We start from the raw sequence: 288,358 nt of genomic DNA on the forward strand, positions 1-288,358 counted from the left end.
TTATAATTCAGGCTTCAATTAAGCATGTGCAGAAATTCCAATGTTTTCAAATGAGCTTTCTGCACGTGCTTAAAGGTGAGCATATGCTGAAGTATTACTTTGAATAGAAATGCTTTACTGCACTGGGGCCTGTGTGCAAACTCTTCTATGGAGCATAGTTCTTAATACAGTAAACAGTCCCATTGACTTTGCAGTAGTAAGCACTACAGTCAGTTGCAAATCTTTGTGGGATGGGCTGCACATTGGGCAACACCATCATGCTTCAGTGCAACCTAACACACATCCTCAAGCAATGATATTACTAATTCACAATGAGGTTGCCATCATCATGCAATGTCATGAGGAGAAGATGCAATGTCACCTTGTCAAGATAGTGAGCCAGGACACAGAGATGCCTGGATCTAATTAATAGTCTGCCAAGGGTATAGGACACAAGAGACACACTGGAAAATAAAAATGATCTCACAAATTTCAGGACAGGTGGTGGACAGAATCAAGAAGTCTGACTTCATAAAGGCATTTTCCTGTGGGTTTTGAAAACAGTTGCCATTATCATAAGATTAAAAGACAGCAAAAGAGGGCACTAAGGTCCTGATTCAGCAAGGTATTTAAGCATATGTATAGACCTGCTGAAGTCACTTATGTGCTTAAAGTTATGCATGTACTTAAGTACCTTGCTGAACTGCAGCCTTAGCACTGTTCACTCTTCCACTTAAGAGCCTTCCCCCATTCTTTTCCAGCAATGGTCAGTCTCAATCCCATGTAATAAAGATGATATGGCACAAGTCCATCCTTAAGAGTTACTTGACTTTTTAGGACACAGTTGCTGTCTACCACTTTTCTCCCAGCTGCATTCAGCCTCAACTACCAGCGCACTCGCGCTCTCTCTCTCTCCCTCTCAGCCCACCTTCTTCTACAAGTATGGCTCAATATTATTAGCAAAGTAAGAGCAAAGCTGTTGAAATATCTGCAATTTCAAGAAATGATCAATTTTCATGAAATGCAAGTAATTAGCAAAATTCAACAAAATTTAGATGGAATGTCTAGTACATATTTTAAGCTATTTGAAACATATGGAATTCATCAAAATTCCCCATCACCTCTGCCATGTCATCTAAAAAGCACCAATAAATTACAATTTTAAGAAGTGGTGAGCTAAGACTCTTGCTGATTGTACTGGAGGGAGGGATAGCTCTAGTGGTTTGAGCATTGACCTACTAAACCCATGGTTATGAGTTCAATTCTTGAAGGGGCCACTTAGGGATCTGGGGCAAAAATCAGAACTTGGTCCTGCTAGTGAAGGCAGGGGGCTGGACTCAATGACCTTTCAGCATCTCTTCCAGCTCTATGAGATAGGTATATCTCCCTATTATTATAACTTGTTTAATGAACTGCTACTTCATACTCTCCACTTCCTTCCCTTTTTGTTCATCTCATCCACCTGCTGTGTCTTGTCAATCTAGATCAGGGGTAGACAACCTATGGCACTGTGATCAGGCACGGACTCACCCCTGCGGCGCCTCCTACTGGTCATCTTGGGAATTAGCTCACCAATCATTGGAGCGCCCTCTGCAGGCCAGGTGTCCCACCTGTCGTTGGCCCCCCTGTCCCTCCTGGACCCCAGTGCCCTTGGCTTGGGTGCTGCCCCCCTGGCAGTACCCCACTCTCAATCTGAGTCTTCCCACTCAGGGAAACCCCCACCCCCTATCCCAATGTCACCTCACTCATGGCTACTGCCAGTCACCATCTAGCCCCCGCTCCCTGGGGCGGACTGCAGTCTATCAGCCAATCATCACCGGCAACAAGGGGTTTGGAATGGCTGCCTTTACCCACCCTCAGGCTGCCCCTCTGCAACCCCAATACCTATATGGCTTAGGACCAGGCCCTGCAGCCTGGGGAGTTGCTGGCCTAGGGCTTCCCAGCCCCCAAGGCCTTTCCCCAGCCCTGCCTCACTCTAGGTCCCCGGTGAGTTCCCCAGCAGCCAGGCCTGTCTCTCTCTCTCCTGTCAGAGACAGACTCCTCTGCTCTGGCTATCCTGGCCTTCTTATAAGGCTGAGTGGCTCAGTTTGGGGCATGGCCCCAGCTGCAGCCACTTACCCAATCAACCCGGGTTTTGCTCCTTTACTCAGCCCCAGCCCTCTGCAGGGCTTTTCCAACCCCTTCAGGGCTGGAGCAGGTGTTCACCCTGCTACAGGCACGCGTGCCGAAGGCGGCACATGCGCTGATTTTCAGTGGCACTCACACTGCCCACTGGTCTGGGGGGGGGGGCTCTGCATTTTAATTTAATTTTAAATGACGCTTCTGAAATATTTTAAAAACCTTATTTACTTTACATAGAATATAGACTTATAGAAAGAGACCTTCTAAAAACGTTCAAATGTATTACTAGCACACAAAACCTTAAATCAGAGTGAATAAATGAAGACTTGGCAGACCACTTCTGAAAGGTTGCTGATCCCTGATCTAGATTATGAGCAAGTTAGGGCATGGACAGTCTTTTTACTTCATGCTTGGAAGCACCTAGCACAATGGCGCCTCTACAGGCTACTCCAGTGCAATGAATGATCAGTTTTCACTGCAAAGCAAAAGAAAAACTTCATAGAACACCATTCTTCCTCCATGTATTTGATAAGTTATTGGAGTAAGCATCACAATTTTTCAATTTCTGTATAAAAATCAGGGAGCAGAACAGGTTTGGCCGTTTTAAACTCCAAATTAAATTGCAATCTCGTTCAAACATTTGCTAGCCTTAAGTCAAACAATAGGCAAATTTAAAGTCACCTAACACAAACTGAATGATTAATTTAATTGATGAATTTCACCTCTCCATTCATGGACTGTCTGAACAGATCACAATTTTCTTGAGTTTAGTCATGATTGGTCCCAAAGCACATGTATTGCTTCTGTTCCCTGACTGGATAAAAATAGTTTCACCACATTTCTGGTACCAATCATTGTGAAAATCAAATGTAAAAGTCACCATCTGCAAATTATAATTTGTTTGCTACAAACATACACACAAGGAAAAACTCAATTGCTTAAATGTTCATGGAAGAAAAACACAAAAGGGGCGTGAATGTAGCCAGAGTTAATTAATTTGAAAAGTTGAACAAATATTTGCAGAATAGTTTTTTTGCAGCATTCACTCAGCACAAATAGCTAGAATGTTTTCCACTTCAAAGAATGCAGCCCTTTCATCTAGGCAAGCTTCGTGCATAAGTAAAGTATTTTTAGCAATCCACTTAATGAGTTGACATTGAAATGATTGTACTTCTGTTACAAAGAGTTATTATTTCCATAGAAGTGCGAAGAGTTATTTCATGCTCCCACTGAAGTCAATGGAAGTTTTGCCACTGACTTCAGAACAAGAAGGATTATGTCATTAAAGCATGTTGTCCTTTTTGCACACAAGAGGGCAGACAGAGATCAGGATAAAGATGAAGGCATCTCCCTGAGCCTTCTTTAAACCTACCTGAGAAATCAAAAACCCTCAAACAATCAAACAACCCTTCCCTCCTGGAGGATGAAGTGGGATGGCATTCTGACATTTATTAGCCATTTTAGAAAGCTGCACTGAAATGTGCTAATAATACTCAAAGGAATAGACATCTTAGAGGACTAGTGGTGCTGTTTATTCAAGTGTTTGGAAAGATGGAGTTTGAAGTTGGCATAGGGAGAGTTTTGTGGGATGTAGAGTTTTGTTGAGGGCTGCTGAGGTGGTTAGCGGTCTTTGTTTTTTTCAATTTGTTTTTGTAACTTATCTCAAAGCCTCAGATAGGAACCTTCCTATACTTTTATCAAGTTAAATTGATCAATAAATCTCCACACTGAATCCACCACAGATCAGTAATGACAGAAAGTCTATACTATCTGATGGCAGTCTCGGTGAATTATATTGGTGATCTCATTCTTGTTCCTGCTGGACAAGAGTCCGTAGCACAAACCTGATACTACTACAATTGGCACTAATTTGCACCTGGGAGCTGGTGCCTTTCCCAACCTGCTCTAAATTAAAGTCTGGCCTCTCCCTAGACAGCCCTACCTCCATTATATTTCATTAGGGTAATGAGCTGCCTGCCCCAGTGAGTAAGCAAAACTTGCTTAACTGTATCCCAGCAGGTTTGACAACACCTGCTAACAGGCAGTGTTTGACTCAAACACTGCCAGCCTGTCACAGCAACCTTGTTAGGAATCTGAGCAGATTGAATGGACTTGGGAAATGATCTACTCCTTGGAGATGCTCTTGCTAGTGTAGAACTGAGGCACACTGGAAGGCTGAGAAAGCTTGCATTGCCACTGCCTGTGTTGTGTTGTGTTGTGTTGTATCTCTTCTGTGGAGAGAGAAGAGCATCAATCTGGAGACTTTCACAAATACAGCTTCCTACAATATAGGGTGACCAGACAGCAACTGTGAAAAAACTGTGGGGGGTAATAGGCTACTATATAAGAAAAAGCCTCGAATATCGGGACTGTCCCTATAAAATTGGGACATCTGGTCACCCTACTAAAATATCATGTACTAAAAATGCCCCAGACTCCCACATTAGTGGGCACATTTTCTAGTGCATAGCAAATGTCTGAGTCAAAAAGTGAAGAGTTCCTTATCCAATTTCAACCTCAGATTCTTGGCCCCAGTAAGGCTTCTTTTTGCTGTTCTGGGGGTGCAAAGCAGCCATAATCTGGTGCATCTGGTTCTCTGAACATTTCCCTGTGTAAGGGGATTCCTTCCAGGGTGTAGAGGGAGCATGGCATCTGTACACCTCTACCCCTTTTAGCCTCTAGCGTGAGAGGTGTTTCCAGTGCAAAGGAAGCTTGGCTAGTGTGTGCCTATGCCCTTGTAATTCCAAACTGCTGGAATGATCCCTTGGGACCATGGGAATCCAGGCAACCTGTGTAACAATCTTGGGGTTCATTAAATAACAAACCGGTGAATGAGAAAGAACAAATTTTATTAGAACAAACTGAAGAACATCTGTAGTTAGCTACTGCATACAGCTATGTGGTGTTCCCAACTCCCACCTCCAAGGCACATCTCCAAATTCCTATGTTCTCAATGCTGTCCCTTATGAGGGAGTGACTTTAAATTATAATCTTCTACAAACCTCTCTCTACAACCTGCTCTAATTAAGGCAAGAGACTGGCCTATCCCCACCCAACATCAGGACCTGGAAAATGTAATGGTGGCTTAAAGCCACCTTTGCTTCCTCCTGTTAGTCCTGCACTGAGCACAGCTTGTCTATACTAGAGGTCCTGGTCCAATGAAATTGAATCAAAGAGGGATTTGGCAATAATCCAGCTCTAAAGAAAAATGACTTGGGACTAGCCCTACCATTGCAAAATGTCATTTTGAATTTATTACCAACAGGACATCAGTTCTAAGGCCCTATGTAAATATTCTGCCATTGCATGGTGTTTGTCTTGTAGTTTAGTGATCTATATAGCTAAAGAATTAGGATTTAAATGTTGTCTGCACCTTGTAAAATAAATCTGTGCCAATATTTGTGCTTACAGCACTAGAATAACCAGTTCAAAATTAAACAAAGGAACTACTGTTCAGCATACGGCATTCTCTTCTTTTTAATTCAGACTGAAAGAGCAAGACAGAACTAGTAAATGTGCATAGCTTCTCAGGCATATGTGATCTAAAATAAGTAATACAAGATGGCTGATATTAATTGCATTTAATTGAAATGATATACTCCATATCGAAGATCATTTTGACTTGTAAATCATATACACTTTTTTATTCTAACATTCGTTAAAATTTTCCTGTATAAGCATTTATATATTAAATGAAGTTATGGCTGTACTTTATATTAGAATGAAAATCTACTATGTCAATGTCATTATGTTTTTTATAACTCTCTTGACTTTCTTTTAATCAATAACAACAGGTTATGAGTCAAAGGGTTTTAATATTATTTTGTTTATAGGTCATTAGAATTGGAAATGAGCGCTATAATCTTTAATTTCCCCACAGATAACATGTGGTGTTCATGATAACAAATGCACCAAAAGGTGATAGTTAGTCTTTACGGTCAATGAAGCACTACTTTTGACAGCTATTATTTTTTTCCCCCAAGAGGAAACTCAGTTGAATTTAGACTAAGACATATCACTCCAACTTTCTTTATAAACCGACATTAAGTTTTTTGATTGAATTTTTGCCTATGTGAACTGAAATACAGAAATTGCATACATAAGAGAGGAAGTTTATTCATCTCAATGATCTTTACACTAGTTAAGAATTAAGATTTGAATGTATGTATGATACATAATTTAATTAAAGTGTAACACAGAACTCTAGAATGCCCAGATTTATGAGACACCTATCGTTGAATGTTTGGCTTTTGAAGCTCTATCCTAAAAGCATTTTGGCCAACAGGCTTCTTCGTACTAGAAGTACCATATGGCATAGTTGGATGCATGCAGTTAAAATCAGCGTTAAAGTTAAAGGTGAGAATAATCAGTCAGTTCTAACTATTTTGATAATGCTGAGGATGGAGACAAACAGAAGAAGAGAGGAGAGACAAAGTGTATGGATCTTAAATACACAAACTGATCATTAAGGATGAGTAGTGTAATTCCACGATTTCTGCCTAGATATAAAATGATGATTTTATATCTCTACTTCAGGGAATGTCTATATAGGGGTTAACAGCGGGGAACTTGGCAGCAGAGAGGGGAAGGCACACAGGTGAATGGACAGGTGAGTAATGGTTGAACTACAAAGCACTGTGGGATAGCGATTGGAAACATGGGAATAAAGTGATGTACAGCAATTGCATCCACATGAACAATAGACCTCAGCAAACCTAGTCCACCTCACAAGAGGACTCCAGAGCTCATGGCAAATATGGGGGTAGTGTGCAGTGGTGGACTGCGTTGTGTGTACACAACTATTTCAAACCAGATAAACTGTTTGATCTCCTCTAAAATCACCATATACACCAGCCCCTAGCATAGTCATTCCCTGTTCTACAGTAAATATGCTTTTCCCTTAAGCTATCAGGCAAAGCTCTTTTGATAGGACATCACAGATTACACACACAAGATGAGTCTGATAGCTTACACAACTGTTGGGTTTGATGTTGGAGCACACTGTGATACTCAAGAAGCTGCTGATTTCCCCACTGCCAAGGGAGCGAAAGGTTAAAGTCATCTTCTCATTCTAGCAATGCCAAACAACAGGAAGCTATGCAGAAAAAGCATTGCTGCTACACAAACTCACAGGGAATGTGATGCTAGGAGAATGGCCCCAAAATATTCTTAAAAATAACAAAATACAAAACATACGTCTTTCAGAAATAAACAACACATACCTAGAAGAGATCATGTTTTTGGTCTGACCTTACGGATTTTGTTTTTAAAAAAGGTGCAACTCATGTATAATGGATGACATATATTGACTGTGTCATAACTATTATCCACTACAAAGTTCCCAAAATGTTTCTTTTTCAACCTACATATTTTACTCTTGTAAAGAGATAGGGCCAAATGCTTTCAGCGCAGTCACTCTGGGTAGATCTTACTCATGGGAGTAGTTCCACTGACTTTAATAGAACTACTCACATGAATAAAGGCTAACAAATATGAATAGAGGTTTAAGAATCCAGCCCAAAGAGGAATACAGATAAACATGTTCTTTGCTTGAAATGGCCTGGGACTTACCAAAGTAAGACCCAGATGCATACAAAGTCTATGTATTTGGTAACATAGCTCATAGTGAGGAAAGTTATGGGTATGCTGGATAACATGGTTAATAAGAATGGGAATGCCCATGTTTGAATACCCTCGTTAACAACCATATTAAACCAGAAATGTTTGGACAAGAATAAGTCTCTGGCTGGGAAGTTTCTTACAATGGGCTTAGTTCTGAAGGAAATTAAAAGAAAACTTTCAGTTTACCCTTTCTTTTGTAGGTGCACTAATGGAATCCTTCATCTTCCAGGGTATTTCCTTGAGGTCTGTCTAGAACTGTCACCAATTCAACAAGCAGACATATCTTCAAGTGTACATGAAAATGCAACAGATACAGTATCCAAGTGAACAGAGAGCTGTATCCATCTGGCTATAGCAAAATTCAGCTGAGTCAAATGGAAAAATATGAAAACTCATGAATGTCTTTCTTCTCAGCATTTTTTGACAGATGGATGTTGCCCCTTGTTTACTGTGGTCCTGGGACTTTGCCCATCCTCACCACAGATTAATACGGCTCTAAAAATGCCCTAGTTTGCACTTTGCATGCAGCTAATGTGAACCAATGACTCTTAAATTCATCAGTTTCATGAAAAGAAAAATAATGAATCCCTTTGCACTCTGAGTAGTGTAGTTACATGAAATTTGTGCCATTACTGAAAAGCAGTTTTTACTAGCTAAGCTGTTATTTTGACTTGTGAAACCAAACATATTTCTCACCTTGGGAGGGGGGTGATGAAATGTAAAGGAAGAACTCAGCTGTAATGCCACCTTCTCATTTTAATGGATAGCATACGTGGGTGCATTGCAAGACCACTAACTGCCCACTAAGAATTAGTCGTTTCTGCCTTATACGTGGGTACATCATCAGCACTGATCTGAATCTAATCTGAATCAGCACTGGCTTATACCACACAGAGATAGTGAGCTAAATTCATCCTTGGCTTAACTCCATTGAATTGAGTAAAGTTACACAAGAGATGACTTTGGCCCAGCAGAAGTGGTATTGGCACACACTTTATGAGCCTTCCTGAGTAAATGCCAAGGGATGAAGCCAAAAAAAGACGAGGAGGGGCAGATGTGGGATATACTTCCTGTGAAAAATGCTGCTGGAAGAGACCCACTAATTAATTAATACCAAAATACTTTCTAATGTAGGAGTGCTGGCCACTGCTATAATCCGTGATGTCAGCGAAAGTAAGCAGCCAAGTATTTGCTTCTATGCTGTTCTGAGATTTGCAGTGCTACACTGAAAAAACTTGAAGATATTAGGTTCTAAGTAATGAGCCAGCTGTAAAGCAGCTCTCTTCACAGACCCACATTGCAGCCAGCTTCAAACTTCTGCTCTCCCTATGTACAAAATCTCCCATTCACATCCTTCTTGCGGGCATCTCTTCAGGAGCCATGCCATGACTTGTCCCCGCTTTGCCCCCATGCCCACACCATACCCCCACTCTGGGAGGGAGCAGAAAGTGTGGAGGGTGCATATCCTCTCAGATTTCCACCAGGTTAAGAGGATATCATGCCGACCTAGCTACGTAGCCCCCCATCCCTCCAGACTGATATATGCAGAGTTTATGTAAATATATATATGCCTACTCATGGCCTAGAGGGAAATAAAATATTTTCCATTTGCACATGTCTGGGGGCAGACAAGGTCTGATAATCTCCTGACAGCTCCAGGGTGTGTCAGGACTCTTCTTCCACTAAGAGCTTAACCTCCCTTCCTACAAAGTACACTCTGTCTCTCACCACCCCTCCTGTTTGTTCCCTTCTGCCTCCTTCTCTGTCTGTTCCACTCCCCACAGGTCTCAGAGTTAGGGTTACCATACGTCCGGATTTTCCCGGACATGTCCGGCTTTTGGGGGCTCAAATCCCCGTCCGGGGGGAAATCCCCAAAAGCCGGGCATGTCCGGGAAAATCGGGAGGCTCGGCCGGGGCCTCTTTGTCCGGGGCCGGGGGCATGGTGCCGAGCCGGGGGGGAGCCGGGCCGGGGTCGGGGGGTGCGCCGGGCCGGGAGCCCGGGTCGGGGAGCCGGGGGGTGCGCCGGGGTCAGGGAGCCCGGGTCGGGGTCGGGGAGCCGGGGGGTGCGCCGGGGAGCCGGGCAGTGCGCCGGGGTCGGGGAGCCGGGGAGTGCGCCGGGGTCGGGGAGCCCGGGTCGGGGAGCCGGGGAGTGCGCCGGGCCGGGAGCCCGGGTCGGGGAGCCGGGGAGCGCGCCGGGCCCGGGGAGCCGGGGTCGGGGAGCCGGGGAGCGCGCCGGGGTCGGGGAGCCGGGGAGCGCGCCGGGGTCGGGGAGCCGGGGCCGGGGAGTGCGCCGGGGTCGGGGAGCCGGGGAGTGCACCGGGGAGCCGGGGTCGGGGGGGGAACCGGGGAGTGCGCCGGGGTCGGGGAGCCGGGGAGTGCGCCGGGCCGGGAGCCGGAGCCGGGGAGTGCGCCGGGGTCGGGGAGCCGGAGCCGGGGAGTGCACCAGGGTCGGGGAGCCGGGGCCTCTTTGTCCGGGGCCGGGGGCATGGTGCCGGGCCGGGCTGGGCGCGGGGCCGGGGTCCGGGCCGGGAGCCGGGCCCGCGGGGCCGGGAGCCGGGGGCGCGGGGCCGGTCCGGGCCCGCGGAGCCGGGTCGGGGAGCCGGGCCGGGGTCGGGGAGCCGGGGAGTGCGCCGGGCCGGGAGCCGGGGTCGGGGAGCCGGGGAGTGCGCCGGGGTCGGGGAGCCCGGGTCGGGGAGCTGGGGAGCGCGCCGGGCCGGGAGCTGGGGTCGGGGAGCCGGGGAGCGCGCCGGAGCCGGGGAGTGCGCCGGGGTGTGCGCCGGGGTCGGGGAGCCGGGGCCGGGGAGTGCGCCGGGGTCGGGGAGCCGGAGCCGGGGAGTGCGCCGGGGTCGGGGAGCCGGGGAGTGCGCCGGGGAGTGCGCCGGGGTCGGGGAGCCGGGGTCGTGGAGCCGGAGCCGGGGAGTGCGCCGGGGTCGGGGAGCCGGGGAGTGCGCCGGGGTCAGGGAGCCCGGGTCGGGGAGCCGGGGAGTGCGCCGGGGTCGGGGAGCGGGCCGGGAGCCGGGGTCGGGGAGCCGGGGAGTGCGCCGGGGTCGGGGAGCCGGAGCCGGGGAGTGCGCTGGGGTCGGGGAGCCGGGGAGTGCGCCGGGGTCGGGGAGCCAGGGGGTGCGCCGGGCCTGCGGGGCTGGGAGCCGGGGGGTGGTCGGTCGGGGCCGGCACCCCAGGGCCCGAGCCGACCCAGGCTGGAGCCGCGGGGGGACCAGCCTGGGCCGCGCCTCCTCCCCCCGCCCCCCTTACCTGCTTCAGGCTTCCCGCGAATTAAATGTTCGCGGGAAGCAGGGGAGGGGGCGGAGACTTTCGGAGGGGGCGGAGACTTTCGGAGGGGGCGGAGTTGGGGGCGGGGCTGGGGGCGGGGGCGGGGCCCCGGGGAGTGTCCTCCATTTGGAGGCACAAAATATGGTAACCCTACTCAGAGTCCTTCCTGCACATTTTTACCCCTCCCAATACTCCCCGTCACCATGCTCACAAGGCCTGCACTAGAAATGCTGCTGCGGCCGTATCTTCTCTTCCTCCTGCTACAGTGCCCATGCTGCTGCATCTGTGATTGCCCTTTCACTCTTCTTCCTGTGTTCCCATTCCCCTTTCCCCAACTGCTGCTTCTGTGCCTGGCTGTGAAAGATAATAGCTGCACAGACTATCAAGTTAGGCACTTCAGTATACTAATCCTCCCCTCTCCAAATTCATTAATTTCCCTCATCTCATACAATTCCAGCCATACCCCCTTGATTCTTGTCCACCTCTCCAGCCATGCCCCCCCAACCCCCACTCCCACCCCACATAGCTCCCAGGTTCTCCTCACACCCAGGCTCTGAGACAGGCTCCCCACAGGCAGAGCTATTCAATTTGTTGCTGCTGTTAGAGGTGCAAAGTCTCCTTCTTTCCTTCCCCTGCTAGCTGCCAGCGAGCCTTCCCTCTGACCTTTCACTGAAGAGAAGATGGGCTAATGGCAGGGAGGGTGCTAATTGGCTGGCAGAGAAAGAAAGTCTCAGCCACTGGACCAACACCATGACAAGAAGTCTAAAGCTGCAGAGCTCAAAAGTCATAGGCTTAGTATCATACCAAGCAGAGTGGCTGCTCCCTTGTCTCCATCTCCTCCTACACCCATCTTGACCCCGGGAGCCTCAACCTCATGCTTTGCCCATGACAGGGCTTCTGGGTGCATGCAAGGCATGCAACCCAGTTCTGTCTATCTAAGGCTATCTATATAGCCTACTGCCAAGATATCTATGCACTCCATAAACTGAAGAGCAAGATAGCCCTGAACAAAATGGTGCTTTTACTTTGTCTCTCTGTTCCCTTCTGAGGGGGAGGTGAGTGGGGGACAATGTACAAAAGTGGTTCAATTCCAGCTTAACAATTGCCTCTTCAGTTTCACCATCTGCATTTCCCCTCTTTCAGTACAAGTGGAAAGCAGTGTCCAGCCTGTAGTATGGGGATGGCCAAAAGTGCTTTAGTTTTGGGAAGAGGTAACAGCAAACTGCTACTAAATAGAGACCAACAATGGAGTATTGAGCTGGCCATTCTTGAAGATGGGCACCCAGCAATCTGGGGTTCAGAGAGAGACCAGAAAAGCACTTGTGAGCTCAGATAACATGGAAGATCTGACTAATACTCTAAGTATTAATAAACTTAGTGGGCAACTAAGAAAGAGATGGTATTAACGAGAACAAGTTCCAACGAAACAGCATATGGCAAACCCTTTTCTGGAAGTTTATTCAGACAGAATTTATTACATGAGGATGAGACATTTCCAAGTAGCCTCAAGGAAAACCTTAAGACAATCATTTTAACTGAATTAGACTGGCTATACATTTTTATTCATCATAATTATAGTGGTTAATTATGTTTCTCTTTTATAGATATTGGATACTTTAACATGCGAGATATTATCCTTCTGGTTTTTTGTGCATTTTTGTTTGTGTTATTGGGTAAAGAAGGAGGCAATCAAATCATGAGTAAATGAACATGTACAGCATTTAGAAATAAATTGTCACCATTCTGTGGTCCACTCCATGAATTCCCAGTCAGGTATCAGGTCTCCAGCCAACACCTGTCTCTGGGCAGGGACCCTGATCCCATTCCTTCCTGAATGGGGTTTTAAGGCAGCACAGCTCTCTGACATATGCTGCAATATCCCCAGCAAGCCAGTCTGCCTAACAGACAGCACTTTTGCTTTGCTTTCTCTCTCTGAGGGCTATGAACAGTGTTTTGCCAGCAGTTATATGTTACCACACAGCTCTTTCTAAGCAAGCACCTTTATTCTTAAGGTAAAAGCATTAAAGAGACGAATAAAAGCTCCTATACTCAATGCTAAAAAACTTACCAGAGGTGGTCAGTCTTATGGGGCCCTAGTAGGCCCAAGTCTATCCAACCCTTCTGCAAAGGTTGGACAGGATCTTCTGTCCCTGGGGCCTCCATTTGCTGAATCAGAAAGAAGGCAGTGAGTCAGTTTAAACCAAGCCTTTGTATAGCAAAAACCCCTTCTTGGTGTCTGGAAAACTCAGTTTGAACCTGTATATGCAAGGCTCCCCAGGGTGTGGTACGTCTCTAGAAGTGTTTAAGATGGATCGCTTAGGTTGTAATCACTTATCTCCCCCGTCCCCACCCCAGTTTTCAGTTCCTGGAGGAGCTGTGATAACCCTCCTGCCTGGACTTGCGTGCAATCCCTGGCCCACAATGATACATAAACGTCATACAATGTGTTCCCCCCAAATATTCCATGCAGTTGCGATATCTCACAATAATTTTATTAAATTTATCTTGGTTCTAATTTAGTTTACAAGCATAGATCTGAGTGTATCCAAGTTAACTGTAAATTTTATGTAAATATTACTTTAAAACAGTGGTTCTCAGCCAGGGGTATGTGTACCCCTGGGGGTACTCAGAGGTCTTCCAGGGGAAACTCAACTCATCTAGATCAGTGTTTCTCAACCTGGGGGTTGCAGCCCCTAAGGGGCTCATGGGACAGATTGGGGGGGTGTCATAAGTGCTGGGCTGACGTTAGGGGTTGGCAAGCAGGGCAACTGCCTCAGGTTCCATGCCATAGGGGGCCCTGCAAAGCTAAGTTCCATGCTTCAGCCCCAAGCGGTGGGGCTCAAGCTTCAGACAAGGCTGGCAAGTGAAAAACAGGCTCAGGTCTCACACTGAAATGTAAGTACAATATTTATATTCCAATTGATTTATTTTATAATTTTATGATAAAAATGAAAAAGTCAGCAATCTCAGTAATAGTTGCTGTGACACTTCTGTATTTTTAGGTCTGATTTTGTAAGCAAGTAGTTTTTAAGTGAGGTGAAACTTGGGGGTACACAAGACAAATCAGATTCCTGAAAGGGGTACAGTAGTCGGGAAAGGTGGAGAACCACGGCTTTAAAAATACTGAATGTATTTTGAAAAATGTTCATGTGAATTCAGTGCTCGTGAAAAGTCTAGCCATTTATACAGCCCACATTGCTGTAGCCCCACACTCAGTAATGAGTTTATCTTCACAATACCCATGGGAGGTAAGAAAGTATTACTAGTCCCCATTTTGTGGATGGAGACTTGAGGCCATTGTTTCCAATGGGAGCTGCTGGTCAATAAGCACTTTTGAAAATCTGGGCACATATTCGATTCCCTAAATGGGAGTGGAGGTCTTCTGAAAATACGACTATAAGTGACCAGCCTAAGGTCACACAGGAAGTCTATGGAAGAGGCGTGAACTGAACCCAGACCTCCCGAGCACCAGTCTCTCTGGTTTGACAATCCTGGAGGTTGAAATCCTCTGTCTACAGTGTAAGTAGATCATTCACTGCCTTATCAATTTGCCTTAACCAGGATGTATAGGGCCGACACCTGAAGGAGAGATGTGACCTGAGAACCTCTTAATGCCAACTGGCAAGGGGATGCAAAGGGGTTCAGGAATCTACTGAGTCTGGCTTGTACATTCTAGATCATCAAAAAATGTTGTGTGAGGTCTCAGTTAAAAGCCAGCATCACACTGGTCATCAATAGTATTGCAAAATGCATGTGAAGATGTTGTATAAGGAGTTTATGTACATATATTGAAAATTTGGTCTTAAAGTCTGTATCTGGGGCTCCAGCAAAAGTGAAAAACAGGGTTTTTTTGGGTCAGAGAAGGGATGTTCAACCATCAATCTGTTTACAGGTCAATTGAGTATTGTCTCATTCACTATCGATTTCCTATCACCAATCTGGACTGCATGCAAGTGAAGGATTGTAAGAATTTCAGAAAGAAACTAACAGGAAGGGAAAAACACTGGAGGAAGAGAACCTTGTCTCAAGGTGCATTTCTAAGATTTACTTAATTATATTTGGGGGCAGAGAAGACAACTGGGCATCCTGCTGTGACGTTGCACTCTATGATTTTATGAAAATATGCTAATATAACTGGAATATGCTTCATGCAAAAGGTCTCTTGTAAGGTATCATTACAAAGCTTATAATCTACTGAATGTGATCATCCTATTTGTATAAATGTATCACTCTTGTATCTGAAACTAGAAATATGAAATATAACTCTGAAGGCCTATTGTAATTATGCAAAGCGTGGGCCATTAATGGTGGTTGGGAATCTTGATGATTCCCATTAACCAGGACAATTGACTGCAGATGGCTCTGTTTTACCTGTAAGTCTTCCTGCATATGTGTGTGCTGGCAAGTGGGTAATAAAGTCTTACAGTGACATGATCATGTCACCTGAACTGGAATCCATCTTTAACCTGGTGCTTTTCCATTAAGAAGAGGGGAGGGGAGGGGGAACCCAGAGGGACAAAGGATTCCTTCCTTATGCAAAAGATATATAAGTGGGTGGAACAGAGAAATGGGAGAGCCATCATGAGGAATCCCTTAGCTACCACCTGAGCTGGAACAAGGGCTGTACCAGGGGAAAGCATTGTTCCCAGACTAGGAAGGCATCCAGTCTGTGAAAGAAATGTATTGAAACATCTCTGAGGGTGAGATCTTATCTTTATTCAGTTTCTTACTGTATTAGATATAGACTTGCGTGTTTTATTTTATTTTGCTTGGTAGTTCACTTTGTTCTGTCTGTTATTACTTAGAACCACTTAAATCCTACTTTTTGTATTTAATAAAAATCACTTTTTACTTATTAATTAACTCAGAGTATGTATTAATACCTGGGGGTAGGGGGCAAACAGCTGTGCATCTCTCTCTATCATTGTTATAGAGGGCGAACAATTAATGAGTTTAAGCTTTATACAGGGTAAAACAGATTTATTTGGGTTTTAGACCCCACTGGGAGTTGGACATCTGAGTGTTAAAGACGAGAACACTTCTGTAAGCTGCTTTCAGTTAGTCTGCAGCTTTGGGGCAAGTAATTCAGACCCTGGGTCTGTGTTGGAGCAGACGGGTATGTCTGGCTCAGCAAGACAGAGTGCTGGGGTCCCAAACTGGCAGGGAAAGCAGGGGCAGAGGTAGTCTTGGCACATCAGGTGGCTGCTCCCAAGGGGGTCTGTGATCTAACCCATCACACCCTCACCTAGGAAGTAAATGCACAGTGAATTTGCTTCATGAAAGTGGAATCTCAACCATACTTGGTTGAAAATTCTGGAGAGAGCTTTGGGTGAGATCAGCTTCTTTAGACAAGAGAGTAACTTGTTAATTAAAGTTTAACCCCTAGAAAGTGTGTTACGATTTTGTTTTGTATGGTAACCATTTATTTCCAATACTGTTACTCACAGTCACTTGAACTTTGATAATAGACTTATTCTTGTTTTCACTATACATATAATCCACATGCTGTGGTGTTAGGCAAAGGGATGGGCCAGAGTAGAATCTTAACAAGCTGGTGTGTAGTGCTCCTTTGGGAACAGCAGGCCTGGTAATTCTATGAGTGTTCAGTGGATAAGAGACTAGATCAGGGATTGGCAACTTTGGCCCACGTCCCACCATGGTAAGCCCCCTGGCAGGCCGGGCCGGTTTGTTTACCTTCCGTGTCCGCAGGTTCAGCCAATCGTGGCTCCCACTGGCCGCAGTTCGCTCCTCCAAGTCAATGGGGGCTGCGGGAAGCGGCGGGCAGCACATCCCTCAGCCCGTGCTGCTTCTCGTAGCCCCCATTGGCCTGCAGCAGTGAACCACAGCCAGTGGGACCTGCGATCGGCTGAACCTGCAGATGCGGCAGGTAAACAAACCAGCCCGGCCCACCAGGGGGCTTACCCTGGCGGGCCACATGCCAAAGGTTGCCGATCCGTGGACTAGATGCTGCAGTCAATGCTCTGAGGACTCAGGGGCTGGTGAGTGCCTATTGCTACCTGTACAGAGACAGCGAGCCCTGGAAGACCAGGCTTGTGCTGCTAGAGGCTGGTGGTTTCAGGGAGCTAATCCACAGCAGGCACAGACAAGACTGCTTCGTGCTAAGGGCAGGTGGTGGTGAGTTGCCTCACAACCGTAGGCCCTGGGGAGCCTCACGATATTAAAAATTCTCTGTATTATTTTCTCAATCTCTGAAGGAGACAGTATCATGCTCAATTTATCTTCAGACCATGCCATTTTGAAATTCCCTAATCTATCAGCTGTTAGTTATCCCTGAGAGCATGCAGGTTTATTTTTTGGTTTTGTCATGCTCTACGGGATTACTGACTTGAATCAATAACTGCAACAGGTTCATTAATGCAGATCTAGGTAGTAATTGGTAGTAATAAATCTCCTGGCAACTGCAGTGGCCTGTACTGGGGTATCTTGAGAGTAGCATTTAATTACAGACTGTGTTATTTTTTAATCTCCCCAAAGATTTTATATGCTTGTGAGGTCAGAAAGCAGGCAGAGAAGCAATTTATAGCACTACCCAAGGAAAGGATAATCTAGATATGTCTGTGGACATTACTTGGCAAGAAAAACTTTGCACTCTCTCTAAATCTCCAGTGCCAATACCCAAAACACCAGTAATCAAGGGATAACATCCAGCTGTAAAGAGAACTTGGATTAAGCCCAGGGGCAACATTCCTAGGCTAACACAAATGGTTAATCTATCACTGCTGTGGATGGTCCCATTTTGCATATACTCATACTCACATCTTCAATCAGGAAGCTGCTGAATGCAAAGATGAGGATTACTGTTTTCTGAAGCAAATGCTTTACATTACTTTGCATGGTGACACAAATGTGATAATCATACAGATTTCTTCATTTACAACTTAGAATCATAGACTTTGAGAAGGGACCATTATGATCGTCTAGTCCAGGGGTAGGCAACCTATGGCACGAGTGCCAAAGACGGCATGCGAGCTGATTTTCATTGGCACTCACACTGCCCGGGTCCTGGCCACCGGTCCGGAGGGGCTCTGCATTTTAATTTAATTTTAAATGATGCTTCTTAAACATTTTAAAAACCTTATTTACTTTACATAAAACAATAGTTTAGTTATATATCATAGATTTATAGAAAGAGACCTTCTAAAAATGTTAAAATGTATTACTGGCACGCGAAACCTTAAATCAGAGTGAATAAATGAAGACTCGGCACACCACTTCTGAAAGGTTGCCGACCCCTGGTCCTGCACAACGCAGGCCACAGAATCTCACCCACCTACAGAGGTGAAAGTAAGCCGGTACGCCCCACTACGGCGTACCGGCAAGAGACGGTTTGCCATACCGGGGTGGCCCGGCTTCCCCAGGGGGCAATTTAAAGGGCCTGGGGCTCCCAGCAGAGGCTGGAGCCCCAGGCACTTTAAATTGTCACCAGAGCCCCACTGCTGGAGCCCTGGGGTAGGGCTGCGGGGTTCTGGGGCTATTTAAAAAGTCCAGGGCTCCCGCTTCTTCTATCGCCCTGGCCCTTTAAATAGCCACCAGAGCCCCACCACCACTACTCCAGGGCTCCTGCTGCTATTTACAGGGCCAGGGCAGTAGAAGCAGGGGAGCCCTGGGCTGCTGCTGCTACCCCAGTTGAGGGGGGGGGCACTTACCTTACAGGGTGGGCTGAGACTGGCTCGGACTCCCTCAGCCACGCCCCTTCTGCCCTAGGCCTCGCCCCTTCCAGGCCCAGAGCTGGCCCCAGCGTACTGGTAAGTCACTGGACTTACTTTCATCCCTGTCCACCCACTCCTGTATCAAACCCCTAACCTATGTCTGAGCTACTGAAGTCCTCAAATTGTGGTTTAAAGACTTCAAGGTGCAGAGAATCCTCCAGCAAGTGACCTGTGCCCCACACTGCAGAGGAAGGCAAAAAACCCCCAGGGCCTCTGCCAATCTGCCCTGGAGGAAAATTCCTTTCCAACCCCAAATATGGCGATCAGCCAAACTCTGAGCATGTGGGCAAGACTCACCCGCCAGACACCCAGAAAAGAATTCCTGGTATTAACTCTGATTCCACCCATCTAACATCCCATCACAGGCCAGTCGAAGATCAATTAATTTCCCAAATTAGGCTATTCCATCATACCATCCCCTCCATAAACTTATCAAGCTTAGTCTTGAATCCAGATATGTCTTTTGCTCCCACTGCTCCCCTTGGAAGGCTGTTCCAGAACTTCACTCCTCTGATGGTTAGAAACTTCGTCTAATTTCAAGTCTAAACTTCCTGATGGCCAGTTTATATCCATTTGTTCTTGTGTCCACATTGGTCCTGAGCTTCAATAATTCCTCTCCCTCCCTGGTATTTATCCCTCTGATATATTTATAGAGATGTTAGCCAGTACAGACATAGCTCTGCTTTGCTGACAGCTGCAATAGGGCACAGTGACAGAACCATGCAGTGGTAGGAAGTCTAAGCTGAGACACCTAGGCACTTTGGGATGGTAAGAAATACTCAAATAATCATTTTTGGAAATGGTACAGGTTTTTTCATCCTTACATAAGTTTGTTTAGAAAACGACCCAATGCAGAGTTCATGTTAAATGCATCTTTTTAAATGCACATTTTCAATTCCTCTTCACATAAATCATTTGATCCGTTTCTATCATTAACCTCCTCCTGTCCCAATCCCCAACATTCTGCATTTGTCATCACTTTCTATCTTCACTTCTCAACTTTCAGCCCATCATCATCCTTACACAAATATCTCTGCTGCATTTAAGGGCTGCAGGATTAGCCCATATTGAAAAACTTATTCAGGCCACTTTGTTTCTGAAGTCTTTTCAATGTCCACACTTCAGGTGGTTCTTAATTTAGACTTTTTCTTTCCTTGTACTGGTAATTTTCAGATCAATAAAATACATTATATTTAAGTGGATTTATGTAATTCATGTACTTAATTTTACTTTAAAAATAAACTTTGATGGTATTCAATACTCTGGATATCATATACATTCAAATACAGCCCACATGAGTACTCATCCCAACTTGACAGATAAATAAATACTCAGCAAATATAAAGAGGAGAGTAAAATAAACCCTCAGTTCATCTTTTCCTCAAAAGTCTGGAAGAAAAAGATGGATTTTGCAGTATTCCTGAAAGTGTAATACATTCAGGCACTGACAGGCCAAGTGGAGGAGTAGTGAGTTTAAAAGTCAGGGAACCTTCCCAGAGAATGCTCTGCCAGCTGCTCCCACCTGTTAACAGAGAGGGCATTCCTGCTCAGTCTCCACTGATCTCATCTGTAGCAGTATGGCACCAGAAAAAAAGATGATCACTCAGGTAACCAGCTCCCAAATCATTTAGGACCTTTAGGTTAACACCAACATCTTCCATTCTACCTGGAAATTGGTTTTTATGTGCTTGGAGCAGGAAAATCCATTTATGGGACTTGATTCTCAGGGCTTGTCTACACAGGAAAGTTTTACTAATTACACTGATATAGTTAAATCAGTATAACCCCCCTACGGATGCTCTTATTCCACTATACAGCTGGCTTTCTGGAGTTTAGCTTATATCCCTTGCCAAACAACATAAGCTAAAATAGAAAAAAGGCAGTCTTCTCTAAAGTGCTGATCTGGCCCCCCTCACCACAGTATCTGAGCACTGTCATCTTTAATGTATTTATCCTCACAACACCTCTGGGAGGCAAGGCAGTGCTATTATCCCGATTATTTCAAATGGGGAACTGAGACCCAGAGAAGCTAAATAACTGGTCTAAGGTCACACAGGAAGTCTGTGGCCAAGCAGGGAATTAAATCCAAGTCTCCCAAGTCCTAGGCTAGTGCCCCAATACTGAAACCATCCTTCCAGGAGAGGAGTATCTACACAGGGCTTATACTGGTATATTTATATTGGTTTACATGAACACCTTCCCTTATACATGGGTAAGTTATATCAGTACACAAGACCTCATTTACACGGAGGCTGCTTTACATCACTCTGGCAGAGTAAAAGAGACCTTAAAGTGAGCATAAATATAATTAATGCCTACTTCAGTTCCCTTATACAATGCCAATGGATGTATAATGACCTTAGCATCAGCGACAATCAGGCCAATAAGTGGATTACCATGTTCTTCACCAGCTTGCGTTTCTGAGTTAGCTCAAAGTGTGGCCCCACAGAGCATGCAATATAGCAATCTAGAGGTGACAAAAGCATGCATAACTGTGGCTAGATCTACATCAGAGTGGAACAGGCACAGAGGAAAAAGACACATGCTCTTGGACACAGCTGCTCCCTGGGAATCCAGGAGCAGCCCAGGAGTTAACACACTGGAGCTGCACACCTGTGTTACAAATAGCAGCCACACTTGGCAGCAAAAAATTCCACCAACTCTTCCGGCTGCTCCCCGCAATGCAGCAGAATTATATCAGTCTATTTTAAGATGCAGCCAACTAGCCTTCATCCAACTCCCCCAGTTCATACAGACAATATTATTCCTTACTACTGCTCCAGCTATGTTTAGATATGAGGGACAGGTATGATTTCAGATTTATTTTGCCCACTTGTATGCCATATTTTGATGACTTGATGCCAAAATCCATGGATTAATCCAGCCAGAATGAGACTCCTTAACCATCATACAAAACTACAACAAAAACAGAGGCAGTCCTAACCGTGAGATTCATGAGTGAATCATTTCAGCCAAATCAAACATTGTTTATTTCCACTTTCAATCTGCAATGTGGACCCTATTCTACATAGGTTCTTCAACCATGGTCACCACCATGGTAGCTGAGTGCCTTCCAATAATACATTAAGCAACGTGACTACACACCCGTTAAGTGTTGTCTGGAAACCCAGGACCTGTGCTAACCCCCCACCCCAATAGCTTAAGCACATCCTTTCCCAGAACTTCAGGCTTGTAGGCACCCTGGGTTTACAGTTTAACTCCTCAGGGGCACTTAACATGTGAAGCAAACAAACAGATGCACAGACTGACTTTGCAAAGGTTTCTACACACAATTACTCTTTACTTAGATAGCATAGAAAATATACAGATTCCAACAAAAATAATAAAACTCTACATACATATCCCTGCCTCAGTTTCCTCCACAGCATGGGGAGTCTAACTTCACTTCCCAGTGCATGGAGCCTCATTTTCCATACATGGTTTTGTTGGTATCTGCCACTTATTTCTAACAGTGAAAACAAACATGATTTGATTGTCACAAGACAATGGAGGGTAATACCCAGAGGGGCACTCCTTCCCTTGATTGACACTAATTAAAGATAGATAACGAGCAATTCAGTTGATTGTTTTAGAATCTTCAAAATGTTATACAATTAAAGCTGATTTTAAATTGTTCATTGTGCCTGCTAGTAGCACATTATCTGACAGCGTGGCTGGGACAAATGCAACTAGTTAAAGTTAAATCATTTTCTTTTACCAGTTGCAGTTTTTAAAATGAGTCTTCAACTTGTGCAATTGGCATTAAAAATATATGACTACCTTTATTTACTTCCCTTCTGGCATGCTTTCATTTGTCCTGCTACCATTATCCTATCTAGCAAACTGAAGAGAATGTTCCATTTAATCATCACACAGGGCTATTTTAGTTCTTTTGCCACCTTGCTCACAAACTGCGCCCTGCCTATGCCCAGATCTACAGCGCTCAAAGCATCCCAGTTCTTTTCAGTCTTTTGCTGTTTTATATGCTTTTCTTCTTTTTTAAATAGTAATATATTGCACCAGCTTCATTTCTGGTATGCTTTCAATGACTTCAGCAGAGCTATACCAGAAATGAATTTGGCTCAGTGTTTAACATTTATAGCCCTTTTCGTCCCAAAATATCTAAAGCGGCACAAACTTTATATATGTAAGAATCATGTTACCAGTCTCTGAAATGTGCTACCACTTGGGCTGGAATGCACAGCTGTTGAATAGTACACTGCCATACCAACAAGAACATGGCATCCAACTGAAACTGCAGAGGGGAGGTTAGCGAGGAAGAATATAATTACATGGACTGGAATTTGGTCGGGTCACCTGCGTTAACATCCTGGCTGTTATGAAAAGCAGCATGGGAATCTTTAATCATTAAGACTTCACTTTTATGTCTCAAGGTATAAATATTGTTTTCTGTTTTCCCCATTAGGTGTTCATTGATAGATGAAACAAACCTATAGCTGCACAATGGGAGCGTTTCCTGAGTAAGCACACAGAAGGCCTCTCTTCTCCACTCACTTTAGTGATTCCAATACAATCTGGCATGAGAGTGAAACAACCATAGCACTCAGAGCCCTTTAGTATACTGTATGTATCTTGAGATTATTAAAATGACATTCAAGTAAATGGAAATGCTTTTATTTCCAGGAGATTCCAAAAACCAGGCTTAATTTGAGTTAAAAAATCATCTTTCATCAAGTATCAAAACTAAAATGCAAGAGCTGAGGAAGATGCCAGCATTGAAAGACGTGTTTATGAAATGAAATCAAATGACAGGGAAAACATTCCAGCTGCTCCTAAGCCAGCAAACACCTACGGTCACAATGCTTGGAGTCTCTGTACTATTGGACTAGTCATACCAGCCAGACCTTTCGATGGAAAACTTAAAACCTCCAAGTGATTGTGGCAACCTTTGGATCTTTGCCACTCAACATGGAGTATTCTTGGCAAGCATGATAAGGGCACCTGTCCCAAATAAGGAGAAATCCAGAAACTGGGTTGTCTCTGCATTTTGCAAGCCAGGCAGTTCTGCCAAAACTCACGGAGCAGACAACTGAGGGGAAAATCTCCCAAAACATAATCAACAGCCTAGAGTTAACTTATGAATATTTCTTTCTGGCCACTATCAGCAAGTATCATTATAAAGCAACAAGCATAACACATCTGATGAAAGATTTAAAATCTTGTATGATATGTAAGACTAAAACTTGGCATATGCACAAACATTTGAAACACAAACAGTGCTATTAGGAGAATCCACATCTTATATTTGTCATATTTTATACCAAACAAAATAACTATTACAATTTTTCTTCCTTACATTCTCAGCGCCAGACAGGTGTTTATGCTACAATAATTAATAAATTAAGATGACCAGACATGGTAGTTTGTTTCTCAAAGCTACAGGATACAACATGACTATTTATTTATTTTTAAATAAGTATATTCTTAAATACAGGGACTTCTTATAAACAATTAGGGTGTGATGTTCATCTGGTGTAAGTTTGCATAACTCCATGACTTCAGTGGAGCTAGAGTAGTTTATACTAGCTTAGGATCAGACCTTTAGGATCCAGAATTGCTATCTATGAATTTACCGTGGGAGTGAATACATCAGCCATCCAATTATTTTGGTGTTAAAATTAAAAACTTAAGAGGGTTCTTACCATGGGTTCTATTCCAAACATATGGATGTCATAATTTACCCCATCTCACTATTCGATTAAAGATCCAAGAAAAATAAATGACCCCTAGAAAAAAAAGACATAGACCCCTTACCTGATTCCACCTTCTGTGGCAATCAGCATATGACATGATTTGGTTTTGTGAGGATATTTGAACTATTTCTTTAAAACTATAACAGGAAACCAGGCAGGAGGGAAGCAGAAACTCTAATCTGAGGATGCGGGAGAGACAGGGGCAGAGAAAAGAGAGTGTAACGTTATAGAGATAATACTAGGCAATAATTGTAGGCAGCAATACGTTCCATGAATGTAGCATTCAGGTCAGTAACAAAAACAAAAATCCAATCAGCAGGCAGGATTAGGACAATATTTATTGCAGTTGAAAATTGATCTTGAATTTCTTGTTCCAAGACTTCTAGTGTCAGCACAGAACATCTCTCTGCCACCTGCTCCTTTAGCTTTTTGTGACTAGGTTAGGAAACAAATACTTCCTTTACATACAGTCAAACCTAAAATGCCCCATCCATAGCACCAAGCTGCCAGTTCTGATCACCAGTAAATAAATAAATAAATATTAATTAAAAAAAAAAAAAATCTATGTTTCTCAAGCCAGGCTCAGAATTTATCAAAATGGTTCTCTCAAACACTGCATGGTAATCGAGGGAGACGGACGTTACTGTTGTGGTTATTACCATTACCCAGTGGGTTCCCTTTGTTGGCCTATAGCAAATACAGTGTATAAAGATCCAAGTAGAAAATCAAGTAGCCTCCCCTCTAAAAATCAAAGTAAAGAACATTTTGGTTAAAAAAAAAGAAAAACCTCTACATTTTGGTTATTTCCTCTTAAACACTCCGAGTAAGAATCAGAACATTTTGCCTTACCCCAAATATAAACAAACAAATAAATAATTAAAAAAAAAATCGATGGAATTGTGGAAAATGGAAATCGCTAATAAAAGGCAATTTATAAGGGCTCACATTCAGCAATGCACTCTCTAGAGCCCATCTATGCACTGAACAGCTGCATTCCCAAGTTGCACACTGTACAATTCAAAACCATGGCACAATTTTTTAAATGTTATTCATCTGATTCTCCACTGCCAACACAGTGGTGCTGCCAGCTGACTTGTGACCTGCCAGCTCTGATGCTGTGCCCAATGCATCAATGGAAGAACAGTTTGATGGACTCTCTGGTATATCTCCCAGCTGTCCCACCAGTGACATTCTGAGGGGACAAAGAAGGCGAAACACAAAGCCCCTTGATGATCTGAGGAAGAACTGGATGTTCTGGGATGAGCTGCAACAGATGAGGAAGGAATGAGAGCTGCAGATGACAAGAAGAAAGGAAAGACTGAGGTTGCAGAGGAAGGTGGAGAAGAGATGACTACAAGGGGAATTCACAAGAGGATGAGATCAGAAATAAAGGCTGTGGCTGGAGTCAGAGGACCTGAGGTGCCATAACAGTGGCTCTCAACCTTTCCAGTCTACTGGACTCCTGAAAGGAGTCTGATCTGTCCTGCATACCCCCAAGTTTCACCTCACTTAAAAACTATCTGCTTACAAAAATCAGACATAAAAACACAAAAGTGTCACAGCACACTATTACTGAAACATTGCTGACTTTCTGATTTTTACCCTATAGTTATAAAATCAATTGAATATAAACATTGTACTTACATTTCAGTGTATAGTATATAGAGCAGTACAAACAAGTCATTGTCTGTATGAATTTTTAGTGTGTATTGACTTAGCTAATCCTTTTTATGTAGCCTGTTGTAAAATTAGGTAGATATCTAGATGATTTGATGTACCCCCTGGAAGACCTCTGTGTACCCCCAGGGGTACACATACCCCTGGTTGGGAACCATTGGAGTAAGAGATAGATGAGACAAACTGGGCCCCATCTCAGTCTATCAAACCAGTAATTGACTAGTTTCATGCTACCATGGGAAAATGACACTAGGGACAAGCCAAACACCAGAGCCCAACATTGTCTTCCACCCGCCTCATTCAAGTACCTTCCAGTCTAGTGATGCCTAATCTATGTCTTGTACACCTTGGAGGCTGCTCTCCTCTTCACAGTCCTGTTTCCGCTTCCTAACCACTTTCTGCTAGGCCATCATCTAGTTCATGCTACTCCCGTTATTTAGAAATTACAGATCCCTGGTATACATCTCTCTACTTTCTATCTTCTGACCTCCAGCTGTACTGTTCATAACACAATATGTGCCATCATATTTACTGACCAACTACAAGGAGTATAGCTGAAATTCTGAGTATCCAAAAGAGCTACAACAATAAAAATAACTATACCATCATAAAATAAATGTCCATGGGCCTCTCTCATCTCCTCCAACTCCTCCCACAATGCACTGCAAGCAGCAGAGACCTGAGGAAAAAGCTTGTAATTAAAGATTGTGCATATGTACTGCAATACAAAGGAGAAGAATTAAGGTAGCCATGGCAACCTTTGTTCTGACATTTTCAAACTTTTGCATGCTTGACTTTGCAACCTTAATAATATCATTGTAAAATTTCTGAATGTAATACATATTGTGAAAGCGTGTGTATACACCCTCCCACCAATACTCCCCTTCTATTACAGTCTATTCATATTCGTATACAGTCCTAATCACTCTAGTATCTCAGTATCTTCCAGGAGTGCATTAGGACAGGGATTGGTAATCTTTTTCTTTCTGAGGCCCCCACAACGCGCTATAAAAACTTCACAGCCCACCTGTGCCACAACAAGTGTTTTTCTGCATATAAAAGCCAGGGCCAACATTAGGGGGTAGCAAGTAGGACAATTGCTCAGGGGCCCACATCATGGGGGCCCCACAAAGCTAAGTTGCTCAGGCTTTGGCTTCAGCCCCTGGGTGGCGGGGCTCAGGGCCCCTGGATTCAGCCCTGCATGGTGGTGCTTCAGCTTTCTGCCCTGGGTCCCAGCGAGGCTAAAGCCAGCTCTGGTTGGTGGTCCCCCTGACACCTTCTTGTGGCCCCACAGGAGGCTCCAGCCCCCTGGTTGAGAACTGCTGCATTTGGAGATGTGACTAGCATCTATCAGGTGTGATTCGTTCCTCTCCCTCCCCAGTGGGAAATGGAGTGGGAATTAAGGCTGGAGCCTCATTTGATGTAAATCAATGTAGATCCATTTACTTCAATGGGGCTATGCCTGTCTACACCAGCTGAGAATCTAGCTCACAGGGATATATGTTTGTTTATGGATTTTATGGGGGTCAAGAACATTGATGATTGTTCAGGAGCTCTTACTTTATCATGCTTGAAGGATACTAGTTAAAACCAGCATCTATTGTACTTGCCATAGCAAGACCATAAATTCACACAGCCTTGCTATCTTTTGTAATGTATGTATGTAATGCTTCTGCTGTTCAGATAATTTTCACAGCGAGATTTCCAGTCACATGATGAAAAACAAAGTAGCCAGTAAGATTTACATTCTAGCCACTAACCTAATACTAATAGGCAAATAACTATAAAACACCAGTTTGATACTACACTTCTTTTTTACACAAATTATGGGTTCAGTTTTGTCATTCATATCTTGAGTAGTACTTATTTATGTGAGTAATATAATAATTAGGATATTATCTAGCACTTTTCATCAGTAGAATTTGAAGCTCATAAAAAGGAGGTCAGTATCATTATCCCCACTTTACAAATATGGAAACTGAGGCACGAGGGGGTGGGGGAGAGAAGTGATTTTCCCAGTGTCAGTCAGCCAACAAGTGGCAGAAATAAGAGTAGAACCCAGGTATCAAGAGTCTCCATCCACTAGGCTACACTGTTTCATTAAAGCCCATGGGAGTACTCAGACAAGTGAGTGCTACTAAGTGTAAATAAAGGCATGCATGACCAGGCCTATGTGAAACATAGTTCATAGAATATCAGGATTGGAAGGGACCTCAGGAGGTCATCTAGGCCAACCCCCTGCTCAAAGCAGGACCAATCCCCAACTAAATCATCCCAGCCAGGGCTTTGTCAAGCCTGACCTTAAAAACCTCTATGGAAGGTGTCATAACTATAAAGGGAAGGGTAACAGCTGTCCTGTGTACAGTACTATAAAATCCCTCCTGGCCAGAGACTCCAAAATCTTTTTCCCTGTAAAGGGTTAAGAAGCTCAGGTAACTTGGCTGGCATCTGACCCAAAGGACCAATAAGGGGACAAGATACTTTCAAATCTTGGGGGGGGGGGGGGAAGGCTTTTGTTTGTGCTCTTTGTTTGGGTGTTCGTTTGCTCTTGGGACTGAGAGGGACCAGACATCAATCCAGGTTCTCCACATCTTTCTAAACAAGTCTCTCCTATTTCAAACTTGTAAGTAAATAGCCAGGCAAGGCGTCTTAGTTTTACTTTGTTTTTCTCAACTTGTAAATGTACCTTTTACTAGAGTGTTTATCTTTGTTTGCTGTACTTTGAACCTAAGACTAGAGGGGAATCCTCTGAGCTCTTTAAGTTTGATTACCCTGTAAAGTTATTTTCCATACTGATTTTACAGAGATGATTTTTACCTTTTTCTTTAATTAAAAGCCTTCTTTTTAAGAACTTGATTGATTTTTCCTTGTTTTTAGATCCAAGGGGGTTGGGTCTGTATTCACCAGAAGTTGGTGGGAGGAAGGAGGGGAATGGTTAATTTTTCCTTGTTTTAAGATCCAAGGGGTTTGGATCTGTATTCACCAAGGAATTGGTGAAGGTTTCTCAAGACTACCCAGGGAAGGGAATTAGTTTTTGAGAATGGTGGCAGCGGACCAGAACTAAGCTGGTAGTTAAGCTTAGAAGTTTTCATGCAGGCCCCTACATTTGTACCCTAAAGTTCAAAGTGGGGATACAGCCTTAACAGGAGGAGATTCCACCACCTCCCTAGGTAACCCATTCCAGTGGTTCACCACCCTCCTAGTGAAAAAGTTTTTCCTAATATCCAACTAAACCTCCCCTACTGCAACTTGAGACCCTTGCTCCTTGTTCTGTCATCTGCTACCACTGAAAACAGTCTAGATCCATCCTCTTTGGAACCCCCTTTCAGGTAGTTGAAAGCAGCTATCAAATCTCGTTCTTGTCTTCTGCAGACTAAATAATCCAGTTCCCTCAGCCTCTCCTCATAAATCGTGTGCTCCAGCCCCCTAATCATTTTTGTTGCCCTCCGCTGGACTCTTTCCAATTTTTCCACATCCTTCTTGTAGTGTGGAGCCCAAAACTGGACACAGTACTCCAGATGAGGCCTCACCAATGCTGAATAGAGGGGAATGATCACATCCCTCAATCTGCTGGCAATGCTCCTGCTTATACAGCCCAAAAATGCTGTTAGCCTTCTTGGCAACAAGGGCACACTGTTGACTCATATCCAGCTTCTCGTCCACTCTAACCCCTAGGTCCTTTTCTGCAGAACTGCTTCCTAGCCACTAGCAGTGCATGGGATTCTTCTGTCCTAAGTGCAGGACTTTACACTTGTCCTTGTTGAACCTCATCAGATTTCTTTTGGCCCAATCCTTTAATTTGTCTAGGTCCCTCTGTATCCTATCTCTCTCCTCCAGCATATCTACCACTCCTCTCAGTTTATTGTCATCTTTAAACTTGCTGAGGGTGCAATCCATGCCATCCTCCAGATCATTAATGAAGATATTGAACAAAACCGGCCCCAGGATCGACCCTTGGGGCACTCCGCTTGATACCAGCTGCCAACTAGATATGGAGCCATTGATCACTACCCATTGAGCCCGATGATCTAGCCAGCTTTCTATCCACCTTATAGTCCTTTCATCCAGCCCATACTGTTAAAGTTCTGATAATCTGCAGATTTAAAAAAAATACAATATGTAAATTTAAACATGAAAATACAGTTTAGAGACGTCACCCACTCTATTGGCAAAGACAGGAACAACTGGTTGGCTGCTACCCAGGTGGATAAAACTGGATTTAAAAATTAATTTAAATTTAATACATTTTTAGTTAAATTAAATACTGATTTTTAAAAAAAATAAACCTATTTAAAATCAAATTTGAAATGATAACCTATGTTAAGGCCTAATCTTACAGTAATCTATTAAAAAATCACTTAAATTAAATACCCCCCAAAAAATATTAAACAGTTCACATTTGCTGCCAAGTTTTAAAGAAGGTCAAACCACTGAACTGGTGGAAGTCACTGTCTAAACACCAGGAATCAGCATTTGTTGAAGGACTAAACCAGCTTTTGACAGCAGTGGCATCGTCTGCAATTGCAGAGAGAATATTTTCTTCATTTCAGTTAATTCAACAAGTTCATTTCCATGAATAGTCCATTCAAAGTTTAGAAACCAATTGGGAATTGGAAAGCTCATTTTCCTCTACAAATCTATGAATAAAAACTAGGTGAGAGAGGATGAGATCTACTAGTTCTAAAATCTTGCAAAGTGCAACTTTTCAATAGTGAGGGTAAATAACCATTGGAACAACTTAGCAAGGGCTGTCGTGTGCTTTCCATCATTGGAAATTTTTAAATCAAGGTAGGATGTTATTCTAAAATGAATTAATTCAGGGAGGTCCTATGGCTTGTGTTTTGCAGGATGTCAGTCTAGAGGATCACGGTGGTCCCTCTCACTTTATAATCTATGAATTTATAACATATTTTGTAATAATTTCCCCTAATGGTTACACAAATGGATAAGGTTTTCCCATTATTCCAGTGTGATATCTGTTTTTAGATCCTTTTCCCATAAAGGTAGTCTTAACCATCAGTAAGAATTCATTACACCATGTGGAGGTCAAGCCCTCTGAGGTGGCCTTTCCTGGAATTAGTGTTTTTATCCTCATGAACAGTCTCCTGGAACTTGGGTTTCCTACATGAGAAATGAAATAATGCTATAAGCTCGAGATGGTATATTAAATAGCCCCCAAGAGTTCCTTAATGGTATTAATTTCCATAATTATATAATTATGGAATAGCTGCTTATGGATGTGTACCCCTTTTTCCTCCCATACGTTAGTATGTCAGATTAGATAGCCCCATCTGAAATTCTGGCTTGTTTCTGATGAGTAGAAGTGGGGAAGGGAAGGAGCTCCCTCTTACCTGTATCAAAAGCCTTATCCAAAGTGTAATTATGAAGTCTGGAGTATTTCCCTTTTGTGTTGGTCTAAATCTTTGAGGTAAAAAAGCACTTTTTTTTTTTGACTGCACCAGTTCCTTTAGGCCCTGCCTTCCCCAAAACAGGACTGCCTTCCATCCACCATAATCACCACACTGGCCCCTTTGCATCACTCCTGTGGTATAAAGGAGTCTGTAAAAGTGACGCTGAGAAGTTCTGCAGGATGGCTATCACAGAGATGGCATACCTCATTTTATGCCACCTTCCCCTGGCTCCACCATCACAGCTGGTGTGCTGGGGATGCAGCCACAACATACTATGTTTCAGGAGCCCACAGCCAGCACAAAAGCCCCATGGAGACTATGACAAGCCAGCACAGTTTAGAGCTACCTTAAGACCACCTGGAATCCTTAGCTGGCACAAAGCTGACATGGCCAGCTCCATATTAGCTTCCTTGTCCCCAAGGGTAGGTGCGTGTGAGGTGCAGAGTGGAATACACCATGTGAAAGCCCTCCTTACCTGCCTAATTGCTTCTGTGAAGCCACTACAAGCCAGTGGAAGTCAGAGCAGCCATTAGGCTGCTCTATTTGTTTGGGGAGGCAAGACACTTTGCCTCCCACCCTGCCCCAGTATAGGAGTAGGATTTTATAAAAACCCATAAAATTTATAACCCATAAGAATTAATGTATGATTTGATTTCATCCTGTCACCCACCCTTTTTGAATAGCAGAAAGGAATGACAGACCAGAACAATCCTTATGACTGATCATGGTCACCCTTTTGTTTTAGGATAAGTTATAATGTCTGCTATGGTTTCCTATATGTATTACAAAGTAGGCACTCTAGTTAAATATACATTTCTTTGTTTTAAGGTTTAGTAAGTAAAAGACAGGATTCTCTACTGTGTCTATGTTAAGTAGATTAGAGGAACATTGAAGGCCTGGGTCTCAATGTAAATCAGCTTGGTTATTGATTGTAAAACTTAGCAAGGTTTAATTTGCTCATATAAATACTACTGTTTGTATTCTCAATCTGTTTGTGTGAATGAGGAATGTATGCATCAGGAAAAGATAAGGTGTGAAAGCCATTGTTATAGCCAGAGTCAAGGAAGAAGGAATGAAGAGACTTAAAGGACATCAAAGAATCATCAACACGCATCCATAATGAAGGGCAGATTGATGACCCTGAGGTGAAGGCTGGCACCCCTACAGACAATTGATTAAATCGGAATAAAGGACAGGATGACCCTCTTGGAGGTGTATTGGAATGTTTACATCAGAAACTGACACAGCAAAATCCATAGAGACTTCCATAGAGAAAAAAAGACTATAAGATCAGGGTGCTTTGCCATGGGACTTTGGGTTCATCTTGCCACACTCCAGGAGCATCGGATCGTGACCGATAGAGCCTCGCTCCCCTCTGCAACCAATCTGGCTGGCCACTAGATTGATCCAGACTCTGGACTGGTAACTATAAACATCACTGCAGGAGTGTGTGTATGTGTGTGTGTGTAAAGCATATGCTAACTGTGGTATTCTCAATAAATGTTGTGTGTATTTACCTTCCTCTATAAAGATCCCGTGTGCTTTGTATGAGCATAACACCAGGGTCAGGGGAAACAAAAAGGTGGCTTAACGTCAACTGTCTCCCCACCCCTACCACTCAGATGCACCTCTGGAATAACTGAGATACATGGCCTAGAAGAATAAAAGATAACAATGGGGCTGATGCACTTTGAAGGATCGTTATGCAAAAGACGTGAGGATTTGAGGAGAAAATTGGGTTAATGTGTCACTGTGTTATGCCACTGAAACTGAAGTGACTGAATCAGGCCCTTCAATGTTTGCTTTAAATTGAATGGCTCTATGATGGGACATGTACTGAAAGTGAGAGAAGAGGGGCTTCTACTCAGGCTCCAGATCCATTTATATACACTGTGCCCAATTCACCACTGCTGGGGCCTCCTCTCACTCACAGTTTGGGTTGTGAAGGTACCACCAAAGGAGAAAACAGTGAGGAATATCCCAGCTCCTTTTCCTAGGATCAGGGAGAAAGACAGAGGTTCTGCAGTGGACACATAACATTGCTATTCTCCTGGACATCACAACACGGATACAGTAGCCAGGGCATTCTCTTACCTTACAGGGGCACTCTGTTCGAGAAAGAATCACCTCCAATGGCCAGGGTACATTCTGGTTCCAGAAGAATCTGGCAGAACCCACTTGCTGTTAGGAGTTTCCATTTTTAATCACATGGTTGAGCCTGGGGAGGCCCTAAAGCAGCCCCTTAGGTTATGTCTAAACAACAATGTAAGCCTAGGGTTAATAGGACGTGAGTCAGTTGAGCCATGTCAGGGAACCATGGGGTTGAGCATCTACATTGCATTTGAACCCTAAAGTTAAGAATTTTCTGACCCAGGCTCAAACCGAGGGTTCTGGCATTCACACTGCAGTGCACAGACCTGAGACTAATTAAGGGTATCCTAAAATGCCTAGCGCCCACCTCCCAGTGTTGACACTCTAACCCGCGGAACATGGTGCACTGTGGGAAAACTCTACTGCCCACTCAGTTTCCTAACTGTGGTGGTGTTATTAATGGGTCTCAGGTGTCCATAAGGGGCCCATGAGTACATAAATTGCCTAATTAGCTGCTTTGGTGGCTGTCTCAGTAGAATGGCTACAGTTAGAGAAGGCTGTATACTGAACTGCCATCTAATCTGAGAATGGGGCTCTCCAGCTCTCAGCTGAGTCACAGTGGTAGGAAAATGCCTATGGGCACCTGTTCTGAGGATAATTAGGACAATTAGGACATCAGTCTCCAGGGCTGTCAAACTATTAAAATAAAACTTTGCAATTCTTCATTTTCAAAATTGGATGGTCCATGAAGATGTTTTTGTTTGGTTGTTTTTTTATTTATTTTTGTGCATTTGTTTTGCAGTTTGACATAGAATGACAAAACACACACACACACACACTGCAGAGCAGTGCAGTGCATCCCCAGGGCTTGGGGTGCAGTGTACTCCAGCACGCCCAGGGAATCCCTTATCCCTGCCCTCTCCGCACCCTGGGAGGCAGGGCTAAGGGGTCCTGGGAGGCTGCGGGGAAGTTTTGGGGCTGGCTCCCACGCACCACCCTCACAGTACATGCAGCCCCAGGGAGGTTGGGAAAAAGGGACAGAGAGCAGAGCAGGGCCTAAGTGTTGCCCTGAAGGGATGGGGAGCAGCAGAGCCCCTGGCTCAGCATGGCTGGTGGAAGGGATGATCCCCAACACCCTGGCAGTCAGGAACCACCTCCCACCTTTCAGCTTTGCTCCAGGCAAGCTCTGCGCAGCAGTGGAAGAGGAGCCAGAGCAGGAAGCAAGAGCATGCTCAGCAATGCAGTAATGACACTTCGTGCTGCTGCATTGGCTGCCTGCAGTGCTGCTCCTCTGCTATTGGGAATTCTAGGATACATCTGGAGTACGTCTGGGATCCGAGTCAAGCTGGGGCTGTGTGCACACAGCGAAGCAATAGGGCTCAGATCCTAGGTCCCAGCTGAACACGTGCTTGGACTCTCCAGCCCTGCAGGGTCCTAGGACCCTGGGTCCAAGCTCTAGGTTACAACAATTGGTTTGTGGATGCAAGGAGCGTTTGACTTGAGCCCAGTCTCAAGCCTGGACTTATATTGCTATGTAGACATCCCCGACATGGCCTAAACTCAGCACTGCAGCCTCCCATTGCAATAAATGGCAAACTGCAAAACTCATTCAGGAAGCACTAACACACCTGCTTAAGTATGCTTGAGAGTCACCCACCCCTGAGGTGCACAAAACTGGGACATCTAGGCTCACCCTAATCCCATAAAACTGGACAGCTGGCAGTGTTTGCTGAGCACACTTGCAGATTTTCCAGGGAAGCTAACACAAAAAAGGGGGACAAGACTGGGAAAACCTGGACAGGTGACAACTCTAGCTGGCCTCTTGACAGGAGATATGATTACTCCATGCACAAAGATAAGCACAGGTATGTTTGCAAGATCGGCCACTTAAAAGCCATTGGGCCTGGAGCACGGACAAGAGGAGGGGAATGATAGGCTGAAGCACAAGGAAAGCAGAACCAGGGCCTGGAAAACTGGAGCCCAGGCACTTGGCAGTTGAGTTCAGGTTATGACTCCAAAATGGCTGCAGCACCTGTACATAAGCTAAAACGACAAAGGTTTGCTTTTGCTGCTTCACTACTCCCCCTTGCATTTAAAGCTATCAGTGCTACTGTATGCATTGGTAAGTTTGTAATCACAGGGGAATGTTACATCAGAAGTGGTAAAGCTATCAATGTAATACATCACTTATATTATGGCATTAGTCATGAAGGACGATCCAAAACAAACAAACAAATCCATGGGTTTGATATCAGCTTTTGTCCTGCGGCACTGGGACAGTATAAAGCAGGGAGCATTGTTTTAAGTCAAAGCAATTTAAATCACAGATTTTTAATGATGATTTAAATCAGCAATTTAATTTTAGTTGTGGTTTGCATTTGTTCTTTTTAGTTATTTTCCTAAAAAAAGACTGAGTCTCATTGGTTGGTAACCATTAAAACATGTTGATTTGCAACTAAATATATTCCTTACACTACATTCAGAGATTCTTTCTGCTAATAAGAAGGATAAACTATATATATATATATATATATATATATATATATATATATATGCATTTATATAAGGAATTGTATAGATTAATTTACATTTATTCAGATTCTTAATTTTAATCTATTACTATTTTAGAAAATGGTGAATTATACATTTCATATTTACCAATTAATTTTTTAACTTATGATTTGTATCAAGCTCTATTTGGATGAAAATTCAAATGTAATTGACAATGCACAAAAATAACATTTTTAAAATTTAGTAAATACTTTCAATGTGATAGAAACAAGGAAAAATGGATCAAGCAGTTTAGCAAAACATGTTTTGCATTTAAAACTAATTTATTAAACAACGGAAGTATTAGTTGTACTTAGTGAATTGAATTGCTTGTTTCTGGTCGCTATGTCTTTCAAGATTTTAGAACTAGTAGATCTCATCCTCTCATGCCACCTTTTCACTCATACATTCACAGAGGAAAACAATATTTCATGCTTTTAAAACTCCCAGCTGGTTTCTTAACTTTGAACGAATTATTCATTGAACTCAACTAATTGAAGAAACTGAAATGAAGAAAATATTCTCTCTGCACCTGCAGAAAAGCCTATTGCTGTCAAAAGCTGGTTTGCACTTCAACAAACTCTTGTTCCTGTTGCTTAGCTTGTAATTTCTACCGGTTCAGTGGTTTGACTTGCTTTAAAACTTGGCACTGAACATATACTGCTTACTATTTTTTGCATTTAATGTAAATGATTTTAATATAAGTTTAGGCTGTAATATAGGTTTTCAATTTCAATTTTAAATGTTTTTTTAAATACTGTAAAACTATTTAAATAAAAAAACATTGAGCTTTTCCCACCGTGGTATAGATACAGGGCAAAAAACAAACAAAACCCCTAGGGGAGAGGAGTTTTGTGTGATGGTTGTCATTGTGGTATAACCCTGGGGCTTGAGTCTGAGAAATCTAGAGTTAAAAGAAGGGGAACATTTTGTTACAGTTAAGTCAATAGCAAAACCTTCATTGACTTCAATGGGGCCAGGATTTCACCCTGAATCTCTATAACTTAAGCTAAAGACAGAATTTAGCTGGGGACTGGAACTCACTTCCTCTAAGGACCAGGGACAAGTAGGGATGCAATAAGTTAGGTTTGCAAGAGGAAGGAGGGAAAGCTTATTTCTATCTAATACATTGAACCATTTCATCCCCTAGTTAATCCTAGTAAATCTATTACAATTTGTAACGTTGGATGGTTGAGAGGTTGGGTTATTTGTCATGTAAATTCCAGTCATACAAAAGACCGAAGAGTTGCCTTCTATCTAACATACTTGAGTTTCCAGAAAACATTAAGATTTTCATTTACAAGTCAGTGTTCTATACACATTCCTGCCAGTTCCAGACCTTTATTTTCCTCATTCTTGGGGCTTATTTTCTCTCTCAACTACATATTAGATAAATATAATACAGCTAGTAACTGATGGTCCAATTTCATATATGTAGGGATGTAGGAGCTGGATTTTATAATGTACTATGAGAATTAATGTATGATTTGATTTCATCTTGTCAGCCACCCTTTTTGAATAGCAGAAAGGAATGACAGACCAGAACAATCCTTATGACTAATTACGGTCATCCTTTTGTTTTAGAATAAGTTATAAAGCTACTATGGTTTCCTATATGTATTACAAATTAGGAAGTAAGAGACAGGATTATCTATTGTATCTATGTTAAGAAGATTAGAGGAATGTTGAGAGCCTGAAGCCCCAATGTGAATTGTTTTAGTTATAAGATTTAGCAAGGCTTGATTTACAATGTATTCTGCTGAATATACAATACTGCTGTCTGTATACCTTTGAAGGTTTCTGTAAGAGATTGTTTGTGTGAATGAGGAATGCATGCATCAGGAAAAGATAAGGTATGAAAACCACCACAAATGTCCAGATGGTCAAGAAGAAGTGAGAGACTTGTAAAGACCAGGAGACAATCAGAAACATCCATTGTATCCAATGTTAAACATATTAGCAGCATTGACGACCTCAGAGGTGAGGCAGGCACCCCCGAAGGTGAGACAACAAATAGGATATAACGATGGGAAGCCTGACAATAACCATCAAATGATAACACCACTTCAGGACTAATGATTACAGGATGACATTGCAAAATGCATGGACTCAAATGAGAATTTACAACTATAAAGCTGGGGTGTTTTGCCACGGAACTCTGGGTTCAGTCCTGCAAAGCCTCGGCGCATCGGATCGCGACCGACAGAACCCAGCTCCACACTCGTGCTCAATCTAACTGGCCATTAGATTGACTCAAGCTACAACAGACTGGTAACGATGAACATCACTGGCAGGAGAGAGAGAGAGAGAGAGAGAGAGTGTGTCTAAAAAGCATATGCTAACTGTGGTATTCTCAATAAATGCTGTGTATTTACCTTCCTCTATAAAGATCCCGTATGCTTTGTATGAGCATAACAGGGAGAGGTGTTTTGGACTGATTTTTAAATTAACAACATGTAGTATATGACTTGCAAGATTGTATAGGGTATAGCAGTGATTCTCAACCAGGAGTCCAGGGGCCCCTGGGGATGGGCCCATGAGCATGTTTCAGGGGGTCCACCAAGTATGGCCAGCGTTAGACTCACTGGGGCCAGCGCAGAAAGCCAAAGCCCCACCGTGTAGGACTGCAGCCCACCACCCAGGGCTGAAGCCAAAGCCTGAGCAGCTTAGCTTTGCGGTGCACCCTGTGGCCCTGCGCAATTGCCCTGCTTGCTACCCCTTAACGCTGGCCCTGGATTTTATATGCAGAAAAACAGTTGTGGCTAGGGTTGCCAACTTTCTACTGGCACAAAACCGAACACGCTAGCCACAGCCGTTCCCCAAGACCCCACTCCTTGTCCTGCCCCTTCCCCAAGGCCCCGTCCCCTGCTCACTACATTCCCCCTCCCTCGGTGGCTTGCTCTCCCCCACCCTCACTCACTTTCACTGCTCTGGGGCAGGGGTTTGGGGTGGCTCTAAATGGGGGTGCGGCCTATGGGATGGTGCCAAAAATGAGGGGTTCAGGGTGCAGGAGGGGGCTCTGGGCAGGGGCCGAGGGATTTGGCATGTGGGAGGGGGCTGAAGGTTGAGGCAGGGAATTGGGGTGTGGGATGAATGAGGGCTCTGGGCTGGGGATGCTGGCTCTGGGGATGAGGGGTTTGGGGTGCAGGAGGGGGCTCCGGGCCGGGGGATTTGGAGTGTGGGAGGGGGCTGCAGGTTGAGGCAGGGAGTTGGGGTGCAGGAGGGGTCAGGGCACTGGGGTGGGGCTGGGGATGAGGGGTTCAGGGTATGGGAGGGAGCTCTGGGTTGGGGTTGAGGTGCAGGGGGGTGACAGCTCTAGGCTGGGAGTGTGGGCTCCGAGGTGCAGGAGGGGGCTGCAGGTTTAGGGAGGCAGTTCCCGGCCAATGCAAATGTGGAGCCAGTGCTCAGGGCAGGGGCAGTGTGCACCGCAGAGCCTCCTGCCACAAGACAGGTAGGGACTAGCCTGACTTGGCTCCACAGCACTGCCAACCGGACTTTTAACGGCCTGGTTGGCGGTTCTGATCGGAGCCGCCAGGGTCCCTTTTTGACTGGGTGTTCCTCCCAAAAACCGGACACCTGGTCACCCTAGTTGTGGCATAGTGGGGCCATGGTGTTTTTATAGCATGTTGGAAGAGTCTCAGAAAGAAAAAGGTTACCTGGGGTACAGGATGTTCAGAGACATGTCACATGCAGCCCCTCTCCTTTCTATAGAGGCCTAAGGATATTAGTTAGCTGAGTGGTTTAAATATTTACTTACACACTTGTCCAAAGTCCACTAAGCCAGTTTGATCATTAGGATTGCAACTGCTGTCATCTTTGCCTAATTTAATCAATTTAAATAAAGTTTTGTTATGAATTTTCAATATTCCATAGCCAGGAAAAATGAACACACCTCAGTTACCTGCACTCATTAAAAACAATTAAAATAAAAAGCTCAATATTTCAGTAGTGGCTTGATTTGTTCAGAAATAGCTGACACAAGAAGGAAAGTATAGACATCTTGTTTTAAGACCACAAAACTTATTAAGGCCTAGCCCACCCAATGGTTGATTAAGGCACAGTTGCAAGCACTATGGCCCAGCTCCTCAAAGGTATTTAAGCACCTAACTTCCATTGAAATCAATGGGATTTAAGTGCTGAAATACCTTTGAGGAACTGGCCCTATGGGCCTGAATCCCATTTACCCTAAGGCCCCTTTACACTTAGCATAAATGAGAATCAGACCCTATGTCAACTATGTCAACATACAAGAGAATAAGGCCCCAATCCAAAACCCATGAAGCTCAATGGGAATATATCCGTTGACCTCAATGTGCATTAGGACAAACCCTAAGGTCCTGAGCCTACAACTGAAAATGAAATGAATGGGGCTGTGTGTAGGTACAGACATCCATTTGTGTGGAGTCAATTACAGCATTGGGGACTGAGTGAGAAAGGAGCAAGTGACTCACAATGTGTGTAGTATTAACCCTAACGACACTGTGCCTATTGCTGAGAACTAACAGGGACCATATTCCTCCTCCCCGCCCCACTCCGCTCAAGTAGAGGTAAGTGGCTGTTTAGGTTGCTTTACAAAAATTAAAATGTGAAGTTATCCAGCAGAGGCCTTTCCTTTTCTCTGATAGGTAGAGTAGAATGGCCATTCTCTCTTATCTGGGTGCCCATAGGTTGCAGTGCTGATGAAGACAGTGTTAAACACTATAACATTTTTTTATATAATAGTATGGAAAGTCTTTTCCAGAACTTTGTTCATCAATTACCTGTCCTAAAAAATGAAAAGCCAGTGTTTCAAACTGCCAGAGGCTTAACATAATGATTGACTGTTGTTGCTTTTAGTCAGCAGAAGTAACAAATCGCTTGTCCATTAATTCTCTGACAGGACAGACTGCTGGAGCTTGAATGGCATTTACACTCAATCAAATACTAATGCTGATGGAGAACTTTGGGTTTCAGTGATTCTTGATGTGCCCTTCTGGGGCACAGAGAACTCTATCACCTCTTAATGTGCAAGCTGCATAATGAATCTAAAAGACTTTTGTACTCATTGCGGCATTGCCTCTTCATCTTGCCAATCCTAGCACTGCAGATATGCATTTACTTGAAATGATAAATTGCATAAACACATTGTTTCTGATTGGTACTTTACTGGTAAGTTCTTAAGACCATTAACTATAGAAAACAGAACTCATGTGGAGGAAAGATCACTTTTACAGAAAGGATTCTGACAGAACAACAGGAATAAGTTTGAAGTATGCAACCTATAGATATTCCAAGAATTTACAACTAAAGAATAAAAACTCATTTTCTACAGTCATTGATATATATAAAGTTAGGTACAAAAAAAGTTTATATTTTATTATCTGGAAAAAGTCCAAATTTAAAAAAATGACTTATTTGAAATGGTAGAATTGGCCATGGGATATAATTAATACAGTACATCTCCCCCTTCACCCATAGATAGCGTTTACATATTCTTAATCCACAGTACAAACAAGTTAATATTTTACAAAAAGATGATAATCAAATGATTAATTATTACTGTATAGAAAGACATAGGACTTGGTTTCTCTCGTTTTATATACAATGCACATGGTCAATATATGATCTACTGTAGGCTAGAATGGATTATTAAACTACAGTGTAGTAAATATTTATATATTGTAGTTATGATTTTCATTAAGAACATTTTGCAGAATAATTATAACTAGGTGAGAGAATGCTCAGATTACAGCACTGGAACTTTTTAAAAAGATCATCTACAAAAAAAATTCTGATATTCACCTCTAAATTCTAACAAATACTTAGATTACACTACACATACCACACCTTGCCCTCAGCTTTTGGACCTCATCCAGTCTCCTATGAAACAAGAGGAAATCCACTTTAAAACCGAGATTGTGCTGTGACATAATCATATAATGACAAATGACATAATACAAACTGCCAATTTATCTAGCGTTTTCCTCTGCATCATGAAGGTAGCATAACTGAGGTCATTTTCTTGGAAAATAAAAGTCACTCCCCTTTTGTTTGATTTATTTAAATTTGCAATCTATTAATCTAATTGCGCATCCAGGCTTTTGAATTAGGTGTGGTAACTGATTACATGTTTCCTCTTTGGCATTCCTTTTAAGAATTATAACACATCTAATCTATAAGCAGAGCTACCTGAATAGAATGGGTTTGTACAGAGATGAGTTCAAACAGTACAAGACAAATGCTACTAACTGTAGTGTGAGTTTTTAATTGGCAGTGCAAGCCATTAATCTAAGGCCTCAGTCCTGTAAATACTTGGACATGTACTTAAATTTAAGTATGTGAGTAGTCCCTTTAAAGTCAAGCCTATGATTACAGTTTATGTTTGTTTGTTGATGGGGCGGGTTTGTTTGTATATTTTCTGTATTTATCGTTATAGGCAATATACTATGAAAGTTGGGGAAAAATAAACCTTTTATATGAGGTGCACTAGCTGTCTGTCTGTACTTATATGGCCTTCATCACCATAGCATCTGGGTGCAGACACACCTTGGTGAAATTTTTGGCTAAGCAAAACTTTAGGTTTGTGCAATGTGTGCTAAAGAGAAATTGCTCAGTTATTTTTTTCCCTAATCAGTGGCACAAACCAAAGCCCCCAAGTGAACTGTTTTTCTTTCTAGTGCAGTATCTTATAGATGTAACTAAACCAAAGGAATTCACTGGAGCGACTGTAAAAGAAGGTTTCAGTACACAACAGATGTACTGCCTTTAAAATCTTTCCTTCACATACATACAGTCCAATTAACATCTAAAGAATTACACAAAAGACAAGTCAGTAAAAATTAAGTTAATTTACACAACCAATAAAATAGTTTGAAGCAATGATAGAAAGTTATTATAAAGGCTAGATACAGTAAATACCAGTTCCACCGTAATAAGCTTTGGTAGAATATTAAAAGAGCATAGCACCAATAAATTCCAATGTCAATACATGCCTCAGTAAGCATGAGCTGTGATGAATATGTAAATTTTGGCAAGAAAAGTTGTGTATGTTCCTTGACGCCATAATTTCATTTCAACATCTAACAAAAAGTCTTTAGGCTCCTTCACTTGTCGCTGAAGATAGACAATGCCCGTATAGGAGTTAAGCTTTCTAGTGCTGAAGTAGTTTTCTTCATTTCCTTTGTTGATGGTAAGGATTATGTTGTCTCCAGCATAGGCAGGTGACGGTCCAATACGGAAAATATGAGCTGGGACTACGATGTTGGTTTGGAAGTTGAGTTGATAGTAAGTAATTCGCACAGGGGTGTTTTGGCAATCCACATAATTAAAGCAATTGTTGCGTTCACACCTCCTGAGAGAGTAAAAACAAGAAATGGTTAGTATTACAGTAACCGTGAGCCAGAAGATGTACATTTCAGTCATTTGCAAAGTCACAAGAACCCTTTAGCATGTGTTAGAGGAGGGAGGGATAGCTCAGTGGTTTGAGCATTGGCCTGCTATACCCAGGGTCGTGAGTTCAATCCTTGAGGGGACCACTTAAGGATCTGGGGCAAAATCAATACTTGGTCCTGCTAATGAAGGCAGGGGGCTGGACTCAATGATCCCTTCCAGTTCTAGGAGATGGGATATCTCCATTAATTTATTTATTTTATTTTTATTTAGACAGATGAGCCCCAAACTTCAACTGTGTAATTAACAGCTGCTTGGTTCTGCTTTTACAGCCCCCATAAAACATTTGTAAATGATATAATTGTCAGAGTACAACAGCATACCAAAAACATCTTCCACATGGAGAGTCCTGTTTGAAAGCTCCACCATGAGCATACAGAGAAAGCTAGACAGAAGTCAAACTGTGTGTAGCCTAACGCTTGGAGGAGGAATCTGTGAATCATCAAAGTGCAAGACTGGGACTGTGTTTTATGAAATCCGAAACAGTCGCACTCAGAGAGGCAATTGTACTCTAACTCTTAACAAGTGCCTGTACTAGCCAAACTGCCCTATTCTAGCTTTTAAAGGAAGCAATAAAACTATGTTTAAGGCATAAGTGATAGGGATATTCATTTTGGAGAGGAGAAGAGCATCCTCTGTGATTTCTCCATAGCTCTTGTATTTCCTTCCCACCCATTCTCCAAGGCCACTCAACACAGCCATCCTCTTTGATTGTGAATGTTTGGACATGGCTGCTTTTTGGGAACAGAGGCACCACACTGCAGGCAGTGCAAAATAATACAGGGATTGCTGGGGAACTGCCCCACTAAGGTGAATGAGACAGTACAATCAGAACAAAACAGATGTTCCTTCGTTCCAGTTCTGTGTGTGATTCACTTGAATGGGATAGCTCTTCCATGTGATCGATCCTTCGGGGGCAGTTGCTCCAGTGCCTCGGATTGTACAGTGAACATGTGCAATAGAGCTGAAACTGCAATTCCCGTTCCGCAGTAAACTCCAAAATACCAATACACACACATATATATATATATAAAAATAGAAGGTTCTGACGTGGAACAAAACCCCAAATTTCCCAAGGACTGGAAATTCCAAACTTTTGCATAGAAGAAGTTGAAATGACATTTCACTTTGATGTTTTTGAAATGTTCCTGAGGCTCCTTGAGTTGCCCAGGGCCCTGGCAGCCCACCAGATGAAGTGCTGGGCAGTCTGGGGAGCCAGGGCTCTCATAACTTCCAGCCTACTGAGGAACTGGGAGCTCTGACTCCAAGCTGGGGACCCTGGAAGCCCTTTGCTAGGCTGCTCATGCCAGTTGTGTGGGAGAAAGCAGCATTTTCCAACAGAAAAAGGTCCCATTGGACAATCTCCAACCAGCCCTAATGTGAATATTAAAGCACAGAGCTCTAAAACAGCAGCAGGAGTTCACTGGACAGCCCAGAAGCCACAGCAGGGTAGCAAGGTGCACTTTACAAATATCATAAGACTAAAACAGTCTGAAAAAAATGAGCAGCCAAAGGGAGTTGGTTATGATAATCAGTGAGGACTTACATGTCAGATACTTTTCTGTAGTTCTGAGGGCACTCAAACAAGAGGCATCGGTAGCTGCCCTGGATGTTGTAGCAAGACTCTGCAGCTGAGCAATTGTGGGTTCCTATTGCACATTCATCAATATCTGGCAATGGAAAATGGGGAAAATATGCAGTAAATCTACAAAGTACTATGTGCAATCATGAGATATGAACCTGAACAGATGTGCACGTGCGTGATATACATAAAAGAGAGGCACGCCTGTGCTTTTGGATCTGAAGGACAAGGGCTCGCATCCTGACTCTGTGGCTGGGAGTTTGCCTACCAATAGTGACTGTTGCCTGCAGGCCTGGATTGTTACAAACACAATGTCAACATGCGGGACTTGAAATCCAGATCCAAATTTTGTAGGTCAGGCTCATCTCCAGTACATATATCCAGATACGTAGCTTTCAGGTCTTGGAATGGTGGAATAAAGTATGTTCATTTAGGCTATGTTAAAATTCCAGTGCATATTAAAACAGGTTGTGAAAAAAACTGGTTTACCTCCCTCTTAGTATTATCATTTATTATTAGTCAAAAGCTGACAGCATGCTTGGCACTGTACAAGAAACAGGGAAGACAAGGGTTCCTGATCTAAGGAGCTTGCAATCTTTCCCTTGTTATCATTTGACTGCCACGTCTCCTACTGAGGTGACTTGGCAGACTCCAACCATCCTGCCAAGATGCGCCTGTCACTGCTGAGCATTTTGCAAATATTTTCACATCTTTTGAGATGCTAAGTTCTGCTGCTCTTACTCCACAGCAAGTAAATCCGATGGAACCCAGGATTGTTTTAACTTTCAGTGGGGAATAAGCAGCAGAAGGAAATGAACTCTTGAAACCAAAGATCCTGCTATCATACCACTGCTCTTTGTAATCAAACAAAACGTTTAAAGGTCAAAACGGAAACATAATGATTTAGGCAGAACTACTTCTGAGTTGGTTGGTCATCTCTGTTGTTCACGAGGTATCAGCAGATCCATGTTATGAACATATAGTGAACCAGAATTATTTTAGTCTGCTTCCTCGCTGCCACTAGCAATAATCTCATAGGACATAACCAACCGGTATTTACAACAAGCAGTCCCTTCTCACTGATTTTTTACAGGGTTAGAAAGGTAGATGATGTCAGCTCCCTACATAGTTATTTTGAATATGGGAACTTCATGAACAACAGTTTAAAATAAGACGATTTGATCCTAAGTATTTAATCTAAAAAATGTCCTCTACTAATGACAAAAATTGCAGAAAGCAACACAGAATTCTAAGGAAAAGTAAAATCCAAAGATGCTTCAAGTCACTGGGTAGAAACATGACTACTTGAATAATAAAAATGCATAGTACTAAACAATGGTCCTAAAATGCTGAAAACCAGATGCAATCACAGGGATCCAACATGAGCAAAAATGATTGGCAGACATCTTGCAGTCACATTGTGTTTTCTCAAATGTCTAGACAACACAAGGGGTTTTAAAATGAAATAAATGTTAACAGACAAACCACGCGGACTGTGTAGTGCTCTGTGATTCTGCCAATCGTCATAGAGGAGACTGACTCTTAAAAGGAAAACCACAGCCATCCCCCCTAGAGATGAGACTTGATCTTGCAGGCAACACTGACTGGTTTAAAAGCCCAGCAAAAATATATACCATATGAAACAAAAGTGAATTAAAGTAAATTAGGTCCCTCATTAATTCTCAAAACTGGCCCCAGGTAAAAACGGAATTTTTTTCTATATTGTAGCCAATGTCATGAAAGGCTCACTTCACCAGTTTGGCTACAGCGTGAAATTTGCACAGCTTTTTAAAAACATTCTATATGTTGAGGAGCTGCCTACAACTCCTCTGTTTGAATTCACAGTGTAATGAAAATGCCAGCAAAGAAATGATGCAAAGGACAATACTTTAGTGGCTTTCAGTATAAAGACAGAGAAGATGAGGAACACTCAGGCCCAGATCATCAGCTGGTGTAAACTGACCAAACTTAATTGGATGCAGGCTGATTTTCCACCAATAGAGGACTTGGTCCTGAATTTAGACTGTTCTAAAAAGAAATGCATAATACCATTTTTTCAAAGAGGCCTCTATATATGAGCCTGCAAAATTCTGTGTGCACCCACTTGGCATTGCTCAGAAATCTATATTTGCTCATGCAATCATCATGTGTGCCTCTGTGCAAGAAAACTAGCATCCCGTCACACAGTTACTTCTGTTGCATGGTTAAGTTCCAGTTTACATGCACAAAATACATGGTTGCCTCTACACGTATATTTTTGCAAACATCAATGCAGATATGTGGTTGTACAGCTGCAAATAAAGAGAGTACTTTTTTTTGCAGAACCTTTAAAAATTTGCCTCGAAGGTATCACTATATAGTTCACTCAGTGGGAAATCCACACAATGCTGGGCTCCCTCTGTGCAGGTTTAAGATGACAAGCAATGCACTTGAAAAGAGGGTGAAAACTGCAAGTGTAACTCACTGGTTAGGGTTACCATACGTCCGGATTTTCCCGGACATGTCCGGCTTTTGGGGGCTCAAATCCCCGTCCGGGGGGAAATCCCCAAAAGCCGGGCATGTCCGGGAAAATCGGGAGGGCTCGGTGGTGCTCGGCCGGGCCGGCGGTGCGGGGCCAGGGGCATGGTGCCGGGCCGGGAACCAGGGTCACAGTGCCGGGCTGGGCGCGGGGCCGGAGGGAGAGCCGGGGGCGCGGGGCCGGGCCGGGAGCCAGTCAGCCGGGCCGGCGGGGAGCCGGTCAGCCGGGCCCGCGAGGAGCCGTGCCGGCGGGGAGCCGGTCAGCCGTGCTGGCGGGGAGCCGGTCAGCCGGGCCGGCGGGGAGCCGGGCCCGCGGGGAGCCGGTCAGCCGGGCCGGCGGGGAGCCGGGCCCGCGGGGAGCCGGTCAGCCGGGCCGGCGGGGAGCCGGGCCCGCGGGGAGCCGGTCAGCCGGGCCCGCGGGGAGCCGGGCCTGCGGGGAGCCCGGTCAGCCGGGGAGCCGAGCCCGCGGGGAGCTGGGCCCGCGGGGAGCCGGGGAGCTGGGGGATGCGCCGGGCCGCCGGGGGCCGGCAGTGCTGGGCGGGCCGGGGGTGGTCGGCCGGGGGCCGGGGCCGGCACCCCAGGGCCCGAGCCGACCCAGGCTGGAGCCGCCGGGGGGCCAGCCTGGGCCGCGCCTCCTCCCCCCCACATTCCCCTTACCTGCTTCAGGCTTCCCGCGAATTAAATGTTCGCGGGAAGCAGGGGAGGGGGCGGAGACTTTGGGGAGGGGGCGGGGGTGTGGGCGGGGCTGGGGGCGGGGCCGTGGGCCGTGGAGTGTCCTCCATTTGGAGGCACAGAATATGGTAACCCTATCACTGGTCAGTGTGTGGTACTCATCCCCTTCTATGCCTGAGCCACAGAGGATATGGGTCTCTTAGAGCTCTGAGCTAAGAGAGCCTGGCTCTTCAGTTCAGCAGTAGTGACTCATACTATATTAAGTCTGAAGTAACCTGGTTCAAATTCCAGCATTCACAAAGATAGCAGCTGTCATACAAGCAGCCTCAGGTCATGATGTCAGCACATAACAGAAATGGAGAAAGGATCGTTAAAGCTACTGTAGGTGGGCAAAATAAATGTTTCCTCTGACTTCCATGCAAGAGACATAACACTGAGAGCCCGATTCTGAGCTCATACATGTTTTTACACATTCTAACTCCACTGAAGTCAGAGGAGTTACGCCCGAGTTTTACTGGTGAGAAGAATCAGAACCCAAGAGTTGAGTTGTGCAACTAAAAAGTCTGAAGATGCCCTGAAAAACTAGGAGCACAGTAAATGCCTGATAGCTAGTGTAACTGACCACTCTAATGCGTATAGGGTGATAGGTAATCGGCTCTTCAAACATCATTACATGACAAGCACATCTTTTCGAAATGGAGGATTTTCACTTCAAACATGTACAGCTGCACTGCAGATGAACACATTGGCCATCTTAAATACATTTCTGTGATTTTATGGGAGTATTTAGTCCAGTGTGGTTTATATCTTACTGTTAACTTAAGGCTAGTCTACACTGGCAGCGCTTTAACGTGCCTTGTGTGGTCATGGCACAGTGCTGGGAGAGAGCTCTCCCAGCGCTCCAGAAAAACCACCTCAACGAGGGGCGTAACTCCCAGCGCTGGGGCACTGTTTACACTGGCGCTTTACAGCGCTGCAACTTGCTGAGCTCAGGGGGGTGTTTTTTCACACCCCTGAGTGAGGAAGTTGCAGCGCTGTTAATTGCCAGTGTAGACAAGCCCATAGGCCAACACTTTCAAACGTGTATGCCTTGAAATTAGGCATTTAAGTCCATATTTAGTCTCCTGAATTTGGTCTCCTAATTTTCAGGAGTGTTGAGCTCCCACAGCTTCCACTGAAATTAGAGATTTGAGGGTTCATAACCTCTGAAAATCAGTCCACTTACTTAGGTGATGAAATATGGATTTATCCTGCATGTATAACTTTAGGTACCTAAGTGAAAATGTTTACCTCAATTTGTATAATACAGTGGTTTCCATTAAAACGTGGATTAAATAGTTAATAAATAGTTCTTTCTTACTCTAAATATAGGGGGAAAACTGACCCCTTTGATAACGATATGTGGCGACTATTGCCATGTGTTGACTATTTTATGGTGATCGTTGTATAAAATAGAGGTTTGACTGGATAACCCTAAAGTTCTATATCATGTCCAGAACTGACATCAAGCTACAATCTTTCCAGTCTCTTAATCTTATTCTCACCTCGACATGTTCTTCCATTTGCTGCCATAGTATATCCCTGCTCAGGACAAGCACATTGGTAACTACCAGGAACATTCACACAGCGGAAAGTGCAAAGAATACCCGCACTTTGTGTGCACTCATCAATATCTGGAATTAAATTATTACAAAAGCATTAGAGAAGTGACAGATGTAAATGAAGAGAAAATGGAACACAAGGAAATTCTGATGGCTCTGATACAGGTGACGTCAGATGCAATCCCTCATCTCATCTATAATAGGTTTTACTTAACAAGCGCCCAACTCTGAAAGTCTGACTTTGCTGTAGGGCCGTTCATGGTGTTTTATGAAGCGTCCAGTGCAAAGCGCCCCCCTTGCTCTCCCCTTACATGTTTGAAAATTACTATCTGACAACTTAAAAGTAATGCAGACCAGCAATAAATCAAGCATATGTCTGGGTTTATACTCTCCTGTAGCTTTCCAAATTCAGAATTCCTCTAGAACTTTTAGGGGAGCTTTTTCAGACCTTAACGGAAGGAATCAGGTGTTTGACTCCTTCATAAACAAACAGAGATTCTCTCCCAAGTATTTGTCAGGTGTCTGCTAAATAGGTGTTTAAAAAACAAACAAAACCCAAAGGCTCAGATCCTTCATCCCCTCAGGCAGCATAAAGTAACCTAGAAAGCTGTCCTATAGGGGCAGCTGGAAACTGCCCATACATTACCTGCTCCTGACTTCTGGTGCAGTTTGGTGTCAGAGCAAGCTGGGGGAATGACCAAAATATGATGCACTCTGGTGATCCACAATAGCATAACAGCTCCAAGTGGACCATTTCAGCCAGTGGAAGTCAGAGCAGGCCTTAAGCTCAGCTATGGTACTGCAGAGGTTTTAGAACAGTGGTTCTCAACCAGAGGGTACATGTACCCCTGGGGGTACTCAGAGGTCTTCCTGGGGGTACTCAACTCATCTAGATCAGTTTTTCTCAACTTGGAGGTTTCAGTTCCTGGGCAGGGGTGTCACAGGACAGGTTTAGGGGGGCCATAAGTAAGGCTAAGATTTAGTCATGGGTATTTTTGGTAAAAGTCATGGTCAGGTCACAGGCAATAAATAAAAATTCACGGTCCTTGACCTGTCCATGACTTTTACCAAAAATACCCGTGACTAAATCTCCACTTCTGGAGGCCCTGCTGGGGCCCCCGCCCCAGTGTGGGGATTGACTGCCCGCTGGCCACTGCTCCCAGGGACCACTCTCTGGACAGCCTCTGGGTGCCCCGGGTCGCTGTTCCAGCCGCCCCAGGACAGCTGCTGTTCAGGAGGTCCCCAGGGCAGCCCCAGGACCACTGCTCGGGCACCCCTCAGAGCTAGCCACACCAGCCACTGTTCTGGCGGTCCCCGGAGCCAGCTGCATTTTATGTCTGATTTTGAAAGCAAGTCGTTTTTAGGTGAAACTTGCAAGACAAATCAGACTCCTGAAAGGGGTACAGTAGTCTGGAAAGGTGGAGAGCCACTGTTTAGATGATACAGTTTCAGAAAAACAGTCTGACTAAAACCCCCTACTTGTCTTGCTCAGACTTCAGTCTCTTGCCACTGTGAGGCAATAATCTCACTAGTTCTTCAGTCACACACAGGTTCCTCTAGCAAACCTAGGCTATCCGTCCTGGCCCCTGTGAAGTCTGATTTGTATTGCTCTGGTGGAGCAAAGCAGACTTAAAACTGGTCTAAGTGGGCAGCTGAGATTTCCCTTTGCACGGGAATTCTCCAATAGCATACATACATTGTTTCTGGCCTTATGCCATTCCCTTCTCACAGCCCCCAGCACTGGAGGCATGCCCAGCGCACTGCTACACTCCAATAATTGCCAGCGGCTGGAACAACCCTTTGTGGCCACTGCAGCAGGGCATAAAATTCAGAGCCTTAGACACTCCCTGCAACGTACAAAAAGTACAAACGACATGAACAGCATCTGTACCTTTACAAGAATGGCCGTCTTCTGCTAGCTGGTACCCTTGCCTGCAGTAACATTGATAGGAACCATAGACATTGGCACACTCCTGACTGCATGCAGTGCTGTCACATTCATTCACATCTGTATCCAAAAATAAACAAAGGTATTGCTACACTGGAGCAGAACAATATCTATTACAGTTTCCTGCCTCTGACAGCAGCTAGAACCAGATTCTTCAGGAGAACATGCACCATTATGGAATAATCTGCACACAGGAGAAATTTTTGTCTAGTCCTCTTTGCTAGTGATTGGCTTATGGCCTGATGCATGAGGAACTATAGCCCTTCCATAATAATATAAATAATTAATACATTAGAGTTGGTGAAAAATGCCAAGTCGTTTCTGCAAAATAAATAAATAAAAATAATTCAAAGGAACAAAACAATTTTCAATGTTTTCATTGCACAATTCTTTGTTTTGATCCATTTTGATTTTGATTTAAATCTAAACAAAAAGAGTTAAGTTTTCATTTCTTTTGTTTTTTTCCCCTTCTCCTTTTATTCCCCTTTTTCTCCTCTGGAAAAGAGGGATGAAGGAAAAGAAGTGGGGAGAGGAAGGAGATCAGAAAATGGAAACCAAAACCGTTCTATTTTGATTCAATTTGAAATTTTTTGTTTTGATGAAAATTTGGAAGTTTCAAATGATCCAAAAAATTTTGGAAGAAAATTTTCATTTTATTGAAAAGCCATTTTACTTTGAAGAAAACCCTTTTCAATGAAAAATTTCAATCAGTTTGAATGTTGATCCTATCTCCTATAACTGGCTGTTCACATCCACTTGTATAACTCAGGAAGAGAAAATGAACAGCAATATGCAAAGTGGAGCTGGGAGAAATTTTCAAGATGAAACTTTTTTTTTTTTTTTTTAAACCAAAGCAGATTTGGGTCAACCAAAACATTTAGCAAATTTGGATCAAATTCACTGAATTGTTTCATCTGAAACAAACAAATCACAAAAGTTGTGAAAAAAATCAAAACATTACATTCTGACATTTTCAGAATGAAGTGTTTCAATTTTTCTATTTGAAATGGCTTTTCCTTTTGAATTTTGCTTCTATGTTATTTTGAAAAAGTTAAAAACCCTGAAAAGAAAATGAAACATTTAGTTTTGTCTCTGTAGCAAAGAATAAAATATATCGGGTATATCAGGATATAGAGATGAAATACAAGTATTAATTAATGTTGTAATATGGGGCTTACTGGACTTAGGCCTGTAAGATATTTAGCTTAGCCCAAACAGGGCCTCTCATCAACTAGTTGACTGATAAATAACCTTGTATGGGAAACTGTGCTAAGTGCTGATGTTTGGGAAAAAATGTATTGCAATGTATCTGCTAACACTGTAAGATGCCAGTTAAAACTGGTTGTAACATTTTGGGGATTTTTGCAGACATAGGGTGACAGCAATGTGCTATCCACAAGTCGTTATGGTGGTTCAGGGACATAAATGTTAATGAGTAGAAGGGGAAAGTTAGCCTATGAAAAATGGGGTGCCCCAGATTTAGTGGGGAGTGGAAGTACAGATAAGGAAAACGGGGTTGAAACCTTCATAAATAGTATAAACGCCAGTGGGAGTCAGTAAAACACATAATAAAAGTTGTCTCCCAGCCTGCGTGTCTTGAGAGTCACCTGGATGACACCCACTGGTGAAGATGGTGATGATGAGCAGGAAGAAGATGGTTACTGACACTCTGGGGTTCCCCAGCAGGAGATGTGAGTTATACCAGTCACAGGGCTAAACACTTTGTACTCTCTTTCTATCTACGGCTGTATTTCAGTGGTTGTGGGATTATTTATCTGCTAAGCGGATTTGTTAATAAGTGGACTTGTGATAAATAGCAATGTCTTGTGTGCTTCCTGGGTCCCCCATTCTAATAACATTGATAATAATCTTCCTGAGGCTGTAGCCACTCAGGAGACTGAACTTTTATCAGCCACTGCTACCTACAAAATTAATCAATAACCAACACATTGATCCATCAGTTAGACTCTACAAGTCAAACAAAATATTTAGTTTGACCCGAAGAGAATTTTTTTTTTTTTTTTTTACTTTTTCAGTTTGATGGAAAAAATTTCTTTCGTGTTGACCTGCAACATTTTTTGCAGTTCAGTCATCGAACTGAAAAAAATCAGTTATGTGCACAACTCTAACAACTGAAAAGATTAGCTCTATAAACACAATGTGTCAAGCTCATGCACAACTACTGGAGATGTACCTACTTTCCTGCTTACTCAGTCTAGAAGAGCTTCTCAGAATTCATTAGAAACATGATATTCCTGGTCTCTTGTGCTGCTACGTGTTCCCAGATCGTAATTTGAAAGTTACTGAAACTACCTGAAATAGTATGAAAACTGCTACTGGGCAGTTGGGAAGCACAGCTGCTAAAAAACAAAGGCAGATTCACAACTGCAAGTCAGTTTGCTTCTTTACCTGCAAATATTGTAACCACACAGACGAGGACACGGCTACGAAAGCAGTTGACAGGGTGGGGGAAAGACAAGAGAGAAAAAGGTGAAAGGCACAAGAAAGAGGCGCTCTATGTCCTCACCTTATAATGGCTTTTCAGCATTTCATTTCTTGTTTAGTAGAAATGACCTGCCTTGCCTACCATCCCGGTGATAGAGCGTATGGGATGTAATGATGCTGGAGAAGCTTTACATACATATTGCAAGTTTAATAAATACCTTAACTACACTGCAGTTTGAGAGCCATTCTAAGGATGCTCGGAATGTGAAATTTTAGTGTTTACATAGCCTCAGAGCATTCATGAATCAAGGGTTCTTGTATCAAATGCCACCCAAACTTCCTCCCCTAAAGTCCTTCTTCTTCCAATGCAGACTTTGTCTTAAAAGGAAAGGAAAGCAGTCTGGTACCTTCACAGTGCTTCCCATCATAGGCCAAGCGGAATCCAGACGAACAAGAGCAATGGTAGGACCCAGGAGTGTTCTCACAGGTGTGCTGACACAGCCGTCCTGGGTAATTCCAGCACTCATTTATATCTGTCAGCAAAACAAGCAAACAATGGGAAAACACAGGATTCGAGAGAGACATGGGAGGATATTTTAAAGATGCCAGAGATCGATCTCTACATTGTGAAATGCTGCAACTTTGGTTTTTTATATTGTCTGGCTTTGTACTCTAATTGGCATACAGTGATGATAAAATATAAAAAGCTTTATCCCAGTGCGTTCCCCAGAAGACTGTGAAGATTTTCAGAAAGATACATTTCTGCAGCAGAAGATACTTAACCCAGAGAAAAGTACTGTGCAGATGACCTCAATCAATAACCTACCATTGAGCTAAACTGAGGACATCTGCTCCATAATGATACAGAAGAATGGTGGAGGTTGGTCACAATGAATGAAGGTAGTTGGGGAAGCAATCCTATTACCTCTTCTGAGCTATTGTAGAGCAGAACTAATAACTACACACTAAACAACAGCGCTAAATACTGCGAAGGCTCATCAATCAGTAGTTTCTGCTTGCTCTGTGCCTTACATACCAATGCAGGCTCTGTTGAATGCATCATACTGATAGCCCATCTTGCAGTCACAGCGATAAGCTCCAGGTAGATTATGACAAATCTGTCCCTCTCCGCAGCGGTGTATGCCTGTCTGACATTCATCAACATCTATAGCAGGAAAAAACATCAATTACTTTAAATATGGGGAGTGAAAGTGGTGGGCATTCACTAAATGACACAGTTTAAGAAATGACACACTTCTGAGAGAAGTTTCAAGTAAAAGAATAAAAAGGAACAGAAACACTGTTAACTGTGTCAGGAAAAATAATAATTTTTTTCTTCTCCGTTATTCTCAGAGGAGGCTTCATGTATGGACAGGCTCCTCTAAATCAAACTTTTGCAAAATAAAACATTGTTTTGAAAATAAAGCAATGCTTTCAAACACCATGAATATCTCCCATGTTACCCCACATTTAGCTCTAAGCAAAATTTCTGGTTACTGAGCTCAAACCATGCCATTAAAACCGGTTTATCAACAGCTTTTTATACTGACATTCTCCGATGTTGTTATATCAATCCATGTTGATATTACAAGTCAGCATGTTATAGCAAATCAGTTAGAGCAAACCAAGAACCAGCTCAAACGTCTGCTCATCTCACGAGCCAAGCCAGATCTAATTTCTGGTTCAAATAAATTCCCACCTCTACTTGCATTGTTAACTCTAGTTCCATTTTCTACATTCTTCTCTTTCCCCAACCTGATCCTCTTCTCTGCTATGATCCAAACCAATCCTTGACACTCCCCCATTTTCCATCCCCATCTGATCCAAAATCCAATCCTGACACACCTGCCCACCCCTTCCCAATTTACAGGTCACTAATCTTGGTCTCTCCCCTGCTCCCATTCTGTTCCAAGATGAGGATAAGAGTCTATTTAATACAGGCTGATGGGATCTACGATGCAAGTAAAGATGAAGCCATATCAAACAGACATCTGTTTGTTCTCCTCTAGGATGGACAAGGTTCAGCAGTTTAGTTTGGATAACACTCCAACATTTTAAGAGCTTATTGATTATCTGAACCTTTTGAATTCTGCCTCTTCCCATCCCATCAGATCCTTCCCCCTCCTCCATATCCACCTCTTCAATTCCTCTGGCATCCTAACTCCCTCTCCCCAACAGCCAATAGGGCTGGTTTGTTTAACATCATCTGGGAGGGCAGTCTAAGATCTGAAACTCTCTTTGCTGTGCTCTGGTTGGCTGCTCTATGCAAATTCATAGATTCTGGGACTACTCCAGAGGGACCCAAGAATGGATGGTCTCCCTCCACCCAGCTCTATAAAATTTGGAGATAGCAAATCTGCTCAGGAAAAAAAAAAAAAGGACATTTTCTGAGCCTCTGCATGGATGATTGCTGTGGTAGGTCTCTTGGGAGCCAGGAGCAAACAAGGGTTACTTATACAGGCTTCAAATTGGTTTGGATGTGGTGAGACATGTGGTTTCACGTTCAGTTCTTATGTAGCACAGATTCACGCGTTTCTAATGACTACAGGCATTAGATTTGCAGAAAAGCCTAACCAGGAAAGAATTCCTGGAAGGGGGAAAAGTTTCCGATGAAATGCTGCCTCTCCACTTTCTTTCAGAGCAGAGCAAGCATTAGGAAAAGGGAGTTTTTAAATACAGATTTAAATCAGCAAATTAGCAATTTTATTTGGAGTGAATTCATTTGTGCCATTATTTCATTTGTTTGTGAGAAACTGTATATTCCAGCGAATAAGTCCCTGCCCTTAATTCGGTCTAGGCCTTTTTTCAGTCTGAGGTGTGTATTTCAAGATAGTTACAATACTTTTCAATTAAATGTAGGGGGGTGGTTGCTACTAGTTGATCTGATGAATTAGAAAGAATGAACACATTCAGGATAAAGTCTCTAAACAGAGGAAGACGACCACACAGGCTCAGTTCTGCTGCAGAAACATGTCCAGATGATCTATTTCTATTACTATGAGTTAATCTGAAATCCAATTAACCATCACAATGCCCTGAAGAAATGGATTTTATCATAGAAAGGGGAAATTGGAACCACATGGTTTTCTTTTTTCTTCTACATACTCTTTCCTTATTTAAAGCAACCATACTAAAACATTTAGACTGAAAACAGAGGCACACCTCACTTAGCCGGAGGCAGAGAGCTTGCATGTGGCATAGGTCATATTAACATGAAACATTTCTTTCTCTAAACCAAACAGAAAAGCAGATTCCTACACTCTCTAGATGTGGCAAGCTACCATATAAATTTTCTTGTACCTGGACCTAAAAACTGTGCCAATCATTTAAATTAAAAAAGTGGAGTAACATCTGTAATTACAATGTATTACATTATCTCATCCCTATAACCACACAACCCAGTCATGTATGAGTAATGTTTTTTTTTCCTCCTTAAAAAAAAGAAGAAAAGAAAAGAAAAGAAAAGAAAAGAAAAGAAAAGAAAACGGCCCATTTTTCTCAGACCAGCAGTTTGAAAACGCAAAAGATAGAGAAGCACTAGCCATACAAGTCAACTTTGATACGGGTCTGAACACAAAGGCCTTTTAAACTAATGCTGGGACTTTGGAGCTGCCTGCCAAAGGCTGTCACCTGGTAGAAAAATGACACGTTGTTCTAATCCAGGGTCTGAAAAGCCTTTGTCCTGTTTTGATACTAGCTTTCATGGTCCCAACAACTAGTGCCAGAACAGATCCTCAACTGGTAAAAGTTGAAACAGCTTTGTTGGCCTCAGTGAAGTAACACTGATTTACACCAGCTGAGGATCCATCCTAGAGTGTTGATGCCTTCCATTGTGAGGGTCAGGAGCATTTCCTTTTCTCTTCGTGTCCATTGGGATATCTCCCTGATTGCTAAATGATAACGGATGAAAGATGAGTGCATCTCTTGATCAAGATCAGCCAACTCATCCCCCTTTACAATTTTACCAGCAAGCATTCTTAACCTTATCATCATCTAGTTATTTTTAATAGTCCCAGTCTATAGGCTGAGTCCAAAACTTGCCCATCTCCTCACTTGGAGGAGTTAAGAGGTCTGCGACACTCTGGGGATAGTAGTGTAGACGTGAGATACGTGGTGGTAACGTAGGGCAATGTGTAATGCTGAAGGTGGGAAGTTCATCTGACATGTGTCCTGTACCCACACCACTGCTCTCTGTTATGGGCCTTTTTCTTTTTTAGCCTCTATCTTTTGCAGTTTATTAAACAGTTAGCTATGAGCAAAGTGAGAAAATAAATGAATGGGACTTTACCCTCTCCATCCCTCCCCTAAATTCACAGAAAGGCTGATTTTGTTCTTTTCACGTTCTCTATTCACTGCAAGGATAATTAATGGATATTTGTAGTATTGGTCAGTAAACAGCATTTGGATTTACTGGTTCATTTCTTTCCAAATATAGTTTCCTATTTTCTACATTTACAAAATATATTTAATTCATAAAGACACAACTTCACTCTTGTTTGAACTCTGTAGGCCTGTCTTTGTTCTCTTGCATCTTATGTAGTCATTTACATCAGTAACTGAATGCAAAAATAAGTGTAAAATCCTATGAATCTGATTGGATACCACTGTACGCCCACTTTGTACTAGTGGAAGTGACTACACAAGGTGCAGCACAACAGAGAATCTGGCCCTGAGTATATGTGCACTTCTTCTTTAAACAAAGAAATCAGGACTTGGACTTATTCTGAGAATTTGGACAACAGAAAAATAACTAGGAATTTCATTTGCACTGCTGTAAAGACTATCTGCCCATTTATCTTTTCTGATGAATGCACTCACAGTGTCTCTTTTATGCAGTATGTTATTACCCCAGACCATATCCATCCACAGTGAGATACTATGAAATAACAGAGTGTGAAGCTTTTGATTGTCAGGTTGGGACTAACCACTGAGTTAGATAGAATCTAGAATGAAAGTTAGTAGGTACAAGATGCAACCAAAACCAAGCTCACTCAAGGTCACCAAAAGGAACTAACTATAGTATTCAGGCATTAACATAATATAACATAACATAGTAAGTACTGACCAACAGGCTGTTTAGACATCATCATCAAGCCAATCTTTAAACTCTCCTACTCCTGGAATGTAGTTATAACAATTGAAAGTTTTCTAAAACTATTTTGGAACTGAAATAAGCTTTTTCCTCTAACAGAGCATTCAATTGCGGACAGGAGTCTGATCCTTACCGATACATCGAGATCCATCCTCACTGGAATGATAGCCTCTGCTGCACATTAACAGGTTTCTCTGACAAGTGTATGATCCAACAGTATTGATACAGTTGAATCCAGGCTTACACGGCTCAGGAAGTGAAGTGCATTCATTAATATCTGTGGAAGAGAAAGTGTGGTAGTATTAGCTATTCAATGAATATGCTTCTTTCTGTTCTAGCTGTCATTTCTTTCCCCTCATTTTGATTTTGATTTATTATGCAATCTATGTAGGGGCTGATGAGAATCAGTTATGCCTGCATTTTAAAACTTCATAGTATGCAAATCCAATATATAACATTTTTAAAAGAGCAGCAACATTTGGGCAAAATTCAGTGAAAATTTAAAGAACATCAAACATGATCAATGTACAGCCACTGAACAGTGTAACAGTATCAGGAGTCTGTTCAGTGCTACTGCACACATTAGAAATGTATTGCAGTAATCACACTTACCGACACAATTACCCTCCGGGTCTTGTAAAAATCCTTCCATGCATCGCTGCTTTGATTCACAATAGAATGATCCCTTTGTATTCTGACATACAGAGTTTACTTGACAACTATGAGTTCCTCTCACACATTCATCAATGTCTATTAATAAAGATAAAGAAACAATATGTGATCAATTCTGCTATATTTTTTTCTAATCCTATTAAATAATTTGTAACTCATTTCCTTTTTTTTTTCTTTTTTTTCTTTTTTTCAGAAATGCGGTTATGAAGTATCAGATTTTCAAAAGGCCTCTGAAAATGCTCTTGTAAAATCAGTGAGTACAGTTGTTTGTTCCTGCCCATGGATAGGCTTCAGAATCTTGCAGCTGCATTTTTTTAGGCTCCATTTCTGCAATGAGATCCATGCAGGTAGGCCCCACGATCTCCAGAGTCCCACTGAAGTCACCAGTGTAGATCCTATTTCAGGATCGGGGTGTAAGAGACCCACAGAAACACTGATGTAGTGTATGTTTTCTGTGGACTAGTAGCTCCATTTCTAAAGCATGATGGACATTCTGCTTCTTACAGAATAAAAACTGTAGCTAAAATCTTGACACTTCTGAAGTCAGTGGCAAAACTCCCATTGACTTTATTGGCAGGCCTGCAGTGTGTGTGTGTGTGTGTGTGTGTGTGTGTGAGAGAGAGAGAGAGAGAGTGAGTGTGTGTGTGACACAACTGAACAAATAAGAAATAGCCAATAATTTATTGCTGCTTTTTGCGGTCTATTAGCAGCTAACAATTTTCTCCAATTTATTATTTACATGACATTATTTGCCGAATAGTTTCCACATTTAACTTTTGGTCTGTTTATTAGCAGTTTGTTGTGAGATTTCAATCTTCAAAATTCAAGCTGTGCTGGTCAGTTTTGACTGGATAGAGATCGCATGGCATTGTTTCATTTCCCTGACTGGATGAATATAATGAGGTTTCTGGTGTAAATACATTCACATGCTCAAAACTCATTTTCTGAGAGTATTTTCTAATATTAGCTTATAATTTGCTGTTTCTGTGAAGATTCCTGTTGGTGAACTCATTTGTTAGAATATTGCCAGGAAAGCAAATAAAAAAAAAAAAAGAGGCACAAACACAAAATCCATGTTTTAAGTAGGAGAAAGCTTGCAGAACCTTTGGAGGCATTCCCCCAGCTGTAAGTATCAGCAAGAGACATATGTTAAAGTTGTTTTCAGTGTTGTTGTAGCTGTGTTTATCCCAAGATACGAGGGTGAGGTAATATCTTTTACTGGACCAACTTCTGTTGGTGGAAGGTACAAGCTTTCAAACTACAGAGAGCTATTCTTCAGGTCCTTCCCCAGACCTGAAGAAGGGCTCTGTGTAGCTAGAAATTCTGTACCTTTCACCAACAGAAGTTGGTTCAATAAAAAGCATTACCATACCACCTTGTCTCTCTCATATGTTAAAGTTGTCAATCTTCCAGAAGCTACTATGCTGTCAAGTCTTTCTACCACGGAAAGAAGATGAGGTATCAAAAAACAATGGAGACTCAGTATCTTATAGCGTAAAACTAACAGCCAAAGCAAAGTAGTTGTAGCAATTTCTAGACATTAATTCTTACAGAGATGCTGGAATTTTAGCCCTTGGGGGTCACACTTAAAGGGCCACTTAAAAACCTGCTTTATACATTTTATAAACCATTAAGAAGTCATATAAATAAATACTAACTAATTTACAAGGCTAATAAATGCTAGGACCAAACTGTGGAGCTAAGGCTCCCTCGAGGTGAGCAAGGACTCCACAATCTAGCCCTTATTAAGTCTTATTAAGCTACCTACAGTTAAATATTTGGTTCACTTACAGCGTAGGAATTCAGTTACTACTCACTTAAAATGTTTGCTATGTGCCAAATTCTCAGGTCTATATTAAGGCCAACTGCTATTCAAGTCATTGGGAAATTGCAGGAGTAAAAATGGAGTGGGGACCTAAATTCCCCGTAAGCCAGCCTATTAAGCACGGTGCAAGCACTCAGGGAACCACTCGGCCGGGACCTGCCGTGGCTGGGGGAGAGGTGCCCCTCTCCCAGCCCCAACCTAGCCCCACCCCAACGTGCCATGGCCAGGAGAGGGGCGCCCCTCCCCCAGCCCAAACCCAGTCCCTGACGTGCTGCATCTGTGGGAGGGGCACCTATCCCATGGCCCCAACCTTGGAGTTGCCACGGCGGGGAGAGGCGCCTCTCCCCCCAGGCCCAGGTGCTGCTGTGGGGAGTCCTCTCTCCCCGCCGTAGCCCCGGGGCAGCCTGCACCCCAAATCCTTCATCCCCACCCCAGAGCCTGCACCCCCCAGCCAGGGCTCTCACCCCAACCCCAACCCTCTGCCTCAACCTTGAGCCCCTCATCCTCTGCCCCACCCCAGAGCCCTCACACCTCTGCACCCCAACCCTCTGCCCCAGCCCTGAGCACCCCCTACCCTCTGAACCTCTCGGCCCCACCCCATGAATTTCGTTATGTGCACCGATATGAAGATGATGTGTCACACATCACCTCCATATTGGTGCACATAACAAAATTCATTCTGCACATGTGTGGGAAAAATTAGAGGGAACACTGGTGGGGACACAACTCCTACCTTCATGCATTGAGGAGAGAGGGATCCCCTCACATACATGCACACACACGCACACGAGCCACCTGTGCTGCACTATCTCCATTGACCTGGGCCTCTAGTGGAGCTTCCATTGGTCTGGGCCGCCATATATAGGGTTGGACAAGGAGCAGGGAGTGGGAAGGAGAAGAACCCGAATCATTCTCACCCCCATGGAAAAGGCTCCAAAAAACTGAATACAGCCAGAGGCTGTATTAACACAGGAATTGCCATACTGGATCAGGCTCATGGTCCGTCTAGTCCAGTATCCTGTCTCTGACTGTGACCAGCACCAGATATATCAGAGAAAGGTGCTGGAACCCCACAGTAGGCAGAAGTGGGATAATCTTTCCCCATGGAAGACTCATCCTGATCCCTAACAGAGGCTGGCTTAAGCCTAGAACCATGAAGTTTTAAATCCCTTCCACAGTTTTATCAACTCCTCACTTAACATATTAAGTTTTTTCTGGAGCCCTCTGAGTGTTGGGGACTGCCCTTCCTTGGAGATGCCAGCAAGGGGCAGCCTTCAGCTGAGAAGTCCCTAATAATCTGGTTCCATTGGAGAGCCACTGGGGACTAGCAGTTAGCGCACAGACACACTATGCATCTCAGGGGATCTGTAAGGTGCGGTCTGGCCATCTATGTCTTTGGGGGTGTAATTAACGCTGCCCCGTCCCACCCACACACCCAGAAAAATTTCGCTCGTTGTGTTTTCCTTCCCATCCCCCGCACAGAGGTTTTCCTGTGGGAGGATATAACAAGGACCCCAGGCTATGGGGCAATGCAGCAATATTTCCATTACAAACCATGGGATGAACCTGTTTTAGGAACAGCAGTTTAAAAAAATCCAAAGCGTTGTGGGAAATTGGCTTTACCTGCCTCTGACATAAATCTTTTTGTGGTGACCTCTGTTTTTCTCTCATCTATTTAATATTAAGCAGCAACCAAAAAAATTATTCATACCCCCCCTTCTCTCCCCTTTGAATAATTACAACTAATTAGATGTTAGCAGCTTGCAAAAGATAAGCAGATGCCAAAAAATAAACATCTACCAGCCAGGGCACGAAGCCCTGGTCTTACATGAGAAGAGTTTAGCAGCAAACATAATGAAAGACTGAAAAGTGCTTGCCTTACCAACACATTCACCATCCTTAAATTCATAGCCTGGCTGACAGCTGAGTTCTTGGAGACAAGTAAATGATCCCACTGTGTTAATACAGTGTTCTCCTCGCTTACAGGTGTGCGCTTCTGTGACACATTCATTAATATCTACAAGAAGAAGCAGTTAGATATTTCAGAATCTCACATACACCAAGAAAGCTGCCTTTTCCTGCTCTCTTTAGGAAAGAGTCAAAGGCTCATTTAAAAACTTTTCTTCCAAAAGCAAATTTACGTAGCACTGTGCTTCAGTATTTTGACTGAGGACATTTTTTGTTAGGGTTTCCTGTTGCTGTAGAGCAGCTCAAGAGAATTAGAGGTAGCTTTTTTATTTCCCTTTTGAATTCTCGGTGAGTGATGTGTCCATCAAGGACATGGGGTAGACAGAACTGATTAGATACCAAAGCCAGTAGAGGTTAGATAATGAACTTCACATTTAATGGCTTGAAACCCCTGTCTAACAGAACAAGAAAGGGATTCAGACTTCCTGCTCATTAAAAGCTTTTCAAAGCTCAGGTTATCAATCCTACTGCTTTATGCCAAATATACCACAGCTGCATGCATGTAGCAGGGACTGTGTTTTGAGGTTATTCACATTGCTAATGGAGTTACATTGCTATTGAAGTTGAACACTTTTTATAAACAAGAATCTTGTGAAAATATGGGGTGGGGAAGAGGAGAATCCAAAAGGCTGAAATAAAGCTTTTAAAATTTAATTTCAAGTGATCAGTCTTCATGAGGAGGAAATACAAAACAGGAAATTTTCATGCTTTCACTTAAATATTGGATCATTTCAAGTGAAAAAGGTACCTATTTTGGAAAGAAAAATGCAAACTCTGAACAAATAAATTTTTACATATTTTTGATGGAAATCTATTCAGACTGAAAAACGTGCATTTTGATTTCTGAATATGTTAAAAGTGAAAATTGGAAATTTCATCAAGAAAAGACATTCCTAAGTAACAAAATGGAATGGAAAGACAAAGGAAGAAAATCTTCATGCAAAATTCACCCCGAGATGTTAAACTTTCACAAGGTTCTAGTTAAAACTAGGAAGTCAATTAAAAGCTGCACGAAACAGGAATATGAACACATCAACTACAGTCCGTCACCACGTTTTCTGCCCAAAGCTATTTTCACAGCATGCAACAGAACTAGCGGTGTGTTAATGAAGCCTCAAAAATTCAGGTGAAAGAGCCTGGTTCCCAGATATGTACAGCATGGGTCACACCATCACCTTGCAAAGCCCCAAAACCTGAGCAGATATTACAAAATGTATAAAGCTGATTTTTCTGGTCGCAGCAGAAGACGGCCACAGTCAAAAATTTTAGACACCAATCTTGCCCACACTTGTTCGTAACGTTACACCTGTGAACAGCCCCAGTGGAACTGTTCATGTGCATGAGGTAGTCACATGTGTAAGTTTGTGCAGGAGCATTGGAGTTTCTCTGTTTATTTCTTATGTTTTTATTTGTTGTTCTTCAAGTGCTTCATGCTGACTTTCCAAAGTGAGGAGATCAGTCCCTAACAATGCATCTGCAGTTATGTACCATGAACTGGGCACCCTTTTGACAATCCCGCAAGCCATCTACATGCAGAATTTCTTCTGAGCTCAATGCAACTTCAGCATACAATGGGATTGCAGGATTAGGCCCATGAATGGTTTACAGAGTTATTTCCTCTGTGCACTTCATTGACAGGCTTCAAAATTTTCACAAAACTTCATTTGAAAAAAACAAAACTGCTTGAATGGATTTGATGTGATTTTTAAATTTTAAACAACTATTCCCACAAATAGCCATTTATGGCATGTAACTTCTAGGGCCAAATCCAATCAGTCTTTCCATTTAATGGGCTCTGGATCTGGGCCCTTAACTTGCTACAGTTTCTCTGAGACAAAGAAAATGTTCTCATATAAACACATTAGACGATATCATACTGTATCATGTGAACTTAGCTACTTCTGTATACATTGTTAAAGGAGAAAAATGTAGAGTGGCAGGTGGGCAATGTTTGAAACACTCCACACGGTTAGCGGGTGTCACTCCTCTGAGGAAAGGGTTAGGTGGGCTCTGCCCAAAAAAGTGTTCTGCAAAATATTATTTCCCCCTCCCCCATTTTTGTCCAAATTACATTTTTTTTTCAAAAATTCCTCAACCCTGGACAAACAAGTGGAGCTTGCTGGAATATTGTCAATTAAATGAAATGTTGTTGAAGCCAAAACATTTTGCAGAGACGTTTTGGTTTTGGTCAAGTCTTCATCAAAAGTTGTTTTGTTTGTTTTAAGAGAGATACTTACGCTCTACAAGCAGGTGGTTAGGGCCCTGGCCTGGGATGTAGGAAACCCAGGGTAATCCCCACTCAGCATGATCTGTCATGAAATACTCTGCTCTGAATCTGGCCAAGCAGGGGCTTGAACTGGATTTCCCACATCCCAAGCCAGAGTTCTAACCACCAGGTTACAGAGTACCCACAACATTCAGAAAATTCTGTTTTTGCAAAAATGTTTAAATGTTGGGTTTTGTTTTGATATAGAATTAAAAGAAAAAATTCAAAACCATGATAGTGGTCATAAAACAGAATTGTCATCCTCCACTCTGCTCAACAAACAAGTTCCTCTCTGTTCATCTCCCTTGCGTGGGAATGGAGAGGGATCAGGCCCCACATACACCTCTACCCCCGATATAACACAAATTTGGATAGAACGTGGTAAAGCAGTGCTCCCGGGGGGGCAGGGCTGCGCACTCCAGTGAATCAAAGCAAGTTCAATATAACGCGGTTTCACCTATAATGCGGTAAGATTTTTTGGCTCCCGAGGACAGCGTTATATCGAGGTACAGGTGTACTAACGGGACTTACAGAAAAATGGCTGAGCTATGCTCCATGCAAATGCAGAGGGGGGAAGGGGTAGTGATGGGTAGTCTGTTTGTTGCTTCTGGATCCTGAGACCAATTTGCACAGGCCCAGAATGCTGGCACTAATTAGAGAAGCCTCTGAACTCCCCAGAATTTCCAACGCCATTCTGGCATTTTGGGATTGTTGGCATAGGTATGCCCTGACCACGCACCTGTCCTGCTGTTCCTGCAGACGTGCCCTCTGGCACCAGGGCTAGCAAGAGAGCTGCTATGGTGGTTCTGTACCACCCAAAGATTCACTTACCCTGGGAGAATCCTCCAGGGGACGATTAAGCCAGCTTTAACACTGGTTGCTGCTACCAGAATGATGCAAAACAGATGGAGTGGTCACGAGGATCTTGCCCAATATATTTTTTAGACCAGGCCAATCTCTCCTTCTTTATGGATTATCCATAAAATTAGGGGTGGTTGGTAACCCTGCTCTCCTCACTACTCTGAGAACCACTCATCACCTCCCTAAGGTGCTTGACCTAGCACCAGAAAATCTGAGCCAGGTTTTCACTAATCACATAAAATTAATTCCTGCTGTTGGACCAAATATTGTCTCGGCTTCAGTCAGCAGCTGTCAGAAAAACAGGAGGAGGGAAAAAACCTCACAGCCACAAGAATAAGGGAGAAAGAGAGAGTTGCAAAGAAAACGAGAAAAATACTTTGGAAAGGTATCACAGATTAGAATGATAGAGTTATTTATTTGCTCTTTCAGAGATCCCACATCATTGCTGAAATGTGTTTGTGGGCTAGGAACAGAAAAGTGGTTTGCATTGCCACCAGTAACAATTCAGTATTCTTGTCATCAGTCAAAACACCCTTGAGTAGATTGAAGCTTTATGCAAAGTTGTGTGTGTGTGTGTGTGTGGCTAGTCTCACCATCCTATACTGCAGGTCAGTAAAATCTGGAATGATGTGGTCATAGGACAACACTTATTTTTTCCCCTGGAACTACTGTTTAAAATAGGAAACTTCACATGACATCAGTGTTTGTTTCTTGTGTCTCAGAAGCCACCTTAGCTGCAAAGTGATATTGGCAAAGACCTGGTAGCTGATTTTCTTGGGTTTGTTTGTTCAATTTAGTTGTGGTTGGTATTTTTTTGTTTTTTGTTTTACATAATTTACAGTAAATTAGCATTTTTACACATGCTTATAAATGGTCAGTGCAGGTTTTTTAGGTGTTCTGCAGTGCTCAAGAATTCTTTTGTCTCTTTAAATTACATCAGCTCAAATTTGTTTTATGGAACACATCTGTTTTATTTAGAATGGTTGTTCCTTTTGCAACTGCCCGTCCAACCTCTTGGTCGTTCTGGTCGTGTGCAGTCCCTGTGGTGCATAAATAAAGTGTTCACTTACTGTGTACTCAGAGAGGGGGGAAAGTTTGGATGGGAAACAGCAAAGAAAATGGCATTTTGCGCTCTGCACGTGTAAATAGGAGTGAATCACATGGAAAGGAGCCTGTGTGTGTGTGTGTGTGTGTGTGTGTGTGTGTGTGTGTGTGTGTGTGTGTGTTGAATCAGACTTTAAACTGCCAATAGAAACAACCCCATTAAAAACACACCTCACCACCTGATTCTTATCTTTGGTAAACATGGAGCTTTCAAAAGTAAAGAAATTATAATATGCATTCAAACAAGCTTCACAGAGGAGGTGTTTGCATGCTGTTTAAACAGCTGGTGGCTCTTCCTGTTCCTGACTGACTTTCAGGAATTTTAGAAATCTGCTCCTGAATGCACCTGGAATTTTAATCTGCTACAATTTGACTCAAGGAAATTCAAGGGAAAATATATTGGCTGTTCTATTGTAGTGTACGGATAGTCCCTCCCCCCCGATATACATACACATTGACATTAAAAAAATTAAAACCATTTTCAGACACAGTATTGAACGCACGGTTCATTTGTCCCAGATAGTTCAAGATGGAACACAAAAGCAGTTAGCTTGCAAAGGATTCTTTAGGCAACATGGCTGTAGCGAGAGGCTGAAATGGCAGCTCAACAAATTAGAAACCACAATATATTTGTGGCTTTTCTGTTTGACTAGAAAAGTTAGAAAAATGTTAAATATGGCAAATGTTCTCCATGCACGTACAGTAAAGATGTGTGCAAGTACAGGAAGCAGATATTCAATGTGTACCTATTCAAAGTTACACTAGTCTCAAAACTTCCTTGTCTCTTTTACCATGGTACTTGTAGCTATCTGAACTGTAGCAGAGAAATCCAGCACTTCATTATTTAGCCCGGGAACAAGGGAAGTTTTTTTGCTTCACAAATGAGTTTTTCCTTCCGCGCGTGCATCACTTTAATAACAAACACATTAAGTGTGTTTCAAAATTGCCATAGTATCTTTTACTTATGTCGGCTAGGGGAACACCTTGTTATAACACCATGGAGGGGGGAGGGGAGTCATAAGAGGTTGAAAAGTGAAAAGGATTATAGTACCTGGGATACCCTTGCAAAGGGGTATATAAGTCAATGGAAAACATTCATTAATTTAACTTCAAACCACTCCTGTGTGAGGCAGGAAAATACTGTTGTCCCTTACTTTACAGATGAGGCTATTAAGACATAGTGACATAACCAAGATTTTCACATGTAGGAACCTAAAATGAGGCTACAAAATTTCTTTTAGGCTCCTTAAATAACATAGCTGATTTTCAGAAGTGTTGTGTATCCAGCAGCTTCCATTAAGGCTATGGGAGCTGCTGAGTGCTAAGCACTTCTGAAAAAAGTGGCCCTGGGCACACAGGAAGAACATGGTGAAGCACAGAACATCATCTGCCTCCCAGTTCTGGGTTTTAACCCTAAAATATCCTTCCTTCCCAGTGATGTTGTGCTAATCATTTCATTATTTAATCTAAACTATTATTATATTTAGATAAATAAATCAATCAGTACAGTAACTCCTCACTTAACGTTGTTTCATTGTTACTTTGCTGATCCATTAGGGAACATACTCATTTAAAGTTATGCAATGCTCCACTCTTAGGTTGTTTGGCTGCTTGCTTTCTCCACAGCTGAGGCAGGAGGGAGGGGGGAGGAGCAAGGATTTGGTGCGCAGGCTCCCCCCCCCCCCGCCCCTGAACCCTGCAAGCCAGCTGATTGCCCCGGGCAGGAGGGAGGAGCGAGGACTCGGTGCGCCTCCCCCCTCCCTCCCCTCCTTCCTGCCAGCAGCAATCAGCTGGCTTGCGGTGTTTTGGAGGGGGGAGGATGAGGACTCGGTGCGCAGGCTCCTCTTCCCTCCCCTGCCTCCCAAATGTGGCAATCAGCTAGCTTGTGGCATTTAGAAGGGAAGGGAGGGAGGGAGGGGGGAGGAGCCAAGATGCAGTGAGTGAAGTAAAGGGGGAGGAGGTGGGGGAGGAGAAGAGGCGGATCATGGGTGGGGGTTTGGGGGAAGGGGTGAAGTGGGCCGGCTCAGGGTTGAGCCCCCCGTGCCTGGTGCTTGCAGAGTAGGGGAAGCTGCCCTGAAACCTAACCCCCCCATTTACATTAATTCTTATGGGGAAGTTGGATTCGCTTAACATCGTTTCACTTAAAGTCGCATTTTTCAGGAACATAACTACAACGTTAAGTGAGGAGTTATTGTATTTCAAAAAAATCTAGAAAAGAAATCCATATCTGAACATCTGAAAAGCCAGGATGGAAGTAGATTTGTTTGCATTCCTGAACTTTGACATGGTTATTATTAGGGCCATTTTCCTGCCTGCTCCCTCCTGCTTCATGCCACATGATGCTCAGTAATAAAAGGAGATCACCGAGCACTAGAGGAAAGGAAAACAGCGAAGCTCTGATGCTGCAGGGTTGAACTTGATTCAGTACACGATGCTATAAACAAGATTACAGGGCAGTCAAGGACGGGAAGAGAGAAGGAAAATAATGACTTGTCTACAAGTGATATTATAGTCACAAGTGGCAGTGATTTTCAAGTGTCATTAGTGATTTCCAAGGCTTCAATTTTTGAATGGCTAACTCTAGACACTTTAAGAGGGTCTAATTTGCAGAGGTGAGTGCACAGCATTTCTGAAAATTAGGCCTCTGAGATATCTCTAGTTTGGTATGTGAAAATCAAGTCATTTTAAAAAAGTAGGCCATAGCTTTTCGTAAGCAAGTAAAACCCTATTAAATGACAGAATAGTGGTAACAACTGATTATTGTCCCACTGAAGATTATAAACCAGGGATGTTGTAACAAGATGTTGAAGTATTTGACTTTTATTCTTACAATATCGGTGGGAGATCTGTGGGTTAATCTGAGTATCAAATATTCCATTGTTTCGGAATGCATTTTCTACAGAAGCTTTGTTGCCTGGATTTTCGCACGTTTCATGAGATAAATTTATCAAGCTCTTGTGCCAAAGCCCCAAACCTAAAGCAGCAGAATTCACCCCGTCCAGAAAGGTCAAGACCATTCTATGCTAAGTCCAATTTAACTGTCAACTGAATTTCTGCTTTTCATAACTGCATGAACCTTAATGACTTTCTAGCTGAATAATATGCATCCTGAGAATGTATTGTTAGGGGAAAAGCCAAATGGCACAAGAACACACAATGGTAAAAATCATTGAGTGCGTGGTACACATGTGTTTTTACTAACTCACATTGAAATGTCATATGCAAAGATGGCCAGAGAGCCTTTTAGCACAAATGGTTTAAATGCATTGCGCAGCATGAAGAATTATGATGCTTCAATGAATGGCTTACACCTATCATCTTACCAACACATTTTCTATGCCTGTTGAGTATAAAGCCCTCTGCACAGATCACCCTGTGGTTGACACAGTAGAATGATCCCAATGTGTTCATACAGAATTGGCTTCTGGAACAACTGTGAGCACCTGTAAGGCACTCATCCAGGTCTATATCAACATGTTGCAACCAAAAGGGAAAAATAGAATTCTATTAGCTTTGTTCCTGAAATGATACAAGATTTCTTTCACAGTGGAGCTATTTAAATACAGTGTGTTGGCGTCATCATGTTAGTATCATATTACAATTTAAGCAGAGCATTATGTTCAGTGCAAAGGATACAATTAACTTTCCAAATTTTACCATGGTTGCCTACAGATAATCATCTCAACACTGACATTGGTGAAACAAGCTAAACTCCATCATGACTAGATTTAAATAAGGGCTTGGCTTACACTGGCGCTTTACAGCGCTGCAACTTTCTGGCTCAGGGAGGGTGAAAAAACACCCCCCTGAGTGCAGCAAGTTACAGCGCTGTAAAACGCCAGTGTAAATAGTGCCCCAGCGCTGTAAGCTAATCCCCTCGTGGAGGTGGAGTACCTCCACTTGCGACCACACTTGCACTTCAAAGCGCTGCCGCGGGAGCGCTCCTGTGGCAGCGCTTTGAAGTTTCGAGTGTAGCCACAGCCTAAGGATTCAGAGGGAATAATTTATCCCAGGATTTTAACCTCTTGTTTTTGTTCAGAATTTCTAGGGTTTCCTTGATTTAGGCTGAGTCAACTGATAATCAATAGCATTCGAGAATCTATGTTTTTTAAAATATTAACCCTGTGGATTGATTGGGAACAGTTCTCTGTGAGAGTTCAGAAGATGCTATCCAACCTTGGTTGGTTAGTTATGATTGATCAGATATTTATTATTGATCGATAAGGAAAGTAAGACACAGGAGATCGTGTCAGTTCCATGACTGGAGGATTGTACAAGTACTTCCTATGTGAATATTCAGATGTGTAAATTTAAAATTCAGATTCTGTGAATAATCATGATGTGACTTTTGAAACTCACTGTTTGTAAATACCTAGGACAGATTATTCAGATGGTGTAAAGTCCAGGGAGCGGTGCTGATTTATATCAGCTGAAGATCTGGGCCATTTATGCCAGTGAAACTCAGATCATTCAAGTGTTCCAGTACAGCAAACACAAAAAGGCCAGTGAAAATTCATCTAAAGATTCAGGTGAATATTCACAGATTTCCCCCGCCCCACTATTTGCCCAGCACCAACCATGACAAAACCCATTTCACATATGCATTGTAGTTGTAGCCGTATTGGTCTCAGGATAATAGCGAGACAAAGTGGGGGAGGGAATATCTTTTATTGGACCAACCTCTGTTGGTGAGAGAGACAAGCTTTTGAGCCACACAGAGCTCTTCTTCAGGTCTGGGAAAGGAACTCCTAGCATCACAGCAAAACGCAAGGTGGAACAGGTTGTTTAGCATAAGTAGTTAGTACATATTGTAAGGGACCAATCAAGGTAGAGTGATCCGTTAACACCTGTGCATTGATAGGACAAAAAGAGAGTGGTAGTGGGTTACAGATTGTTTTAGTTGTTTGATGATACCCCATATGGGTTCCAGCATGGGGTGGAGAGCGTCTCCTGCTGAGACAGCACTGTCCAGACTGGCACTTTTGACGGTGAAGCTTATATAGGTCAGGGGTGTGTTTTTTCACACCCGTGATCAACAAAAGTTTTATTGACAAAAGGGCTACTGTAGACAAAGCCCTAACGATTTATGGCTTATTACAACAACCTGTAACCCATTATCTCCCTCTTTTTGTCCTATGGCTGCAGAGGTGTTAATGGGCCACTCTACTGCAAAAGTTTGTCTCTCTCACCAACAGAGGTTGGCCAATGAAAGATATTACCTCAGCCACCTTGTCTCTCTAAAACCCATTTCAGTCATTTACAAATGCCTCTTCTATTATATAACTTCCCACAGTGAAAATAACCCTTCCATACAAACTTGGCTTGAAGGATGGAGTTCACTCCTCCACCTGTAGAGAGAATGCAGATTTGCAGCAGAGCCTCTCTTGGCTTCCATGCTAGCTCACAGGCTGGAACGGTAGCCTCTGCCACTTCACAACTTCATTGCCGAATGTCAGTGCCACCGGATTTGTGCTGTTGTAGATCCCATGGCCCAGGCCCCAACTGCTTTTGCTTGGAGGCCCCCCTCCAATGACATGCAAGGCGTGTATAGGCCCCACTCCTCCAACCTGAACAACTCCAATACAAGACTTAGGTAAAGCAAAAGGTGAATTTTACATTTAGTGAAAAAGGGATAGTAATAAGGTCTTATGTTTTAACAAGAGGTATGGTCTGACCAATCTTAACTACTTTGCCATGCGCGCAGTCAGGGAATGCATCTTTAAACACCACAGTGGAAATGGCTAACCAGGCAATTTTTCAAATGACCTGACAGATGTTGTAAGTGATATGTCTGAGGTGCTCAAACACTTTTAGCATCCCTCGTACGATCTGGTTTTAAGTACAGTAAAGTTAAGACTCTACTACTACCTGTAGTTAGCAATACCAAAAATCATAGGCTCTTAGAGAAATGTCCATGAGGCTCCCAAGACTAATGGGACCCATATAATGTGTCTTCAGTCTATTATCTCAGTGGAAACACCTTAAACACCTACTCACCTTCACAGGAAATGCCATCAGCCATGAGAGCATATCCACTTAAACAAGAGCACACAGCATTTCCTTCCACAATATTACAGATGTGCTTGCAGGGGCCATTATCTAGACAAAGCAAAGTTTCAAACATTTTAAAATTCAACACAAAAGTCATTTAAAGAGCTTCATTCACCCAAGTATAAACTGTGTAAATGAACAATCTCTTCTGGTAACCTTAATAACTACTTACCATCCTTCTATTATACTCAAATACACCTGTGTGGTTCCTAACTGTGTTACTTAAATTATCCTGCACTGCTCTTCTGCTTAAACTAACCTAAATAGCAAGTGTGTAATAACCTTGAAATTAGAGTCTAACCTCAGATTACCTCAGCACATTCCTCCTGACAATCCTCTAAACTCCTCAGGCTAATACCAGAGGTAACTTATGTATGGATGTGCACGGAAATGAAATCAGCCAAGGGAATTGCATTCCAGCCTTGTAAACATTCCTAAACCATCTGTGTCTCCAGCTTGTCTGTCATACATACCTTTACACGTATTTTGTTCTACTTGTAAAGTCTTAATAGTGGCAGGCTGAATATTAGAGGCTTCTGGAGCAATGGTGGCTTCCACTCCTAAGTCAGTGTTTTGGCCATCATCAATATCTGTGAACATGTACAAAAACAAATATTACACCACATCTCTCAAGTGCCAGAAGCAAAGATTCCAAGTCAGACCTTTCATTCACTTATGCTACTTTCTATCACCTATAAAGATACATTTTCAGATGACTCCATAACTTCTCCTGCAAAATTTATGAAGGCACTGAGTTGATATTTGTGATCTTAAAACATATTGTGTACAAGCAATTGTCCATGTAGCACACACACATGCAGAGGGTTGGATGCATAAATGGATATGCTCCAGAATTAGCAGGCAGGGTTGCCTGCTGTAAATTTCTTCCACCAAATTAAATTTTTCTTGTAGGTGTCAACATCTAATTAATCACTTAATAGTTTATGATTTAAGCCTTGGATTGTTGCCCTGCCACGAAGCCAATGTTCTTGTTTTAATTCTTAGGGTAAACTGCATGGTTAATATATAAAAATATACATGGTCTTCAAACATATGCCGTATATTCTACTAAAATGTAAATGAAAATAATACATCCACTGTTGTAGGCACAGTATGCAAGAGAATAACATCCAAATAGGCAAGTAGGAGTTTTGGTGACTAACATCTATCATTTCCCTTAAGTTTCTAAAAAGCTTTAAAGGAATTACAGCAGATCTAAACTAGTGTTCTGCTCTGTTATATCAACAGGAGCAAACCAGTTTGTGTGTGTTCTCTTTTTGTGCCTAAGCTGAACAAGGCCGAGTTCTGCCCTGAGATGTACAACTCCTGCTGGCTTCAGCAGAAATGGTAACACACATCTGAGCACACAATATAACCCACTGGGTGTATGGCAATGAAAGATGACTGCCCAGGATTACTGCATGGGGATTTTCCATAAAAATCACAGGTATGAAAGATGCAGAGGCATGAGGCAAGAGCAGGAAAACTTCATGTGGTATATCCCAATTAGATTTCCCAGTGTCAGAAAATAAGGCAAGAGATATAGAGGTGTCTGATCCAGCTAGATTTCCTGCCATGAGGGTAAGCCAACCCAGCTTAGAAAAATAAAAGGCACATTTTGTCTGAACTAAGACATCACTGATTAATACTCTGTAAAAACAGAGATTTTCTTTTTTCAAAATATTAACAGGAAAATGTAAATTAAAAGAAAAAAAAATCAGGGTTCTGCAGAGAGTTCAGTGGGATTATCCATACCTGAAAGTCCATTGGGGGACAGAGGAGACAGACATATAAAACATGATGGGTTTGTTAGACACCACGTCAGGGGGAAATATTAAACAGGAGGAATAAGAACTCCAGTAGGAGCACTGAGAACTATGGCAGGGAAGAATGGAGATTAGCCAGACATCCAACTACATGCATGTCTCTTCTTCCTGCGTAGCCAGGTGTAATCAAAGGCCCTTGCCTCATGCACTACATCTTCCCCTTGCCCAGCATGAAAAAAAGACATGTGTAGTGCTGGATGAGGAGATATTCACAGGGTACTATGGCCAGAAAGAGAAAATAGGAAGATGCCATCCATGGCTATTAGATAGCCAACAGGACATCTGGTGGTGCATTGCAACCTGGAAAGGCAACGAAGCATTCTTCCTAAACTCACGCAAAACGTGGAGAGGAGCTATATAATCTTGCTTATAGTGCAGCAGTTTGAATGGAATATTGGTGTAGAGGCCCTGTCCCAGCTCCACCATCTCTGTGTCCCACAGCTTGGGCTCTTTTAGCATTGACCAGCATACGGAACTAATGTTACTGCATGCCTAATGCAGACCCAGCCTTCCCTTAGGAATTTGAAGATTGTATCATCCTGGACTGAGGGTAAAATTTTCAAAAGCACCTAAGTGACTTAGGAACCTTATTCTCATTTTCAGAAGTGATTTAAGCCCTTAGGAGCCTAAGTTCCATTGATGTTCAGTGAGAATTAGGATCTTAAGGGTCAGATTTTCAAAGGTATTTAGGAACCTAAAAATGCAGATAGGTGCCTAGTGAAATTTTCAAAAGTGCCTAGACAACAGTTTGCATCTTTAGGCACCTAAATACCTTCATGATCTGGTCCTATTTGCCTAAGTCACTTTTGAAAATGGGATTTGGGCTCCTACATCACATTGACACTTTTGAAAACGTTAACCTGAATGACTACAGTGCTTTGTAGATTTTACATATCATCTTAATTTATTTTAAGCCTTCCTTCTAATCATCTAGGAAGTCACTGATGAGGAAATAATGATGTCTGGAAAATGGTATGCCAATATACGACTTCCCACTTCTCGTAGGACATTTTTATTGGTTACGATGAAAACTATAAGTTAAATAGACACTGAATTTGATCACATACATTTTAAAGAAGAAGAGTCCACTTTAAAATAGAAGCGCCAGAAAAAAAGATTTGTCAAGGAAGTGGTTTGCATATTAAATGTGTTACTGTTCTTGAATAGATATGGGCAAACTATTTACTGTATAATATAAAGACCCATCCACCTTTCACTGAAAGCTCCAAACAAACCGATTTAGAGTACATTAGCAAAAGTTCATTCAACTATTTTCACCATTGCATCTCATTTATAGTCACTAAGGTTTGATCTGAGGAACTTCACTCAAAATTGTGGGTGCTCAGCACCAATCATATTTCCTAATATACCTATTGTGACGGCACAAGGCCAGAAGGCTATAGTAAAGTAATGGGAAACAGATATATTAGCCACAGGCTAAACAAATCCCTGTTACCAGGATAAGCAAATGGCAGCTGCTCCAGGTCAATTAAGACACCTGGGACCAATTAAGATCTTTCCAGAAGGCAGGCAGGACAGCTAGGTTGATTGGGACACTTGAAGCCAATCAGGGGTTGGCTGAAACTAGTTAAAAACCTCCCAGCTAGTCAGGTGGGCGCATGTGTCAGGAGCTGTAGGAGGAAGCTGCGCTGTTGGAGAGACTGAGCAGTACAAACCATAACAGGCACAAGGAAGGAGGCCCTGAGGTAAGGGTGAAGTGGATCTTGAGGAAGTGGGGGCTGCTGTGGGGAAGTGGCCCAGGGAATTGTATGCATCCTGTTTCTAAAAAGTCAGCTACTATAGCTGATACTATTAGGGTCCCTGGGCTGGAGCCCAGAGTAGAGGGAAGGCCCAGGCTCCCCTTTTTGCCCCCCTATTAATCATGGAGACTGGGAGACAACAGAGACTGTGCAAGGGAGGGTAGCTTCTCCTCACCTCCCTTGCTGGCTTATGATGAAAATGGCTCAGTAGGCTGTGATCCTTGCCTCTAGAGAGAGAAGAGCTACGTGGAGTGTCACAGTGAGCCTCTGAGGCTAGCGAAATCTGCCAGGAAATGAGGGACCCACAGAGACAAGGACAGAGCTTTGTAACACTATGGGCTTCAGCCAGGATTGGAAGCACCAATGAGATGATGTTCTCTCTTTACTGGCAGTCTGACTAGAAGTAGCGATCACCAAAAATCTTATAAGAACCCATCATCAAGTCAAATCCCAAAGGGAGACAGCCTCCCTGCAGATCGAGCACCACCTGGATCAATCTCTAGCTCGGTCCTTGAGATGGTGTATCTGGATGACCCGATTGGCCCTTTCACAAGGTTTCATTGGTCATTTTCAGAGCTCAGTGGCAGAGAAACTCTTGATCATTTCAGCTCCAGGACAACTGACCACAAAGTCGCAGGTGGTCAGCTTCAGCATAAACACCCTCATGAAGTGTACGCACCATTTCTGGAAAGTTCATCCCCAAAAGTTTTCTAAATCTAAGTTTACAGACCCAAGATGTTAAAAAAAGAATTGAAATTAAATCCAAAAAATAAAACTCAGCACTAATTCTGCACACAGCAACACTTATCTATGTGGCTTTATGTACAGCAGTCTTGCAAAACTGCCATGAAAATTTACCACCAGACACAAAATCTATTACCCACCACCATGCTTCTGATGGTGTTGGTGGCAGGATCAAACAAACAATTAAATTTGATCCAGGCGAGAAGGTGAACTAAATTTTGCAAGGCTGAAGTACAGAACTGTTTCTATTACCACTTCTGTATCAGACTCCTTCCACAGAATTTAATATAAACAAAAGAGCCGACAGCTGTAGCAAGGACATAATCAAAAAATACCTCCATGATGTAACTTTCTTAAAAGCATGGTGAGAAGAATGATATCATAAGAACTCATTATTTGAATTTGGCTGACAGTACTTGGAGTCTAAGGTTTGGCAAACATTGGATGCCAACATTTCTTTTGCTCGTTAAATAAATAAAGAATGTCTAAATTAAAAGCACTTGTAATTAACCTAAAGTTTTAACTTTTCAGATTAGTTGACTTGAAATCTTGCCATTAGAGAACTTTAGACATCCAAACAATTACAACACAATAGGCTTTCTTTACAAGTCTTCCACTGCATTAGGCAATGTTATATTTTATATCACTGGACAGAAGTCAATGATTGCAGAGAAAATTCAAGTTCAGGAAGCACTACCATGTGTTTGACCTTAATAAAGATTAGGTTCAATTGGAAAACTAGCCATGACATACAAAATACCTCATGTGATACATGACACTCTGCAAACGCAGATCATTACAAATCCTTTACTTTTTTCAAAGGACCCTAAAGGTGCCTTCCTCCCTTTAAGATCTTTTGAAAATTTCATCCCAACTGCATTTACTTTTACATATGTCACATTTTTTCTGTAATGTATGCAAATTTCAAAAGTTGCAGGAACATTTTTAAGAGGTTCCTCCTCTTGCTCACACTCCAACCTTTTCTGCTTCTGTATTCTGATGTGAAGTCATAATGCTAAATTTTCAAAATCATATTCATGATAAAAAGGGAATTTGAAATTATAACTGCTAAGGACACGTGAGTTTGGAAATGAAAAAATTAGTCACATCCTCAGTTTGAACATCAGGCTGGATCTTTTTAGAAGGATCAGGTTTGGTTCAGACTATTAGTTTCTACTTCCAACTACTCTCTTGGAACCTTTAAAGAATTGTTCAGAGTGGTACTAAGGAAACCCAGCACAAGAAAGTGTAGAATGAATAGCTGAAATTTTTCAAAGCAAGCTTGGATATTAAGACGTGTATCTTCCATTCTTAATGGAGCCTTCAATTCTTAGTGGAAGATACAGGTCTAACCCCCGTAGATAACTTTGAAAAGCTTCTCAACCAATATCAGGAAAAGATCCCTGACTGAGAACTATCAGACCCAAGACAAGTGGTGGAAGCTCCATTGCTTGGGTCACTTAAAGAGAGATAAAGACTAGACAACATATCTGAGGGAATAATCCTGCTTATCTAGTTGCTATGATTTCCTGTTTTCCTTGGAAAAACTCTCTCTCTCTCTCTCACTCTCTCCAACATTTAATTCACACTTTGTTCTAGATAGTATGAGACTAAATAAAAAGTCAGATTAAAGCTGGACAGGTCAGTAAAGATGGCAAGGTGGGGACATTACTAGTCATGTATGGGATGACTTTTCTTTATTCCTTTCTGTCCATGTTTCTCACCTGGATTACAGCTGAGCCCATCATCTTGCAGAGTAAATCTTGGGAAACATGAACACTTGTAAGATCCCACTGTGTTGATGCACAAGTGCTGACAGAGCTCTCCAGGATAGACAAGGCACTCATCCAGGTCATCTCCAGGTAAGTTGTTAGACAGTTCAGCTTCGTTACTGATGGACAAGGCTTCATTGTGATCCTCAATTTCTGAAACTATCAACATTATAGCGTCATTAAGCAAGATAAGAGCCTAGAGAATACTGCATGTCCTGTCATTGTTGCTGTATAGTACACTATACTAGGTCATGAGGAAAAAAACCACCAGCAGACATAGTGAAACCCACCTTAAGCAGCTATTCAAGGGATTAAAAAAATATTTGCCCTAAAGAGGTGGTTCTTTAACTAAATGGCAATCACAATTGTTGTGTAAGCTTTGAGGATGCAGTTCTTTAAAGTGGCAACTGACTAAAGGGAATTGCCTCTTGGATGGTCCTTCATGCACTTCACTCTGTTTGCAAGGTCCACTATATTATTATTTGTATGGCAGTAGTGCCTAGAGGCCCCAACTGAGACAGGGGGCTGACTGTCCTAGGTTCTGTACAGAAGTACAGTAAGAGCCAGCCTCTGTCCTAAAAGCTTATAATTTAAAGAGATAAGCCAGACAAAAGAGGGGAAGGGAATCAGAAGCTCAGAGGAACAGAGTGACTTGCCCAAGCAAAAACAGAAGTTCAGCGGGAAAAGCAGAAATAGAATCCAGGTCTCTTAAGTCTCAGTCCAGTGCTCCATGCTGACTATCCCTACCTATTATAATTTCATCTAGGAGAAAGTTACTGATCTGCTTCTAGGACAGGTGCTATACCTTGACCCCACTCTTCGTCTCTCTTGTGGGCACTCTTTCTAAGCCCCAGGCCCTTAGCTGTACTTCTCTTAGGCTGGAACTCTGTGGTATATGCCACTTTTAGACTGTATCACCAGGTTACAGTACCTAGTCTCACCGACCATGTTATCCCAGCAGACCCACTGGGTTTCAGGCTTTGCTATACATTTCTCTCCAGGAGCTGTGATCAGCTGATGAACGTAGTAGTGCCTTATGACAGCTTTTTCAAAACATATATGATTTATTTATCCATAGGAACATAACAAGCACAGTGACCAGGGTTAAATGACAAAAGCCTAAATGCATTAGCCTGCAGTGGCCTTTCCTTGCCAGTTCTAGGTAGGCTCACAGCATTGGGGTAGATGAGGGCAGACTGCCCAGGAAGCCTCTACCTCTCAGTCTGATTTCCCCAGTCAGTGTCTCTCTCGTTAGTTCACTGGCTTTTTATCCATTATTTTCTTCAAAATGTATAAGTTCCTTTGCCTGATTTGTGACCCTGCACCTGGTTCAAACTGGTCTATATGTTTCTCCATAGGGGGTTGGCAGTAGCCACCCACCAAATATTGTTCCTCTGAGCCCAGCAATTGAATTAAAAGCCTAGATAGTTGGGAAAAGCTAGACTTAACTCTAAACTGGCCACAAGATAACCTTCTGAACCCACAGATATTTACACAGTATTCATAAGAATATGATCAATAATTCCCTATTCTTCAGTCATCTATCCATATATCTACTAATAATTTTAAGAAGAAACAAACATTGAGAGATAATTGGAGTAATCAGAGAAGTTTCTATTCAAGGCATTACTTCTGTAGACATGCCCTGTATGTATAGTACCAATTGAAAATGACCCACACAATTTAAAAAATCATGTTATAGTAGTATGCTGAGCATGGGTCAGAGTATTTCTTTGAGATTAATAAGCATCTGTGATCAAGGGTCTTTAGCTGCATTTAGGGTCATCTCCTCCTCCCAGCCACTTATCAAATCCTCCAGAAATGTCCCATGTCTTGATTATATTGCTTGATTTGTCCAGAGAACTCTCTCTATAAAGCTGGAAAGCTCCTGTTTGCTACCCCTGGAGAGATCATGGTCTAGGCCTTAGCAAACCTGCAGTGATGTTCCCTTTTGGATCACATCAATTTCAGTAACTTATTCTGTGGTTTGGCAAAAATAACATTCAGAAAACCTAGAGATTCTAATGCATGTTTGTGTGTGCTCAGATATTCAATGTTGCGTTCCATATAATTTCAGTAATAAGAAACAGTACTGAATATGAAACAAAGACCTTGTTTTGTTCCTAGCACCTTATGTTTTAAAATCACTGAATTCCGACTCTTTGAAAACTTTTTTTTTCAAATAAAAGCGGTCATCTGTGGGGTATTGTTATAAGAAGCATTAGTGATTATACCAAATCCTTAGCAACAGAAAAGAAATGTAAGAATGATGCCTAATGGCAACACCATTCACAGTTTATTTTATAAAAAATCCTCAGCCTACGAAGTTTAACAATAAGACAATTCCCATATTTCACTAAAGCAGGGATGCTTCAAGCCAATCAGAAAGGAGGGGAAAATGTGCTTGCTTCAGATAAGCTTAGTGTACCTACAGTAGGTGACCAACCAGTGCTCTCTTATCCTTTTTCCTATTCTTTCATCTTTGTCATTTACAAACTGCTTTGGCTGGATCAAGTGCCTGAGAGTGAACAGCAAGAGCAAAGAATCAAGCATCTAGTCATGTGCAGAGCCAGAGTTTTAAAAAAGGGCCCTGCTGAGAAGCAAGAGCAGAAGAGAATTTTCTGAAATCCTGCAGATAGTTTGAACAGATAATCCTAATGCATCAAAACTACTATTTTAACAGGTGTGTCCCTTTAAAGAGACACTGTTTATGAGCGTTCTGCTTGTGGAAGATATTTTAATTTATTACACAGAAAACATATTTATCTAGCAGATGTTTTCTTTCACCAGACCACTTCCACTTGTTGACTGGAAGTGCCTCTCATTCTAATAGGTGTAGAGTATAACGTTACTAAGGATTTAAAGGGGTTTTGTTGTATTTCTGTATGAGTTTTGGTTTGGTTCTTAGAAAAGGAGTTTCCTTTCAATAGGTCCGTTTCTTTATCAAGTATTTGTTTAAGCCGGTTCCACTAAAATGCATTACTATGCTTCCCGTTATGTAAAAGTTAATTAAATGTCAAAAAAATTGAATGCCGGGTTAATTATTTTATGCATTTTAAAAGAATAATTTATCAAGGATTAAAGTAAAATATGGTAATTCTTCAGTTAGACTTGTCAGGCCCAAATTAAGACCTTAGAGGAGAGGGAGAAGAGACAAGAGTCTTGAGTAGACTGAGGGTGGAAGCATTATGCCTACCAAGTACACGTGCAGACATAACGGGTCTAGGAGTGATGGGGCAACATCCTCACTAGTACACCATCTACCACCTCTGAAAAGATGTAACCTGTTATCCCAATGCAGCTCTCCAGGAGCCCGATTCAGCAAACCATCCCTATTTAGCATAGCACTTCAGCATGTGCTTAGCTTTCACCATTCTTAAATCCCATTAATATCAACAGGACTTAAAAGTTAAGTATGTGCTTAAGTGCTGTGCTGAAGTGGGGCACAGATGCTGTCCAGTGCCTGGCAGGGACTGGATAGGGACAATAGCCATGCCTCCAAACATCTGGCTCTGGGTATTTTGCCCTACCAGTAGCGAGCCCTCACCAAATCCACATCCATGTGCTTAGGGACAAAGACAGCTACTGTTTAGGGCTGGGAAGGGAAAGCTCCTTTCTCCCTCCCCTCAGCCACATAGTGACCTCTGCTGGGGCAACTGTGAATTACACTATAGTAAAATCACTGATTCCACACCTTCAGTGCCCCCCCCCCCCCCCCCCGCCAAGAATTTTATTGTAACAAGCCAAACAACATGTAACTATTTAAAACTGGACTAGTTAAAGCAGAAAGGCCTCAAAGGAATAGCGTTCCCCCCCAATAGCTAGAGGTGCCAAGCCTTGTCAGTTCTACTCTACACAAAGTTGACAGAAGTTGACATCACACGAGGGTGACCAAACGTTCCGTTTTTAAAGGGACAGTCCAGTATTTAAGCACTCCTGCAGATGTCCCGATCTTTCTTAAAAATGGGCAAATTGTCCCATATTTTCTGTCTCCCCCCATCAGTACTGGTAGGTCCTGCGGCTGGTCGGATCCCTGCTTGCCAGCCACCTGCCCACCATTGGTGAGTGGGAGGGTCCCATAGCCGACGATGAGAGTGGGTGTGCAAGCCTGGTGGCGGGGCAAGGCTGCAGCGCGGCGGGCTGGCTGCTCCCTCTGCTGGTCCATCAGTGCAGCCCCCGCTGCGTGCTGGCTCTCGGCCTGCAGGGCCTCGCCCCGTCCCGTTTCTGGCCAGCACTGGCTGAGTGTGGGCAGGTGCCAGGCAGCGGCTGGTTACGTATCACCTCTGCTGCCCACCCATTGGCCCTTTACGTGCTCCCCCTCTCACTGTTCTCTCCCTGCTTTTCCCCTTCACCCCTCCCAGCCCTGCTGCTCATCCATATCCCCCCCCCCCAAAAAAATCAGCAGGGCGCGTCCCACTCCCAGCACTGTGTCACTGACAGCCTGGCGGGCAGGTTCCTTTCTTCCCCCACTGCCTCTGGCTGGGCTGGCACCCCGGGAAAGCCCAAGATACTCTGGCCCAGTGTGCTGGCCAGGAGGAGCCAAAGCCCCACGCAGCACTGGCACAGAGAAGCCTCTTTGTCCCTCAGCTAAGCTCTGGAGCTGCAGCAGGGAGAAGCAATTTCCAGCCTGTTTGTGCCCCATCCCAGTGGCTCCACACAGGGCCGGCTCTAGGCACCAGCAAACCAAGCACGTGCTTAGGGCAGCACATTTTCAGGGGCGGCATTCCAGCCTTTTTTTTTTTTTTTGCTTCCGGCAGCAAAAGCCTAGAGCCGGCCCTGGCAGCAGCAGCCCCTCATGCGCGGGGGCGCCCTGGGGCCGCTGCAGTTTGCGCCGTGGGGAAGCAGCGCCCGCACCTTGTGGCTGGGCCGGGCAGGCTCCGAGCGGGGGACACTCAGGCTGGGGGCCGCCCCCCGGGGCACACGGAGCCGCCTGCAGGTGCCGCAGGGCAGCCACCCCCCAGCGCCGCAGCCGGGGCTGGGCAAAGCGGCCCAAGCCGCCCAGGGACTGCGGCAGGGCGGCCAGAAGCAGCAGCAGCGGAGCCATAGAGGGCGGGGCGCTGCCATGCGGGGCCCACGTCCCACTCTCCAGGGCTCCGCTTCCTCTGGGGCTACCCTGCCCCAGCTCCTCAGCCCCCTGCTGGGTGGTCCCCTGGCTCTGCCCTCCTGGATCCTGGCCGGTCCTGGAGGCGGGAGCCCTGGCTGGAGGGACCCTGGGCTGAGGCGCGTCCCGGGAGCCCCGCTGCTTACTCTAATCCTGCCAGTGCCGGACCGGCTGGAGGCAAGGGGGGAGCGGGCAGAGTCAGCACTGGTGGGGGGGGCCCAGGGCTGGGGCAGCAGGGGGTGCGGGGGGGGGGCAGCCAAAATTTTTTTTGCTTGAGGCTGCAAAAAACCCAGAGCCGGCCCTGGCTCCACAACAGCCCCTGGGCAGGGGCTTAGCTCCCTCTTCACACACACCCCTCTCTAACCTGGGTCCTACCCCCAGGGAATGTGGGGCTGCTCCGTCCCCTAGGCACCCTCTGCTGCTGAGCCACCTCTCTGGCCAGGTTTGCTGAAGCCCCTGCAGGCAGGTTCCCTGGGCCCTGGTGCACAATGCATCCATAGGGCTTAACCCCTTCCTGCCTGTGCTGTAGCAGAGGGGAGGGGGACAGGAAGTGGCTGGGTTATGTTGGTGGCTAGCAGCAGCCTGGAGGAGGAGTTAGCTGCCTTTTGATACTGTGCGGGCAGGAAAGGATGGGAGCTGCTTCCAGCCATGGTGGGGGGGGGGAGGGGTGGGAAGAATGGGGAAGAGATGAGCTCTGCAAAGACACGGGCTAGGACATCCCTTCCCTTCCCCCTCCTCCCCTGTGGCTGGAAGCAGCTCCTGTCCCTTCCCTCCTGCACAGTGCCGAAAGGCTGCTGCTGGCAACATTCTGGTGTGAACCCTGGCAGAAATCTGAGGAGTGGGGGCATGTGAACATGCATGCCCCTCTCCCCACGTGTTGCCTCGGGAAGATGCGATACCAGGAGAGGTCTGTCCCGGGGACCCAGCCAGGCATGGAGGGCGGAGAGCACCAGGCAAGGAGGGTCGGGTCAGTCGGTCACCTTCCCATGTGAGAGAGGTGTACAGGGTGTGTGTGTGTGTGACCTCTCCCCGTGTGAACCCTAAAGCTTTAAAGATAAGAAGGCAAATAAAAAGAATCCAACTGCAATATTTCTTTTCAACAGGGGCTCAGTCAACTTGACGTTAATTTGAAGGTTTGTACTGCATAGTTCTGATTGACTGCCCTTGAACTTGCTTTAATACGAATACTTTTACCAGGTGTCCCTTATTCAGCATAGGGAAATATTGTCACCCTACATCACACGATCCTGAGAACTCAAAGTGAAGGTGAGGGGTTTACAAGTAACAGGGGACTTTTTCCTCAGGTAAAGAGCTTCAGATACAGAACAAACCAAAGCTTCATCCTTCTACCAACGGTCTATCGCTTGCAAGAGCCACAGCTTTTAAAAGAAATTGGCTGGTAATTAGATCAGTGCAAAATTAAAAGGTGTTCGTTTGGGGGAACTTATCTGTGCACAAAGGTTTGTTATATTTGTTTGTCCAGTCCTGCTGTAGGGGATGGCTATTTCCATATAAAAACAACTAATTTTCTCTGCGGTTTAGATTTGAAGCACTCTTCACTTGGAAGGAATCCCTTCTTGTTCAAATATGCCCACACCCAGCCAAATTTCACTCCAAAGATGAGTTCACCAGAATGACTTTTCCTCCTCAAAAACAGCTCAGTTTGAGTACCAAGTGAAATGCAAAAAAAACCAAAGTGCAAACTTACTCAGAAAACTGTTACAAATATTTTGCACATCTCTATTAGCAAGATAAAGCTACTGATACCTTACTACCACCTCAAGGGAAAACAGCTGATCTGATTAGACAGCATGGCACAGGCAAGGGCTAAGATCTTCAGCTGCTATAAATTAGCGTAGCTCAATTGATCCTCACAGAGGATCTGGCCCAAACCCAAATACTTTAAAAATATGCAATGGATTTTTGCAACTTTTCACATGCTGTAATTGTCTGAAGAATCAAACTATTGCTGCATCAGTGTGACTGTTCTGGGCATTCCTAACAAAATATGAAATGATTATTAAAGACATTGAAATACATAATTCCTTTTTCACTCTACTTCTGATATGCTGTACAGCGAACAAGATTCTTTAGGAGAGACTTTCGGAGATTTTTTTTGTTGGAATTTCTAGGAGCTTTGAAGGCTTTCACATGAAAGTTCTGAGAATATCAGGGTCACATTTTATACAGTCTTACTTTTTAAATTCCCATGTACATCTTTAGCCTTCCTTTAAGAAAAAAAGCTCAGTATATTTTTCCCATACTATATGCTAATACTCCGGAAAAAATAATTTTCCCCAGAAATCTTTAAAACATTACATCTTAAAAAGCTTTCCACTCTTTAATGAGAAAATAATAAAAGCCTGTGTGTTCTAGATTTCTGTTTCTTATTGAAGTTCCACAGCTTTTCAATGTCAGAAATGTGTGCGTAACACAGCACTAGCTGCGCTACGCAATCCCTACACTGATTTAAAACAGAATCATCCCACATACAAGTTGGGAGAAACGAATGGACAAGGATTTGAAATCCAGCATGCTAGATGGCTATCCAGAGGGACAATGACTTGTTACTTATGTGTAACAGGTGCTTGGTACATCACTCTGGAGAGAGTATTATCTAGTGGTTAGAGAAAGGGACCACGAGTCTTGACTCTACCATTCTATTCCCTGGTTCCACAACTCTCTCACTGTGTGAAATGAGGTAAATTCACTTAACTGTTTGGTGTCAGTATATTCATTTGCAAAATGGATAACACTATTTACACACCTTGCAAGGATGCTAAGAGGCTGCATTAATGTTTGTAATGCACCTTGAGTCCCTGACAGGTGTTGTGGTATTTAATGCAAAACAAGGATAGTTAGGGTTACCATATCTCATAAATAAAAAAAGAGGACCCTCCACGGGCCCTGGCCTTGCCCATTTCCCCACCCCTAGCCCCGCCCCAGCTCCACCCCTTCCCCACCCCCACCCCTTCCCCACCCTAACTCCACCCCCTCCTCCCTTCCACTCCCAGCCAGGGGGAAAGGGCTGCCCCAGTGCTACCGGCTTCAGGATTTGCCGGGCAGCCCCCAGACCCTGCGCCCCCAGGCGGCGCTTCCCCAGTGCAGCTGGAGCCCGGGAGGGGAAGCGCCCAGCCGGGGGCGCAGGGTCTGGAGGCTGCCCAGCAAACTGTGAAGCCCGTAGCGCTCAGGCTTTGGGCAGCCCCTATGCCTTAAACAGAGCCGAGCTGCCCGAGCGCTACGGCTTCGGGCAGCCCCTATGCCTCCGGACCCTGCACCCCCAGCCAGGCACTTCCCCTCCCGGGCTCCGGCGGCGCAGGGTCCGGAGGCACGGGGGCTGCCCGAAGCCGGTAGCGCTCAGGCAACCCGGCTCTTAAACAGAGCCGAAGAGGAGCAGAGCCTCCAGCCGCGGCGGCTCTGCTCCTCCCTGACTCTTCGGCTCTGTTTAAGAGCCGGGCTGCCGAGCGCTACCGGCTTCAGGCAGCCCCCGTGCCTCCAGACCCTGTGCCCCCAGCCGGGCACTTCCCCTCCTGGGCTCCGGCGGCGCAGGGTCTGGAGGCACGGGGCTGCCCGAAGCCGGTAGCGCTTGGGCAGCCCGGCTCTTAAACAGAGCCGAAGAGTCGGGGAGGAGCAGAGCCGCCATTTTCCCGGACATGTTCGGCTTTTTGGCAATTTCCCCCCGGACAGGGGTTTGACTGCCGAAAAGCCGGACATGTCCGGGAAAAAGAGGACATATGGTAACCCTAAGGATAGTCCAATATGTGTCAGTTTTGGTTCATCTGCAGTTTGCAAACCTTATTCAAGAGGTTTTGTTTGCATCATAAACCAGGGACCAGATTGTTTGGAGCAAACTCAGGGCTTGGCCACATGGGGACTCTAGGGTATAAATCTACAATGCACAAACCTGCTGCACACTAAGTCACTGTGTGGACCTTGCTACTGTGCACTAAATGTCCTGTAGTGTGCTTTGACCTACTGCAGTCAAAGTGCACTACAGAGCTTGCAGTGCATGGTAGCAGAGTTCAAAAGACCAATTAGTGTGTGGCAAGCTAGCATGATGTAGATTTATACCCTGACTTACCACACACTGTCTCCATGTGGACAAGCCCTCAGTTTTGTTTTGTACAGTTGCTACCCCTGTATGAGTTGCTACCCCTATAAAAAGCACCCACCCCCACCTTTACCTTTGCAGTCTTCCATGGGAATGACCCACTGACTTTCAGCCATTCCAGCACCGGTGACTCTGGGGAGCCCTGAGAGGCAGCTCCACCAATCTCCTTTGGTATTTTGGTAGGGCCACTACCCGCCAATTTTAAAAGGATCTTTTGAGGGCTCAGAGCTGCCCATCTGCCTATGGCAAAAAGGCAGTAAACAGATTGCACTGCTGCTGCCATTACGTTTACTGAGCCTGAGAGACAGGAACCCCCAGCCTCTTCAACACCATTTGGTAGGGATCTACTTGCTCCTGCTGAAGGTGGACTCAAAGGAGAGGACGGGGAGGAAATGTTGCTAGTGTTGCTCTGCATTTTGAACAGGCAAGCCCTTTTTCAGTGAAACTATTCAGCACACCCTGTAGAAACTACTTGGCTTTACAGTCAGTGTTGTGACAAACAATAAGGAAGCAAGAGGACTGAGAGCTTGATTAAGGCCTTGTTGGCATGGAGAGTTACTCCTGATTAACTCCAGGTGTAGATGCTCTTATTACAGAATAAGAGTGTCTTACTCCAGATTTGCCTAATACAGTGGAATTAATCTGCTTTAAATTCACACCCTACCTCATTCCAGATTAACTTTCATGTGTACACAAGCCCTAAGCATTAGTAAATATTTCCTGCACACAGAAAGGAACAGTCAGTCCTATCTGGCTCAGTGAAAGCTTTGTGGATAACCATTCTGGACATTCTAATAGGCTGCACCGTCCAACCTGGTGGCTAATGATATACCAGCAGATAAGTGGGTATCCCAAGTTCAGAAGCATCTAAAATTTCGGACCCAATTCAGGCCATCTCTGGTCCAAAGGAAGAGCTTTATTTTCAACTGAAAGTGAAACCAATTATACTGCCACAGTATCACATTTTTTGTTTTGTTTTTTGTCTTGAATGGAGAAACCGCTTCTCTGTACAACTGCCTGTAATTAAAACCGGGGAACCTACTTCTCTCAGGTGTCACTGTTGGCAGAGGTTCGGGATGCCTTTTTATTTCTGGAGGAATAAGATGATCTTCTCCTTCACAGCAGGATAGCATCACGTGGTTGCAGGGATAGCCGAGATTTGGGTTGGACTCACAGGTTTGCCCCTCACTTTTTACTCTCAGTCCCAGAGTGCAGCAATCACAACATTGCTGTAAAGGAAGGAGACAATTAGCAACCTAGGTTTTTTGTGTCCTGTGTTATACATAAACAGAGATGGGCCCAAGCCCCAGAACTGGAGTTGATCTGAACTTCCCCCAGGAGCAAGGATGTCTGAATCAAGGGTTAGGACAGGGCTGGGCAAACTACGGCCCATGAGCCATTTTAAGCCGGCCCTCGAGCTGCACCATGTGGCTCAGCCCTACTCCAATGCTCCAGATGGGGCGCAGGGTTGGGGGCCGCACCACACGGCTCCCGGAAGCCGCAGCATGGCCCCACTCCGGCTCCTACCCGCCCCAATGGGAGCTACAGGGGCAGTGCCTGCGGATGGGGGAGCATGCAGAGCTGCCTGGCCACGCTGCCGCATAGGAGCCAAAGACGGGACATGCCATTGCTTTTGGGAGCCACTTGTGGTAAGCGCCGCTCGGAGCCTGCACCCCCCTAGTCTCTTCCCCTGCCCCAACCCCCTGCCCTAGCCCTGATCCCCCTTCCGCTCTCCAAACCCCTTGATTCCAGCCCGGAGCACCCTCCTGCAACCCAAACCTTTAATCTCCAGCCCCACCCCAGAGCCCACACCTCCAGCCGGATCCTGCACCCTTCCCGCACCCCTGCCCCAGCCCTGATCCCCCTCCCACCCTCCGAACTCCTCAGTCCCAGCCCAGAGCACTCTCCTACACCCCAAACTCCTCATCCCCAGCCCCACCCCAGAACTCACACCCCCTCCTGCACCCCAACCCCAATTTTGTGATCATTCATGGCCTGCCATAGAATTTCTATTCCGTGATGTGGCCCTCAGGCCAAAAAGTTTGCCCATCCCTGGGTTAGGATTTAGCCAATTACAGAAATGGGATCCTCACTCCCTGCTTATTTTGGCCTGTCTAGTACAAAGAGGGAACTGAAGTTGGATGAATGTTAAAATTTAGCTGCAATGTGGGAAAATGACTGAACGCATATTGGAATCTGCACATTGAAGGCACAATATTGCACAATCGCTAAAGATAATACCAATTCACAAATGCCCAAATGAAGTGAATTATCATTATCACATAATTAATATTGATGTCAATGTACTACCCAGTCTTTTGCAATGAATCCTACACACTAGCCTACACAAGAAATTAGCCAGCTCTTAATAAGGGCTCAAATAGCCAAGTGCTAGTTTGAGATGAGGTTAGAACAGCACTGCTCATATCAACTTTTTCTTTCACAATAAGATTGTTAATTTATCACAGGAGGTGATGGTAGTTACCCCCATGGCATTCAATTTATGATCCCATTTGCAAAACCCTAAACTTCACTACAACACACTGAGCACTGTACTGACCAAGTCCACAAATGTAGGAGACAACTGAGGGCTAAATTGTCCCTGGCCCTTACATCAGTTTATAATAGGGGAAGGGAGTATAGGGAGCTGTCCTCCTTTAGCACTCTGCAAAAGCACCAGGAATGCTCAGGTGAACAGAGACTGCTCCCTCCAGACACCTATTGTCCAGCAAATGGACTCTGGCTTTGGTATTCCCTGACTCCCCTGAACACGGGCCCACATAGCTGATGGCTGCAGAGAGGGGGTTAGGAAACAGAGGCCAGAATGCATTGCTAAGAATTGAACTCGTTCTCTCCTTCCATGGGTGCATCTAAAAGGGATAACACAGATTGAGTGCTTTCCCTGCACGCTGGGGAGATGGGGGAGGACTCGTTCCTTCCTGGGGCACATCCCTCCTGGAGTTTCCCTTGGGGTGGGTGATTGTACTGCCTTTACTCAGGGCTATATGCAATTTCCACAATCAGGTCATAAAAGTGCATTAGATAAACACTGAATCCTATACATGTTTAAGATCCCTTTTTGAGCATCACTCATGTTTAGGCATAATTAGCAGCTAATTAAGCAAGGAAGTCGAGGAGCTAACTCACCCTGCTACACAGACCATCAAGAGATCATATGTAAATGAAGATATGAATATTAAATAGCTGACCTGACACCTTAGTAAGTACATTTAGATGCCCACATTCATAGTGAATGGTTATAAAATGCTTGACAGCGCTCAGAATCTCCCTTCCTCCAGATGAGTGATGAGACTCAATATGTCCAGTTCTCATTTATACCTCTGCAACCCCACTGAGACTGCCCATATGAACTAAGACCAATGATTTCAGTCTAGTTCAGCTGCAGACAGCAATCAACGGCATGGAACAGAAGCCACATGTAAACTGGCACCAGCTGACAATGTAAGCAGAAATTCCAAGAACTGAATGGGATGAAAACTGAACTAAGCTCTCTCTTCTAGAGCTGGTCGCACCAAACCAGTCTCCTATCAAAGGCTGGTTTCCTCCCAGCATCATGCTGTGCCATTCACATACCATCCCCGTCAAACTTGGACTTTTCATCAGCACTGCTCCCACTATTGTCAGGGCTGTAAAAGAGAATTTTGGCTTTTAGGCCTTCCTCCAAAAGACCCACAAAATGCACTGCATGGAACTCAGTTTTTCTGCATCTGAAGAATGAAGGGCTGAGTCGCCTCTGTGAAGATTCAAACCTGCAGTTTCAGGGAGACGACATATTTCATACCTGATGTTCAGGCCACAAAACCGTTCCCCCTCTTTGCTCACTCTACTCTCTTGTCTTCTCAGCCTTTGCTCTAGCACATTCATGTCCTAATGTGGCTTACACCGCTATCTATTTGTAAGAGCTTCAGAAATTTAATAGACAATCAAACACTGTACACAGCTGCACATTTAACAGCCACAGAGAAAAATCCAAAAAGATGTATTGGGCCACCTTTTCTAAAGTGAAGTCTGTTCACACCATTTTTTTGTGTAGGCACCAATCTGTAATTGCAGGCCCTACTCCTGCCATTGACAAACTAGCCTTTGGTACACAGCAGCTTGAAGTATTTGTCAAAACATTGTTTCCTAACAAAAATGGCTTTTCAACTAAAACGTATTTTCATTTTGTTAGCAATGTTCTATGTTTGGTTTAAAACAAACAAACCCCTTATTAATGGCTTTGAATGGCCACTATGAATGACAATTGATAGTTATGGGGCCAGGGAGAGGGAGTGAAAATGACTCTACTGCGAGGTAGTTAGGCCATGCACCTAGGATATGGGAGACCCAAGTCCAAATCTCTGCTCCTATGACTAACTATTTATCAACAGTAGAACTGCTTCAACAGTATAGGCTGAGACAGTCCCATACCAGAATAGACCATAGCCCAATGGCTAGGACACTTTCCTGCAATGTAGGAGACCCAAGTCCAAATCCCTTCTCTACATCAGGCAGGGTCATCCACATCAGAGGTGAATTCTCTAACCCACCACCGAAGCTGCCTCTCCCCAGGACCGTTCAGAGAATCTAGTCTTCATTTGCTTTTTTCATAAATGCCAAAATCAAAATGAAAAATTTTGAGTCAGGCTGAAACAAAACATTTTGATTTTTTGTTTGGCCGAAACTATTTGGCGAACTTGGCATGAAGTTGCAAATAGTTTTGTCTCTACAGAAACTGCATTTGTTGGCAAATAACTATTTGCTGAAAAAAAAGTCACCCAGCTCTATTCATTGCTTCATGTTCTGCTCCTCTCCGGAAATATGATGTCTGGAAATGTTGGTTAATTGTGTTAGACTACAAGATCTTTTGAAGATCTTTTTTATATTCCCTGTAAAGTCCTTACACTTAGAACAGTTAAAAAGCAATAGCCATAATGGAAAGAAAAAAGATATAACCATATAGTTTTCCCGTTAGCATTTTCTGTGATGCGACCAATTAAAGGAGAAGTGTTTGATTATAATATTGTTGAAACTTCTTTCTTAATTTTCAAGAGATGTGATTTACTATTATTATTCATTTTTCTTTCTGTTAGCAGCAACTATATCCTAGGAGCTGTGCAGACAGAATAGAAAGGCAAAGCTCCTGCCTTGAAGAGTGTAGAGTTTAAAATCACTTCATTTGAATGAAAGCATTACATTAATGTCTGCACAGCATGGATTCACAGTGCTGAGGATTGCAAGTTTTACTACAACTAAGATACAAATGATAGTGCAGAGGAGAATTTTGCCTTACATCTAAACTAGGAGCGCTCCACTGGCACTGGGTGACCAGATGTCCCAATTTTATAGGGACAGTCCCAATATTTGGGACTTTTCCTTATATAGGCACCTATAACACCACCATCCCCATCCCGATTTTTCACATTTGCTATCTGGTCACCCTACATTGGCATAGGAATATTATACTGGCAAAGCTGCACAGTGCACTTTGTACTGGTAGAGTGAAACCACCCCACCACAAACAAAACAAGCTATATCAGGAAAAGCACAGCTTTGCCATGTAATTGGGTCTACACAAGGAGCTGGTCAGGGATCACACCTCTGACTGACATAACCATGCTGGCAGAAGTCAACATCGACCTGGCCTTACTCATTGAGAGTTCCTTGTATGTGAAGCAAGCACAGTACAGCAATAGTGCTCTGCACTGCATGTATGACACCCACACACAGATCTAAGAGTAGCATATTTGCCTTATTTCTGAAGTAACTAAAGGCCAAAATCTACCCACAAATAGAGTCGTGAAAGTTTCATTGATTTCTCTGCATGTTTCTGAGGGCAGAATTTTAGCTCTAAACCAATATTATTTTGAAGACTTAATCATCCCCTAGAAATGATAAGCCTGCATACCTAATTAAACACTATACCACATAGTGGATGACCTTAAATTTTCCTTACCAACAAATCAAGTTATTTGCAACACTCTCGGATGCATTAGAACAGACAGAGCTAATACATTTCTTGATGACACAATGGAATATTACATTTGAGCATACAAACACCTACGTAAATTCTGATCAGTGTTTAAGGAATTCTGAAACCTTCTCTTCAGACCCAAACTGGAGAAATGTGCATAACAAATAAGAGGCCAGATCCTTAGCTGGTGTAAACTGGCTTAGCTCCTTTAACTTCAATAGAGCTCAACTGATTTAGACTGGCTGAGGTTCTGGCACATGGTTCATTACTCAAACCACCAGTTAATAGCCCATCTTTATTTATGAGAAAAAGTCTCTATAGTAATCTAAATATTTGTTTCTTGTCAAATTTTTTGTTTAGCTGGTAAATTAAATTGCTATTCAATAATGTGTCTAAGCTGACAAATTGTTCAGTAATGGGCCTTTCCAATTATATCTTTGATTAAGCTTTTCCCTATCGTTTTCTAAAATCTACTACTGCAGATATAAAAACTGAAATAAACTTCTCCCACCCTCTTCCAAATGGAGACAGTAATAATAAAACAGCAAGTTTAATCTTAACAATGAGAGAGAAACAATACAAATTACCTCATTACAAAGTTTTAGAACTCTCGGGCACAATTGAGCCTGAATGCAATCAACTAAAATATTTAGCTAAGTATGATTTCCATGCCTTGCCCATGCAACTTTATAAATAACTAAACTCCATGATACAAATATAAAGCACAAAACTCAATAAATCTGCATCAGAATAGGACTTGCAAAAGTACCAAAGGGTCTTGCCTTATAAAAAGATCTTCCACAGGTATCGCTTTCATCGGGTCCACACAAATCTCCTTCCTTGGCTGCGATCATGCCAGCAACACAGCTGTTTTCTTTTAAGTATGAGACACAACACTGCTGCTGAGCAATTCTGCAAAGATGGAACAGGATTAAGTGTTACCTGGCATTCAAAAGGTAGTGCCATCAGGTTGCAAGAATATACAGTAAGAATGTGTGTCACTGGACATAGAAATATATGCATTCCATGACCTTTTTTCACATGTATACTATACTATGTGTGACATCTTGTTGCCACTGAAGTCAATGGGAGTTTTGCCATTGACTTCAATGGAGCCAGGATTTCACCCATTAGATTGGAAAACGTGACTTATAATTAAAGACTTAAGGAGCTCAATCTGTTTATCTTAACAAAGAGAAGGTTTGATCCCAGTCTATAAGTACCTACATGGAGAATAGAAATTTGATAGTAGAAAGCTCTTCAATCTAGCCTGCAAAGATATAAACAAGAGCCAATGGCTGGAAGTGGAAGCTAGACAAATTCAGGCTCAAAATAAAGTGCAAATATTTAACCTTGAGAGTAAATAATCATTGAAATGACTACTCTGGTATTGTGGTGGGTTCTCTATCACTAGACATTTTTAAATCAAGATTCTATATACTCTCTCTCTCGCTCTCTAGTTTAAACAGGAATTAATTCAGGGAAGTCCTGTGGCCTCCTGGTTATACAGGAGGGCAGACCAGATGATCACAATGTTCTCTTCTGACTTTATAATCTATCAATCAGCATTCAGATAACATAATGCCTGGCACTATATAAATACTATAGACCAATGGATTAAACCTCATTCAACATATAGCAGTGGTGGGCAACCTGCGGCCCATCAGGGTAATCTGCTGGCAGGTTGCAAGACAGTTTGTTTACATTGACCATTGTTTACATACAGTTTGTTTACATTGACCATTGACTATTGGATCACAGAAACCCCTTTGAGAACTGCCAACTGATGTGCCAAGACTACTCCTGCTTTCCTGCCCTGGCAGCTTAAGACTCCAGCACCCTGTCTTGCTAAGCCAGGCACACCCGACTGCTCCAACACAGACCCAGGGTCTGAATTACTTGCCTCACAGCTGCAGACTTAACTAACAGCAGCTTAGAGAAGTGTTCTTGCCTTTAACACTCAGATGCCCAACTCCCAATGGGGTCTAAACCTAAACAAATCTGTTTTACTCTGTATAAAGCTTATACAGGGTAAACTCATAAATTGTTCGCCCTCTATAACACTGAGAGAGAGAGAGATGCACAGCTGTTTGCCACCCCCCCCCCGCCCAGGTATTAATACATACTCTGGGTTAATTAATAAGTAAAAACTGATTTTATTAAATACAGAAAGTAGGATTTAAGTGGTTTCAAGCAGTAACAGACAGAACAAAGTGAATTACCAAGTAAAATAAAATAAAACACGCAAATCTAAGTCTAATACAGTAATACAATTGAGTACAGATAATATCTCACCCTGAAAGATGTTTCAATAAGTCTCTTTCACAGACTGGACACCTTCCTAATCTGGGCACAATCCTTTCCCCTGGTACAGCCCTTGTTCCAGCTCAGGTGATAGCTAGGGGATTCCTCATGATGGCTCTCCTCTTTGTTCTGTTCCACCCCTTTATATATCTTTTGCATAAGGCAGGAATCCTTTGTCCCTCTGGGTTCCCACCACCTCCTTCTTAATGGAAAAGCACCAGGTTAAAGATGGATTCTAGTTCAGGTGACATGATCACATATCACTGTAAAGACTTCATTACCCACTTACCAGCACACATGTATACAGGAAGACTTACAGATAAACCAGAGCCATCTGCAATCAATTGTCCTGGTTAATGGGAATCAAGATTCCAAACCACCATTAATGGCCCACACTTTGCATAATTACAATAGGCCGTCAGAGTTATATTTCATATTTCTAGTTTCAGATACAAGAGTGGTACATTTATACAAATAGGATGCTCACACTCAGTAGATTATAAGCTTTGTAATGATACCTTAGAAGAGACCTTTTACATGAAGCATATTTCAGTTGCGTTCGCATATTTTCAAAAAATCATATAGAGTGCAATGTCACAACCATCTGCAAGCCCGGCTGCCTGCAGCTCCCAGCGGCCGTGGTTCGCCGTTCCTGACCAATGGGAGCTACGGGAAGTGGCAGCCAGCCCCCACCACTTCCCGCAGCTCCCATTGGACAGGAACGGCAAACCGTGGCCACTGGGAGTTGTGGGCAGCCGTGCCTGAGGACAAACAATGTAAACAGGGTATTACCCTGATGGGCCGCGTGCAGCCTTCGTGCTGCAGGTTGCCCACCACTGACATATAGTATTATACTCATGTTCTTAACCTTATGGTTTTGTGGTGGACCCATTTTGAGGTGATACAGGGGAAGTAGGGAAAGGATTTACTTTCTCCGGGCAGAACCCTTTATTGCTGGTGACAGCCAATTCCAGTGCCTGCCACAAAGTACAAGAATTGTCCAGTAGGGGGCAACCTGGTAACAGTGCACCCAAAGGGCATAAACTCAATCTTCTCCAACCCGCAGTCTCACTAACATGCACTGGTTGTAAGGGATGTTGCTTTTTAACAGCCAATGGCTAATAGCCAGTTAATTATCCTTTACTGACAGCAAGTTCCAAGCCAAAAATGGTTGTCAATAAGATATGTATGATTATTACAACAAAGAAACAAGTCTCCCTGGAAGCAAACTCCCCACTCCTTTTGTTTTTCCCCTGAGAAAAAATATTGCCAATTCATTTTTTTCCTGATGCTTGAAAAAAAAATTGGAAGGAGATGTCTCATATTCCTGCGCAAACTAGCCCGTGACTGCAACTTGGCCATTGGCCATTCACACTTAAAATGTCAATGGCCAGCCGCACCAGGTTTAAGTTAATATTTACATGCTGGACAATGTATGAATAGTGTTATCAGTTAATCACTGGTCTGTGGTTGAATAAAGGAAGAAGGTCTTTTTTCCCTTTGTGTTTTGTTTTTTCAGTAATGTTTGCTTCTTTAATTGACAACTAGAAAAAAAACCATAGCCGTTTGTTTGAAATGTTAGTGGTTAATATCCAACCATATTTGAGGATTGAATCTAATTTTTTACTGCCATCATAGGACATCTGAAATTTTATTGATGGCTATTATGGCGCTTTGAAAACGTCCAAGAGACCACACTGAATGAAGTAGTTTTTGTGGATGTAAAGCACCAACAATCCAAAAATCATTAGCTGCTGTTAAAAGGCCGAAGTCTGCATGGATTAACGTTCCTCAGAAATATAACATTTTGCCATGAAAAAAAGAGTACAATGGTGATCCAGTGCTATTGGAATTGGTTATTTTTATACTTGGAACTTCTTTAGGGCTGGTCTTCACTACGGGGAGATCAACGCTGCTGCAATCGACACACCAGCAATGCTTAAATTGCAGCAAGGGAGGTTTAAATTGGACATTAGGAAAAAGCTTCCTAACTGTCAGGGTTGTTAAGCACTGGAATAAATTGCCTAGGGAGGTTGTGGAATCTCCATCATTGGAGATTTTTAAGATCAGGTTAGACAAACACCTGTCAGGAATGGTCTAGATAATACTTAGTCTTGCCATGAGGCAGGGGACTGATGACCTCTCAAGTTCCCTTCCATTTCTAGGATTCATGTAGCTGGAGTAGCGTCCCTTCGGTTGACTTACCCCGGTAGTGAAGACAAGCCTTAGACATTTCAAGATGGTTTAATTTTGGGTACTGTACCACTGAACCATTAGCGGAGCAGATAAAAGCTTTACATTATGTACTCTTATTTATTTCCTATTCACAAACCCATTCTTAGATGGCTACGTAGATGAATTGTTGGACTCTGGGGCCTTTCTTAAAAATTCACACTGGTATAATTACATCAATGTATTAAATTGGTGCAAGCCTCCAATATAAACATGCTTCACTGACACAAAGCAGGGTTTGAACCAGTGCAGTTCAACAAGGTAACATATGTCATGGGATAAGAAAGAAGGTCCCCGCAGGGATCTGTAACTGGCTAAAAGATAGGAAACAAAGGATAGGAATAAATGGACAGTTTTCACAGTGGAGAGAAGTAAATAGGGGGGAGGGATAGCTCATTGGTTTGAGCATTAGCCTGCTAAACCCAGGGTTGTGAGTTTAATCCTTGAGGGGGCCACTTAGGGATCTACAGCAAAAATCAGTACTTGGTCCTGCTAGTGAAGGCAGGGGGCTGGACTTGATGACCTTTCAAGGTCCCTTCCAGCTCTATGAGATAGAACGATCTCCATAGCAAGGTTCTCCAAGGACCTGTTCTGGGATCAGTGCTGTTCAACATATTCATAAGTGATCTGGAAAAGATTTTAATACAGTAAATTAACCCTTGTTTAAAAGATTTAAGACATTTTAGCTAGTTTTGACTTTTCTCATTGACATTATGGATAGAATATTGCATGTACCACAATAATACCCAGGTCAAACTGGCTGCAAAGTTTGTAGATGATACAAAATTACTCAAGATCGTTAAATTCAAAGTTGACTATGAAGAATTACAAAGGGATCTCACAAAACTGGGTGACTGGGCAACAAAACAGATTAAATTCAATGTTGATAAGTACAAAGTAATGCACATTGAAAAACGTACTCCCAACTATGCATACAAAATGATGGGTGCTAAATTAGCTGTTACAGCCCAAGAAAGAGATCTTGGATTGATCATGGATAGTTCTCTGAAAACATCTGCTCAATGTGTAGCAGCAGTCAAAAGCAAAACAATAAGCAAAGGAATATATATTAAGATAGAAAATATAAATACCACTATATAAGTCTATGGTACACCCACACCTTGAATACTTAGTGCAGTTCTGGTCATCCCATCTCAAAAAAGATACATTAGAATTGGAAAAAGTACAGAGAAGGGCAACAAATATGATTAAGAGTATAGAACACCTTCCATATGAGGAGAGATTTAAAAGACTGGGACTGTTCAGCTTAAAAAAAGAGATGACTGGGGGGATATGATAGAGATCTAAAAAATTACGAATGGGGAGAATAAAGAAATGTTATTTACCCCTTCAAATAACACAAGAACCAGGGGTCACTCAATGAAATTAATAGACATCGGGTTTAAAGCAAACATAAGGAAGTACTTCTTCACACAGAGCACAGTCAACCTGGAGATGTTGTGAAGACCAAAAGTCTAACTGGGTTCAAAACAGAATTAGATAAGTTCATGGAGGATAAGTCCATCAATGGCTATTAGCCAAGATGGTCAGGTTTGCAACCCCATGCTCTGGGTGTTGCTAAACCTCTGACTGCCAGAAGCTGGGACTGGATGACAGGGGATGGATCACTCAACAATTGTCCTGTTCTGTTCATTCCCTCTGAAGTATCTGGCCCCAGCCACTGTTAGAAAACAGGCTACTGGGCTAGATGGACCATTTTCTGACTCAATATGGCCATTCTTTATATAGATAAAGAACATAAACGGGATGGGTGTAAGCCCTGCTTTATTCTAGTGTGGTGCATCTATATTAGGAGTTTGTATTTGTTTGACTGCATTGATGTAGTTATCCCAGTGCAAATTTCCTTAATGTTGACAGGACTTCAGCAGAACTTTTCTATGATCTAGCAGTCACTCCTTATTAATTTATTGCTGTCATTTCTTGGCAGTCAGTTTGACCCAGGAATTATTGGGTTATATTCAACACTATATCCATAATGTCAAAGAGAAAAGTCAAAACTAGCTAAAAAGATCTTACATATTTTAAACAAGGGTTAATTTACTGCTTAAAATGAGGAGGACTGGGGGGAAGGGGAAGGAAGAAAAATGTATACCATTATAATTTTGGGTTGTTTTTAAACTTGTGACTCCTGGATATAGTAAGAAAAATCTCACTGTCTGGGTGCGCTAAATACCATGTCTGTATTAACTATACAGAGGGCAGGGCATGTCATTTCACACATCATTCCCAATGAGCAGCATGAATTCCAAAAAGTTGTGCAAACTTTATACTAACCTTAACTTCACACCAATAAAAATAATTTTAATTCATATATTTTCCATTCCCCACCTAGAGGAATTGTTCCATCATGGAACAAGCAAAAGTTAGGCCTGTTGGGTAGATGAATAGAAAACATCCAAGGAAAACTCAGGTGCTGCAAGAGGCGGTGTGGGTGATTTAGTCAGTAGCACCACAGCCTTTGAATCTGTACTGATCTAATGCCCCAGCATAGTGCTACGGGACACTAATGTTGGGACATTCTAGGTTCACCTCAACTGGTGTAAATTGGCGTAGCTACCAGCCCCACGAAACTGTGCTCTTTTGCCCCAGCTGAAGATCTGGCCCTTTCATCTTTCAGATGTGACACATGATCAAGTGCACTTTTGATCATTTGCCAAAAAAAGTCTAGTTGTTAATAATTTGCTATCCTGGACACAATAGTAGTTAACCTGTAGAGTCTATGGCTGGGTCTACACTACCCGCCTGAATCGGCGGGTAGAAATCGACCTCTCGGGGATCGATTTATCGCGTCCCATCGGGACGCGACAATCGTTCCCCGAATCAACGCTCTTACTCCACCAGCGGAGGTGGGAGTAAGCGCCGTCGACGGGAAGCCGCAGAGGTCGATTTTGCCACCATCCTCACAGCGGGGTAAGTCGGCTGCGATACGTCGAATTCAGCTACGCTATTCACGTAGCTGAATTTGCATATCTTAAATCGACTCCCCCCTGTAGTGTAGATGTAGCCTACATCATCCTGTATTTTTCTGGATACCAACAGAACTGAGTTAGCTGCTCTGCAGGTACTTGGTTGCCCATAGGTACTTACAGGCATTTTGACATACAAATAGAACACCTATATGTGTATCTGTATGATGCAGGTGCAAACAGCCATGCCTGCTTTAACAGCTCCTAAAGGACACAATCGGTTTTCTGTCCAGGTTTTCATACTGTGCCTATCATCATACCATCTGATTGATTTATAGGATACAGATTCTAGCATTGTTACGTGAAGTTTTCGAATCTTTAAAACACGTGTATGAGTGCAACTGTTGTAATTTTGCAAGTGCAGATGTGGAGCTTATGTTTTCCAATTCATATATTTATTGTGTGTAAATACTGCTATATTACAGCCCAATGGACTGGATTTTAATCTCACTTAATTGGTTTTCAACAGTGTAGCACCTCTGACTTCAATAGATTTACTGCTCCTTTCCACCAGCACAAGTTCAGAAATAAGACCAGCATCTTAAAATGCTGAAATCACTTTAAAGAATCCACATGGTTTTCATATTTGACACTCAAATTATTTTGTTTCTTCTTCTGCCTCTTTTTCAGACTAGAAAGAGAAAGGGTATGAAGTGGAGTTAAGTTAACATGTTATCCATGTTACCCCGCTCTTTTCTTAACTGCCATCCTTTTCTTCTCCACATTGGGATGAGAGTAGATATACTCACCCACCTAGAGCAGTACTTAATGTGGCAAGCACTTCCCTTGATTCCAATGGGGCTATGGAATCAGTGGTGTCCTATTACAGGTGAGCAAGGGCATCAGAACCTAGCCTTTGGAACATATTCTCCCACCTACCAGATTAGTTGTCAAGTTTACCATTTAAGAAAAAGTAAGGAAAATAATTTAATTTAATATTTGTCAACAAAAATGTAAAGAACATTTGGCTGCACTGTCTTAAAATCTAAAAACTTCACCAATCTGGGTACAACAGGGAAGCTAAACACTGGATTTTGTTTTTGAGCAGCACAAACTTTAAAAGCTTCTGTTTACATTAGGTTCTAGATCTTGGGAAAAACTCTTCTCATTCCGTCCTGACATATTGCCAGTCAGCCAGCAGTCTAATCTGGAGGATGGACTTGGTTCTAGCTCCCTGGAGATTGGCCAGTTCATTCAATCATTAGGCTTCCTCTAAAGCAATCTCACTGAATGACTCTGGATCACTTTGTTTTTGGTTTACGTACCTGCAAATATCACCATCAGTCCCACTGACTGGGATTTCTGTGCATTCCCCATTGTCTATAGCCCACTGTTGTCCAGCTGCACAGCAAGTTTCAATTAAGTCCTTTGTGGAACCTGAAAAAAAGGAGAGACAAGATGGTTTTGTGAGGAGAGTTTTTGTTTTTAATTGAAAATAGGTTTCAAATAAGAGGACTTTTAAAATCTTCTATTGGCTAAATGCACAGCTTGAAAATTCATTGATCAGGACATGCAGATGAACGAAGATAGACATAGGGATGGACTTAAGTGGCAGGCTGAAATTTTATTAACTTAACCCTGGGGAGCGGTGCTATATGCCCAACTTCCACCCTCTCTCATGTACCAGGCATATAAATGGGTCTAACACAGGGGTGGGCAAACTTTTTGGCCCGAGGGACACATCTGGGTATGGAAATTGTAGGGTGGGCCATGAATGCTCACAAAATTGGGGGTTGGGGTAAGGGAGGAGATGAGGGCTCTGGGGTGGGCCTGGGCATGAAGGGTTGGGGGTGCAGGAGGGTGCTCTGAGCTGGGACCGAGGGGCTCAGAGGGCAGGAAGGGGATCAGGGCTCGGACGGGGTTGGGGCGCAGGATGGGGTCAGGGGTGCAGGCTCTGGGTGGCGCTTACCTTAAGCTGCTCCTGGAAGCAGCGGCATGTCCCCCCCTCTGGCTCCTATGCAGAGGCGCAGCCAGGCAGCTCTGCATGCTGCCTTATCCGCAGGCACCACCCCTGCAGCTCCCATTGGCTGCGGTTCCTGGCTGCCCCTATGTGTAGAAGCCGGAGGGGGGACATGCTGCTGTATCTGGGAGCCGTGCAGAGCCACAGCATGCATGGAGCGGGGCAAGCCCCGGATCCAAACATATGAAGGGCCGGATGTGGCCCCCAGGCCGTAGTTTACCCACCCCTAGTCTAACATGTGGTTAAAGGGCTCCCACCATATAACCCATAATGCAGGTAGACCCTCCCTGACCTAGGACTCAGCTAACTTCTGAATTCTTTCACCCTCTTTCCCGTGAGGGGAGTAAAAAGATACCAAAAGGTTCTGTGAATTATGCATCCATGATTCTGTGATGATGGTGTCTGTCTGTCACTCTCTCACACACACATACACACACAGGCCCTCTGCTAATTTGGCCCAATGGGAAAAATTCCTTCCTGATCCCAACGTAAGCGAACGGTCAGACTCACGGCATCCCTAACACACAGTGTCCATACTATAACTACAGAGAAAGAGGGAGGGTGGGCAGCTGAAGGGGACAAAAGGCCCCCAATAGATTTAAATAAATGGGGGAGAACAAGGGGGCCCAATCAGTACTCAAGCACCCCTCTGCATGGCTAATAGGAGATGGTGAGCCCTTGGAGAAGGGGCCCATTCCGAAGCATGCACTCTCCCTGTTCTTTCTGGCCTATCTGTTCTACTGCCAGTCTGACCAATCTTCCTCCCCAGGGAGAGGGGGGCAGGCTGGAATTTGGGTTTTCAGCATTTAGAAGACAACACAGAAACAGCAATCTTCATTCTGAAAAAAAAAAAAAACCAGTACAAATGTAGTTCTCTGGACTCAATCCTTCTCCCACTGCTTTGTTTATTGACTTAAATGGGAGCAGGAATTGGTCCTATGTCTATCTTTAAATGGTTTCCATAGCTCTGCAATGAATGCTTGCAAAGCATCCAAAGTTTAATCAAAGGTTATACTTAAACCTATCTTTGGAAAATGAATATCTTTAGAGGGTGATCATTCCAAAGATATTTAGTGGTGCACAAAACAAAGTACATACCAAAACTTGCCCTCAACCGTTTGAAATTTATATAAAGATGCATCTCCACTGGTATACTATGTTTCCTAGCTGGTTGTGTGCACTGCACGTACATACACTATGTGATGGACATTTTGGGAGGACAGAGATTTGTATAACCCATAAGTAGATCATTTACTCCATACTAATTCAATATACCTTTCTTTGTATTATACTAATAAGGAACACAGGCAGGATTATTACATAGTAACAGCCTCTGTTCCTGGTCTGATGAGACTGAGGCTAGGTCTACACTACGGAGGGGGGAGGGGAGTGGTCGACCTAAGATATGCAACTTCAGCTACGTGAATAGCGTAGCTGAAGTTGTGTATTTTAGGTTGACTTACCTGGCTGTGAGGACGGCGGCGAGTCGACAGCAGCCGCGCCGCTGTCGACTCCGCTTCCGCCTCTTGCCGCGGTGGATTTCCGGAGTCGACGGCAGAGCCATCGGGGATCGATTTTATCACATCTTCACTAGACGCGATAAGTCGATCCCCAATAGATCGATTGCTACCCGCTGATCCGGCGGGTAGTGGAGACATGCCCAAAGAAAGGGGTGAACATTCCATCATCCAGCATGGTTGGACATATTGGAGCACACAACATTTTCTTTTAAAGAGACAACTACAAGATTTAAATGGGAGGAAAACCATAATTTGTTTGAAGATAAATCCATCTTTGAGACATCCAAAAATCACAATAAAAATCACATTTGATTCAGTTCTCAGTTGGGTTTAGTTTGTTACCGAACTGTTTACATGTAATGGGGACTCTCCCTTCAGTAGTTGGGAGAGGAGATTCATTACAACTTGTGCATAAACACTACATAACAGATATGCATGGGTATTTCCTTGATCTATTGCACATGCACGCCTCAGTGTTGCTATGTTTCACTGAATTATACAAGATGAATGAAATTTAACATACAAGTAGTAAAAAGACATAGTGACAACAAACTGTGAACAAATGTTCTTTGTCATGGTCCCAGGAAGCTAACAGGATTTAGCAAGGGTTTTGTTCTGTAGATTTTGACAGATGAAGTGTTAAAAAATTATTTCCATAAAGTGGATTAAAGTTTTGCTCATACAACGTTTTCCTGGAATATAATCCTAGAGCTGAATTTGATGCTTTAGTTTGTTTAAGCCACAATAAAAAGGCCCTGAGAGACATAGCGCTGAATCGGCTGATTAGCTGATGTAAAACACAGGTGTAAGATGTCGTAAAAAACATGGAAGTCTGGAACACTGCGCTATTTGATACATTTTCCCTACTGGATTAACATTTAAACAGTAACACTCAGGAATAAGTGAAACACAATTTACATTAGCAAATTTTTAACGTATCAAACAAACATATGATTTTATAAAAAGGCACCAACACTGAGGGAGGACTCTCTTTAGGACAGGGACAGTATTTCATTATGTCTGTACAGCACCAAGCCCATGTCTGGGGTCTTGCTGTGTTACTGTAATGCAAATAACAAACAACAATATTAATAATGGCCATCAAAGTGATACTAGATTGCAGGGCTTGGAACTTGAGGACTGGCCCCAATCTCTGACACCTTCTGGCCATTGTTGTGCCACGTCTATTAGGAAGGTCCTTGCATTGGCTAGTGGGTGGTGAGATACCACCTTAAAAAAACAATAACGGGTGCAAGCAGGTACCCACCTCCCTACTCAACTCAATGATCCCCAACAAGCCTGCAGCAACAAGTAGTGCTTCTGCTGATGCGCTGGCTATGGGACCTACCTAGGTCAGAAAGTGACCAGCTATGTACTTTTTAGTGGGATTTTGAGGTTTAAAGGATACATTATACGGGCTCCTTTGTTTTGAGTTTAGACTTCTGATAAACATGCTGATGAAAATGGGAAGCAAAACATATTAAAACAAAATCAAGAGTTATGAAAAGAGACAGTGGAATTTTACCCAGCTTGAATCATGGCACATCTTGTCCTTTTGTTTGGCTAAAAAACGATACCCAAATTATTTTTAAAACCATACTTTTTAAGTGCTTAATTTGCACGGAGAGACGGAGAATGCTTTCCACGCCTCGTTAACCTTTCCAGGCCAAATTCTGGTTTTAAATAATTACGGGGGGTTACCTACAGATGGAAACAATAGGATGAAAGCATTCCACAATTTTGTCTGGCACCTGAAATGTGTGACTTCCATGGATGGCAATGGAAGTTAGGCAGCTAAATCCTGAGCACCACTTCAAAAAGTGTTGGGATGTATTTGTCAAAACCGTAACAAGGTTCAAAAAAGAACTAGATAAATTCATGGAGGATAGGTCCATCAATGGCTATTAGGCAGGAATGGGTAGGGATGCAAAACCATGCTCTAAAGTGTCACCAACCTCTGTTCACCAGAAGCTGGGAATGGGCAACAGGGGATGAATCACTTGAGGACTATCCGTTCTGTTCATTCCCTCTGAAGCACCTGTCAGAAGACAGGATACTGGGTTAGATGGACCATTGGTCTGACCCAGTATGGCCATTCTTATGTTCTTCTCTACCAATACTCAGGTGAGTAATACTTATACAGGAAAGAGGGAAATCAAGACTTCCTGCTCTATAATGGCATTATCAACAATTTCATTGCTCTAGAATCACAATAAGACTCATTAGGGGCCCAGTGTTTTAAAAGTGTCAAAGGATCTGAGACAAAAATGGAAGAAATTGAGCTTTTGCTTGATTAGAGACCTGCAATATTCTTGTGCATTACATTATTACAATCTAATTAGAAAGAATGATTCAATATGCATTCCATTGAATAGTCTGTTGTGCTCAGCAACCAAGATTATGACTCGCAAGTTGTAATCTTTCAGTTATATAGTTTTCCATTATTATAAATCTCAGTGTTGGTGCCTTGTTTTTTGCATGTTAGCAGTAATGTTAAATGGTGGTTATTCCAGTATACTGAGTTTGCTGAAAAAAGTAAAGCGACATCCTTTTGTCTGCAAGTTTACAAAAGGGTTCTGTCTCTGATTAGGGTACTGTGTCAAGCCATACTATATTTCCTCTAAAATGTAATAATATTTACAGTTATTGACAGACATTGACATAAAGGGCTAGTGTCCAAAACATCTGGATATATATGTCACAAGATTAACAATGAACTGTATCTACTCGTTCATAAGCCGAATTTTTTTAGTAAAAAAGGGAAGCACCAGAGAAGGGGGTCGGCTTATGACTGGGTATAGAGAGGGAGAGGTGGGACACAGTCCCTCCCCCCAACAGAGGGAGCAAGGAGAGGCAACGCAGCCAGCAGAGCCAGAAGCGAAGAAGCTGGACCAGAGTCTCTCCGCTTCTGGCCACGCTGCTCTCCTCCCCCAGCCTCCAAAGTAACTGCAGCTCCGGGGCTGGCAGGCTGCAGCCGTGCCACTCAGCCCCGCCCCCCAGAGCGGGCTGTGGCGCCAGAGCACGCTGCGGCCGTACCACCCAGCCCAGCCCACTGGAACATGCTGCGGCCGCGCTGCCCAGCCTGCCGGAGCAGCTCCAGCCAGGTCTGAGACATCCTCCCCTGGCCCTCCCCAGCTAAGGTGGGAAGGGACAGGGTGTGGGGGTCCCGGGCTAGAGGTGGGGTCAGGTGGGGGGTGGTCACAGGGGTTACTCCCCTGACTCCCAGCTTCTCCCCCCCAAAAAATTTCCCCACCAGTTGCTGTCCCGGCCTGTCAGATTAAGCATCTAGCGTGCCGGGACACTTTGTTTACTTAGGTTTAGCCCCGTGCCTGTGGACGCTTGAGGTAAACAAACCATCTCGCCCCCCCCTCCCCCCAGCGACTTATCCTGATGACCTGGGAGCCAAAGTTTGCTGACCCCTGAATTGTAGGGTCGGCTGATGAATGGGTTATAAAAATTTTTCATTTTTACTTATCCATCTTGGGGGGGGGGGGGGTCGGCTTATAAACGAACCGGCTTATGATTGAGTATATACGGTAGATCTATAGACCAGAGAGCCTATTCTATTATATACATTTTGTGTGTATTGAGCAGAATTTGTGGAACTATATATACCACAATTGTTAAATATTTAGATTGATAACATGAGAACTCTATACATCATACATGCTCTGGGGCGAAGTAACAAGAACATGAAAGATAAAAAAAACACCTGTTGTACATTTCATTTAGACAGTTTACAGTGCTGGTACTGAAAAATTTGCCAGTTTTACCTACAAGAAATAAACACAGACCCTCCTCCATATCAGCATTATTCCCTTGTACTGCTTCACACTTACTAGAGGAAATAACTTTAATACTGCAAATCCTAAGGTTATCTCACTTGAAACACTTATTTAATTATCTAAGGCACATGAAATCTTAAAAACCATCTTTAGGTGATATTCACTATTAGATACTCACTTACAGTCATTCTGTAGGTTCACAAAGTTGGATTCTTTGGATTTCCTTGACTTTAGGGTTTCTGTCCACATGCTCAGCTTGTACATAGCACTGTAGAACAAATTGTACTCCCAAGCTATCTTTAAAATTCTGGCTTTGGGACCATCTACCAGAGTGTTACATTTCAATCATCATAAAGAGAACAACAGACGAAGAGAAAATAGGAGAACGTGAATGTTCAGTTATTGGATTTAATCCTAAGGGAGGAAAATAATCAAATTTCATGCCTTTTTATGCACTTTCAGCCATCAGATGGGATTCACTTCACATACTTTATAGAGGATCCTGGTTAACAGACATAAGTTTGATTTGGCGGAGCAATGTTTGCAAGTCAGGTTGCCAGCTGAAACATGATTTCATAATAATCAAGCAATACGTATAATTCATGAGACGGTAAATTGAGAAGAAGGATTGTGTTCATGTGAAAGTCCAAAGCAGAGCAGAGCATGAAACAATTCCTAGAAATCTGCCTCAGCTCCAGGAAAGCTGCATTTGTTAAACTTAAAATTTGGTCTTAAATCAAGACAGTAAAACTGGTGCAGAAGGCGAAGAGGACTCATACTTTAGTTTGAGTGGTTTATTTTGGTTTAGCTCAAACTTCTTCCTAACGGTTATACTGCTACAGTGCTTAGGAGAGTTGTAGTATGGTTGCATCATGTTCCCATTCTTCTCGACAGGCCAGGCTTCCAGGCAGACTTCATCTCACGTGCTGCACCATGAGCAAAAGGGGTGGTGTATCCTGGAAGATATAGTTCAACCATGCACTAAACCAGCCTATAGAGGAGAATGGGAGTTTTAGGCACTCACACGAGGCACGACAGTGACAATTCCAAATTGAATTATTTTGGGTTTAAGCCAAAATATTTTGGTGTTTGACTTTTCACCAAAAAGTTGAAATGTTTCATAGAAAAATACCCCATTTTCCAGACAGTTCTAATAAATGCCAAGGAAGAGGAATTATTTAGGGTGACATGTGATGTGACTTTTTCTTATTACAGCTGTGTGTGCTGAGAATAAGACTAATCTTGTGGGCTGGGCAGAAAGCTTCCTACAACCATCCAACAGGCAACTGAAATCTGCTTGAACTTTTTGTTTCAGCTGATAACCTGTTTTAATTGTATGAATGTCTAAACTATCCTGTGGATCAGTTAGACAGGGCCAGATCTTTCTCTCACTGCATCTGGGAGTAACTCCAGGGAAGTCATACCAATTTTATATTGATGTAAATATAAGGGGAATCAGGCTCTGAGGGCCAAATTCATCCTGGGTGTATCTTCAACAGTTTCAATGGAATCACACACTGGTGTGTTTTAAATGTATTCACATAAGGAATGAATCTGGCCCCTGTGCTATACAATTTCCTTAACAATTTTCACCACAATAATGATTGCAGAAGACCCTGGTGCAGTAAATAATGTTCAGTTCTATTGTAACCCCTATTGCTACTGTGCAGAAAAATAAAAATAAAGTGGGAGGGAAATTCCTCAAACTGTATTTAATTATGTTTTGTTCCCTTGCAAGGCTTGGGAGGCTGACACTCCAGAGGATACTAGCTGGCTTCCTGCCTTGCCCCGCCCCATCCTGACCACCATGTGGGGCTGACATGAGGTCAGGGTGAAGAGAAGACATTGAAGTAGAACTTCCCAACTTGCATGGGCCCAGGCTCCCATATTTGTGCAGACACAAAAGAGAGTATGGGACCCTGAAAAACTACACCAAACTGCAGAGTCTACATTATATCTGCAATTTATACATTATGTTAACTATGTTAAAATATACTTGAGTTTTGATAGCTTTATTATGTATATGAGTTATTATAAGACATGAGAGGGATTGTATGCACAGTTAAACGACACCGCAGATTAAAGTTGGTACCAGATAATTATTTGACACTGATGTAATACAAAATTTTAAGTCTACCTTTTCCTTACTCCCTGATAGAAATTCCATATATATATATATATATAAAAAAAACAAGCATGGAAACACATTGTTGGTTAGCATGGTATTTCTAGTTTCAATATACAAGAATACTGTAGAACTAACTAACCTATATTTCAATCTACAAAATTTATAATTATAAACACAAAAATTAGTAGTCCACACCCATAGCTCAGCAAGCACTCAATATCAAATGTGCTGTACTGAGATGCTGTGTTATTAAGCTGTCATATTTACAAAATACATTACACTTCATTATGACTCATGAATAATTAAAAGTAAATTTCAGGTATCAGAATAAATGAACATTTTCCAATGCATTATCCTTGCTTTTTAATGTTGTGTTTGATCTCTTAATCAGAAATTTGCAAAACTGAATAATTCACAATAACTCCCCCAGTCATTTGTGTGAATTTGTGAGATTCTGACACACACTTCTATATGTCTCTCATACACGAGACTAATAAAGGAAGATAGCAAAGCTGAACTCTAAACTGGATGGATGGAAAGAGTGTGTTCCATGTGATAGAAGACATCTGAAATTCTTCTAATTTCCAGCAGGCCTTGCCTCCTTTTGTCTTTCATCTTTCATAACATTAAACACCTGATTTAAAAACAGTTATGCATGTATTTATTGCTATGCAATATGCATGCAGACATGCACATATGGTATTGCTAACACCATACTCTATTTATTATCCTTTGTGCACCTCTGATCTCATGCATCACTCTGACATACAGTAATAGCTGAGTTGTTCGCTTAATCTATACTATGAAATGTCAACATGTCTCCTAACTGGTTTTCAATGTAGTAATTTATGTCTTGCAATTATCAATCTACATCAACCTGAAGACAGGAACTGGCCTATATTTTGGCCAGCTCTCAAAATTTCATGTATTGTAATTTAGACATACTTAGAACCTGATTAAAATGTCTGGAGAAACACTTGTTTCCTTCCTGAGAACTTTGACTAGGGGTATGTCTACACTACGAAATTAGTTCGAATTTATAGAAGCCGGTTTTATAGAAATCGGTTGTATACAGCCGATTGTGTGTGTCCCCACATAAAATGCTCTAAGTGCTCTAGTCGGCGGACCGCGTCCACAGTACCGAGGCTAGCGTCGACTTTCGGCGCATTGCACTATGGGTAGCTATCCCACAGCTATCCCACAGTTCCCGCAGTCTCCGCCGCCCATTGGAATTCTGGGTTGAGATCCCAATGCCCGGATGATGCAAAACAGTGTCGCGGGAGGTTCTGGGTACATGTCGTCAGGCCCCTCCCCCTCCGTCACAGCAACGGCAGACAATAGATTCGCGCCTTTTTACCTGGGTTACCTGTGCAGACAACATACCACGGCAAGCATGGAGCCCGCTCAGCTCAGCTGAGCTCACCGTCACCATATGTCCTCTGGGTGCCGGCAGACGTGGGACTGCATTGCTACACAGCAGCAGCTGCTAACTGCCTTTTGGCGGTAGACGGTGTAGCATGACTAATAGCCGTGGGGCTGGCAGCCGTAGGGCTGCATTGCACCAGCCCCTTGCCCTTTGGTAGAAGATGGTATATTACGACTGGTATCCGTTGTCGTCATACTACAATGGCTGTCAATCATGGGCACCTGGGCAGACATGCTACTGTCTCGATGATGATGGCTATCAGTCGTAGTATACTATTTTCTGCCAATTGCCCAGTATTGTCTGCTAAGCACCCAGAAGAGGCCGAGGGCGATCTGGGTGCTGGCAGACGTGGGGCTGGCAGACGTGGGGCTGCATTGCTACACAGCAGCAGCCCCTTGCCTTTTGGTAGAAGATGGTATATTATGATTGGTATCCGTCGCCATCGTACTGCAGAGGCTATCAGTCATGCTGCACCGTCGGCTGCCAGCTTAAGATGTAAAAAATAGATTTGTTCTGTATTCATTTGCTTCCCCTTCCTCTGTGAAATCAACGGCCTGCTAAGCCCAGGGTTTTCAGTTTAATCTTTGGGGGGACCATTCTGTGTGACAGTTGTTTGTGTTTCTCCCTGATGCACAGCCACCTTTCTTGATTTTAATTCCCTGTACCTGTACGCCATGTCGTCACTCGGCCCACCCTCCCTCCCGCCCTCCCTCCTTCCCCTAGTCCGTCAGATACTAGTTCCGCACCTTTTTTCTGACCAGGCGCCATAGCTAGCACTGGGATCATGGAGCCCGCTCAGATCACCGCGGCAATTATGAGCACTATGAACACCACGTGCATTGTCCTGGAGTATATGCAGAGCCAGGACATGCCAAGGTGAAACCCGGACCAGCCGAGGAGGCGATTGCAGCGCGGCGAAGAGAGCGATGAGGAAATTGACATGGACATAGACCTCTCACAAGGCACAGGCCCCAGCAATGTGGAAATCATGGTGTCACTGGGGCAGGTTCATGCCGTGGAACGCCGATTCTGGGCCCGGGAAACAAGCACAGACTGGTGGGACCGCATCGTGCTGCAGGTGTGGGACGATTCCCAGTGGCTGCGAAACTTTCGCATGCGTAAGGGCACTTTCATGGAACTTTGTGACTTGCTTTCCCCTGCCCTGAAACGCCAGGATACCAAGATGAGAGCAGCCCTCACAGTTGAGAAGCGAGTGGCGATAGCCCTGTGGAAGCTTGCAACGCCAGACAGCTACCGGTCAGTCGGGAATCAATTTGGAGTGGGCAAATCTACGGTGGGGGCTGCTGTGATCCAAGTTGCCAGGGCAATGAAAGACCTGGTGATATCAAGGGTAGTGACTCTGGGCAACGTGCAGGCAATAGTGGATGGTTTTGCTGAAATGGGATTCCCAAACTGTGGCAGGGCTATAGACGGAACCCATATCCCTATCTTGGCACCGGAGCACCAAGCCACCGACTACATAAACCGCAAGGGGTACTTTTCAATGCTGCTGCAAGCCCTGGTGGATCACAAGGGACGTTTCACCAACATCAACGTGGGATGGCCGGGAAAGGTACATGATGCTCGCGTCTTCAGGAACTCTGGTCTGTTTCGAAAGCTGGAGGAAGGGACTTTCTTCCCGGACCAGAAAATAACCGTTGGGGATGTTGAAATGCCTATCGTGATCCTTGGGGACCCAGCCTACCCCTTAATGCCATGGCTCATGAAGCCATACACAGGCAGCCTGGACAGTAGTCAGGACCTGTTCAACTACAGGCTGAGCAAGTGCCGAATAGTGGTGGAATGTGCATTTGGACGTTTAAAAGCGCGCTGGCGCAGCTTACTGACTCGCTCAGACCTCAGCGAAAAGAATATCCCCATTGTTATTGCTGCTTGCTGTGCACTCCACAATATCTGTGAGAGTAAGGGGGAGACATTTATGGCGGGGTGGGAGGTTGAGGCAACTCGCCTGGCCGCTGATTACGCGCAGCCAGACACCAGGGCGGTTAGAAGAGCACAGCAGGGCGCGGTGTGCATCAGAGAAGCTTTGAAAACGAGTTTTGTGACTGGCCAGGCTACTGTGTGAAACTTCTGTTTGTTTCTCCTTGATGAACCCTCCAACCCCCCCCCGACCCGGTTCACTCTACTTCCCTGTAAACCAACCACCCCACCCCACCCTCCCCTCCCCAATTCGAGCACCGCTTGCAGAGGCAATAAAGTCATTGTTTTTTCACATTCATGCATTCTTTATTAATTCCTCACAGAAGTAGGGGGATAATTGCCAAGGTAGCCTGGGATGGGTGGGGGAGGAGGGATGGAAAAGGACACACTGCATTTTAAAACTGTAACTCTTATTGAAGGCCAGCCTTCTGATGCTTGGGCAATCATCTGGGGTGGAGTGACTGGGTGGCCGGAGGCCCCCCCACCGTGTTCTTGGGCGTCTCGGTGAGGAGGCTATGGAACTTGGGGAGAAGGGCTGTTGGTTAAACAGGGGCTGTAGCGGCGGTCTCTGCTCCTGCTGCCTTTCCTGCAGCTCAACCATACGCTCGAGCATATCAGTTTGATGCTCCAGCAGACGGAGCATTGACTCTTGCCGTCTGTCTGCAAGCTGACGCCACCTATCATCTTCAGCCAGCCACTTGCTCTTTTCATCCCGCCATTCAGCCCGCCACCTCTCCTCTCGTTCATATTGTGCTTTTCTAATGTCCGACATTGTCTGCCTCCACGCATTCTGCTGTGCTCTATCAGCGTGGGAGGACATCTGCAGCTCCGTGAACATATCGTCCCGCATCCTCCGTTTTCTCTTTCTAATGTTCACTAGCCTCTGCGAAGGAGAAACATTTGCAGCTGGTGGAGGAGAAGGGAGAGGTGGTTAAAAAAGACACATTTTAGAGAACAATGGGTACACTCTTTCATTACAAGGTCGCATTTTTCCTCTGCCTGCCGGTTTGGTATGAGAGATCACTCACGCAGTGCCCCAGGCAACATATTTCGGCTTGCAGGCAGCCATGGTAGGCCACAGTCTTTTGGCTTTTTTAACCTTCTTAACATGCGGGAAAGGTTTCAAACAGCAGTGCATTTCCCATATCAAGGATGAATTGGGTTGGCCATTTAAAATGGGTTTTCAATGTAAAAGGAGGGGCTGCGGTTTCCCGGTTAACATGCGGCACAAACCCAAGTAAACCACCCCACACACACACACACCCGATTCTCTGGGATGATCATTTCACCCCTCCCCCCACCGCGTGGTTAACAGCGGGGAACATTTCTGTTCAGAAGAGAAGGAACGGGCACTTCTGAATGTCCCCTTAATAAAATCACCCCATTTCAACCAGGTGACCGTGAATGATATCACTCTCCTGAGGATAACAAAGAGAGATAAGGAATGGATATTGTCTGCATGCCAGCAAACACCGGGACCATACGCTGCCATGCTTTGTTATGCAATGATTCCAGACCACGTGCTACTGGCCTGGAGTACATGAAGGAGAGCTTTCTGGAGATGTCCCTGGAGGATTTCCGCTCCATCCCCATACAAGTTAACAGACTTTTCCAGTAGATGTACTGGCCGCGATTGCCAGGGCAAATTAATCATTAAACACGCTTGCTTTTAAACCATGTGTAATGTTTACAAATATTTACAAAGGTACACTCACCAGAGGTCTCCTGTGTGCCCTGAGGGTCTTGGGTGAGTTCGGGGGTTACTGGTTCCAGGTCCAGGGTCACAAACATATCCTGGCTGTTGGGGAAACCAGTTTCTCCGCTTCCTTGCTGCTGTGAGCTACCTACAGTACCTCCATCCTCATCTTCCTCGTTCCCCGAACCGTCTTCCCTGTGTGTTTCTCCATTGACGGAGTCATAGCACACAGTTGGGGTAGTGGTGGCTGCAACCCCTAGAATGGCATGCAGCTCCGCGTATAAGTGGCAAGTTTGCGGCTCTGCCCCAGACCTTCCGTTTGCTTCTCTGGCTTTGTGGTAGGCTTGCCGTAGCTCCTTAATTTTCACGCGGCACTGCTGTGTGTCCCTGTTATGGCCTCAGTCCTTCATGGCCTTTGAGACCTTTTCTAATACTTTGCCATTTCTTTTACTGCTACGGAGTTCAGCTAGCACTGATTCATCTCCCCATATGGCGAGCAGATCCCGTACCTCCCGTTCGGTCCATGCTGGAGCTCTTTTGCGATCCTGGGACTCCATCAAGGTTACCTGTGCTGATGAGCTCTGCGTGGTCACCTGTGCTCTCCAAGCTGAGCAAACAGGAAATGAATTTCAAACGTTCGCAGGTCTTTTCCTGTCTACCTGGTCAGTGCATCTGAGTTGAGAGTGCTGTCCAGAGCGGTCACAGTGAAGCACTGTAGGATAGCTCCCGGAGGCCAATAACGTCGAATTCCGTCCACACTACCCCAATTCCGACCCGCAAAGGCCGATTTTATCGCTAATCCCCTCGTCGAAGGTGGTGTAAAGAAGCCGGTTTAAAGGACCCTTTAAGTCGAAAGAAAGGGCTTCGTCGTGTGGACGTGTCCAGGCTTAATTCGATTTAAAGCTGCTAAAGTCGACCTAAACCCGTAGTGTAGACCAGGCCTAGCACTCGATTGTGACTTCCATCTCAAAAGTTGTTACAGCTAACGGTCTGAGCCAAAGTTCACTGAAGTCTACAGGAATCCTTGCATTAATTTGAACAGACTTCGGGTCAGACCCTAAGTCCTATTTCCTGAACATTATTTATTTACTACTACCAAACAAGATTGGTCTTTCTGACATGAACTCATAACTTTTTGTAAGGTATACATCTTTCAGAACAGTGAAGTTACAACTTTTATAACAAAGGGGGGGAAAAGCTAAAGTAAAGTCTTCATCTATTTTTTGCATTGTTGAATATTCTGATTTTTCAAATAAAAACTAGACCCTGGATTTCAGAAAAGCAGACTTTGACTCCCTCAGGGAACTGATGGGCAGGGTCCCCTGGGAGAATAATATGAGGGGGAAAGGAGTCCAGGAGAGCTGGCTGTATTTTAAAGAATCCTTATTGAGGTTGCAGGAACAAACCATCCCACTGTGTAGAAAGAATAGTGAATATGGCAGGCGATCAGCTTGGCTTAATAGTGAAATCCTTGCTGATCTTAAACACAAAAAAGAAGCTTACAAGAAGAGGAAGATTGGACAAATGACCAGGGAGGAGTATAAAAATATTGCTTAGGCATGCAGGAGTGAAATCAGGAAGGCCAAATCACACTTGGAGTTGCAGCTAGCAAGAGATGTTAAGAGTAACAAGAAGGGTTTCTTCAGGTATGTTAGCAACAAGAAGAAAGTCAAGAAAAGTGTGAGTCCCTTACTGAATGAGGGAGGCAACCTAGTAACGGAGGATGTGGAAAAAGCTAATGTACTCAATGGTTTTTTTGCCTCTGTCTTCACGAACAAGGTCAGCTCCCAGACTGCTGCACTGGGCAGCACAGCATGGGGAGGAGGTGACCAGCCCTCGGTGGAGAAAGAAGTGGTTCGGTACTATTTAGAAAAGTTGGATGAGCACAAATCCATGGGGCTGGGTGCGCTGCATCCAAGGGTGCTAAAGGAGTTGGCGGATGTGATTGCAGAGCCATTGGCCATTATCTCTGAAAACTCATGGTGATCGGGGGGAGGTCCCAGATGACTGGAAAAAGGCTAATGTAGTGCCCATCTTTAAAAAAGGGAAGAAGGAGGATCCGGGGAACTACAGGCCAGTCAGCCTCACCTCAGTCCCTGGAAAAATCATGGAGCAGATCCTCAAGGAATCCATTCTAAAGCACTTAGAGGAGGGGAGAGTGATCAGGAACAGTCAGCATGGATTCACCAAGGGCAAGTCATGCCTGACTAACCTAATTGCCTTCTATGAGGAGATAACTGGGTCTGTGGATGAGGGGAAAGCAGTGGATGTGTTATTCCTTGACTTTAGCAAAGCTTTTGATACGGTCTCCCACAGTATTCTTGCCGGCAAGTTAAAGTAGTATGGGCTGGATGAATGGACTATAAGGTGGACAGAAAACTGGCTAGATCATTGGGCTCAGCGGGGAGTGATCAATGGCTCCATGTCTAGTTGGCAGCCGGTATCAAGCGAAGTGCCCCAAGGGTTGGTCCTGGGGCCGGTTTTGTTCAGTATCTTCATTAATGATCTGGAGGATGGTGTGGACTGCACTCTCAGCAAGTTTGCAGATGACACTAAACTGAGAGGAGTGGTAGATACACTGGAGGGTAGGGATAGGATACAGGGGGACCTAGACAAATTAGAGGATTGGGCCAAAAGAAACCTGATGAGGTTCAACAAGGACAACTGCAGAGTCCTGCACTTAGGACAGAAGAATCCCATGCACTGCTACAGACTAGGGACCGAATGGCTAGGCAGCAGTTCTGCAGAAAAGGACCTAGGGGTTACAGTGGACGAGAAGCTGGATATGAGTCAACAGTGTGCCCTTGTTGCCAAGAAGGCTAACGGCATTTTGGGCTGTATAAGTAGGGGCATTGCCAGCAGATTGAGGGACGTGATCATTCCCCTCTATTCGACATTGGTGAGGCCTCATCTGGAGTACTGTGTCCAGTTTTGGGCCACACACTACAAGAAGGATGTGGAAAAATTAAAAAGTCCAGCAGAGGGCAACAAAAATGATTAGTGGGCTGGAACACATGACTTATGAGGAGAAGCTGAGGGAACTGGGATTGCTTAGTCTGCAGAAGAGAAGAATGAGGGGGGATCTGATAGCTGCTTTCAACTACCTGAAAGGGGGTTCCAAAGAGGATGGATCTAGACTGTTCTCAGTGGTACCTGATGACAGAGTAATGGTCTCAAGTTGCAGTGGGGGAGGTTTAGGTTGGATATTAGGAAAAACTTTTTCACTAGGAGGGTGGTGAAGCACTGGAATGGGTTACCTAGGGAGGTGGTGGAATCTCCTTCCTTAGAGGTTTTTAAGGTCAGGCTTGACAAAGCCATGGCTGGCATGATTTAGTTAGGAATTGGTCCTGCTTTGAGCAGGGGGTTGGACTAGATGACCTCCTGAGGTCCCTTCCTACCCTGATATTCTATGATTCTATGATAATGAAACCAGCCAAAATTTGTCTGGGAATTTTTCAAAAAAATTTAAGTGTATTTTTTCAAAAAGACATTTTTTTTAAAGATGAAATTTCAATAACTTTTTTGGTCATTGAAAGCTCTAGAGTTGGTCAAAACCCTGAAAATTTGACAAAATATTTTGTCAAAAATTAAATTTTTGATGAAACATTTTTTCAAACTCAAAGTTCAGAAAGTTTTGATGAGTTCTGGTTAATATGCTTGAGTTTACAGTAAAGTGCATACATTATTTATTTCACCTGGTCAAATACTGCAAAACAGTGCTTGCAATCATTCATTTAAATACCGAAATTCTATTTGAGTCAACCAGTTTATTTAGTCTTTGTTTGCTATCTGCAAACATTCATGGAGTTGATTTTTAATTTACACCTGTATTAACTGAATGGCTGTTATTTGCATAAATACATGTATTCACATTGCTATGAGCCATATTTTATTTGTTAATTCTTTTGTTTAAGATGTTTCAGCCACCTAAATCAGGAAAATAATGTGACTTTGATGACTAATCACACAACATGAATAATGAATAGCAAGTAGTGAAATGGAACAGCTTTTGTACAACCCATAGGCTGAAACGTGTTTGTCCAAGTTCTGTCCTAGCAATAAGTTCTGACTAATGGATTAAATCCTGGCCTTTGACTTCAATGCAGCCAGGATTTCACCCAGTTAATATAGAGCCTGATTTTTGTTTATACTAAGGTCCCTTTATACCATTCTGGCAACACAAAGAGGTCTAGAAGTAGGTGTGAATGTAATTTATACCCACTTTAAAAGCCCCACCCCCCGTACACTGCCAGAGTGGTGTAAAGAGGCTTTAATATAAATGAGAATCAGCCCCATACATAGTGACAATGTGATCAGAAAACAGGCTAAATCACAAATAACATTCTGTCCAAAGAATAATTTGGTGTATCTACTTACCATGAAAGCTAATGAAGAAGCTGCTAGTTAGCCATTTTGCATGCCATTGCGTTAGCACATAGTTAAGACTTAGCGTAAGGGTAACTCATACCTGCTTGGGTGTGGCACTCTTTCCCTATCTAGTGGCACATAGACCAGTTAGAGACTGATGAGTCTGCTACAGCCTTCACTAAGTAATATGTGCCTTTTAGCTCATACACTATGCTTCAGAGGTCTCAGGTTCGATGCCACCTGCCCATGACCGGGGTCTGTCAGCGTTACATAAATGCCTCTTATGAGGTGATTAGTGTTCTCAAGGCCCATTAAAGATACTGGACAGAGCGTGTTGAGCACTTGGCAGGACTATGTCCTTAATTGCTTTGTTTATGTATTGTATCCCTTTCCCAACTCCCACTGAATGTGTTTGTCTTCTAAAATTGTGTAGTCTTTGGAGCAGGGTCTGTGTGTTCTTCTAACTGGAAAGCACCTAGCATAACCATACAATAAAGTGTTACGTTATCCTCAGTCCTTTTGGAAATTCACATTCATAATGCACTGGAGCAAACCCCAATTCTACCACAAGAGTCAATATTAATTTAAATATATACTGGCCAATTATATCCACAGAGCTGGACCCAAGTACTGTAAAGGGGCTTTTTATAATTGGGCCAAAGGCATTGGATAGAATTTTACAAGTCATTATACTTGTAAAACCAACCTACATTGGAGCAGGCCTTTAATCATTACACTTGAAACCATTTTTATTTTACCCCACAAATTTAAAATTGGGAAGTACATGTCATGGGGTGCACCACTCACTATTGGTCTGGCGCCTCCTCCTGCTCTCTCTATCTCTCCCTCTGGTCTGCAACCCCTCTCACCTCCCAGGAACCACAGTGTCCTCTTTGTGAATTAGCTCTCCAGCCAGGTCACTCAGTGTTCCCCCCTTCTCCCTAGCAGTCCTAAGCAGTCTTCCCTCTCCCTGACTCGATGCCACTCCCTCAAAGGCTGGTAGGGGAACCCGGGCCCAGCACCCCTGCATGTTGCCAGCTACCTGGCTTTATACAGGCCTTGCCTGTTCCTGCACAGCTGAGCTGGCTTTCAGTTAGTTCCCTGGTCCCTGGATCCTCCTCCAGGTGTAGCCTGTGGAGTTAATTGGCCTGCCTGGCCATCTTAGCCCTTCCAATCCTGTGTGGGGTGGACACCCCATCACAATGCAACAGAATATTATTTTTAAAAGTGAATAACTTAAGGAGAAGAGATAATATGGAATAATTTTTTACTACAGATAAATGACAGATTTCATAGGATGCATTTACATTTCAAGTAAGTCAATGTATGGTCAAATCCCAGCTGCAAAGCTGCAACTGCATCTTGCAGTTCTAATGATGCTGTAAAATGCTGATGCTTCACTTACTCATTCATATTTTGGAGTCACTGTTCACAGTTCTGTAGGTAAGGTTGATCTGAGCTTTATACTTAAAGTAAGGAACACTGTATTTTCCCCAAAATTACAGCATTTATTCTGAGTACTCAGTCAATTATTTGAGAGTTTGCAAGTAAATCTGTTAGTTTAGGAGTTAAAATTACTTTTGATCTGGGTCCTTGAAGAAAATTAGCACTCTGTGTCAGACACTATTTTGTTGTGAGTTATGTCAATTTAGGCATCATCCATCCATCTGCACAAAAATTGGCTGAGTTGACTCAGTAGTTTCTGAAATGAAATTTTATACCTGGAGCCAGATCCTCAGTTAGCATAAATCAGCACCTTCATTCACTTCACTGGAGCTACATTACTTTACACTAGCTCAAGATCTGGGTAACAATATATAGTAGCAGGTAGGACTACTAAAGCAATCTTCAAATGTATGAATGAACCTCCCAAATGACAAAGACAGGACAGATAATGGGTTTCCCAAGTAGCATAACAGAAAGCACGGCTTCTGAGCCACAGTGACCAGCCTTAGGCCAGTTCCCTTTCCCAACTTTTAAGATGTTACTCAATACAATCGAGTACAAACATCTGACCTAGTAGACCAGATTGCCCTGCACCTCGTGTAGCCATTTACACCAGCACAAAGAATGGTAGAAGTTTACACCAAGTGTGCCAGGTGCAGGCCTGCAGAGTAAGAGCTCTTTTTTTCTTTACCCCTTTTTTTTAAATCGACGAGCAAATGTTACAGTTTTATGTGTGTTCTGTTTTGCAGAAACAAACTCTTTATCTGGCTAGTTTTTGTAAAACAAGCACAGTCAGCCATGGGTGCGGCTCAGAAGTCAGGTGCTCTTCTCCACCCTCCCCCCCACCCAAACAAGAACAGTTTGCACACTATAGAGAAAAAACATATTTGATAAGGAAATAAATTGTGTGGTTACTTGCTCCCTAGGGTTTATTAGTAAGAACAATAAAAAAAATATTGAACAAAATGACGACATTTACCTTGGTGGAGTCCTTAAGGTATTGAAAAGGTCCATTTTCAATAAGGTTTGTTAATCTACTCTATTCCCTTCCTCATTTAAAGCGTAAACAAACAGGATACTTTGAATATGGTAGCTCTTCCCCATAGCAAACTATTTGTCATTTCTTATCAGTAGTTGGTGAGATTTCACTCATGGCATAGCACTACTTGGATATGTGGAATAACATGTTCTTTACTTTATCTCAAAAGGCTATTTTAATTGGAATAGATAAAGGAAAGGGAGGTGAAAGTGATGATATGACACAGAAACTAGATACCTTCACTTTGAAACTGAATTTACACCTACCTAAGTGCAACTGTTCTAACGTTTTTTCGTGAAGTGCCATCTCAAGGAATAAGCATAAATGAATACACAGCAGAGTATTTATTTTGTACAGTGTGTGTGGGGGAAAGAAAATCAGAGTGGAGACTACTGCATAATCCTGAAAGTGTCTCGTGCTTAACTTTAAACCCCACTGAAGTTAAGCTTGTGCTTAAGCACTTTCCTGAATCAATACCTTAAGCTAGCACATTGTTTGTGGACTGATTGTGGCTTACTTCTCATATATTTATACGGTTGCAAAAAAGCGAACATCATTCTGGGATGTTTTAGCGGGAGTGTTGTAAGCAAGACACAAGAAGTAATTCTTCCACTCGACACAGCCCTGGTAAGGCCTCAACTGGAGTATTGTGTCCAGTTCGGGGCCCCACACTTTGGGAAAGATGGGGATTAATTGGAGAAAGTCCAGAGGAGAGCAACAAAAATGATTAAAGGTCTAGAAAACAAGCTACGAGGAAAAATTTGAACAAATTAGGTTTGTTTAGTCTGGAGAAGAGAAGACTGAAGGGAAACATGAGAACCGTCCTTAAGTACATAAAAGGTTGTTATAAAGAGGAGAGTGATAAATTATTCTCCTTAACCATTGAGGACAAGACAAGAAGTCATGGGCTTAAATTGCAGCAAGCAAGGGAGATTTAGGTTAGACATTAGGAAAAGTTTCCTAACTGTAAGGGTAGTTAAGCACTGGAACAAAATTACCTATGGAGTTGTGAAATCTCCATTGCTTGGGTTTTTAGAGCAGGTTAGACAAATAACCGTTAGGATGGTCTAGATAAACTTAGTCTTCCTCAGTACATGGAAATGGACTAGATGACCTATCAAGGTCCCTTCCAGTCCCACATTCTATGATTCTATTATTTTAAGTATTTCCCTGTCAGGTGAAGAAGTTTCTCCCCCTCCCCCATTTTAGGGATGGGGAACTGAGGATGAAGTAGGTTAAGTGTCTTGCCCAAGGTCACACAAGAAGTCTGTAACTGAGCTGGTGATTGAACCCACATTTCCAGTCCAGTGCCTTAGCCACAAAGCCATCATTCCTCCACTTTTGTATCCTCTCTTCCATTCTTTCTGGACCAACAACACTCATGTAATTAATGTGACATATTCTTTGTCATCATAGCCAACAATAAAGGCATTAAAAGTAAATTCCAAAACACTTACAGTGCATTGACAGCACCGGAAGAAGGGGATGTATATTTCAAATAACTTTTCTGTTTTCTTCTACTCCCTATAATGCATTTGACGCTCTATAAATAAACAAATGAATTTTTATGAGTTCTTACAATATTGCCCCATGCTCTTTGCTAGGCATCTGCTTCCTATTTCTACCTGATAATGCTGTCTTTGTTTAATAGATTATTCTTTGTTTCATAAATTCCTTAGGCTGGTTTCCCTGGCAAAAATTAAAAACAAAACATTTATGCCTCCCCAAAGGCACAATGAAACACTGGATAAAACAAACAATGTTCGCATTTTGTCATGCACTGTACAATACAGGCATACATCAACATACCCCCAAGCCTGGATTGTTTGGCAGATTTTGCTCTAAGTGTGAATGAACAGCAAACTAATATTCTCTCTGGTCTTTGTGCTGGATAATCATTCTAAGTCAAAACCTGCATTATCTGTGCCGGAGGTCAACTAATTTAGCCTAACTTTGGTCTTTTCTGTTTTCGTGACAGCACCATTTATTAGCTCCAGGTTAGAGTGGAAAAAATAACAAAAATAATTAAGTCAATAAAGAATTTCACCTTTATCATTGACTAAAAACCTAAGCAGTTTTTCTTGCCTTCTACAGATTTGTCCCATGTCAATCTATCCTTTTGCCAAATGAATATATAGTGAAACAGTTCCTGCACAATCACACTTCTATTAGTTACAATGAGAAATCATCTAGGAATAATGTTTCTTGTCCTTTCGCATTCTCAGTCATATTTATCTACTCGGCTTTCTTTCCCTTCCTACTTCACAGATTATATTTATACTGAGGATACTGTAAAAATTGTTTCAGACTCGGAGGGTCTAATTCTGATCCAGAGCGACTCCACTGAAGCCAGAGAAGTTACACCCATGGCAGATGAGGATCCAGCCTGAATGTTTAAAAGATATATATATGCCTATTTTGTGGCTAATCAGGTCTTCATCTCCACAGATACCAATCCAACCCTTTTCATCTGCACTGTATTTATTTATGGATTTATTTGAGTAAAGAGTATGGGATATCTATTTGCTTAAAAGAGTCAGTCAGTAAGTGACCATCTCATTTAGAAAACCCTTACAGATATGCAATTCTCAGACCTGGTCTACACTTAAAAATTAGATCAACCCAGCTACATCACTCAGGGCCATGGAAAATTTTGTGCCTGTAGCACTGTAGGATGACCTAACTTCTGGTGTAAATGTGGCTGGGTAATCATCCGAGCGCATAAATTTCAAATGAATATACTGGAAAGCCATATTTCTGCTCAAAAGATTCAAGAACCCATCAGTGAAAAGGATCTAGTTCTTGAGCTAGTAATGGCAAACAAAACGAGGTGACGTTCTGTGTGTTTTGGAATTCTACAGCTACAACTTTGCCATGCAAACTGCAGAAACAAATAATTAGATATAATAGAAACCACCTTGTTTTGAAGCTATCCTTGATTCTAAAACCATGGGCAGAGGAATTGCATTTTTATCAGTCACACTTTCTATACAAAAATACACCAGACAGAAGTGTATATATTACATATATTTCTATTCAGATCCAACTGGATCACAGCTAGAGGTGAGAAAATAGTGAGGGGAAATTTGCCATGAATATTAATTTGAATTCAAAAGCAAATTTTGATTTAACTGAGTTTGCTAACCTTTCACATGTACTTTTGTGACCACTGGGGCACTTGGATTTTAAGCCCAAATATTTGCAGGAAGCAAATTTTCTGAAAAATAATATATTTGAGAATTTCCCAGTTCATTCACAGCCATTTTGTGTACAGAAAAGAAAGGGGAAATTCATCAAATGAGTTATTCATTGTTAATTAAACACTCAGCTCTGATCACAACCACCATAAAAACACTGAAAAGACCTACTAAATCATTCGGTCCATATCCCTGATAGCGTTGGCTTGCTCCCTATAGTATATTTTCCAATACAATTTTTCAAGTTACTTTACCCAGCTACATTACAATAAACTACAAAAGAGGCAGTCAATTGGCAATATATTTTGGACAAAACTTTTTTCACAAAAAATTCAGATTCAGCACCACTGAAATGTTTATGAATTCATGTCAATTTTCCTGAATTGTTCATGTTGAAAAAAATACTCAAAAAGTCAAAATGAAACAAATTTTTATTTAGAAATTTTCTTTGATCTCAATCAGTAAAAGTATTTTAAAATGCTTGACATCCAAATGAGATGCTTTGTTTGAAAAAAATGTTTCATTACATCCCAAAACTATTCCCCTCCTCCAGTTTTTTAGAATTCGTAACAAACAGAATAATTAGTTGCATGGCTCTAGCAACCAGTGCCCAACAGTCTTGCATAGCACCTTGCAAAAGCAAGAAAATACGGGGCTACAAGATAGCATCAGTTAGCAACCCCCACCCATAATGTGCCATGGAAGCACACTACATTCCAGATAAATATTTGCACTCAGATCTTGTTTTGACAGGATATTTGACTAACAGAACTGAATAGTAGAGGAAGGAAACCATTTAGTTTCTGACTAGTGTGTAGAGATGCTTAAGTATTGTAGAATAGACACTCTAGGTCAGACTTCAGCATTCCTTATTTGGATTTCATACTGCACATCATACTGGTCCTTGTCAGTTTTATAATTATAAATTATGTTGTTTATTCATATGATGTTCTGAAGAGAACAAACATGAAAAGTCCATGTGAGCCCAGTCATTTCCTTTGGCTTTTCCCTCACTTACTTTAATAAATTCTGTAATCAGTGTTTGTGCAAGAATTTCAGAAATAATGATTACCGCTCAAGGCATTTCCTGGATTAATGATAGGCTGGAAAAGCTGATGGCCCATGGTTTTTGCCTCGATCCATTTAACCCCAAGCAGGTTTTAATTCTCCAGGAAGTGCCTGGATCTGGAGTTGTTACTGCTATTACAATTCACTGGGATGTTTTTAGTCAACAAATAATGAATAAATAAGCTTTCTATATTTTTCCTTTTGTTCCTCACAAGCACAGTGGGAAATATCGATTTGCTGCTGATGTTCTGAATGCTTCAGGGGAATTAGCAGCAGTTACCAGAAAGCTTAGTCAGAAATGTTAGTTTTGCAGTGAATTACATGTCAGATATAACAGAGTTAGTGCTGGTAGGAAAATAGGTTTGTTTTTTCCCACTGAAAATTTTGAAGTTTTGGTGAGAATAAAACCCCCAAACAAATTATTAATTACTACTATCAGCACAAAACTGGAAGATTTTAGACAAAACCTTTCAGATGAAAACTTTTGATTTAGAAATGTTGCTGTGGTGTCTCATGAGAATTCTAGCTGGGTTGCCTCAACCCCCATTCTCCTCTATGGGCTGGCACCCTGGCCAGAGTACATCTGCCATGATGCACCACAGTCTCCTCTATTGATGTGCCACCACAGTGCACCATGGGAGTCCCTGGCCATGGTGCATCATGGGAAATGCAGTGCAGCTGGGGAATCTGGCCAAGAGAGAATGGGGGCATGAAGCACCCAAACTAGGCTCTTATTAGGCACAATGGTGGCATTTTGGGATAAAATATTTTTGGTTTCAGCCAAAACCAGAAACTTTTTGGTTTTCAGGTGTTCCGTTTTTCAATGAAAAGTCAAGTTTTTGTGGACAGCAGACACTTTTGTGGAAAAAAAAATATAATTGAAAACCCAATTGTCTATAGAAAGACATTTTTGATGGGAAATTTTCAGCCAGCCCTAGTGAGAGTATATTCTGAGTTACTAACAAATCTCCTCAATTTGAGCTGAAAATGAATCCATTTCTTCACTTAGGCCTTAATTCAGCAAAATACTTACACACATGACTAACTGAATTCCTCTGAAACACTCACAAGTTTAAAGTTTGGCATGTGCTCAAGTACCTTGCTGAACTGGGGTCCTAGATCTGTGATGATCCTGGACTGGAACCTCTGAACTGAACCTGCCATCAAATTTTGGAAAACTCAAAGTTAGATCTGTATCCAAACCTCAAGGTTCAGCTTTAATGTCTCTGTAATGGGATAAGAACTTGAACACCCAAATCCAAAAACCCTTTAGGAAGGAAGGTTAAGACCCCAAATTCATATCTGAACTTTGTGTTCTTCTCCATTTAGAACTAATGGAATTACCACATTCATGGAAAAAAACATGGTATGGCAGTTGTAACCATCATCATAAAGAACTGGTAACATTTCAGCATCTACATGTCAGTGTCAGTCAATAACTTCTTCCCACATGTCACTAGCAACTGCAGATTGTTTGTAGAGGGCCAACACAACCCTTATGCATAGTTCAACTCCAATTTAAGATTTATTTCTAGGACTTACGGAGGACTAAAATGTTGCTTAGACCTTGTGCTGGCCCTCTGTGGCACAGTTCTGGGGTTAACTCAGGGGTAGGCAACCTATTGCATGAGTGCCAAAGGTGGCACGAGAGCTGATTTTGAGTGGCACTTACACTGCCTGGGTCCTGGCCACAGGTCTGGGGGGGGGGCTCTGCATTTTAATTTAATTTTAAATGAAGCTTCTTAAACATTTTAAAACCCTTATTTACTTTACATACAACAATAGTTTAGTTATATATTATAGACTTATAGAAAGAGACATTCTAAAAACGTTAAAATGTATTACTGGCACGCCAAACCTTAAATCAGAGTGAATAAATGAAGACTCGGCACACCACTTCTGAAAGGTTGCCGACCCCTGGGTTAACTGCAGGTCTGCCCTCCTTATGGTCTCCCCTCAAGGACTCCCTTTTGGGTCTTAGGCCTCTACCTGTCACCTCTCTCTGAGCAGGAACCTGCACGCCTTTTGTCTATAGACCTAGGGTTACTATACGTCCTCTTTTTCCCGGACATGTCCGGCTTTTCAGCAGTCAAACCCCCGTCCGGGGGGAATTGCCAAAAAGCAGAACATGTCCGGGAAAATGGCGGCTCTGTTTAAGAGCCCGGCTGCCTGAACGCTACCGGCTTCGGGCAGCCCCGTGCCTGGAGACCCTGCGCCGCCGGAGCCCGGGAGGGGAAGTGCCCGGCTGGGGGCGCAGGGTCTGTAGGCACGGGGCTGCCCGAAGCCGGTAGCGCTCGGGCAGCCCGGCTCTTAAATAGAGCCGCGGGGACTGGAGCCTCCAGCCGCCGGGGCTGTGTGTAACTGACACAGTGTCAGTTACACAGAGCCCCAGCCGCTGGAGGCTCTGTTTAAGAGCGGGGCTGCCCGAGCGCTACCGGCTTCGGGCAGCCCCGTGCCTGGAGACCCTGCGCCCCCAGCCGGGCACTTCCCCTCCCGGGCTCCGGCGGCGCAGGGTCTCCAGGCACGGGGCTGCCCGAAGCCGGTAGCGTTCAGGCAGCCGGGCTCTTAAACAGAGCCTCCAGCGGCTGCGGCTCTGTGTAACTGACACTGTGTCAGTTACACACAGCCCCGGCGGCTGGAGGCTCCAGTCCCCGCGGCTCTATTTAAGAGCCGGGCTGCCCGAGCGCTACCGGCTTCGGGCAGCCCCGTGCCTACAGACCCTGCGCTGCCAGCGCCCGGGAGGGGAAGTGCCCGGCTGGGGGCGCAGGGTCCGGAGGAATGGGGCTGCCCGAAGCCGGTAGCGCTTGGGCAGCCCGGCTCTTAAACAGAGCGGGGGCGGCTGGAGCCTCCAGACCCCGGGGCTCTGTGTAACTGACCCAGTGTCAGTTACACAGAGACAAAGAGGAGAAAAGCCTCCAGCCCCCAGGGCTCTGTGTAACTGACCCAGTGTCAGTTACACAGCCCCAAAGAGGAGAAAAGCCTCCAGCCGCAGGGGCTCTGTGTAACTGACACAGTGTCAGTTACACAGAGCCCCAGCCGCTGGAGGCTCTGTTTAAGAACTGGGCTGCCCGAGAGCTACCAGCTTCGGGCAGCCCCCTTGCCTCCGGACCCTGCGTCCCCAGCCGGGCACTTCCCCTCCCGGGCTCCGGCGGCGCAGGGTCTGGAGGCACGGGGGCTGCCCAAAGCCGGTAGCGCTGGGGCAGTCCGGCTCTTAAACAGAGCCTAAGAGGAGCAGAGCCTCCAGCTGTGGAGGCTCTGCTCCTCTTCGGCTCTGTGTAACTTATACAGTGTATAAGAGTAACTTATACAGTGTTACGCAGAGCCGCCGGAGCCCTGGAGGGGAAGTGCCCGGCTGGGGGCACAGGGTCCGGAGGCAAGGGGGCTGCCCAAAGCCCGAGCGCTACCGGCTTCACGGTTTGCTGGGCAGCCTCCAGACCCTGCGCCCCCGGCTGGGCGCTTCCCCTCCTGGGCACCAGCTGCGCTGGGGAAGCGCCGGCTGGGGGCGCAGGGTCTGGGGGCTGCCCGGGAAACCGTGATGCTGGTAGCACTGGGGCAGCCCTTTCCCCCTGGCTGGGAGTGGGAGGGAGGAGGGGGCGGAGTTAGTGTGGGGGAAGGGGCGGAGTTGGGGCGGGGCTAGGGGTGGGGAAATGGGCGGGGCCATGGCCCGTGGAGGGTCCTCTTTTTTTATTTATGAGATATGGTAACCCTAATAGACCAGAGTCTTAGGGTTGCAGTCCTTTTGCAATTCTCTGTGCTTATCCCAGCAGCTCTGACTTTAATCCAGTGCCTGCAGTTTTGCTTTCTCCCAGGCACTCTGATAGCATTTGCAAGTGACCAGCCAGCCTCTACAAAGCATAATACATTTATTTAGGACAAAAGTATGATAACAGAGAAAACATATAAAACAATGAACAATCTAATGCATGCTAAGCTTACTAGGTTTCATCCATCTTTCAAATGGAGAAAGTAGTAAGTTTCAAGGTCCTTCAGATCATTCCAGCAGAGTTTTGCCCTCTTCGTTAAAGTCTCATGGTTCTTGGATCAAATGAGGGACAACCCCTAAGTCAATTCAGGCCGATACTTCACACAGTTTGGAGCCTTTGTTGCCCATGCCTCCTGAAGCAGACAAACTAATCCATGTCCCTTTCCCCAGAGGACAAAGCTTCAAAGGCAGGGTATCTCCATAACCAGCACTGGGACTTTATGTTAATTACCTCCTAGCAATTCTAGATTCCTCAGAAAACCCACTCAGTGATCCAGGAACACAAAGATGCATATAATACTATGTCTGTGAATATTCCCCATGCCCATGGCATCTGGCATATCTCAGTAGAACAGTCCCTGCAGTTTTCCATCCTTCTAAAGACTCACACTTGTCACACTTCTCTAGCAGAAAAGTGGGTAACAATACAAAGGGAGAGGGGAAATGGAGTCTTTCATAAAAATAAATCAGAGATTTCTCACTTCTCCACACTCTGTACTGGGTGAATTTCACCCAGCATTAAAAGGGGTCCTGTAGGACCACAGAATACCAGGAATTAAAAAGAATTTGCCATTTTATTCCAGAATTACATTCCCAGAAACAGAAGCAGCCGAGGTTACTAATACACGTACGTTACCAATGCCTAAAAAGCAGCTGTCTGAGAAATGACCTCTCGCTTCAAGCCCCACTGGGGAAGTTAAGACCAGCTGGGTCTCTCTTGGCAAGGCTTTCGCCATTGTGTGACTCTAGCTTTGGCATTCACTCCCCCTAGAAGACTCTCAGAACTCGAGTCCAGTGACCTTCCGAGCACAGTGCAAGACACATTTATTTTGCTTCACTTTGGTGTCCTGATGTGGCAAATCCAAATTCTAAGGTGTCCAGGTGGCAAGGAAACAGGCATGATAGAAAATAGCAATATTTTACACTTTCAATACTACAAATGATGCCATTTTTGTGCACTGGTACAACTACAACCAGAGAAGCTGACCTATTCAAAGCACCTTATTTCATGGTTCGATCAAATGCCCATGGCAGTCAAGGATTCCCCCTCCCCCCCCCTTTGATTTCCAGGGGCTTTGGATCAGGCCCTAAAATCTGCTCCTTCATTGACAACATTATACTATAGCCCCTTTTCAGCAGAATATGTAAAAACATGCTTAACTTTAAACAAGTGTTTACTTCCTATTGAAGTAAATGAACTTAAGTATGTGCTAAAGTACTTGGCTTATAGCACCATAAAATACACTGTCACTCCAAGACACCATCTAGCAACTTGTGCCTACTGTAAACTGCACAGAAAAAACAAAACAAACACACACAAACCCAGCCCAGGAAACATGCAATCCTAAAGTTATTGTGACTAGATTAACTTTTCATTAGTAAACATTTCATTATCCATTCTCAGGATCTATTTTCTTTCTTCAGTGATTTCAGTATTTGATGCATTCTGTCAATTGGGCAAGATTTCAAAAATCCTTCCCCTCTCCATCTCCTGATCTATACCAACAGAGTTATAAACACAGAGACAACTGAAAAGAAAAGGTACATAGTCATGGCCCAGTTTATCCTCACACTGAAATTGCAGCTAAAATAGTTGCTCTCCTCCTGCTTCTCAGAAACAGTCTGAGGGAGTAATCACTGATGTGGTTGGTATTGGGGGAGATTACAATGTCCGATATTTAACACCTGAGATATTTGCAAGTAAATCCCCAACTGCAGTTCGTTCTTTCACGAAAAGAAAAAAAGTATTTTGGGCCTGTCTACATGGTGCATTAGTCTGCACTAGAAGGGCGTAAATTCCAGCATGCACGAGCATGTGCGCACTAACTGGCCTGTGTGGACTCTGCTGGTGTACACTCAAAGTTCCCTACAATTAACACAAAAAGTTCTGGGGTGGGGGGCAGTTAGCGTGCAACAAGCTGGTACACATTAGACTTTACATCCCAGCAAGTCTGGACTAAGGCACTAAGCCTTTGAGGCTAACAATATTGCCCTTTCCTTGATTACAGACTTAACAATTGCAAATAGATGGTCCAATCACGAAGACTGAAAAAGGCAATATTCATATATTACTATACTTCACAGACTATATCAGCAATCAAAATTCTAAAATACCTTTGTGACAAGAACTATAAGAGAGCAGATAATGACTAAATGATTGTATCACTTACAGGATACAGAGTCCTATTTTGTCCCATAAGTGACAATCTACTTTCATTTTCAGCTACATTAAGGTAACAAACTCAACTGTTTTTATTTTACAAACTATCCTGCAGAATAAGGACTCCTGATGCATCATACACGGCCTCTTAGGTACTTTTAAAATAATTATATAGCTCCAGTTTTTAAGTATGCTTTGCATTTATTTATTCAAATTTGTCAGTTATGCCTATCTCAAGCTCTAGGGGCAATGCCAAATACATTTAAAACACAGATTTTCAAAATAAAATATATCGTAGCAAGGTATCCATAAGAGGACTGAACTCAGGGGTCTGAATAGACCAGACAGACCAAAGATTGGGAGGGAAGGAATATAACTTACAAGCAGAGTGATGCTCAGCAAATGTCATGTTAGTGCCACAATTTTTGCTGGTGGTGCTTTGTTATTTATTGGGTAGGTACTGTTGGGAAGGGATTAGATGAAAAGGCAGACAAAGGAAGGGAGAGGGGACATTGAAGGAAGAGGTATGAAAAAAGTTGAGGTCCTTAGCACTAACTTAATACAAATAAGAATTAATAACAATAATAAATAATAATAATAATGTAGCTGTTTCCATTGATTTTTGTATTCAGTAGGTTCTGAATATATAAGAAAAGAAGATCTGAATAGCCATGCAATTCACTACTGGTAACAACTACAGCAAAGTATATCTTCAGTACAGCACTCAACTGTGGTTCGTGGTTTGAAATTACCCATCAGACACAGTGGATAAAATGGAAGTAACATAATATGTGTAAAAAGAACAGGAGTACTTGTGGCACCTTTTTGTATCTTTTTGCAGATACAGACTAACACGGCTGCTACTCTGAAACCTGTCATAATACTTGTACTGCATCTGTACTGTTGGAAGATACTTTATTTCTGTGCAGCAGTTAATTGGCTTTTATATGATTTTTATTTTCTACTGTCTGGACAAGAACTGATTGGCACTGTAGTTGAATGAATAATATTTCAAAAAGTTGAGAGAATGTAGAAATCTGAGTTAATGGTTTCATGAATTCATAATGATATTAAGATGACTTCCATTTACATCATATAAGTATAAAGCAAAAAAACTGCCTGGCATAGCATAACAATTTGTTATTCAAAACTAATTATTCTTCCACACCATCATCTGTTAAAGAAATGATTAGTGCAGCTGTATGCATTTGATTTGTGCATTAAAGAAATCTGGTGGGGAAGAAAAATTAAAAACGAAAACAAAACAAACCAGGAAAAGAAAAAAAGCTGCACTCAGAACAAAAACTTGATTTCTATTTTGTCCTCCTTCCCCATAAATACCCTCTTCCCTCCACATATTTTTTCTCCTTTAATTTGCCTAATTTCTGGATAGCCTAGGGTTGGGCAAATTATTTTGCATTTTCCAGCTTCCCAATGGTTGGTGGCAGTTACATCGTTCATGGCATCAATGACAAAGAATTCATTTTGCAAACATGTGTACAGTGGATTGGCACGTAACAAACAACTGCAAAAAGAAGAAAATACATTGGCGTTTAAATTTGGGAGATCAGATTAACTCCTGCTCCTCAGCATCTGGCTTCAAACAAACCCAGTCTAAGATGAAGTCCAAGAGCCCTATGTCCTGCCAACAACACAGAGATCCAACATGAACAAAAACAGTACCGTCAGGTAAGTTCTCTAATGCTGTTTCTATGAAACAGTTCCAAATTACTTCATGCTTTTAAAAAAGAGTCAATTAAATTTGATATGTTTACTTGACTTCCAATGACATATGTTAAAAAACCCTGAACATTTGTAATTCTTGATGTAATATTTTCACAAACCAACCCAGCATGGGAAAATGGGGCTAACATTGAACTTCTGAACTACTGTGCCATATATCAGATTCTGATACAGGCGTGCAAACGATCTGAATGGTGACAAAGGGCAAAAATCCAGAGAGCTGCTGAATACCAGCAAGAACTATTGATTACAATTACAGTTGCAGGTCTGTGATTGCTCAGTGCTGCTCAGGATTTGCTCCTACATGATTATACCTATTTTCTGTGAGAAGGAATTTCTTAGCTTACTGGCTTTCAAAACTCTGAAGGCCAGAGCCTCAGCTGATGTAAATCAGTGTAGAGAATTCATACTGAGGATCTGGCCATAAACCTTTTGGCACTGCATTCCAAACATATTACTCGTGATGATCTCTCTGTCTACGTATCTTGGAACACTTTCTTCTTTTGGAGACCACAAATCAAATTGCCTAGGCTAAACTTAAAACACTAGAGTGGCACAGCCGCAGCACTGCAAATGGGCCACTATAGCACTTCACTGTAGGCACTCAGTTCAGTGATGGGAGGGGTTCTTCTGTTCCTGTAGTTAATCCACTTCCCTGACAGTCAGTAGCTAGTCAACCTAGCTCAGTCTATGCAGGGGATTAGGTCAGGATAGCTCTCTCGCGCTCTCTCAAGGATGTGAATTTTTCACCCCTCGCCCTGAGAGACGTAGCTATCCCCACGTACGTTTTTGGTGTTGACCAGCCCTTAGAATCTCTGCTGTTTTGGTTACTAAGAAGTTATATGGTTTCACACACAAAGCAGCACGTATCACTGTTGAGATCATCTTCTATTCAGAGAAGACCATGGAATAGGTAAAGGCCCCTCACTCATATGACCATTTCCTCCCTTTGACACCCCAGAGGGAAATGCACTAACACCCAAGTGCTGGAAGTTTGTCTTTTGTATAGTGTACATTCCCGTTACTTACCAACAATACTTTATAAAGGTAATTTTAAAAATGGAATTAGAATTAGCATGAGAGTTTTTCTACCATTATGGTAAGATTCCTCCCCCACCCGCATTGGCAGTGATCTTCACTATCAGTCACTGGGGCAACCACTCTTTCTTCCCACCAGAACTGCTGTTGATGCTGCCTTTTCAATCAACACATACGAAGGGGAATTTATTTAGTGGTGAAGCCATAACACCCATAACGCTTCTTAAACTACATAGTGCATCATCTCACCAACACATTGGCTCAAAGACTTCCAAGATCGCTATCAAATCCAGGTCTCCTGCAGACTACACATTCTGCAGCTCAACAGTACTGGACCAGGGTGTCTGAGTCAAGAGTTTCGAGTAATGCTCCATAGCTCCAACAATTTTATTTTGCACTTCCTCTTCAAAAGCAGTTTTTACTATCTTCCCTCCTTGCCCAACCCCAGGAAAATTTTCCATTACTGAATTTATGTCCCAAACACGATCTAGGTATCCAATGTTGCTTTTAGTGTGCAACATTGTGGGATACATTTTTCTTCTGCTGTGACTGCCTGCCAGACCCCTGATGTAATTATGGGACAGAAAACAATCACAATACAGTGTAGTCCTACATTTCCTATCTATTGATACATGCTTCTATGCACAGCAATAAGAGGGTGTTTATCACCTTCAATTGTTAATGTTACATGCTTGTGCCAGAGTAGTTTTATATGAACGGTGTTAGAAAGTCAGGTATTTTATTGCCTCTTGTTGCAGTGAACAATGACATGTATGTATCTGAATTGTTGTTCTGAAATTCTGGGTAAGGGGCTGAATATAGAGAACCTTGGCCAAAGGACCTCATCGTGTCTGATATGAACTGGCTGCTTCACTCTCATCAAATGCAATGTTAATGGCTCTCAGGATGGGACTGGGCAATGTTTTGTCTTATTATTTAGATTAAAATAGCACCCACAAGCCCCAGTCAGAATTGGGACCCCAGGAAGCCACAGACCTTGCTCCAAAGAGTTTATGATCTAAAAGGAAACGGAACAGATAAAGGGAAAGGGAACCAAATGCACAACAGAAGCAAAGTTATCTGTGTGATGACAGCCATGTGTGTTAATCCCACTTCTTCCCACCCCCACCAATGACAAAAATATACAAGGGGCGTGGCAGTGACAATATATGTACAAGTCATATATATTCTATATTGGCATCGCTGATGGAGTTCATTCTGTTCCAAAACACCCTAGCAGTTTGGAGATGTATTCCCTGTGCTTAAAGTGGCAAATACCAGTGGAACTGGTAATATTTCTAAAAAAGAAAGAACTTAAGTACAGTCACTCTATACATATTTTTATAGACATAAAAAAATCAGGTAACCTGACTATACCAAACTATGTTCAGTATTGAGAATAAAATGGGCCAGGGAGCGTAGGGAAATAGGGCTGAGGGTGAGAGGTTTTCATGTGACAATATAGGGGCCAGAGTCCTGAAGGCACAAGATGGGGCAAAAGGGCTAGACTCAGAGAAGGAAGTTTCTAGCAAAAAGAAGCTGGACAATGCAGTGTCATGTTAGATTGTGCAAATGGAATGACATGAGGACAGCCTTGCTGCTGTATTTGTTGCCTTTTGTTCAAGGCAAACAGGATGCATGTATATATTGGGTGAATTTCACCTCTGCGCAGAGGGGCAGAACAAGGTCTATGCACCTAAGTCTTCATAGTAAGGCTTATGTGGACTTGTACTGACCTTCTGCACAGCAGTGAATTTCACTCCCTCTGAATAAAACTGGCTCAAAGGAATATCTGGAATTGAAAGACAAACTGAGCTATTGCAAAGTCCTAAACTCTACCTACTGCTTGGCGATAGTGGCAAGCACTTTCATCCACATTAGAAAATTACCTGAGCTGCACAGCGCTGGTATGTCATTCAGCACTGAAACTGTTAAGATATGCACAACAGCTTTGTGCATTTAGAAACCCTTCCTCACACAGCTTTACAGGAATATCATCAAATCAGTAGAAGAAATGGAGTTTTTTAAAAATGTTAAAAAGTAATTTCCATATCATTGGAAGATAATGCTTTCTTGACGTGGATTATTAATGCCCCGACATTTAATCATACAAATGTTATCACTGAAGAAAAGAAAAGAAAAATCACTCCTAGAATCCTGGTTTTTGTTTTTATTTTTTAAGTGAAAAGTTCATTTAAGTTTTCATGTTTTTGTGAAATTCTCTGGCAGTTTTTAGACACTGGTTTTCCTAAACAGAAAGAATGTATGCATTGTACCTACTTCCATTTGCCTCTTTGACTCACTAGTACTCTAACACTTTTTTCCTTCTCAGAGACTTTGACTAAACTAAATCTAACATACAAGCATGAACATTAAATTAGCTATGATTTACTTCAGTAGGAAAAAAAAGTATATTTTACATATAATGGGACATGTCCATATGTCCTATTATATAGAAAATATGCACTTTCCATAGCATAAACCTCACTGCAAGAAAAATAAGAAGGACATATATCTATCTTTGCATGCAATATGTAGCATATGAGTAATATTCCCAAGAAATATACTTGTAAACATTAAACTATAATTAGAGAAAACTGAAACGTGAAAAAAGGGATGGTTTGGAAATAAACCAACAGGAAAGGATAGACTAATTGTGAAATAAGAAGCTTCTCCCTGGTCTCCTTAAAACTATATGCAAAAATACAATAAACCACAATGTCTACTCCTGAGGGAATTCTGTGCCACTGCACATGTGAAAAATTTATGTCCCCAGCAGATTTCTTTGCTTCCCTGCAGAAAACTGACTTTCTGACAGGGAAGCAAAGCGAAGCCACAAGAGCGGTCATGCAACCCTCCCTAGCAATATGTTTCGGGTACCCAGGGCAGCTGGCAGAGAGGAAAATCACTGAGGCGGGGGCAGGAGTAGGGGAGACCCAGTTAGTGACTCCTACCCTGTGCCAGGCTCAGCTGTTAGTCCTGGCTGGGCTGGGGAGGATGGGACTTCCTTTTCCCCTGCACGGCATCTGGGGCCGGTTCAGACCTTTCCTCAGATTTCTCCCCCAGCTGCAGGAAGCTCTGCAAACTCTCGCCCCCCCGAATTTTTAATTTTTTGGCATAGAATGCCCTCAGCAGTAAATTTCATTCAGTCTTGTTCACTGTTTTGTGTGCATCCTGGTTCTAGAGTACAGTACAGAAACTAGAAAGATATATTTCAAGACCTGTAAAATAAAGATTTACCAGCAATTATTTGCCTACTGTTCTTGGGTACCAATAGGCCATCTTAAGATAGTTCCTCCTCCTGCCCCTCTACTCCCCAGCTTTTATGACCTCCAAACCATAAATTGCCACTGGCCCTTGTCTCCTAGCCACACCCACTATGCTGGGAGGAAGGGAAAGTGATATCATTTCCCCAAAGCAAGGTGTAATCGTCCTCTGTCTGAATCCACTAGTCTCAGGACAGCTTTGCCCCAGGAGACCAACACAAACTGCATAGTGGATACAAAGAATGGACTCAGAACTTATAGAAAGAGGAGATTAAAGAGAAAAAACCCTCATTATTTACTGTATTTGGAGTTTCTTATGAATGAATTCCCTTTGCAATGCCAAATAAAGCCGTAGGTATATGACATATTCTTCTATACCACTCTGACTTGTGGAATGCCCTTCCTGTCTACTTAGGGTAGATGCCTAGGGTAAACTGCCAAATGATAATGGCTAAGTGGAGGGCCAGTAAGCATTAATAATATGCATCACTAATCCATGTAACCAGAAGTTCCTGTTACCCTTCTCCTCCTCCACCCATATCCCCCTCCCTTCATTTGTTACACTCAATTATTTCATCTTGTTTTAGCTCAATCATAAGCTCTGCAGGGCAGGGGCTACCTCTTACTTTATGTATGTACTGTGTATAGCACTATGGAACCTCTGGCTACTGCTGTAAGAAAAATACTAAATTATAACACAATCTGTACTATAGGCGAGGTAAGATAGTCATGCATATAAGGCCTAGTCCAGAGCTTATTGAAGTCAATCACAGCCTTCCCACTGGAATTCAATGGGCTTTGGATCAGTCTCATGGTGAGTTTCTGTCATAGTGATGGATGGGCAGTAGAACCTGAATAAAACAGAATACTACGTAGGTTGATGTTTTTATTGCAATTCCAAATACGACAGTATATACAACTAATTTATCATTCAGACTCCTTTCATATTGTTGCAGTGGAGAGGATAAAAGATCTTAGTGACAAAGGACTCCTGGAGCTACACAGCAGCATGTGCTTTTGCCAGAGTTGACGTCGATATTGGACTTTGTATTTACAAGCGATGGGTTAATATAATATAGGCCAGAACAGACCACTGAGATCATCTATTCTGACCTCCTGCATAAACACAGACCATGGGAGTTGCCTGAATTAATTCCTGTTTGAACTAAACCATATCTTTTAGAAAAATATCCAATCTTGATTTAATGATGGAGAATCCAACACAACTCTTAGTATGTTTTCCAGTGATTAATTGTCCTCACTGTTAAATATTTCTGCCTTATTTCAAATCTAAACCTGTCCAGCTTCAACTTCCAGCCATTGGATCTATTTATACCTTTGTGAGATAGACTGAAGAGCCCTCTTTCAAATTTCTATCACCCAGGGCCATCCCTAGACATTGTGGTGCCCTACGCAGCTCCCCTCTGCGGCCAGGTCTGTGGGGGGCAGGAGCAGGCTTGGGGGACAGGGGGGAACCACCTCCCAGCACGAGCCGGCAGAGTGGAGCAGGTTGGAGCCAGGTCACTCCACTTCCTGCCGCCCGGTTATTGCAGGGTGGGCTGACCCTGCACTCATGGGGCAGCGGGAAGTGGAGTGACCTGGCCCTAGCCCGCTCCACTCCCCTGACTCCCAGACTTGGGGGGCAGGAGGGAACTGCCCCCCAGCACTCACCGGCGGACCGGTGAGTGCAGGGCGTGCCCGACCCCTGCTGCAGTCCCCCAGGATGTAATTCAGGGGAAGGGATTGAGTGGGGGCAGGACTGGGACAGAGCAGGGGTGGAAAGATGTGGGATGGGGGTGGAACAGGGACAGGAGCTTTGGGGAAGGGGTGGAGTGGGGGCAGGGCTGGGGCGGAGCAGGAGTGGGAAGAGGCGGGGCAGAGCAGAGATGGATTTTATGGGGGAGAGTGGAGTGGGTGCGGGGAAGGAGTGGGGGCAGCTTTCCTGGACGGCTTAGCCAGCCGGGGGATCAGCCTGGCCGCTGGAGTAGCACACAGCTGTGTAGGGCACCAGGAAATTTGGGCCAATTTGGTGCCCCAAATTTCCTGGTGCCCTACACAGCTGCATAGTTTGCATATGGGTAAGGATGGCCCTGCTATCACCCATGTAGGTGCTTAAAGACTGTGATCAAGTCAACCCTTAACCTTATCCTTGATAAGCTAAATAGATTGAGCCTCTGGAATCTATCACTATAAGATCTGTTTTCCAATCCTTTAATCCTTCTCATGGCTCTTCTCTGACCCCTCTCCAATTTATTAACAACTTTCTTGAATTATAGACAAGAGAACTGCTCACGTACCACTAACAGTCTCAACAATGCCAAATACAACGGTACTATACAACCTCTTTACTCCTACTCAAGATTCCCCTTGTTATACATCCAATTCGCATTATCCCTTTTGGCCTCAGAATTGAACTGGGAGCTCATGTTCAGCTGATTATCCACTATAACCTGCAAATGTTTTTCAGTCATTGCTTCTGAGGATAGAGTCCTCCACCCTATAAGTATGACTTACATTCTTTGTCCCTAGATGCATGATTTTATTTATGGCTTCATTAAAAACACATTGTTTTCTTGCATCCAGTTTTCCAAACAATCCTGATTGCTCTATATCAGTGACCTGTCCACTTCATTATTTACCATTCCCCCATCTTTGTATCATCTGCAATTTCACCAGTGATGAAATGATGTTTTCTTCAAGGTAACTGATGAAAAGATTAAATTGTGTAGGGCCAAGAGCAACCTCTGTGGACCCAATTAGTAACATCTGCTTGATGATGATTCCCTGTTTACAATTACATTTTGAGATCTATCAATTAGCCAGTTTTTAACCTATTTAATGTGTGTGTTGAATTTGTACCATTCTGGTTTCTTAAATCAAATGGTTGTGCAATACCAAGTCAAGTGCCTTACAGAAATCTGTTATATCAACACTATTACTTTTATCTACCAAACTTGTAATCTCATTGAAAAGAGATATTGAAGTTAGTTTGACAAGATTTTTTTTTATAAACCCATGTTGATTGGCATTAATTATGCTACCTTACTTAAATTCTTTAAGCCATTCCATTATTTTCCCTGGGGTGAACTAGTTCAATTAAAATAACACACATCCGCCTGTGTGGCACCTCTCAAAGCTTCCCCAGCTAGTCCTTTGAGAAAGAACTTTCTGAAGATTCACTTAGGCTCTGCCCACTGACACACCACCACTATTTTCCATGTCCAGCAGTAGCAGGAATTCTTTAGGGAAGGGAAGTGGCTTGGTGGCCCTCTTACCCCTCTCAGACACAGGTTTTATGGCTTGTTCCCTCTGACTGCAGGTCTCTGTGTGAGGCCAAGGGGTCATCTCCCCCCCACTCCCCACAACATACACTTGCTTTCTAGATATAGGCCTTGGATACTCTGGAGAGGCTGAGTGGCCTTCTTCACCCTATGCCCACCAGTACTGGGTCTTGGGGGCAGTCTGAGTGGCCCTTTTCTCTATCTGGTTGTAGGTTTCAGGTTTTGGAGAGGCCAAGAAATTCTTTCTCCCTGACATTGCAGATCTTGCTTAGCTAAAATGTACATATTTATTTCCTTTACACTCTTCTCATCCCGCTTGTCCTTTATGTTTTTTTCCCCTCTGAATTCCCCCACAACTTGTTGACCTCTGACTGGTACATGGGGCCTCAAACTGTACACAGCATTCCATGTGTGCCCCCTCAGGGCCATACAGAGAGTGACTCTGTAGCAGTAACTCCTTAGAAAATAAAGTGCTAATGACAGTCAAACATTTTTCCCCATGTGGCTCTCTCTGACACCTAAAACCAATAACAAAAAACAAAAAAAATCCAGCCTTTTATACAGTTGGAAATTATTTTCAGTTTTAATCTATATGTAACAGTGCAGTGCCAAATATAAAGCAAATTTTAAAAACTCAGCAAAAGCAATACCCATTCTACAAAAGGGTGCTTTATTCTCCTTTTAGTTCATGGGGTGAATTTACACCCAGTTCCTATTTTAGTTATGGAAGTTACCTGCAACAATCTGCCTCATATCAAGGGGAGAAAGGATCCATTATGTTAGTAAAAATGCTGACAGGAAGTGACAAATCAAACATTTTTAAGAGTGACATAGAAAAGTACTTAACTGCACACTAAAGGAGGTTCAGATGAAATTCCTCAGTCATTTCTCTTTCTATCCAGCCAAGTTGCCACGAAGTGGATAGGTATTAAATATTCCCAAATAAATCTTTAGAGAACCTCAGACTCTTAATTTCTTGACTGCATGTGTAATAAATACCAGAAGCTTGAAGTAATACAATAACTAAAGGGACTGAATCACTTTTTGGCCACATGAAAGAGAGATAATTTAAAAGCTGTATACCTCCCAAGAGACTGACAGCTGAGGTAACCACCTCAAATGACAGATTTATCTGAGAACAATCCACATAAAGAATGGCAGGATCCCAAAACTTTTCTGCAAACCATCACTCATTAGAGGACACACTGGTAACAGATTCCACTTAACAACTCTAAGACTTGTCTTTACTTCAATTCTCAGCATGGAAACCAACCTTTAACCGAATTGATCTAGAAAGTTTAACTACCAATAAAATAATAATAAATAATAATAGGAAAACTGATTAAATAAATTAGGACCTCCTGTTATGTATTGCATATCATACAGTATGGGACTGGTATTGCACCACTGATGTCAAGGGGGGCTTTGCTATTGACTTCAATGGGAGCAGGATCAAGGCCTATAAAGACCAATTGAGAGGGTGTATGTCTTGAGTATCAGGAGTCAGTAAAATAAAACCAGAGGATATGCAGTGCTATGCATCTGTACATTCGGTACAAGTTTCCCAGTGTGATCAAAAGAGCATCAGGGTAATAAAAATAAATAGCATACCATATTGATTAATATCATAGAGTATCCTGACCAGGTAACCGAAGTCTAATAATATTGGGGCTGGGGCAGGGAATTATGGGGTAGGGTAGAGACCTGGCTCCCTGTTTTTATGGACATCATTGCCACCCAGAGAAAATTCCTGTCAAAACTCCTGTAGATTACATTGCTGCAGAACCAAACATTTTTATTAATACCCTCCTATCAATTGCAAGTCTTAAAGATTTGTACTTACATTTATGTAGTTTGACAAGTAACTACTATGAGCAATACTGAAATTTATTTATTTTTCTACTGGCACAAATTACATCCCAAAAAATGCAGAGTGAGCATTTAAAAATTTTGCTATAAATGGCACAGGGTAAAACATTCTACATATAAAGAACAGGAGTACATGTGGCACCTTAGAGACTAACAAATTTATTTGAGCATAAGCTTTCGTGGACTACAGCCCAGACAGAATGGAACATATAGTAAGAAGATATATATACATACAGAGAACATGAAAAAGTGGAAATAGCCATATCAACTGTAAGAGGCTAATTAATTAAGATGAGCTATTATCAACAGTAGAAAAAAAACTTTTGTAGTGATAATCAAGATGGCCCATTTTGGACAGTTGACAAGAAGGTGTGCGGCTACTTAACATGGGGAAATAGATTCAATATGTGTAATGACCCATGTATCATAGCACAATGGTATTCGGGTTTTTTAATCTTTAAACAACGACAAAAACATGAAAACTCCACATGGGCACAGCTGGGTCCCAAATAACCACCTTTACTAGTGATGTACAAACAGGCAAGGCCTATCGACACTGCTCTAGTTTGTTTGGAACAGCTTGTAAAACACAGAACGCAGTGAGCACCGCTAGAGGGCTCAACTATTTAAGGGGATAATACTGTTTTCCTACACACTACAACCAGGCGGACCAATTAAGCCATTTCTTTAAAATTGGCAACGCATTGGATACACAATAGCTTTTCTTCAGAATAAATGCGCTGTTTATCTGCTCTCTCCACCCTGGGATCTAGAAATAGATTGTTAAAAAAATGCAGTAAAAAGCCTGTTCGTTTTTAAGTGGCAGATCCTTTCCTAAAATACTCACATTATTAACAACACTTTGCCCTTACATATTATCTATGATAAAAGGCTCTCTAAGCTGTTACAAAGACTAGAATGAAATTCACCCCTGTGGAGAGAGCAAACACAGGGCTCAGAATTGCTTAAATCCCACTTAATCCCACAAAATAAGGTTTAACTGAAATTATATGATAGACAGACCACATGCTGTCCTATTGCTCAGAGAAGAAGTTCACCTATTGGCAAATTACTGTAAGCCTCTGTGACATTCTGTTCAGGATGCTCAGATCTGTAAGCCACTGTGTTACACCTCTGCCTCAGCATGTGAGAGCTTTACTGGAGATTAGTCTATGTCAGATCCCTGCCACATCAGTCTGTCGACCTCACCAGCAAACTCCTCAAGACTCTGCCAGTCTAAACCTGGCCTTGGAGGTAACAATCAGTGAACCCCAGTTCCAGAGTTCCCTAAAGACATCTCTCTGCAATGGTCAGTCCTTCTCACTAGGACACACACAGAAATTATTAAATTCACTGCCTCCGAAGAGTGCATACACCAGTGTGCTAGGTTAGGTGAAGACCCACATAAGACACAGCCCTGAGATAATTATTAATAAATGTATTCTTTTATTACAAAACTAACAGAGATTTAAGTGATATTAAACAGAAAAAGAGACAAGTATGGTTACAAACAGAACAAAAATAGAACATGCTTTCTAGTGTTTAAAATTTAATAGATTACAATCTTAATCTCAGGCAATTTCTCATCTGCAGTCAGTTCCCAGAGACTTCAATTCACATGGCTGAAGGATCTACCTTTCCCAGATTTCAAGAGCTCTGGCCACTTTTGTCCCATAAGTGATGGTAACTAGAATGGAAAATATAAGGGGGTAGCAAAAAGACAAAGTCCATTGTCTCTGACTCAAGAGCCAGGAGGACATCATGGGACCCCCAGTGAGCTCACTAAGCTCCCTTCTCTGTTACTTGCTAGCTTGATGGCTCTGTTTACCTTATATGTGAATGTACTTTCATTGTCCTCCACCTATAATCAAGCTGGGCAGACTGGTGAATCCACATTCCTTTGTCTAGGCAGGCTGGATTTATGCTCTGCCTCCCAAATACATTTTAAGAACATATTTGTAGTACACATCTATAACTTTTTGTACACAACCCATATACGCATTGTGCAATGATTTTCCAGACCAGCGTGTCAACAATTTACACATGAAATCTGACAAGACACCTTTTAGATACATATTATGGCAACAGTGTGTTAGGGGTAGTGAGTGTGTCAGATCTGATATGAGTTACAATATAGTGAGCCCTCTGTCAGTGGGCAATGAGGGGCTCTTAGGGTCACAACCTCATAAGAAGCCATTGAGAAAGGAAGTATCTCCATTACAGATAGGGAGAGTGAGGCATAGGCAAGGCCTATGTGTCTGAAAATGTCTATTAATTTTGGATGCCTAAGTTTTGAGGTGTGTAGATTTCTCAAGGGGGGCACGCACAATAGGAGGTGAATAAAAGTAATGGACATTCAAAAGAAATTTAGAAATATGTGACTTTCCCCAGACTGGGGCTAAATTCTCAACTGCAGCCAGTAAGTGCTGGCTGTTTGAGGTGGAGGGGAAAAGGGAAAGAGGTATGGGGGAAATCTCTGATGGAATATGGAGTTGTAGGGAGCTATGGGAGTAAGTAGGGATGTTGGGGGCACAAAGAAGTGGGGTTTATGTGGACAGCCTGAAAAGAAGCAGGGCTTGAGCTAAGATGTGCTGGGTAGGGAGTGAGCAGAGGGGAGAGGATCTCTGTGCCAATGAGTGACCTGTGACATAAATTTCCTGTTTGAAGAGGAATTTTCTGTGTTGCATCTACATAATATTGTATAAAATAAAATTTCCCTTTATTCAAATGGTGTTATTTAGCTTTCTATCCTTGAATCTAAGCAAGACTAAAACTCCAGCTCTATTATTCAGACTTTGAATCCAATTCTGTGCTTAGTTAAACCCATGAGGTTGCAAGGGTGTAACCGAGAGCAGAATCGAGCCTTTGACCTCTCAGACTGTTGGATCCTACAGAAAAAATGTATTAGTGCACAGTTCGGAAAGATCTGTCTGTCAAGAAAACACACCCATGTGTATGTATCTCTTGGAAACAAACTTCTTTTCTCTCAATATGGTCTATGCTGTTGTCTCTTTAGCAAGAGTTATAAAGTCTTCTATGGAATTTGAGAAATATTTAACCACAAAGAATGTTCAGCGACAGTCTTATCCAGAAATGTAAACAGTCTAAGGGGTTGGTTGTTGTCCATGGCCTGCAATTAATTAAGGAGCAATTCTGTACCACCTACAAAGGAAGAAATTGGAGAGGAAATAAAGACACTAGACTATACATTCCGTGGGCCAGATGCTCAGCTGACGTAAATTCTGTGTTGCTCTGCTGGCTTCACAGGAGACATGCTGATTTGCACCGGCTGAGGAGCTGTGTCCCAGACTTCTACATTTTACAGATTTGCTCTCCTTAAGACAACTCCACTTAGAAACCTTTGCAGGCAGAGTCATGGATTGTTATCTCAACGTGAAGCATTTCAGGAGTTGATTGTACTTGTCATGAGACAATACCATCCTCCTACAAAACACAAGGTGCAGCCAAATGTTTCCAATTCCCAAAAATGGGGTAAGTTTGACTTAACCAAATCCTTCAGGATAGCCTCGTCTCTTCATGCCAAAAGCTTTTCATGCAGTGTTTTCTTTTCATATTCTATTATGCTGGAAGAAGATGAAGGCAAAGTTGGCATATTTATTATAATAGACATATTCTGAATTGAAGGCATTATCCAAGAAAATGCTTTCCTCCACTTGAGGAGTTTTAATGCTCTGCTGCCTTTTTTGCAGCGATACCATTTTAAAATAAAAACTCAAATCCATTCCCTAAGAAAGCAGCACTCCATGGCGTTTCTCCAAGTGTGAAGGATTTTTCCTTTCCCAGAGACTCTCCGCCAATGTGAACTCTTGCAGTAGCTTCATAGTGACATCAGCTAAACACAGCCACAACCGCCACAGCAAAGCTGAGTCACTGACTATGGCAAAACAAGCATCGTTCAGCAGGACTCTTCAAACCTGCTCAGGTTTCACCCAGCGGGTCCACGTTTTGCTTTGACGGGTATATTGAGGATTCAATCCAGACTTAGATTTTCAATGGACACATTTCCACGGTGACCTGGGTTCTACGTGAAAGCACACTGTTCTGGGACACTTTCACATAAAATTAGGAGATGGTGACATTGGTGGAGAAGGAAAAAAGCCCTCCTGTTACAACTCACCATATACATTGTGAAGCAGGATATTTCCACATGGGTCTTGGCTTCCTTGTCTCTTCTACAACCACACTTGTCACTAGGGCTGAGGGATTCCCCCACTCTGCTCCCTCCATCAATTCTATCCCTGGGCCCAAGGGAATTTCCTCAGTGGTTCTCCCGGTCTCTGGAGCTGCCTGTCCATTTCCCTTTGGGCTCTTTTTACTCCTATTAGTGGGATTCCTTTTTGTGTTCTCTCGAGTAGGAACAGGGCATTCCAAAGGGAGAGGTGCTCAGAAAGACTGGGCGTAGCCCCTGGGAGGAGAGCAGGCCTCAGCATTCCACCCATGCTGAAGCACCCCCTACTGCAGAGATGAGCAAACTACGGCCTGCGGGACCGTCCTGCCCGGCCCTTGAGCTCCCGGACAGGGAGGCTAGCCCCCATCCCTCCCCCACTGTCCCCCATCCCCCGCAGCCACGCAGGCAGCGCTCTGGGAGGAGGAGCTGCACACTCCTGCAGAGCAGAGCTGCAGTGTATCTGTCTCCAGCCGGGCGGCACAGCTGCCAGACATGCTGCTCTGAACGGCATGGTAAGGGGGCCGGAGGGTTGGATAAGGGGCAGGAGTCCCGGAGGGTAGTCATGGGACAGGGAGCAGTTGGATCGGGTGGAGGTTCTGGGGGGCAGTCAGGGGATGGGGAATGGGGAGATTGGATAAGCATGGGAGTACCAGGGGCCTGTCAGGGAGCGGGGGTGTGGATAGGGGTCAGGGCAGTCAGGGGACAGGGAGCAGGGGGGCTGGATAGGGGGTGGGGTACTGGTGGCGGTTGGGGCAGGGGTCCCAGGAGAGGGCAGTTAGGGGACAAGGAGCAGGGCGGGCGTTGGATGGGTCAGAAGTTCTGAGGGGGGCAGTCAGGGGGCGGGAAGTGGGAGGGGTCGGATAGGGGGTGGGGGCCAGGTTGTTTGGGGAGGCACAGCCTTCCCTACCCGGCCCTCCATACAGTTTTGCAACTCCAATGTGGACCTCGGGCCAAAAAGTTTGCCCACCCCTGCCCTACTGCCTGCACAGTGCAAGTCTTAGGGAGGGTGGAAGGGAACCTCAGTACAAATGAGGAGGGAGAAAGGGGCAGGAAGTTGCAAGTAAAGACTGACCATCATTGATCAGACTGAGAGCTGGGGGCGGGATTCTTCATGCCAACACATCCCATTGGAAATATGATCAATTCCAGAACTGGATGGCAACCAGACCAGCTTTGTAAGGAATTGGAGCTCCGCATCCTAGCCAAACAAGGTAACATTCACATTTGCTGATGTTTGTTGTTTCCCCAGCGGGTTATATGCAGCTTCACCTTGTGTAGGTGCAGGGGCCCTCTTTATCCCTTACACTCCTGCTACACGGCCAGACAATGTATTCCTGCTGCCCACTGAGTGGAAGCTGAGGGCAGTGGGACTGACAGTATGTTCAGGGGTACTTCATAACCCAAAGCGGGGCTGGCCAGCAGGATGGGGAGCTTGTAACAATGTACCCCTATGTCCACATCCTACACACTGTTGTAATAATCTTTGAACAGTGCATGCCTTGTGAGGCATCATTTGAAAACTCATAATTTGCTGGTCATTATTGTCCTGATAAAACGTGTGTGGCAATATTGTATGTGAAGTTACAAGATTCCACTGTATGGTGTTATTAACATCTGTTCCAAACTGAGATTGGGAAACAGGGCTGTCTCAAACAAAGGAATAGGTGCTCTGCTTAATTTGCATTTAAGCAGTAAACGGAGTCATCAAGCAGTAAGGGAAACAAAGGATGCTCGAACAGGTGAGGAAAAAGGAGTAGGGAACATCCTTCTATATTGCCTCTGCCTCCTGAATCTCAGCTGGAAATGTTTTTCAGAAGGGAGACTGATACTATAAGAAGGAGGAACAACCACCCCAATGCACCGCCTCTCTCTTGCTGCCCATCATATTCATCGCACCAGAAGCAACAAAGGAATCATTTGTTCAACTGGAGAAGGGGTCCTGACCTGAAGTTCGGTCAGTAAGACTGCTGAAAGCATCTGGTGAGAAACTTTGCTTTAATCAGATATAGTTTGTCAAGTTAGGCACCAAGAGCATTTTAACTTTCTTTTTTTGTAAACATTTCTGACTTTTATGCCTCATTATTTGCACTCCCTTAAAATCTCTCTCGCTTTGTAGTTAATAAACTTGTTTTATTGTTTTATCTAATCCAGTGTGTTTAAGTGGAAGTGTCTGGGAAACTCCATTTGGGGTGGCAAGTTGTGTGCATACTATTTCTGTTAAAGCAATAATGGACTTTATATAAACTTGTATGGTGCAGGAGAGGGTTGGGCAGTACAGGACACACATTCCTGGGGGGGGGAAATGTAAGATAGGCAGTATGTTGGGGTCACCCTGCAGTATACCCAAGGCTGGTAAGAGCCAAGGTATGGCTGCAGCACACACACAGACATAGCTGGGAGTGACCTGCATGCTGGAGGCAGTTTGGGAGCAGTCCAGACTAAAAGCTACAGCATCAAAACATTGCAAAGGGCACCCCAGGTTAGAGGGCAGGGGTGACACAGCTGCTCATTAGTCTGGAGTGTACACTGGTATGTCACAGAGCTAATTGGCGACTACCTCTTCCCATCCCTCAGGATTGCCAACCTAACCAGTCAAAAATCGTGTCAGGCTCAAAAGTCATGTTATCAGCTTAAAAATCATGAGATCTTTAAAAAATAATACTTGTGTTTTTTTTTTATATCTTCTGGTTTTTGGGCCTTTAGGGTTCACATTTTCAAGCTGCTCTCTGCAACCCTAAGGGCCAGAAGCTTACTCTTTTGCAATGAAAGCTGAGATTCAAATGCAGTTACATGACTCCAAAAGATGGAGCTTTTTGAAAAACATCAAATATTGTGAGTCTCTCAATAAAATCATTAAGAGTTGGCAACACTATTCCCTTCGCCTCTGGAAGCATATGCAGATGGAGCCCATGCTGTGTATTTCTATAGTAGGTGTAAAACATGCCATTCGATGACCTCATCCAGGGCCACGTGAGGCAGAATGCTTCAGAGCAACTTCACACAGCACCACAATCGCACTCTATCCATCCCTTGGCACTACTTGCTGCAAAAGCCAATATTTTGCCCAGACTGTGTAACTTCTCACCAGCGACTGTTTGCAAAAAGCTGACTGAGGAATCAATTTGCAGCATACAAGTTTTACAAAACCCAGGAGCAATTTTACATATTCTTGAGTGCCATCTACTAGCACCTTTACTATTTACATATATACAGATATAGAGCACTCCTATAACACCACATAAAACGGTCAGGCAAGCTCCCCTTTCGGATGACGTGAAACTCCCATTTCCAGTTTTGTAGGGAGGTGAGATACTGGACCTTAAATCCATTACTGGTATAGGACTGACGCTTCTTATCCTAACACTTGCACCAGTGTAATTTTGAGGTCAAGAAAGGAAATATTTCTCCAGCAGGTTGATTTTTAAAGGTTATGGAGGTTGCCTGAAGCTGCTCAGAAGTTTGGAATGTTAGTAGCAGTCCTGCTATGCATGGATTAGAAGAGAGAGGGCAAACAATTTAAAGCAGTCACTAGACACCGTTTATCACATGGTTTCATAGTTTGTCACATCAATATCACCTCCACATCTGTGGTAAGATATCATGCATGATATACACCCAGAATCTATATCTGTGTAGCGATGGATACATCCTGTGATTGCATGTATCCACTGATAATTCTGTGATTATCTGAATTTTGGGGGAGCAGATTGTGGCCCATCCTGCATATCTGCCCAAGGAGTCAGAGAGTGGAAGGTGTCACCCTACTCCCCTCAGCCTGCTACCCACATAAAAGCTAGCAGCTCCAGGGGCAGGAGGAAGCAGCATCCACTCCAGAGCCACTTCTCCTCCATCCATTCAGGTGGGGATGCAGAATAGGCAGAGCCTGGGCTCGGGGCTGACGAGAGCGGGGGGGAAGCCGGTACAAATTACCGGGGCCCAGTGGTCCGGAAGGGGGCCCTGGGCCCGGCTTCGCGCCCCCCCCCCCCCCCCCGTTGACCCTGTTTAGCCAGTCCACCCTTGCTGGGGGGCCCCAAAAATTTTTTTCACCAGGGCCCGAACCCGCTCTTGGCAGCCCTGCCTGGGCTCCAGTCCATACCCCATGTGCCAGGCAGAACTGGAGGAAGTATACTGCCCCAGGTGAATGGTCTGCCTCCTCTCCCAGATCAGCGAGGAAACAAGAGACAGACACTGACTCTTTAAGTCACTTCTGTTTCCCATGCTTAGGGCATCACAACAAGGAACCAGCCTACACATGGGGCTTTGGCAAAGCCACAGTTTAGCTGTTGGTAGACTGGGGTATAATTCACCTTAGAAATCATTGCCAGCTTTCATTTTTCTTTGTTTTTGTGCAAATGTTTACTCTCTATTGTTTGTCATCAGCCTTGGCAACTTCCATTTTTAGAAAGGGTTTGGAGCAGTTTCAAGTGGCAAAGGAAACATTTCAAGGAGCTGGCAGCATGGGCCTAGCCAAAAGACAGGCAAGTTTCTGAGACTCTTCTGTCTTTGAAGAGAACAAATAGGCAACATGTCAGCAAAGCAAAAATGCTTGGCTTTTGAGGAAATGGACTTTGGTGCCTTGAATTTCTATAAGTTCATACCTTTAAAGTTGTCACTCATTCAAGTATGAAAGTGATGTGAAGAAATCCCAGAGAGATTTGTTTGGATAAGACTAGGGTGACCAGGTGTCCAGTTTTTGACTGGGTGAAGTGACCCTGGTGGCTCCAGTCAGCACCGCCAACCGGGCTGTTAAAAGTCCGATCGGCAGTGCTGTGGAGCTAAGGCAGGCTAGTTCCTACCTGTCCTGGCTCCATGCTGCACCCAGGAAGCAGCCAGCAGGTTTGGCTCCTAGGCGGGGGAGGCCACAAGCACCGGCTCTGCACTCCCATTGGCCGGGAACCACAGCCAATGGGAGCTGCAGGGGCGGTGCCTGCAGGTAAGAGCAGCGCGCCTGCCACGCCTCCGCCTAGGAGCCAGACCTGCTGGCCGCTTCCAGGGCACAGTGTGGAGTCAAGATAGGCAGGAAGCCTGCCTTAGCCCTCCTGCTGCGCCACTGACCAGGAGCTGCCAGAGGTAAGCCCGTGTACCAACCCTAAGCCCCAACCCCCTGCCCCAACCCTGAGCCCCCCAAAAACCCAGAGCCCCCTCTTGCACCCCAAATCCCTCATCCCTCATCCCCAGCCCCACCCCAGAGGCTAAAAAATAAAATAAACAAAAAATTAAAAAAAAAAAACAGCCCATCTTGAAATTAATAGTTTCAGGGATTTTTAAAAAGATAATAAATATTTGAATTTAAAATGAAAATTTCCACAATTTTGTAAAGGAGGGTAGTGCAAAACAACTAAATCAGTGGCTCTCAAACTTTTTTACTGGTGACCCCTTTCACATAGCAAGTCTCTGAGTGCGACCCCCCCTTATAAATTAAAAACACTTTTTAAATATATTTAACACCATTATAAATGCTGAAGGCAAAGTGGGGTTTGGGGTGGAGATTGACAGCTCAAGACCCCCCATATAATAACCTTGCGACCCCCTGAGGGGTCCCGACCCCCAGTTTGAGAACCCCTGAGCTAAATTATTGGGAAAATTTAACTGGCACACTCCAACAGTGCAAATTGGTTTAAACTCATTGTAATTGGCTGGTTAAATCAGGTTTCTGGCTGCTTTTGCATTACTAGGAGTGCTATAAAACAGCCAGTGGCGAATGTGTCCCCATATGTATGGTACAGTGCTGAGCACACTGTCAGCTAAAGGATCCATTAAGCAAATACAGTAACTTCCTTCATTTAGTTTTTTTTTTACCATCTACATGTAGGGCCTAACCCAAAGTCCACTAAAGCCAGTGAGAGTTTTTCCCAGTGCCTTCAATGGGCTATAGATCAGGCCCTAATGCATACGGTTATAATTGCACTGACAGCCCAGAGCACAATGGCTAAGAAGGACTGACAAGAGAGGCCATCATCACTCCAAAGGACAGAACAGCCCACTGGGTCAATAACCCATATTTCAGTAATTCTTTACTATTCACTAACTTAATAGGAGTTAACAGCTCTACAGTATGTTGTGTTTGTTTTTTAAAAAAGACTTTGCAAGTCCACCTCTGTCACAAGATTTAGAAATGCAGGGTCTTAAATCAGCATATGATTCTACCATAAGCACTGCAATCGTTAGAGACACAAAGAAGCATAAAGGATGGACTGACAGTCTTACCCCTGTACCTTCCTTGTCATCACCTCATTTTTTAAAACCTAACTTCTATGTCTTTTGAAGCTACCCAGAGCATGGGGACACAAGCTAATTACATAGTTTTTAAGAAAGAATGAACATGAATTCCGGTGTATTTATAGAGGCTGCTCTGGAGTTGTCTTTTTACCCTCGTAACAAAGCAGTTTTCAACTTTTTTTGAGTGAATATTAAGACCCATTGGCCCAAGAGGTAAATATTCACCCAGGTCTAAATTCACTAAACTTTGATGATATCCATTGAAACAAGATACACATACATGGATTGTTACGTACATTCTTAGGGCTTAATCGCCACTGAGCCCTCAGAGAGAGAGAGAGGGCAGAGACTGCAAGGGTTCTCTTGCTCCCTCATGTAATCTGTCCCAAACAGGCTCCACACAGCCACCGCCCCTACCTGAAGCAAATGGGCAGGGCACGGACACAGCTGTAGCTCGGACACCATCACCAGCTTGGTGAGGTGAGCCAGCTCAAGGCAGGGAAGTAAGTCTGTAGAGGGCCCTAGTCAGTAACTGCACTAGTTTTGTGGGCAAGATTAAAACTCCATTATATCATAGCACTGAGACTGCACACAGACAGCTGCATCATGACAAAATCAACCCCCAAAGCTTCATCTTGGTATATACAGCTGTACCTGACTCAACCGTAACTTCTTTTTAAAGAGCAGCACAATTCCAGCATATGTACCCAGCCTCAATGCTGATGGTAGCCACTGTTTCTCTCCTTTCAAATTCATCCCCATCAGCTGCTTAATCTAAATGTTAACTCCCATTAATTACTTAATTTAGCGAATTTAGGATCTCTCTCAAACACACGCACACAAACACACAACACCCCTACCTTAAAGACATATAATTGAACCTAGCAACTGGAAGACCCTCTCTAAAATGGTCTTTAACACTCATTCCTGGATTATAGCGCTTCCCCCCCCCCCATTTTCTGTGTTTCCTGTTTGCACTGCCTGCTCTGCTGATAGATCTAGAACTCTAGGTGCATAGCATAGATTTTTAGGCTCTTATGTTCTAGATTTCTCTCCCCATCGTCGTCATTTTATATATAAATAATGTGAGCCTCAAGAATTTGCACATTACCGTGGGTTTATGGTGAGGCTAAGGTGCAAATTCCTCAGATGCAACACCCTTTCACAAGAAACTATAGGATTTCCTCGTGTTGGCATTTCTTAGATGAATGTGGACAGTGGAGGCATCTGTGAGATATTGTGCAGCTGATGCATCTATTTACTTTGTGAATGAATCAAGAAAAATAAAAATCTCTGTTATGCATTTCTTATGTCTGAAAAATATGTTACAATAATGAGGACCCTTACAAGCCTAGCTGTTTTAACCAAAGCTAAAATCTTTGATATTTACAGTACTCCCTTGTTTGTCCCCAAATTTACTAACTAAATAATATTGCACTATCCAAAGTATTTCAGGCAATTGGCAAGTTTGAAAAGGGCCACTGCTGCATGACAGTCCTGCTATAAATACAATATTTTTGTGAGGTATCTTTTTATGCACTGTAATTTAACACAATCAATATGGATCCTCTGAAGAATTAGCCATGTGCCTAATAGAAAAGAGTGAATCCTGTTGGAGAGAACATCCACCATTGTGATTTATTCTTACAGCTCTTTCTTTGAAGCCTCAAAACAACTACTTATAAAGCATGAGGAACCTCCTAAACAGAAGAGAATGGGATAAAAATTAGTTCTGTTCACAGGTATCAGAGTTCCATTTGGCTCTACACACAGACACCAAGACTACTAGATAATACTGATGCTCAAAAGAAATCTTCTGAAGTAGAAAGTTAATCCAGAAGATGATCATACAAGAGTCTGATGTTTCAAATGTGCATATGAAGAAAAACAAAAAAGGGTTGGTAACACAACTAATTTGTTGCAATGGATAAGAGGAAACTCTATATTATATAACACTGAAGTAACATTAAGAAACCTGTTGAGATTGCTATTTAAAATGTGATAAAGTTTGCTAGGCACAATTTATTGGCCTTATGCTAGGAGATTTCTACCTCCTTCACCCTGAAAATTTCTTAAGATAAACGACTTGATTATGAATGTGGATGATGTTGCCCCTAAATGAGACAATAAGATTGTGAAATTATTTCTCAAATCTGACAGTGATTTTAGTCAATCCAGGCTGATAACTGTGCACTTATTCCTTTATGTAACTCATGAGTTCAAAACCTGGCAGTAACCCACATCTGCCATGCTTCTCTTTTTATTTAAACTGCCATGAATTGCACTACACCGATGTTCATGTGCTTTGATTCAGAACCAATAAAAGCACAAAACTATTATCAATAGATCAGGCATTACCTAGAGTTTAAGTTATTTCCGATGGGAAACAGTTCCCTACATAACTCATAGCAAACATTTTACAAAATCATTAATCCACAGCATTACAGTTCTGAATCAGGAAATGAAAAGTGCTAATAGTTTTGTTGTGCAAGACATGATTCCAAGAGGTTGAAAATGGATGTATATGACAAGGGAGAACGCTGGGAAAGAAGGAAGAACTGTGGCATCCTTAGCCTTAAGATGGGCTATTAATAATAATAATTTCAATACACTGTGGCATCTAAACAAATGAAGTAGAGCAACGGGCCTAGCGGGAAATTAGAGATAGGTTGAAATACCTTCTGTAAATAGATAGCCCAATTTACCTGCTACTGAAAGTGTTTGGAGGAGATAGAAAGCCTTGCATCAATGTTACCAATCAAATAATGGATTGATTATTGACTGTTTCCAAAGACTGGAAACAGTCAATGTTTCCAAAGACTGCTCAAAGTCATAAGGAGATTCCATAGATGACGATCAAGCAGGATGAAAATTGTCCACCAAATATTTTTTCCCCATGGAATATGGATTTTTTATTACATTTTCAAATGAAAATTGATTTTTTTTCCACAAACATTTCCAGGTTTTTGATCATCTAAATATTTATAATTTTTTAATGTAAAGCTGAAAAAGTTTTAAAAACATTTTAGGCAAAACAACTCATTTACATAAAAAAGAATTGCAGGGGGAAAAATTGTTGCTGGTGGGATCTGGATGCCACTGGTCTTTTTCATTTCAGTATTTGCTTCTCACTGTTAAGTCTTGTTAAGTGTGGGGCATAGCTTTTATTGTTTTCTGGAATTCATGTGCACATGCACTGTATGCACAATGGCTTCAGTATAAATATACAATCCTAACTCTTCACTTAAGATTTTGATATTGATGATATATTCTGATCTCAATGCTGGAATTATTTTCTACATCTCGGTAAGACGGCACAAATCTAGTACAAATGTTGTAAATACATAAAAGAGGCTCTATATACGGTATTCACCACCTTTACTTGTGCTCAGCAAGCAACTGCAGAAAGGAGCAGCTTTTGAGATGTTTAAGCAAATGAGCATGTACATTTTTAATATCGTAAGCAGGAAACCATTTAACATGGAACTAGTGAGAGGTGAGATGAAAAGGGAACTGAGGCATGTCCAGAGGTTAAAGTTGCAAGTGTCAGGAACTATGGGCCTGGGTTCCCTCAACTGAACCTGCATCTAGCTGACTCAGCCCTCAGGCCAGTTAATGAGCCCAGCTGGGCTGCAACAGAATCACCTGATTGGGTGGCTGAACCAATTGGCTCCAAGGAGACTAAAGATCTGCAGGCTGCTTAACACTCATGCCTACAGTTGTGATCTCTCCTGTGCCTGCCTTGTTCAGTGCAACTCCTGGCCTTGTTCCTAGCCCTGCTTGGGCCCTGACTCCAGTTCCAACCACTAGGCCTAACTGCCCCAGCGCCAACAAGTAGGCCCAGCTGCTCCGACCCAGTCCATGACAATGAGCACTCATTCATTTTCCTTTCTGTGGTATACATTCACACTTCATTGAATCATCTAGGGCCAGATTCCAATACCCTTACTCACCATAAGCAGCACCTTATTAATGCACAAATAAGGCAAATGATGGGATTCTTTGTGGAGTAAGGTGTTACTTAGCCTCAGGAAGGGTGTGAGAATCTGGCTTTCATTTGGCAGATAGTGTTTGTTAGTTTGCTCACCCAGATAGCACATCAAAAGTGTCTTGGTGAGGCATTAAGTCCTGACACACTGGGTAAAGAGGTCTGAGAAATTTCAGGAGAATGTGAATGAGGTTCCTAGAAGATGGTAATTCCTTTCATCTGTTACCAATCAATCCTTTTTTCTTGGACTCCCTACCATCACATATTAAAACCTCTCTCTGCATCAGTTTCCTCCTTTCTCTTTGCGCTCACTGACTTGTACAAAAAAGTATATTTCTGTATCATGGCCTTATCCAAAGACGCAGTAAATGGTAATGTGTTGGTAACAATATACCCCAGTCGTCTTTTTACTAATGCCATTTTCTTTTCTTTCTTTTTTTTTTTTGCTACCGACAGTCACTGACTTCAAATCTAAGGTTCAGGGGTCATACAGATGGTACACTGGACCAGTCATAGAAACTGTAACAGTAGGTGGAAGGTGAGCTAACTGGCAAGTTCTGCCCTTGTGTTACTAGAATGAGAGAATAGGAATAGTTAGCTAGCATCTTCAGAGTGAATTCTGAGAAATGTGTAGGCTACACTGTTTTGTTGGTGGTGGTTTGTTTTTAACCTTTAGGGGATGCTGATTCCAGCGCTACTCAAAACCTTAGAAAATCGTTCCTCCAGCCCCTAATGCTCTTGAAACATAAGATAAGCCGTGGAGGAAAGAGAAGCTGCAAACAGGGCTGGGGGAAACCATATATAACAATCTGAAATGAAAAAGCTACACACATTCATCTCCTTGAAAACTTTTTTTTAAAACAACAACCTACAAAATTAAGCTGTCTACAGCATCTTTAATTTACCTGTTATCCTTGGGGCACATTCATATCCCCAGTTCAAATAATTTTAATAGAAAGACATACTCATTTCTTTGCTAAACGATTCACCCACCGTGGCTCAGGTAGACACAAGTAATGAAATTCAATCTGCTTGGTACCCTGCAGCCCCAGTGTTTCCACCACCAACAACTTTCATAACATCTCTTAAAAAAAAAAAAAAGCATTGATGGAAAACCTTCCCTCTTATGAAACTGTTTATATTGTTAATATGCTTTAAGTCCATTGTTATTGGAGCCCTAAGCATTTATTTTAGCACTCAGAAATTCAAAACCATGGTGATAAAAAAATCTGAACCCCTATAATTACAGTCAGCAGCACTTTGGTCTGCAACACACAGTCAAAAAAAGCAACCACTTCACATAACAATGCAGGGGGAAGACTATTGTCATATATATTTTCCTTACTACAGAAAGGCTCCTTTCTCAATGGCAGTACTTAATTTCTGCCAGGGCTTGCCATGGCACCTCTAAGCTTGGCAATTCATAGCCCCAGCACCTCTGGGCTTGCCGCATCAGTTATGAAAGTAAAAAACAATTGTTTGAGTCCCAGCACCTAATTGCTTGAGCCCTGGCACCTCTTTCATTACAAATTAAGCACTGCTCAAGGCATAAAGATTTTCAAGACACCATTCAAGACAGAAATTATTCCTGTAGGACTAAAGAAATGAACAAAATGTGTCCTACTTATACATTCTAAAGTAACATCCTGTGAATTTCATTTAAAGTTTAGGGGGAATAACCCCCAATCCCAGAGATTCTATGGCATCACTATTTTCAAGTTTATTTGCTCTCATGCAAACATGCAGCCAATTTTTTTAACTTGTTTGAGTCATTGCCATTTAATACATAATGTAAATCAAACACAAACATCTCCTTTATGTATTTCACACAGAGAGAATTAATGCCCTATAACAATGGCTCCCAGTACCTCTAGACAAAGGCAGGAAAGGGGATACCGTGCAGTGGAGGTTTGCTGTTCCTAATGATAACATAATTACTTTGTCTTTCCCCTAAGGACTCTGGCTTAGTGCCATGAACGACACCAATGGTTTCTCAAGGTGGCTCTGGAAAGCAACTGGTCATCTCTGGGAGAACACAGACACATTGGGGATAGTAAATAAAACATGAAACCCATACACACTTGAGGACCCTTGTAAAATTCCAATTACTGCTGGCTTGTTACTTAAAAAGCCCTGAGAGGTAAGATATATTGCTCTCTGAAAGGCCCAGGGTAATGGAATTACAGCACCTTTCACGATTAAGCATATTAGGTTTATTTGGCCTACATATCTGAAACTGTTCAAAGAGTTATTGTCTCACAAAATTCACATCACAGAATACTAGTTACATTCGTCTCTTTCTTGTAAGGAATTCTTCTCAGGGTCATTTTTAAACTCTCAGAGATTGATTTTAATACACCACACCAAATACTATTGTACTGCAGAAAATCATATTTAAATACTATTTTCTTAAAATATATATGTTTCAAGGTAAGTCTCTCGCAGACACACACTATAGATGGATATAAAGAAGGCAGAGTAAAAGGAAACTAGAAACATGACAAGCCCAATACTTTCTTTTTAATTGGCCACTTTGCTATTACAACAAAATTTCATCATCTCATTATTTTCATAGTTTACTTCTATCCATATTTTACCTTCAGCTCAAATTATGCTTCTTTCTTAAGAACCAGAATGTGCCTCTTGCAGACTGTGTATTCGTTATGGATGAAATCCACTCCTGTGCAGAAGGCCTAGTTAAGCTCTCAAAATAGGGGTACGGGACCAGATTTCAAGAGCTATTAGGTTCCTAGTGAGATTTACAAAGTGGCTAAACAGATGGAAGTTAGGCCTCTAAATTGCTTAGGTACTTCTGAAAATCTCACTAGCCACCTGTGTGCATTCTCATGCACCAAAATGCGATGGGTCCTTTGCACAGAGGTGAATTCCAACCAGCAGCAGCATTTTTAGATGACATCGACAGTCTGTACTGAAGAATGCAGATTTTTGGTATCACAGAAGTAAAGCTTCCCAGTTCCTTCTGAATATTCCATTCTGTGTCTCATCAACTTTTTCTTAAGACATTCCCTGCAATTACCCGCGATACCAACACATACCACAAAGTGAGTTTCCGTATAAGAAAACTCCAGCCAAATGAATAATATTGACTCCTTGAACTGCAATGAGGAAAATACACTCTATGCAAATGTGTACACATCTACCAATGGATGACAAGTCAAACTACATCATATCAACTCGATAGCTAAGAGAAAAGTTGCTCTTGAAACTAAATTTAACCAAGGCAAGGCTAGAAAGAATCTGAACAGGTACAAAGCAAGCATGTGTGTCCCACCTTCTAATTTACACATTAGTTACTTGTAGGGTCCTACTGCCACGGTATCTGAATGCCTCAATCTGTATGTTTTTATCCTCAACACCCCTGTGAGGCAGGGAAGTTCTATGATCCCTATTTTACAGAGGACACTGACAGGCTAAGGGCTAGATTTTCACAGATCTTTAGGTGCATGAAGATACAGATAGGCACCTAATGGCATTTCCAAAAGCATGTAAGCAGGGGATGCGCCTAACTCCTACTGAAATTCAATGCTTTTGAAAATGCCACTAGACACCTAGCTGCATCTTTAGGTACCTATCTTTGCAAATACACCCTAGGGGGCTCACCCAAGAGGTCTGTGGCAAAGCAGGAAGTTGAACCTCAGTCTCCTGAGTTCCAGACTAGGGCCCTAGCCACTAGACCACCCTTATCTCCAAGAGGAAAGCCTCCAGCATGTTCTCCATATAGATTACTGCTCTAGAAACCTGAGGGTGTCTGATAATGTAAGCAACCCCTGGTGAGGGTATTGCACATCACAGTGGGCAAAGCACATATTGGTAAAGCTGCAAATGATACATCCTACTCATTTCAAATATTATATACAGAGCCAAAAACTCTGGTTCAGAAAAGAGAAAAGGGGCAGCATGGGATGAATGGAACAGAGCCAGTAACAGATGAGAACATTCATAAAAATTTAATTCAAAGATGGAGGAAGGTGTCCAAATATATCGCATATTATTGTTTTAAAATACATGTTGAATGTAACTCTGAGGGGAAAGTTTGACCAAGGCTAGTTGGAAAGCAATCAGTCTGCTGGATGATCACGTGGCCTGCTACAGTCACCCAAAATATAGCCAGCCTAGCAGCAAATGACGTAGTGAGATATCCAGACAGCCAAAGATAAAGGCAACACTTTTAGTTGGCAGGAATTGCACCCTTTTGGATGCTGACAACACTGCATACTTACATTAAATGGATGGCAGTGTCCACAGCAGCTGGCTACGTACTCTGGAAAGGTTTCCACCCAAATTTAAATTAGACTTCGCCTGCTCTGAACCTGGTAGTTAAAGTTCTACGGCAGGGTTGTGAAAAGCCCTTAGCCTCAGCCACTGAAAGCAGTGGGAGTTTAGCCATTTGCTTCAGTGGGAGCAGTGTTAGGCCAATGGTGAGCTCTTTTGAAAAATCCCATCCTTAGCATCTTTCATGCCTTTTGGTGCTGCCTGTTTTAGCTTCCACAAACGATCGCTATTCTGAAAGCGCGCCTGAGTGTTGTTGGGCCAGATCCAGGCATAGGCCAAGCCTGCTTTGCACCACCCTAACAGGACAGCTAGAGATTGCCCCTGTGTAAGAACCAGTAAGTGGGATAAAGCTTGCTCTGTCACCCTGCTTCCCAGACAAGAGCATGGCTGGAGCACACTGCACTGGAGTCCTGCCAGCATAATGGGCCTTTGTGACCTGTTCCAAGCCATTGCAACTGAAAGCAGCCCTAAAGCTTTTCTCACGTGCACTAGGGGTTTACCCACTCCTAGCAGCCTCCAGAATCAGGTGTGGGATGTGGAGGATCTAGCCCATTGACTGTAGAGAAACTTTATCATTCTTTGTGCTGTCACAGTGCCTGTCTCAATGAGGACATTCACTTTAGGAAATGGAGATTTTAGTTCCACTGTATATATAGGCATGAACTCAATACTACACATTTCATTTTAGATATATTTTGCTTTGCTTTTACACCATCTTTTAGTGTGCATATGTAACCCACACACCTCCTGGTGTGGCGTTCTGTCCCATCTAGTGGCACCGAGACCACTTAGAACGAGAGAAAGAGAGAGTTAAATGAGTCTGCCCTACAGTGTTAGCTAACAGCCCGTTGGCTTTTAGCTCATGCAGTACAGGCTCATGCACTAAGTTCCAGAAGTCCTCAGCTTGATCCCGCCCACCGACAACCGGGGGTCTGTTGACGTTACACACGGGCACTTTAAAATACTTGTCTTATTAATGTGTGCCACTGTGCAGAGGGTTGGATCATTCCAGGGCTGGCCATTTCTTTTGCTCTCCTGCCATTAGCAGCTAGCGTGACCAGATGTCCCGATTTTATAGGGACAGTCCCGATTTTGGGGTCTTTTTCTTATATAGGCTCCTATTACCCCCTGTGACGATGCTGCCCATGGGAGCCAGCTGAGGTCACTCAATCAGGGTGAACTGCAAACAAAACGGGACAGACAAACCCCAAACGCTGGTGGATATTCCAATACTTAGATTTACCAAGGCAGCACAAAACAGCTTCTATAGTACCTCACTGGTTACTTAGAAGTCCAAACAACGCAGTTCCCTTAAAGTACCCAGCCTCAGGCTTCCATCCAGACAAACCTGTCAGATATGATGATGATTACTGAAAATCTTATCTCATCATATAAAAGAAAAGGTTCTTCCAATCCCAAAGGATCAGCCACATAACCAGGTCCAATTATAACTTAGATCTTCCCCAAAATACACATTTATAGCCAATTCTTATTAACTACGCTAAAATGTATTAAAAAAGAAAAGAGAGAGAGTGTTGATTAAAAGATCAATATACAGACAGACTAATTCAATTCTTGAGGATCAGATACATAGCAGAGGTGAGCTTGTAGTTGCCAAAAGTCCTTTTAGATATAGTCTATAGGTTATAGTCCAATGTCCATATTCAGGGTGGCTTCAGTCAATGACTGGAGATCTCAATCCTTATGGCTTAAGGTTTCCCCATCTTGAAACCCAGAGCAGATTTGAGACCAAGTAGAATCATGTACCAGGGTTCTTATACATTTCCAGCAGCCTTTCTGCCTGAGAAAACAATAGGCCTAACTCTCCTTCTTCCAAACATCCTGGCAATTAGCACAGGGTAATTTATCCATTAAACAGTTCAGATACAGGTTACCACAACCTTCAAAGAGACATATAGACAGTAATACTATTCCACTCAAGTATCATCATAAATGTTAATATTCCTTTTTTGATCTTGTTTGCTTACATCACAAAACCTAAGCAAACATGTGGGGGGAGGGATAGCTCAGTGGTTTGAGCATTGGCCTGCTAACCTACAGTTGAGAGTTCAATCCTTGAGGTAGGCCACTTAGGGATCTGGGGCACAATCAGTACTTGGTCCTGCTAGTGAAGGCAGGGGGCTGGACTCAATGACCTTTTGGGGTCCCTTCCAGTTCTAGGAGATAGGATATCTCCTATTATAATTATTATCTACCCTTCTATCTCTAACAATGCAGACTTACATTTCAAAGCTCTCTTAATTTACATATCTTCCTAATCTGTCTCTACAGTTCAGCCATGGGTCAGGTCAGTCTGAGTTAATTAACTCTTTCTGGCCCTGTCACCTTTCAATGAGATATTATATTATACTCATAACGTCACACATCCCACCCCGTCTCGATTTTTCACACTTGATGTCTGGTCACCCTACTGGCAGCGTTATTGACCATCAGCCCCTGCTCACATTCTTGGACAATTTTCAGCTATAGTAGGGAAGGCAAGTGAGGGGAAAGAGGAGAAGTGATCATGACACTTGCATTCTAGTTCTTACTGCCTTCAAAATTACAAAGAAGCAGGATCAGATTCTCTGTTGCATTCTGCTTCTTCATTCTCTGCCCTAGCACAGCCTACAGCAGCCTGGGAATTGCTCTAATTTGTGCCACCTGGCAATAATCCCTAAATGACGATCAGCCAACTGAGTGTAGCCAGAGCACAATGAGCTCTGGCTACTCCTCCCCTTCATGACTGTCCACATAAGTAACAGTCAGCCTGGATGTGTCAAGAACAAATCATGTCAAACCAACCTGATAGCTTTCTTTGACAGGGTACCAAGCCTTGTGGATAGAGCGGAAGCAGTAGACATGGTATATCTTGACTTTATTAAAGCTTTTGATACTGTCTCGCATGATCTTCTCATAAACAAACTAGGGACATGCAACCTAGATGGAACTACTATAAGGTGGGTGTAAAACTGGTTGGAAAACCATTCCCAGAGAGTAGTTATCAGTGGTTCACAGTCATGCTGGAAGGCCATAATGTGTGGGTTCCGGTTCTGTTCAATATCTTCATCAATGATTTAGATAATGGCATAGAGAGTACACCTATAAAGTTTGTGGATGATACCTTGGAGGGGTTGCAAGTGCTTTGGAGGGGTTGCAAGTGGTTTGGAGGATAGGATTAAAATTCAAAATTATCTGAACAAACTGGAGAAATGGTCTGAAAAAAATAGGATGAAATTCAATAAGGACAAATGCAAAGTATTCCATTTAGGAAGGAACAATCAGTTGCACACATACAAAATGGGAAATGACTGCCTAGGAAGGAGTACTGCGGAAAGGAGTCTGGGGGTCATAGGGGACCACAAGCTAAATATGAGTGAAGAATGTAACACTGTTGCAAAAAAAGCAAACATCATTTTGGGATGTATTAGCAGGAGTGTTGTAAGCATGACACGAGAAGTAATTCTTCTGCTCTACTCTGTGCTGATTAGGCCTCAACTGGAGTATTGTGTCCAGTACCGTGCACCACATTTCAGGAAAGATGTGGACAAATTGGAGAAAGTCCAGAGAAGAGCAACAAAAATGATTAAAGGTCTAGAAAACATGCCCTTTGAGGGAAGACTGAAAAAAATGGTCTTGTTTAGTCTGGGGAAGAGAAGACAGAGGGGATGTGATAGCATTTTTGAAGTACAAAAAGGGTTGTTACAAGGAGGTGGGAGAATAATTATTCTCTTTAAACTCTGAGGATAGGACAAGAAGCAATGGGCTTAAATTGTAGCAAAGGAGGTTTAGGTTGGAAATTAGGAAAAATTTCTTGTCAGGGTGGTTAAACACTGGAACAAATTGCATAGGGAGGTTGTGGAATCTCCATCATTGGAGATTTTTAAGAACAGGTTAGACAAACACCAGTCAGGAATGGTCTAGATAATACTGAGAGCTGCCATGCATGCAGGGGACTGGACTAGATTGTCATTCGAGGTCCCTTCCAGTCCAATGATTATAGGATGCTATTGTGATACCCACATTGTTATATGCTTCTGAAACTTGGCAAATGCTAGAAACCCACAACAGGAAACTAAATGCATTCCATCAGAGATGCTTGCAAAGAACACTCGGTATCCACTGGAAACCGACCCTGCTGTGTTACAAAGGACTGGCCAGCAGAGAGTAGACACAAGAGAGTAGAGTGGTTTGGACGTATTGTACGGATGCCAAAAAACTGTATTCCTAGACAAGTCCTTGATTAGATACCACCCGGTGGAAGAGGGAAAGGGGAGGACAACAGATGACATATTAAAAAAAAAAAAATCAAGAAAGATGCCTCTGTCATTGAAACAGACTATAACAGAGCAAGAAACGTGGCATTAGACAGGTGGAGGTGGAAAGACTGGTTCATCTCATGGGTCAAAAGGCACAAGAGCATCTAATAAAAAGAAATTAAAATAATCTGCTCCTCCTCAACTCCGGTGCTGTGGAGAGGGTTTGTGTCAAAGTTAGCTATACTTTATACTCCCTGAGCACTCCTCTACATTGGGGTATCTGCAGTAGGAGAACTAAGGCAAGAGTCTATGGAGAGGTGCAGGAAAAATAGCACTATGCACTAACTGAAACCATAGGAACAGCCAATAGTTACAGTATATGGCATTTTTGCATTGAAAAATATGTTTCCTTTTCTCCTTTTTCCCTGCTAACTGCATCCAGTTCTCTCTTAAATCATCAGCATAAATTTTTGAACACCACTTAGACCAACGTGCCTGCCCTCCTTGAAGTCCTCCTCTAATTTTATAGTATCTCAATCTAATTTCCTCTCTATAAATATGTCAACCTCTCTGTTAAACGCATTGATGATATTTTCTTCAATGACCTTACTTTGCAACTCATCTCAAAATCCTAACTAGTCTGAGAAATAACTGTTTAAAATCACAGCCCCATGGAGTTATATTGATCTATACCAGTTGAAGATCTGGCCTGCAGATTTTACTTATTTTTATGATAAATTGTATTCCTTAGTTTTCATAATTAAGGGCTCAACCTTGGAGTACTCCTCTAATCACTGAGAATTTTTAGTGAGCAAAGATTGCAGAATTAGGCCCAAAATAGTTAATGTAAATGCTAAGTATGATCTGGTATTCAGTGAAGCAAATTGGTTACAATATTAGACTTCATATTTGCAGAACCCTTTTTGTAGTATTCACTCACTTAACTGCTGCTTCTATACATTAGCACTAGAAATGTTAGATTTGTATGTTTATAAAACTTTCATGAAGGTTTTGTTGCAGACTTTATTTTATATAATCTACTACGCTTCCCTCGACCCCACCCTCTTTAGCTATGAATAGAGTCCTGCGCGGATACAAAATTTGTATCTGCATTCAATCCCCAATCCGCAAAAATGATCTACAGATAGCCACAGATTGGCAGGGCTCTAGCTATAAAGGCCAAATCCATCTTTTCTTCCTGATTTTTAACACCTTCTCCACCAGCCCCTCTATTGCACCTTTTCTATCCCAGCATTATCCTAAAGGTGCTTGATAGTATTTCATAACTGGCCAAAAATTGTATACAATGCATGTTGTTTTCATCTCAAGATCTTGCCTTACAAATATTTACCTTGTGCAGTTTTCTACAGATGGACATCAACTATTTGTGTTCTTAGCCTCTGTTTGCCAGAAGCTGGGAATGGGCAACAGGAGATGGATCACTTGATGAATACCTGTTCTGTTCATTCCATCTAAAGCACACTGCATTGGCCACTGTTGAAAGACAGGATACTGGGCTAGATGGACCCTTGGTCTGACCCAGAATGGTAGTTCTTATGTTCGAACTATTGTTAAATTTTTAGGAATGACAATAAATTCATTCATAATTGGGGGGAGGGGGAAGAGGTTAAAATGGAGACATGCACATGGTCTGAAAGATGCTGGTTCCACAAACTGAATGCAAAGTTGCTATACAGACTGTCAAAAAAAATTCCATAAAACATTCACAGCAAGGGTGTTTGCTATCTGAGCTACATTTATTCAAAAACCAACACTCTACTGGCAGAAAAAGTAGGCAAATGGAAATGACTGGAAAAATAGTAATAAAACTTGACAGCAACAGCTTTTAAGATGTTTTATCCCTCCCTCCTGCGTACATAACTTTTGGAGGAAGAGGAAACAGAAAATGTGGCAAGAAGAGGAGACCATTAACACTTTTTTTTTTTTTTTTTTTTTGGTTACCATCACAGTAACTTACAGCACTAGATCAGTGTTAAATGTTTTGTGCAGGATACAGTCTAAAGAAAATCCGTTTTCCTCCTCCCCGCTAGTTGTAAAAGTGCTTGAGTAATTAATTTATACTTTCTGAGCTGAGTAGTTACTTGTATTTTATCTATCTTAACAAGAAATCCTTCCGGAATGCACTAATTAGCATTTGATATGGGAACTGCAGAAGGTCTAACATACTGCTGAAGAAAGAATGGATCATGAATATAAACTAAGGAGACACAACGTACGCAGAGATAAGTAAAAAAAAATCCAGGAGAGAAGTGGCAGCAGCATAGACAAGAATTTAAAGAAACAATGTGATAGAAAGCAAAACATTAACAGACTCTTTGAAGGTGGGCGAGTAGTAATAATATTTTGCACTTTCAGAAAGTTTTTCACCTCAGGCTATCAAAGTATTTGCACCACTCCAAAATTGGTGTCATTCTGATTGCTTTGCAAATGGGAAAACTGAGGTACAGAGAATTGCCCAAGATCACGTAGTAAGTTAATGACTGAGCTAGAAATAGGGCCCCTGACTACCAGACTCCTAAAGCACATTTCTTCTCCAGTGGTTGAGGCCAGTGTAATACCCTGGAATTATCTGCTGACTAGGATTTTGGTTTCACACTCACAAAAACAGATGATATCCCTCTATAATACACGTGTATGTCTACTACTGCCCTCTAGTGAGCAAAAAGACCTACAAAGGATTAAAAACCCTATGACTTACAACAGCCAAAAGACCTTATTTAGCTGAAGCATTCCAGGCCTGTGTTTATGGAACCAAAGGTACTGGGTTCTACACTAATACCGCATGGTTCTCTACGAATGAGTCCACAGATGCATTATACAGTGTCAGGATATTTTGAGAGTTCTGATACATTTCCTGGTGGATAACTGGAAATGCTGTATGTGTGCAGTGTTGTTGTAGCTGTGTTGGTCCCAGGATATTAGAGAGACAAGGTGGGTGAGATAATGTCTTTTATTAGACCAGCCTCTGTTGGTGAGAGAAACAAACTTTTGAGCTTCCACAGAAGAAGAGCTCTGTGTAAGCTCAAAAGCTTGTCTCTCTGACCAACAGAAGTTGGTCCAATAAAAGTTATTACCTCACCCACCTTATCTCTCTAATGCTGTATGGTAGTCAATAAACCTCTTTGTTCTTTACAATGATCTTTAGTTTACTAACCAAAATCTCACAGTAACATGGAACTAGTATACCAATAAATTAGCATACAGAGTTAAATGACAACCACATGGATAAAAACTCCCATCAATTACATGCAGTAAATCATCTCCTAAAAGATGCCAGCTAACAAATCACAGATGTAATGCAATGTTATATCTTATATTATTATATATGTTTGCAGTTGGTTTGTCTGCATGCTACAGTTAGTACTTTAGGCCAATCGATACCACTGTGGTCTTACCACAGACAATTAAGACAGGAATGCTTTTGAAATAGGATACAAAATGGCTCAGCTATGAAACTACAGAGAGCTAGGACCATGCACTTCCACCCTGTGGCCAAATACTATTCATCATGGAGAAGGGACACTGTGTTCTAAAACCAAAATTTCAGACTAAAAGAAAGATGAACAACTGAAGCGTGAAAAAAAGAACAAGCATCAAACCAAAAACAGAGTGTTTCTGACCAGCAAATTACAAAATAGGCCACATTATTTCCACCAATAGTACTTACCGAGATTACATTTGAGGCTGCAGTGATTCAGGACGTGAAAAGTAAACTACAGATAAAACCAAACCGAGACCTAAAAAATGTAAGTAGTGAAGCCAAAATTTTAACCAAAGGCATCAGGAAACCAACCATCACTGAATTCTGTTATTTGGAGGCAGTTAATAGGAAGAACAGAAAGATCACCAAGTGCTTTCAACTTCTGAAGGCTTATTTCCATCATCTTCACACGCTGTCCTGCAACTGATAGAAACATTTGTTTCTGTGAAGCCTCCTTTAAATTTCTGGGCTCTTGGAAAAAGCCACGAGAATATATTTGTATGAGGACTTGCTTGTAAGCAGGGCTTTGGAGTGGAGCCCGGAGCTGGAGTGCGGAGCAGCTCCGGAGCAGCGGAGCTGCAGGTTTTTGCCTGGAGCTGGAGTGGAGCCGGAGCACAGCTCCAAAGCCCTGCTTGTAAGCATGAGGATTTTTTTAATGTATCCTTCACTGGCTCAGGGATGTAAGTAAATAAATATTATTCCCAGAAAAAAAAAGTAAATCAGTTGACATTAAGGTTACATAGCAGTAATTTTAAGGGAAAAACACCTTTAAACACACTGAAGTAGAAAACAAACAAACAAACATGCAGATTGTGAAGATGGGAAATTTTAGTTAAGAATAAACTCGGAAAAAAAAATGCATACTACACATTCATATATACACCCAAGTCTGACCAGCTTCTATCCCCCAGTCTTAATACAACGCACAATTCATCATTAACCTTCACCTTGTATAATCATTTACACAGTGCAAGGTGGATATAAAATGTTACCAAATGAGAATGATAGGATTTTACACTAACTGTGTCAGAGTAAATAAATATTCAGAGTACTGGTGATTCAGGCCTCTGGTATCCAGTCTCCATCCCACATTCCTAATTTAGGATTTCTCACCCTCCCCCCATGTTAGACAATGGGTATTTATAAGTCACTGCAGTATTTTGTTATTTGGTTCATCAGGGCTACCTGTGATGAGTGGAGATCTTGAACTGTGTGTAACTTGCTATGTAAAATGATTGGGATTTTGGTAACAATGTTCACAACTTATTTAAATACATAGGCAAACCATATAGAGAATTGAGATGTTCCCAGCCACTAAGAAATGTGGCATTTAAGATGCCAACTAGCTGTAATACTTTTTCTAGACATGACTCTACGTTATGTAGGTGGCAGACTAAAGGTTAAATTTATCTGGTGTTTCCTTAACAATATTTCCATATTTTTCAATTTTTTTGTTAAAAATTCTATAAATTTTCAGTTTTCTAGGTCTATTGCTTCTTTTAAAAAATTCTTTTTAAGTGGTTAATACAAATTTTAAAAACTTTAACTTGACCTTCAAGTTTATCATCTGGGAATTTCCTTAGTTTCTGTGGCGCTGTCAAAGGAAAGTACTGGCATTCCTGCCATATGAAACCATTTTGTCTCCACTAGTGGTGTAGTGGTTAAAAGAAGTGGATAAATTAGCCTAACTCCCGAATGAAAAGTGGGTAAACTCAGCTGTGTTAATCAGCATATATCAATCTTTTTCTCGTAGGACACCAAAATTTCTTCAGTGCTAGATAAAGCAGACAGCCATCTTAAAATCTTTCAGCCCAGCAGATTCAACTCCACTAGGTCTACGAATACAAAGCCTCCTTAAAAAGTTCTTTAACTAAGCTGATTCTAAGGATTTCAAAGGAGTCCCCATTGGGGCGTTAGATGTTCCAGAAGAGTCCCTGGGTGGTGTAGAAGTGCCCAGGAGGAAGTATAGCTTTCTGTAGGTGGTGTAGGGGAGGGATTATATCTAAGAGTTGTGATGTGGTGTTGGTGAATCATTTGCATATTTGCTGGAAGAGATATGGAAGGACAGTCCTCGTTCTGCTTTCAATAAATCCAGTGATTTCTAAACTCCACAAGAGTCTATGGGCCACATCCTCACCTCAGTGGAACTAGGCCAATTTACACCAGCTGAGAATCTGGCCCTATCTATGGGAGGCTTAGAAATTCCTGAGAAATCCATATAGGGCTTAGGTTCCATAAAAATCCATGTGGGAATCAGAATCTCTGCAGAAGTGAGTGTATTTGTGGCACTGCTTTATTCACTGATTTCAGTGGCAGCTAATTTGGAATCAGCTAATCTGTCTCCCAGTTTTTTAAATTGACCCTTCAAAACAAGATTATCTGATTGGTGCAGTCAGCATACTTTATTTTGATTTCTGGGAAAAGGCAAAGATTAGCTGACAGTTCTGGCAGATTATTCTAATTTACAAGTCTACCTAACAAATTCAAGTTTCCATTCTATACCCACATGCAAAATTAAATTTTCTTTCAAGCACTGGCTAAGTTCTTTGCCAGTCTAGCTCAAGAGTCACCAAAAATATAGGACATATGTATTTTATTACTCAAAACACATTGCTATGCTCATGAGTCACAACCTATCCTAATTAAAACAAAAAACAGAAACAAAAGAAACCCACACAAAAAACCTAGTTCCCAGGCAGTAACATTGGTCCTAACCATGACGAATGACATTCCCAGTTGTGGACAGTGTAGCTTTATAATAGGTCTTTAGAAATATGTTACTATCAGCTACTATCATGGGAAACATGAAACAGCTGGCCTTCTGTGCCTTGCCTAACACTGGTCTTAAGAAAAGTCTTAGGTTATTGACACAAACATGGGGTCTGTGCAACTGCTTCAACTCCATAAGCCAAATTCAGCACTGCTGACCTCAATGAAGGTGCATCATTTATATCTGAACAAAAAAGGCTGTGAACAAAGACTACTGGTTTTCATATTTCTACTGCAAAATCTTGAGAGGAATACTAATTTATTTAAGGGCCAAGCATCACCTTAAGGTATCCATCCACCTCCCCATTGAACGTAATATTCAGGGTCTGCTAGGATGTTCCTTACTTTGGTTAGAAAGTTCTCTGTTGACATAATATCCATATTGCCCATGTCATGCAAATTAACTGTTTCCCCCATCAGCCACATCCAGGCTTCAAATTCAGCCAATTCTATTGAAACGTGTTTAAATAAAATCACCTGAGGAAGCAGTTAGCCATACTGGCCTCCTGAGAGTTATGGTCAACCTCTCCACAGGCAGCTGACAACCATACAGCTATGGTACCAGATACGTACATATGTACGTACTTGTGTGTGTGTGCATTGAGACTTCTCTCAAGACAGCAACAAGGACGAAAGGAGAATGATGTTCTGGTGGGAAAGGCCACAAGACTCTTTATGGAAGGTTGTGGAGAGGTTCAAACCTAAATTTGTAAGACTCTTGGTTCTCCAGGGGACTTTGAAAGATTGAAGGCAGAGCCTGGGGTTGGCGAAACATCACTTTGTGGCGGAGCAAGGCTTGCTGCTGAAGTTTTAGTTTCAGCCTGCGAGAACAATTGGCCTTAGGCTACAAGTAATTTTGATAATAGATGAAGTTTTATTACTAGGATTCACATTCAGGCTTTCTTCAGAAAGGATTTGTACCAGGGACAAAATGCCAAATGGCTCTAAAGTTCATTCAGGACCATAAAAATGCATTTGTATTCAGATCCAAGGATAAAGCATAACCCTAATACTAAAGTCATCGATCTATTACAACTCCTTTGGGTGAAATGGAAGAAATGCAGTGGCTGGGTTTTAAACCAAGATCCTGTAGTTGTGCACAGAAAGGGAGTTGGGTTTATGTCCCTTGTTTATTAACAGAAATCTTTTAACAGTAGGGTCTGATTTCTAATGGCCTTGCACCTTGTATGATCATTTACATCTGTTCAAAGAGGCTACCATTGAGATCAGGTAGTGTGTTACTCCACTTTACACAGATGTACCTGGCTACACATGGTGGAAAAACATTGGAGTTTCAGACCCATAATATCTGGGATGTGTTGGCAAGAAGACAGAGAGGAACAGGGAAAAAAACGTATTATACTGATGAACATTATCAAAAGAATACATGATAGTGTAGGGTGGTGTGTCAGTTTTACTCGCATGAATTTTTGGATGGCTCATTGTCTGGAAGTGACTTATACAGTTCATCCCAAACTAACAAATAATTAATGCTTTTTCTTTCTCCACTTTGCGCTCTACTTTCCCAATCTTTAATCTGCCCAGTGGCCAGTACATCTTGTACAGGCACTTTCACGCTTCCCCCAGAGGGTCACAGCTAGATTCCCATGTGGGTTCTGATCTTTCAGAAAAATGTTAAAAAGAAAAGAAAAAGACAATGAGATTGTAAATCCAGAGTAAGGGAGGTGGGCCCAGCACCTAAAATTACTTTCAAAATCACTTTTTAAAGTCAGAAGTTAATGATGTGCCTTTAAAAATGTGCATATTACTCTGCTGCTATGTACTAAGCATTCACTTCTGTAGGTGTTATGTTTACTTAGCCACTTTAAGTGTTTATCTATGGTGCCAATGTATAGATTTTTATACAGAACAAGACCTTTGGCCTACTGCTGTTGTTCAGGATATTATTCTAAGTTTGAAAACACAAGGTCCCACTCTGATTAAATCAATTAAATCAGCATTTGCAATAAAAACAAAGGAAAAATGCAAGTACTTGGGTTCTCAGATTGGCAGGAAAGGGAGAGGTTACTGTGCCCATTCACATATCGTGTATATAGTTTATTTTGGACAGGTGCCATAATGTCTGTTTCAACCCAGGATCTAGATCTGATCTCAGTTCCCCTCTTATCAGAGTGGGAACAGGTGGTTCAGCATGTTACCTGGATGACATGTGAAGAAAACCATGGCCCAGATTAATGAGCGTTTGCTACCTGTACTGCAGATATTTTACAAGAAACAAAGAAATATAACATTAAAAACCATCATGAGACTATTTGGTGCCACATCATGAAAAAAAAATGATGTTACGTTTGATTTGATGAAAAATGAATCAGAAATGTGAGCTGTATTCATACTGATTTGCAGCAGTGGAGTCTGCATTCATTACTGTAATGAGCACTGCATAAAGCTTATAATCAACGTTTATTACAGATGTCAAAAGGAACCCAGAGGCAAAGAGGAAATACGTGCTCTTGCCAGCCCTGATCAAAAACATCATAAAACTTCTAGCCCAAAAACGACAAGAAAGATGCAGTATTTCTTTTGCTTCCTACTACTTCCTTGCATGGCAATATATTCTAGCGTATTTATAAAGTTCTTGCATTAATAGGTTTAGACAACATTTAAAAAATTAGCATCACATGCAGCAACTACTGTAAATACTTTTTTGTATTAATACCTGCTTTGTCTTCTAGGAATACTAGAACAATTGATTTTTATCAGTATGGTCAAAGCGAAGATTTTGTTTAGGTGGATAATCAAATCAGGCAAATAGCCAGCTATGTCTGATTCCTTCTCTGCATAGTAAGTCATTTCAACATCAGTAATGAGTGGGGTAAGGGAAAGGGTTGTATATGAACGATGCCTACTCTGAAATGCGGTTGAAACACCAGAAAAAAACATTGTCCAGTCTCTGAAATTAAAGTAAGGCAAACAACAGTAGAAGTCTACCTATTCTGCCAAATTAAACAGGTAACAATCCTTGCTTCTTTTAGAAAGACAAAAGAAGATTGGAGATTTATTTGATTTCATGCACGTGTGTATCAGTGAGAAGGAGAGAACAATGTTTCTGGGCCATTTTTATATAATGATTCAATATTCTCAACAAAACATCTATGCTGTAAATAAAAAAAGAGGCCTTACCTTCTGGTAACCTGGAAGCAGCATGAATAGAATTGGGGTCTCCTTCTTCTTCAGGTTGGTAACGATAAAGCGTCTGTGACTGCTTTTGGGATGCCTGACTACGGTCTTCTTTCAGAGCAATGGGAGGGGATGTTGTGGGACTAAATTTGACCTTGGGGAAAGTATTTCCTCCATGCTTTTCATGGGAAGGTCTGTGACCATGTGACACGGTTACATTTGTTTCTTTCAGAGCTGGAGATATACCGCCCCCCTGCTCTTTATAATCTTTTCTCATGTGTTTTCTTGGTTTAGGGCGAGCATATCCTTCTTGTTCATGTCTCCCTCTCTCCCCTTGTTTCCCCTTTGATTTTCTCTCTGATTCTACCGCTTGCGTGGGCATCTCCATCGTAGCAGTTGTTTGCTCCTCAGGAGCACTGCTAGTCACAGTTACTTTTTCACTCAGAACCTGCACTGTGGGTGGCATTGTGGTGCTTAGGTCTCTCTTTTCCTCTTCTTGTTCCATTGTACTGTTAAGTTCAGGACGGGGAATCAGAGTGTGCATGTTGACTGCTACAGCAGCTTCTTCAGCGTGTGTAACAGGTTGAGTCAACGGTGGGGAAGTAACGCTGATTGTACGGTACTCATAATCCTCACTTTGTTCTTGGCCAATGCTGTCTTCTTCTGTATGGGCTGCAGAGTTCCTGTGTTTTGTAGGAGGTTCCACCTGAGTGGCGTCTCCTTCGGGTGCCTCTTGGTCATAGCTGTATGGATCGTCATAGTGCCTCTCCGGTTCGTTCTCTTCAGTATCCGTTGGGCTCTGAGGATTTAATGTGGATGGACCACAGTCTGGGAGCTGGTAGCACATCAGTTCACCTCCAGAATTTGGGCAATGGCAAACCTTGCATGGAGGAATATGGAACGTATGGCCTGCTACATACTTCTGACCTTCGTGGAGGCAGCCTATTCTTCCACACTGAGAGCAGCCATCAGCTGGTAGTACAGCATCAATACAGTTTGGGGGCAACTCAGGGCAAAGCATAAACTGGCAGCTGATCTTGCCTCCTCCCTTGGGACACGAGCATTCAGTGCTTCCAAAGTCCACAAAATAAGATTGCCCTTCGGGTACTTTGCCATTCATAAATCCCACGTTGACACAGTCGTAGTACTGGTAGCCTTCACAAGTACAACCATGTTGCAAACAAGAGGCACAGCATTCACCAGGCTCAAGAACCTCTTCAATACAGTTCTCCAGTTGCTTGCACTCCACTCCTGTACAATCCTTCTGGGCAAGTGAGATGCCAGTCCAAATGAGCACCAAAAGGACAGTGCACAAACAGCTCAAATGAGGGACTTTGTGCCTATCCATAGTCTTTCTAAACAAATAAGGCACCAATCCAGTTTTGCTCATCCTATTTTTTCTGGAAGAATTGTAGGTTCAGCTCCCAGTCTGCAATATTTTCCTGAATTCTCCTTTTCTCCTAGATCCTAGGTTTATGAAAGAAAACTCTGTTAAATGCTATACTCAGCACATATCCTGTTAAACATTAGAAATCCTTAAAAGTTGGGATACAATCCAACATCTGGAAACCCAAGTATAAAATTAATCATAATGTCTTCCAAGCATTGCAGGCACTAGGCTTCAAGTTGCATGTTTTTCTTTCTCTCTCTCTCTCTCTCTCTCTCTCTCAAGAAAAATCCAAGATTGCCTTTTTTTTTTTTTGTATCTATTCATAAAAAACAAAGTAACATTAAAAAAAAATAGCCCTTTATACTTCAGTGGGCTTTGTTAAGTCATCTCTTCTGGCTAAACAAAGGTAAGATACTTTGGGCAGTTAATAAGCAAATACACAGCTCTTCGTTCACAGATGTGTTTCAGATATAGAATCTTTATGTTTTAATTACAAAGGATCAAATCCTGGAGATGTAATTCAGGCAAAACTTTGCCTGATTAGGGACTTTTGGATTTGTCCCTGTATATGTAAACCCTCAATGTGAGGGTTTTTTTCCATTAACTAAATACAATGACATTTTGCTGACAATGATATTTTTGCCTTTGTAATGCTTATAAATCTCAAGACATAAAACTTGCATTACATGTCACTGCAGTTATGTGTAAACATCACATTATCGATTGTGCATACATGAAGCCCTGTTCTACCTATCATATTAGGGGCCAGATCCTCAGCTGGTGTAAATAGCCACCCACCACTGAATTCAGTGAAGCTGTGCCAATTTACACCACCTGAGGATCTGCTACAATGTGTAGTAATGCAGTTTATTTGTAACAGCGCCCAAGTGGCTTTGGCTCAGCTCCTCAAGGGTTTGAAATCAATGAACATTAGGTACCTAAATACCTTTGAGGATCTGGACTCTTGTGACTTTAAAACCAAACATTCTAGAGTAATCAGCATGTAAAGCATTGGAATCTAAGACATTAATACCTATTAATGATTAGTAAAATAAACATGTGCACATTGGAAATTTTTAATAATTTTGACACTGTGTGCTGTAGAATGATTAATTTCAAAGTCAATGCAAATCAACTGCTGTCAAATCACAAAACACACAAACAAATTATTTATGGTTAACATGGAAAGTAACAATGTAGAATAAATCTGACTTTAGTTTGATAGAAATAGTGGTTCGAAATGTTTTTTTATTTTAAAAGTTGTCTGATGGGTGGGGAAGTTTTCACTCACAGCATCACCAGGAACAATAAACCAAGCAGAAAACAGGAATTCTGCCAAAAAAAAATTTTTTTCCAAAAGATTACTTGTCCCACTTATACCGGGTTTCCAGCAAGTCAGCTCAGAGGTACTACTGGAAATTGGCCAAAATGTGGGGAAAGTGTGCCTGTCCTGATAAGATATGAACCTTTTATTATATTTAGAGTTTTCTGTAGTTCTGTATTACAATTTGAATTGCTAGACTACATTACTCATTAATATGATGATAATTCTGAGTCAAATTAGTGAAAACTCCAGTACTATGATATGAATTCAGTAATGGTTCAAAGGATGTTACAGTGATTCAATGAAAAATACAAATACAAAGAAAGTGGACCATTGTGTTATAAGAGATCCATTTACTGAGAACCACTTTCAACCTTGGACACATAGGAATAAGTAGTAAAGTATTCGCTATGCAGTTCCTGAATGAATTCAAACTGGGTTCATAAGATTTAACCATTTCATTGTTTATATATAAAGCCTGCTCTGCTCTTTCGGCAGCTCTTTCAGGTAATATGAATTTGTAACTGATTATCTGGTTTAGACTGCGGAGTAATACGTGGAAGGAGAATTAAAGATAAGCCCCTACTGAGAGGCTTTAAGGACAGGACTCTAGTTATCAGATTCTTACAGTGGAATATCCAGGTTATAACACCAGCACATTTAAGTCATCAGGCCAAATTTTCTGCTGGTGGCCAATATACTCACTCCACAATGGTCCATTTTTCCCTCTCTAATGTAAGGTTAACTTTATAGATGGTCTCAAGCACACTGCTGAATTTTGGGGCAGCTGGGAGTCAAGTCATAACTTCTCAACTTGGGCCAATCTATTGAAGGCAGGGTTTCTACGTTCAAATGTTTTTTTGTCCAGAGAAGGCAAATCATGCAATGCCATATTGGTACCAATGTGAGCATGGGATGTCCTATCACGCTACAGTAAGGCTGATAAGTCGGGAGGTTAATAAAGGAATAGAGAGCCTCTCACCTCTAGGTTATCAGTTTGAAAACCAGTGCAGCTGTGTAGTGACCAAGAGTTGTTACCATCTACACTGACCTACCTGAAACTGGAATTTCCACTGGAACGGTTTCCCTTTCCAGTTCCCTTCAGGGGGCGGGGAGGAGGGGTAAGGAAGAGTGTCCTACATTCCTTATTCCCTCCAAACCCAATACAAACAATAAGCACTAACGGGCACTTTTGTTCATAATCTCAGTAAAGCAATCAAGCACTAAATCTTACAGCTGGTCTCTCCAAGTCAAGATTGAAGCAGATTGGTGAGAGCAGTGTCAAGCGATACACACTGCAGTCACCTGTCCTTCAGAGTATCTAAAACACTTTACTCACTAAGGGTGTCAGTCTGACCCCCGTAACAGCACTAAAATTTACCTCAGCTTCCACAATAAAGTATCCCTCAGGCTGCATTAAAAGATGTATTGTGCTTATATATTTTCACTCTTATATTAAAATGACTAATGATACTTGTGTAGCAACCACATATTTATAGTTGTTGCACCAACATATTAAACATGACAAATGGAGCTGGATAGCTCATGAATATCACACAGTGAGACTTGCCAGTGCAGTATAATGTTCGCCATATGCTATCCATTGTTTCCTGCCTCTCAAATGTAGCATATGAGCAGGCTCAATTCTCAGGCATAACTTGACCTTCCAAAGAGAGGCCACAAAGTTTGTTTTTTGAAGTGAGTAGCACAAAACTAGCTGTACTTTATATCCAGCATGCCTAATAAATCCTTTAGTGGTGCATTATCTATTAGTGGATCTAGGAACTGCAGCTTCTCAATCCCTTCCTGCATGGTCATCTTCACTGACCTGGCTCCTTTCATTAGCTTTCAAAAACACTCCAGTTTCCCTGAAAAGAAAACCTCTTGACTCCACTTGTCTCCATCTCCAACCTCCCCTTGCTGTCTACTTTATCCTCCTTCACTTTATCTCCTTTGATCCTACCTGGAATCCCTGCAGTTCCATTTTAGCCTAATATGATCTTCTGTCTCCTTTGCTATCTGCTGTCTGTGACACAGCTGTTCTCTCTTTGCCTTGGTCTTTCCTGGCTTTAGTGCTTTCTTGGTTCTCTTCCTCCCTCTCCAGCCACTTGAGATGATATTTCAATTTCCCTTCCCATTAATGATTCCTTTTCCCCCTCAGTTGGGTCCCTCAGAGTTCTGTCCCTAGTTCTCTTCTCCATTTACACCTTATCTCTTGAGCACAACCTCTTATCTCTTATCCAGTCACAGCATTGTGTCCATGATCACTCTGACTCCTCCCCCTGTAGTCACTTTCACATCTCTAACTGATTTCTCATCCCACACACTCATATCAAGCTGGTTAAAGCCAAATTTATCTGCCCCCTTGAATTCCTCTGTTGGTAACCACTTTATCTTCCCAGTCACCCAGGCCCAGTCTCTCTCTCTGATGCCTCTGTGTCTTTCTGGAGAGAGAATACTTTCAGATGAAATATCTCATTTCACTCTTTTAAGCTGCTAAATCCTCTTTATATTTTCCCTTTGTTGACTAACTATCGGTTTCCGCCCACCCCAAATAAGCTTCCTTGGGATCCATACCAGATAGGTCTCTACTTCTGCACCGGAGGGGGGAGAGGGGGAGCGAGAGAGCACCCAAGCATTGAATGAAACACATAGTCATGTCTGTTTTGTTCAGCTGGGCAAAATGTGTCTTACACTTGTTCCAAAGAAAGGGTGCATATCCTGTATAATCCTAAGGTGTTTGTGTATAACTGCTTTGGGAACTCAGCCCTTTGTGGAGACAAACTGTGTTGTGGAGACAGCAACTAGTTTAAATACATCTTATGCTGTTATTGTAGATAGGGTGACAGGATGTCCTGATTTTATAGGGACAGTCCCACACCCTGATTTTTCACACTTACTATCTGGTCACTCTAATTATAGAAGGATGTCATGACTGACTGGAGAAGTTGCATCATGTCAGTGGGTGTGAGGCTTTTGGAATTTTTACAACTACTTTATGATTTCAATAATTTATTCTCCACAACTGTGATTGTATTTACATTCACTTAAATGCCCCTTTTTGCGGCCAGTGCACTAGAGAGGGGCCTTAGTGTCATTGTGAGAGAATCAGGCCCATTTAGATCTTTCACTGTGTCTTATTAACTTCATTGACATTTGCTGCTCAGAGTTTGGATTGGATGTCAGAACAAATTGAACCCCACACATATGAACGAAAATCCCTCCAATGACTGTATTTGAACTTCACACAACTCTGCAGCAAAACCACCCAAATCTCACCCACAGGCTTGTACACCGACCGCTTCATGACCCAGAGAGCTTGGGTATTGTTTGTTTGTTTAAATATATCTTTTTGTGAAATTTATTAATTTACAGATCCAAATTCTGCACTCATTTTTATTACATGTAGACCCATTGGCGGCAATGGGATTGCACTGGGCAAAAGGCAGAACAGAACCTGGGTTGCCATGCTAATGCGCACAGTGTACCACATAAAGGAGATCCCAGTTAATATGGACACCAAAGGCCTGATTCTCCTTTTACACTGGTAAGAATTGGAGTAACTCCACTATGAGAGAGATTGAAACCTCAAGGGTTGAGTTGCCCATCAAAAGCAACCTAGCCTCATAACATAGGGCAATGCCCACAATAAGCCAACATTCCAAAGGTGGCCATTTTCGCAAAAAGAATGAGCTCATGTGAGCAGCAGGGATGTAATCTCTCTCAGCGACTAATCCCCCACCATCCCAACTAAAACAATGGACTATTCATGAGGTCTCGGATTTTAAAATGACATTCAAGTATATTACCAATTTAAGCACTAAAAGAATAACTTAGATTCATTTCCATTATTTTAAAATCAACCTTAAAGAAAATATTTCTTTTGGCAGGAGAATGTTATTTATACTGGTAACATTTTTTTCTCCTCAAATTCATAACAAAGGAAGAATGAAGACATTCTATGGAATACTGGGAGGGGGGGGGGGAAAGGAGGCAAGCGCACATATGGGATATACAGGCATTAGACATTGGAGAGAAGGACAGAAGAGCCTTTTGAGTTAGTGAATGATATGGACAGATATCCAAGATAGGACATTCGAGGCTAATGTCAGTATGCAGTAGAAACTATAACTAGAGTTTGTCAAAACACAGAATTTCCATCATGTGGGAAAATCTGAGTTCAGAATGTTTCCTCCTGAATGAGGACAAAGTCAAAATCTCAGAATTTTTCATTCTATTAAATATTCTAAACATATTTCATTTCAACAAGGCAAAAGTGTTTCATTCTGACAATAATATAAACAAGTTGAAAATGTCTTGTCAAAAATTTGTAGATCAGCTCCAGCTGTAACCCTGAGCCAGTCAGTTTATTTCAGGTGCCCACAAATGACATGAGGCCCATTCCTTAAAAGGCTTCCTTATACGAGTAATTTTTACTTATGCATGTAGTCCCATGGACGGAATATGGCTACACACAAAAGGATTACTCGGGTGCATACAGTGCTGCAGGATCAAGGGCTTGCTTTTAAATGTTTTTATTGGAAAGAAGTATAGCCAATGTATAGATACAGTATAAAGAATGGTATGATATACATGCACTAAAGGGGAAATTCACCCCTATGAAGTGGGCCAGCACAAAGCTTATGCATCCCTTAATTCACACTTGAACCCTACTTTGAGGATTTAAGAGCTGTTTAATTGGCAGACAGCCCTTTTCATCCTAAAGGAACTTATGAAATTATCTATTTCTATGGCAGGTTTGGAAATAATCGTCCTTCCCTCATGTGCTCTGTTGACTGGGCGGCATATAAAAACTTGTAGTGCCATAGCCCATGGTCTGTGAATAAACAGAGCATCCAACCATGATATTAAATTTTTTTGAAGATCATTCAAAAAGGTGCAGTAATCTGGAAAGCACACACTATACAAGAAGTCTAAATGTGTTTTCATATGCTATATTCTTTTATACCTCTTACTCGTTAGCTTCAACTGCTGGCAGTCAAATTGGTAGCTGTCAGAATCACAAACAGCAGGAGAAAATGAGGAGGGAAAGATCAGTCTAAGAACACTACCCCTTAAATGCAAGAGAGCATGAAAAAATAACACTGGTCTACAATTTTTGAGAAGTCGTCTGCTTCAGAGATAAAATGTGCTATTTATTATGTATTTTGATGTACTGAATTCAAATATGACAATTAAAACAACTGATTGGCTACTGTTTCTAAGATATTTAAGTTTTTACATTTTATATCTATGTATATTGTGTAGATAATAGAGTTTTAATCATAAATTGTAAGCCTAGGTCTTTTCATGTGTTTATGGTTGCTTTACATGATAATATTTCACCTGTCCTGTTTATGTAACACTTTAAAGATCAGCAAAAGGGTTATATAAATAAAATTGATTATGAAACAAAAGGCAAAAAACTATTATGTACATAGTTTAGTCCTATTCAGTGTCTACTTGGCGCTTCTTGGCTTGTCTCTTGTATTCATTAAATGGAGCATCTCTTGTCACTGTCCAGCAATAGTCTGCAAGCATTGATGGGCTCCATTTGCCCTGATAGCGTTTCTCCATTGTTGCAATGTCCTGGTGAAATCGCTCACCGTGCTCATCGCTCACTGCTTTGCAGTTCGGTGGAAAAAAATCTAGATGAGAGTGCAAAAAATGTATCTTTAGTGACATGTTGCAACCAAGGCTTTTGTATGCCTTGAGGAGGTTTTCCACCAACAACCTGTTGTTGTCTGCTTTGTTGTTTCCGAGAAAATTTATTGCCACTAATTGGAAGGCTTTCCATGCCGTCTTTTCCTTGCCACGCAGTGCATGGTCAAATGCATCATCTCGAAGAAGTTCACGAATCTGAAGACCAATAAAGACACCTTCCTTTATCTTAGCTTCACTCAACCTTGGAAATTTTCCACTGAGGTACTTGAAAGCTGCTTGTGTTTTGTCAATGGCCTTAACAAAGTTCTTCATCAGACCCAGCTTGATGTGTAAGGGTGGTAACAAAATCTTCCTTGATTCAACAAGTGGTGGATGCTGAACACTTTTCCTCCCAGGCTCCAATGACTGTCGGAGTGGCCAATCTTTCTTGATGTAGTGGGAATCTCTTGCACGACTATCCCATTCGCAGAGAAAACAGCAGTACTTTGTGTATCCACTCTGCAGACCAAGCAAGAGAGCAACAACCTTCAAATTGCCACAAAGCTGCCACTGATGTTGGTCATAGTTTATGCACCTCAAAAGTTGTTTCATGTTTTCATAGGTTTCCTTCATATGGACTGGATGACCAACTGGAATTGATGGCAAAACATTGCCATTATGCAGTAAAACAGCTTTAAGACTCGTCTTCGATGAATCAATGAACAGTCTCCACTCATCTGGAGCGTGAACAATGTTGAGGGCTGCCATCACACCATCGATGTGGTTGCAGGCAACAAGATCACCTTCCATGAAGAAGAATGGGATGAGATCCTTTTGACGGTCACGGAACATGGAAACCCTAACATCACCTGCCAGGAGATTCCACTGCTGTAGTCTGGAGCCCAACAGCTCTGCCTTACTCTTGGGTAGTTCCAAATCCCTGACAAGGTCATTCAGTTCACCTTGTGTTATGAGGTGTGGTTCAGAGGAGGAGGATGGGAGAAAATGTGGGTCCTGTGACATTGATGGTTCAGGACCAGAAGTTTCATCCTCTTCCTCGTCTGACTCAAGTGAGAATGATTCTGGTGCATCAGGAACCGGCAGTCCTTCTCCGTGGGGTACTGGACGTATAGCTGATGGAATGTTTGGATAATGCACAGTCCACTTTTTCTTCTTTGACACACCTTTCCCAGCTGGAGGCACCATGCAGAAGTAACAATTGCTGGTATGATCTGTTGGCTCTCTCCAAATCATTGGCACTGCAAAAGGCATAGATTTCCTTTTCCTGTTCAACCACTGGCGAAGATTTGTTGCACAAGTGTTGCAGCATATGTGTGGGGCTCACCTCTTGTCCTGATCTCCAATTTTGCAGCCAAAATAAAGGTGATAGGCTTTCTTAACCATAGTGGTTATACTGCGCTTTTGTGATGCAAAAGTCACTTCACCACAAACATAGCAGAAGTTATCTGCACTGTTCACACAAGTACGAGGCATCTCTGCTCACTTTGGCTAAACAGAAATGTGTCCCTTTGCAAAATCAAACACTGACAAATAAGAAAGCACGACACTGTATGATTTCTAGAGCTGATATAGGGCAATTTGTTCAGCAGAGTGATGTAAGCTTCGTTATGATTGCATTATCCATGATTTCTAGGAATACCATGATGCAATTCATATCATGTATGACGCAATACCAGCTTCAGATTGCATCATTCATCGTTTTGCCTAAAAAGCAAGTACTGTCCAAACCCAGTCATAGATTTATTCATAGATCCAGTCAAAGATGCATTTTAGTCATTTCTGGTTTAAATTGAGATCCCTTCCCTTTATAGCTCACTTATCCTCCGCCATTCCAAAGTCAAGGGTCGTATATACTGACCCAATAGCATATCTTGAAAACTAGAGCCAATCAACAATTTTAAGCATCATTTTCGTTCTCAGTGACCCAGAATTAGTAAAGTTTGACTACATTTATTTCAGAAGCATTTTGGCTGTAGAGCAGTGGGGGGGGGGGATTATTTTCTTTTTACTTTTTTTTTTTTTTTTTTTTGCTGGAGGAGAACAACCCTGAACCCAGTTGCTCCTGAGTAGACTGTGCCAGCTAATGGATTAGTTGTTTCTTTCATACCCTCACCCTCCAGAAACTTGTGATCTCACCAAAAGCTGCAAGAGAGATTCGTGACTACTCCACCCCATCTCTTCCCAGGTGTAACCAAAAGGCTACTCAGAATATGAATGAATGACAGGAGAAATGTTTGTTGTAGTTCTCTTATATAACATACAGTATACAAAACACTAGCCCTTTCCTTCTGGAACTACTGAAACTTGAGATGGACCTGATCCATGAACTTTGGGAGAGGTGTGAATCCCCAACAAAAACCTGGATCCAAATTTTGTAGCTTTGTTCTGTCTCTTATTGAAAGTAACATGCCTTGTACTTAGCAATTACACGGTCATCGACTCATGAGTTTATCACAAGTCTTGTGATATTTTACATTATTCTCAAAGCCCCGTCTCCTGGGGGCCTGTGATTAGGTGAGAGACTCAGCTCTCTTTTTAAAAAGACATATGTTTCTAGCCCTGGTGGTTACACAGAAAAGCTTGAAATTGTGACTCAGCTAAAACCTAACGGCTCCGAAATTAGCATCCCAAAATCTTTTTTTTTTAAAGCAAAAATCTCATGATTTTTAAGCCATTTACAATTGTTTGGGGCCTGACTCATGATTTTTAAATGCATGGGCTTAGTAATACTGCAGTTAACACACACGGGAAGAACATTTGAGAGCCTTATGGAGCTTCGAATGATATGTTTATACTGAAATCTGGAGGTAAGACTGCAGCATGTGTAGATATACCCAAGCTAGACTGAGTAACAATAGCAGTGAAGCTACAGTAGGGTTACCATACGTCCTCTTTTTCCCGGACATGTCTGGCTTTTCGGCACTCAAACCCCCGTCCGGGGGGAACTGCCAAAAAGCCGAACATGTCCGGGAAAATGGCGGCTCTGCTCCTCCCCTGACTCTTCGGCTCTGTTTAAGAGCCGAGCTGCCCGAGCGCTATGGGCTTCAGGCAGCCCCCTTGCCTCCGGACCCCAGCCGCCGGCCGGGCACTTCCCCTCCTGGGCTCCGGCGGCGCAGGGTCCGGAGGCATGGGGGCTGCCTGAAGCCGGTAGCGCTGGGGCAGCTCAGCTCTTAAACAGAGCCGAAGAGTCAGGGGAGGAGCAGAGCCTCCGGCCGCGGCAGCTCTGCTCCTCCCCTGACTCTTCGGCTCTGTTTAAGAGCCTGCGCCGCCGGAGCCCGGGAGGGGAAGTGCCCGGTTGGGGGCACAGGGTCCGGAGGCAAGGGGGCTGCCCGAAGCCTGAGTGCTACCGGCTTCACGGTTTGCCGGGCAGCCTCCAGACCCTGCGCCCCCAGCTGGGCGCTTCCCCTCCCGGGCTCCAGCTGCACTGGGGAAGCGCCGGCCGGGGGCGCAGGGTCTGGGGGCTGCCCGGCAAACCATGAAGCCGGTAACGCTGGGGCAGCCCTTTCCGCGTGGCTGGGAGTGGGAGGGAGGAGGGGGCGGAGTTAGGGCCGGGTTGGGGCGGGGAAGGGGCGGAGTTGGGGCAGGGCTGGGGTGGGAAATGGACGGGGCCAGGACCCTGTGGAGGGTCCTCTTTTTTTATTTATTAGGTATGGTAACCCTAAGCTACAGCAGTATGTACCCAGGATCCTGGGCAGGTGGGGCCTGTTGCCATGGCTTCTCTGCTATTAGTACTTGAGTTAGGCCAGGGGTTGGCAAACTTTTTGGCCTGAGGGCCACATCGGGTTCTGAAACTGTATGGAGGGCCAGTGTAGTGTATTAAATTGCTCCCCGTAATAATGTGCTACTTACAGTGTACTATTTACGGCTGCAAGTCCTGCTGCTCTGAGCGGCATGGTAGGGGGGGCGGGGAGTGGGGGGATTGGAGTAGGGGGGGTTGGATGGGTCGGGGGTATTAGGGAGGCAGTTGGGGGGGGGGGATAATACTTACAGCTGCCAGTCATGGTGCTCTGTAAGTAGCACATTCCTACGGGGATCAATTTAATACACTACATCCCAGTGGCTCTTGCAGCTGTGTTGCCCGGCAGGAGCTCACAGCCCCACCTCTGAGAGCTCTGGCAGCACGGCGAGGCTGTGGGGAAGGGGGGACAGCAGGGGAGGGGCCAGGGGCTGGACTCCCCAGCCGGGAGCTCAAGGGCCAGGCAGGACGGTCCCATGGGCCACCATAGTTTGCCCACCTCTGAGTTAGGCGGATCGAGGCTAGCTTGGGTATGGCTACACACGCTGAAGTCTCACCTCACGATTGAAGTGTAAACATAACTTAGGTCACTGGAGATATTAAAAGTGGGAGAAAAGTTAAGGTGCAAGGCATGCAAAGCAGAACTGAGAGAAGATTCCAAGAAAGAGAACCAATCAGACAACACACCATCTACTGTAATTATTTACCCACTTTGTACCGATGTTATGATGCTGAATTAATGTTTTGATATGCTCATAGAAATGTGTGGCAAGATCAGCATTACTATCTGCCTGTCAGCCAAATGTGGGCCAATTTATTTCAGAGGAAGGTGGGTCCCTCAAACCAAGTTTTTGGAAACCTGTAGCTAAGTATACAACTAATCAACCAAATGCTAAACTATAGAATTTTTCACTTGACCAGAGCTCATACTATGATGCTTCTCCAGGAAGTGCAGCTTTGGAAGCAGTGTTTGCAGTCATGAAGTGATAAGCAGCCCAGCCCCAAATATACCGTAGGTCGGGGAGGGGGAGGTGTTTGGAGGAGGGGAGGTGGCGGGGTTGTGAGCCACAGCTCAGGTGTAATGTTTCAGTACTTCCCCTCTCTGCAACTCAACCCAAACTAATGAAATGAGTATTTGCCTCACATATACAGAAATTCACCTGTCACTGGGGGATCGTGGAAAATCCCCAGCACAGCAAATCCAAAAAGGGACTCAGTGGGATGATGGGCAGCTGCAAAAAGAAAGATCTACATATGAATGTGTACACGTGTGATGGGTGTGAGGGGACAAATGCTCACCCTACCCGCAGTGCAGACGGAGGAGCTGGGCTCTGCCTCAACTCCCTGTCACCCAGCACACCAGGGTGATTGTGGGTCTAAAGGGTGCAGCTGAACCACACTAATGCCAATGCTATGGGGACCTCTCCAACTATACAGCTGGGGGGAGAGTGGAGGCTGCACTGGATTTTCCTCACAGAAGCATGAAAGCACATGAGCTTTGACTCAGGAAAACCTCCCTGTTCAGGATAGCACTAAAACACATGTGTGACGTTGCAGTCTATATGATTTTATAAAAATTTGATAATGAGTGAATACAATGTAACTGGAATATGCTTCATGGAAAAGGTCTCTTGTAAGGTATCATTACAAAGCTTATAATCTACTGAGTGTGGTCATCCTATTTGTATAAAGGTATCACTCTTGTATCTGAAACTAGAAATATGAAATACAATAGGCCCTCAGAGTTATAATTATGCGAAGTGTGGGCCATTAATGGTGGTTTGGAATCTTAATGGCTCCCATCAACCAGGACAATTGACTGGATGGCTCTGTTTGCAGGCAAGCCTTTCTGTGAGTCAGGCTGGGAGGAATGAAGGCTTGGGGTCTTAGAGTAACATGTGATCATGTCACATGAACTGAAATCCATCTTTAACCTGGTGTTTTTCCAGTGTGGGGGAAGGTTGGAAACCCAGAGGGACAAAGGATTCCCACCTTATGCAAAAGATATATAAAGGGGTGGAACAGAACAAAGAGAAAAGGAACCATCATGAAGAATCCCCTAGCTACCAGCTGAGCTGGAACAAGAGCTGTACCAGGGGAAAGAATTGTGCCCAGGACTGGAAGGTGTCCAGCCTGAGGAAAAAACTTACTGAAGCATCTCTATTCAGTTTGATTAGACATAGATTTGCGCATTTTATTTTATTTTGCTTGGTGACTTACTTTATTATGTCTGTTACTACTTGGAACCACTTAAATCCTACTTTCTGTATTTAATAAAATCACGTTTTACTTATTGATTAACTCAGAGTATGTATTAATACCTGGGGGAGCAAACAACTGTGCATATCTCTCTATCTGTGTTATAGAGGGCAAACAATTTATGAGTTTACCTTCTATAAGCTTTATACAGGGTAAAACGGATTTATCTGGGTTTAGACCCCATTGGGATTTGGACATCTGAGTGTTAAAGACAGGAACACTTCGGTTAGCTGCTTTCAGGTAAACCTGCAGCTTTGGGGCAAGTAATTCAGACCCAGGGTCTTTGTTGGAGCAGACGGGAGTGTCTGGCTCAGCAAGACAGGATGCTGGGGCCCCGAGCTGGCAGGGAAAGCAGGGGTAGAAGCAGTCTTGGCACATTGGGTGGCAGCTCCCAAGAGGGTTTCTGTGACCCAACCCGTCACAACATGCCTTTCTGAAATGGGGCTATTGTGCTTTACAAAACCAATGAAACACAAGGTGCCTAACAAGATGACCAAGATTCAAATTTCCACAATGCATCCCGAATACAACCCACTGTATACATTATATCAGTGGTCCCCAAACTGTGGGGTGCGGAGGAACATTTGGGGGCAGGGAGGAAGCACCACCCAGCCCTGCTCCACCACCAGCTCTGCTCCAGCCCCAGTTCCCTGCCATGGCTCCACTTCTGGCCTCACCGCCAGGTGAAGCCCCAGCCTTGGCCCCTGGCTCCAGCCCCGTCCCAGCCTCAGGCCCCAACCACGGCCAGGCTGTGGCTCTGTTCCCAACTCCGCTCCTGGCCACAGATCCACCCCCAGCTGCAGCCCCTCCTCAACCCCTGGCTTCCAGTCCAGCCCTGTCTCCAATCGCACTGGGGGGGCATAGACAGGGTAAGAGGAGGCACAAGGTAAAAAGTTTGGGGACCACTGTATTATATCCTGGAACATAATTGCATACAACCTGGCCAGGTACTTAGTCAGCTCTGTTATGTAGGAAATCTGCTTCATTATTAATCTTTTAAATTAAAATAAATTGGTTACATTTATAAGAAAGAAATTATCCAGTCCAGAAAGTTGAAAACCAGCGTATTTGCACCTAAAAATCCCTCTAATTCCACAACACACACAAATCTGGAAGAAATAAAAACAAATTTGACAAGATGCAGCCAACACAGCCAACACAAACTTCTCTGTGCTCACAACATCCCAGTACAGTTTCCACAAGCAAACAGAACTACTGTGCTTTCACAGTGCACATGAAATGCAAGAGAAGCTCCTCACCACAGACTCCGACTGCACAACACATGTGCAGAATATTCTACTATATGTAGGTAGTGCAAATTTGGCAACACTTATTACACAAATGCCATAACAAGCATGCAAAATTAGTTCAACACCATGCATGTAGGGGTGTATGCAACCAAGATGATACTCACATAGCACTGTGAGGAATGTAGTATAAAAATGGATATAGATTAACTAAAATAGGTTAGAACACACTCAGAAAACTATGGGCCAAATTTTCCAGAGTTTTGCCTGAGAAAGAATGGCAGGAGGACTGGACCATATAGGAAAATTTGTTGGTAGGCAAAATTAAATTATTCAATTTGGTCAGGACACAGGCGCTTGTACCCTGTTCATGTAGGAAGTGTTTTGGGATTTTGCACTTCTAAAGTTCTTTGTGGTGCTCATCCTTTGCTCCCCTCTCAATCTTCCATCTTCCTCTGATACATTCAAGTCTTTGTCTCCTTCCCTCTCTCTTCCTTCAGCTGGCATACAAAGAGTTTCTATTCACTCTCTCCAACAGAAATTTGAGAGAAAAAGCAGCAGTGATCTCATGGACTGTGGCATACAAGTTTTGAGAATTTCCCCCGCAAGCAATTAAATTACTACAGTGCTAATTAAAACTCACTCTTTCGAAAATACTTAGATGAAAGGATTTAAAAATGGCAACAGTACAATACTCCTAAGGCATTTTGAACCTAACAGCCCTAAGCATGTGGGGATCTATGATGCAGGAGACCACCTCCATTCACTAGGGAATGTGTTGTTTTAAAACTGTATATAAGCATCATTGGAAATCTGTCTAGTTACTTTCTAGCTCTATTGGGAAGTCCTGCTGGAACAGTTTTTACTTTATTGAGGGAAAATAACCTAAGTGAAAGGGAAAAATATGGTAAGTGACTGTTCAACGGAGTTCTGGGGTCCCCTGTCTCATGGATTATATAGGAATTATATAGGTCCCCTGTCTCATGGATTATATGTTTCAACATCATTGACAACTGTACCTGCTGGGTAAAAACTGAAGCGGAACAGCTATGTATGCTATCGCAGATTTATGCTACCCTCCCCAGGCAAAAATGCTTCAAAGTCAGCTAATGTAGTAGGTCTCTCTCGGCTCATCTCATCTTCAAGTTAGAATCCAGAGTTTTGTATATTCTAATAGCATTAGATCCCCAAAGTAACAGACACGATTTGGATTCATTCTGACAATGGACTCCTAAAGAGTGATGAGTCATTTGTGTCAAAATATATCTTGCCACTATAGTCTAATATTTATTGGGGTAAATAAATCAGTCAAACTTGTCTAGACAGTCATTTTCATGATTAATGTTGAATTTCCATTGCAATACGTTGTAACATGTTAACTGCACAGTAAGTTTTATTTTATCCACATCAATCTCTTTCTTGTTTTGGTTTTCTCCATGACTTTCCATACTTGTGAGAGACAGATTTCAGTAAACAGAGCTAGGCACACAGAACTCTGTGAATGTACCTCTATGTCGATCTGCAACACATGTGCCTGCAGACTGCAATCTTGGGTTCTTCTGGGAATACATTGCCAATCACAAGTTTTTCTCCCATATTGTATGGTGGTTTTGTAATGTAGCAAACACCCACTAGAATCTAAGATCCAACTCTTTCTTTCTCAACAGGATTCAAACCTAGTTCTCCAGAGACTAAACGCTGCTTTCAAGAATCAAGTGTAGCAGCAAACTGATGTCTTTCTTCAGCTGCACTCTCCGACACATAGCTGAGAAAATATAACTTTCTACTCTCTCAGCTGTCAGAACGTGCTTGGCTAAGAGTTTGTGTAGAGCCAAAACATGGGTATGGCAATATGTCATACTTACAAAGATCACACCAGAACATGAGCTTCTTAGTTCCATAAGTAGAGGGGAGTCCATGCCTGCAGATTGGCTGGGAGAACAATGAAAGAAGGGAAAGCCAGCTTCACGGCCTAATCTCCCTTCCATTAAACCAGCACTGTGGGGTTGGGAGTAGGTGGGCCAGCAGGTCTTTGCTGGCTTCTGGCTTCTGAGACAAGGCAATTTAAGTTACTGCAACAGAGTTCACAGTAATTTGTGCTACTTTCCTTTCCATAGTGTGGAACCCTTCTCCCTTTAGAGGTTGGTTATGACAGGTAGGGAGCTGCAGTCAAGCAAGGCCCTAGTATGAAGTCTTCTGTGACAGCCATGCTCTCAAGGGGCTGCATGGATCCTGTCCCTGCTGGGAGAATTCAAGGGAACCTCTGCAAGGAGTAATACCCATGAAAGGATGACTGGGTCCTCATTCAAGAAAACTTCCACTGACGTCAATGAAAGTTTGTCAGAGTATCTACTGCAATTCTTGTTCCATCATTTGCTTAATTATTACCCCAAAGTGATATTCTCCAGTCACCTGCATGGCACAGACACAGCATCAGTATATAGTGAGCTACCACCATCGCCTCCACAAGAAGAGAGACCACACACCCATTGTGTGAGGGTGTTAGGTATAAAGCTTAGGGGCTAGATTCTGATATCCTTACATATGTTGGGTGGTACCTTACTCTACAAGTGCTCTCATTGACTTCCACGGGACCATTCACTGAATGAGTTACTATTCAGCATGACATCAGAATCCGGAGCAGAATCAAAGTCCACTTGATCTGATCAGGAGAATTGCTACAGTGAGACAAGAGTACATGACGTGAGTACTGCTTGCTGATGTGATATGGGGCAGAAGCAAGGTAGGGAAAGAGAATCAGCAACCATGAGCCTCAGAGGATGTCTTAGGAACAATCTGGACAACATGGGATAAATACTATTGCACATTAATTCTTCTTAGAGCACTGGTAACTTCCAGTGTACATGACAGGAACACAACAGAAACTGTAAAAAGCACAGGGTAATGTGTGAACTGATCATGTTGTCACAGTCACAAAAATAAATCTGTCACAATGTCACATCAGTGAAGGTATCCATGAAGACAGTCCTCTAAACGACATGTTTTGAAGACCCATAGTGTTTGTCAGACCCTCAGAGAATGGACTGGACACAGGATTTCCACAGGTTTTTCTGCCTTGTTTCATCTCCCTTTTCTCTTTCTTCCTCTGCTATTTGTTCCACTTGACAGACCTTATAGCACAGGGGTAGGCAACCTTTCAGAAGTGGTGTGCCGAGTCTTAATTTATTCACTCTAATGTAAGGTTTCGCATGCCGGTAATACATTTTAACGTTTTTAGAAGGTCTCTTTCTATAAGTCTATATTATATAACTAAACTATTGTATGTAAAGTAAACAAGGTTTTCAAAATGTTTAAGAAGCGTCATTTAAAATTAAATTACAATGCTGATCTTACGCCACCAGCCCTGCTCAGCTCGCTGCCAGCCTGGGGTTCTGTTCACCTAGGCCGGCAGCGGGCTGAGCAGGGCCTATGGCCGGGACCCCAGACCTGGGGGTGAGGGGATGTTTCAGGGATCAAGGCAGAGGGCTGGCGGTGTGAGGGGGTGCAGGGCAGAAGGCTGGGTGTTTGGGGGGTTCAAGGTTCAGGTCAAAGGACTGTGGGGGGGTGCAGGGCAGAAGGTCGGGTGTGTGTTGGGGTGTGGGGGGTTCAGGGCAGAGGGCTGAGGGTGTGTGGGGGTTCAGGGCAGACGGCTGGGTGTGTGTTTGGGTTTGGGGGGTTCAAGGCAGAGGGCTGGGGGTGTGGAGGGGTTCAAGGGTCAGGACAGAGGGCTGGGGCTGTAGGGGTGCAGGGCAGAAGTCTGGGTGTGTGTTGGGGTGGGGGGGTTCAGGGCAGAGGGCTGGGGTGTGGGAGGTGCAGGGCAGAAGGCTGGGTGTGTGTTGGGGTGTGGGGGGTTCAGGGCAGAGGGCTGGGGTGGGGGGGATGCAGGGCAGAAGGCTGGGGTGCTCGGCTTGTGGGGGTGCTCCCAGCCCCCTGCCCTGAGCGGTTCATGGCAGGGGGCTGGAAGGGATATGCCCTGTTCCACCCCTTTCCCCCAGGCTCCATCCCTACCTCTCTCTGCCTCCTCTACGGAGCTGTGTGCACGCTGCCGATCTTCCCCCTCCCCCTCGTTAGGGCCATCAGCTGATTGGCGCAGGGAAGGAGAGGAGGAGGGGCAGGAAAGCACCACGCTGGGGGAAGAAGCGGGGGAGGGGGAAAGCTTGGCTGCAGCAGAACCAAGTTTCTGCCTCCTGCCCCCGCAGGGGAGAGCGGTGGGTGGGGGGACTGAGTGGGGCTGGGGGCCGGGACCGCGGCAGGGAGCTGCATGCCATTCAAAATCAGCTTGCGTGCCGTGTTTGGCACGCGTGCCGTAGGTTGCCGACCCCTGCTATAGCACTTGGTTCCAAGAGTATACTATGGTGCAATTGTTCATTACTTGCTCCACCAGAATTTGGCACATCTCTTCCCCTCCACATGGATGTACAAGGAAGGAGGCCAGGAAGCTCTAAATACCACCCCCTTCACCCAGTCTAATTAATACAAAAAGATTTATGCACCATGGCTGTACAAAAAAACAACAAAATATGATGAACAAGTTTAGACAATTGCTCTAGTGTAGCACACACACAAAAAAGGTGAATCTAATGCTGTACAAATTTGCTAGAAGATGACAACAACGTGTAATACAGATCAGGCCAAATCCTACAGACCCTATCAGACAAGACTCCCATGGACTTCATAAATGTAGATAAATGCAGCATATTCCAAACTTGTGTACCAGCTAAATAGCTCATCACTTTCTCATTCATTGTTATATCTTCCCATTACTCAACATTCTGTTGTAATTCACCTTCCAATTCTTCAGGCTATTGCACATGGCAGTTGATTGGCTTTTTCCAGGGCCTTCCAGAGGTGCTTTGCATTGGCTTGCTCTCTTACCTGTTGCTTTATTTATCTTTCCATTTGGTATAAGGCATGTTTCCAAGTTTTCAGATGCAGATTTCGGAGATGGCTGCAGGGCTCTATTAGATTGCCTCAACAAGTTAGGTGCCAATATAAATGGTATTTTAACTTTTAGCTCTGCATATTTAACAGGAGCAAATTTGCAATAGCATACAAAATTGTTCCATTTTCCAAAGCCTTTCTCCATCCAGCCTTGCAATCTTCTTCACCTCATCTCCCTGGTTTGGGCAAGCACCCTCTTCTCAATCATTACGATTGCTGTCTTTCCTTTATTTACATGGCATTTTAAAGCAATTTTCATTTTCTGGATATTCTTGGCTCCACACAACATACTGGATGCACGCTCGTCACAGGGCAGGTTTTTCCACTGGTTTAAAAAAAAGAGCCTGTCACTGCAATTTTCTTAGGATTCAGGTACTCTCTTGATCCTGGAAGCAATCTGGGTTGGGTTTTGTGATCTAATTTCAATACAGGCTTTTCCTACAAGGGAAGGGGGGAGAGTAGCTGGCATTATTGAAGAAACAGCCTCATGGCCATATTGCCTTCTAGTAGAAAAGCACACAGGAGCAGGATCAGAGGAGAGGAGCATTCTGGGAGATTTTTCTGCATGGTCTTCCCTCTAGTGAGAGAAAGCAGGGGGGATGTAGATTTGCAGGCTGAGTCTTCTCAAACCTCAGTCATCTCTGGTTCTGTGTGTGGAAAGGGGAGTCCCTTCAGCAAAGAATGAGAGGCCATTGACCACACTGGTAGTGTAGATTCTGTAGGAGCTGCCTTCCTTTCGACTGGACTGTTCCTTAAGACCACACAGAGCAACCCTGGATGGGCTCTAAAGGGAGGTTATGGAGCTCCCTAGCTGTATAATCTCTGGCTCTCCATATGGAAAGCTGAACACAACACAGGAGATGGAGTTGGATAGTCTCCTCCCTTGCTACACCCTCTTGCATCCTCAGCTCTCTCCTCAAATCTCCATGGCCATCCACTTCAGACCAGGAAGGGCAAGATGGGCTACAGTCCTGACACCCCTCCCCCCCCCCATGGAAAGGGTAAGATGATCCAGCCTTGCCACCTAGCATCCACAGCCTCCTTAATCTAGGTGTCAGTTTGTCGTCTTTTTGCCCAATATGTTTACTAGACTGGGCAGGGATGGAAGAGAATTTTTCATTATTCCCATGCATACCTCTTCCCCCCTCCAAAAAAACAAACTACAAGCACACAATGGACTGAAGACAAAGCATTATCCACAGCAGATGAAACAGGTCTATCAGGTGTATTATGTTAATTACAAGTTTTCTGTGTCTTTCGTGAGTCTCCAATTGCACCCAAACAACCTGCTCCCCTCTCAGACTGCTGACAATAATACTTCCAAGACGGGATTATTATAAACACTAATTAACATCTTTTAGCTAAGAGCAAATTTTTTATTTTAATGGAGGACAAAACTAGGACATTTGGTTAGAATGTTCTCAAAGAAATGTTAATTACCACTGACTTTAAACAAGTGGAAATCAAAGCCCACCATTTGTGGAGCGCTTTGAAAAGTTCTAATGCCAAAATAAAATGCACTGGAAAGAAATCTTCAGTTTTCTTCATGAATGAAAAGTGAAATCCCTGTAACTGAAGGCTGAATCTATCATCCCCTTACTCAGTCTCCAACTGCAGATGTAATCCATCAATCAAAGCAGCTCCTACACCAGCTTTCCATAAAAGACAATAGAATTAATTTTGTTTGCTGGATACAGAAATGTGAAAAGATGCGTGCCTTGCTATTTCATCTAAATTCCTATCATTCACAAACAATATTGCCAGATGTAGCTACTAGAAGTTACTCTCACAGTTCCTCCCCATTTTCTATCCGGTGTTTATTTTTCAGTGAACTGCAGTGATTGTAAAAAGCTGTCAAAGCGAAGTTGAAGAGTTGCTACATGACTCTCTGGGCTGGAAATTAAATTGTTCTTAGGCTAATAGATTGAGCATGGGGCTGAGAGACAAGTTCTCTTTCTGTTTCCTGCAGTGCTATAGATCAGTTGGGTAAAGATGGGCAAGTCATCTAGGCCCAGATCCTCAAAAGGCATTTAGATGCCTAACTCCCATTTTAATCAATCAATGGTAGTTAGTTCCCTAAATGCCTTTAAGGATCTGGGACCTAACCTCTCTGTGCCACAATAGCCCCATTTTAGAGGTGGAGGAACTAATCCTTAGTGGCAACAATTTTCAAGTTGTTTGATTTGAAACACTGAGCACCTGTTCTCTGAAAACCAGTCCCCTTTAAAATGTCTCAAGTTAGTTACTCACAATTCTGGCACCCAAACTTACTAGCCCATTTTAAAAATCTTGGCCGCTGATCTTTGTGAAGTGCTTTGACATCTTTAGGTGAAAATATTTCATATGGGAACACAGCATTTGTCCAGTCTGTAGCTTTCAGGTTGTTATTTACATCCTAATTATCATTACCTCAGATCCTAATTTTTTGAGATAAACAGCCATTTTCCTGCCCCCCTTTCTCAGAACTCAATATCCTCTGTATGCCTTGGATCTAGGTTACTCTATGTATTGTAGATTTTGTATTATCGACCATTCACCTTCTTAGTTGTATCAATCTATCGGCTTGTTCCATTCCTATTGATCTCAGTCAAATCTACTGCACTGCCCAAATCACTGAGTTCCCCACTGAATCACCATTATTAATCACGGGCAGCCATTAATCACCAATGGCTCTCACCACATCTCTTCTCTGCATCATAGTCTGTTCCTTCAAACTCTTGCACCATCTCTTGTTCCCTTGAACCTTCCCCTTCTGTCCCCACCACATCTGTTTTTTCCTCTCCCCCCTTCCCTTTTCAATCTCCCACACTCACAAATCCATAAACCACATGCACACTACTCTCCCTGCTTCTCATCTCCAGTGACATGTGTTCCAGCTCTCCCTTTATCCCATCCTTTCCATCTCCCACACTCTTCCTTGTCAACACCTTTGTTCCACTGACCCTCTGACGTACATCTATCCCCAGTGTCCCTCCTCCATTTCTTCTATTCCCTCTCGAACGTTTGCTCCATGTATGAAAAGACCACTGCCATCTGTGACCTCTTCATCTTCTCATACGCACGGAAGCCTGGCTCCTGGACTCTTTCCACTGACCTCAATGGGTTTTGGACAAGGCCCAAAATGTCTGAGATGTATCCTGAATTTGGATGATTAATTCCTCTGAACAAGGACAGTGTCTTTTCCTGTCTATTATACAGCATCAGCTACTAACATACAGTAATTACAAATATAGGGTTTGTTCTAGTCTTCAATATTTATGAACAAATTCTGCCCTTGGATGTATGCATGTGGCTCCAAGTTTTATAATGAGTTTGCGGTTTGGTACCATGTTTACCCTACAAACCAGAATGGTGTTAGAAGATCTAGGCTCGTTTCCTTTTCAAGTTATACATTACATTTTTTCATTACCTCATGAAGCTGTTGTGGTCTTTTACATAAATAATATGTGACTTATAATCCTGCATGGAATTTTGCTTTAAAGTTTGTTTATTAACAAGTACAAGTGAACCACACTAACAAAGCTAAGAGTCTGATCTCATCAACAGCTATTACCAGGCATAGGTGGACTCATTGGACTTCAATGGGACTGTTCACATGCTTAAAGTTAGGCATGTAGGTAAGTACCTTGGTGTATTAGGGCCAGGGCAGCAAGTAAGCACATACAACTATAGAAATGTTGGGCTAGAAGGGACTTGAGAGATCATCTTCTAGACCATCCCCCCACGCTGAGACAGGACCAAGCAAACCTAGAGCATCCCTGCCAGGTGTTTGTCCAACCTGTTCTTAAAAATCTCCAGTGATGGGGATTCCACAACCTCCCTTGGAAGCCTGTTCCAGAGCTTAACTAACCTTATAGTTAGAAAATTTCTCCTAATATCTACCCTAAATCTCCCTAACTGCACATTAAGCGGATTCCTTATCATATCTTCAGCGGACATAGAGTACAATTATTCACCATCCATTTTACACCAGTCTTCAAATATGTTAAAGTGCTGTGATCAGATTCCCCCTTAATCTTCTTTTCTCAAGACTAAACATGCCCATATTATTTAACCTTTCCTCATAGCTCAGGTTTCTAAATCAGAGAACTGGTCTGAAATCAACAAGATTATTTTGAATTCTAATCCTGTCTTCCAAAGTGCTTGCAACCCCTGCCAGCTTGGTGTCCCCTCAAGTGTTATAAGCATACTCTCCACTCCATCATCCAAGCTATTAATGAAAATATTGACTAGTGCCGGACAGTCACCCATGGGAACCCTCAAGATACATCCCTCTAGTTTGACAGTGAGACACTGAGGACTACATTTCGAGTATGGTCTGTCAACCAGTTGTGCACCCACTGTGACATACCAGGATACAATCCAGACTAGTGAGCAGCTGTGCCACCCCGCCCTGCAACTTTGCATGCCTTACAATGCTTTGCTGAAGTAACTCCCAACTGAGCTGCTCACGAACAACCTTCCAGCATACAAGCCCTGAACGTCTGTGTGTGACTGCAATCTGCCAGCCACACTTGGGGTCACCCTGCAGTATAACCAAGACTGGTGAGAGCCAGAGTGTAACCCAACACCTCCACACTGACATTTCCCTCCAGAAATGTATGTCCTGTACGGCCCAGCCCCCTCCTGAACAGTACAAAATATTTTAAGCCTATTAGCCCTTAAAGGGAATGATCTCAAATAGTTATTCAGACAGTTCAATTTAAACACATTGAATTAGATAAAAATAATAAAACAAGTTTATTAACTACCAAGAGATAGATTTTGAGTGAGTACAAATAAGGAGGCATAAAACTCAGAAATGATTACAAGATAAAAAACATTTACTAATGCCTAATTTAACAACCTATAATCAGATTCAAGCCAAGTTTTTCACCACCCGCGTTCAGTGTCCTACTGACCAAACTCCCTCAGTCAGGGCCCCTCCTTCAAAGTCCAACAATTGCTTCCTTTTTCTCTTCAGGGGCAGTGAATGCAACAGGCAGGGAGAGGGACGGGGTGCCTTGTGGTGTTTGTCCCTCCTTTTTATAGTTTCAGTCCCCCTCTTGAAAACCATTTCCAGATGGGCACTAGGTGTCAAAGAGTCTATGTGGAAGGATATTCTCTGCTGGATTTTTCACCTGTTTGAATTTCCTTTGTCTTCCCTTCCTGCTTGAAGACTCTGTTTACTGCTTAAATGCAAATTAAGCAGAGCACACATACCTTTGTTTAGGACAGACCTAGCTTCTGTTTGGGCAGAGTTGTGGGGTTTGGAACATGTGTCAGTAACATCATACAGGGAACTCTTATAACTTTACATACAATGTTGCCATACATATTTTATCAGGATGATACTGACCAGCAAATTATGAGTTTTCAAATTATACCATACAAGACATGCCTTGTACAAAAATTATTACACTAGTGTGTAGGGTGTGAACACAGGGTTGTATTCTGTCACACCCACCTTACAGCAATTTCCTCTAGACCACATTTCCTTACTTTGCTTATGAGAATGTCATGTGGCAGTGCCAAAGCCTTACTAAAATCAAGATATATCGTGTGCTTATGTCCTTACCTAGTCAGAATACCGCATAGCACATGTTTAACTTTAAGCACATGCTTAAGTCCCATTGACTTCAGTGGGCCTTAAACATGTGGCTAACGGCTGTCTTGAATGGGGATACTATCTGGCATAAGATTCTGATTCAGGAAAGTAAGTGTCCTCAGATCTGACCCTAAGTTTGTAACAAACTTAAAATTCATAATCAAAGGGCAGTGTTAAGATTTATTTTATCTTTTTTTCTTAAATTGCTCACATAACACCAAGATCATCAAAAGTCAGAATTAGACTCTTTCTCTCCTGTTCTCTATTTACTTTTTGCCTTTCACAAGTAAACTTGATTCTACCCCACCCCTTTTTCCCCCCCTTAATTTTACTGTTGACTTTCACTTTCTGGTTCTTATACACTAGCACAATACTGTTCTGCCTGAGTTTCCCAACATTGCATGGAATAGGTCAGTTCCTAAATAAATAGGTGAGTTTTATGGAATTTTTTGGAAAAAATGTAATAAAAACCTTCCCTTTTTATACTAGGCCAAATACAGATGCTGGTGCTATGGTGGTGCACAGCCAGAATCTTAGATCTTGCCAGGATAATTAGATATGTCAAAGCTTTACTCCGTCTCTAAATATATATACAGACTGACTCCCACTAACCTAAAATGAAAAAGATCATTTCAATGAATATTTTACTTCATGGAGGAATATATGTAGCTAAATAATGAGAATGCTCCTTTCTCTTTGTCCACATCTTGTTTTTGTTGAACAAATAAGACATATACACCTCTACCCCGATATAACGCGACCCGATATAACACAAATTCTAATATAACACGGTAAAGCAGTGCTCCGGGGGAGCGGGGCTGCGCACTCCAGCGGATCAAAGCAAGTTCGATATAATGTGGTTTCACCTATAACGCGGTAAGATTTTTTGGCTTCCGAAGACAGCGTTATATCGAGGTAGAGGCGTAGTAAATTAAGGCTGATTTTTATTAAAATTAACAATACTCCAAGCGTGCTATGGACTAGTGAATGCAAATTGTTTGAATTTGATAGTCTCCATATAAAATGTTCAAACTTTTTGACAGTGTTTTTTCCCTTTGATAGGAGGTAGCTTTCCTTCTATTTTCCAGTAAAAGAAAATTATAAACATAAGAGTAATTAAGCAAGAGAAAATAAACCATTAATACAAGAAAACGAGAATGAACTAATATACAGTGCGTCCACACTAATTCCACATTGTGATGCTGGACTAGACTATAGAGGAAATAAAGCGAATATGACAGAAATAAATGATATGCAGGAATCCCTGGAGAGAGAAAGTGCCCTATTTCTATTAAAAGAGAAAAATGCAGTTGGATGGGAAACAGAGTCAGATCTCAACAGAAATAAACCTGAGTGATTATCGCTAAAATGCATCTTCCATTATGTCACAGAAATGCCACCTCAAGTCATTACAGTTAAATTCGGTGTGTCCCCTGCCTTTTCAGCTTGCAATTTCCCTGGAATTTTCCCTACTGATGAGGCAAGATTTGCCCTCCAGCTGCCTAAACTGGAAGATCTCCTAAAATCTGTCAGCAGGAAGGGACACCCCTGTGCAGAACCCTTCTGCAACTGAGCCACACCCTCTGGTTCGCTCCCCTACCCTGCAAGAGTTTTCACGCTTATGTAGGGCAGTCACAGGTTCAGATCCAGTGGGCACAATGTTCAATGGGGAGGGGAGAGGTTTACAGAACTTTAAACGAACATGAAACATACATTCTTTCCACAATCATATCTAAAAATTAATTAATTGAGACAAGAGTTTAGACACTGTGATCTTAAATAATCCAAGTATAGACAGGATAATACACTGGACCAAACTGTGGACAGAGACATGCGTATATAGGTTATGGACCAAACTATGGACAGAGACATGCCCAGGGAAGTTGCGGAATCTCAATCATTGGAGATCTTTAAGAGCAGATTAGACAAACACCTGTCAGGGATGGTCTAGATAATCCTTAGTCCTGCCATAAGTGCAGGGGCCTGGACTAGATGACCTCTCGAGGTCCCTTCCAGTCCTATGATTCTATAATACACTCTGGCTCTGGAAACATGGCAAGTTTAAGGGAAATATTGTGGTGACAATGCCACAAAGTTGTCCCATTGTACCTGCCCTCCATTTGAGGCATAAACCTCAAACCAAGTGCCCTCAACCACCCAAGAAATGTTGGTTGTCTACTAGATCAGCACTCAAGGAAGTGGATTGTTGAAACTGCAGTGGGGAGCGTGCCTCCCAGCTGGGGTAGAAAGACTTGTGTGAGACTAGTGTGCTAAAAATAGCAGTATGGATGTTACAGCACCAGCCTGCCCAGACTCCCTGGGTCCAAGCTCAGGTGGCTAGCCCATGCCATTACCTGTCCTGCAACCACCACACTGCTATTTTTCGTGTGCTAGCTTAAGCAGAGATAGAGCATCTTGATCTACCCGGGCTGGGAAGCATGCTCCCAGCTGCAGTGTAGACGTACCCATAGGTGCGTCTGAAAATCCAGGTCAGTCCTGAATTGGGTAGAGATATCAGGAAGGGAAGAAGGATGGTCCAGTAGTTAAGGGCAATAGCTCAAGACTCAGGAGATCCAAAGATTTAATTCCCTGCACCACCACAGACTTTCTGTGTAACCATGAGCAAATCAGTCTTTCTGCACCTCAATCTCCATATGCAACATGGGGACAGCAGTACTTCCCAACTTCACAGGGTTATTTTAAGGATACTCCAGTCATGGAAATCATAGGATCAGGACCCACCATATTCTTTTTTGGTACATATGCTCCCCACAGCTGAGTAGGTAAGAGGGAGACCGATGTACATGGAATGGAATCTGGGTACAAGGAGAGGAAAAGCAACCACACAGTAGCCCTACAACTACGCCCCCATCTGGTCCTTCAGTGGCTCCAATGTAGATGATCAGCTCTGTACAGCCAGAGAGACATAAGTTGAGGGAAGGGTGGAAAATCTAGGACATCTTACAAAGTACATGCCCCTCCGAAGGCAGTTTAAATTACAGTGCCAAAAAGGGTTATAGAAGATGTTGGTTCCCCATCCTAAGCTTTTTCCAAACTGTGGAGCGGTCTGTGGAAGGTAGTTGGTGAGGTGGTGACAAAAAGCTATACTCGTACTGCAGGGGAGGAAGAACCATGGTGGACTATACCAGGGGCAAGCAGTAGGAGCCTGGATAGATTGAGACCATCAGAAACTGCCCTCATTTATGCAGCTCTCATTCTTTCACTCAGTCTACTGCCCAAGCCCCCTCTTCTGATGTTAGTCCCACCTTCTGGCCAAGAATAGCTGTGTGACTGTGAGCATGATACTTCCCTCTTCCACATACTTCCCTCTTCTATTTATAACTGACCTCGGAACCGATTGCAGGAGTGGGCTGATAAAGTTTGCGGATGATACGAAGGTGGGAGGCGTTGTAAATTTGGAGGAGGATAGGGATATCCTGCAGGGAGACTTGAATGAGCTTGTGAATTGGAGTATCAGAAATAGGATGAAATTTAATAGTGAAAAGTGTAAGGTGATGCATTTGGGGATGACTAATAACAATTTTAGTTACAAGATGGGGACGCATTGGTTAGAAGTAACGGAAGAGGAGAAGGACCTAGGGGTCCTTGTAGACCGCAGAATGACTATGAGTCGACAATGCGACGTGGCGGTGAAAAAAGCCAATGCTGTCTTGGGATGCATTAGGCGAGGTATATCTAGTAGGGATAAGGAGGTCCTGCTTCCATTGTACAAGGCGCTGGTGAGACCTCATTTGGAGTACTGTGTGCAGTTCTGGTCTCCCATGTTTAAAAAAGATGAACTCAAACTGGAACGGGTGCAGAGAAGGGCCACTAGGATGATCAGAGGAATGGAAACCCTGTCGTATGAAAAGAGACTAGAGGAGCTTGGGTTGTTTAGTCTGACAAAGCGAAGGCTGAGGGGGGATATGATTGCTATCTTTAAATATATTAGAGGGATTAATACAAGGGAGGGAGAAGAATTATTCCAGCTTAGTACTAATGTGGACACAAGAACGAATGGATATAAACTGGCCGTGGGGAAGTTCAGGCTTGAAATTAGACGAAGGTTTCTGACCGTCAGAGGGGTGAAATATTGGAACGGCCTTCCGAGGGAAACGGTGGGGGCGACGGACCTGTCTGGTTTTAAGATTAAGTTAGATAAGTTTATGGAGGGAATGGTTTAATGGTAAAGCATAGTAGTCAAGGAAAACCAAGCAATGGTAGGTAAATAGTATAATGGCTGACAGGGGTCAGGCTGGAGACTCTTGCCTATATGCTCGGGGTCTTACTGATCGCCATATTTGGGGTCGGGAAGGAATTTTCCTCCAGGGCAGATTGGCTGAGCCTCTGGAGGTTTTTCGCCTTCCTCCGCAGCATGGGGCAGGGATCTCTAGCAGGAGGGTCTCCGCTGATTGAAGTCACTTAAAACAGGATTGGGGACTCCAACAGCAGAGTCTAGGGAAGGGGTAGGGACGGTTTTATGGCCTGCAGCATGCAGGGGGTCAGACCAGATGATCATAATGGTCCCTTCTGACCTTAAAGTCTATGAGTCTATGTTTTATGGCCAAAGAGTACCACACCCCCCTTAATACCTATTTGATAATAAATATAGATGTTCTTGTTTTCTAGGAACTACTTTGTTACAGACTGAGCACTGTCTTCCATGTCCTAGTCTTCCATTTCTTTAATAAATAGATAAATAAATAAATCACCCATTTGGGATCCATCTGACAAAAATGACAACACCCCATTCTGGAGAACATAAATAGCACCTGGGAACAGGGACTATCTTTTTGTTCTGTGTTTGTACAGCACCCAGCACTGTGAAATCCTTGCCCATAGTTAGGGCTCCTAGATGTTATGGTAATACAAATAATAAATAAATAAATAAAAATAATAATGTGTGTCACCTGGTCAAATACAGCAATGTGCTTCCACCACAGCAGCGCACAAAACCTGTTTTTCCTTCTGAGGCGGATTTCAAATCGTTTGAATCTACCCTGTTTACTTTACACAAATCCTGTTTCTTCCTTACAGATGGATACGATCTGTCAGGGACCGGGAACATTTTATCCCATAGCAAAACTTGTTTAAAGTACCATCTGTTCTTCCTGCAAGGGCACACTAATGCCAGAAACTATTTAACATTCCATCTATTCAGAGCATATATTGGCTAGTTTATTGTGAAAGTGGAGTAAGGGATAATTTTGAGCCTAACAATAGACTTTTTATTGGCATTTTCCTTAAAAAACAAACAGTATCCAATATGTATTAACACACAACGTTAAGCAGCAAAAATACACCATGATCTGGACCATAATGGGCTTGACCCTGTTGCCATCAAAGTCAATGGAAAGGCTTTCCACTAACTCCAGTGGCATTTAAACTATCCCACTCCATTGGCCCAGATTTATTGGGCCAAGTTCAGCTCTCATATATACCTTGGTGTTTATCTAGAGTAACTCCTCTGATAGGCCTGGTCTACACTGGGGGGGAATACCGAAGCTGAAGTCGATGTATCTTATTCCGACTTACCTCCCGTCCTCACGGCGCAGGATCGACGGCCGCGGCTCCCCTGTCGACTCCGCTAGCGCCGCTTGTTCCGGTGGAGTTCCAGAGTCGACGGGGAGCGCGTCGGGGATCAATATATCGCGTCTCGACAAGACAAGACGCGATATATCAATTCCCGATAAATCGATCACTACCCGCCGATACAGCGGCTAGTCTGGACATACCCATAGAGTCACCCTGATGTAACAGAGCAGAATTTGACCCTGTAGATTAAGCTGATCAATTTTTTTACTACATTCTAATCTACGCTACTTGTTCTTATATTAATTTCACACACACAATTTTATACACACACACACACACACACAAAATAAATATCAGAACACACCATTCGCAACATCTGAAAGAAGCACTAGCCTGTAATTCATAAATGAACCTTAACTTGTATCCATTGCTGAAATGTTTAGGTTGCAAAATGATCAGCTACTTTCACAAATGTTAGGAGATACAGAGATTTACCAGTAATAGGACTAAATCAACAATTCTGTTACTAACCCAAATATTTTGAGTTAAAATTAAAACTGCCTTTCATTTGTCATCTATACAACAGTGATACATTATACAAATATAGACGAAATATCAAAGAAGAAAAAAATAGATGGCCCTTTAAAAACAAATAAATAAATAAAAACACCACACACACACACACACACACACACACACCAAAAAGTAAGACTAGCTATGGAAATCTGCCTGATGTTGCAGGATTCCTAGGGACAAACATTGATCTCGGTGAACATGCAACTCCAGTAGTGGCATTAATGAGAGTCGAGTGAGCTACGCTCCACATGCCACTGTCGGAGAATAACAGAGTTCTCACTTTTTGTTTGGGTACAGCAAATCAGATACTTTATTTTCTGCTTCCACACCACAGTGAAAATGTAATCCTTAATAATCAAAGACTGCCATGTACCATATCACTACACGTAAAAAAAGCTAGTCAAGATCACCAGCTAATAGCCTGATCTAGTGATAACTATTAGTATCAGAGGTTGATTCACGTCAAGTTTTCTATAAAGTCATTTTTAAGCAAAGCAAGACAAGTACATATACTACTGGATTACTCCATTCCCATTATATCTTAGAGAGAAAATTCCATATTCCTATGAGAAATTCACTGTAGCAGAGAAAATTTAACCAAACACTTACTATTCCCACAAAAAATGCAGACATTTTTCATCACATCAGATACTTGGTTCTTGGGAATGGGGGGGAGGAGGAGAGAAAAAGAACTTGTGAAGTGGTAAATGTGTCAAAAATCTAAAATTACTTGGAGGTTTTCTGCAGTACAATCATCCTTTATGCGTATATAGCTCAGCTCATATGGCTTACATTCAGCCTGTCACACTGAATCATGACTACTTCTTGACTTGCATTAAACAAAAACAAAACTTAATTTTCACTTCAGTATGTGAGATAAAAACTTCTCTGAATTCACAGTCAAAAGGCCAGAAGCAATGTTAGAAATAATTGTTTTTCTGAGACGCTCACTTGTGAGGAACGGAAAAAAATAGCTCATTTGAGTTCTGACTAAAATACAAAACATACACATTTTGTTTATGAAGTATTTTGCAGTAAACTCTACTGCAAAGGGCTTTGTCCATGTGCAGTGTAGCCAAAGCTTTTAGTTAATACACTGCTAAAAGAACACATAGGAAATCCTTCCAAGTCTGCTGAAGTCTTTACTGTATCAAACAGACGACATTTAACAATAGTTTTAAAACTGTGATTAACATTTAGAAAGTAAATTTGGAGAACAAAGTCAGTACAAAGTTAAGGGATAACACAGTAAGGTATAATCTCTACTATAAGCAAAACAGATAATATAAAGCAAAACTAAAGCTAAAGCCAAGTTATTTCATACTAGTCACAATAAATTCACTACAAGCATCTAGTTAACCATGATTTCTGCTAACCTGTAGATGTGCAGGACTGTAGATGCAGTTAAATTTTCCTATAACCTTTTGTCTGCAGTCATGTTACTAGTGCTCTGTTTCCAAGTGTTTCTTACACTCACAAGTTCCCTTTCCCAGCTCTATCCTAGGAACTGCCCAGATTTTGTGGTGTAATCTGAGCAGGGAAGTACCATGTGCCTATGATATGGTTAATTCACTTCTTACCCCCTGTGATGTGTAAGGAAACAGCTTAGAGATTCAAAGGACTGTTCTCTGTCCTGTCGATCCAGGTATAATGAAAGGCAGTACTTTTGTATCTGACAATTTAGACTTTCATTTGGCATCTTGAAGTCAGAAACTGATACTACTACAAACTACAATCATTTTAATATAAACTTCCCCAGGGCCTGATTCTTCAATCCTGCCATATGCAAAACTCCCACTGACTTCTCTAGGAGGTCCACACATAGGGCTTGCAGGATAACCTGGAAGAAACCAACTCTTATTAGCAGCCTAAGGGCTAACTTATTGCTCCAGGGGACAGTAAACGTGACAATCATCAACTTGGCCAACACTAAGGACTGAACTGGGGACCCTAAATTACCAGCACAAGCTTTTATAGCTTGAACTAAAAATCTAGGCTCTATAGGTGGGAGCTTAAACAGACTCACATCCATTGTGTATGGGACAAATAGGAAGACATTCAACACACACTGACCAGTTGGTTACATTAGGGCAGGAGAGGGTCTTCAGTGCCCCAGTGCTGGAAGCGTTATGCCTTCCTGGACGCTGGATGTAGCATGGTGAGCAAGGCAGCAGCGCACTTTCCAGTGCTGCCCACCAGAGTTTCCCAGAGCAGGGGGAGTGCAGAGTGTGCCCAAAAGCACTCTTTGGTGGTGTGTGCAGTGGAGGAAGCACAACACATCTCCCCTCCCCCCGTGTTCTATCTTAGGGTTTTGAACTTGTGCCCATCACCTTAGTATCTGAATGCCTGGAGCGCAAGCGGCCGGGTTACCAACTTAAAGACAGTGATAATTTCACCCTCAATTGTGAACTTTGGCCTTTTGACTCCAACAGCTCCCATAGCCCTTTGGTGGCACTGTAATTCCTTTTGCATCAGTTTACCAAAAGTCTGTGCATTTTGGAAGTAAAAGCAAAATGGAGCCATACTGTCAATGGACTCCTCAAACGCTGGCAACATTCTAGCTGAGAAATCAGGTCACCTTCTTCTGCCTGTTGACATTTTTCTATTACATTTCTTTTTTGTATTTGATTCACTTTGTATTAAAATTGTCAAAAATCAAGTATAAATGATTCAATGCCTGTAGAGCAGAATTACGGAGAGGTGGAAGTAGCTCTTTCTGACCAAGTACCTCTTTAAGGGTGATAATGTACCTCAGTATAGAAGTACACCTATATACGTAGGGAAGATAGCGTACCTCAGTATATAGGCAACTCTATAAGTAGGGAAGAACTACATGAGAAATGGCTCCAGGAAAAAAACTGCTTCATCAGCCCCATGACCCCATCTACACTAAGAAGAAGGTCCCTGGGACTATCCCACCTACAGTGACTGGCCACCCACAAATGACATATGTCGCAAATCACACGTTGTTTATCCCCTGGTACCACCAACAAGTACACTGGAGGAAAAGTGGGACCATGCTGCACAGTAGCTTTACCCCTCTTCAATGTCTCGAGAAAACTCCATGTTGATGCATTTTCTTACCACTTTGTCACTGAGTGGAAGAATACAGTCAGAAGACATCCTTTTGTCTCTTCACATTAATAATCTGGGACCACATTCACGGCTATGTTCCAGCAGTTTTGTTCCACTCCAGCAATGTAAAGGAGTCCTAAACCCAATTTAGCTGGTCAGATAAACTGGATTGATGACTACTTCACATTGCCCGCATTGCACAAAGCAGGCACAGGAGATCAGTGAAATTGGCACTTCAAAATAACTCCTCCTTGCCATCTAATCCAGCCAACAACGATGGTCATAATCAGCACAGACCTAAAGCCCATATAATTTTATGAAAAATGCTCATTTGATGCTGCTGTGTGTTTGAATACATAATCTAGATTTCTTGAAAAGAGTAAGAACTAGAAACTGATGATCTTGTTTCTCCAGACAGACTCTTGCAAGAAAACAGCATGTAAAGTAATCCACTGTCAATATCACTTTCATGCTGCCACTCCCCAATTGCTCATACATTTTCAAGTAAATTACACAAGCAAAGCAAAGAGGATACAACCCTATCTGGCAATAATTCACGAGCAAAGGGGTGGAGGCTTCCCAGCCAGGCTAAGACAGTGAGACATGGAGGGAAAGCTATATCATCTTTGAAATGCTCACCAAGGAACAGCTGCAACAGAAGATTAAAGGAGAGCAACAGTCAGGGATCATGGAGGAAGGAGAATCTGAGACATCAAGGCGACGGAACAAACAGGAAATATAAATGCTCTGAGAACAATAACTCTTGGCCAGAATAGTGCAAAGCAAAGCAATTATGAATTTGCTTGCTTTTAATTTTTTGTCATTCATTTTTAATGGAGCTTGGTGGTAACACCTGCTTTTTATAAGATAATTTGAAGCGCCATATAAGTAACATAGGAACTCACTTCCCTTCTGCCCAGCTCCTCATACTGTAGCCTACTGAGAGAAACTGATTTGTTCTAAAGTGAAGGCGTTAGTTCTGTGTGACTGGAGATCCTCCAGTTGATTAATTAACTAGCTTATTTGAGCTGTTCAGAAAAAAAAATAAAAAAAAAAAACAATTGTAGAAACCCTTTATAATAGATTTAAGAGTTATATTACCATTCAAGAATTCTTATCTTGCTCAGTCATAATGATTATAGGCTACAAAGCAACAAAAAAAGGGAGTAGACAGAGGGATTTTAGTGCTTAGGAATAATTACAAATAGAAATCTCTAAAACCAGAAATCCACTTTTAATCTACACATCAGGAAAAGCAACTTGCTACTCTACCAACATGCCTCAGTCTTGCTTAGAAGAGACCAGCAAGGTGCAAGGAATCAGTGATTTCTGTGACGTAAATGCTTGTTTAAGAACTTAACTGAAGCCACCAGTATACGTCTCAAATTGCCAAGCAGCCATCACATGATAATCACTTTTAGCCATTGGATTGCTCTGTGTCTCAACCAGTGCTCTAGAAGGATCCAAATTCTGTAACCAATAACCCAAGCTGTGGAGTGCCCCAGTGTCAAGGAGTTCACTGTTTACTTGGAGGGCCGCATCCCCTCTGACACAGAATGAGAATTTAACTCCTTCTGTGCTAGATAATGTTAATGGCACAATACTCACCTTCACTGCTGCACATACTAGGTACCTCTTCCTTTACCGTTCATTTACATAGCGGTTCTCTATTATATTGTTGCTGGAGCACATTCCTCTTCTGGCAGCAGAGAGGATCAAACATGTTTATTATGATTATTTATTCACATCTTGATATTGCCTGAAGGCCCCAGTCAGGATCAGGGCCCACCGTTCTAGGCACTCGACAAACTGAAATAGACGTGATCCCTGCTCTGAATGGCTGACAGTCAAAATAGATTCTCAGAGCCAAGTTCAGATCTGGTACTTGTGAGTACAACTCCCTGGGGACTTTTGCCGGCCTACAGCATTAAGGGCCAAGTTCAGACACAGTGAAGACCTTACAGCTTGTTCCCTGCTAACCTCAGGTTTCATTTTTGCTGTAGTTCCAGGACAGAGTTTAAATCAATAAGATGTTGAGCATGAGAGAGAGTCTGATCACCATCCTATCTAGAAAACTCACACTTAAGAATTCAGAAATGCTTCATTTTATTAGCCATTTGTGCCAGGCTAGAATTTGCTGAAATTATGATTCAGACCTTGTACTTCTGTAGTACCTCTCATCTAAGGATCTCAAAGCAGTGTATGAGCTGATGAATTTTCACATTAATTCTGTGAGTAACTAAGAGATACTTGGGGATTCACCAAAATGAAGTCAGTTCTGGGGTAGAAATCAGCAACTTTTTAACTAATTTCACAGAAGTAAAAAACAAAAACACAATGAGCTGAAAGTGCAGGAGAAATTTAGCTGGAATGTAATTGCCTGTGCCCATATCATGCCAACACACTACGGACTTGTGAGGCCCTTCATGGCCTACCCATTTTCTATTATGCAATGGGGACATTAACTACCATCCTCCATTCTGCCAATGATGCCAGTCTTCATTGCCTATTTGTCAAATTTCCCCAACAAGCACCTTCAATGCTCCATCTCATGCCATCCCTAATGCCTGAGAAGAGTTCTCAATAAAAATCCACAAAGTCACTATATAGTCTGCCTTCAAATCCCACCTCTGCTATGATGCCTACATTAGACCCAACGACTAAACAACAGTCAGGTGTCTAGTGTGCTGTGACCACTGCTTCTCACACTGACCTGAATTGTCTCATTTTTATCTTGTTCTCCCCCCTCTGTTTGCTGTATCTCCTTGTTGTCTCATCTTATAAGATCTTTGGGACAAGGACCATCTTTTTGTGTTAGATGTTTGTTCAGTGCCTGGTACAATTGGGCTGGGACCTGCAGGCAGTACTGCAATGCAAATAAGTAAATCTTTAAGGAAAGACTCATTTGATTTTTAATGGAACAATTAATCCATTTTACATCTGACCCCAAATATACCACAGTAAAATAAACTACATAGATAACTTTAGGACAGTACTTAACACCATGCAATGGCATTTGAAAAAGGAAAGCGTAATGTTGCTTTTCCAAACATTGCTTCAGCAGGACCTTTGCTGAAGAACAAAAAGTCAGACCCTTGAAATCTTCCAAACTAGGGCTGAGGGAAATCATCAGTTTTCACAAATTTCAAAATAACTGACATTTTGCCTTTGAGTGCACAGGCCTGCCAGCAGACAATATTTCATTGCCAAAATAGGCACAACTCCACTGTGGAACAATTTGCAATGTTCTTCCTTCGCCTCGGGTAAAAGGGCCATTTTTCCCAGAGTATTCATGCCATTTTCAGCACAAAAGCAGCAATTTGTGATGACATGGCAGAATTTCAAAATGGGCTAAAGAAAAACAAAGAATACCCTTTGTTTTAGGGAGAAAACAAAGAATTTGAGGCGAAACCACAAAATGTTCAAGAAAAACATTCAACTTTTGATTTTCCAGTCCTGTGTTGCCAGCTATGAGACTTTTCTCACAGCTCTAATATCCATGTCAATAGGAAGGGGGGAAAGTAGCTTTATACTGATTACAATCACTCCTGCAAATTAAAATTCTAGACAATAAAAAGAGAATAAAACAGGAGTCCACCCAGATAAGTCATTTTTCTAGAACTCAGTTCCCTTTAATGGAAGCATCTATAATTTAGTGATCAGGAAGTAGAGCATAGAGACCTTGGCGGAGGAGGAGAGGGGACAACAAAAACAAATGAGCCACCACACTCCTAATACACCAGGCTCCAATCCTGCAAATTATAAAACATGGGCAAACAGCTGCACTCACTCAGAATTTCATTGACCAAAATGGCATCCTCACTGAAGCACAGCAGCCCACTTACATCCTATCAATTGTAGGACTGGAGTCCAATAGTTTCCTATCACAAGGATCAACAGACGGTCCTGTGGCACCTTTGAGACTATCAGAAGTATTGGGAGCATAAGCTTTCGTGGGTAAGAACCTCACTTCTTCAGATGCAAGAAGTGAGGTTCTTACCCACGAAAGCTTATGCTCCCTATACTTCTGATAGTCTCAAAGGTGCCACAGGACCCCCTGTTGCTTTTTACAGATTCAGACTAACACGGCTACCCCTCTGATACTTATCACAAGGATGTTATGGATAGCAGCATATTTGATTCAGATCAACAAGTTTTGACAGAACTAAAAGGCAATTAAAACCCATGGTAATGTTTTATTTTAAAATTTCAGTAGAGGCTATTTTCTTTTTAATGAAAGAATATTCCCCAGCAATGTTTGCAGCTTAATCACTGCAGCATTATTTTAGTGCATGAGAACCTGTCAAAGTTGATGATGATTGTAGTAGTAGCTAAGGACCCAATCATAGTCCAAGACCCCAGAGTACTAGGCATTACACAAAACACATGACAGTCCCAGCCCCTGGGAACTTGTTATCTAAGTAAAAAACAAAGTAACCAAAAATTATAAACAAAAGTGAAACTGACTTGGTTTTTTTGTGGGGGAGGGGTCTAAGTTGAAAGATCTGTAGAAAACAGCGAAAAGTAAAGTAGATATTTTAAAAGAACACATTTTAACAATCTAAGCTGTTATCAGTAACATAGCTAAGGAAATGTATTGGTATATAGTTGTGTTTAACTTGACAGTGCTATTTTATTCCTACATTTCAAAACAAGCAACTGACAGCCCAGAGCCAAGAAGAGAAGCTGTAAATATAATTGCTCATGTACCTTAACATATCTTATATATTTGAGACTCTTAAAAGTTCCCTATTGAACAGAATACAGATTTCAAACACTTAGCTCATCCTCTGTCACTCTGTTCTATGAGGAAGAAATCAAAGTGATCCTAAATAATATGAAATGAATGTAGAATCCCAAAAGGACATATCCCTCTCTAGTGATGTGCTCCAGATATTAATCTTGACATTTTACAAAAAAAACAAAAGATTAAACACGCTTTTTTCCTCAGGGCAAATTCTTCCAGCATCAAAGCAGGATGTCATGTCAGTAACCCAAGAGCATGCCAGAAAGCAAAATGTATTTACAACTTTGCCTCCATGTTTAAAGGCAAATTGCAGCATATTAGAACATACTAGAATTCATATTACTGAATGAATCCATTGACACTTACTTATCAATGCAGGATCCAGAGGTAAACTCCAAAGCTTTTTGCATAGGAAAATCCACTGCTGTTTCAAGTGATTTCCCTTTCAAGTTTCCAGCATTGTTTAAAATGTGACTCACATTATCCCTAGTTTTCTATTTCTGTTAAGGTTTTGGGCTGGTAGATCCTGTTGATTACAAAGGGTTTTTTAGAAGGAGGGAGTCACCTAAGGCCAGATCTTGTTGCCTTCTTTACAGCCACCGAGTCCGACTCAGTTATTGGGGCAATTCTCATCACTACAGAAAGTGTGATTTGGGCCTTGGATTAGTGACTTGACTAGAAGGGAAGTTATCTGTGCTGGCATACACCCTGTGCAACCCCCAAATCAATGGCATTGCACAGGGTATAAAAACCAGGGCAGAATATGACTCTATACAATATAACTAGCACTAGTCGCCTCCCAACTTCAACAAAGCCAATCGTGTATGTTGTAAAGGAAATTTTGAAAGAATAACTTTAAAAAAAAATAAATAAATAAATAAATAAATAAATAAAAATAAACAGAGGCTTTTGTATCTAAACTAAGATCTGGCATTCCTTTCGCATGCAAAATTCAGTGGCGGTATGCATGAATGCAAGTCAGCTGGAACAGGTCCCTTACATTTAATGATACAGTAAAAAGCAAACCTTAAAACAAACTAAATAAGCAAATGCAATCATTTGCAATATCACTGTAAGCAGACAAACTTCTTAATCTTTTAAAATATTCAATTCTTTTCTAAACAAAGCCAAATGAATTACATGGTTATTTTTAATTTCTTAAATCAGTATGTGGTAGGCTGACCAGACAGCAAGTGTGAAAAATCGGGATGGGGGTGGAGAGAAATAGGAGCCTATATAAGAAAAGGCCCCAAATATCAGGACTGTCCCTGTAAAATCAGCATATCCAGTCACCCTAGTATGTGTAAAAGGAATGCATTTTTTCCAGGCCCTGACATATATTTAAAGTGTGGTTCTTTTCAGAAAAAGTACCATGTAATAACAGCAGTGAAGATTCTATACTTATTGTATCTTGCTGATTTCCATATTAAAGATACTCAGACAAAAAAACGAAAACAAAAAGATGTTTTTTCTACCTGCCAGGACTGCCTTTCAGCAGGTTCAGTAACGGGTTAAACACTAACTAGTTCAGTCTGCACTGGTTTATTGCTACTGGGTATTACACTCACTGGTCCCAACCCCTCCCCATACCACTACCCACAGTATACCAATGATCTTTTGAAATCTCTCAGAATGCACTCTGAATGAAAGCTGAGCCAAGAACTCAGCTTGGATGCTGGGATAGGTATCTGGTTGAAATGGTTTAGCACAGCACCAGTGTGGATGCCAGGTGTATCTTAAACCAATCCAGCTCGGTGAACATGGATGCACTGAAACAACTGAGCTTACATTGGTTCAGGACAAACAGTTCTATAACTAAGGCTTCAGTTCTCCAGTGTAGACAAAGCCTAAGAGTCAAGCAGCATTTTTCCCTTCTCACATCCTCGTATACAGGTTCTGTGTCAAATTAGGCCCTGGCTGACCCCAGTGCAGCCCTGCTTCCTTGCGGGTAACCAGTTAGGTCCTACTAAATATTTCTGTTGCTGCACAAACAGGGATCAAATCCAGCTCATTCTGAGTTATGTTGCTCCAAAGGGCTAACAGGAGTAAAAAGAAATTAAAGTTTCACTTTAGTGACCTAAAGAGGACTCTGAGTACACACAGGGAACAAGTCAGAAGGTACACATTTTTACCTAGTCACTTTGCAGAGAAGTAGTACACCTCAAAAGATTTTCAGCTTATGACTTTTGGAACATTTAGGCTATGTCTACTACACTACACAGCTTTTAGCAACACGGTTGTGCCGCTACAGCCATACCACTAAAAAACACGCAGTATAGCTGCAGTTGTCAGCAGGAGAGAGCTCTCTTGCCAACAAAAAACTTCCACCCCCCAATGAGCGGCAGTAGCTTTGTCAGCAGGAAAACACTCGTGCTGACAAAGCGCTGTGCACACCGGTGCTTTTCGTCAACAAAACGTTTGTCTTTCGGGGCGAGTGGTTTTTTTAAACACCTCTGAACGACAAAAGTTTTGCCGTTCAGTTGCCAGTGTAGACAAAGCCTTACTGTCCTACTACCCCTTTACCCTTCGAGATCTGTTTAAGGAGGGAAATACAGTTTGTATTAACAACAGAGTAAGCAGACACATCGGGAGTTATAAGTAGTCGGCTATTCTATTGTCCATAATGGAAATGTTTCTCAAGCTTACATTTCAGCCCGTATCCCTTGCATGCTGTATTCTTGGCACAGATTTGGACAGCTCAGCTCAGCTGTCATTGCCTATACCCATTCATAAAATGTGACCACATTGCTGAAAGCCACAGCTTCTTGTGCACCCAGAAATAATGTCATATCTCAGTCAAAAACATACTTCCATAAATTGCCTCTACTTGGAAAGCCCAAAGGTCACATCTGGACTCTGAAGTCAATGGGAGTTGTGTACATGGATCAAGGGCAATATTTAAACTTCTGTCTGATTTTGGAAGCAATCCATGTAGAGAGTTCATTAGCAAGTCAGTCAGATAGGAATGTATAAAACTCTTAAGCAGAATGGAAGATTAAGTTAAATCAGTACAGCTTTATTTTGGTGAATAGTAATATGATAGGTTTGTAGCACACAAGTCCAAAAGATAACAGAACTTAATGGCTCATTGACTGCAGTGGGAGAAGATGCAGACCCAGCCCTCTCCCACATCCCCAAAAAAATAATTATACCATATTCTTAGCAGGACATCATTATATTTGTTTGTTTCAACAGTTCACTTTCTTATAGTTCAGTGGTTTGAGCACTGGCCTGCTAAACCCAAGGTTGTGAGTTCGATCCTTGAAGGGGCCATTTAGGGCTCTGGGGCAAAAATCTGTTTTGGGATTAGTCCTGTTTTGAGCAGGGGGTTGGACTAGATGACCTCCTGAGGTCCCTTCCTACCCTGATATTCTGTGGATATGGAGAACACAATGGTGTAATCAGGCGCAAACAATTCACTCCCTGGAAGACCAGCCCGACTCATTTTTGGGCTCAAACCAGCCAAAAAGAAATAGTTTAACATTGTGCCCCAGAGCTAGCAGGAAATCCAAACTTCCGCAAGGGCAAAAGAACCAGGGGAAGAACTACACAAAAGCGAATGGGGGAGATCATATCACTATATCAAGGCCTTGGTCTAAACACACGGCTTGTTGGTGTGTGCAAGATGAGATAAGAGTTGGACTAAATAAGACTCAGGGTTCTTTTCTCTTCTTGTATGCACATAACATATGGAAGATACATTCACACCCAGAGGGTTGAATACACTCTGTGGAAGGGGAGGGGTACGAGGCGGTTTAGGTATCAAAGTAAACTAAGAATTGAGGAAAGTGTCAGCTATGCAGCATGTTGCCTGCCTCTTGGGAATCTCACAGACACGTCTCCCCTTGAGTTCTGTGGATGAGCCTCCATATTTGATTGGAAAGGACATCCAGAACAAGAGAGGGGCAACTCAGCCCTTTCTCTAGGATGCTCTCTTGCTGCCCCTGCAGATGTTACATTGGGACACTCACCATGCAATATCAAAACCCACGAATCCACCTTTATGGCTGAGCCGCATCAACTATGGGAGTTTCGGCTAATGGCAGCATGGCTCCTTCAGGACTCAGGCTGCCAGAAAGCCTTGGTTCAGGTGAGGCAAAGTACAGCCTGAGGCATAGGCTCAATGGGTCTCAATGTTCACCTCGAACTTGGGATAGCCGCTGATTGAAGGGAGTGAAACCCTGCTTATTCCCTGGCGAAGAGTTCAACCCCAGTCCCACCCCCACACCAAGGAGATGGACATTCCACAAGCTTCAGAGTGGTAGCCATGTTAGTCTGTATCAGCAAAAAGAACAAGCCGTACTTGTGGCACCTTAGAGACGAACACATTTATCTGGGCATAAGCTTTCCCATGAAAGCTTATATCCAAATAAATTTGTTCATCTCTAAGGTGCCACAAGGACTCCTCGTTCTTATTCCACAAGCTGAAACTCTTCTTTCCCCTGCACAGGAAAAACCCCAAGAAAGGGTTTGACACAGCAAAAGTTCAAACAGCATTTTTATCTCAGAACCCCCAAAACAGCCCCAGAGAGAGACAAAGAAAGAGAAAACAGCCACACCAGGGCAAGTTTTAGCAGGGTATTGTCCCGGGATGTATAAACCCCAGGTTACTCCAGCCACTAAGAAGTTAACAGGGAAACTCCTGGTCTCATCAGCTGAGGCTAATTGCTAGACTTGTAACAGCTAGGGGAATAAAAAGACTGCAGGTGCTGCCTGCCTCCATTTCCTCCTCCAAGGGCGGGTCCCTGCAGCCTTTCCCACCCAGGCTGGAGCTGTTGCCACAGCTTCGTCCTCCAGCCAAGTCAGTCACTAAAACGTAACCCTTTCCAGGGCAACACTAAAATCCACACACACAGCTTTCCCACCCTCCTTGGGCTCCTCTTCCGCCCTCCTTCTGGACCTCGCTCCTAACCTCTTCCAAGCTACCTTTGAGTCTCTCTATTCTTGGATAGAGCACTGATTCCCAGGCTGCTTCCCCAGAGTCCCGCATATAGCCTCAGCCCCTATAGACTACCTTTCAGCCTTCCCTATTCTGGGATAGCCTGCTTCCCAGGAGTCCCCAGCTTCTTCCACACCCTACTTCAGTGCCTTCCACAAGAGCGCCGCTTACTCCCTGTGACTCCATTCTCTTCTCCTCCCCCCACCCAAGTTCTCGCCACCATTTGGAGAAGGCCGAGGTGATTCTCAGGCTGTCCCCTGACCCCAATTAGCCCTGCCCCCTTAGGCTGGGAGGCAGCTAATTATGGCACAGGTGGGGCTGATTGAACAGGGTTGGCTAGTCCCAGGCCTCTTGGCCCTTAAGGGTAGGCCACCCCGCTACAGCTATTTTTTTTTTTTGGACTTGAAAACTAGAGATATGTAGAGGGAGTCCATAAAACAGCCCTTTGGTCCCAAACTAGTCCAACTAGAAGGCCTTAAAATAAAACATCAAGGACAATTTGGTATAAATTTGACTTCTGTAGTAGTATTCCCTGTGTAGGGACTACAAGATCAGGCCCCAACTCAGAACTACAAGATGGCCCCCAATTGCTTACTTGTTTGTTTAATTGTTTTCAGAGGAGAGGAAAGGCCCCTAACCAGGCAGTCAGTACTTTGATTAAAGCAGTATAGCCAAGCTAAATACTCAATATCCACAAGACAAAGACAATGACCGGAAAAGTGTATTCTTCCTATGCACATATACATTTCTTAGACACTTCTTTACAAAATCTGGAAGCAGATACTCCAGTGATGAGAACTGTATAAACACCTACAAAAACAGAAAAATAAATGCAAAATGCATTTAACTGTAAATCTGGAAAGGGATCAATGATCTGAGAAACAACGTGGGGTAAGCTGTAAGAGAAAGTGGCTTATACCCACAAGCTAGGACCTGAATGCTCTTTTCCTCCTCTGCAAACAGAGGGGAGCTGAAATCAATGGATCCTACCTCGAAAAACTGGTTCCACAGCACAATTCCCTAGACCTGATGGAAGCCGGCCTTCCACTTGCCAGGGAACTGTCCAGCAAAACGAAAATAAACTCTGAAAAAAGCATAGTATCAGTGCTGAATGACAACTAGTTTACAACACATGACAGACCACCTTAAACTTCTGTATGGCTTCTGACGTGGTACCACACAACATTTTGATTGAAAAACTAGAACAAAATAAAATTAACATGGCACACGTTAAATGGATTAAAAACTGGCTAACTGATAGGTCTCAAAATATAACAGTAAACAGGGAATCATCATCAAGTAGATGTGTTTCCAGAGAGATCGCACAGGGATAGATTCTTGGCCCTAGGCTATTTAACATTCTTATTCATGACTTGGAAGAAAACATATAATCATCACTGATAAAGTTTGCAGATGATACAAAAATTATGGGAGTGGTAAATAATGAAGAGGACAGGTCACTGATTCAGAGCAATCTAGATCACTTGGTAAGCTGGGTTCACGCAAACAATATGTGTTTTAATACACCTAAATGTAAATGTATACATCTGAGAACTAAGAAATGTAGACTATACTTACACAATCGGGGATTCTATCCTGGGAAGCGGTGACTCTGAAAAAAATTTGGGGGTTGTGATGGATAATCAACTGAATATGAGCCCCCCATTGTGATACTGTGGTGAAAAGAGCTAAATAAGATGTATAAATAGGGGAATCTCAAGTAGGAGCAGAGAGGTTATTTTCTCTCTGTATTTGGAACTGGCACAACTGCTGCTGGAATTATGGGTCCAGCTCTAACACCCACAATTCAAGAAGCATGTTGATAAATTGGAGAGGGTTCAGAGAAGAGTCATCAGAATGATTAAAGGATTTAAAAAATCTGTTTTATAGTGATAGACTCAATGAGTTCAATCAATTTAGCTTAACAAAGAGAAGGTTAACAAGTGACTTGGTTACAGTCTATCAGTATCTACATGGGGAACAAATATTTAATAATGGGCTGTTCAATCAAGTAGAGAAAGGTATAACATGACCCAATGGCTGGAAGTTGAAGCTAGACAAATTCTAACTGGAAATAAAGGTGTAAATTTTTAACAGTGAGGGCAATTAACCATTGGAACTATTTACCAAGGGTGATGGTGGATTCTCCATCCATTTTTAAATCAAGATTGGGTGTATTTCTAAAAGATCTGCTCTAGGAATTATTTTGGAGAAGTTCAATGGCCTTTGTTATCCAGTAGATCAGTGGTCCCCAAACTGTGGGGAGTCCCCCCACCCCCGGAGGAACGTTCGGGGGGGCGCGACAGGGTCCAGATCAGCTTCCATGGGGGCAGAGAGGGAGCGCATGCCACCCAGCTCCGCTCTGCTCCCAGCCCTGCCCCTAGCAGCGGCCCCGACTCCCCGCCCCCGTCTTGGCCCCCAGCCACAGCTCTGCTCTCGACCCCAGACATGGCCCTGCTCCCAGCCCCAGACTCGCCCCAGCCTTGGCCCCTTTACTGCTGTTCACGTTCCCCCTCCCTCAGAGTCGCAGCCCCGCTCCCAGCCCCGACTCCTGGAGGGGGGGGGCGCAGACAGGAGTAAAGGGGGGGCATGACGTGGTTTGGGGACCACTGCGCTAGACGATCACACTGGTCCCTTCTGGCCTTGGAATCAATGAATCTCCTCCCTGACTTTAAGTAGCAATGTCAAAAGCCAATGTCAGATGTCTAGAAGCCTGTGAGTAGTCCAGTGCATTTACTCATGTGTGTGACTGCAGAACTTTCTCAAGACATTTATTAAATGTGACAGGCCAAATTCTACTCTCAGTGACATATGTGCAGCAAGGTTAAAATTCAACTGCCCCTCCCATACATCTGGCAGATACATTTTCTCATATAATGGATGGAAAATAGGGCTGTGCACATGCAACAAAGTAGAATTTGGCTGCATGCATGTACCCAGGAATGTGCAGTGACAAGTCTAGAACTCACTTTAACACATCACTTTAATGACCCCTTAAAAGCACTGAACATGCTGCAATATCCCAGTTAGCAACCAAAGAGAAATGCCACCATAGAACAAACACAAGGGCCCTGTCTAGCTAACAAAAGAATGTTTTTTTCAATCCATCTAGCTCTGTCAAGGCTGCCTTAGGTGGGAGTCTTAACTGTTAAACTGTCTCTCTAGGGGTGTTAAACTATCTCTCTAGGGGTAGGGGTAGCTCAGTGGTTTGAGCATTGGCCTGCTAAACCCAGGATTGTGAGCTCAATCCTTGAGGGGGCCACTTAGGGATCTGGGGCAAAATCAGTACTTGGTCCTACTAGTGAAGGCAGGGGGCTGGACTTGATGACCTTTCAAGGTCCCTTCCAGTTCTAGGAGATGGGATATCTCCATTAATTTAAGGGTGTGGAGGGTTCCACTCACTTGAAGCTAACCTGAAAGACAAAAGCTCACAGACACATTCCTCCATCATCCAAACATGCCCCCAGACTGCAGTGTCCATTTCTGCTCTACATCAGCCAGATAAGTTTGAAATAGTACTTGTAGCAGCAACCCTGGAGAGATTTTAGGGCTTGTTTACATACAAAAGTTGTACTTCTTAATTATTCTGGTATAATTAAAACTATACAACCACCTTAAGCCGGGTCTACACTAGAAACTTTTGCTATTATAGCAATATCAGTTTGGGGTACCATATGAATTTTCGGTTTTGTTTTGTGGTGAGATTTTTTTTTTATACAAACAAAAGCCCTAAGGTAGAAACATTTATAATGACATGAAAGTGCTTTTGCCTATATAGCTTATTTTGTCCAGCACTTTTTTGCAGGTGTAAACTGCACCTACAGTAGGAGAGTTTGCTGTTATAACAGTATAATTAAGCAACAAAGAGTCCTGTGGCACCTTATAAACTAACAGACGTCTATAAGGTGGGTGAATACCCACTTCATCAGATGCATGTGTATAATTAAGCAGTACAAACTTTTTCTAGTGTAGACTAGTCCTTAGTGAGGATGCAGATATAATGGCCCAAGTATGCTTTCTAGCCTTGCAACTAGTCTTATACAAGAAAGGAAATAAGCTATACTAGTATAATGCACCTTTATACCTGTAATAATGTGTCCATGTTATGGGTTGTACTGGAATAACTATTTCAGTTAAAAAAAAAAATCACACACCTGATATAATACTGATCCAAAAATCGATCATACCTGGAATCTTTCTCCTTCCCTGGAACCTAGAAAGACATTCTGGAATATGGAATATCTAATTGAGCCCTCCAAAGGGAGAATGCTGATTTCACAATGTAGAAAAGTTAGATGCTGCTGATCTATCAGAAGCCACACTGACAAATAATACTCTCAAATACCACCTCGCTAGGTGCTGAGTGACTGAATAACATCTTTTCCTTCTGTGCTAAAGAATTCGAGAAAAGCCAATTGCTATTACAGAGCCAACAAGAATAAAGGAACTTGCAGCAGATGGTACAAATGTGCATGTCTAATTACACCCTCCACCCACCTGTCAGATTTCTCAACTCTGGACATGGCTAGAGAGAGAGTCCAGCAAAGTATCTGAGTTGCAAAGAGGAAGAGATAAGAGGAAAGGAGAGGAGGGAGTGGGTGGGTAGGAGAAAAGGAGTGATTGGCTGATTCAAGTACTGAGCATGTCATGGAGGATTCTTATATTATTCCTGTCAGTGGAAGGAATCTCTCCCTCCACTGCCCCATTCCTCTTCCCTTCCCCTCCCAGCAAATATCTGTCACATATCTCCCTCCTCAAGAATCTGGATGTTTCTCTCACTACTACAGTATATTTGCCACAACCAGCCTATCTGCTGAACTTGTCACATGGCACTGTTTGTAGATTTATACCAAGAAAGTCCACAGCAAAATTAAGAAGCCCATAATATTCCCCTAGATGTCCTATATATACACATAGTCTTCCTTTTAAACTCCTCCTTGGGTCTCATTAAGCTCACACTAGGCTAGCAAGTCTGCACAACTTGGAGAACAATTTCACGAAAAAGTGAGTTTGTTTGCCAATTTTCCCCTTGTTCTAAATGTAATTTGATTTGCAAACCCCCACCAGACCACAGACTGTTCTCAGTTCTTCCTCTCCACCCAGAGAGTTGTTTTTAATAAAGCAAAAGTTTTGAAACATTTCAAGTATTTTTTGACAATTTGCCACTTTCAGAACAACAACAACAACAACAACCACCAAAATGGAAGCACATATTTGCATATTTGTCCTGGTAGCCAGGAAACAGTTTTTGGATCATATCATTTATTCTGAAGGACTGCAGAGTTATATATTCCATTACAACTCCAGTGCACTCAGTCACTTAGGAGGACCACATGCTGTTTAATTACTTCAATGCTAGCAGCAGCTTGAGCCTCTGTAACTGGGCTAGGGTTTGTTCCCTGCCCGTTCCCAGGGGGGAGAACAGGATTTCTGAACAGAGTAGCGCGATGCCTGCTGGTTGTTTTGACTTATTAGAGGAGCCAGAAATGTTCACACAAGGCGGTGGCTCTCCCATCAGCGCAAACGGGAGGGGTCAAGGGGCTCTGGGGCTCTGGCAAAGCAGGAGTAACGAGCACTGCCCAATGATCCTGGCTGTGCAGTGCCGGGGAGTGGCTGGAGCGCTGCTGCTGCGCTCCGGAGCTCAGTGGGTGTGGAGAGGGGGAACTCCCAGGTGAGCAGGAGACAGAGGCACCGGCGGGGAGAGTAACGTGGGGACCTGGCACACAGCTACATCTATGCAGAGCTGGAACTCCCATAGGATGGGAGGCCCGGTCCCCCCGGCCCGCAGCACTGCTGACACTCCCGTCAATTGCGGAGAGCTGCTGCTCGCGCGGCTCCCTCCCGCAAGCCATCCCTCACTCGCTCTCCGCTCCCGGCAGACAGACTTACCCTCCTCTGCGAGGCCGGCGGGCGCCGCTGCTGCGGCTGTAGCTGCAGCTGGTTCGTACCGGGGGGATCTCGGAGCACCCGAGGGGAGGGACCAAAAGTGTCTGTGAAACTGACCAACTGCGCGAAGTGTTTGTCTAACCTGAAACCCAGGGGCGATGGCCCATCAATCATTGTTAATTACCAGGCCCTTGAGACCCCCTCCTCCCCCCGCAGGAGACGGCCGGGCTGCCCTGCTGTTGAACTATCTGGGGATAAAGCCTAGCTTCATTTCCACCTCGCTAGTTACACGTCTTTAGGGGGGAAAGGACTTGCAGACCCCAAAGGCGCGTTGCAGAGCCACTGAGACCTAACCAGAGATTGAACCATCTAGGCCATTTCCTACAGCAGAGCATTTTCCCCTCTCTTAGACCAGTGAGGGAAGGGGGGAGGGTAAAGGGAAAAACCTGGAAATATTTACTCTATAATAGGAACGAGGTGGGTCCCCAGCAGCCTGCCTGGACCCTCTGCCTGTAGCGCCCTCCACTCAAAAAGCAAGGGGAAAGCTGCACATATTGAAACAATGAAACAGTCTGTTTTATAACATTCTCCTGGAGAAGGAGAAAATCTGCATCATATTTCCTGGTTTAAAAAGAAGAAAGTTAAACAACCTCCCCGTCTCTCCTCTCCGCCCCCCCCCCCCCCCCAACCTTGCTCACAATGCCATGCAAAACTGCCTGGCTGTATTGGTTTTCCGAGGTTAGAAGCTTAGTCAATTAAATCAAAGTCTACTTAAAAGTTCTGCTAAGGATTGATTTTATTATGTTTATTTGTTAATTTTCCACTGCTGACTGCGGAGATCCACGCTGCTGTTTGCTTTCCTTGCAGTAACTCATGACTGCAGCATTGGATGATTTTAACCTTATTAGATCTTCCACTTGGCATATTAATGTGAAAAGATAGACTGTCTGGAGAAATGCATGCTGCTATAAAGTAAAGACAAGGTTTAAGCAAAGAACAAAATCCTTATAGTGTCCCATCAAGAAAATGTCTTTGGTAGCCTTAAAAAGCAGGATAACGCAGCCACCCATTTCTCACTGCAAGCTGAAACCAGCTTTCCAGAGGCAGCCAGTGGAGGCTGGCTGTTGGCTCCACTGGTCAATTCATAGCCATTTCCTGACTCCCCTTGGCCAAATCAATGTAATCTCTGTGGCCCTGATCCACAAAGGTATTTAGGTACCTAAATTCCCCTTTTAGGCTCCACTGTGATCCACAAAACTCTCACCAAACCCTGTAGGTCCCTAAATTCACTTAGTGCTTAAGGTTTCAGGCTAAACGTTCCCTCTGCGCTTCCGCCTCTCAGCATGCGCTCTGCTCCCTCGCTCTAAGGGGACAGCTACACTGCACACTCCTTACGGGGAGGTGTAGAGTGCACACACGGCACGCCCCCCTCCACCCCCGGCACAAATATAAATAGCAGTTTGGACGGTGAGGCACTGCTTAGGTAAGTAGAGTGCAGACAAGCCTGAAAACTAGGGTATGTACCCTACAAACCCAAACAGGGAACCCCCCATCTACACTGCTATTTTTAGTAGCATAGTGTCCTACTGCTAACAAGGCTGCCAGAGCTTTTCCCCACTGCAGGAAAAGACTCCAGCAGCTCCCCACTGCCTGCCCCTATACACAATGAAAGAGTGATTGGAGAAGGGGACTGGACCCTAGATCTCCTGCTTCCCAGGTGGGTGGCCCTAACCATTGGACCACAGGTTTCAGAGTAGCAGCCGTGTTAGTCTGTATCCGCAAAAAGAACAGGAGTACGTGTGGCACCTTAGAGACTAACAAATTTATTAGAGCATAAGCTTTCGTGGACTACAGCCCACTTGCTGTATGCATCCGAAGAAGTGGGCTGTAGTCCACGAAAGCTTATGCTCTAATAAATTTGTTAGTCTCTAAGGTGCCACACGTACTCCTGTTCTTTTTTCATTGGACCACAGAGTCAGTCTCACTTTTGTGTAGCCTGATGGTTTGGGCATCCACATGGAAGCTGGGAGACTGTTGTTCTGGTCTCTCCTGCTCTAATAGTTCTTTCATTATTTAGTCACAGTGGAACTGTTTCAACGGGCAAGACGGAGGGAGCCCCACATCAGAATATGCCAGAGCTGGGGGTTAGCATCCTTGCCTGAGCTCTGGGAGGCTCCCCTTCAAATACTTTCTCCGACTCAGGTAGAGGGGAGATTGCAGCTGGATCCACCACATCCCCGGTGAGTGATCTAAGGGCTGGATTTAAAGTTTTCAGGTGGGTGTGTCATGATTGGGGAAATGGAGTCAAAGGGCCCCTGTGCTCTGTGGGAACTGGAGTTAAGCTGGAAGCAATTCAGCCAGGTAGACAGAACAACAGTGCACAGGCTTTAATAAAGTTCCACTTGTTCAACTTAACTTGCATTCCGCTTCACTCTGCAAATGAAATAGTGGTACCGCCACCTCTTTCTCCAGCCCTTTTGCGGGGAGTGAGGCAGGTGCCTGATTCATTCCGGCAGGAAACTCTTAGGTGCCTGACTCCAGGAGTTGGTTCCCCAGTTGTGGATCACGGTGCAGATAGGCGCCTATCTCTGAGGAGGTTAGCACACCCTCCTCTCAACAGCATCTCCCATTGGCTAGCTGAGGCAGCTCCCTGCCTAAGGTGCTGGCTTTTGTGGATCCCATTCTAAGCCACCTGTGTCTCCCCAGTGGTTGTACAGGGAGCCTAGGTGCCTCACTCAGCCTTTGTGGCTCTCAGTGTTGTTCCTGTGATTCTCTAAGTGCTGCAAGGCTGAACACTCCAATGCTTAAATCCCTGTGTGGATCTGGGCCTCTGGGCTTACCTCACAGGGGTGTTAATACCTGTGAGGTGCTCTAGTGATAGGCACCCTAGAAAAACCTGCTCTTTCAGACCATAAAGGTGCTGCTGGTGTTAGCCACCATGGAGGTGATGGGCAGAACAAAGACATAGAATGAGCCTGGTTTCCAGTGTAATAATCATAGACTAGAATATCAGGGTTGGAAGGGACCTCAAGAGGTCATCTAGTCCAACCCCTTGACAGATTTTTGCCCCAGATCCCTAAATGGCCCCCTCAAGGATTGAACTTACAACTCTGGGTTTAGCAAGCCAATGCTCAAACCACTGAGCTATCCCTCCCCACAATAATGTGAGCCAAGCGTCCGATCAGACCACCAGGCAGTTAGGCCATGCGCCTACTCTCCGGATTGTACAAACTACAGGCCAGACAAATGCCTTCTAATCGAGTTTTCAAGTGCTCAGCACCCTCACTTGGGATGAGCTTTTCACAATGGTCTGTTCTCATTTAGGCACCTACCTAAGAGCCAGATTTTCAATGTGTTCTGTGCCGTGCAACTCCCACGTTGACACTTACAGTCAGAACAGCTCAGCATGCAACATGCTGGGCTCTTCAAAATCTGCCCACTTAACTTGGTGTCTAACTGGGAGCTGATCTATTTTGAACAATCTGGCCGTAACTGAATGGGAAATGTGTATACAACTATAAAAGTATAAGAGTTTCCATCTCTGAATAATAAGAACATAAGAACAGCCCTACTGGTCAGACCAAAGGTCCATCTAGCCCAGTATCCTGTCTTCTGACAGTGGCCAGTGCCAGGTGCCCCAGAGGGAATGAACAGAACAGGATACCATCAAGTGATCCATCCCCTGTCGCCCATTCCCAGCTTCTGGCAAACAGAATAATGCCTGTCTCTGACAAGCCAATGGGAGAGGAAGGCATTTAACTGCCTTTTTGTGCAATATTCCCTGCCTCCAGGATGCTTTCTGACCCTGCTTGGTAATCACTTTATACCCTTGAGGCTTGAGTAATTATATGAAATGATTGTGTAACTTTAAAAAAAAAATTACTGTTGAGATTGTGAGGAAACAATCAAGCCCCCTTCCCTCTCCCTCCCAAAATGATCTTTTCTTAGGTGAAAAGGACAGAGCTTAGAAAAGAGCAGGGGAATTGTTGGCCTCAGGACTCAGATTGCTTTCTATCTACAAAGTAATATGCCTCAAGCACTTGAGGAGTGAGCGCAGCATTTATGTTATCACCAATCCCTGGTTTACATACATCATTAAATGTCAAGTGCTGTCAACCAATTACAAAACTAGTTGCTTGGGCACACAAAAGAGAGGCAATGGTATAAGCCTAGCAGAAAGAGACAAGAACAAAATTAAATGCAGTCAAGTCCAAGAAAGCACAAGATGTAACTGGGGATTTTATCATAGCGATAGCATCTTTGCTAATAGTGGGCCCAGTGCTGAAGTCCTTTGTTCAGCCCAAACTCTTATTTACGTCTTTGGGAGATTTGTCTGGACTAAGTCAAGTCTGAATAAATAGTTCAGGATTGAGTGCAATGGAAAGATGACTGGAGCCAGTGCTAAGGACTCGATCCTGCTCCCTTTAAAATCCCATTGACCAATTAGTTCCTGAGCAGGGACAGATGTCTTGTTCCGAAGACCGCAGGCTCAGGCCCAATGCTGTAATTCAATAGCAGCAGGCACAGTAACTGATAAATCTATGTTTCAAAGTATAGTAATTCAAACTAATGATGTCACTGTTCTCATATGCTACAGTCACATGCTGCTGCTAATAACACAGAAGTATTCTCTGTATGTAAGTTACTGACGCTTATTTTGATGTTGGTATTCAGGTGTGAACCTACACTATACACACTTTAATTAACTTAAACTAAGAATAGTGCTTTCTAGGCAGAATTTGATTATCTGATTTGTAATATTTTGGTGTATTTGTTGCTCTTAGAGAAGACAGATAGACCCCCGCATCCACCATCCCTCAGTGCTGGATCACAGCACCCTCTTTGTTCCAGTACTGAGCCAAGCTCATCAGGAAAATGATTTGTTTGTATTTAATTATGTATAAATGACCCACCCACTGGGAAGGGGGGAGAGTCATCTCACCCAATCACCAAAATAATTTTACTTCTGATCTAAACAGAGCTTGGACCATGATTTCCAGAGATCAGAGACCTTTGCTTGAGTGTAATTCATTCTGTTATTGGTTTGTATTATGGTAGCAGCTGGAGACCCCTGCCAAAACCATGGCACTTGCGTGCTGGGTAATCTACAAAGACATAGAAGGCAACAGTCCTGCTCTGAAGAATGTAGGGCTTGTATAAACAGGGAAATTTACTGATAACTCATAAAATAAACTGAATTAAGGCCACTTTAATTCTAAATGAGAGCATCCACACAGGAGTTTATTGCACTTTATCTAATCAATTTTAAATTCACACCTTTAGTTAATTCAGATTAAATTTTCCTGGGTGTCCCTGTGTAGACAACCCCTTTGAGTCTAAAGAGGCAAAAGACAGGAGCAAAAACAGAGGCCTTGAAATGCCTTGCCTAGGGTCACCCAATAGGTTAGCAGCAGAGCTGAGAAAGAACTGTTCCATGGTACTCTTAAGCCTAGGATAATAGTTGCATGTTGGGTTACATTAGGCTTTCCCTACAATAGGTTCTCCTCTCTCCCTCCCTCCCCCGCCCCCTCCTACAGTTGCCTGACAAGTGCTAGCCCCAGTTGGAACTTTAGTGCAGTAAACAAGATACCAGCGGCTGCCAGAATGTTAACTATCGTGCCATCTAGATCTGCTCTAAAGCAGGTGATTAAAATGTATCTGGCACCTTTTGCACAGTAGCATGGCCACTGTCGCTACTACAGGTAGAGCTGAACTGATGGTAGCCCTGTGTCCTGGGGGGAAAATTAATGTAGACAACCCTTCTGGAAGGTAGTAAGCCAAGTCTCAGGGTCTCAGTCTGCATCCAGTGGCCCATACCTAACAGGATATTGCCCCTCTCTAAGCCACTTTTCTGTTCTTGTCATTAAAGCACGCTGCAGGGATACAGATGAGCTGGTTCTGTTCCCTACACTGCCAATAATTTCCTGTAAGACCTTGGGGGGGGGGGGGGGGGACATCACTTTAGTTTTCTGTGCATCAGTTTCCCCATCTATAAAATAGATAATAGTACATAGCTCCCTCAGCAAGGACTTTTTGTAAAGCACATGAAGTCTTCAAAATAGCACCATAAAGTAGTATTTGTTAATGAAGGACTGTCTTGTCTATGTCCTAGGAGAGCACTATGCTATTGAGCCAGACAAACCATGGAAAGCCTACTCTCAAAAATGGAGGATCCAGACCTGCAGTGCTTCCACTCACTTAGTGGGACTTTTGCCTGAGTAAGAATCAGGCTCAGCAATAGTTGATCCAATGGGGGAGAGGGGGAGAGAGAGAGAGAGAGCGCAAGATACAAGGGGCCCCAAAATAAAAATCTCAAGATCCAATGGACTTGAGTACGTGTAGAGGTCTCCAGAGGCCTACATTGCATAAGTGCACGCTATAGTGTTTTGCTTTCATTCCAAAATGCATTGTACAGCAAATACAGCTAGGCTTTTATAAAGCCAAAAAAGAAGGAAACATCCATCATTCCTGAAAAGGAAAACAAAACAAGCAGAAAAAAATTGTCCATTTGGGGACTGAGTGGGCAAGACAGATCATGTGATTCTGCACAGACTATACAACTGCATTAGTCTCTTGTGTGGATCACTACATACTCCTTTAAGAAGCTGGTTTTGGAGGCCCAAAGGGCCCATTCTTTAGATATTTGACTATTTCCTTGAGGTTAAATATGTCAACAAGTATGTTCTATTGGGACTCTGAGTCATGGGCTCTGTGCAACCCCTGAGCCCCCTGAAATCCTGCTCCCTCCCCATTAGGTACCAACACCTCATTACAGTAAAAGCTGTGTTATCCGGTACTTTAAACTTCCCCACAGGGCTTGGGAATTAAAAGAATGTGCATTCCCAGACTCTCCCTACTTCCAGACTCCTGCCCTCCCCTCCAAGGGTGTAGATCCCCAGATCCCATAGAGAGGAGAGAGTGCTACAGATTCTCTGACCTCCCCTTCCACATGGTCTGGAGTAGATCTGCATGGAGAAGAGGGATCTCCATGCATCACCCTCGAAACCATGATCTAAGCAGCTGGAGGTTTTCCAAACAAAATTTCTAGGAGGCAAGAGAGAGAGAGAGATTTACTACAGTCTCTGACCTTGTACAAGAAGCAGCAAGACAAATTCATAACCTAAGATTCACTAGTTGCAAAACAGATATGATGTCTAGATCTACCATCGAGTACCCATTGCTGTTTTGTGTCTCTGAGCTATAAATTCTTGGTAAAGATGTGTGTGTTGCCACATCTATTGCGTGTGATCCACATAGCTTACTCCCAGGCTCTCCTGGCATTACTTTTGTTGACTAACCACCGAGCAGCGCGGAACATTTGTCACATGTGGGTGGACCCAGAATGAAATATAGTCTCCCATTTTTGCATCTGACTGCAGCTTTAGACCTTTGGGAGAAGTCACAAAGCAAAGAAAACAAAAAGTCTATTTGGACAGATATTCAGAAAGATCATCTGACAGATGGAATTCTGCATTTTGTTGCTGCAGAATTACAAATGGGGGGGAAAAAGAAACCTGTAGATTATGTTCGAAGTTATGCTAGCAGCACCGCCTGCTTTGAAATGCCAATCTTTATTCTAACATTTTAAATGGGAGAAAAATGACAAGATCTAAGGATGAACCCTCTCCACACCCCCACCCAAACCAATCAATTTTAAAAGTCTGTTCCAAGCACCCCGGCAGAAGGAGGCTCAGCTAGGAAGTGGGTGTTACCCAATTTCTGATAGCTCAGTGCGTGCTAAGATTTGCTGTGACCTAAATGGTTGAACTCTAACAGCGGAGAGTTAAAGAAACAGCTTACAAGAGAGGATTCCCACTGTGCTGAATGAGTACAATATGAGAATTATGTACTTGGACATTTTAGAGGAAAACAGCACCGCCCTTCCTTTGTCAGCAAGCCGCTTTTTCCACAGGTACTGGGCCAAATTTGGCAGTTACACCCATGCAATCCATTGAAAGGAAATGAAGTTGCATAGATGAACAGGGCAGAGGTTAGTCTATTGTATGGCTAATGAGTGCACCCTACAGCAATTTTGCAGCTCCTGTTAATTTAATGTATTGCCAAAGGAAAACCAATTCTAAACAACAACAACAATTTATAGTGATCTATGTTCCTTGACCTTCTGATAGCCTGGCAAAAATATCAAACCAAGAACAAGAGGCTCTAGTGTACAAATTGCAGGGAAATAATATTGATATTAGACTAATTGGAGACTGCTCTTTGTTTTGGAGGTTTTTTTCAAAATCAATAAATCTGCAATACAATGCTGGTGAACTTTGGCATGGTGAGGATACTCGGGCAGCCAATGTGCCCCTTTTTTTTTGTGGGTGGGAGAGGGAATATCTCAGCGATGATTCGACAGCAAGAAAATGCAGAATTCCATCTGTCAAATTACCTTTTTGATGTTAGGAAAAGTTAATTATCCGGTGAACTTTCAGCCAGCCGATCCTGCTGAGGTAATGGTTCTAACATGGTCTGCAATCTGCCTTTCACTTCCCCAGTCTCATCCGCTTATATTACATGACCCTCCTGCAAATCGGCTGCCTAACATTTAGCATCTGTGAAGCAAGTTTCAAGGAAGTAGTTTGCCCGCATGGGGGAACATGTCAAATGCGCCTTAGCTAGAATGGACCTGTCATTATGGAACAGCAGTTTAAATCTGACATTGGGACAAGCATTCAGCCTGCAGACATATCATTTTCCCAGCCATCCACTATTGAAATTTCCTCTTGCCTCTTTATCATCACAATTTCTCTCACAGAAACTCCTGTATTTGTGAATTATGGCCGTGAGTGAGGAGAGGGATGAAGACAATCTAAGCTCTATTTTTTTTAAATGTTCCAGTTTTGACCTTGCAAGTTTGCAGAGAACATACAAAGCTCTCTCTCTTTTGGAAGTGAGTTGAGTAACGCAGCCTGTTAAATTCCACTTGAGGTTTGCTGCAGCAAATTATATGCAGGTTGTAATAAAAATACATACATACATACCCACCCAAGATAAAAGTGACATTGATATGCTTCACTGCACTGAGTTATGCTCTGAGTAATAGTTGCATTAAGATTCTCAAATATGCTTTTAATTTAAAATGAACAAAAATGTCTGAAATGTCAGCTGTATCATTAAAAAAAATACCAAGGAGTACCAGCTCAGGCCCTGATCCTGCAAGTTGCTCTGTACAAGTGTGCTTCTGCACTCACTGAAATCAGTGGGGCTTTCTGTGGGCCCAGGAGTCAGCCAACACAGAGCAGCTTGCAGGATCTAGGCCTAAGTAATAGGTACATGGGCATCAGTAAATAGTAAGTGGTGTAGTAAACTGCATTGGGTGCTGGAACAATTTTTATAGTGGCAGTGCTGAGAGCCATTGAACCAAACTGTAAACCCTGTGTATAATGGAAACCACTTGAACCCAGGGGGTGCTACAACACCCCCTGCGCCCCTAGTTCCAGCACCTATGAACTGCATGGAACCTAGAGGGAGCAGCACAGGTTGCTGGAGGCAACAGGAAGCCTGTCTGTGTGCACATGGGTTGAATGCTAGCCGCAGTTGTGTCACCTCTGTAAATAGTTCTCGGTAAAGAGCCAGTTTAGTTGTATGCATATGGAGTCCTTTCACATTACTACCCAGAATGTAGTACATGAAACAGGGGGGAAGTGGTCAGGCTAGTGAGACACACAGCAAGGAAGAGTGTGATGAACAGGCAAACAAAGCAGAACCGAGGACAGAGCAAACAAGCAGCATGGAGGGCCTCAGACCACTTGGAATGCTGGATTTCCAGACAAAAAACCTTGCACAGGCATGGACAGAAGAACTGAGTCTGTACCTGTAGAAAGGGAGATAAAGATGAAAAAATGAAGGTAACACTTTCTCATTGGGGGAAAGGATGAGAAGTGAGAGAGACACTGTTGTCAAGATCAACACACAAAACACTGGAGCATCTGATAGGTGTTTGATGAGCGCAGACAGAATGAGACTATAGAAAGATATGCTGGGGTTTTTAAAAAACAAACAAACCCAAAACCACAAAACAGAAGAAGGAAAAGATGCTTACATTACAGAGCTGAGAACTCTGGCGTCCACATGTAACTCTGGAGCAGGGCCGGCTCTGGCTTTTTGGCCGCCCCAAGAAAAAAAAAAAACAAAAAACGGGGTGGCCAGAACGGCAAAGCAAAAAAAAAAAAAAAAAACCTGCGATGCGGCCGGAGTGTGGGTGCAGGGGGACCGGCTGGGGGGGGAGAGGGGGCGGGAGCAGGCGGGAGAGAGAGAGAGAGAAGGGGGCGGCCAGGGCTATATCAGGGGCGCTGCCACGCGGCCCCTTCTGCTGCGTAGCCTCCTGCCGCCTGCCGCGAGGGCTCAGCTCCGGTCGGCGGGGAGGGAAGGAAGAGGACTGCCCTGCAGGGCGCTCTGGTTCTCCGCGCCACCGCCCCCTACAGGGCGGCCGTAGCGGAACAACAACAACAAAAAAAGCGGCCGTGCCGCCCTAGGATTGGGCAGAATGCTGCCTCGAACAATCTGCCGCCCCAAGCACCAGCTTGCTCAGCTGGTGCCTGGAGCCGGCCCTGCTCTGGAGACATAAAAGATTCACTATGTAGAGACGGGATCATTTGTGGGACATGCAATTCCAGCTCAAATGAGAGATTGAGAGAAACAGATCTAACCCTGGAGAAATGCCTCTAAATAGGCTGGGCAGCTGCCCTCCCCCCAAAATAGCTACTAGTGCAAAACAAGTACACAGGCTCTAGCTAAAGGAACCTGGGAGGCAGGCAGAAACAGCTCTGTTACAAATGCAGGCACCATGGTCCAGTGGACATACTATGGTAGGATCACAGCTTTTGCTAAGAGGCCTGGTTGTCTAACAAAAGCAGTGGAAGTCCCTGCTTTTAGATCCCAAGACTCCAAATTCTATCCATGCAGACCAGGGTATTGGAACTGCTGCAGTTTTGTGATGCTCAGAATGAGCTTCCTTGGCAAGGGAGAACACTCATTAACCCAGTGTGAGTCTTTGTGCCTTTCTGGTGGCTGGGGTCTGCTACTGCTGCCAAGCTAATAGATTCAATCCTTCAACTCAGGCTGCAGAGTCTCCTATTTAGATCCTGAGGTCCCAGTTCCAGGCCCCACAGGTGGCCCATTCAGGTGCATTGTTACAAAAGTCAGGACGTGAAGTTTTCCTTTAATGTATACCATAGACTGCCATTGTCCCAAACTGTGGTGGAAAGGACTGGGTCAGACTTAAGGCTTGCAGAGAAACCTTAACAGATATCTCCTTACCTTATGTGTGTAACTGAATCATTCTAATAATGTTCTGTAGAATAATGTATAGTTATTTATACACTGAATTATCTAAGGAAGACTTCTGTGAATGCCCTTAGATTTTTAAAATAGATAGTATTAATTTAAAAAAAAAACATTGCAGAGCAAAGAAGGCATGGAGTTACCTTTAAAGATCACAGAAGTTACATAATGACTGATAAATTACTTAGAGACATCACAGTGGTCCGTCCAGAGTTTAGGAAATCCACAGATGTCTGTCTGGGGCTTCTGGGCTCTGTAGCCGTAATATTGGAACTAAGGGCAGGTCTTCACTACGGGGGGGAGGAGGGGGAGTTGATTTAAGATACACAAATTCAGCTACGCAAATAGCGTAGCTGAATTCGACGTATCGCAGCCGACTTACCCCGCTGTAGGGACGGCGGCAAAATCGACCTCTGCGGCTTCCCATCGACGGCGCTTACTCCCACCTCCGCTGGTGGAGTAAGAGCGTCGATTCGGGGATCGATTGTTGCATCCCAAATCGATCCCCGAGAGGTCGATTTCTACCCGCCGATTCAGGCGGGTAGTGTAGACCTAGCCTAAGACTCTCAAACAGACACAGGCAGTGACTTTGGGTGTTGTCATCTCTGTGGTAACTAGCATGGAGCTTTAAAAAGTCTACAGGCAGCACTTCTGGGCCTTTAAATTATGTAGCAGTAACCATGGAGATGACAAACATCAGATGGAGTTTATAATGGTAATAAAAAATAACTAAAGAATTAAAAAACCCTAAAGCTAAAAGTAGGCCTGTGCACTGGTTTACATTGAGTATAAATAAGTAAAACAAGCATGAAGGGCCAGAGTGTGTTCCACACTGTTTGGTCTTTGCATCACCATAGCAGCACAAAGGGGATATAAAGCTTCTAAGCAATTTGGGGCAGGGAGTGTCTTTTTGTTCTGTGTTTCTACAGTGCCTCACACAATGGGGTCCTGATCTATGACTAGTGTCCTAGGCCCCACCACAATACAAATAATATTAAAAAAAAAAGATGCCCTAAATGGACAGCTGGATATTGCCCCAGGATGAGGGAAATCTCCCAGTGACATAAAGCTGGTTTAGCTGGCTCCATGCCACCCCTTTCAGCATCAGGGGCATGATAGCCCTACTGGGCTATTACAAGTCATCATAAATTAGAACAACCCCGATGCTGCTCTAATTTACACTAGGGCCAAACTATTTCCAGCAGCCCAGGGCACCAAGGGAGTGCTGACCCTCAACCTTTTCCAAAAAATATTCTTTGGCAGAAAAAGCAGCAGCAGACTTTTCAGATAGCGGGCAGCTTTTAAAAGAAAAATAGACTGAGGTTTTGTTTGTTTGTTTTCAAATCAGGCTTTGAATAGAAACTGTCCTGCTGAGGATTCTTAATCTCTTTCCATTTGGCTTGCTTTCCAATACCTTTCAAATACATTCTGATCCAGAGCAGCATGTAACACCCTAGATGTCTTAAACAAAATGGGGCCACTGCTGTGGGGAGATAGGTGATGGATACCTAGTAATGCTGGAGGATTTACAGTCCTGATCCAGACAGGATGTGCTACCAGAGTCCTTTCCCAGCTGCTAAGGCATGGGGCTAGGAATAGCCAGAGTGAACATGGGCACCTGAAGGGTAAATCCTGCAGGGAAGCTGGAGTGCTGCTAGGTTGCATTGAGTGGGTTGGTACTGGGTGCTGCTTGGCAGCAACTACTTTGACAGCAACTACATCGTCTATGGAGATGAAATATCCCTGTTGGGTAGCCCCATATTTGCAGCTAGACAAGTCACTAGCAAGAAATCCATTCTCCTGAACTCCACCCAGGGTACTTGGAGATATCTGTCACTGCCAGAACAATACAGTTGGAGAGTTCAAACCAGGTGATTCTGTTTTTAGCTATTACACAGTACAGACAGTGTGAACAGCTTCCTTCATTTCTCCCCCTCCCCCCAGCCTGGCTGAGACTACAGTTTTGGATCTGAATCTGCTTAATTGGCATCCCTGTTAAAATGTATTCTCCTTTGCTGACATTCACAAACCCTGAGTGTATAAGGAAGTAACAAGATTATGGCTGTTATGCTTCCTTGGCTCGTTCCTACTCAAAGGCCAACTGTGCCGACATACTATTGCTTTGGCTGCAGTTCTCACTTTTCTAGCAAAGGGAGTGGATGACTCTTGCAAAATAGACTTTGAGCCACACCCCCTTACCAGCTGTCAGCAATTTTTCTTCTGAAAGCTGGCTGGATATTTTCCCTAAGATCCAGAACACGGATGTGAACTGTTTGGGGTTATTCTTATTTCTTCTTAATAATGCCACAGAGAAGGGAAATGTGTCCCTTTGTTTTATAGCCATCATTTAAAAAAACCAAACAAACAAACCTACTGTGAAGAGCTAAACTGCAGCAATGTGGTCCTTTTCCCTCAGCACTTCACAGTTCCTGGGAAAGTGTTCATGTAAAGCAGGAGTTTTCAGACTGTGGCCTGTGGATCACCAATTGTCCATGTAGCCTTCTCTGTGAAACAATGCACTGTGGGGGAGGGAATTGGGAATTTGGGAAAGGAGATGGGCCACAAAGGGATCTTTCTTTTGAGATATTTCTTTTGCTAGAACTGGGACTAGACAACAGGGACCCTATTCTGTTCACTCCTGTTGAAGCATCTGGCATCAGCCACTGTCAGCAGAGAGGATACTGGGCTGGATGGACCATTGGTCTGATCTAGTATGGCCGTTCTTATGTGATCTGTAAAAAGTCAACCCCTGGATTACTATGGTGCTGACGTAAGGCCTCAGCAGACAGGCTACATTTACCATATGCTGCCTACTAAACCTCTGGCTTTTCCCTGAATTTTTAGGTCCAGATTGTACTCAACCTCTACATAGGTGAACAAGGGAGGGAGAGAATAAACCTTTTCCTCTTGGAGCCATATCTGTTCTAGATTCTGGAAAGAGAGCAAGGAGGATGCACTGCCCGCTGCCCCCCCACACACACACACACCTCCTTCCCCCACAAGTTAGCCAGCCATGGAGAGGAGTACTTTACCCATAACAGTGGGAAAGAGCCTGTACTTCTCAGAAGGCGTTTCATCTCAGGCACAGAGCCTTCTCCAGGAACTCCTGCTGGGGGATGCCCTTCCACAACATCTTTAACATGGGTCTGTGGCTATATGCCAAAATTTAGCCTCTTTAGCCATCAGACACGTTCTAACAACAACCTACTCTGCTCCCTTGTATGTGCAGTTGCACTGCAACCTGCAATGATAAAAACTGGGAAGTACAGCAAGCACTAGCAATGAAGTCAGAGAAACAATACAAAGGGACCTAGACAGAGTAGAAATATGGGCAGAAAATGATAGAAAGATGAAATTTGGAATAAATGCAAGAAAATACCCCTGGAGAAAAATCCTCCGGAACACAAATACTTCTTGGAAAGCAAATAGGCTTAAACTGAAGCAGAGAACCTGGAAATCAGTAACGCTGAAAGGGGCCTTGGAGTGGTAGTGAAAAACAAGTTAGACACGTATTGGCTAGGATGTTTTGGGCCACACATACAGAGACAGTACATCATGGAGAGGGAGGTAATAATCCCTCCGAATAGGCCTCTAATAGGACAACACCTGGAACATTTGTGTTCAGTCTGATAATGAGGTGCCCATTCAGTCTAATAACGAAGTGCCCACTGATAACTTGGAAGGGGTTTAGAGAAGAGCAACAAAAATAAATAGGAGGCTAGAGGGATTGCTTTGTGGTGGAAGATTAAAAGAGCTAAACATATTTAGTTTAGTTAAGAAAAAGTTAAGGGGGCAGAATTACAGAATACAGATGTCTGCAGGGAAGAGAGAAATAATCTTGGGCAGTACTAGGGGCTGAGACTGGGAGCAAAGGTTACATTTTCTATCTGGGAGAAAAAATAGGCTGGGCAAGTCTCCCAAGAGAAGTGAGAGACACTTCAAACCAGGCTGTACAAAACAATAGAAAGCACAGTGGGACACAATTCTGCACTGACCCTGGAGTGATGGGGGAGGGAGAGGGGATGGACTGAGTAACGAGATAGGTCTTTTCCACATTTAAAATACTTTTGAAACAGCTCCATGGCTTTAGTTTCTTATGAGTCGTGTGACTCCACCCCTTTCTTTGCTTCTCCCGCAGTTTGATCACTAGGGGGTTTGCTAGTGGAAAAGCCCAAACCTGCTGAGGGAGGGGCAGTTCTATGACTTGCCCTGCAATTGAGTTAGTTCTGTGGGGCTTGTCTAGGAATTCTAAGCCAAGGTTCTTCCTTTGCTAAAGCCCGTCTGAGTCTGTTATACTAACACACACACTAAAGGGAGAAGTAAGGGAATTCATAGTTCAGGTTTTCACTTAATGTCCTCCAAGATCCTGAAATTTAGAGTGCCATACTGAAAGCTTCCTTAATACAACCTATAGTTCCCATTGTAGAGCTGGGCTCTGAGACTTGCTGCTGTGGGATCCTGCTTGCTGTGTAGAAATAAAGGACCTAGGGCACTGGTCGCAGGATATTCACCGTAATGTCCTAATCTAATTCCAGTTATAATAACTCCATTCTAGCTTCCTAATGTCTCCTTTCCATCTCTACTTGATGCACTATTAGCGTTAATATCCTGTCCTAAATTGCTATGTCATGTTTCTCTGCAGACTACTGTTGAATTTCACCTTAGGGGTGGCTGTATTTCAAAGGCAGGTGGACCCCTTATTTATCTCTTGGGGGAGCTGTAATGTTTAATTAGTGTTTATATAGTGCTTTGGGATGCTACAATGAAAGGCCCTGAGTAAGTGCAAACTAATAATTTCATTCTCATAAGTGTGAACTTCTTCACCTTTAGAGTTAACTATCAGAACTTCAATCTTTCAATGCAATTCTTAGATGCTGGAATTTATGTTAAATTTGGGCTTGCAAGCTGTCATTTACCAGCTGGTTTCTCAAGAGATTTAGCTGTGTTCAAAGCATTTTGTACAACTTGTGTGTGCGTGTTTGGGGACAGGAGCGGGTTGTGTTTGTGTTTGAGTTCCTTGCTATTTGCTGTAAGCCTATTTGAGATGCAAATTCTTGTTTTTGTTCCACTACTGGGACCTTCATAACATGTGGGGACCTGAATTAGAATTGCCCCAAATAGCTTGCATCTTCCTTAGTTGGTGTAGAGGCCTAAAGATAAAAGGGATGCTCTGGTGTTGTGTGGCATTTACATGGCATTGGATTAGAGACCCTGTTATAATAATAGTTTAAAAAGCTTGTTATCTGAACTGAGCTGTTGTCTTCAGACAGTTATGTTCTTTCATGATTCTCCTTTGCACTTCAGATAAACCAGCAGAAAGAGATAAAAAGACCCTGGGGAACCTGAAGGAGAGATTTGCATTAATTGTAAAACAATGCACATTGCAAATTAACCCTTCATGTCACCTTTATTTGCCAGCTGAGACTGGAAAGGTTACACTATTTTTAAAAAAGATTAACCAACATGTTTCATATAATTAGAATATTTAATAGGATTTCACAGCACTTAAGCTTCATAGGGTTTCTGGGGAGAAATACACCAATATAGATTTTCTTTTTTAAAAGGTCAAACAATATGAAGTGAGTGTTCACTTTAAGTCATGATGATTTAGGAATGGGAACTTGGGATTTTCAACTGAGTTCAGTCAAATTGTATTCTTGTTTTTACCGGTGGTAAAATGCACATAGGTCAGTTTATCACTTGAGACAGCTAGCCCTCCCCTCCCCCAGCTCCACACTTCACTGTGATAGGAGCAATTCTCACATAATTGGCTGTATGTTTACACTAGGGTTAGCATGGGCTCTCAACTAGTGTGCTGGCTGTTAGTTCTGTATGAGATTTGCATACCATTAATGTACATTAGTGTTTCTAGTGAACACAAAATCATTCCGAAAGGGAGAGTGTGTCAACTGCTGACTAACAGGGTTACAAACTTTTCAGATGAAGCTGTCATAATGCAGCTGGTATGACAAAGATCATTTTGATTTGGAGTTGTAAAATGTGTGTAATCAGGTAACGTTTAAAAGTTAAAGGTCAGATCCTCAACTGGTGTAAGCTGGCACAGTTCCATAGTGTGTGGAGATACACTGATTTTCACCAGCTGTGGCCCTAACTCTCTTAATATCACAGGGTCAGCTTTATAAAAGGGTTTTAGTCTCTTCAAGAGAGTGGGATTTTCAAGAGAACCTAGGTCCCTAATTCCCAATGAAATCAATGGGTGTTAGGTGCCTAGGTACCTTTGAAAAATCCTATTTGGCACTTATCTGCATCTCCAGGATCCTAAATATGGTGGGAAATATAGTTTTTAAACTTACTTTCTCCACTCCAGGGGGAAGGGAAAACAACTGCAAGCTTTATGCGGCAAGTTTGAGGCTGCATGCAGAGGCAATCTACAAATTTGTTAAAAACCATTAGCAGAGATTTTGAACCAAACACATCTTATGCTCCTGTTCACTGATTTGGGGGGGAGGAGAGGGAAAGCTTTAATTTTTAAAGTGAAAATTCCTGAAGGAAAGACACACAGTTTTTCCATCTGCATGCTATTTATATCTTCCATTCGGGAGGCCAATATTAATTAAACTAAGCATGATGAATATTCAGAGTTTTCCCAGTTACCAAAAGAGATCATTTAAAAACCAAGCTAGGTTCAAGAGATTTAGGGAAGAAAGGGCAGGGGAGATGTAGCTCTGGACTGAAATGCATTGATAGAGTCATGTTAGCTCAGAGCTTCACAGGAAGCTCTAAAAGTTCCTTGTATCTCCCTTCCCTAGCTACTGAGACTGGAAAATACTGGCTACCTTTGGAACAAACCTCAAATCAGTAACCCACAGCCATCCAACCCTTAATCATAAGCGTCAGTGTTCATGAGCAGCCCTATGCTATTATAGGCACAACCACTATAGTCAGCAATACAGTCACATCTTCTACGCCTATGCCTCAGCCAAGGCAGCCGTGAGCCAGTAGTCTATGAAGATTCATTCCAGAAGAGGATTTATTTGGAGCAAGGGCCAAGGAGTCCAGTCAACCTGACCCAAGCAGGTAGAGCAAACAGTTCAAACTGGCACCTACTGAGGAAATGTGAGTACTGCTGGCATTTCTGTTCCTGGAGCAAAGCCTGACGCTGCTAGTCCTCAGCAAACAAAAATTTGCAAGTCATTTCCAAATGACATCTCTGGTAAAGAAAGATGTGCTAATCACTCCGTCTAGTAATGCACCAGAAAAGCTAATTCAAGACATCAAGAAGTGACCCAGCTCTTAGGCGAAAGCTAGGGAAATCTCTTCCCACACGCAAACCCTCCAAACAAGATACATGAATATATTTTTTTTAGTGAAATGGAGGAAGAAAAAGAAAAGAGAGAGAGAGAAGGAACTATATTGTTTCTGTGGCATTAAAATGCTGTCAGATTGCAACTATTTTTCCAATTGTTTTTGTGAGAGGAGGGCTCCGCAGCTTCCCAAATCTAGATTTGTGATTTGACATTCAGCTGCTTAGACTTTAAGAGAAAGTTTAACAGATGAGTTTGTGCAGATTTTTGTATAAATTGCTTTTCAGCTCAATTTCCGTCATGATGACAAGCTCGTTTGTAACTAGCCAATTGCCTGCAATTTTGAGTAATTGTCGCAGCCCGTAGGTACTCTCTCAAGTCGGTTTTGTGTCATTAATTTGAGAGTGAGCTCAAAGGCAAAAATACATTTTCTTCCTCCAGATGCCTTATTTAGCCGTGATTTACATGAGAAAAAAGTGTGACAAATATCAATATTTGCATTTTTAAGCATTATTTCAGGATGTATGCAGTGGCTCATTCATCTGCTTCTTGGGTTTCATTGCATTTAGCTCACTTTTATTTTACCGTATGAGCATATGGTCTCATTAGCTTAATGATGTGCTTATTTATTCTTCATCAAATTGCTAGCAGAATGATTTCTAACTTTTAATTGCAGTAAGGGCCTAGATGTATTGCAATCATACACAAAATGGTCCATACCCAGAATTACTGATTTTGTGAGTAATGGATGCTGCTTAAATAATCAAGAATACGTCAATTGATGATCATCTGACCCATATGTTTTACTCTTGATTTAAGTGAGAAGTGATCAAAACCCTTATTTAGGAAAAAAGTTAACTGTGAATCTGGGGTGGGGTAGATGGAATTGTTTCCTGAAAGTGTTTTCAATAACCATAGCTTCTGGGGTTCTGCTGGCTTGACTACTATCCTGCACCATGTGTAGTCAAGTGCAAAGTAGATATAAAACACTCATTCCAATCTAATGAATTATACTGGCTCTACACAGGTGTAAGAGACTAGACAAAAGGCCAGGCAGTGGAGAAGCAGTCCTTCTAGCTAACCTCACCTTGCCCTAACCTGGCACATGTGAGAGACAGACCTTGTGTACAGTCTATGAGCTAGTCACTGCTCTATAGGTGACACAGTAACAGAACAGTGTCACCCATTGATGTAATAAGCCTTATTTGGGAAGAGGGCAAGGCAGTATTTCAGAGCCTTCACATTTGGCAGCACAGAGAGAAAGGATGGCCTTATGGTTAATTCATTGGCCTGAGGGGCGGAAGACTTGGGCTCTATTCCAGGCTCTGCCGTTTGCAAGATAACAGTGGCCCAATCTTTCACTATATTGCTTGCACATCTTATTTTCTGTATTAAACTCTTCAATTCTTCCATCTTATGTTTTTTCCTCATTGCCAATTTTCTAAAGGACCACTCAGTGCAAGAAAAGTATGCTCACAGGGCTGCAGACTGGGAACTTGCTGCTTTATTTAAATACATCAAAACAGAGTGTGTGGGGGGGAGGCTCCCACTGACTAAAACAAGAAGTAAGGGAGGGGTGGAGAACAGCTACATCACATAATACTCTGCATAACCCATTTAAACCAATCATAATCACTTCACTGTGGGCCATTCCCCTAATATTTCTGGGTGAAATTCTGGCTCTACTGAAGTCAACAAGTTTTGCCATCAATTTAAATGAGGTTCTCTTTGTCAGTTTTCTCATCTCTAAAAGAGAAATTCTATTACTAATCTACCTCACAGAGGTGTCGTGAAACTGAATTCATTAACGTTTGAGATCCTCACACAGAAAGGGCTATAGAGTCAAAGTAAGAGAATGCCAATTGAAAACCATGTTGCAGAAAAATCAAAAAGAAGAACAGGAGTACTTGTGGCACCTTAGAGACTAACAAATTTATTAGAGCATAAGCTTTCGTGGACTACAGCCCACTTCTTCGGATGCATATAGAATGGAACATATATTGAGGAGATATATATACACACATACAGAGAGCATAAACAGGTGGGAGTTGTCTTACCAACTCTGAGAGGCCAATTAATTAAGAGAAAAAAAACTTTTGAAGTGATAATCAAGCTAGCCCAGTACAGACAGTTTGATAATAAGTGTGAGAATACTTACAAGGGGAGATAGAGTCAATGTTTGTAATGGCTCAGCCATTCCCAGATTGACAGAGCCAGACGAGTACCCGGAAGTCACCTCCTACAAGACAGGCCCAACAAATAAAATAACAGAACACCACTAGCTGTCACCTTCAGCCCCCAACTAAAACCTCTCCAGCGCATCATCAGAGATTTACAACCTATCCTGAAAGATGATCCTTTACTCTCACAGATCTTGGGAGACAGACCTGTCCTCGCTTACAGACAACCCCCCAACCTAAAGCAAATACTCACCAGCAACCACACATCACTGAACAAAACCACTAACCCAGGAACCTATCCTTGTAACAAACCCCGATGCCAACTCTGTCCACATATCTATTCAAGTGACATCATCATAGGACCTAATCACATCAGCCATACCATCAGGGGCTCGTTCACCTGCACATCTACCAATGTGATATATGCCATCATGTGCCAGCAATGCCCCTCTGCCATGTACATTGGCCAAACCGGACAGTCTCTATGCAAAAGAATTAATGGACACAAATCTGACATCAGGAATCAAAATACTCAAAAACCAGTGGGAGAACACTTTAACCTGTCTGGTCATTCAGTGACAGACCTGCGGGTGGCTATATTACAACAGAAAAACTTCAAAAACAGACTCCAAAGAGAGACTGCTGAGCTAGAATTGATATGCAAACTAGACACAATCAACTCCGGTTTGAATAAGGACTGGGAATGGCTGAGCCATTACAAACATTGACTCTATCTCCCCTTGTAAGTACTCTCACACTTATTATCAAACTGTCTGTACTGGGCTAGCTTGATTATCACTTCAAAAGTTTTTTTTCTCTTAATTAATTGGCCTCTCAGAGTTGGTAAGACAACTCCCACCTGTTTATGCTCTCTGTATGTGTGTATATATATATCTCCTCAATATATGTTCCATTCTATATGCATCCAAAGAAGTGGGCTGTAGTCCACGAAAGCTTATGCTCTAATAAATTTGTTAGTCTCTAAGGTGCCTGTATTCTTTTTGCGGATACAGACTAACACGGCTGTTACTCTGAAACCTGTCATTATGCAAGAAAAATCAAAGTTATCCTCTTTACTAAACAGGTTCTGTGAAAGTGATTTGAAGATCTAAGCTCAGGCCAGGGCATACTTACCACATATCAACCGTCCAAGTTGCCTGGAGACTAGCAGTACACAGCTATAGACTTGCTGTATTTCTGCAAATATATTCAAAGCATATCTGAGTTTTCACTCCTAATCCAGTTGATAAAAATGCAGTATTGACCTCTCTGATGTCAAGCGTTTTCATTATTGCCTTCATTTCTATTGTGTTTTTCCCTTTCCTTTGTTCCACCACTGCTGATGGACTGCTGCAAGATTCCAGGCTTTCTTATGACAGAGATCCTTGTACCAATTACTACCTGTGTCCCTCACAGCTGAGAAGTACCTGCTGTGGTTAATATGTTGCCTATAATTTTCTTCCCTTAGTAGTGACTCCCTAGGGTTGTCACAACTTGAAGGAATTAATACCCACATGGCATACCATAGACTAGAAGCTTCCTGCAAATATAGTAATTGAATTTCCTCACTTATCTCATAGCAGTAGGATGTCAAACAGTCAAACACATAGCAAGTTCCATACAGGAGTGCCTCACTTTATCTTTCTGATATCCCATCTATGCTGACAAGTTTTAAATTTAAACTACATTGTGGTGATATAGTGCTTATTTAAAACTCCCTGAAGTCCTTCGACATCCTGGTTTTGTACCTGAGCAGCATTTATATTTTAACATTAATTAGCAGTTTGATTCCCTCCCCCCAAGCACATACACCCCTCAAATCAACAGGTCTCTAGAAGTCACATAAAATTCCCCTGAAGATTTATATACTGTACAATATGTATTATCCATGCACGCTTTAAAAATCCTTTTTTATTACTACAGAAAATAGTCTCACCCAATTTCTGTAAGAGACCTTTTTATGAAAAGGCACAAGAGGGAAACCCGTTATGTAGAACACAAATGATAAGTCATTTAGTACCATGAAAGAGAGAATGATAAACCACCAAACACTTACACATTGCAGATATTTCCAGTTGCAAAAAAAAAAAAAAAAAGTAAGCTGTATAACCAATGAAAACGTCTAAACATTTTCTGCTAAGACAGAGGAAAATACGAGTTTCCAGCTGTTTTAAATCACTGTCAGCCTCTTAATTCTCTGGGCAAATGTAAGTGAAGCAACTGAACTCTTGGGATGACATTTCCTGCTTAAGCCCTATTAATAGGGTACTTCTGGCCCTCTAGAGGGGTGAATTTCACTCTTGAACAGCATGAAGTTACATGGTTTGTCCAAATCAGCAATTGCCATCTTCAATTACCCATGCATGTTAAATACAGAAGGCAAAAACTTGGCCCCACTGACTTCAATGAAGTTGGGATTTCACCCAGAGTGCACGGGGCTAAGTGTATTTGCAGTGAATGATACACGAGGGATCAGCTTCTGAGTAGTTATGTTTCCTCAATGGGTTACTTGCAGAACTACACAAGCTGAGTAGTAATTAATCAGACAAAATCTGGCCTATGTTTCTTTAAAAGGACCTTTGACTTTTCACTACATATTGTCAGTTTCATCTTAAAATGACCTTCAAAGACGAGAATGCTCCATTCAAGATGCAAGTGCTATGGAAGAGTAGAAAATACATTATTGAAAATGTCCTATGTGGTCCTCAGACTAGCGTATATTTATTTCTACCATAGCGCACGCGCACAAAAAAAGAAGTATATATTCAAAAGGTTTTCCCACAGCCATTAGATTTCTGCTGAGAGTACAGTACAGAAAATGGCTTTCCACATTAGTAGGGCCCTACCAAATTCACAGTTGTGAAAAACGCCCCATGAACCATGAAATCTGATCTCCCCTGTGAAATCTGGCTATTGTAGGAAGGACCAGATTTCACAGAGGTGGGTGGCTGGAGAGCGGCAGCTGCTGGCTGGGAGCCCAGCTCTGAAGGTAGCAGCACTGCCAGTAGCAGTGCAGAAGTGAGGTGGAATGGTATGGGGGGGGGGTAGTCATTTTTGGGGAGGGGGCGGGGCTGGCCGTATGGGTGAGTGAGTGGTCACCCACACACACACACAGCCAGCCCAAGGCCCCTTTAACTCCCAAACACTGAGCTCCAGCTGCTTGTCTTGGAGGGCATAGGGAGGGACAGGATTTCCTCTTTCTCTGCATGGGCCACTCCCAAGGCTGGGTCAGACCCATCTCTGGGAAACTCCCCTGGCTGCAGGAAGCTCTGCAGCTGCTGGCTGGGAGTCCAGCTCTGAAGGCAGCGCTGCTACCAGCAGCAGTGCAGAAGTGAGGGTGGCATGGCATGGTTTGTGCTGCTGCTGCAGGTGGCGCTGCCTTCAGAGTCAGCTGCCCAGCTCTGAAGGCAGCAGCACAGAAGTAAGGGTGGCAATACTGCAACCCCCTACAATAGCCTTGCAACCTCCCTAGCCCCCCATCTCATGACCCCATTTTGGGTGGGGACCCCCACGGTTACAATACCATGGAATTTCAGATGTAAATATCTGAAACCGTGACATTTACAATTTTAAAAATCCTATGATCATGATATTGACCAAAATGGACTGTGAATTTGGTAGGGCCCTACACATTAGATAGATTGGACCTAAAATGGATTTGACATTGTAATCTTTCTAGTTAATATCTAATAAGAATAGTAATCTTATTACAAGAAAGATTATTACTTGATAGCTTAGTGGTTTGAGCATTGGCCTGCTAAACCCAGGGTTGTGAGTTCAATCCTTGAAGGGGTGGGATCTGGAGCAAAAATCAGTACTTTGTCCTGCTAGTGAAGGCAGGGGGCTGGACTTGATGACCTTTCAGGGTCCCTTCCAGCTTTATGAGATAGGTATATCTCCATATATGAACCTTTTCCATGGGACCGTGGCCGCCGGACAAGCAGCCACTGAAATGCCGCCGTGAAGCAGCAGCATCAAGAGGCGTCGCCGCTGAAATTCAGCAACATTTCGGCAGTAGCGCTTCTTGATGTTGCCGCTTCTTGGCGGCATTTCAGCAGCTGCTTGTCCGGCGGCCAGTAGGCAGGTGCATATGGATGCCCCGGCGGGCGCCATGGTGCCCGTGGGCACCGCGTTGGGGACCCCTATTATAGATAATCCTTGACTGTTAGGCCATGTAATGAACAACGGACCATTTAAAGCCAGATCCTTAGCTTAGTGACTTCAATGGACCTATGCTGATTTACACCAGCTGTTGAGGTTGATCCTTTGCAATTGAAATCAGTATCAAAACTCTCATTGACTTTTGTGATGCAGAATAAAGCCCTTTTTTATGATTAAGGCTTGGCAAATACCGACCAACATAGGGGAGGGGAAGAAAGTACATGCCAAAAATATAAATTGGTATTGGCAAAGTCCGAAATACTTAGTAAAACAGAGAGATCATATGTAAAGGGGAACAGAGCCTCAGCTGGTGTTAATCAGCATAGTTCTGTGACATCAATGGAGCTCTGCCAATTTACACCAAGATACCTTTGAGGATCTGCCCCAAGTTGTAAACAAGGAAGGAGAGGGTTATTTCCAGTCCAAGCTGGGTGATTGCCAAAGGACAGGATGTCTGAGGGAAAGAGCTAACTGACGTGGTTACACTTGTTGTAAAATTGCTCATTCTGTGGGGTTGATTGATTTGAATGATAATGAGGATACAGATGCAAGAGTATGGAGACTGAAATGATCAGCTACTTTTGAGTTTTGCAGATACCCAAATGCGGCACCTTAAGGACTCAGGCCCAGATGCCCAAAGGTATTTTGGTATCTCTATCCCACTGAAATCGGTGGATGTTAGGTGCCTAAATACCTTTGAGTATCTGCAAAAAGAAGAACAGGAGTACTTGTGGCACCTTAGAGCCTAAGGTGCCACAAGTACTCCTGTTCTTCTTTTTGCGGATACAGACTAACACGACTGCTACTCTGAAACCTTTGAGTATCTGGGATCCAGTCTTGTCCTCCCAATACATTACATGTGTCACTAAGTACATAAGAAGAAATATCGGCTCCTGATAGTTTACAAAGAATTAGGTACATTTAGTGTATATGACAACTTCCACATTGACAGCCTGGAGGCTGAAGTCCTTTGTTTATTTTTGGACAGGTTTATCATAGGCAGCAGCAATGTGGCTCAACTTTGCCATAGAGGGATAGCTACCATTTGCCCACAGAAATTCAGTCTCCATCTATTTCAGCTGTTTGCCTTTATGTTGAGACTAACAAAAATGCCCAGTTTCTATGTTTAAGTATTCTGTGAGGTTTCCATAAATTAAGCATTCTACCTTAACAGGTTACCTTCCTGTATGGGATGGCAGCATCCACCTTAAATTTGTCTCTCTAGAAAAATAACTCACTAAAGGAGTTTGTTGCTGATCAGCAGCTAGTGTAACACCCAAGAGTACGGTAAGTCTATTCCATTCCAAACTTTATTCCAACTAGCATGTCTTATACACTGTTGTCAGTTTCACAGGAGCCACAACTGGATCTATAAAGCAGAGGGCAAGATAAATCCTAATAAGTGTGTTTCAGTATACATCAAGTGGAAAAACAGGGTTTGGTTTTAATTCCCCGTTTCTTGCATCACAATAATGAACATGATGAAAGTGACAAGACAGTGACAGGCCTGCAAAACAAGTGAATCTATACTGCAAAATGTTATTTTATATATATATAAACATACACATACACACACACACCCCTACATACACACACACACACACCCCATCAGAAACTAAGACAAGTTCATTAAGGTGGCTATGGTCCCAGGGCTTGTCTACAAGGTGCGGCAATGTGCTCTACGGGCGAGTGATTTCTAAAGCATGCTAACATGCTGTACACTAACTGGCCCATGTAGACCCTGCTGGTGCACAGTAGAAGTTTCCTAGTGCACTTTGCATGGGCCGATTAGTACACAATATGTTAGCACATTTAAGAAATCACATCTCCATAGAGCACGTTGCTGCACCATGTAGACAAGCTCTTACTTTATGAGCGTGATTCTGCTTTCCTTGCATACCCAAAAGTCCAACTGAAGTTAATAGGAGATTTAGGTGCACAAGGGATGCAGCATGGAACCTGAACCTTATAGAGTGCTGTGAAGATGAAAAGCCCTATACAAGTGTTAAAATGTATTAGTATTTACTAGGATATGTAATTATGGGACCAATACATCATAGAGATATACACTACACTGTATATAGTTTAAATGAAAGAGAATCCAATGCTCAGACTTTATTGCAATTCCAAATAAATATTTTCTGCGCCAATGCTCCATGGTAATCTGCTGACTAATATGCAGATTAGTAACATTTTACTAAACATTCCTGAAATGCACATGCAGCTAAATCATGGTTTAAACAAGAGGAAAACAACCCAATTTGCTTAATGTCTCTTTAAGGAATAGGGCCCCATGTTAAGAAATGTTCCCTTAATACTTTAAGGGATTAGTGATGCATGAGTAATAGAGTAGTCTGGTCCAAGAAACGTTCCAGTATACTTTCAAATTAATTTTTTTCCAAACATCTAAATTTCACTAACTATCCACAGAATATTGGAAGTGAATATTAGCCATCTGAAGTAATGCTGAGTACATGATCAGACTTATCCTTCATGCCTTAGATCTTGATCAAAATTCATCACTGCTAAATCAGTGGAGTTACACCAGGGATGAATTTGGCCCACCATCTAATATTGAGTGAATTCATTTTGTCTGGACATCATCCATCATTCACAGCCTTACGTCTTTTGAAACTTAGATAATTCAAAACTGTATTCAAGTATCTCACATACACACGCACTTCACATGCTTAACACAGTATAGAAGGTTATAAAGTAACTTGCCCAGAGCTGTCATTCACTGTCATCTGAACTAACATATCAGCATCTAGCAGCATTTCTGAATTATCTCCTGTAACCTTGTCTTCTACTTTCCCTTCTCTGTGTTTGCTGAAGAAGTTAAATCCCTATGAACAATATCTTCTTGTATTTAACTATGAAATGTTGCCCATCAGGATCTATTTTCTATTACTTTAAAACATTTTCGAAACTAAAGGGACAGTGTACAATCATTTAATGAGTGGCATATTTTGTCTTTTTTTTTTGGTACCACTTCACTAACTTGACATATTCCCCTCATCCATTATTCGTTGTCTCAATATCTGTTCATATACTCCTGCAAAGCCACTTGGCAACATTTAATTCTGTCAGACAATATACAGATTCTACAATATCTAATGTTTCTTACCTGCAGAATGGGAACAAAATGCTTTAATCTGCATTTTAAAATCTCACATCCTTTCTCCATTATGTCAGTGGTAAATAATTGTTTCTTTCCATGCTCTTTTGGGCAAGGTTCTATCCATGCCACACTATTAGAGATGGGGACATAGGCAGTCATGTCTAGTGGTCAGAGCAGGAGTCAGGCACTGGGCAATGGAGCTGAGGGTCAGAACTAGATTCAGAGGCCAAATGCTAGGGCCAAGGGTTGGAGCTGGAACCAGAGTCAGAGAACAGTGGCATGACTTAGGAATGTGGCAGGAAGACAGGACCCAGGAACAAGGCAGGGTAGCAGTAACCAGGGAAAAGGCAGGGAAGCAGGGCTCAGGAGTCAGGGTGAGAAGATTGGGCCCAGTGTAGCAACTAGCCAGGAACTTATCTACCTGCATAAACAATTGCCTGTGCCTCTTTCTGGCTTAATGGTGCAGCCAGACAACTTGGTGGGACCGGACACTCCTCCGGTCAGGACTCCTGTAGGCAGTGCCTCTGGTGGGTCTAAGGTTCCATTAGCCACCCAGCCCACCCACCACAAGCAGCTGCTGGTTGGTGGCAGGGCAACAAGGGTTACCTAGAAACCCACGGACCGGGTGCAAGACCCGTGGATCCTCACATATACCTTACTGACCCAGCCACCTGCCCTCTGTGGTAACACCAAAGGCTGTCTCAAGCTAAAGGATTTTATAGAAATCACCCACTGACTTCAATCACATGCAAAAAATGTTACAACATAGTAAGGAGGCTCATGTGGTCTAGTAGTTACAGCAAAAGAATAGGAGTGAGGAGGAGCATGGATCTCAAGCTAATGGAGCCATTGACTCACGGTGCTACTCTCTGATCTGTGAGAAATCTTTTTACTTCCCTAGGGCAAAATCCGGGTCCTAGTGAAATCAATGTCAAAGCTCCCATTGAAGGTAATGGGAGTAGGATTTGGCTCTTGAGCATTCTTGCTCAATCTTATTGTTAAAGCAGGTAAAGGAAAGAACCTCTTTGAAAAACGACTCAGGTCTTTCATCCGAACTCAGCTTTCCTGGTTAAAAAAAAAGTAACAGAACAGAAGAGAAGTTCTCAATCTCCAGCAACAAAAGTCTTCCAGTCTCACTTCCAGTACTATTTCCATACACATCCATTACTGGCAGCAGCTAAAAATTGGTGATGAGAGAATTTGAAATGTCCATGTGACCTTGCAGGCATTTTATATATATATATATATTATTCACACACACACTATATCTATGAAGATTTAGCTCTTTTTGAAGACCCTCAACAATTTTCTAGCAAGGTTTGGCTTCTTCTAGAAATAGAGCTGTATTGATTTAGTTTAAAAACAATGCAGTAAATGAAGATTGGGATTTGACCATAATTTGAAATCCCACTGTATATGTACCAAGAGAAAAATAAGCAGCACTATAAATAAAGAAAAACAAACAAGAAGCTTTCAGCAATGAAAAATCCATGTCTGATTACAAGATCAGAAGATTTTGCTAAATTTTCTATATCACTGTCAAATTCTCTGAAATTAGATGAATTTGCAATGCAAAATGCACAAAGAATTCCCATGGTAGAACCAGAAGCTTCATCTGCCTCTCCTCTATCTTCCACCTTCTTCCCCTCCCACCTACGTCATTTTCCAGCCTATACTCTGGCCCCCCAAGATGCCTGTTGTCACTCACTTTTCTGGATTTTCTTTCTTTGCTCTCTCTTTCTGCATCCACTTTACTTCTAATCAAGTTCCATCAAATAAATCTCTCAGCCATTTATCATCCTGAGCCCCTGCTCTCCCTTTGCAACTATCCAATCTGTCTCTACCTGATTGTGAAGCATTTTTAACATCTATAATGTTCTTTCAAATCCTTAGTATTTCCAAAGGTAAATACTGTGGGTCTGAAATAAGTGCCAGACTGCTAGATCAGTAAATAGGCAAACATTTTATTTGGCAGAATTGGTTGCAATAGGGACAGTGTTTTGCAAATTGATGTCTGAAGAAATGATTTTTTTCTGTGATGCAACATAAAGTGGATAAGAAAGTCTTCTCAGTTGGTTTGGACCTTATTAAGGAAAAAAAGTAACCAGGAAAACCATAAAACTATTAAACCAATAGATCTCTTGGACTCATCATTTCCATAGGATGAGGGTTACACTGACAGGCCATCTCTTCAAGGGTCTTCATACATATTCAAAACCATGAACTATGAAGAGATGTGAATGCTTAAAAAAAGTGGAAAATAAAATCAACTTCCCAGTACATCGATTACAATGAGAAACCTGTAAAGGAAGCTTACATTACGCTTTTAAAGAGATTTTTCTGAAAGGTTTGAGGCTGCTGTTAATCACAAAAGAACTGAATGACAATGTCAACATATCCTTCCAATCCTCGTGCAGTGTCAAAAATTCATGTCAGCCCATTCCTGTGGAGTTAAAAGGGAAACCGCCCCACTTTTTGTTCTGTGCATGGCTCTGAAACACAGTTTGATAGAAAGAGTAAACTAGCCAAGTGTAAACTTGGAATGGACTTCAGAATCATCTTTTTCCTGTTGGACTTCATGACTGCCCCTGTTACAAATACTACGGCATTCAGCTGTACCAAAGCACTACAGCTTTGATTGGGTACAGACCTTTGTGGCTATGCATGGAGCAAGGAAAGATGGCACAAGAAGGAAAGATGGCATTTCTTCTGAGTCCAAGGACTGCTCCAGGCGAGTGTTGACAGTGATGCTAGTTTGTCCAAAGCCAAAGAGGAGGGGCAAGGAAGCCTTCTACGGGGAAAACAGAGCCTGTCACTGCAAGAGGGCGCTCAAAGAACCTGTAGTATACTTCCTGGGGCTGTAGGGCCGACAAAGTGGGTTGCACACTGCAAATTGCTCCCTCTGACTGCTCTTTACATCAGCTCTCCATACATGACTTTGCACCCTGCCCAAGGTGGCAAGCAGCAAAGCTTCCCAGGAGGCTCTCTGCCTGTCTCTCTCTGCAGTAATGCAACTCTGCACATCCCTTGCCATGGCCTATGTCTTAAAGGCACAATCCACTATTTGTAGTAATGTACTCCGGTTCCTTCCCTGACCTGAAGGAGAGCTCTGGGTGGCTCGAAAGCTTCTACCTTGCACCAACAGAAGTTGGTCCAATAAAAGATGTTACCACATCTACCTTTTGTCTCTCATATCCTGGGACCCACAGGCTATAACAACTATAGTAGTTTGGCCATTACTATAAGTACTGTGCAATTTTCCTTAAGATATCAGTGGACAAATTGCTTACAAGTTTATCCATTTGTGATCCCAGCAGTGGTAACAGGAGCCCAATTACTGCCCTTTCTGAGTCAATGGAGGCTTAACGATAAGAGGAGACCTTTTTTGTTTGACATGAGACAGAAAAGTTTTCACTTTTATATATTAAAATTGTTTCCCAATTGTTAGACTTGATAAAATTGCCAGTGGTTGCAATTAAGCACAATGTTATCAACCCTAATCCCCTTGTTCAAGGAACCAGCTCCCTTCCTACCACAAGAAGGTCCATAGAATAGAATGGGTGTATATTTCGGTTAAGGAAGGAGTAAAAGTGGCTGTGATAGATGAAAGTCTCCTTCACAGACTGATCTCGGATTAGTGGTTTGAATTTCATCCCATTGCTAAGGAGATAGGACAGTACACATGTCCTCTGATCCCTGGTCTACTTCCTTTCCCTTGGGTTTCTCCTCTCAGCTCAGCCAGGGCTGCTCCAACCCATTCAGGTTCTCCCTCAACCACTCCCAAATGTAAGGGGAAGATTTTCAATTCCCCCATTCCCCACTCATGCACACCATTCACCTTTCTTCTTCCCCACCCTTGCCTCATTGACCTGTTGCTCTCCCTGACTGCAGGGGACAGATGAAGCCTCAGCCATGTCAAACTGTTTAGGGGCCTGCTGACTAACCAACCAGCTGTGGCAGGCACCTGCAATGCTGCACCTGTAAGGTCTCTCTTTGATCTGTGCTCTTTGGGGCTCTGCTGGGATCCCTTATCCCCACAGCCGCTTTGGTATGGTGGGTGCTAATGAGGCCTGAAGCCACTCAAACAGTCTTTTACTTTCACCATTCTTCACTATTCAGCTCTGTAGGCCAGAACTGCAGTTTCCATACTCCCAATACAAAGGCTGCCCCAGTGTATTTCTTGCCTCTCACCTGGCTTCTTTGAAACACAGCTACATGTTTTATAAGGGTAAGCACTTTTCTAGATCCTAGAGGACTTCACTAAAGTGGGCTCAGCTTCCAGAATTTCTCTCTTGCAGATGGAACGGCAGACTGAATCAAACTCTATCCCTGGTAACAAGGGAAGTAGGGCACATTACTACAGCAGCTCCCACTGGTGCTGACAGCCGCTGGTACTGCAGAATATGCTACAACTGCCTTGGCACTGCTCATGGCAATCTGATTAAATCCTTCATTTTTACACAACTCCTGGAATGTATCCTTGGGTCTGGGCCTCCCACTGCAATTAATGCTTAGATTTTCCAGATTTTGTACAAGTATAGAGGGAGGGGGATCTAGAGGGAGAGAGTGATGTGTGTGAGGGATGAAGAGACCAGAGAACTTTGATTGGTTCTGTACTCCATGGGTATACGAAGGCACTATAATTGCAAGGCTTCACATGCAGTAATCTCTTGAAATTGTTCTCCATCGTATGTGCTTTCTGCACTAACAATAGGAATATTTGACACTGAAACGGCCAATCCACAAACACATTCAGAGATCAAACAATTCCCCAGTAGCTCCGTAGCTCTCAAGTGAAAAGCTTTCTGGAGGTCAGACCCGTATTTTGTGCTATGAGCCTTCTGACCCTCATGAATCCACCAAAAATAGTTTGGTCCATCTCAGCATCTGTAAATTCTGCAAAGAGCAAGATACAGAATTACCAGTTCTTCCTCTTTTTAAGATATTTTCCCTCCCCATTTATCTTGGCGGGGGCAGGAGGGGGACAATCAAGAATCCATTCTCTCCAGCAGGTTTCAATTGGGGCAAACACTCTGTCCCTAATTTCTCTTCCAAGTGTCCCTATTAATAGTTTTCCAGTGCTGGCATCTATACAAAGATTAATCCACTGTATAATCTACAGACGATTTAAGATTAATTGGTTTTTAAAAATATCATCTAAAAGACATTTTAGCAAATCAAAAACCGTGTCTCAGACAGGCAAATAATTCATCATTTAAACCCAGGTATGTGGTATAATTGTCCAATCAAATCCATTGTTCCTCTGCACCACTGAAAGATTATTTCTCTTATGGAAGGACTACAGGTACCAGGGAGGGGTGTTTACTACACCAGGAACAAGAAAATTGGCTGTGTGTAGCCTTGGTGAAAGTTCTTCTCTGACAGAGCCACTTACTTAATGTCTACTTATATTCAGTGCTTCCTAGTAGCACAGAAAGAAAAGGGGGGAAAGGGGAAGTGAGGTGGACGTTAGTGAAGCACTCTCTGCACTGTGTGTGTGTGTATGTGCAGAACTGGAAAGGATTTTCCTTAAGGAGTAGTGAGGGAAGGCTTGCTGGTTAACTACACCTCTACCCCGACAGAACGCTGTCCTTGGGAGCCAAAAAATCTTACCGCGTTATAGGTGAAACCGCATTATATCGAACTTGCTTTGATCCACCGGAGTGCGCTGCCCTCCCCCCCCGGAGCGCTGCTTTACTGCGTTATATCCAAATTCGTGTTATATCGGGTCACGTTATATCGGGGTAGAGGTGTATGTGAAAGCAGAACTACCTGTGTGCCTGCTAATTTTTCATAGCTGCACCATAGGCAGCTGCATAGACTTGTGATTTATAGGTTTGTTGCAACATTTCCATATTAAATCATGAACCTAGCCTGTAGTCAATATATACCGCATATCACTGATCTAAATGATCTCAGTTCGGTAGCTTGGATTAGCTATTGTAGCTCTAGAGATGGAAAAGGATGAGCTGGCATGCTGTGCCATCTCCCTGTCCATGCACAGTTGTTCCTGACTGTACATTGATACGGATTTGTCCAGTCCCAGTTTTAAGTATACCCAGCAATGGGGTTTCCACCCTTTCCCTTGTCACAGGCCAATCAATAGCACCCTGGGGACATTTTTTCTGATACAAAAATGTAAATTTTCCCTTCCTTAGCTTCACATTCCATCACCTTTATACTCTGTTAGTCTCTCTCTCTCTTTGGTATTTGCACACCTGAGATGTGTGTTCCACTTTTGTTTCAGTAATGTATCTTGTTACTCTTTGGTGAGTGGGGAAATCAGCGTTACTACATGGGGAGGGGGGAGAGCCTGCTCCTGCAACATTTATTCACATAAGTGACGGCACCGAGCAAAAACTACGTGCATGAACAGGTGTTGATGGAGCAGACCCTTGGGTTATATTTTCTTATATCAGATATGAAAGCTTGAGTCCACATTTTGAGTGGTGTCCTAGGAGCACTCAGAAGGGTGCAGAGCTGCTGACTCAGTGCTGGATCAGTCCCACAACATAATTTAGAGCAGCCTTTTATGTCTTTCAGTGGCTGCCCAAGGGCCATAGCGAACCCTGACCCTGCTTCCGTTCCTTTGGCCCTGCCCCTGCATCAAGGGATGAGGAAGTAGTTGTGGTGTTTCTATGCCACCCAGACGTTCTTCTGTGCGGTGTGGAACCCTCAGGTGACCTGCTAAGCCAGTCTAAAAGGCAATGCTGCAGGGGTTCTGACCCTCTGTCTTCTCAGAGACTTTCTATCATTTTAGGGTTGTTCAGTCCCTGGATCCAGTACAGTTCAAGTGATTTTTCATTCTCTTGTAATCAGGTGTTTTTCTTAATATCTTCTATATATTTTCATGCAACTATTAGTTGTTTTTTTTTCAACTCATTTCCCAAACATTCACAATCTCTCTGGAATACAGCACTACTTGTACCCCAGTAGATAATGCCCTCAAAGGTCATCTATAACTCAGAACAGGGTCTCCTTTCTCCCAAGCAAATCAGCTTTTACATTTTGCCTCCACTAATTTAGCAAATCAGAGTGAACACAAACACTTGCCAATCTTAATTTGCAAAGTCTTGACTAATAATAAACTATCCTAATTGATAATCTAATACTAGCAGCTCTTCATCAATCACCCATTAAAATATATCCTCTAGAATAGTCTTGGGGCTGTAAAGGAGATAGTGATCAGCTGTTTCTGAGGAGCAGCATGCTCTTTCCTTGTGTTTGTTGACACTTGCTTTTGGAGTGCAGTGACCCAAGGTAAACTCGGTATTGTGGCTGGTCTCCGTTTAATAAAGTGTTATTTGATATTCCTGAGATATTGGGGGAGGCTCATATTGTAGCCTTCTTTTTACTACAATTCCACTGATTTGGACACTAATAACTTTTGTATAGTGATAGGGTTTTTTTTTTAAATCTTATTTACAGATCCCAACACTTCATTAAAGTAAAGGCTATAAATCCTATCAAGACTATAATAAATAGAATCTCATTAGTATGTTCAAATGGTGATATAAAGAATCCAAACTGGATTAAATTACATTTAAGGAATTAGATAGTGATTATGTCCAATATCCCCAATTTAACTGAGTGTGTATTATTACATACACTATAATACAGCACAACTACTCCCAAGTACCCTACCAAACTTACAGATAACTGGAGTAAAAAGATAAGCAGCTGTCCAGCTTGACCCTGAATCTACCAAAATAAAGAGTAGTTCATGGGTCATCTGTAGCCATTGCACTAGGAGTGAGATCATGTCAGGTCTTAGAACAGGAGTGGCTAACCTGAGCCTGAGAAGGAGCCAGAATTTACCAATGTACATTGCCAAAGAGCCACAGTAATACATCAGCAGCCCCCAATCCGCTCCCCACCCTCACCGGCTCCCAGCGCCTCCCGCCCACAGCCAGCTCTGCCGATCAGCGCCTCCCCCCCTTGCATCTCCCGATCAGCTGTTTCATGGTGTGCAGGAGGCTCTGGGGGGGGGGGGGGAGAGAAGCGAGGGCATGGCAGGCTGAGGGGAGAGGGTGGGAAGGGGTGGAGTGGGGGCAGGGCCTGTGGCAGAGCCAGGGTTTGAGCAGTGAGCACCCCCGGCCCATTGGAAAGTTGGCGCCTGTAGCTCCAGCCCTGGAGTCGGTGCCTATACAAGGAGCCGCATATTAACTTCTGAAGAGCCGCATGTGGCTCCAGAGCCACCCCTGTCTTAGAACATAAGAACGGCCATACTGGCTCAGACCAGTGGTCCATCTAGCCCAGTATGCTGTCTTCTGACAGTGGCCAATGTCAGATGCTTCAACAGGAATGAACAGAACAGGGCAGTTATCAAGTGATCCATCCCCTGTTGTCCACTCCCAGCATCTGGCAGTCAGAGGCTTAGGGACACCCATAGCATAGGATTGTTTGCCTGACCATCTTGGCTGATAGCCATTGATGGACCTATCCTCCATGAATTTATCTCATTCTTTTTTTAATCTAGTTATAGCTTTTGCCTTCTCAACATCCTCTGTTAATGACTTCCACAGGTTGACTGAGTTGTGTGAAGTACTTCCTTTTGTTAGTTTTAAACCTTCTACCTATTAATTTCATTGGGTGATCCCTGCTTTGTGTGTTATGTGAAGGGGTACATAACACTTCCTTACTCAATCTCATTCATGATTTTATAGACCTCTATCATATCCCCTCTTATGGGTCTCTTTTCCAAGCTGAACAGTCCCAGTCTTTTTAATCTCTCCTCATATGGAAACTGTTCCTTACCCCTAATCATTTTTGTTGCCCTTTTCTGTACCTTTTCCAATTCTAATATACCTCGTTTGAGATGGGGCGATACGAACTGCACATGGTATTCATGGGCGTACCATGGATTTATACAGTGGTGTTATGATTTTTACTGTCTTATTATCTATCCTTTTTCTAATGGTTCCCAAACCATTCTGACAGTCTTTTTTTTTTGGACTGCCACTGCACATTGACCAGGTATTTTCAGAGAACTATCCACAGTGACTCCAAGAGCTCTTTCTTGAGCGGTAGTAGCTAATTTAGACCCCATCATTTTGTATGTATAGTAGAGATGTTTTCCCAATACGCATTATTTTGAATTTATCAACATTTAATTTCATCTGTCATTTTATTGCTTGGTCACCCAGTTTTGTGAGATCTCTCTGTAACTCTTCACAATCAGCTTTGGATTTAACTAGCTTGAGTAATTTTGTATCATCTGCAAACTTTGCCACCTCACTGTTTACCCCTTTTTCCAGATCTTTTATGAATATGTTGAACAGCTCTGGTTCCAGTACAGATCCCTGGGGGACACTGTATTTACTGTAGCCCATAGGGCAAGCTTGCCTATTGAAGGCAAGCCAATGAATAAGTTATATTTAGCTGCTTTCATTATATTCAGCCATAATACAAGAAACCTACAGGCCTATATCCCAGGGGGAGGGATAGCTCAGTGGTTTGAGCATTGGCCTGCTAAACCCAGGGTTGTTCAATCCTTGAGGGGGCCATTTAGGGATCTGGGGCAAAAATCTGTGTGGGGATTGGTCCTGCTTTGAGGAGGGGGTTGGACTAGATGAGCTCCTGAGATCCCTTCCAACCCTGATATTCTATGATTCTAAGAAAAAAGAAGAACAGGAGTACTTGTGGCACCTTAGAGACTAACAAATTTATTAGAGCATAAGCTTTCATGGACTACCTTCCACCTCCTGTTCTTCTTTTTGCGGATACAGACTAACACGGCTGCTACTCTGAAACCTATGATTCTAAGGGCAGGTCTTTACTACCCGCTGGATCGGCAGGTAGAGATCTATCTATCGGAGATCGATTTATCGCATCTCATCTAGATGCGGATAAATTGATCCCTGAACACGCTCCCCGTCAACTCCGGAACTCTAGCTCATGAGAGGCGGAAGCGTTATGGGAATGAGGACAGGGACTTTTGAAACTGAACTTTCACTTTCCATTGTGACTGTAAAAACAATGCTACATCTGTCTGTTTTATCTGTAGCTGCTGCAATCGTGGCCTGGAAGGGTACCTCCTCCACACCCGGGAATGCCTGAACCTGATGCGGAAGAGAAAGAAAAGGAGTAGGGAGGATATGTTCAGTGAGATCCTACAAGCCAGTGCTTCATCAGACCGTAAACAAAGGGCCTGGTGGGCCAATATGGCAGATGGCATTGAGAGGGACAGAGAGGTCAGGAGAAAAATGGAGAAAGACCCAAGATTCCATCAGGAAAAGGAGAGGGAAAGGGAGATGCCTCAGAACATAATGGGGCCAGTAGCGTAGCTAGTGGGGTTCAGGGGAAGCGGCTGCTTCCCCGACCATATTCCCCAAAAGTGACACCTGCAGAATGGGGCCGCGGGCTGGCTCCCGCCTCCCGGCACTCCGGCCGGCCTGGCCGGCGGAACAGGGCCGCGGGCTGGCTCCCGCCTCCCAGCGCTCCGGCCGGCAGAATGGGGCTGCGGGCTCCCGGTGCTCCGGCTGGGACTCCGGCCCTGAGAGAGCGTGGCTGGGGGTCTCAGTGCCCCGGACAGCGCTCCGGATGGAGAAGTGGGGCGGCCCGGCGCATGCGCCGCTCCATCTTTTGGCGGCATTTCGGTGCATGCACAGGGCTGCCGAAATGCCACCGAAGGACCGGCGCCTTTTTTCTCCACCGCTGCTCCTCGGCCGCAACCCTGGCTATGCCACTGAATGGGGCTTCTCAGGCAGCAAACACAAATGCTGCAGGCTCTAGTTCACCTAGGCCAACAATCATGGACTTGCCACCCATGGCAGTTCCTGGAGACTCCATGTTGACAGCTTCCCTACACCCCTGCCAAAAATCCACTTGGCATCATGGGACGCATCCCTATCCCTGCCACTCCACACAGCAGTAAAGACATCCACAGCTTCACATACACTGACCTATGAGAGGCATGGTTGGTGTAGCCAAGATGGACTGCATTTGTGCACTACATCAGACAGAACTGTTTGCTGCCTTTCTAACTGTAACATTTTGTTTGATTAATTTATGTCTGAACTTTGTATTGTGTTGTCCTTTTTTTATTTGCACACTGGGTTCCTCCCCCGCCCCCAGTTTGTCAGTCAATAAAATCCTATTTAAAAAAAAATGAATTAATCTGTATTAGTTCACCACACATACTGCAGAATGGATAGCTGTACTCAAAGTACTTGTAAGTGTACAGCACCACAGAACTTGAAGATTCAAGAATAAAACCCAGTCCTGCGTGTGAGTGTACTGCATGAATTCATAGTGTCAGTGAAAAACAGTGGAATAGTTATAAGTGTACAGCAACACAATTCATAGTTCATTATAAGAGTGTTACATGCATATATGTATACTACAAACCTTCAGAACCAGAGCACAGCCAAGCCCAGCACATTAATGTGGCTGACCATTAAAATGCTCTTTCAAAGCCTCCTGCAACCACATAGCTCCATGCCTCGCTCTTGTAATGGCCCCATGTCTGGCTTTTCAAACTCAAACAGCTACTCCACCTCTGCCCTCCACCCCCACGACACCTTTTCCCCCTTTGTTTCACATTGATTATGCAGCACACAACAGGCAGCTATAACCATTGGGATATATGTTCTCCCTGAGATCAAATTTTGTAGTAAACAATGCCAGCATCCCTTCAATCTACCAAAAGCACATTCAACCATCATTCTGCACCCGCTGAGCTGGTAGTTGAATCTTTCCTTGGTGCTGTCCAGGTGGCCAGCATACAGCTTTGTGAGCCAGGGATCAGCTGGGTCTCCCAGGAGCTCTTTTGGCATTTCAACATTGCCAATTGTAATCTGCCAGTCAGGAAAGTAGATCCCTGCTTGCAGCTTTCTGAGCAGCCCACACTGATATTAATGATCTACCAAAGTTGGCATAATCACAGAGAAGTAGCCCTTTCAGTTGATGTACTCTGTGGCAAAGTGGGCTGGTGCCAAAATAGGGATATGTCTATCACCCCACTACAACTCAGGAATCCCATTGCTGCAAATCCATCCTGTACATTGCTGAGAGTCACAGTCCTGCATAGCAGGACAGGATTAATGGACCTACACACTTGCATGACAATGGCCCCCACTGTAGATTTTCCAACTCCAAAATATAGATTCCAATTGACCCATAGCAATCCAGCGTTACAAGCTTCCAGAGTGCGCTTGCTGCTCACTTCTCCACTGTCCTTGCAGCTTTCATTCTGCTGTGCATGCCCCGAAGGGCTGGCGTGAGCTCGGCACACAGATTCAAGAACGTGGCCTTTCACATCTGAAAGTTCTGCAGCTACTGCTCATCGTCCCAAACCTGCATTATGGTCCAATCTCACCAGTCAGTGCTTGTTTCTCCGGCCCAGAAGCAGTGCTTCACCATCTGCAGCTGCTCCATGACCACCAATCACCTTGATTTGTATTTTGCTATGCCCTTCACGAACTGTCCTCAAAGAAATCATCATGACCCGCATTGTTGCAGTTCTTCCCTAGCTCTGATAGTATGAGAGAATCATATATCCTGCATTCCCAACATTCATGAGAATAGCACAGAACTTTGTAGGTTCCATGCTTCTGTCAGAGATGGCCCACAGTGCCATGCAGGTTTTTGGGATCTTAAATTCCATGATTTTTTTTTTAAAATGGGGTATGGATGGTATTATGGGATGTAGAAAGTTGCATGCTGGGAACTTGACCCCCTAGCTCCCAGCGATCCCTGGGCAAGATATTTCTTTCCCAGAGCACATTGCAAAAACTTCCAAGAAGGCACCGAGCCACACTGCAGCATGTGGCACTGCCCTTTGCACTAACACAAGCACTCCTGGTGAGTGACTGCGCAAGCAGCCAAGTCTGCATGCACACCAGTGATACATTGGTATACAGCTGCTGAAAGGGACCCATATCGGGACCCATTGTGGTAGGTACAGTATCTCCCCCTCCACCTCGCCAAAAAAAACCCCACACAACCCCCCTCCCAAAAACACACACACATAGTAAGAGACAGTCCCTGCCCTGAAGAGCTTTCAAACGCAATAGACAAGAGAGGAAAAGGTTGGGCAAAAGGTTGTTGTGATAGGGGGCTTGGAGGGCCAGATGACTCAGTGGTTAGAGCACCCGACTTCCAGCTCCTTGCCTCTTAGAGCAGTGGAGGTATCTATTCCTGACCTTAAGCTGGGGATCTTCAGCTGCCCCTCCTCCACAAAATCTGGGTCTAGGCCCTTAAGGGGATATGATAAGAGGACCTGGGCCCTCCCTTTCCACCAGGTCCCAGCCTAGGGCCCTGTGGGAAGCAACACTGGCAGGGTCCTTCCTGCAATGAGTCTAAGTTGCTTCCTTGAGCTACTTCCTACCTATAGATCCATGCAGTTTGGGGCATGGCCCATATAGCCTAAACCATCCATCACTTTACAACCAAGAATAGGGCCCTGCTGGACTTGCAAGTTTTCAAAAGGAGGGGTGATTAGAGGAGGCTCTGCCGGAGGCCTTTCTCCACTCTGTGGTCCCATTTCAGGCTCACTCTTCTGGCTGGCTTCCTTGAGAAGGATTCCCCTGTCCTGCAGCCTGTCCATCACCCTTTGCCTGGGCTTCTGAGCAACCTTTGACCTCCTCCAGTCAGAACATGCTCAGAGGGGCAGGGCTACCGGACCCAGGATTGCCTTTTAAACCTTTTGAGCCTAATATGGTATTTGTGTACCCCACCACAGTAGTATTATTATTCCCATTGGACAGATGAGGCACAAAGACTAAGGGTATGTCTACACAGCAATTGTAACACCAATGGCTGGCCCAGGCTCACAGGGCTCAGGCTGTGGGGCTGTAAAATTGGGGTTTAGACAATGGCTGGAGCCCAAGCTCTGGGACCCCATGAGGGGGAGGTGCCCAAGTCATGAGCCCAACTCATGTGACTAGAGCCAGCCACAGACATTTAATTGCTACGTAGACATACTGTGGGACCTTGGGAAGGGCATGTTGGGTAAGTCTAGGGCAGTGCCAGGGATTGAATCCACATTTCCCAATTCTCTGTACAGTGTCTTATCCACAAGGCCATCCTTTCTCTCAAAGCTACCTTTACACATAGGGGACCATGAGACACAGAATAGTGATCACTACAGCCTTTAAAAAAAATTAAGTTCATGGAGTAGCTTTATAAATAAATTCCTTCACAAGGCTACTAGGAACACCGCCCAATGAGTTGGTACCTACTAATATGAAGACACCTCTACTCTGTAAGAAAATGAAACATTAGATGAATCCTGTTTTTATCTAAAAACAGGAAGGAGGCTACCCATCATGCTTGCAGCATTCCAAGGAGTACCACTTCTAGCAAAGACATGACATTGCTGCATGCTCATAGGTACACACTCTAGAGGTGGATATAGAATCAAAATACTCGCTCTCAAGATGTGTAAATGTTGGTATGTTACCCAGGTTCTAGATACAGAGGGGTTTCTTTTTATCAATCATTTAAAAAGCAAAGAAAAAAAATTAGCTGCAAACCAGACACAGTGAATCAGATAATAAGCTGATTAGAGCCCCATTTCTTTGACGGAATGCTGCGGACAGTATTTGTACGTCAAGCAAAGCAATCGGAGGAAAAAAACATTACTAGTAGAAAGTATTTCTCAACATTCCCTAAATCCAGGCCTGGGCCTCCAGGTTCCAAGCATGGCACATTTGAAATGGCATTTCAAGAGTCTGAAAAGTTCAGTTCCCAGAAAATATTTTTTTTAAAGATTCAACATACAAGTAGTAGAGGAACATGTTAGACCCAAATATGCACTTAGGTCACTTTAAAAAAAATAAATCATAAAATGATTTTAAATTTGCTATAATACAAATGCAGAGATACTTTGTAACTACATGGCCTCCCAGGAATATCTCATAGTGTTCTACTTGACTTATTATTAGGAATCAAATGAAAATCTCTGCGAAGATTTCATGGACTGTCAGATGCCAAAGACAGCTGCAAGACGTGAATTATACACTTGGGAGATGAGATGGCAAAAATATGTTACAGGTTTTCTGGAGGTGAAATAATGAAGCATTGGCTCCCTCAAATGGCCAGGTTGTCGTATTAACCAGCTGTGGCCCCAGTCCCACAATTGGTTCCATACAAGCAGAGCCTGGTGCCCACATGGAGAATGACTGAATGATCAGGGCCTATTTATTACAGAATACTCCATTGCAGGCATCAGTGGAAGAAAGTCAATGAATATGGAAGTGTAAGCTACATGTACAGAGAGAAGCTTGGATATATTTTTAGGTGTGATGTTTGGCTCTTCTCACCTAGGGGTCAACCCCTATGTTCAAAAATCACAGGGTGTTATTCTTCAATTGAACATCACATAACTAAGGCCCTATCCCATTCTCAGTGACACCTGTGTGTATTTGGAATTACTCAACTGAATTCAATAGTTAGTTTCTTTGAATTTATACCTGTGTAATTGAAAGCACAATTTAGACCAGAATTAGCTGTACAATTTCAACTGGGGATCATTCGTTCTCATATTGGGGCCAGAGAGAGGGGAACTTCTAGGAATGATTTGCATCTTCGTAAAATAGTTTTCAATTTTTGTATTTTACCTTAAAAGTTTCCTTGCACGCTACTCTGATCATAATCTTTTGAACACACATCTTTTGTTGTATTACCTCATTTGTCATCTTTGATCAAGTTACACAATCAAAATAGCTTTAGAGATCTTTGAGGCATTTGAGTTTCACTTTTTTTTTTATGGTCTTTGGCTCTTTTCCTTCTCACTTAGCTGTTGAAATCACCCTGGAATTCTTTATTGCCGCATGCTCTATCTCCTCTTCTAGATTAGCCAACTGTAATGGTTTTCTGAGTTGTATGAGACGAATTGTGCATACTATGCATGTTTACACCAAATACATCTTTCAAGTACATGTGGCACTCAGACTGCATACAGAACAAAGAAATTCTCATCTCCTGATACACTGCATTTAAGAACTTCCTTCTAGCAGATGGATCAGAAAGTGAATAATTGCAATAGACAGGAAGCCATTGATTTACAGTGTTTTTCCATTAACCCTACCGATCAAAATTTGATTTTTCTTACATTGAGTGACTTGATAGTGTGAAACTGATGCACACTTAGGAGTGCGGCGCAATTATTGGGATGTTCCTTAAGAGAAAAATGGGATTATTAACAATTAAAAATCTAACGGCTCTCAGAGGCAAACTGTTCAAAATTAGCAATAGGCCAAACTCCCTTACAATTTCAGGGGACATAGGAGACAGATTTGAATTGCAAGTTCTGAACCTGCTTCCATAGCTGTGGGTTAAATTCAAAATTAGAATGGGCCTATCTGGACACAACCAAACACTCCTCCAAAAAACCATTCTGATGAGATTTAGCCCATTTATTAGATGAGACCAATCTCTACTCAGACACTGATTTGACAAACTATTTAGCATTGTTTCAATCATTACTGAAGAAAAGTTATTCACTTGTACACTTAACAGCAATATTAATTTTATACAGTTCATCCTTTGCTCCTGACTTCTAAAAAGCAGAGATCATTGTACTGGAGTCAAAAAATTATAGCTAAAAATATTCGAGGTCACTGAAGACCATCTCTTGGCCACTGCAAGATTCTTCCCTAGAAGATGGGCCCTACCCCTATCCTTTGGGCAGTCCAAATTCCCACTGACTTCCTAGGAACTTGGGTGTTGAAGGCAGGGCTGCCAAGAACGGGTTCGGGCCCCGGTGAAAAATTCTTTTCGGGTCCCCCAGCAAGAGCAGACTGGCTAAACAGGGCCGACGAGGGGGGGTGAAGCTGGGCCCCGGGCCCCCTTCCAGACCGCTGGGCCCTGGTAATTTGTACTGGCTTCCCTCCCTCTCGTCGGCCCTGGTTGAAGGAATATAGGCTCAGGCTCTCTTTCACTGTTCCTGCCAACACAAGTATGGTCCCAGTTCACCAAGGTATGCAAGTACATGGCTAACTTTAGGCACTAGTAGCCCCATTGATGTCAACAGGGCTACTCACAGCCTTAAAGTCAGGCATGTGCTTCAAGTACCTTGCAGAACTGGGATCCATACAAAGACAGACAAATTCACTCATGTGAGTAGCCCCATTGACTTAAATAAGTTAGACACATGCAAAAGGATTTACAGGTTAGGGGACTATATTTGCAAATGATTGGCTATGAAAGAAGTAGCCCTCATGGATTTTAAAAGAGTTACAGATTTTCTTCTTGCACTGCTGTATATTTCACTTTCTCCTGATAGAATAGTGCTGGCTCAATAATAAAAAAAAAAAAAAAAGGAGGAATAATGTATTCAGTGATTGGTGGAGGAAAAAATCCCAAACCGTCTATTTATAATCCATGAAGCGGTCTACTAATGAACAGGGCCGGCTCCAGGCACCAGCGCAGGAAGCAGGTGCTTGGGGCAGCCAATGGGAAGGGGTGGCATGTCCGGGTCTTCGGCAGCAATTCGGCGGCGGGTCCCTCAGAATGAAGCGGCACGGAAGAGCTGCCACCGAAGTGCCGCCAATCGCTACTTTTTTTTTTTTCCTTCGCCGCTTGGGGTGGCAAAAAAGCTGGAGCCGGCCCTGCTAATGAAGACATTTACTCAAAATTAAGTTATTCAACTTTGATGGGGAAAAAGTTCATCGGACACATTATTTGAAATTACCACTCCACCTCATCTGATAGAAAGCTAGATCTTCCTTTAGCTATAGCTTTTATATAAAGTGCACAGTGAACTAATTAGTCAAGTACTCAAACTTTTAGCAGATTGCAAAGGCAATGGATGCATCAGTCAATTAAAACCCATATTAACTAAGGAATGCACTGTCCCCTTTGGGGCTTCTACCCTTTTCTAGTTATTATTTTGCTTTATTAATTATGAATACTATTTACATAGAATGCCAGTGGGAATCTAATAAGAAATTAACACATTGACTCCCACCAGAGATTTTATATGTTTCTAAGCATATTTTCATTACCTAGAATTAAATGAATAATCTAATTGGCAGTACTTCCTGTGACACACACCTGCTCTCACAGGTTGCCACTAAATATGAAAAAAAGTCAGGTAAACATAAAGCAGCAGGGGATTTAGCTAGAGACATTTAGAGAGTAAACATCCTCAACAGCAATGAGTCAGTGCATGCTTTAAACACTTAGGAAAAAACAAACATCTAGTAAAGCTAGGAAAAAAGCTTTAAACAATTGTAACATTCATTTTAATAAATGCTTCACAGCTTCCCCCATATAAAAATACTTCCTCCAAATGGCTTGTACAACCAGTTAATTATACTTAGATTGTAAGCTCTTTGTTCTGAGTGTGTACAGTGCCTAGCACCCTGGGATCCCAGTCCATGTCTAGGGCTCCTAGGTGCTATGGTAATAGAAATACATTACATTTCAAGCCCATCTTTTAACACTGGCATTACTTGTTTTTTCCCCTCAAGTTGCCACATGATTTCTTCCCTATGCACTCTTCTTATATTTTATCTCTCGCTCTACACATTCGGAGTAGAAGGCTCATACTGGACATCTTTTTTCAGTAGGACTTCTGTTTAATGGTGACTACACTGTAGGACAATCTCAGGGGTGGAGATTTAGTTTCTGTGAGAGGCTTGATAACATAAGACCCCTAAAAGCATAACTCCTTTCAGAAAAGGAACGGATAGAATTCCACGCTTATTGTGAGTCACTGCATGCCATGTCAAATCGGCTGCTCACTTTGCAGAATTAGCCTAAGCTCTGAGACATACACTGGGTTTCTTTCCTTCTCATATATGGAGCATCACAAGTGAAAAGGTTCTTCAGGCCAAATTATGCCCTCAGAAACACCTGTACAGTTCTATTTCTTTCATTACTTTCTGATCACTCAAACCTGTGTTAATACACAACTCCACTGAGGAGATACAAGGAGGAACTGAATCCAGCTCACTGGCTCTTGGCTCCATTGGCTTTGCAGCTAGAGTAAACACAAGCAGTAAGACCTAAATCAAAGGTATTTGGGTGCCTAACTCCAGATGCCTTTGAGGATCTGGGCCTAAGTCCTTTCAAAAGAATCAACAGATCTGCACCCAGGGAGTACATACTTACCATCTTTTCAGAGTGGAACCAGGCTACTTTGCAATGTTACTTTAGATGGTCAGACAGTGACATATTTTGTCAAGTTCTTTTTCCTTGAAAAATTTCACCAGTAGCTTCAATGTACTCCCTTCATACATTTATGGGCATAAGAATCATGTTGCTCTTTTGCATAATTTTGTTATTGATAAATTGCTTTGCTTGGTTATTTGTTTACCTAACTGATGTCAAATGAGGCACGTGGGTGGGTGGGTGGGGGTGTTCACAGCTATAGGTATAAAGAAAGCACTTTCCATTTTAGAAAAATCAAAGCATATAGTAAATAGCCATTAAACTAAAATACAATAATATTTGACATTACAGTTTTCAGGAATGTTCATTTCGAACATATCCCTTTTTCTAATAGCATAACACTGAGCTTTACCACCAGGCTGGATCAATACTTAGATTTGACTTCTCCTCAGCTGACCCTAAAGTTCTCATAACTCTTTTAAAACCCTGTTAGTTTTTGTCAGGCTCTGATAAATTCTGACCTTTTCAGTACTTTCACCCTGAAGCTTTTGTAAGAGTCAAAGATCCTCCTTAAACTACACCTCTACCCCAATATAACACGACCCAATATAACACGAATTCGGCTATAATGCAGTAAATCAGCGCTCCGGGGGGCGGGGCTGCACACTCCGGCGGATCAAAGCAAGTTCGATATAACACGGTTTCACCTATAATGCGGTAAGATTTTTTGGCTCCCAAGGACAGTGTTATATCAGGGTAGAAGTGTACCATTTTAGTTTGTAGCAAATGAAGTGTTAGGTCTGTAGATTTGTTCAAGGAAGAGTTTTGAGCTCCATCTTAAAGACAAGTATTACCTATTGTAAATAGGAAGTTACAGATGATTCCCCACACAGGTCTCTGCAGATGTCCTGATTAGCTGCACACTAAAACTAAGGTCTATATGCTGCAAAGTAGATTGTACTCTTATGTACTATACTACATACTATAGACCTGCTTGAATTAGTCATACTTAAATCCATGGTACACAAGAATTTTGGTTTAAACACACCATACAAATAAAAGAGACCTTCTTAAACTATTAAAATCCTTTTCAAATGACTTTCCACACAGAAAGATATACAAAAATGACTATGAACTGTAAAGGATTTATGAGAAGTTGTATATGATCCATTGCAATTCCTATATGTTATTACACAGGATAGGACATATGGTAAAAACCTTAACAACCTTTGTAGTTTTTAAAGCCACAATAAGCGAAGCTGTATTAAGGAAACTGTTAAAAACAATAAGCCCAATCAAGGCAGTCTCTGTAGTATAGGTTGCTATCCACACATGACAATGGGGCATAGTCCAAATTACTGAGACTAACCAAGAAACTCTTGCAGCAGGAATTAGCAAATGGCATGGATAAAAAAATTAAGCTCAGTAGTGTAGACAAGGCACAAGAAAACACATGGGCATTTCATAATATGGGCCTTGCTCCTGAAAATATCTATGCATGTGTATAATTTTACTCATGTAAGCAGTGTCACCATGGGACAGCTCACAGGAATTAGTTTTTACTCACATGCATAGCTATTTGCAAGATCAGGGCCCAAGACACCAAATCCACTGAGGGCTTACAGCAATACAATGATTCAAGTAGCATAAGCAAACTCAGAACACTCAAATGGCAATTTAGACCTGTAATTAAGGCCCTGGGTTTTTCAGTGCCAAGAAAAAACAAAAACAAAAAATATATTACCAGACCCTTCCCAGCATTTCTTTCACATTATAAAGGGGGATATTTACCGTGTATTTTTCAGTATATTCCAGAGTTGTTCGTTGCTAAACATTTTAGATTAAAACGCGTTCAGATAAGGCCCTTCTGATCCAGACGGTCTCAACTGACAGCTAGCTTGACATGAAATCCTCCATTAGAGACTGCTCCTGCAACAGTCACACATGCAAACTCCCTTTTACTTCAACATAATGAAACAGTAAGGCCCTAGTCCTGTAAAGACTTAATTCATGAGCATGCTTAATTTTATGGCACTGTGGAACAGATCCTCAACTGGTGTAAATTAACATAGCTCCATTGACTTCATCCACTGAGGAGCTGGCTCTACAAATAGTCCCACTCTAGTTCCAATGCTATTACTCACAGTGCATAAAGTTAAGCACATGCAGAAGTCTTTGCAGGATCAGGGTCTAAATACTAAATGCTGTTATTTCATATATGCTTGTATATCTTTCTGGGCTCCCTCCCCTTTCCCCATGGAAGGATTATGCCTGTTCTGTCTCACGCACTACTCTGCCTCAGGACTGAGGTGGTTACCACTGCTTCCTCATGCTGTTGGGTTTTCCTACTGAGAATAAGGCTGGGTGTGCATTAGGATGCCTATGCCAGTATAGCAATACCAGTATATCATACCAGCAAAATGCTCCTAGTGTGGAAACACCTTGTGCCAACAAAGCTGCGCTTCTGCTGGCAGAGTTTACTCTAGCTCTCCTGAGTGAAGTCATTTTGCAGGTATCATTGTAGTTATACTAGGGGCTTTTGCTGGCACTAGATATATCAGTAACAGATCATACCTTTCCACACCCCTGACTGACAGAGCAATATTGGAAAAATTTTGCAGTTAGATCTGGCCACCAAATGAAATTAATAAGTAGCAGGTTTAAAACAAACACAGGAAAGTATTTTTTCACGCAACGCACTGTCAACCTCTGGAACTCCTTGCCAAAGGGTGTTGTGAAGGCCAATACTATAATGGAGTTCAAAAGGGAGCTAGATAGATTCATGGAAGATAGGTACATCAATGGCTACTAGCCAGGATGGGCAGGAATGGTGTCCTTAGCCTCTGTTTACCAGAAGCTGGAACTGGGTGACAGGGCATGGATCACTTGATGATTACCTGTCTGTTCATTCCCTTTGGGGCACCTGCCATTGGCCACTGTCAGAGGACAGGATACTGGGCTAGATGGACCTTTGGTCTGACCCAGTATGGCCGTTCTTCTGTACATTACAAGTCACTCAGACTCCACTCTCAGTGTATTTGGATAGCACCAGAACCCTTTGATGTGTTGCAGCTTTGTCCATATCACAATTGCCATAACAATTCTTTACATTTTTAATTGTGAATTATTGTAACATATTAAGTGAAGCTATTAATGGAGGCAGAGCAGTCAAGTGGAGGGGACACCAGACTAGGAGTCAGCCTATCTGGCCTGTGACCTTGGGAAAATCACTGCACCTCTGCGCCTCAGTTTCCCCACCAGTTATTTGAAAATAAATGATTCTTACCCCCTTTGTAAAGTGCTTTGAGATGTATAGATGAAAAGTGCTACAGATGAGCTAAATAATATTATCATAATAGCAAATAGTGAATAACGAATAATTAATGTTCTTGTTCAAATACCCTTGCTTGCATGCGAACATGGCTATTTGTACAATACAAAGATCAGTCTTCTCTATTTGGATTAACACTGTTTTCCTTTTGAAAACAACCAAACGGGAAATGCACCAAAGAATCTAGATTATCCAAAGATCTTGGGGCACCCAAAAGATCTGGGGGAGTTGGCTCAGCAAATTTTGAAATTTGTGTTCAGGATCTGCCAGAAATGTATGCAGACTTTGGATTCTGCTGAGTTAGTTTCTTTAGCAATAGTCAGTTGGAGATTATGCATTGCACTTGTACAATGCTTCCCATTGTGTATCTCAAAGTGCCTTACAAACATTAATGAACGTAGGGTATGTTTATACTGCAATCAGGGGGTGGAATGGCAGCTTCTGTAGGCATTCCTGAGCTAGGTTTAATCTAATTAGCTTGGATACCAGAGCCGTGAAGCTGTGGTACCACATGCTTCATTATAGGCAGCCCCACAAGTAATTACCCAGGGTTCTGGATGGCCTCGTACAGCCCATGTTGAAGTGCAGGCTGCTGCAGCTTCACTGCTCTAATACCCAAGCTAGCTCAGATGTAGCTACTTGAGCTGCAATCACACCCCAGGATTGGTGCTGGGAGACAGGGTCATGTACATAAGATAAGGGAATAGAGGCTAGGTCTACACTGCACACCATTGGTGGCAATAATGTTGTGTTCATCTGAAGGGTCAAAAGAGTTAAAGGTGTTATAAACTCTTTCACTGTCCAAACATTAAAGTAGGGATACATGGGTTTGGGTTGTTTTCTCAAAGAGGCCCTGGTTTACTCGATTTCTGGGCAAACACTCAAAAGCATTCATTCTAAAGTTGAAAGTGTATTGATCAAACACAAAAACCAACAAGAAACTAAAAAAATCATGTATATTGAAACTGAAATTGAATGATGATGTAAAGCAATCAAAACCTATTAAAGTCTCTCCTTTTGGAGGTAAAATATCAGTCTCTCTTATTTTCATTAACAACCTTTCTTTGATGAAAAGGAAAGGGTTAAATTTACTTTCTGTAATGATGTGTGTAGGGTATTCACTTCACCTGTTTGTCACAAATGGGCTGACAGAAGCTGGAGGAGAGATAGGATAGAAAAGGTGGGGGAAATACAGCTTTTGTTGATGTTTTTGAAGCATTAGATGGTTGGTCGGTTATGAATGAATACTTTGGCTGGCAGGTCAGCCACTACACCTGATGCTTGGACTCTGGTTCACACTCGTTCTGGAACATCATCTGGTTGGGTCCTTTCTCCTTAGACAGGGCAGGGTTATGGTCATCTCATCTCGCTGTGCTGATGCAGTGAAACTGATTTCAGGATTTGATGAAGAACTGAGAGAGGATAAGAGGAAAGAACTAGCGGGGCAGAAAGGAACATAAAAAAGAAGGGAGACAGAACAGGATTTTACATGTCTCTGCAGTACTGGCATCTCCATAAAGGACTGAGAAAGGGGTGTTGTAATGCTATGATGACTTTCAGGACTCACAGGTAAAAAACAAAGTTCTTTCAACATGAGCAAGACCTGATGGCCTCCCTCTTGGGAAGGCCTTTTCGATTAATTCGGTCCCTCTGATTTTCTTGCACTTGTTCATTATTAATAACAACCTGACCTATTTTCCATGGTTAATTCCCAAGCAGGCAAAAGTTGTAGGTTACTCTGACAGCTTATGAATTTTCATATACTTTTTACAGTTGATCATAAAATTACGTAATTTTTTAGGCCTGATAATCACAACAGTAGCTACAAGCTACAGGGAAAAGCAGGCTGTGTCCACACTGCAGCATGTAGCTGCTCGTCAGGGAAAAGCAGGGAGCTGCAGGAGCCGTTCCCTGCTGCCTCTATCCTGCCCGATTCTTTCCCTGCTGCTGGAGCCCTTCCCTGCAATGTGGAAAGACCCCAGCAGCTCCCTGCAACAGGGAAAGGGCAACAGGACTCTATAATGCTAAAAACAGCAGTGTAGACAGCACTGCTTGGGTGAATAGGGACGGGTACCCACAGGGTTCAGGCAGTGTCCTTATTATACTCGCCTAAGAAGTGACTCACTGTCTAAACTGCCTTTTATACCTGTACTGAGTGTAGCATAGGTACTCGACATGCTGCCATAAGGAGTGTGCAGTGTAGACATAACTTGAGGTGCAAGTTAAATGACTTGCTCAAGACCACACAGGAAGTCTATAACAAAGCTGGAAGTAGAATCCAGAACTCTTGGCTCCCAATCCTGTACCTTAACCACAAGTCCATCTCTCCTCCCTGTTAGAGAGAAAGATTTCCCCTTGAAGTATATAGGGTCAGGGACAGGAACTGGAGAAGAATGTGGGTATTCAACTAACCTGTCCAAGGCACTTTTTCAGGAGACTTCTGTACAGAAGTCTTTATGAACTGATGCCTTCCTGCAGTGGAAAGCCAGCTGGCCACTCACCTACTCCTCTGGTGCCTATTGAGAGAAGAACTAAACCTATTAAATAGCCATCCCACCTACAAAAGCAGGGGAGAATGAGACTCCAAACTTTACTGAGGGATGTGAGCCTATTTCTGGTAGAAGGGAGTTATAATAGGAGAGAGTCTTCTCACTGAAGTATTTTGTAACCTGCTAGTCACTTTCTTCAGATTCTTTCTATTCTGCCATTATCAGGTCAAGCAACCAGGAGGATTAGAGCAATCAGAAATCAGGGCAGGATTGTATTTTCCTGTGGGCACTTGACCATCTGAACCTGGAGTATTTCATTTTGGTTCATATGAAAACTCAAATATCTCAAGCAACAGTCACATACCTTGATGGTTCCCTGGGTCTTCCACACTCACACCTGCCAGCCCAACAAATGGGGACTTTGGTAAAACCATTTGCCCTTAATTACATAAGAAGGGTGCCAGGGAGCTGGGGGAGCATGGGAAAAAACAGATGGCGTATGTGATACAATTATTGTAGTGATTAATTGGTACACTACAGGATATTGTTCTAATAGCATGAAGAAAAGAAATAATGATCAGTTTAACTCATTATTAATGTTCATTTTCATTTCCAAAATTGCCTGTGGGCTAAGTCACTTATTAAGCATGACAGTGGAGCTTTAACATATCAGCTATAGATTCCAATCACAGCAGTCTATTTCAATAATTGGGTTTCTTTCGGCTTCATTTTGACTAATAGCATACTTACAGCAATTATTAAAATCTGTCTTAGCACAAAAATAGGCCATTTGAAATCTCACAAAAAATGGCAGTTCCACAGACCTCCCTTAACTATTTAACACAACATTTCAAAAAAGCTACTCCGAAAACACCAAGCAACTTGAATGACCAGCTCAGAACTGTCAGCAACATTAAAGAGGGTTCTTCTAGGTATATTTTGATGGTGCTCCACTCTGGCTGTACAGTACACATCAGGAACCTGTCAAAGCTAAGAACAGGTGTACACAACATTTTGGAGAAATAAACTTCAAACTTCTCTCTAGAGAAAAGAAATTAACATAACATTATTTAGACTTGGGTAGACCATCTATTTTCCCATCAAGCATTGGATGCTATTGATAGTGGTGTCTGCTGGTGCAGATATCCGAAGGGAGCCGTAAGTGTTCTGTCCTCATTATATTCGAAGAGTCTTACAATTCACCCTTTGGATGACCAGAGTTGAGGCAGTTACGTCTAGTGCTATACAAATCCTAGAGTTTGGTTCACAGGGTTATAAGCAAAGCAACCCCTGCAGGCAGGTTAACTTGGAGTTTTGAGCATGACCATCTTGAACACCAGAGAAGGCACCCCCGTCCCCCTAGGTATCACTGAGCGTGTGCAGTTAGAAAGGGATGGCTCTTTGTAGGCGTTTGGTTCTCAAATATGTAAAACACAAAACTCAAAGGAGGTTGATCAGGTATATCACATGCACTTCTAGCTATGTCTCTTTTTTTAAAAGTTTGTGTTTTGGTATCCCCAATTAATTTGATTCAGTTATATCTGGCTGCTATATTAATTAATAATGTTTATTATTGACTTTATTTGTTAAGTATGGACAGTTCTTAGTTCTTGTACAAATCACAAAGAGAGGAATGGCCCTTGCCAGGAGGAATTTACAGTTTTAATTCTTAATCCTGCCAACACTTAAGCACAAGCTTAACTTTTAGCAAGCAAGTTCTCACACTGAGTTCAGTGACTGGAAGTTAGGCATGTGCCTGAGTGTTTGCAGGACTGGGGCTTATGGTCCTTGGGATAGCAGAATCCTTTGCTGTGATCGTTTTTACAGTAAACAGTACCTCAGACTTTATCATGAAACAGAAATATCACTACAAATTATATATCTACAACCTATCCTGAAAGATGATCCCTCACTCTCACAGATCTGGGGAGACAGACCTGTACTCACTTACAGACAACCCCCCAACCTGAAGCAAATACTCACCAGCAACCACATACCACTGAACAAAAACACTGACCCAGGAACCTATCCTTGCAACAAAGCCCGATGCCAACTCTGTCCACATATCTATTCAAGTGACATCATCATAGGACCTAATCACATCAGCCATGCCATCAGGGGCTCATTCACCTGCACATCTACCAATGTGATATATGCCATCATGTGCCAGCAATGCCCCTCTGCCATGTACATTGGCCAAACTGGAGAGTCTGTACGCAAAAGAATTAATGGACACAAATCTGACATCAGGAATCATAACATTCAAAAACCAGTAGGAGAACACTTTAACCTGTCTGGTCACTCAATAACAGACCTGCGGGTGGCAATTTTGCAACAGAAAAGCTTCAAAAACAGACTCCAACGAGAAACTGCTGAGCTTGAATTGATATGCAAACTAGATACAATCAACTTAGGCTTGAATAGAGACTGGCAATGGCTGAGCCATTACAAACATGGAATCTATCTCCCCATGTAAATATTCTCACACTTTTTATCAAACTGTCTGTACTGGGCTATCTTGATTATCACTTCAAACGTTATTTTTTTCTCTTACTTAATTGGCCTCTCAGATTTGGTAAGACAACTCCCACCTTTTCATGCTCTCTGTATGTGTATATATATCTCCTCAATATATGTTCCATTCTATGCATCCGAAGAAGTGGGTTATAGCCCACGAAAGCTTATGCTCAAATAAAGTTGTTAGTCTCTAAGGTGCCATAAGTACTCCTGTTCTTTTTGCAGATACAGACTAACATGGCTGCTACTCTGAAACAAGAAATAACACTATGCAAGTGTTGCCAGCATTCCCATAAAAATAATTCATGATTTACCCTTGCATTCCAAACACCTGTAAAATAGGGTCTGAGGACAGATGAATAAAGATTGTCCTGTTTTCACACTTCTGATTTGCCCTTAAAGACTTAAAGGAAGGACGTTTATAGTGGGTAATTCATCGTTTAGCTGTATAAGGGTCAAGATTAAAACATTGGAAGCAGGGATCTCATTTTTGCTTTGTTGTTTTGTTCAGCTGTGATCAATTAATGGGGCAATCCACCAGGGTTTTGGTTAGTCACTTTTGTGAGGGTACCTAATACATCAAAAGATCAACCCCTATAACATTAGCATGACCTAGCATTATCAAAATACATAGCAAACTTTCTCTAGGTTGTGACTGTATTAGGGATGGATGCGGGGTAAAGTCAGTATTGGTGTTAAGATATAAAAACACAGATCGATTTCTTGAGTTGTGTACAATGAAAATAGATCTTCTACCCTGAAGTAGTTAACTATAGGGGCATAAAATGCAACAGAGGAAGGACTGAAGAAAAATATAATATAAATCCACCAAGGAATGGATTAAAGGATGACTACAAATTTATATGGTCACAGCTTAGGTGTGCAAGTCCAACCAATAACTTGGATATAAGACTTGGAATGGATACACACCGTGTTTTATGGGTTAAAGCTATTATAGATGTTGAGCCAGTAAACAGACAGAAACAGAGAACAAGATGACAGACTAGCCAGTTGCCCTGAAGGTTAATGAAAACTTAATTCCGGTCGTAGCTCCAAAACATTTACCCTTAAGATTTAGCTCACTATAATGAACTGTTACAGCTTCCCTAAACACACACAGCCTGGCGTCCACTCAGGTAGCAGCACTGGAAACAATTACAGTGCCCACTCCAACTATCAGTGTGAAATTGGAGTAAGGGCCTGTGCAAGACAATTGCATTCTATACAGTCAAATTAATGCAAGGAGGTTGCATTCTCCTTGTTACAGTGTGTTACAGCTTATGAATTAAGATGCTGGAATGTGTGACCTTAGAGCAGTGTGTGAACAAGTAAGAGGAGTATTGTTCTTCGTGCCTTAAAGTCAGAAAAAGATCATTTGACATTTAGTTAGTTAGATAAGAAATGACTAACCGTGTAAGTCTGTCTATTCACATCTCAAATAATCAGGCCACCCACCGATTATTGTTCAGAGGGAATGAAAGGCTAGAAAAAAACACTAGAGACTAGTTTCATGTTAACTTTTACTTTAAGAAGATTGTTTACTAATTTATTATTGATATGAGTCTAAGAGAGTCTAAGACAGCACACAAGCCAAATGGTGGATCTTTTGAATGTCATTAATCCATTGGCAAAAAGAGTGGGGAGGGGCAAATAATGGAAATATTAGAACCCACTTTTGGGGGTGAAATCTTGGCCCCACTGAAATCAATGGCAGAACTCCTATTGACTACAACTGGGCAAAGATTTCATCCAGGGTGCGTTACCACATCATTATTTTGTTAAACACTTTTTCTGTCTTGTGTGTTTAGTTGTTGCATAAAACATGATTAGGCTAAGCTTTAGAACACAGGCAAATTTATTATGAAAAACAGAAGAAATTATGTTATAATTGTTGGTTTGCATAGTTATCTAGTTAAATAACCTTCTGGGAAAAGATTTGTTATGGAAGTATAATTAATCGTGCTAGGTTTTTATAAATGAATCATATGTAATGAGAAAAGTATTCCCTATTCAGACATTTGAAAACAAAATAATTCCTGGATATTTTGATTTATCTAACTTTTAGCCCTAATGTAAATAACAAAGTCAGAACCTGGCATCTGTAGAACGTTCTCTATTATACTATTTTTATACCATTGCCAAAGAACTTCTAGGTAAATAGATGCTAAGTTCCTTGCCCTGAAGACTTTACAGTCTGGAGTTGTAAATCCATAAAGATGCATGTACATGAGTAATACCATAGCATTGAATGAGCCTAAATCACATGCATAAAGTTACTCACATGCAATAGGTTCTGTAGGATGAGGGACTATCATCTGAAACGTGTGCGGGGAGCACAAGCTACAGGAAGGTCAAGGGTACATTAATATGATGATGTGGAGACCCAGTTGGTTCTTGTGCAGCCTTTAATGAAGTTTTGTTTCTCCCTCTCTATTTTAAAGTTCAAGTTCTATTTTGCAGGCAGCTCACTGCTGGGAAGCTTTGTGGAAGAGGTGAGTCTAGCCTGGATTTGAAGGAGGTGAGAGTGGTGGTTGAGTGGAGAGGCTCTGGAAGTCTGAAATACTTACAGGGTGGCATAGAAAGTGGTACAGAGCTGAGGTATGTCTACTCTGCAGTCAGAGGTGCGTCTACAGCATGTGTAGACATACCCCTAACTCGCTTTGATCTAGGCAGCTCGAATAACAATAGCAGTGAAGACCTGGCCACATGGGCTAGCTACTGAGGTACATATCCAGTGTCCCTGGTGCTGCCTCGGCTGCTGCAGCTTCACTGCCATGTTATTCTAGCTAGCGAGATCAAAGCTAGCTCTCATGTGTCTACCCATGAGGCAATCACACCTCTGACTGCAGTGTAGACATACCTTGAGAAGGAGATGAAGGGAGTGGATGGAAGGAACTTAAAAGACCAGGTTGGACTTGTGAGTGGAATCAAAGAGACGGTGGCATGGGTCATAATGGCTGGTGAAACTAGCCTCAGTGCCATTTTGGACAGACCAGACAGGGGCAAGATGAATGTCAAGAGACCAGAGAGGAGGAAATTGCAAGTGTCAAGGAGGGGAAGGATTATAGATAGGTAATTTAACCAGGGGGACAGAGAGGAAAGGATGGAACATAGAGAGAAATTAATCCAAGAATAGCAGAACTAAAGTTACTAGATGCGTATACTGCACCTTCTTCAGACATTCTGGTCTTTTTTTTTTTTTTAAATGTATTAGTGCAGTATCTGAATATCATTTGAATGAAAATGTTTGAGCCTTTAACACCATAGACTCCTGAGAGAAATACAACTATTTATAATACCCCAGTGGATATGTACAGTATTTTGCTTTACCCGTATGGTGAGATTTAAATAAACAAAATCCTAAGATCTGAAGTAAAAGGTGCAAAGGTTGTTTCAAATATAACAGCTTTTAATTACAGTGCTTTGTGCCAATACATGTGTGAAAACATAGTTCAAACAAAGTTATAGCAATTTACATGAGTTATAGATTTTCTATAGCAAAGAAAATATCTTAGAAATGTCTGTAGCTTTACTAAAAACCATGCAATTCTAGGTGAAAAAATATATATAGGGCATATATTTGATTTCTTCCAAAATTTAGACAGTAGTTTTCTACTACATATTATTCCTGGTTGTACAACTCACCTGATTTATGAGTCTTTGTCAGAGAAGCAACCCTTGGGTATTTTATCCAGTTCACAATAGGGCTGCATATAATTTCTGAATCCCCTGAACACAGTATTTTAAAGTCTGCTTAA

The 288,358-nt window shown here is 42.9% G+C and overlaps 1 protein-coding gene across 3 annotated transcripts; it reads right to left on the minus strand.

Annotated features, from left to right (window-relative positions):
* Nucleotides 1-41,483: 41,483 nt before the first annotated feature.
* On the minus strand, nt 41,484-229,293 carry FBLN2 (fibulin 2). 3 transcript variants are annotated; one of them, XM_054034201.1, is made up of 18 exons: nt 229,189-229,293; nt 178,283-179,746; nt 104,274-104,385; nt 96,268-96,397; nt 90,554-90,740; nt 80,252-80,458; nt 74,671-74,787; nt 74,144-74,245; nt 71,470-71,610; nt 63,830-63,964; nt 60,063-60,200; nt 59,584-59,727; nt 55,395-55,523; nt 54,766-54,891; nt 51,857-51,973; nt 49,909-50,037; nt 45,140-45,263; nt 41,484-43,495 (listed from the first exon to the last, which is right to left on the minus strand). In XM_054034201.1, exons 2-18 carry the CDS (start codon nt 179,667-179,669, stop codon nt 43,138-43,140), a joined length of 3,783 nt encoding a protein of 1,260 aa, XP_053890176.1. In that variant the 5' UTR covers nt 179,670-179,746; nt 229,189-229,293; the 3' UTR covers nt 41,484-43,137. The 3 variants fall into 3 exon arrangements, with proteins under 3 accessions (XP_053890176.1, XP_053890175.1, XP_053890177.1); XM_054034200.1 differs by lacking the exon at nt 229,189-229,293 and adding an exon at nt 211,915-212,025; XM_054034202.1 differs by lacking the exons at nt 71,470-71,610; nt 229,189-229,293 and adding an exon at nt 211,915-212,025.
* Between the last annotated feature and the right edge of the window lie 59,065 nt (nt 229,294-288,358).

This window comes from Malaclemys terrapin, chromosome 7 (genome assembly GCF_027887155.1).
Source record: "Malaclemys terrapin pileata isolate rMalTer1 chromosome 7, rMalTer1.hap1, whole genome shotgun sequence".
Taxonomy (NCBI): Eukaryota; Metazoa; Chordata; order Testudines; family Emydidae; genus Malaclemys; species Malaclemys terrapin.

Bases quoted from the DNA above. Each gene is read 5' to 3' on its own strand.
- FBLN2 (XM_054034201.1), bottom strand. From the start codon at position 179,669: ATGAGCAAAACTGGATTGGTGCCTTATTTGTTTAGAAAGACTATGGAT. The intron at 63,965-71,469 runs GTAAGATGATAG...TTCTTCTTGTAG, and splicing joins CAGGCATAGAAAATGTGTTG to ATATTAATGAATGTGTCACA. The intron at 54,892-55,394 runs GTATGTAAGGCA...TTTTGCTGACAG, and splicing joins ATTCAACAGAGCCTGCATTG to ATATAAATGAGTGCTGGAAT.